Source organism: Adiantum capillus-veneris, chromosome 11 (assembly GCF_014529385.1).
Source record: "Adiantum capillus-veneris isolate H3 chromosome 11, ASM1452938v2, whole genome shotgun sequence".
Taxonomy (NCBI): Eukaryota; Viridiplantae; Streptophyta; class Polypodiopsida; order Polypodiales; family Pteridaceae; genus Adiantum; species Adiantum capillus-veneris.
Genome location: NC_140941.1, coordinates 40,109,032 through 40,397,389, shown reverse-complemented (window position 1 = coordinate 40,397,389; position 288,358 = coordinate 40,109,032). Strand labels below are relative to the sequence as shown.

Sequence of the window (288,358 nt, the reverse complement as noted above, 5' to 3'; positions counted from 1 at the left end):
TGCGTTTCATTTAGTTGCAAGGGTGGTAAGGTACTCTCCCATGATTTTATTTTCAACATTGTTGTAGGTGGTGAACTTACAACGGGAGGTGCAAACTCTTTCTTGCTTGTATGGATATGTACAATGGTAGGTGGAGGTTGTGTCAAAGCTTCTATTTCCGTATAGGAACTAATTGAAGAGCAAGAAGCTTCATTTGATTTCCATGTTCCTGAGCTAGGTGGAACAAATCGTTCTTTCTTTGGTACCCAAACTAGCTCTAGAGCAGGTGTGTAACATTCCGTGATTTTTTCCTTTCCGCGATCTTCAATTCGTTTTGGAGCCACAGGATTGAGCTCACATGGGTCAGGTGACAGGTAAGAACACAATCTACCTTTTGGCACCCAGATTTGATTATTTCCTTCATAGTAGCCTTGGGCTTCCAATAGTTTTTTAGGAATCCAGTGCAACGTTTCTTTACATTTCTTGGGGCGAATGGCTCCTGTCTTTTAGCACTGGCTATGGTCACTAAAGAAGTTTTAGGGACCCACTTGTATGTTTTCTTTGTTATATTGGGATGGGTTTTGTGTGTCTCAAGCTTTATTTCAACTACATCAGTTGAAGCTCTAGAGAGTTGGGCTATGGGGACATATGGTTCAACCTCTTGGACATGTAATGTTTTGGGTTTTATTTCCTTAAGAGGCAATATCTCAGGGACTATGGCTTGAGTGGCAGGGCTAAGAGTTGGTTTCTGTGTTGTGACACCCCTTGTCCCCCAATCAATAGTGCATTTGGTGGCTATCATCCACGTGTGTCCTAGGTTTATATTACCCTCCATAGTTCCAACAGGCATGACCAAAAAGTCTTGAGCTACAACCCCATTGTCATAACTGACACAAGTGTGTCAGATTACAAAAACCGTAATTTTTTTCTTGTTGACACCCTTGACTTGGATAATACTCTCAGATAGAGGTGGCTTCCCTAACTGACACCACACCCCATATGATAGCAAATTATATTTAGCACCCGTGTCCAATAAGGTGTTATATAGTACTTTTCCATAGGTGCTGTTTAGCTCAATAGGGTATCGCAGAGGTGTGTCAGAGTCCAACCAATCCTCGTCGATTTCAACGTGGAATGCATGTGTGACTCCAAGGTTAGCCTCTCGTTTCCGTCTTATGCGTTGTTGTTGCTCCTTAGCCTCAGCTTGAGCTTGTTTCTTCTTCGATTCTGTTTGGGCCTTGGCTGCCTCTTTTGTATGGATGGCAGGTAGCTCCTCTTGGCTTAAAGGATCATAGTATCTTTTAAGTTTGCTCCCATTGAGGAATCCAATGGTTTCAACTCCATCAAAAGTCTCCACACAAATGGTTCCTTGTGGGGTGATCTCACATACTCTATATGGTCCTTTTCCCGCATATTTCAACTTTTTCTTTTCGTTACGCACTCCATACATAAGGACTTTATCACCAAAATTGATATCTTTGTTCTTTAGATGACGGTCAAACCATTTCTTCCTCCTATCTTTCTCCACAAGTGCATTTTGCATAGCTAATTGCCTCTCTTCATCTAGCCTTTCAAGGATATATAATCACTCAACTAAGGGGTTACCATCCCAACCTTCTTGAGAAGCTACTCGAAGACTAGGAACGACAAACTCCCATGGCATAACCGCTTCTTGGCCATACACCATCTTGAATGGTGTGCAGTTAATGGCAACTTTATACGCAGTACGATAAGCCCATAGAGCTGATGCAAGCTTGAAATCCCAATCTATGCGATGAACTTCCACCGTTTTGGTTAAGATAGAGATTAAGGTCTTATTGGTGCTCTCAGCTTGGCCATTTGCTTGCGGATAATAAGGTGTGGACTTATGGTGAGCTATCATAAAGTTGGTAGTGAGTTCTTTGATTACTCCATTTATAAAATGAGTACCATTGTCACTCACAATTTTAAAGGGACAACCAAATCTTGTAATAATGTTTCTCAAAGAGAAACTTGGCAGTTGACCTCGCATCGGCCTTACGTGTCGCCCTGGCTTCCGCCCACTTTGTCACATAGTCAGTGGCAACAATAATATATCGAGATTGAGTGCTACGAGCTGCCGGACTAATTGGGTCTACAAAGTCCAAACCCCAAATGGTTGAGTCACTTTAACAGGATGTAAGGGCATCCTATCCTTTCGTCGTGTGATCTTGTAACGTTGGCATTCATCACATCCTTTTGCAAAAAGTGATGCATCCTTAAATAAGGTTGGCCACCAATAGCCTGATTGCAACACCTTCTAGCTGTTAGTTTCCCTGAGAAATGTCCTCCGGCTATACTCATGTGGGCTTCTTGCAGTATGTATAAATACTCATCCTCACGGGCACGTCTAAGAATATCATCCTTCCCTAGCCTGTAGAGAGTTCCTGCAATGAGAGAGTAAGGTTCACATTCTTTTAACAGTTTTCGAGCTATGTCTTTACGAAGCTCTTTGGGTGGAAAACCATTAACTAGAAAGTTCACAATCTTCTCACTCCATTCAGGTATGGTTTCGATTAGGAATAGAGAAGTATCGGGCAACTCATCATCGACTCCAGTAGGGGCTTCACCATTGGGTATGCGAGACAAATGATCAGCTATGACATGTCTTTTACCAGGTCTCACCACAACGATAAAATCAAACTCAAGGAGAATTAACAACCATCGTGTACTTCTTCCCGTGGAACAAGGTTTATTTACTAGATACAACAAGGCTTGATGATCAACATAGAACACAAACTTGTTGGCCAGAAGGTAGTAGCGAAATTTCTTCACTGCATAAATCATACCTAAACCTTCTTTCTCTGTAGTGGTGTAGTTTCTCTCGGCATCATTCAATTGACGACTTGCAAAGCTAATGGGGTAGTCCAGTTTGTGTTCTCCTGGTTGAGCTAGAACACACCCAATAGCAAAGTTTGATGCATCAATATGCACATAGAAAATTACATTCCAATCGGGCACTTGTAGAATAGGAGCGCTAGTCAAGGTCTTTTTCAATGACTCATAAGCATGGTCACACTCCGCAGTCTATTGAAACTCAATAAGAAGCTTCTACAAAGGACTAGCTATCTCGACAAAGTTTAAAATAAATCATCGGTAATAACCAACATGGCCCATGAACCTTTGAACTCCTTTATAGTTTGTAGGTGGTGGCAATTCAGCAATGGCTTTAATTTTGCTCTCATCTGTGGAAATCCCATTTTTGGACACTATATGCCCTAAAATGACTCCATGTTTAACCCAAAATTGGCATTTGAAAGGGTTTAAGGAGATGCGATACAATCTACACTTCTCAAACACTTTTCATAAGCATGATAGATGTTCTTTCCAAGAGGAATAAACACAAAGGTCATCTAAGAAAGCTTCACAAAACTCTCTCAAATATTCTCTAAAAGCAGTGTTTATTAATCTTTGAAAGGTAGCCGGGGCATTGGTTAAGCCAAAAGCCATAACACGAAATGCGAACACTCCAAATTCGATTATAAAGCCTGTTTTAGCTTGGTCCTCCAGCACAATTGTGATTTGATTGTAGCCAGAGTACCCATATAAAAAGCTATAAGCTTCCTTCCCTGCAACTCTTTCAAGCACATGTTCTGAATATGGCAAGGGGTAATGGTCCCTCCTAGTGGCGGCATTGACCTTCTTGAGATCCACGCACACTGAGTTTCCCATTCTTCTTTGGCACAATCACTATTGGAAACACCCATTCTGAGTACTCAATAGGGTATATAAATCCGCATTCCACAATCTTTTCAATCTCTTCTTGAACGATTTTTGCATATTTAGGATTCATTGGGTAGGGTTGTTGCTGAACTGGTTTAGCCATGCTATTCATGGGGATTGTGTGTTGCACCACGGAAGGTGGAACACCTTTCATATCATGATAAGTCCAGGCAAATATATCTCTGGATTCCTTGAGAAGTTCTTTAAGTACACACTCAGTCTTTATCAGATCTTAGGCAATGAAAACAGGTTTGGACTCTTTTCCTGGGTCTGCTAACTCTATTTCCTTAACTATCGTTGGACCGTCATAGACTCCATTGCTCCCATCGATAGGTTTTCTTTGAGACTTTGTATACACAACCTTAGATTCCTATGTGGTATAGGATTTGAAATGTTCAGGTGCAGGTGTAAGTTTGTGGGGTCTTGTTGTTTTGTGGACTGTGATTTCACTTCCGATTCCTTTTGTTGTTGAGCTAACTCTCGATTTTGTCGTCTCCTTACGGTACGGCTCAACTTTGGCTTCTTTGTAGCCTCTAGTTTTGCGATGTCAATGGGTTGTGGACTACACCACATAACTCTTTGAAGGTATTCACCCCAGTTATCTACCAACTTCCGATGAGCATCACATGCCCCTATATAATTAAGCCATTCTCGGTAGATTTCTTTCCATTTATTCTAGCACGCAAATTTTCTCGATATCGTCGCCTCTTATATCTCTTACTCTTCTTGTTTAATTTTTTATTACAACAGATCTCTAGTGAAGAGTCACTAGATGAATCACTACTTGTGTCTTCTGCTCCCTTGGATAGATTGTCATCTAGGGTACCACTGGACCCTGAATGGTTTGTCCCCACATTTGCACTAATATTTAACTTAGATTCTTTGTCCTCAGAGTCAATTTCAATTGATGATTCTGACCCCAAATCGTGTGGGCTATAGTCTTGTGAGGCGCTACTGGTTCCAATGCCAGTCAAACTTTCATCTTATAGATCATCATAAGCTATATGCATTGCTTCTAGCATATTTAAGGGTACAAGTGGTGGTATTTCATCCCCCTCAGGTGTTACCCAGGTCGTCCCCCTATTTCCCCAAGTGTCTATGGTTGCTACTAGGTGGAACCAATCCACATTATATGACTCAGCCATCCCAAGTAGTACATCCATATAAGGAGAATCTTCCCCAACATCAGTGTTGGCTTTACACGTGTAACAATACTGCAATGGGGCCGAGTGAACTGTTGTGTCAGATCTATGATCAATTATAAACCTGTTTCCTAGACGATGTGCTCGACCAGTAACAAGATCCACTCGAATGACAGAATCTTGGAACTGCAAGTAGACATGGTTTTTAGACCAGTCATGCACCATTTTTGCTTCCCTCATGAAAGGACGTCCTAAGATCATTTCCGATGCCATAGTGTGTTTGGAGAAATCCATATTAATGAAGGTAATCTATTTTATGTCCAAAGACGTTGATCTTGAGATCTTCTAGCATCCCAATAGGTTTAACAATAGACCCATTGGCCATCTTCACTACTATGGTTGTGGTCACAAGGTGAGGTCTTCCCATAGTTTCCCATCAATTTTTAGTCACAATGCTAACCCAGCACCACCATCAAGGATTACCTTCACAGTTAATCCCTTAGTAGTGATTGGTATGGTCGCATTGGATTCATCACCCTCAAAGTATTGTCCCAACTTGTTAACATGTATTTCTATAACAAGGTTCTCATCTAGGTTGGGTTGTGGATCTAAGTGTTCCTCCTCTATTGACATCTCCCCAGCTCCATCCATCTATGCAAATTGTGGTAGCCCAAACTTTAGTTCTCCATTGAGGAAGGCTCGAAGAGCTGAGACTAGCTCAGGGTCTTTATATAGTTTGGACATGATGGTGGTTCTAACTTTTGAAGACATGAAATCCATCAATTTGGCAATGTTTAACGGCACCTTTTGGACTTCAGTCCCTTGACGTGGGGAAGATGGGATCTCCATTTCTTCGATAGGATCAGGTAGTCCCTCTGTAAACATTCTTTCCATCAAGAAGTGAGTATGTCCACGTTCCCATGACTTTAAGTCACTTTCTTCTTGGATGACACTAGGTATGGCTAAGGGTCTATGGACTTGGTGAGGTTGTTGTTGCGTAGGGAACACGGTGTCTGTAATCTGGATCTCCGTAGGTGCTGTCTTCTAACAAACTCCATAATTGCTTGACTCGCTCAATCTCCTCTGCAGGGTTTGGATAAGTTTCTATTTTCTTCTTGGATCTCGGCCATTGTGGCTCATGAAGGTCTTCCTTGTTGGTTTCTATCTTAGCGGTTGTTTTGGTCTCCATGGTTTCACCTGAATCCGAATCCTCTTCAGCGTCGTTCATATATACAGGGTCGTCACCAGTCCCTATGTTGGTCTTTGAACTGAGGTCTGACTTCGCTACTTTTTGTGATCTCTTCCTTCGTGTTTTCTTCTTTTTCTGAGATTGGGCAATTGATGCCGTGTCTCTTTTCTCAAGAATATAATTTTGTTTTTGGAGCATCGATCGTGTAAGTATGTTTACTAGTACCACAGGTGTACTTGTGATGGCTCCTCGGTAACTTCAATCAAGTTTAATGGCGTGATCTTCGGTGCATTTGGATTATTTGGACATTGGGCAATCAAATGATCGATGCCATATCGATTACACATGAGTATTGGCATTGTAGACGTGCTGGCTTGATTGGTTTGCATTACTGTGGCGTTCTTTTGTAGCCTAATAGGACACTCGGCTACACGATGTGGACCTCCACACTCATAGCATTGAAGAGGTGGTCTCTTAGTAATGTAATTGTTATTTTGGCCTCTTGCCGCAGGAGCAGCTACTTGATATATAGGTTTGACTTGTCCCCAATAGTCCTCCATGTAGTATTGTGGACTTTCTTCAAGCACATCCATCCCATAGGCAATATTAGGATCTATGTCTTCCTCACAGCCTTCCAAACAAGCAATAGATGACTCACAACCCACTTGATTCACATAAGTGATTCTCGGATGTGGTGGTTGCGTTCCTAGCACTGGAGGTGGTAAGGGTGTTCTTTGAACAACATTTTGGGCCCTATGGACCATGTGTTGTGTTGTTTGTTCAAGAGGTGGGGCCGACATCAATGCAGGCACTCGAGGTGTGTCTGTCCATGCTAAGGTTGGTCTATTGGCCATTGCGCGCTTAAATACTATGCAATCCTTAGCTTGATGACCATACCTCCCACAGGCATTGCAGTTCCCATTGAATTTTACTCCAAAAGTAGGGCATTCACTGGTACTATGCGGTCCATAGCATACTGAGCACCATTGTTGCTCCCTTCTTGGATACATCTGATTGTTTTGCGTAGCACGATTGTCTCTAAGACTCTCTTGAATAGCCTTGGTAAAGTCATCTCAGATATCTTTGGCTCCTTAGCAATAGGCTTTAGGGTCATTGGTTGATGCCCTGATGCTTGCGAGCTAATAGATTTACGCTCAATAGACACTCTTTCTCCTTGAATCATTAAATTATCCTCCAATCGGATCGCATTGGTGATGACTGCTTCCCAAGTGGTGATACCTCTAATGACTAGGCCATTGTAGATATCCTCATGTCGTAACCCCCTAATGAATCTATCAAGAAATTGGTTATTATTGAAGCGCTCATTTGGATTACAACGAGAATTCAAATGCTTCAAGCGACTAATAAAGTCTCTCACCGACTCTCCTTCCTCTCGTTGGGCTTTCTGGAGCTGAGAGGTTACACCCCAAAGCACTCCCTCTCGTATGCATTCTTTCAAGAACAATCTCCTAAGAGTAGGGTAAATCGTTTTTTCTTCCACCCTTAGGGTTCTATACCAATCCCCTACCTTCCCACTTAAGGTTAGGCTTAAAGCATTACTCTTATGCAGGTCATTGTGTTCTCCTAGAGAATCGCATATTTGTTCAAAAACTTCGATATGCTTTCTCACATCCCTGTCTCCACTAAATTTTTGTGTGAGCTTGGCTATTTGTACTGCCTTACTTCTAGGATTTCTATCAGGCGTGTTACGCATATTCTCAGCAATAGATCGACCGATAGCTTGAGCAAATGTTGCCAAGTCACCTAAGTGAGCAGGCACCGTGTATGAAGGCGCTCCAGACACTACATGTGGAGTAGGTATTGGCATTGGGCTTGGCGCATAGGAAGCCCTTGCGTTCCACATTGGGTACGATGTTGTGCCATGTGGTGGTCCATAGTTTATATGTGTGGCCCTAGGCATAACAGACGTCGGATGTGACATGCTAATGCTAGCCGGTATAGTCCCATGGAAATAAGAACTTGGGTGTTGTGGTTGTGGAGCATAGGTAGTTGAAACAATGGGTGGGGTAGGGACTACATGAGTGCGATGACCCATAGATGTATACGATTGGTACACGCTTGTAGGTACTGTTGCAGGCATTGAGCTACCATGTAGTGGTGCTTTACTAACAAATGAGGTCCATGGCGTATTTCTCGGCATGCTCATCATTGGGGTAGGCATGGTAACCGTGGTGTCATCAAGGGAAAGATGAGCTAGACTTGGAAAGGTGAAGCTATTACTTGTGGGCTCAGATTGCACTGAGACCCCTGGAGAAACAACATATGGAGGATCCATCGGACTTACCGAGGGAGTCTCCATTTACGATAAGGTTAGTTGTTTAGCCTTTCCTGTATCTAAGAATCTCATGAGACCCGTTGAAGGCATGTCGATCCCCTTGTTCTGTCTCTCTAACTCAATGACCCTATGGATGACCTCACAAACTCTTTGTTGTTGATCCTCCACACTAGTAGCACCCATTGTGGATTGTAGGACATCTAACCAACCCACGTGATAGGTGTGACCTGTGTATAGGTCGGTCAGAGTTTCTATTTGTAGTTCGTACTCCCAGTTCTCATTTAAGAACACTCCATCTAGGATTGAGGTGCTAGGGATGTCCTTTGAGCTAGATGCAATGTTGCTTTCTAGGGGTTGGCCCTTAGCGGTTGCTAAGTCAAGAGCAATCGATTGTTGTCTTAGCAAGGATATTGACATAGGGGCTTTCGCTTTTAACTCTCTTCGTTGCTCCACCTTGCGTAAGCTCTCGACTTCCTTTTCCCTCGCTGCAAGGATATACTGCTCAACCTCTTGCACTTCGGCAAGGCTTCTACCATCGGGTAATATGACCTCGGAGGGAAATAACTCTGAAGAATCAGGAGGTGCAGTGAATGAAGTATTCACGTGCACATTCTCTAAGGGCATAGGGTCTACGTTGGAGAATTTACTTCCCCACCGCCCTCATTTACATCATTAGCTCCATGTTCAGAGCGAGTGGCTCTATTAAGGTTTCCTTCAAGCGGCTAAGCACGCTCGGCCCGGACCGTGAATACATGGCATGCATGTCTTGGCTTGAGTTATCGGGATTAGGCATTGGGAAACCCTCCATGATGTCGTAGTCAGAGGAAGAGTCACTAGCCGCTATGTTCGTGTCTTGTACTACCTTGGGTCCCCGCCGAGGGCCCAAAACCTAAGTAGATGGATATTGAGAACTCGCGCAAGTCAAAATTCTCTCTAGTTGCTCCGTCTCTAGCACACGACCAGAGCGCAGATGCATGTACCTTTGGCACCCTACAAGCATCGATGAATAACCTCGAAGGTTAACCGCTTACTTTTTTTAAGCGTCCGTTTTCACTCGTGTTTTTTACGTTTTTAATGTTTTTTAATGATCGATTTTTAAAATTAAAGTGTGTGATAGCTCAAAACGAGTGTATCACTCAGAGGGTCGCGGTGTGCTTTATAGCACAACGTTCGGTCATCTGAAGCTTCGTTGGTCCTCAAAAAAGTCGATTTTTAGCTACGTGTGAAGCTAAAATTCGTAATTTTAAAGGGCGATAGATGCTTAAGCCTGAGCGTGAGCTTGGGCTTGGGTCTGGGAGATATTCTCGATCTCGATCCTACCTTTATATTTATTTATTTATTTTTATTATTATTATTTAATTTTTTTAAAGGATAAGGTCGCCGCGGCTTGCGCGAGAGTACACACACTCTACCTACCTACTTCCAACTAATAGAGCTACTGTTACATACTAACACACTCTATTAGCTCTGACAGATCTACTTCCTACTTACTGTACATTACATTACATAGAACTAACAACCTTAATACTAATACCTTACACAGAGAAAAAACATAGTACCTTTGAAAACTCCATTAACAAAAAAATACACAGTAGTAACACAAAATCCTTCTTCTCAACACACACACCCTCCTTCCTTACCTTTCCTACAATTGAAATTGCATCACAAAAGAAGCACAGAGTGCCATTCAAGCTTAGTGTATGGAATTCCCCGACAACGGCGCCAAAAATGTGCGCGTATGTCGCACGTGTCAATGCAAGGAACTTGCTGATACACCGTGTGCGAGCCACAAATGGCTCCAAGCACACAACAAGCCTAAACTAGTAAGCTCAAAGATGGAGATGGTGTGTCACTCACCGCTCTACGCTTGCTTTCGTGGAGGATTCCTCGCCGCGAAGAAGAGGGAGACACCACTATGCCGCGCTCAATCGCCTCGCCGCCGTCGTGCCGACGCAATGCTCAATCGCACACACTCTCTCTCTCTCTCTCACACGCATACACACACACACACACACACACACACACACACACACACACACACACACACACATACACAAGGAGATGAAGAAGAAGAAGATGGAGATGGAGCAAGAGCACTCTTCAATTGCACAAATGAGAGAATGAGTGAATTTTAGGTTTAGTTGACTTTTGTATGAGCTCGCCCCATTCACACTTGGGCGCCCATGCTTATCCAACTAATCCCTTGAATGTTCCAGTTAGAGTGAGCCTCTCATCGGAGATCACTCTTACCCTTTTCCTATTGGACTGACAAGCCCAGTACCTGACTCTACCAAGTAAATAATACAATGTCCGTCGTAGGTGATAGGGTGTTCGTGACCCGTGAGGGTTAACAGTTAGTCCATGCAAACGCGTTTTGGGAGACACCATCACAACACAAGGATTAAGGGGGTTATGCAACACACAATGCACACGCACAAGGAGAGCTACATAACAAGAAAATTATAGTGCACATTCCACCCCTCCATCATCAAAGCCATGCATTGGTGCATGGTGTGTGGTTTGCTCTATAATCTTGTCTTTGGTTGTGTGACATGGTGTGTGGTGTGCTGTATAATCATGTTTTTGTGTCCTAGCCACATCCCAAGCTAAGTGGTGCCTCTATTGTTTGTCTTTTGTGATGAGACCATCATGCATTAGCTTTGTTGTGCCACTGGGTCTATCTTGCAAAAACGCCTCTCACTGCCGCTAACAATGAGCATCAAAAGCCAAATGAAGAATAGGAGGAGAAAATTGCAATTTTCTCCCACAGAGTGTAATTAGCAGCCCAAACACAAGTTTGACCTCATGCACATGTTGGTATAAGTCCTTAGATCACCCGTATGTGGTCAAAAGTGAAAAAATTCACATCTTTGTTACACAAGACGAATAAGCTTATTCGTTTTGTTACACAAGACGAATAAGCTTGAAGCAGATATCACAAACCGTAGCTACAACCAAATCCTCTACCCAAATCTCATCAAACTTAAGCCAAAGCCTTAACTTGATGTATCCATTAAGCCCATGCAGTCATAGTTCAAAAAAGCTAGCCTCATCGAAAGTTGAAGAAAAAAACGTGATTTTTCTTGATTTTGCATAAAGCTAGCTTTTTTTTAAAGTTGTTGAAGTTTTGCATGGTTCATACAAGTGTTTTAAACAAGGTTAACAACTAACAAGCTAGTCAAATGCCTGGAAATAAGAAAACACCACTCTAGCTTTGACCATTCTCTAAATTGAGACAATTGTTCACAAGAGCTATGAAGTCTCACACCAAAGGCAATCCAAAGAAGTGGAGCTGCAAAAAGAGGCTAGAATAAATTCCAAAGTACACTATCCTCAAGGACCCCCTACAAAAAACATCAACCTACATAGAGAAGGAAAGATCTAAGCTAGAAGGTGCCACAATTTATGAACCAATCTATAGAGATTCCAAGAGCAATATGGTCATGTAACCCATGATACCTCGGGAAGCTTACAATCTGGCAAGAAAGTTGTCCATTAAAGAAGCTCTGGCAAAGATGGACCTCCTAAACTACTTCCAGCTTCCACCTTGTGGAATCGACAATCACAGAGCTCATGAGCTTTATACCAACATTAAAGAGGATGGCACAACTGAAATCTCAACATTGGAGAATGATAAGCTGCAATTAAGGATCACCATAGAGTTGATCTTTGAATCCCTATAACTGTCAAATAAAGGTGCAACTATGAAAGTAAAGAAAGATTTGGAACGGAAGGGTGCAACAACGATATTCACTGACATGACATTTCAAGAAGGGTGCAACAACTATATTCACTGACATGACATGCTGAGAAGCAAAACTACCCACTCGAATGTTCATGCAGTTCTTTCATATTGATGACAAGAGACCAGGTCTCTACACAATGCCAACCCACATGGTCGCTACAACCTACACATAGGCTTGTCAATAAAGCATGCAAGTAACCAACAACCATGCTCAGTACATCCTTCTGCTCCTAATCGAAAAGACAAAATCACACAAAGCTAACCTACTTATCAGCTCTAGAAGTACTAACAAGGACTGCATATCAAGCATTTGATGTGCCTCAGAACTTGCCAAAAGCTCCCTCTCAGAATGATTGGATTCAAAATCAAGAACAAGGAAGTGATGAGGAAACGAAAAATTTTGGTTCCACTCAAACTACGACTTGCACTAGATCAAAGAGAGAGCGACAAGAATCAGAGTCTACAGAAGACGAGCCTACAGATAGGAAAGACCAAACACCTATGACAACCAACAAATAATGTAAAGAGGAGAAAGCTCAAAAGCAAGCTAGAGAAGGGAGACTAGCTAAAGAGTTCAAGAGGGCCAATTGCTACCACAACAATAGAAGTTGGCCAATGCTTATGAAGAGTTAGCAACAACTCAAAGGGTAATAGATGGACAAAAAAGTGTGATAGGGGATTTGCAAGTGGTTTTCATGGAGGTAGTCAAACAAATAGATACCTTAGAGAACCACCTGGCTATAACCGAAGTGTAGTTAGAAAGTGTCAAAGAGGAGTTGATTGCCCAAAGACATGCAATCGAGAAAATAAATGCCAATCCTTGACTGACCCAATTGGCATACACCAATTCTACAACTAGCACTAGCACAAGAAGGAAATATCCAAAAGGAAAATGCTACTCTTATGAAAGACAAAAAGACTAGTGAGATTTGATAGATGCCTTCAATGAAACTCAACTACAAGCAGCCAGGGTTTACCCAGACAGGTGATCATGGCAAGGATGACCAGAGTGGCCATGAAGATACACAGAGAGGGTCTAAAGGATAGTAGGGACAACCACAAATTAAACAAACCAAGTCATTATCTAAAGTAACATACACTGCACCTCAAATTGGTTGAGACACAAGAAAACAACAAGCCATAATGGACACTACCCAAGAAGCCCCTGAGACAAGTACAACTCCAGAAACAAGAGCAGGAGGTACAAGCAAGTCTGTAGTGCCTGAAACTTTAGCAAAAAGGACAGATTGATTGACAAAAATGGTCATCACTGAAATGAAAGAATAGATTGTAGGCACAAAGGAGGAGCACTAGAAAAAAGCAATAAAATGGGAGATTAGAATTCTCCATTCAGTGAATTTGGAGCTACTAAAGCCAATGACAATCAACAAAGATTGGTATACTTGCTCAATTCCACTTCCTTTGATTTGAAGTGAATTTGGAGCTACTAAAGCCAATGACAATCAACAAAGATTGGTATACTTGCTCAATTCCACTTCCTTTGATTTGATATGAATGTCTTCAGAGGAAATCAACCATTGATTAGGAAATGTATGAAGCTCAACCAAGTGATCGACAACCAAAATGGAGAATGGCATGGCTTGAAAAGCATCATGAGTGGAGAATTCACATGATGAGGGAACCCACTCCACTCGAGAAAGATGCCACTTTTTGCCCAATCCCTCGAGTTAAGACTTGGATTCAGTATGAAACTCTACAAAAAAGACATCAAAACTGGTTGAATTACCCAGTTTCCTAGGGCCTAGGGACAAGGAAAGATTAGATGAGAAGTATATGCTCAATACTCTCACCGCATTTGTTAAGCAGTATGAAGGGCTTCTTGATCTTTCTTGTCAGACGGTCATGGAGATATGTAGGATGATGGATGCCTATATCACAATGTACCATAAACCATGGATCTATGAAACCTCATGGCTATTATTCTTGGAGGGAAACAAAGGGTTGGTTTACGATCTCAGTAAGAACCAAACGAGTAGATTCTATATGGCTTCTTTGCATGCCTAATGTTCATGACATCCTACTTCATGAACACCTTTGACGAAGAATTATATACAGGTTTTTTGACAATGAATACCACTCTTTTTTTACCAGAGGTCAATGACATTTGGGCAATGATACCACTCTTTTTGGACTAGAGGTCAATGACATCCGGGCAAGGTACCATGCAATAGAACTTTACCAAATTGATACCATCAGACCCTTTGCCCCTGAAGACAGAGAGCTAGCAAGGGAATATCAAGAAGGCTTACAAGAGCAAGCAAGGCACTATATGCAAATGTGACCATCATCTGACAACCACCTTGATTTTGACTCATATTGAGGACGACATGAAATAGGAGGGGGGACTGTTGGAAGATTCCAATAGCAATGAAGGCCAACTGTGTACCAAGAACAATTTTTATCTTTGTATTTCCAATTGTAATGCCAATATATTGTAATATTGTTTTTCAAAACATGTACCCCATTTTCATTTTGTAACTTTAAGGAAATTAATGTTATGAGCCTGAGATGTAACCTCTGTTATTATTCTGGTAATTCAGTCTTTGTACGTAAAACGTAGAGCCACTGTATAAAAGGAAACTTTGTAAAAAAAATTAATGATTATTATGAATGAGACAAATAGATAAGGTCATCTTTTGTACAACATGAATTTTCTTTCTATTGTGAGCTTTATCTCTTTGCACTGCACCACATGATTTTCACATCAAAATTTTGAGGGCACCATTGTGTTAATCTCGTCGAGCTCTATGTGTGGATATCTATATTGCAAGTGCTTTGCGAGAACCGAGCAACGATTCTCCAACATTCCACGTGAAATATCTCACCACCCGAGTGTTGTATTGTGATTTTGTTGATTATACAAAGTTCTCAATACTTAGGAGGACCTAGTAGGCATGTCAGATCTGTGAGTTGGTGACCTGCAATTAGCCTGTTGTAGAAAATCATGTTTTTCTCTAGTATCCAGATTGTGAGTTTGACAATCTAGATCTGTTTTGGATAGTGTAAGGATGTTGTCTATTGAGTATGGAGTCATTTAGAGTTGATTTGCTGGTGGATTTGCAAGTGGATGTGTGAAGGAATGAGAGGGAAGATTCTAGATTTTCAGTGGATAGAACGCACATTGATATGATTTTCAAAGTGGAGTGTACTATGTTAAAACAAGAGATTGAGAGATTAACGACCTCTTGACATGCCTCCATGCCCTAGTCAAGTCACTTGCTTTCTAGGATAGACATTTTAGTCTTGGGTCCGTATCTTTTTGAGATGATAGGTGTTGGCCGTTGGGTCTTGAGACAAACACGTTGGCCAAACATGGATATGAGACAACAAATTTTTTGGTTTCATGAAAGATGAAGTGCATGCAAACTAGACTGCAGTACGCCATGTACACAATTGTGGCAAGAAAAATGTGAAGGATGGCCGGAAGCATTCTTGCCTTTTTCATTGGAAGCAAAGCATGCATCAATACATGATGAAATATAAAGTCGCACCCTTGCAAGCAACCCAAAATGTATGAGAAGTGGAGATAAGTACAATCCAAGGAGACAAGTATAGCTGAGGTCCAATTGCCATGACAATGGTGGCAACAAGATAATTGCACCAAAAAAAATATTGCATAAATGGAGTCATGGCTAAGCTTGTGAGAGCTTTGCATTTCCCATTGAGGTAGCATCATGGCCTCAATTAAAAATAGCTCGGATGATCTCAACACCCCATGCACAAACCTTGTTAAAAGTAAACAAGGGAGCTGGCTAGTAGGAGAATGATTCAAGGGGCAGATATCGCTATATGATGCATGTACCACTAACCTATAAAATGCACTTCTTCAAAGCACTTAGGCTATTTTGTACTTGCAAGGAAAACATCAAGGGAAGGACCCGTCCTTACAATATCTTGCCAAGTGGGTGAGCAATTGACCAGCTCATGTCACACGGATTATTAATGAATGCACCGAGGGAACTCCATGCTATAAGGTCTCCTCAACTCTAATGGGAGACAAGAAAACTTATCGAAAAAAGAGGTTGCCAATATCACAAACATCCTAGGGGGATGGTCCGCCAACGTTTTTGATGCAATATCAATCAAATGTTACATTGCTATATTTTGGATAGTCCATTTAGCTTGTGAAAATTTGGAAAACCTTACTCCATCAAAAGTGCAAAATTTATATGAAGCTGGGTATTGAGTGGAGCAAGTTGAAAGGGAGTGCGTTTGTACTAATGTAGCAATTCGAGTTGCCAAGGAGCACATGATGGAGGCATTGCATCCTCTAATGCAAAGCGCTCATTCCAACCTTAGGAATGGGGTTTGAACAAAGTACTGCACAATAATTTCAAAGCAAGAAACTTGCAAAATTGCTTTGGCTCTAGCTTTGAAGGTAGCTGTGATAGAGGAGATTTGTCAGGCTAAAGGGGTGAATGAAGTTTCTGAGGTGGAAACTTGTGGAGAAAGAAACCATGGCAATATATACGAGGTTCAAATTTTCAAAGAGACAAATTGCATGTGCTTAGATTTTCAAGATTTTTTTTCATGCAGCTGACCATATCTTGCATGTAAACACATTTACTTTGTATTCTTGCATGTTTTGAGCTTAAGCTAGAACAAGAATATGTTCATCAGGGTGAAGTTGAAGTCTTCAATGCACTTGGTAGAGATCATGCTTATCCTACCATAGACATGTAATGGGTTTTAATTTTCACAAAACATGTTCTTGAATGTATATTTTATTGTTGACTCTCTCCTCTTTAAGTATTTGTAGTTTTGGAGTCCGAATGATGAAGGATTATGAATAATTTTAATATTTGATATGATTTTGTAGTGTATCTTCTTTGTTTTGCTGACATTAAAGTGCAATGTTTTGTAATGTTTTTTAACAATGTGTTATAGAGGATGCGGTTGTTGCGATATTACGTCAACCATCTATTCATACTAATATTAAAATAGTAGTGTCTCAAGTGCCATAAAATGGCATTGTCTTCACTTTTTTTCGAGGTCTACACTAACTAGTTGGCGTAGAGTAGTTCTCTCTCTCCCATGTAGAGTCTTGAGATGTTCATCAAGTCTTTAGAGAATGCAGACTTGATGAATGCCTTTAGAGAATGCAATAGTGGAGTAGAAGAATAGAATTGTGGTGGAGATGGTGTGGACAATGCTCGAGTATCAAGACCTATTGAAGACAATCTAGGATGAACCAATTGCAACAATAGTTCATACCCCATGTAATCAACTAGCATACTGCTTGGGTGGTAATGAAAAATCCAAAATAAAATTTTTAGCTCACAAATGATTGATAAGACCACTGAATACTTGATAAATAGCAAGAAATAGAGATCATGAAACTAAATGAGCTAGAGAGAGAGAGAGAGAGAGAGAGAGAGAGAGAGAGAGAGAGAGAGAGAGAGAGAGAGAGAGAGAGAGAGAGAGAGAGAGTATGTGCAAAAGACTAGACTCTCACAATTGGTTGTTCACCACTTTAAGAAGAGATGTGTGTGTGTGTGTAAACATTTTAAACGTGGCAAATGTTTGCATTTTCGTCTTCTAACTATGCAAGAATGGGTAGGTATGGAGATGTGTCCACCTACCCAGTCTGTTAGTGCTTATGCAAAGAGGCACCATTGTCTAAAAATATCCCTTACTGACTACAAATGGATCACTCAGTTTAATGTGTGGTTGTATGTACACCTACCTTGCATGATCCACCACCTGCCATGCATGCACTCTAGTTGCCTTGCATGGCCTGCACTTGTCATGGATGAACTCTAGTAGCCTTGGATAGACCGCCACCCTCCATGCATGGACCACCACTTGCCATGCATGAGCTCTAGTTGACTTGCATGTGTCACCAAGTCTCTTAATTTCCTACACGCTTTTCCAAATAGGAGATCACCCTATACATTGTCCACTTTCCCTACTTGAATCACCAATGTGTTTCCTACTGCTATTATTGACTGGTAAGAAACTCAAGCTCCTCTCTCATGGGTTCTCTATGAGCTCATCAAGCTTATTAAGCATCTCAAAAACCTTAGAAAACATAGCAAAAGCATTCAACAATTGTTACTAATCAGCCTTGTCCATGGCTATAGGTCAAATTAATGACACCCTGAGTCAGTCTTGTACAACTTTGCTTCCTTGATAGACTTTGTTTGAGGCATACTTCAATTATGGGAGTAATGTCTACACCCAAGTATACCTTCAATAAGAGGACAATCAAAGGTAGTTCTCTCTCTCTCTCTCTCTCTCTCTCTCTCTCTCTCTCTCTCTCTCTCCCAAAAAAAAAATCCCTCTTTCTATCTATTTTTTGCAATGTTCCTTTGCAAGTGTACTGGATCCTAAGTTGTTCAAGGCCCGAGTCATGGGCTACCCTTGATCGGAGGTTGCTTGGGTAGAGTTCTATTGCATAGATTAAAAGATCCAGTGGCTATCCATGTTTGAGAGGAGATTGGCTCTCTCTTTCAGGCTTGATTAGCATCTAAATCACCTTTTTTGCTACTACACCATCAATATGGTATGGGAGACATGATGTGCTCTTAAGTCTGTTGATCGATGCAAAGCTTGTGGTGTTGATGTTTCACAACAAAGATGAGCGTATGATTGATTGCTATTGTTTTCACTCTCTTGGTGCTGGTTTGGTTCTATTTGTAGTTGAATTGGAGAACTCTCTTCATGTCAACATGTCCTAGCCAGTTCACACGTCCATGGCAAGAAATATGCCATTTGGAGAGTGATTGTGATGGTGGTCTTCTACTCATATGAGCTTGAAGGCTTTGTCAATTGCAACTTTAAGGACCCAATGAGAGTAAAGATGTGGTATCCTACTAATGCTTGGGTTTGATCATTCATTATCCTCAATACTACACCATCAAACATCGGTCACATTTGATTGATGAAGGACGCAAAGATAATTCAGGAGCAACTTGCCTTCAATATGATTGTGTGCCTCTAATGAAGTAAATTGCTTTGGAGGTGCAATTGTGACCTTGGATGCCAAGGAGACATCCATGAGTGACCATATCAACAAGATGTAGGAGCTCCAATAGGAGATACTTCATAGGGGCAAGAGGATCAATTCGTAGGACATGGCCATTCAAATTTTGGCTCAATTGCCTCTCGATTACACCAACTTCTATTCTTTGTTGATTATGAATAGCTGATTGAATACTATCATTTGGGATGAGGTAGTTCCAATGGTATTGGACCAAGAGGACCTGTTCAATGTGGGAAAGAAGTCACGCTTAAAAGCCTTGACCGGTTCTTCCAATACTATCAAGAAGCACTAGGTTAAGAAAAAAGCAATAACAATAACAAGAACAAGAACGGGGATGATAATAAGGAACCTTTGAAAGTTGAACCACATTGCAATAATTGTGGAGATAAAGGGAATTATTGGTGGAAGTGTCCAAAGTGGGTTGGGGATTCTTCTTCATAAACTTGTGGAGAAGGAGTCCAAAAGGGAGTTGAAGAATAATCTTGCAAGCATGGAGAGTTATCCTCCAATGATTTTGTACATTTTTGTGTAGACCATGGCATCAAGAGAGAGATTGCAAATACTGGATCACCTCGAGAGAATGAAATAGAGGAGTAGAAGAATAAGACTGTGGAGGAGATGACATGTATAATGCCGGAGCATTGAGATCTATCAAATACCTTATGGGTCGAGGCAATTGCAATAGTGGTTCATACCTACTAGCCTATTGTCTAGGTGGTAATGGATAGCCCAAAACAAAAAATTTAGCTCACAAATGATTGATGAGACTATTAAATAGCAAATAGTAGAGATCATGAGACAAAATGACTGAGAGAATGAGAGGTAGAGATGGAATAGGGAGGTGGAATTCCTCTCCTACATAGCATTGGCCCTTGAATAGGAGGCCCTTTTGGTGATCATGATAAAGATGGCACTCTACTTATGAGACAACACACTAGGAGACTTTTGGTATATTTTTATTTATATTAAACTCAATAGTACAATGCTCATGATAGAGATGGCACCCTTATGAGATAGCACACTGGAAGAGTGTGTGTGCAAAAGACTACACTCTTACAACTGGTTGTTTAGCCCTTTAAATAAAGATATATGTGTGTGTGTGTGTGTGTGTGTGTGTGTGTGTGTGAACATGGAAGATGTGCCAAATTTTTGCACTTACCTCTTCTAATTATGCTGGAAATAGGCAGGTACGGATATGTGTCCATCTACCTTGCCGCTAGAGTTTGTGTGAGGAGGCAACCTTGGCTGAAAATGCCCCTTACTAGCTACAAATGGGTTCCCCTTTCATGTGTGGTCATATGTATGCTTGCCTTGCATGTGTCCACTTGCCATACATGAATTGGCCAAGTGTCCATCTAGGTTTCCTTCATCTTGGGAATTTAGTGGTGATTTTTAGCCCTATAATCAATAAAGAGACAGATAAGAATGTTTTGAGTGGGTATGCAAGCCTTTGTCTAGTTTTGTTGGTCATAAGAAGAACTAAATAAATTAAAAAACACATAAAGTTTTAGAGTTGTGTTGGAAGTGTTGATTTGAGTTTTTTTAGGTTATCTTCCCTTAGTACGATAAGTAGAAGAATGTGACAAGTACTCTCCTCATTTTGGATTTGGCTTGAATAAAAAGTATGGTGAATGAGAATTATCAAAAAAAAAAAAAAAAAAACCTTGATCCCCTACCCTTGAGTCCAATCTAGTTTTTGACAGTTGCACTTAACACTCTCAAAAAATGTTGTACACCCAATTTTGGTCAAGTTTGATTGTCCCTTCTATTGATTAAGCTTCTATTAGACTTTTTAATAGCTCAAAACTCTACGTGTGTATGTGTGTGTGTGTGTGTGTGTGTGTGTCCACAATCAAGTGTGCAACTTCCAAGCACAATTTAGCTTTCAAACATCCAATGAACACATGTGAGAAAGAAAAATTAAAAAGTCGACCTCTTGGATTTTCCTTAGGGGAAAAAAATTGTTGTTTTCCTTATCTACCCAATAACACTGTTTTTTTCCCTCTTTTCTTGATCTAGTGCTTTTTCCACATTCTATTAAGCACAATGAACGATCTACATTCCAGTTTGCTCTTGCCAATTAGAGTCAACAAGCATATGACCTTATTGACAGGAAACCTTTTGGCCCTTAAATGCAAACTATGCTTCCATTTGCACTAAACCTTGATACAAATGCTCAAGCACACTAACCAAACACCCTTGTCAGATCAAATTGTACAAGATTTCCCCAGATCAGTTGGATGAAAAAAGGGTTTTTTCCTACAGAGGCTTATCATCAAGTTTTTAAATGTTTTGTTTGATGCTATGCAATGATATACTCCTATACATGCAATCTATGCCCTCGCATCACCATTTGCTTTACATGTTTCACTTTTCAGACATTCACCATTCGCAGCTTGCTTAACACCCACCTCTTGCACAACATAAACTTTTCCACTCATTGACTGAGTATGCATGCATAGCCCCACATTACAAGGCCTTGCATAAGGCTTTGATACCCATGCACAACACAACCTTGACAGCTCATTGTCATACACAGGAGAACTCCAACTAGGAGGGGGGAGGCATTCTAAATGCGGACCTATGGATCAAAAGAGAAAAGGGCATCATTTTATTGATTCTTATGCTATAATTTGCATTTGATTTTGCCCCTTTATAAAAACTTTGAATTTATGTAGTAGGAAGATTAATTATATCAAGAATAAGGAGTGTAACGGATGCATACCATGTAATGATGCCTGTTATGTTTGCGATTTGCAAACTTGATCAGAAGGTGCCAAATTTGGGTAAAGTGTTGATGACTTGGTGGACAATCCAACATAGTTTAGAAAATCCTAAGGAGTTAAAAAGAGTATGTAGTAGAGAAGGAGTGGTGAATACGATTCTCCGCAAAACAACAAATTTTTTTGTCTAAGTACTTTCACGTAAGATGGAAGAGTGCTCATAGTCCACTCCATAGTGTGCCTTACATGCTGGACCTGAGTATTGGAATTTAGACTTGATGTCAAATACGGAGGTGGTCAACGATTTTTATCAAGTAGTCAATACGTTCTACTCCAATGTTCAGGATTGGATTAATTGCATTGAAGAGATGTGTGCATTCAAACTAAAGAAAGGACCTTTTGCGAATGAATTTGTTTAATTGATGGCAAAAGAGCAACCTGCATGGAAGTGGTGCATAACAAAAGGTGGCGAGAATTACTCGATTGTATATCCTCTTGCAATAAAATTTTGACGCAATGTGTAGCAAATTTGAGCTCTGAGAGAAATTGGAGTATGTACAAGTATGTTCATTTTCTTAGGAAACAATGGGCACTGATTTTTTTAGGGAAGGCACATTTTACATTTTCAGATAAGATGCTTAAATATTAAGAGGTATGTCCCACACAACAAGGTTGGGATTGAGGTGGCACCTTCAAAGTTGTCCTCTCGCCGATGACCTTGAGGTGCGGATAGTTGAAGAGATTCCAAGTTCCTAAGGGAGCAAGTGTTTGGTGTGGGAACTCAAGAGAGAGGACGAACAGCATACAGGGCTCCCACTAATCTCAAGGAAGAATATTTTTCATAAATGTATGACATTGGATTGTTTCTCAACACCCTTTTTGTGCGCTTGTTCTTGTAACGTTATTGTCTCTTGGGTTTTTGATTTGGAAAATCAATGAACTTTTCAAATTTCGCTTCGGGTTCACTTTCATGACCTTGTAATTTTTCATCATCTGGACTAATTTTTGAGTATTCCTAAGTATCAAGGATATCATAGTAACATTCATCACGTGGCTCCCTATTCTCCTCTAGGATGTTGCTCGAATCATTTTTCATGGTAAGATCTCTTGGATACGTAAGCACTGCATTTTAGTCTCCAACTCTCATATCACTTCATTATTACTAGTTTTTTCATGATTATCTCTTTTTGGATTCACCCTAATCATGCAAAGAGGAATCGAGTCTAGGCCATTTTCTTTGTAAAACTTGGTAGGTGTGATCTCATAAACACACATATCTAAGGTCGCAAAAAATTGAGTCCACTCCAAGGGTTCCATTCTTTCTTGAAGAAAAGTCTCAGGTATATAGTCAAAATCTTCAAAAGGTCTCACTCGCTTGCACTCATCTTTGACAGAAGTGTCATAGTCTGAAGCTCCACACATCCACATGGCAGCTTTAGAGTTCAACCATGCAGGTACCTTAGACTCTATAGCAGTTGCCAAATCAAAATCTTCTACGGGTGTTCTCCTTAGATCTCTATAGGTATGGTCGCTTAAATTGATGTGGGGAGTGGTCTCTATGTGGCACAAGTAGATATGATCATAACCCTAGTCCTGAACCATCTTTAATTGGCGCATGAATGGCCTTTTTAGAATAACATCGTAGTTATTCTCAATACCAAAATCTACTATAGTAATTGTATGTTTATACACAATTCCACAAGAAGTCATTACCACATGTTCTAGTATACCAATGGGCTTTGCAATATAGCCATCAACTAGCTACAATCTCATCCATGTTCCTCTAAGGGCAGGTTTTCTTCATTTGTCCCAAATCAATTTAGTAGCAATGGCAACCCCCGCGCAATTGTCCAGGATCGCAACGATTTCTACTCCTTTTGGAACTCTATGAGCAATGTGGTGTTCCCTTCTTTGTCTTCGCAGTAATCACCAACTTTGTTTGTCTTTTTGGGTTGGTTCCACTCCATTTCTTGGTTTAGGGTTTAATTGGATATTTGATTCCCATTTTCTTAAGACATTTTCCAACATGGTTCCACATATGTGGCCTAGCGCTTAGCAGTTCGGTCACCATTAGCGTACATCTCAATGGTGTTGACATGAGTTCTTGCAACCCTTGAGAATCTATGATGGGCATGAGGGTTCCTCGTTGTGATGGTAGGATCATAAAATCATATTTTCCTTCATCAGGCCCCAAGTAAGAAGGAAATTCCCTAAAGATTTCCTCCCTACTATCCTTTGATTTCTTTGTACCCTAGTTGCCATACATGGATTGCATGTCTATATCCACCATGCCCTTGTTATGGTCAAATTGAGCAATGGAGCTTCACCTCTGCAACCTCCAGAGGACATGCTCTGTCTTGCTCTTGACTAGCTCTCTGGCAGCCTCTCTCCCATGCAACTGACGGCTCCCAATCTTCAATACCTTGGTCAACCCCTCCAATGTAACTGGCGGCCAACTCCTCTCTCTTCAGCCCCGCTCCATGCAGCTCCTACACACGACCTTTCTCTCCTGCAAATGGCGCTCTTGGCATCCCTTCTTCTCTCCAATTCAAACACCCTACATACAATGCACTCACCTCCTCCTGGCTGTAAATAAGTACGCCAGATGACGCTCCTTTGGGCATGCAACCCTGCTATGGGCAGCCCCTACATGCCCATCTTCTCCTACTCATGGCCAGCCTTCTAGAGGCTCTGCACACCCAAGATGCCCCCCCTTGTCTGCTTTTTGGCCCCCCATAATTCGTGGCAACTCTAGTTTTTAATGGAGTTGGTGGAACCTTCTTTCCTTCTTGCAGTTGGTGGCCTCCCTTACCATGAAACATCCCGGTTTGCTTGTCCTCTAGATGGCACCCTCTCCTCTCGTTGACTCTGCATGACCAAGGCTCAACAACACCTGTGGCACTCTAAGATTGCATGGTGTCAGCCACCCTTAGTTGGAAAAATTTGCATTAAAAAATAAGTTCCACTCTCTCTCTAAACTAGTCTTGCTTGGTGGGCCTTTGCCATACATAATTTGATAGACTTTGGAGCACAATTGGTTACTTGGTAATTGGTTGTGATTGCTTTTGCCTTGGGTTTTGTTGTGGTCACATGAGAAAATGAGTAGAACCAATTGATAGGCACCAATAATAGCTCAGCTTGGGACTTGATGAGCATTGGGAAGAAGCAAGTTGTGTCCCATAGTGCTCCATATACGACAAAGCGCTATTAAAGAGGGTAATTGAATCGAGCCAAAGAGTTGCAACTTAACCTACTTTGGTAGTTGTTTGTAGATTGTACCATTCAACCTAGTAATATCAACCGTTTAGTCTCTCAAAAATACAAAAAAACATAAACAAGCTGTAAAAATTGAACTATACTATCGGCCTGATAATCGTGTATGAATGTCATCAAATTGTGCAAGCCGGAGGACAATGTTTGAATCAAGCTACAAAAAAGCAATGTGAATAGTTAAACATATTGTCTTGCAATGTAACGTCACAGATTGAAACTGCAAAGTATATAGTGCACGTCGTGCAGAGGTGCCATACAAAAGTATGGTGGAGAGCTGGCATTGTGGTCTTGCCAAAAATTATAAGAAACGAAATCTATGCCCTGCCCCGTAGCGTTTATGCGTTGCGCCAAGCACACACATAGTCATGGTGTGCTGGATACAGATAACGAACCTTGTAGTGTTGGCGAGCTGGAGTCGTGTTTGTGCAGTTGAAACGTCCACTGTTGTGAATATATGTCCTCTCAAAGTAGGAGTCGAGAAAACTAAAAAAGATATTGAATATTGATTAAGCTTAAAGAGAAGCAAATGTAACTTTATATTGTATGTCATAGATGGTGTAGGGTTTATTGTAGTGTGAGTTATCCATTCAAAAGCCCCACTCAAACACTGTAAAGCACGTTGCTCCCATAAGCTATCTGATAAATTGCAAAGTTTACATATCTCGAACATTAGCAATTGGCTTCTTTTGAAAACGTAGCTGCTGACGAAGAAGTGATAGGTGTTGGACCTGTCCAAATTAGATGGGCGAGTGTAGTGGTTTTTAGCGCTCTAGTAGCACCTCCACGACGCTCATCATCTAACCTTTAAACTTATTGGCAAAGGCTTCTATGTGCCAAAAAGCATGTGTATCGCCTACGCAACGTGGCGGATACTATACAGATCAAAAGAGCACTCTGCTAATGATAGATCTAATTATGTGCTACCTCTCATCCAAGCTCTCTTCTGTATATTCATTCCAATGCCTCTATGTCCAAGTCTCCTCGACGATGATGCATCTTGCTCTCAATCACTTGCAACCTCTTGCTCTCAATTAGCTACAACCTAAGCCGTCTTCCAAATCCGCTTTCACCATCAAATTTAGGTGCCAAAAATTGTAGACTCTAGAGTTCTAAGTCACAGTGAGTGATTTCAATAGCTCTCATCAGCTGTCTCCCAGTACGCTTCACATTTATCTTCGAGCACATTCAAATCTCTCTTTATTTTTTTTGAGGCTCTTGTGCTTAACATCTGCTTCCACGAGAGATACTTGCTTATGAATCTCATCCAAGAACATTTGCTGCAATCAGTTCTTCCTAATAGCAGCATTAGGCTTGTTTGAGGCTCTAAAGTTTAACATTTGCCTCCACAGGAGCCGATACTGGGTTTCTAAACATGGAACCTGCTCCAACTTCTAGCTTTGTTAGGGTCCAACTACTACCATAAGGAATCCCATGTGGCTCTTGCTTTGACGATGACTAAGAAGCTCCCTTCAGAGCACTTGTTAGCATTGCAAGCAAGGTCATCACTTTCCTTCTTGATTGCGTGTTGCTTTCCCTGTTCTATAGATCATGTCATTGACCACTTTAATAAGTTGTCATCACCTCTTTATCGCTTTTAGAAATTAGAAATAACAAGAGGAGCTCCCTGTTCCATTTCCCATCACAAATCGAGTAGCTTTGCCTCGTTCACTACCATTTGTAGAGTCATGATCAATAGCTTATAATGAGCTTTCTAGTCTTCATTTCCTACGAACTCCCCATCAACACCAGTTTGAAAGTAATGAAAGCAACTTTGGAGACTCTTATGCAAGGGCGAACATCACAAAATTGTATGGAGAGTGGGTGACAACATGGAACTGCAACACATAAGCCTGCAAGGGCATGTGATAAACAGGCTGCAACACAAGGTCAATGGATAAAGCATCAATGGACTGCAATTTGAAATGAAGTGCTTCACTCACCTGAAATGTTGTACATATATTTTTTGACTATCCAAGCTACACACTTAGATTTGACTCAAGCTACAGAAAAGGAATGTGAATAGTTAAACATTTCATCTTGCAATGAAGCGCCATGAATCGAAAATGCTAAGTATATAGTGCCCATCATGCAGAAGTGCCATACAAAAGTATGGTGGAGACCTGACACTGCGGTCTCTCAAAAAATTATAAGAAACGAAAGTCGTGCTGTGCCCCATAGCGTTTATGTGTTGCACCAAGCAAATGCATAGTCATGGGGAGTTGGATGGAGCTAACGAACCTTCTAGTTTAGGGCAGCTGGAGTTATGCTTATGCAATTGAAATGTCTAGTGTTGTGAATATTTGTTCTCCTTGTCACACACAAAACATGCATTAGGATAAATGCAGGGCATTTAGCATATTGATTAAGCTTAAAGAGAAACATATCTAATTTTATTGTATGCTCAGCAGCTAAGCCTGGTAAGAACATCGCTAAAAAGAAACTCGCTGAAAAAGAAAACACTGCTAAAAAATCGCTATCATTGAAGAGCGCTCCCACTGTTATTGCATGCTCAACAGCTAAGCTTGATAAGAACGTCGCTAAAAAGAAACTCGCTCAAAAAGACAATGGTGCTGAAAAATCGCTAGCATTGAAGAGCGCTCCCACTGTTTTGCTTGTTTTTGTCAACCCGTCAACCTGTTGGGCTACTAGTAGTGCATCTGCAATGGAGTTATCGATTTCTTTTGATACTCATCTAAGTGGTGGGACAGTCGCAGGAGCAAGCCAAGTGCGAGGCATAGCGAGTTGAAGCACATGGTCAACAAAGAACCTGTGTGGATGGATAGTCCCAAAAGTCCATCTTGGGTTATGGATAAGCTCATGAGATGTAAATTTACGACATCCATCAGCCAACCATGAGCAAGGTCAACAAGCTATGGCCCTGTGAACCCACGAACTGCTCTCTCTCACAGACACTATATTGGACCAAGGCCCTCGTGAGTTTATCACAATTTCTTGACCTTGTAATGAATGTTTTCTCCTAATGCCTTGACATGCTAATAAGGTCTCTCTCTCTCTCTCTCTCTCTCTCTCTCTCTCTCTCTCTCTCTCTCTCTCTCTCTCTCTCTCTCTCTCTCTCTCGTTATCCTTCTAGAGATAATCGGACTCTCTATCCTATTTACCATAATGTAACACTCGGGTATACTTTAACCCTTGGCAATTATTGACTTTCAAAATCTACCAACTGTACGTAGTATACCTTGCTCTCCTAATAAAAATTGCTATCTACTCTATGCCCCACCACATGGGTTACATGCATGAACTATTACTTAGATAAAAGAGCCTTGTGGTTACTTTTTTCATAATTGGTTTGTACAAGAGGATTTAACCAATATTATGTGACTTTGGTCGACATGAGTGCCTTGATTATTCTGACGATCTGGATGTGGGTGGATGAATTTTCTTTTCCCCCCTTTTAGACGCGCTCTATTTTGGGATGGTGGAAGCATGGACGTCACTCTGTACTTGGGGGAATCGCTGGTGATTAAAGACACTGCTGCTGTCGTGTGATCCTTTCCCGGATATAGGCCTGGCTAAGCAAGATTCAAGGAGATTGCGGTGCTATATAAGGTGAGCTACAAGCTCACTTGGTTTTCATTCTGTAAGTGTGTGTGTGTGTGTTCTCTCATTGGTGAGCTACAAGCTCACTTGGTTTTCATTCTGCAAGTGTGTGTGTGTGTTCTCTCATTGCTATATAAGGTGAGCTACAAGCTCACTTGGTTTTCATTCTGCAAGTGTGTGTGTGTTCTCTCATTGCGTGTATACTCTATATTGGTTTGTTCATCGTACAAAGCTACACTTGAGGGTCTACAAAGCATGGCCCCTAGCAAGAAAAACGTGGTGGATACTACTGAGGTAAGGAGGGATTTTTTTTTTTTTGCTTCGAACATTTTTTATACTGTTTCGGGTAAGGCATGATATGTTCTCCCAAGGGGAGGGAATTTTGGACTTATTGCTATAGCAAGTGCTGGTGGTATTGAAAATGAATTTAATGAAGCTTGTAAGTTCAGGAATTGAGGGGGTTATTCTCGTACTACTGCTCTTTGGGTTCTTTTCTGATAAAAAGTGTTACATGGATTCGTTTGGTTGGGGTTTTGGCTTGCCAAAACCCAACCAATCTGGTAACAACTACTGTTTGCATAGCTAAGTGGCTACTGCTTTATGTGGCCCTTTGTCGGGAAGTTTTTGCTGGTCTCGGGTGATACTAAGAGTTAGTATCTGCTAGCTTGCATACTATGTATACAGGTGTTATGATTGCCTTTAGTATCCGCTAGCTTGTATACTATATATACAGGTGTTATGATTGCCTTTAGTATCCGCTAGCTTGTATACTACATATACAGGTGTTATGATTGTTATGCATACAAGTGTTATGATTGCATACTATGTATACAGGTAGTTCTGGATGTATTAAGACAGCCGGAGCCGTTGGTATTGATGAAAAAATGGTAGTAATGATCGGCAATAGCTTCTCTTACTGCTCCTGTTTTTGAGGTTTTAGTTGAGGCTTGACTTGCTGATCAAGGCATTGACAAATGACGATTAAAACTCTTAATAATGCTCTTCTGGTACTGGTCTTCTCAGACATCTGAAGGTAAGTATACTAGCTGGTCTCTGGAGGCAACTAGCTTGCATAATATAATTATTATTTTTGGCTTGCCTTTATCTTAATGGGGTAGTGTCCCCCACCTTCTTTGCTGGGAAGATAAGACCATAATACTATACTTGCTCTGGAGGAGATTTTATGAACTGGAGTATTGAGGTAAGGCCTTTTTTGACTGGCTATGGATATATAGGATAGATGTTACATATGTGAACAAGTACTGGTTCTGGTCTTTTTTCGGCCATTGAAAGGTAAGTGTATTTGTTGGTCTCGGGTGGCAACTAGCTTTCATAATTGGAGTATTTTTTTCGAACCGGATTGCTTGCATATCTCTTGATATGGTGGTGTTGTTCCCCCACCTTCTTTGCTGGGATGAGTAAACATGATACTATACCTGCTCATAAGTGCATTCTACAAGCGAGAATATGGGGGTAGATTTTCTTGGCCTGGCTATAGATAGATTAGCTAGGTTTCATATAAACACAGGTTTGCATTTCAAAACATTGGTTCCAATTGGTGGCACCAATTATTGACCCGGATCAAGGTGGATTTTGGTATGAATATAGGGCAATGAAATATGGGAAACTATTTGTACGTGATGGTTTCTTACAGTTGCTGCTCTTTTTACCAAAATCAAACATTTTTAGCTGTAGCTTCATTTGAAAATAATTCTGCATCTTGGACTGTGATATAGTATTCGGCCTAAATTTTGGTCGGGTTCGACCATATAACCAGTCATTTTGGGAGGCTATTAATCGCCTATGTGCAAGTCTCTTCTCCTCTTTATGGTATATAGGAGCTGTTGTTAGAAATTCTTCTTCACACTTACTTCTCCTTTATATGGTATATATAATGTAATTGTTCGAGTGGGAGTTGTTTATTGCAGTTACATATACCTACTGCTTGGTTTACCAGCAACTAAACTATCCAGCTGTGTTTCATATGTGTGTAGTTTTTCTCATGTGTTATGTATATCGATAATAGTTTAAACTCTCTCTCCTTAAGCACATGGGTGCCTTTGGGTTTTACCTATGGCATAGGACCTCGTCTGCAAGATTTATATCCTTAGGAGATGCGACTTGCGAACGGATTTTCTAGGGTAGGGGTATCTCACACAACCGCTATGACCTTTGTCTTGGTTGGTTTTAGGATGGAATACCTACCAGCTCCTCTTTTAGATCTTACTGATATTGATATTTTTTACTTCAGATTGTTGTCCCTGTCTCTGCTTCTCTTGACCTATCCACCCTACCCTTCTCCCCAGCATCCATGCTCATGATTAAACTTATCCAGGACCCTTTGGCAATTTCTCTTCTAAACCAATTCTCAAAGGTTACAGAAACCCATGACTCTATCATGAATCTGTTAACCTTTAACGACTGGGTACTTATCATCGCCAATCTGGTTGCTGAGTCAAAAGAAGGAATACTTCACCTTCAGAAGTTGGCTTCTAACCTTGCTGCCATTGAAATGAGTCATAAGTCAGATCTTCTATAGTTCTCGGCTAAAGGAGCCGACCTTTCTAACTTTATCAGGAAACTTTGTGGCGTTGCTTCGTGTTTTGCTACCACTAAATCTTTTGATCCTGCTAAGGCTCCAAAAGGCCTCTTTTGTAGGGATGATGCTACTCTAGAAGGAGTCAAAAGCTTTCAATAGGGACTCAGCTCGTCTAGTGAAACTTCTTTACTGGATATGGTTCCGAAAGTCTCGAAGTGTTTCCCCTTCCTCCCTCCAAGACAGATTGCTATTGAAGGAATTGAGCTTGACCATCAGCTTTGGGAGCTTCAAAATAAAGCTTTTGTGGCACCCATCTCAATCGAGACTTGGGTTTTTGTTGCAAACCTACCTGCCTCCACTAGTGAAGATTGTCGACTGGAGACCCTCAAAGGAGTTCAGTTCTTGGACAAAGGTGATGTCATAAAAGCACCTTTTAGTATGCATTTCTTGGGTTCTAGAAAATGCCCTATCTTGTCTGGCATTTATGTCAGAACCAAGGGGACAATGACCTTTTCTAAACAGAGCAGTGAATTCTATTCGGAATCTATCTGGAACATCTACCGCCCCTACATCAAATGTGCTTGCAAAGCTTTAGATGCGAAAGCTGATTGTGAAAGCAACATCCTTTGGTTCGATCATGCAATTTGGTTCCTCCTCAACTATCTGGAGGACCTCTTCCCATCTCACATAGAGGAGCGTTTTCTACCTATTATTTGCTCTTGGCTTAGTGACCAAGCTAGGAAGCTGTGCGAGCCCAAATCGCTTACCTTCACTTTAGGAATTTCATGTACGAGGCTCTGAAAGAACTAAAATTAGATGCACCAAGTCATATGCTTTCTAATTTAAGTGCTTCTAAAGGCATCAAACATATATTATCCCTTCTCAAACCTTCACTTGATGCAGAGGAGTCCCCTAACCTCAAAAGGCCTTCGTTAACTAGTTCTGCTTCACACTCGATCACATCTTTTTTATCCCCTTCTTCTACACCAGGGTCCTCTGAAGGACGTAGTAAAGCTAGAAGCTATGTCAAAGGCAGGGGGAAGAATCTCGCTATCAAGAAAATGTTTAACACTTGATTGTATTACTCCTTCAAATTAATCAGACTGCTTCTGGAAAGCTGTTTTTATGCAAGGAAGAGAATCTAAAGAAGCGTATTGTTCATTGCCACTTTTCGAATCGAATTTTTGATTTGTTTACTCCAAAAAGTATAATACAATATGCTTTTCTACATGTGTTTAACAGTACTGACAAGGTGGATGAACTAACCTTTGGTTGGACCTTTGATCCTCCCTTGAAAAACTTGATGTATTCTACAGTATTTCTTACTTCAGACAAACAACCATCTTGTATGTGCTCTCTCTCACAGACAGTATATTGGACCAAGGCCCTCGTAAGTTTATCACAATTTCTTGACCTTGTAATGAATGTTTTCTCCTAATGCCTTGACATGCTAATAAGGTCTCTCTCTCTCTCTCTCTCTCTCTCTCTCTCTCTCTCTCTTCACCGACTATTCTTGTACACATGATTTGATTTGAATTTTTACTTGGTGATTTTTAAAGTTAAGCTCACATAAACATAAACAGATCCGGGCTCTCTCTCTCTCTCTCTCTCTCTCTCTCTCTCTCTCTCTCTGTGATAGAGACAAACCTTCAGAGATATCTTAGAACTGTTGTGTCTCTTTGAAGCTACGAGTTGTTGCCTTTGCAAAGCTATAAACTATAGCCTCTATCTGTAAATTGGTGTACCTCTGTCAACTTGCGTCTGCTTTTATTGTTTACGTGCGAACCAGCGATGGTGTAGTCTATCTGCAAAGCTACAAAATTGCGTATGCTACTATTGTTTGCTTGGGAACCTGCGATGGTGTAGTCTACGTGCGAAGCTGCTTTTGTCTTATTTACTTGTTTCACGATGGCATTTTTACTTTGTTTATTATTACTTGGTCATTAATGGGTTTTTTACGTGAAAAGCTGCCACGTGTTGGCTTCTATGATCAGGTAGGGGGAAAAGAGCCTTGGGCTCACTAAGTAAAAAAACTTAGCACCTCTTGGCCCCCTATGCCAATCGCTTTTGAGCCAAAAAATTTCCACCATAACCCCACTTCTCCATGCAATAGGCTTCCCCACCCTTTGAATTGAGCAAGCGACTGGATTGAAATTGCATTTATATAGCCGATCATTCATATCCAACTATGCATATAAGCCATAAATAATTCTCCCTCGCACCCCTGAGGGTTTTCATCATTTGTCAATGCTCTCTCTCTCTCTCTCTCTCTCATTTCTCTCTCTCTCTCTGTGTGTGTGTGTGTGTGTGTGTGTGTAAGTTTAGAGGCCGTAGGGGTTCGGGTATCACTTGGTGCCCCCACTGAGGGTCGAACTCAAGACCTGCAGTTTCAATGCTAAAAGTAACGCAAGCCATCAATCATGGGCGAATGGCTGAAAGATTTCTCTAACTGGAGGACGGAGGAGGAGGAGACTAAGGAGGCACTAGCCGCCTTCATTGAAGTACTACTGTCAGGCTATAGTGTAGTCAGTATTCAAGAGGTAAGCTCCCCATCTCGTGTTGCTCGTTCTAACCACAAATTGAGAGCATCTAGTGGGAGGTCTATGAAGTGCAATCACTATTGTAAACCAAAACACACTGTCAATGAGTGCCAACAACGAAGGCAGCGAAGGGGCTAAAATCGTCTACATCAACATTCACCGCGAAGAAGTCATCCACATCAAAGGAGGAAAGAAAATGGTAAGGCCTCTCTTTCCTAAGGAAACTGCAATCAAAGTTATAACCTCTACTCCAAAATGGCCTAAAGGGGCTGCTCGAGCCAAAGGTAAGGAAAGGCTAAGCCAGTCTGGAAACACATGACCCCAAAGGGAGAAGCATCTGGCCAAGCAAGTGCTTCAAGCTCAGAGACCCGGGTATTACCCAGCTTGCCAAAGAGGAAGTCATCCGAAGTTAAGCGGCGGAAGGTCAACTACCGATTTGCACGACGCATGCGAGTGCTGCCAGTCCACTTCGACAATCCTAAAGCAGAAGTGGTAAGAAGGTTCCCATGCCCTAAGGAAGAGTGGTTCGGTTACTGCTCTCGCTATTTTGGAAGACGGGTAGAGGGTCTTCCTCCTCTCCCTGTACAACTTATCCTGAAGAAGCTCTCCACCACGTGTGAGACCCAATGGGTTGGAGACGACGAATTACAGCTGAATGGAGTGGAATTCATGCAACACGCTGACTACGGTAATTATCTGCAGTTGTTGCTAGCCAAAAAATTGGGAGTGGTCAGACGCATCACCATCACCCCGTACGTGCTGAGCGACGAAGGAAAGGTAGAGCCCATGAAAGGCGACGACCTCCTGTGGATGTGCTGACTCATCAACACTGGCACGGTAAGAGTATAAGTAAGTACTCCACCCTCTGTGAATGATGGAAAACGGGCCGACAGCATTCCCGTTTAGATTCCTGCAGCATATGCTTGTGAATATCTATGTAGATAGGAAAATCTTATATCAACAGAAGATCGTGTACCTATTCGGTGCGGCGGTGCTAGGAGAAATACTTAATTCCCCAAACCCTATCATTCTCCCCATACTGGATTACCACCACTCCTTCAATTTTTCTATCTTTATCTTGTTTTAATCTATCCACCCAACTCTGTAAAAAGCCGCTATGAGCCGCTACTGTCATTAATATATATGTATTTTTTAAAAAGTTTGTAATTTCCTGAGTCACTACCATGGCAAGTGTTTCTTTCCCCACGTTCAGTGAAAAGAAGGGAGAAGATCTCACCACCGACTTTCTGGATGATTTCGACATCGCTTGTGTGGTTTCCAACAAGGATGACGACGCCTCACGGCTTCAAAATTTTCCTCTACTGATGAAAGTAGAGGCCAAGTCCTGGTTCAATGCATTGCCCCAGGCTTCCAAAAATGCATGGGATGTGTTACATGCTGCCTTCGTGAAGAGGTTTGGTGGAGGCACAACCTCGAAGAAGCTATGGTAGCTACTGACGGAATTGAAGCAGGGAGGTTTGCTAGAGTATGCCACTGTCCAAGTTTGTGGACTTATGGAGGAAGGCGAAGGAGCACCTAATTTCCTGAAGAAGGACCATTTTCATTGCTGGCCTGTGGTCGTTGCTTAGAGAGAAGGTGAAGGGAAGGTTTCCTATAACATATGAGTTGGCAGTAGAAGTAGCCCGCCTTAAAGACAAGAAGCTGCGCATGCAAGCAAGAGTAAACGAGTCAGAGGAAACAAGCTCGGTCCGACCAACCCCACTGACTGCAACAGCCATTCATAGAGTCCAACCACAAGAGGCAACAGAGGAGAAGCAAGACCTGCTGAGTCACATCACTACCCAAATAGAGAGTTTATCTATGCATCTGGTGTAGCAAGTGGATGCACCTGTCAGAAATCCAGAACAAGGAAGAGGACAACGAAGGCAAAACCAAGAGTACCACTGCTACAATTGCGGGGAAGACGGCCATGGTATGTACTACTGCCCACATCCAAGGAAGCAGAATTTCAATAGAGGGGGGAGACAGAATCAGATCTCTCCGCCAAGGGCAAGACCACCACCACCCAGGCAAGATTCCACCAGTCCAGATCCTTCGACCACCAGTACAACAACAACAACCACCGCAACTTCTTATTCCACCACTACCCCCACCACCTGTTGTAAACCAAGTGGTGAGTGTTATTAGCTTGGAAGCTAAAGGGAAGGCAAAGGTAGAAGAACCAGTTCGAGAGAAGCACAAAGGGAAAGCAAAAGTAGAAGAAATGGATGCTATGGGAGTGAAGCGTGCCAGGCACGAGGAAGCCTCTCAAAGAGAAGAGAAAATGAAAGGGAAGGCCGAGTCTAGCAAGCAAGCAGCTAAACCGTGACGGAAGATAGACATCGTGGATTTCTCACTAGGTGAGTATGCTAAACCCTATGACTTAGTTCAGGATGTGTTGATGCAGGGCCCGAAGATAACTTGGCCCCAATTACTCCACCTTGCACCAAGAATGAGGAGGCAATGGACAAAAATGGTGAGTACCAAGAAATCAAGACCAAGGATAGCTGGGGCTATCTCTGGGAGGGATCTCGACGACATCCTACCAACTATGGATGCCCACATCAAGGGGCAACAAATCTCAAACATGTACATAGATGGTGGCGTGCAAATATGCGTCATGAGTGAAAAAATGATGCACCATCTAGGTCTAGAGGTGAGTAGGTCAGCACCCTGCCGAGCCAAAATGGCAAATAATGTAAGAGTGAAATGCGTAGGCATTGTGAATGCGGTCAAAGTAAAAGCATTCAATACAGAAGTGGAGGTAGACATCTTTGTCATGCCACACAAAGGGGAGGGCTACCCTATCATTCTTGGGAGACCATGGCTCATGGCTATGGAAGCTAAGCAAAATTGGAGCACCGGAATGATTCAAATGAAGGATGCTAAAGGGAAGTCCATATTCTACGACATGAGAACTGGGAAGCAACGCAACATGAGCTTGGAGGCTTCAGAAGATGAGTCCACCAGCAACTATTCGTTTACCTCAGGAGAAGAGACAACCACCACTGACGGGAGTGACAGTAGCATCGAAGTGATGGGGGTCATTCTTAAAGACCCAAAAATATTGACACAATCTGAAACACCCCCGACAAACCAAGAGGAACCATCAGGTACGCAATCCTTAGAGGATGCAGGTAAATTACAAAGGATGCTCTCAAATGAGTTAATCGATGAAGAAAGGAAGGAATATGTCTCCATGCTGGGTAATTTCACTACACCGTTCATTGATGGCTATGATAAGATCACAGGAATCACAGTAGTACAACACCACATAAAACTCAAGAAAGGCAGTAACCCGTGGTGCAAAAGCTCAGAAGACTTGGAGTAATCCAACAAGAGGCACTACTTAAAGAAGTGAGGAGTTTGCTACAGGCAGGTTTCATCTACCTTGTCGAAGACTCAGAATGGGTCTCCCCAGTAGTAGTCACACCAAAGAAGAATGGCAAGTGGAGAGTCTGTGTGAACTATAAACCTCTCAATGCAGCCACGAAGAGGGATCACTTTCCCCTCCCATTCCAGGATGAAATTCTCAATAAAGTGGTGGGTCACGAGCGATACACAGTGTGCGATGGCTACTCAGGGTACTTCCAAATTAGCATTGCGAAAGAAGACCAAAAGAAGACAACCTTCATCACACCTTGGGGATGCTTTGCTTACAGAGTGATGCCTTTTGGCCTCACCAACGCTCCGGCCACATTTCAGCGCTATGTAACCTTTGTTTTCCAAACCTACTTTGGAACGTCAATACGGGTTTTCATATATGATTTTTGCATCTATAGTTCACGAGCCCTCCATTTAAGTAAGGTCTATGATGGCTTAACTAGGCTGCAAACCTTGGGTGGCCAGCTCAACGTGGATAAGTGTCACATTGGTGAAAGCAAGGTCACTCTCCTTGGCCATGTAATTTCAACAAAAGGGATTGAGGATGACCCTAGCAAGATTCAATCTTTGGTATCATTGTCATCATCCACCACCGCTAAGCAGTTGGTTTCTTTCCTTCAGAAGGTAAGATACTTAAGCAGGTTCATTCACTTGCTATCTCAAGTGGTCCTCCCTCTACAACAAGTCACCCAGAGGGATGTCTTTTCATGGAGTGAAGAAAATGAGCAGCAATTTACCGAGGTGAAGCAAAGCCTAGCCATGCTTCCCACCATTTCACCCCCCAAGTGGGATGAGCCATTTTATGTGAACCCCAATGTAGGAAGTGATACACTCGGAGCCGTACTAATGCAAAAGGACCCCCAAACTTCTTTCATGCGTCCTATTTACTTCTCTAGTCGTGTCATGACCCCATCAGAAAAGGGATTCACCAAAGTAGAACACATGGTTCTCGCACTAATGTTTGCTACCACAAAGTTTCGCTCCTATCTTCTGCCTAGACCCTTTGTAATTCTGACAATGGAGGAGGTCTTTCCATATGTAATGCGGCACATGGATGTCTCATCTAGGATCTCTAAATGGCTGGTTAGATTACAAGAGTTTGACTACACCATGCAAGTAGAAAACTCCATTAGGGCTAGTTTAGCGAGAATACTTACTCATCGCCACTATGAGAAGAAGCTGAAGGTCAACACGGAAGCAAACAAAGAAACACCAATGGTAGAAAGTTGTAAGCTAGAAGGAGCTCACTCTCTTTTCTTTGACGGAGCATACAAGAGAACAGTGGACCAGTCTAGCATAGTCATTTTCAATGAGCAATAGGAAAGGGTATTCTCCATCGGGCAGTTATTACACTCCCACTCCAACAACGAAGCAAAGTATGCAGCTTTAATTCTTGGGTTGGAATAGTGTATCTCACAAGGAATTCAACGCCTAAATGTGTTTGGCGTTGCTTTGCTTTTGATAAGACAGATTAATGGCACTTGGGATTGTAAAAATCAGGTTTTACTTGGTCAACTATGCCAACTTAAGGATCTTTTAAGGAAATTTGAAGCAGTGAAACTATTTGATGTCCCCAGAGCAGAAAATCAGGAGGCAGATGCTCTAGCCAAAGAAAGAATACAGGACGTTCCCGTATGAGCAATCAAACTGAAACTACCCCTCTTTCAAGGTAGTGATGCTATGCCTGATATCATCAGTTTTCTAGATACAAAAGAATGTCCGAAAGGGTACACCAAAGGCCAGAAACAGTGGCTAGTGAGGAAGGCTACCAGATACCGCCTTGTAAACGACCACTTGTATTGCAAGGGCAAGGATCATATTCTCAAGCGAGTGCCAACCTCTAGTGAGATCACAGAGGTAATTTCAAGTTGCCATGATGGCGTTTGCGGCAGTCATTTTGCTCTAGATATCACCAGTAGGAAGATTCTACAAGCAGGATACTCTTGGCCTAGTTTGAATAGGGATGTACACCATTGGTGTAAAACATGCAAGGCTTGTCAAGTGGCCAGTGATCGCACATTAACCCATGAGCCATAGACTCTTATCATCTCGTATGGTTCGTTTGAGAAATGGGGAATAGATGCAATCGGTCCTTTACCAAGGGCCCAATCAGGTAAACTGTACATCATAGTGGGTGTAGATTACATGACCTGATGGGCATAAGCAACAACCACCACCCGCATCACAGCCCAAGAGGTAGCAAAATTCATATTTGAGCACATACGTTGCCGTTTTGACACTCCTCTAGAGATAATATCGGATAGGGGACCAGGTTTCAGAGGCGATCTGGTAGGAGAACTGATGAAAAAGTTAGACATCACACGCCGACATTCCACACCATACTATCCACAGTGTAATGGCCTAGTAGAAAAGGTAAACGAAATGATTTGCAAAATCATCACAAAACAGGTGAACAATCACACAAGAGACTGGGATAAACATCTCATGGCCGCTCTATGAACCTACCGAACGACGTTTTGAACATCGTTGGGTTTCACCCCTTTCCATCTAGTTTACAGAAAGGAGGCAATTCTACCCATTGAGGTACAGATAGCCAGCTTACGAGTCTTGGCTAGCTAGATACAACACCCAATTGTAAATCTCCACAACCACATCCTAGATCTGGAGAGGCTCCAACTAGATAGAGAAGAAGCAATCAATCACTATGCAGCGCAGGCAGAGCGACGCCGGCTCACCTTCAATCAAGGGCTTAAGGAAAAGGGCCTGGAGAAAGGCATGTTGGTGCTGAGATACGACAACAGATTTGACACCAGGAAGGACAAGAAATTTCAACCCCGATGGGAGGGACCATTCATTGTCAAAAAGCGCTATGACAATGGCAGCTATAAGCTGATGGAAGCAGATGGGAGAATTCACAAGACTAGAGTCAATGGATGGAGGCTGAAAAGGTATTTCCTTAGGTTTGATCCAGAGTTCATGCTAGACATTCCAGAAGAGGGAGAACCCTCTAATTCCACAACTAAAGATGCAAAGGAAGGGCTAGAAGCATGAATGCCTCTAGCCAGATGGGAGGGCTAATGACGGCCGGTTTTCGAAACCGCGATTGTGAGAACCACACCCTAAGGAAGGGAATCCATATTACCAAAGAAGAAAAAAAAGAAAAACTCTTTACCATTCACCCCCCCCCCCCCCCCCCCAAGCTTAACCACTAGTGGGGCGCCACTAGTTTGGCCACACCCCTCCATTATCTCCAGAAGACGGACTCTCTCTCCTACTGCTCGGCTCCACCAATATTCTCTCTCTCTCCTACTCTGCCGCTGCATCACCTGGCCCGGTGGGCGCATAAGACACTGGTGCCTCTGTCACACCCTCCGGCAGGCCGCCACAGATATTGTATATACACCCTCTCTCTTTTAGGTATTCCCCCCCCCCCCCCCCCCCCCCCCCCCCCCCCCCCCTCTCTTTTTGCTCGTCCACACACTCCAGCGGGCCGTCTATCCCCATTTTTCCCCTCGTCCACATTCCACTGGCCTTATACTCCCCCCCCCCCCCCCCCCCCCAATGTTTTCTTCCTGGCGAACCACTAGCCTAACACCCCCTCTCCCCTATCATCTCTAAACTCTAGCTCTCTCTCTCTCTCTCTCTCTCTCTCTCTCTCTCTCTCTCTCTCTCTGGAAGCGGTCCCGCAAGCCTTAGGAGGTTATCTCTCTCTCTCTCTCTCTCTCTCTCTCTCTCTCTCTCTCTCTCTCTCTCTCTCTCTCTCTCTCTCTCTATTCTCTCCTTCCCACCCTTATCCCCTCACCACCTCACACTTCCTCTCTTCCCCTCTTATTCCCATGGTGGGAACCCGCCCTATGAGGGGACTTATACTCTCTCTAACACCCTCTCCCTCTCTCCCTCGTTGACTATGCTCAACCCCCCCCCCCCCCCTTTTCATTTTCCGTTCACTGTCACGCCCTCCCTCCGCAGCTAGTGCAGGCGCAAGGACACACACACACACACGCTTACATACAACACACACACGTGCACCATCTCACTCATCTCACCCCATCTCTTCCCCGCTGCCTTTGCGTTTCAACAGCTCCGAAATTTACAATAAATAAATAAATAAATATAAATATATAAATATATAAATATATAAATATATAAATATATAAATAAATAAATAAATAAATATATATACACCCACCCCCCGTTCCCACGCACGCATACGCACACACACATATGTATACACACCCACACTTATACACACACACACTATTACACATATGTACACACACATACTCGCACACTCATGCATACATACCCACACACGCATATACACATGCACCACGCATAAAAATACAAAAAAGGAGGATCTTACGACAACGACACTATCAACAAAGGAGGACGATCCGAATCATGCGACACCGACAACAAAAAAAACAAAGGCGCCAAAGGCATGCCCCAACCGATCTCGAAAAGACGTACACGCTACACCGACGCACCGGCAAGCTGCCATTCACCGGCATCTTGCGACCACGACACCATTTTCAATAAATTGTACGTCATTATCATCATCATTTTTCAGTTTTCACCCAAGCCTTGTAAAAAGATCCCAACTTGTAAATTTCCCTCTCTCTAGGTGATGGTCACAAAGGCCCACCTAGAGGTTTTCATTTTTAATAACTCCCAAGTTAAAGCAAGGGTCAACCACATCGGGCCCACCGCCTTGCTTTGTCTCCCCGATTAGCTTACCCTAATCAAGCCAGATTACCCTAATCTAAAGCAGCCAACACCTATAAAAGGGCACTGAGAGGTCACTATTGGGGGGGGCAATTCATGAGAGGTCAGCACTTGGTAGAGTTTTAGTGGGAGGAATTGACACTATTGGCATCACGGGAGGGGGGACTTGTGTGATGGTTTGTTTTGGGAATTGCATCATGTCAAGGGAGCTACGTCCACCTCTCGACTCCAATGGTCGATGAGCACACACACACATTCTTGGTAGCAAGTTTCACATCAACGAGTCGTCTCTAGAGAATGCACCAACTAGATTCACCATCTCTTCTCCCTATCTCTCTATCACCATGGTGTGTCACCTCGCTGGAAGGAAGGTCATTGTAAATACTGCAAGAAATAATTCTCCCTCACACCCCCAAGGGTTTTCATCGTTTGTCAATGCTCTGTGTGTGTGTGTGTGTGTGTGTGTGTGTGTGTGTTTGTGTGTGTGTGTGTGTGTGTGTGTGTGTGTGTGTGTAAGTTTGCAGTGTTCACATCACCGTGGTCTACATCCTAGCCGCTCAAAGCTAGGTGGTGCCCCCTGTTCGCTTTATCGTGACCGGCTCAAGGCGTGCATCGGCTCCCGGCATTTTAGAGGTCGTCGGGGTCCGGGTATCGCTTTGCTCCATCAATGCCATGGAAAACAATTTCAAGATCCATGCCCAAGTGTGGGATGGTGTGGTCGGAAAACAAGATGAGAGGAATGGTGAGTGAGTGAGAATGGGCTTGCTACTTGTGCATGCAGTAAGGACGATAATGAGGTAAGGGAAACATGCAAGTATGCTCACTTGTCTTACCAGAGGTGGCGAATCCACTCACCTTAAGATGCAAGTAGAAAGATGATAGGAATATGTGTGTGTGTGTGTGAGAGAGAGAGAGAGAGAGAGAGAGAGAGAGTGTATGGTGGCAAATCCGCACACCTCAACATAAGCAAAATTGAAAGAAACAAGCATAAACCATATCACAATGAAGTATATCTCAAACAACAAAAGGTATGGCACCAAGATGGAGTGTCTTGATTGCTTGCAAAAGATGAATACAGTGGGTAGCATAGGGCAAGAAGATGAGAAGGGGACAAGATCGTAGGATGCATAATGGAGGGATGGAGTTGATGGTGAGGAATATCATGAATAGCCATCATTCTTCTTCTTGAAATCGTGCCTTCAATCCTTCATTACAAGTGTATGGAGATATGGTGCTCATTTTGTGCATGGTGATGGTGATGGTGTTGTGATTATGTGATTAGGGTTCATGCTACTAGCATATAGCGCAAGTGTGTGTATGTGTAGGTGTGTGGGTATGCGTATATGGGATAGTGTGCATATGGGGTAGTGTGTGTGTGTGTGTGTGTGTGTGAAAGTTTAATTGTGTGTCCGTTGCCAAAAGACGAGGTCTCCTTTTACAGGCCAAGAGAGTGATTATGAGAGATTATGAGCAAAAGGAGTTATTACAAAGTAACCTCATTTAGAGGCATTCCCCCAATGAGAGAGCTCCATGTGCCCTGCTTATTGATCAATTTTCTCCTAATCGCCTTCATCATGGCGAGCTTTGTCTTCATGCCTCCTTCCATAGCTTGAGTCCAAGAGCTTCCATATAATATTTGAGAGAATCTTGATAAAATAAGAGAAAATCAAGCAATAATGGAGAGAAAACTATAAGTAATTATGTGTGTGGAGTTGGATAACCATGACTTCTTCCCATGCAAACGGATAGGCTCCATTATTTCGACCATATCTCTCAAACTGTAGCACAAAAATATGTGTCTGTCTTTTCCCTTCCAAAAGTCTTTCAGGTGGTCCCCTCTTGACTCCATGTGCAAGCCTTGTGTCCATAAGTGAATTATGCTTCATTTTGACAACATTTTGTTGACTCCAACTCAATAATGCGTACGATTCTCCTCCCATTCACTATTGACTCTTATTCTCCACCTCTCCTTATTTTTGAGATCCAAATCTGTCAAAACCGTAGCTATGTACAAAATAAATACATACATTTTTGCATCAGGTCTCTCCTCCTTTGCAAGGCCTTGAATCCTTGCCATCAGGTGCATACCAAGAGAGAGGTGGTCCAAAATTTGAAAAACGACCCTCGTCAACCTCCCCCTGAAGCGAAAGGCATTTATGCCTCTAGTCTATACTTGAGTTAGACTGCAGCAAAGGAGTCGATATCTAGTTGCCCTTTGAACTAGCCATTTCCTTTGGCCATTAGTGAGATCTCAAGTATAGACTAGAGGCATTTATGCCTCTAGTCTATACTTGAGTTAGACTGCAGCAAAGGAGTCGATATCTAGTTGCCCTTTGAACTAGCCATTCCCTTTGGCCATTAGTGAGACCTCTCGGATATTCATCCGTTTGCAAGAAAAGAAATACGTCTTGACAAGGCTCCCTAGCTAGAGCATCAATGATCAACAACTCAAATTGCCTTTGAGTAAATGGGAAGTCTACGGCTTCTAAAATTTTGTGCCAATATCCTCCAGGATCCTGAGTAAAGAATAGGATAGTCACCTGCAATGTCCTAACAATAAGACTTCTTGCTTCATATAAAAAAGGATAGGATTGGTAATCACCATAATTGAAAGGATAATTGAGTACTTTAGCTCCTTCCAAGACAATACTTAAGATCATGATCCCCAAGATTGTACCAAGAGTCCTCCATCTAAGGCTTTCTTGTCTATGTGGCAAGTTCCAATTGTCTTCAGAACCTAGCTTACCACTATAGGTGAAGCTAGTGAAAGAGTCACTATCCTCTTGGGTATTGTCAAAAAGGTCCATTGCCTTTCCTGACACTGGTAATAAGCCACCAAACCTGTAGCTTAAAGACAAGCTTGATACATGTTGTACCAAAGTGCATAGCATATATAAAAGATAGGCTGCAATCCACTGGTTGAAAAACACTTCATCTCGACTATATGCATGCAAGACCATATTTCCATCTTTCTCACATTGGGATCCATTTTTTGTGACCCTTATGCTCATCCCTTGTGCTAAGGGTTGTTTAAATCTTTTCTTAAATGCATCTAACAGAGTATGATCAAACATAATCTCTATATCTAGGTTGCCAAACCTAGATTGCCAATAAGTTGCCACTGCATCCACTTGCTTAAGAATCTCCTTAGGGTGGACTTCAAAATTCCACTCCTTGGTAACAACCATTTGATTTTGTTCTGCAATTGCTTTATGTGATTGGTGTAGTGCCAAAAGACTTCATGCTTCCTTCCTGCAGTTGTATATCTGGTGGATACACCTTGTTGTGATCAATGAGAATGAGACCCATGATTTCAAGAGAGTTGTCACGATCATTCATTGTGGTAGATTCCTCCTCCTCTGATGTTGTAGTAGAATTTCTAGAGAGCTCATATGCAATAGTCTCTAGGTCCATCCCTTTTTGCTTACCAGTCTTCGTGTTATATAGAATGTCCTTGCCCTTTCTACCTTGCATCTTGAGAATTACTATGTCTAAATATTTCTTTGCTCTCATGGCCATGAGCCATTGTCTCTATGAGATAATTGGGTAGCCCTCCCCTTAGGGACATTTGAGTTCTGCATAGAAACATCATTCACAAGATCATAAAATTCTGTAGACTCACCAATTGTGAAATCTGAAATGCCAATTTTTTGTCGTGGCTTAGACTTTCTCTTGATTGACTCCCCCTTGGCCTTTATGTCTTCTTCCTTTTTTGAAGCTTCCTCAGGCTTAGAGTGCTTAACTCCCATGATGTCTACCTCTTCAGCATTGGTCTTACCCTCCTCTACTCCCTTGATGTGTTTCTCCACTTTCGTCTTGTCCTTATCTTCAAGACTGATGAAACTCACTACCTGGTTACCGATTGGCGGTGGGGGTAAGGGTGGAATGAGAGGTTGTGGTGGTGACTGTGGTTGCACAGGTCGTTGTAATATTTGTATGGGTGCTGGTGGTCTTGCTCTCGGTGGTGAAATTTGGTTCTATCTTGCTCCATTGTTAAAATTATGCCTCCTTAGGTGTGGGTAGTAATGCATGCCATGGCCATCCTCCACACAATTATAGCAGTGATATTCTTGGTTTTGCCTTCATTGTCCTCTCCCTTTCTCTTGATTGCGATGTGTGCATGCCCTTGCTGCACCAAATGCATAGATAGATTCTCAAGCTGAGTAGTGATGCGACTCAACAGATCTTGCTACTCTTCTGATGCATCTTGTGGTTGGATTCTTTGAACGGCTGTTGCAGTTACTGGGGTTCGTTGGATTGAGCTTGATTCCTTTGACTCATTGAATCTTGCTTGCATGTGCAACTTCTTGTTTTTAAGGTAGGCTACTTCCATTGCCAACTCATGTGTTTTAGGGAATCTCCCCTTCACCTTCTCTTTAAGCGGGGACCACAAGCCAGCAATGAAATGGTCCTTCTTTGAGAAATTAGGCACTCCTTCACCTTCCTCCAGTGAGGCAACCCATCGTTCCCACAAATCCACAAACTTGGATTCATAAGTGGCATACTCTAGCAGACTCCCTGCTTTAACTCTATCAGTAGCTGCCATAACTTTTTTGAGGTTGTGTCTCCACCAAACCTCTTCACAAATGCAGCACGTAGTAGGTTCCATGCATCCTTGGTAGCTTGGGACAAAGCATTGCACCAAAACTTGGATTCTACTTTCATCAATAGAGGAAAGATTCGTAGTCGTGAGGCGTCGTCATCCTTGTTGGAAACCACACAAGCATTGTAAAAGTTATCCAAAAAATCAGTGGTGATGTCTTCTCCCTTCTTGCCCCTAAACATGGGAAAAGAGACAGTTGCCATGATAGTAAATCAATGAGTAGACAATTACAAATTTTTTGTTTTGGAATGACTTAGTGATTCATAAAGGTTTATACATGGGTAGAAAACTTGAGTAGGAGCTAAGAAGAGTACAAGGCTAGAATAGAATAAAGATGCTTACATCAAAAGAGTGGTAGTAATCAAGAATGGGCAAAATGATGGGATGTGGGGATCTAAGGATTTCATCACGCATCTGTGCTCCAAATAGGAAAACAATCTTTTGCTGGTAGAATATCTTCCTATCAATGTACACATTTACATGCATGTGATGCAAGAAACGAAAAGGAAAGACTTCTAGCCTATTGTTATTATCCATGTTGTGGGTGTAGGGCAAGAACTTGACCACTAGAGTTCCATACCTTAAGTGTTGACGAGGTGACACCTTCACCATAGGCCTCTACCTCTTGTTGAAGTCCACATACTCCTCCATATTGGGTTCAAAACAGACTGGCCGAGAAGAGTCTACCTCAATCGGCTTTCCATTTTGAATGTGGTGGCAACGCTTGGGTGGGCATACTTGACTTGAACTCTCTAGGCCTAGAGAGAGTGTAGGACCACTTGCTTCCACCAAATCCTTTAGGCTTTGTGGGTTGGACTTTGTGGTTGATGTAGTGGATGACTCTTCCCTGACCGTTGGAGCGAAAACACTTGGTGCTACAAAAAATCTGATTGATGTGAGAGTGTTGATGCGGTTCTCAAAAGAAAAACTCACCATTCTTTCTTCACCTCCTCTGTTGGCACTCATTGACATAATGCTTTGGTTGACAACAATGATGACATTTCGTAGCCCTCCCTCTTAATGCTCTTGATTTGTGATTAGCATGAGCAATGCGAGATGGGGAGCTAACCTCTTGGATATCGATGATGCTACAACCTGGTAGTAGCACTTCGATAAAGGCCTTGAATGCTTCTACAATCTCCTGTTCTTTAGTCCTCCAATTTGAAAAATCTTGTAGCTACTCGTCCATGATTGATGGCATGCATGGCTACTCTTTGTTGACTGAAGGTCTTTGCAAAGCCCCCCTCAGTGGGGGCACCAAATGAGAGGCAAAAGTGCAAAATAGACCAAGTGGCCTTTACACCAAGACTATGCACGATGGTCTCATCATGGTAGGTACACAATAGGGCACCACCTAGCAAAATATGCGGCTAGGATGCATACTACATGCTATGGAAAGCAATTTCAAGATCCATGCCCAAGTGTCGGATGGTTTTGTCGCAAAACAAGATGAGAGATGGTGAGTGAGTGAGAATGGGCTTGATACTCGTGCATGTAGTAAGGAAGATAATGAGGTAAGGGAAACATGCAAGTATGCTCACTTGTCATACCAAAGGTGGTGAATCTGCACACCTTAAGATGCAAGTAGAAATATGATAGGAATATGAGAGGGAGAGAGAGTGTGTATATGGTGGCGAATCCGCACACCTCAACATAAGCAAAATGGAAAGAAACAAGCATAAACCATACTCACAATGAAGTATATCTCAAATGAAACAAGGTATGGCACCAAGATGGAGTGTGTTAATTGCTTGCAAAAGATGAATACAATAGGTAGCATAGGGCAAGAAGATGAGAAGGGGACAAGACCGTAGGATGCATAATCGAGGGATGGGAGTTGATGGCAATGAATATCATGAATGTCGCCATCATTCTTCTTCTTAAAAATCGTACCTTCAATCCTTCATTACAAGTGTATGGAGATATGGTGCTCATTTTGTGCATGGTGATGGTGATGGTGTTGTGATTATGTGATTAGGGTTCACGCTACTAGCATGTAGCACAAGGGTGTGTATGTGTAGGTGTGTGGGTATGCGGGTATGGGATAGTGTGCATATGGGGTAGTGTGTGTGTGTGTGTCAAAGCTTGATTGTGTGTCCGTTCACAAAAGAGAAGTGTGTGTGTGTGTGTGTGTGTGTGTGTGTGTGTGTGTGTGTGAAAGCTTGATTGTCTGTCCATTCACAAAAGAGAAGTGTGTGTGTGTGTGTGTGTGTGTGTGAAAGCTTGATTGTGTGTCTGTTCACACAAGAGAAGGCCTCCTTTTATAGGCCAAGAGAGTGATTAGGAGAGATTATGAGAAAAAGGAGTTATACAAACTAACCTCATTTAGAGGCATTCCCCCAATGAGAGAGCTCTGTGGTGCCCTGCTTATTGATCAATTTTCTCCTAATCGCCTTCATCATGGCGAGCTTTGTCTTCATGCCTCCTTCAATAGCTTGAGTGCTTCCTTATAATAATATTTGAGAGAATCTTGATAAAATAAGAGAAAATCAAGCAATAATGGAGAGAAAACTATATGAATTTATGTGTGTGGAGTTGGATAACCATGACTTCTTCCCTTGCGAACGGATAGGCTCGACCATTTCGACCATATCTCCCAAACCGTAGCACAAAAATATGTGTCTGTCTTTTCCCTTCCAAAAGCCTTCCAGGTGATCCCCTCTTGAGTCCATGTGCAAGCCTTGTGTCCACAAGTGAATTATGCTTGAATTTGATAACATTTTGTTGACTCCAACTCAATAATGCATAAGATTCTCCTCCCTTTCACTATTGACTCTTATTCTTCACCTCTCCTTATTTTCGAGATCCAAATGTGTCAAAATCATAGCTATGTACAAAATAAATACATAAATTTTTGCATCAGGTCCCTCCTCCTCCGCGAGGCCTTGAATCCTTGCCATTAGGTGCATACCAAGAGAGAGGTGGTCCAAAATTTGAAAAGCAACCCTCACTTGATGGTGGTGGTGAAGGTCTATTTTGTTGATACTCAGGATCTACTGGCACTTTTTGCTTGTATCGAGGGTTATGTTGATAAGGCCTCTCCCTAACATGTCCTCAATTGTAGTAGCATTCCTCAGTGGCATGGTTTGTCCACTTATTCTCAACCGCACACCACTTCTACTTAGGATATGGTTGTGGGCAACATGGTGCATTGTTGCATCGGATGGTCCCTTCCATAGGTTAAGCATCACCTCAACAATGGTACTCTTTGGTTCCAAATTTCCAAATTCTTCCACATTCTCCTCACCACAAGCTCCTATGCAAGCTACTTGATATTCATGGGTGTTTGTTGCTATGGTGTTCTCATCGTACTTGATCCACTAGCTGTAGACCAAGGATTTGTTGAAATCACATTTGCATCTTGTGACACTTTACTATAAATTTGGCACTTTTCCACTAAGTAGATGGCTTCTTTTGTGACCTGGTCCAACATCATACACTTTTTCAAGTGCAAATCCTTCTTGAGGTGCTCATTCTTGGGGTAAGAATGACCAAGTTATGGCCGAATTTAGATAGGTTGCAAAAATTACTTTTTGAGATGAAAAGGCTTGATTTGACAAAATGGACGGATTGGGGTCATCTGACGTTTGATTTCAAAAAGTTTTGACACGGTGGTCATTGAACACATGAGTTAGGACTAATTGCAATGCTTAGATGAAAACTGGCTCAGGAGCCCCATTAAAAGTCTCATTTCTGCTTGTGAGTTTGTGTGTGCATGAGAGAGAGAGAGAGAGATACTTTGGAGTGCATTTTCTCACAAGCCCCACATCCTACATGCTTTGAGATTTGACACCAGACATGAAAGGTATGTTCCCTATGTGGTACACTATCATTTGACGCCAGTGCATGTCAAAACTAGTAGATACAAAACCCAGGGAGACTCGGGCCGCGGATCACACACAAAAACGATGTTTACATCCGGTCAGAGCACCCAACGATGACAAAATTCTAGAGGTAGGTCACCCGTGAGACTGCTAACATGTTCCTAATCTCCAACTTCAATTTGGCAATACTGGAAATCCCCTCCAAAAAAAGTGGCGTTTTTTCCATGATTTCAGAATGATGCCAAACTTGACCAATGGCTTCAAACACTAGGTCAATACACTGTTGTGAAGAAGCTTTACTGGTGGTAGTGTTCAAAAGGGTATGATAGTAGAAAAACTCTCGTAGCTCAATAAATGGCTATTTCTACGTAAATCAATAAAGAATGTCAGAATGAGGAAAGATCTTGCAAAAGGTTCTAGAGACCATTCCAACCAAGTCGACAATGGTACATTGTGCCACACAATGGCTAGTGATAAGATATTAGAGTCAAAGGGTTCTTTTAGAGGGCACAGTGGTCCTATGATCAATGTGACTACATAATTCATAAAGTGGCACCATAGAGTTGTTTCAAAAGGATGTATAATTGTGTTTGAATCAATGCAGGTTCAAAATGTGTGTTTTTTTGCTAAATAGGGGAAAAATTGCATCTTTTTCTCCTATCTCTGCATCAATGAGTAATTGAGTCTATGAAAGTGTCATTATATCCAATCTAGGGTAAAACCAACTCTAAACCCCATGAAAATGGATCAACATGTCCCTCAAGATGGAATTTTCATGAAATCACAGCCTGGAAATAGTCCCAAGCTAGTGGGGGTAGTCCAAATTGAAGGGTAAACGGATCAACCATCTTAAATCATCAACTAAAAGAGGTTGACCAAGTATCACTTCATTTAGAGGCCAATTGTAAAAGTCAGTGAGAAAATCACGATTTTCCCCTCTACAATCCTAGTATGACATCAACATTAGTTTTGAAGCTACACAAGTGATAAACTAAGTCATCAAGCCCCATCCAAAAGGTTTGACACCCTTTGGATCTATACGCATCATCTTCATCAATTTTCTACTCGGTCAAAAGATTGAAACTGACTTACATCTTGCTCAATAAATCAACTTCAGAGTAGATGACTAGGTGACCTCTAAATACCAAGAGAATAGAGCCTATCAAGTTGATGGAGTTCAAAAGCCAAATGTGGAAAAAGAAAAAAATGTGATTTTCTCCCACATAATGTAACCAGCATCCCGAAAAAGGATTTGACCCTAGGCAGATGTTGATATGAGCCCATGAATCACCGTTATGTGGTCAAAGTGGAAAAAGTCACATCTACATCACACAGGATGCTAAGAGCCTAAAGTAGCTGCCAAAAACCTCGACCACAGCCAAACCCCCTACCCAAATCTCATCAAACCAAAGCCAAAGCCTAAAATTGTTGTATTCATCAAGCCCATGCATACATGATTCCAGAAAACTCTCTTGACCACAAGTCAAAGAAAAAAATACAATTTTTTTCTTTGTTTTGCATGAACATACTTTTTTTAAAAACATTGAGATTCTACATGGTTTATACAAGTGTTTTGGACAAAGGTTATCCACTAACAAGCTCATTAGATGCTTGGAAATGGGAAAAACACCACTTCTAGCTCTAACCAATCTTTGAAAGGCAACAATTGTGCATAGGAGTTGTGACATCTGATGCGAAGGGAGCAAGAAGAAATGGAGTCGCAAAAAGAGGCTGGAAATGATTTCGGAGTTCACCATCCTTAAAGGAAGTCTCTCGTACATTGAAAAAGAAAGATTGGATCTTGAAGGGGCTGCGGTTTACAAAGTAGACTACAAGGATGTTGAAAACAATATGGTCATGTGGCCCATGATACCTTGCAAGGCCTATAATCTAGCAAGGAAGCTACCCATAGAAGAAGCACTGGAAAGGATGAACCTTCTACACTACTTCCAGCTACCTCCATGCGTGATTGACATTCAAAGATCTCATGAGCTCTGCACCAGTATTACAGAGGAGGGTACGATTGAGATTTCAACACTAGACAACGACAAGCTCCAAGTGAAGATCATTTCAAAGGTGATTGTTGAAGCATTACAATTATCAGATAGAGGTACTACAATGAAAAGGGAAGAAAGAATGTGAATAGAAGTCTTCGCAAAAAAGGGTGCAGTGGTGACATTTGCCAACATGACATGCCAAGAAGTAGAGTTGCCCACACGCATGTTCATGTAGTTCTTCCACATCAATGACAAAAGCCCAAGATGTTACACCACGCCAAACCACACAATGGCTAAAGTTTACACATGGACCTACCAACAAAGCACACCAGTGACGATTGACCATGCCCACTGTATCCTCAAGCTACTCACTAAGAAGAAGACCTTACTTATCAGCTCTGGAGTTACTAACAAGGCTAGCTTACGAGGCTATCAGTGTTGCCCATGAATTGCCTAAAGCTCCTCTCAAAATAATTGGATAAAACCTAGAGCTAGGGTATTAAAGGAAACTTTGTAAAGTTTTTGAGATAATCATTATTATGAAGAAAGCAAGCATATAAGGCTCTTTTGTACGTCATGTGCTATCTTCTCTTTACTATGAATTCATGTCTTTGCACTGCACTATACGGTTGTTGCATCAAAACTTCAAGGGCACCATTGTGTTCGTCTCGTTGAGCTCTGTGTGTGGATACGTGCATTGCAAGCACATCTTTAGAATTGAGCAACAACTTCTTTGACCTTTCAGGTGACATATCTCATTGTCCGAGTGTCATATTGTGATTCCATCAATTGCATGAGATTTTGGCACTTAGGAAGAACCTAGTAGGCAACTCTGTGTTGGGGTGTGAGTTTTGTTGCACCACGAGAACTCCCCCTATCTATATAGACTACCATGTGTGTAGCATCATGTGATAGCCCATGTGTGTCCATGTGTGGGCATGAGATGTCCCAAGAGTCATGCCTAGAGCTAAATACAAGGGTCAAGGTTCAAGAGGCATATTGCCCTTTCATGAAGAGTCAAGTGACCTTTGGATAGGTATAAGCACTAGCTGTTATGCCTACATAATAAGCTTTGTAATCATTTTCTTAAGTTGAATAATCAAGTGTGTGTGTCTATATTCTAATCTCTTGTTTAATGGTTTAACCCTTAACTAATCCCCCCGCCTCTCTCTCTCTCTCTCTCTCTCTCTCTCTAATCATTATGAGCACATAATGAAGGCCACATTACGCTACCCACCATAACCCATCAAGTGGTATGAGAGCTAATATGGTGATTAGCACTTCATAAGCACTCTAATTAGATCCTAAGCGTAATCGTCTACTAGACCAAGTGGGTTATGTTCTTCTCTTGGGCCCATTTGCGAAATCCCTTTGGAAAAAGTTTTGCAAAAAGATTCAAACAACAATAAAGAGGTTTGGGCCAACACTTAAAAAGAATAGATCTCATGATGTGTCACCCTCACCTCTTGTTTTCAAGAGATCAGCCAAAGAAAGTGCGAGGCAATGCTTCAAAATAGGAGCACGCAAAATGGCTATAGATTAAATAGTTTCTCCTAACCAATGAACTAAAGGAGATAAATTCACTCTGGTTGTAAGCCAAAGAGATTCATGTTAAGAATGAGGAAGCCAACAGGAATGCAATGCTCATATCTATCAAGGTGGAGAAAAGAAACCACCGTACATCATTGCTAGATAGCAAAGGCGAGAAGATCACCAACCTAAATTAGATGGCTCACATGATGCTTGGCCATCTAAGTGAAATTATTAGAAAGGAGGATTCATCCTCACCCGCAATCAAATAGGATAGGACCATACTGTTTGGAGCAATGTCGAGGTTGGTGGACGAGGACAAAGTAGCCTACATAGAGAGAGTGTTTACGTACAAGAATATTGGTTTGCATTAAAGATGATGGGCAAGGAAAAATTTCCAGGCTGGGATGGACCACTAAAAAATTTTATTTTGAATTCTGGAAGGCTTTGGGGCCATCCTTTTTGTCCATGATTAACAAGGCATTCATCTATGGCAAGCTTGAGCCAAGTGTGAAGAAGGGACTAATCAAACCCATCCCTAAGCACACTGCTTGTTCCTAACTTAAACACTAGAGACCAATCACCATGTTGATTGTGGTGTACAAGGTCTTGGCAAAAATAATAGTTGAAAGAAGGTCTCTTATTTGGACAGAAGTCGTTTCCCCCCATCAACATGGCTTTATTAAGGGAAGATCTATCTATGACAATATGTTGGCATCGATGGTTGGGATGGAATATGCTAGGTTCTCTAAGCAAGAGTGTATAATGTTACAGATAGATTTGAACAAGGCTTATGACAAAATAATGTGGTCCTTTGCACAAGAAACATTGGGCCACTTGGGGTTTGGACCACGTATGTGACAAGCTGTGCTTACCTAGGTGAAGGCAGCTCATTCGAGATTCTCTTCAACTCAAGATTGGTCGGCTCATTTGAAAGCAGGAGATCCATTTGTCAAGGCTACCCCTTGGCCCCTCTTTGGTTTGCTGCATGCACCCATCCTCTGATAGCCTTGTTGGAGTAGGCAAGTGCTAGGGAACAAATCCAACGATTGAAAGTTCCAAATGACAACAGCTTCTAATTAAGATGTTTGAAGATCATTCAATACTATTCTGGCAAGGTGAATAGAAAAATGTCAGAAAGGCATTAGAGATGGTTCAAACTTTTTTAGTAGCCTCTAGTTCACAATGTAGCATTGAGAAGTCCACATTAATCTCTCTCTCTAAAGGGACAATTTTGACTATGCTAGATGGACCAAAGAGTTTTTTAAGAGGGGCAACATTTTTAGACACTTGGTAGTACCTATGGGGGAGGGGATTACCTTCAAACAAGCTTATAATTGGTTTCAAGACTTGCTTAAGCAAAAGATGAAAAGATTGGAATCTATACTACTTTTGTTTCATTGTCAGGCAAGAATTATCAACACCTTCCTAATATTATAATTACCTTTACCTCTCCTTTCCTCTAGTTATCTCAGAGGATCTGGAAGGCATTCCTCAAGCCCATCAAGGAGATTCTATGGAGAAACAAAGTAAATGGAGGTAGGCTATGGCAATGGGGTAGGTGGGAGGACATGGCCAAGTCGAAGAGTTAGGGAGGTTTGGGCATCCTTGACCCTACCATCCACAGTGAGGCCATTTGTGCAAAATTGTTTCCAACTCTAGCCAATGATGAGAGTTGGGCTTGTATGGATACGGAAATGGTGATGAATTCAAATCTGAAGTTTAGAGGGGGCATTTGGGGAATGAAGAGATTGGATACCAAAAAAACACTTCTCTACGTTGGTTTCCTTGGGGCCCAATTTTACAAGGTCTTGGTCTTGATTTCCATTGGACCGAGATTGCAAGAATACTCAATAATAAAGGTTTTGGTAGCCTGGCCTTTCTGTGGAATCATCATGAAGGAGGATGGCAGTCTTTACAATGATTGAAGGAGGTCAATAGCTTGTCCCCGTTCCCTTTCCCACTTTTCCTCCCACCTTGCTCCACGACAATTGAGTGGAAGACGTGGAAGTGGCCGGGGGGAAAGTCTTTTCTTTTTCCCTCGACAATGAGTGTTTATGAGAAGCTAGCTTTCTCTAAGGAGCGGGTTGGGCATCTCAACAAAACTTGGTCTAAAAGTTGGAGCAGCATCAAATGGAGCCAGGTGTTGGAGAATATATGGCTCTCTGAATGCAAAGATGTTCATAAAGTTTTCCTCTGGAAAATGTTTTTTGTTTTTTTGCCAATTTGGACAAGGCCAAAGCGCGGGGTCTTGGCGATGGTACCCGCATCAGATGCAACCAACAAAATGAGACAATCTTCCATCTCATATGGGATGTCCATCAATCAAGTGCTTCATTGGAATTTTATGCAGATGGGTGGTTTGCCAATTTGGCACCCCTTTCCTTAGAGAGACCTTGCATTGGGCTCCATGCACTTTGTAGAATGATGAAATTTGTAAAGGTAGAGCTACATTCCTGAAAATCATATGGGTTTTAGGAATGAGAAACAATTCCAGAGAAAGAACGGAGTCCTACATGCAAAGCTCGTGTTGGAAACATGTGGATGGATTTTATCAAGCACGAGGAAGCGGCTTACCGAGAAGCAAAAATTGTGTAGCTTGGTTTAAGGGTATAATTTGGGTCAATGGTCTCAAATCCCTCAATGGGCTTTGCGGCCATTGAGCTGACCTTTTTGTACTTGTTTGAAACCCCTGTGCAAAGGATAAGCCAAGGTTTACATGTTAATTTTGAGTTGATTCAATACAAGCTCTAATGAAAAACTAACAAATGATGAGTGAATTATATTAATAAAACCAAGACATTATAAATCCCACGCTACTGAAAAGGACACTAGTGAGAACCTAGGCTGAAAATTGAGGAAGCTTAACACAAGCTACTCATTCATAATGACACTGATTGTCCTGTTCCACTCATCAAAGTTCACCTGCTTCCCAATTGCGACAATCGTTTCCCTACTTTCTTATATAATCTCTCTGAACTTAGGTGTTTTTAGGGTGTTCTCAAAGACTAAAAAATTCATGGCCTTCCACACATGTTTGAAGTATCAAAATCTTACAATTTGTGTTTTGATAAGCAATGGCCTGCTCTTGAACACCTTCCCCCCCTCCCCAAGAAGAGATCGTTCATGTAGAAACCTATCTTCTAGTTCTTTTGCACCCATTTGTAGATCTTCCCTACCAAGCCATAGATCACTGGGCACTCCTTAAATAAGTGAGGGAGGTCCTCACTAGCATTTCTACATTGGATCATCTATCAAGACCGATACCTTTAGCCAGGACCTTTACCCCAGTAGGCAGGACTCCCCACAAAGCTTTCCAAAGAAAGTCTTTCATCCCAAGTGGCCAATGTGGATACCATATGTTCTTTGTGATTATTACCCATTTTGATTCCGGCCAGTGCTTGCCCCATTGCTTGTTTAGGGGGGGAGCCAGTCCTTTGAGACCATAAGGGAGTTGTACACATCCTTGGTTTGTGGTTTAAGGAAGTGTATGTCTATGGGCCACCTCCGTGCCTTCCACTTGAAGTTGGACTCGAAAGGAGATAGCCAACATTTTAATAGTCGTCCTATGGCTCTACTAGCCCAACAATATCTCAATCCTATAGAGGTGGAACTAGGAGGCCAATTGGTCTAATCCTTCTCAGCTTCTGCAACTGTTGTCCCAAAATTGGCCGAGTTGTCAAAGTCCTTTGTTATTGATGTTTTGGGTAACTTCCCTCTAGAATGGGTTCAAAAGGACACTTCCTTCCTTAGAAAGCCAAGGGGCAGTGAGTTCTAGAGTTATGAAAGTACTAATGAAGAAAAAAGAAAAGATTCAAGGCATAGCACTACCGTAGCATATGGCTCAAATCTCATTTTTTTCCATTAGTTAAACGAAAGTGAGGATGAACTTTTCTTTTGAACTCTCTCTCTCTCTCTCTCTCTCTCTCTCTCTCTCTCTCTCTCTCTCACTCACACACACACACACACAATACACACCACACACACTTGCAAAATGAATCTCATCTTTCAATTAATCCGATGGTTGCATTGCATACATTACACCACCCATATTGCCCCAACTACAAAACCATGTTCTTTGCTAAAAAAAGGAAACCATACTTGCCCTTATATGCTTGAGCTTATCCCCTTGTGGGTGCACTAAAAAGTAAAACTGTTACCATAAAATCGTAGGACACACGCTGAAACAGGCACCAATAAGTACACAAGCAAAATCATAGGATCAGCTACCTGCGAGGAGTAAAACGCTCTCAACAAAGCACAAGAACTCTCAAGTGCTAGCCACACATAAAACATATGCATCCAAACATCTGCCAAAATTGTAATGCATGGGGACTTATGGTTGTTGTAGGAGGATTGACTAGAAACAACTGAAGAAATAGATAATCAATTTTTGGGGGATGCAAAGGTAACATCGTGTGTTGGGAGTCGTACACAAACAATAGCGTAATAAGTATTTGCATGCTTTTGTGTGCATGCCACCCTGAACCCTAGATCCTAAACCAATCCCATGGGTGGTGACTTTCCTCTTGTAAAACTAAGGAAGGGCACTTCATTTTGGATTTGTTGAACTTATGTTTGCGGTTATGCTGGGTTGGGTGCTTTTCAATCCAAAACTACAGCAGGTTAGAGTAGGCTTGGACATAAACGTGTGCATTTTGTGGAATATGCGCAAGCCAATTCCCAAGTATTTGGATTTGATTAATTGGGGAGTCATGGCCATACACTCATCAAACTTTGTGTCATGGTTAACTCCATTTGAAATGGTAAATAGATCTTAAATGCCCACCTTGAAGAGTTTTTAGTTCGACTTCTTGTTGGAATAGCCTTCAACTTCTGTTGGGTGTGGGTTGGTTGTGGTGTGTGTTTTTTGGAACTTCTTTTGGATGCTTGTGGGTGCCTTGCTAGCTTTTTGACTTATAGGGATAAGGGGACTTTTACCTTTGTCTTTAGGATTGTTGGTTTCATTTTATTGACAAGCAAATGGTCTTACTTTTGTCCCAAAAGGTCTCTGGGGGACATGGATTGCGATCCATGTCCCACCACAAAATCTGATGAAACTTATCAATTTCTTTCTGGTAAGTTTTGTAAAGTCCTTGGGCACCAACTTTTTGAGTTTGGATCAGCTTTTGGATCTTCATACAATCTTCGAGAGCATGTATGTGTTCAAACCAACAGAGAGATTGATGAAGTGTGTCTACCGATGAGAATCCGGAGTTGATGTTGCCATCATCAATGATGGTTGAAGTCGTGTGTGTAGAAGGTAAGCCGTATAAGGCCATCGACGGCGAGGATAAGATGGGATGTCAATGCCGAAGAAAAAAGTGTGTGATGCTGAGAGGGTTTCATGATGCCAAGGAGGGCCGGTCTAAGAGCTAAAATTTGGCTTCTTTTGAGTTGTGTGGGCTACTACACAACCCACATGCCCTCTTCTTTCCTTTTAAGCCTCCTTTAGAATAAATATGGGCTAAAATGGGACTGAACGTGGGATGTTGACTCCTAACTACACGTTCTAGTGCCTTCGGGTGCCCATCTCTTCCATTCCAATCTTGTTGGTTGATCACCTTCCACCTCTCTCAAGCTCCACTTGCCTACTTACTAGTGCTACTTTGCGAAGGCTTAATCATGCATTAAATTTCTAGCGCTACAAAATCTTGAAGGTTGCCAGCGCTACTGTAGGAGGATTCTACTTACCAGCACTACTCTGCGAAGGCTTAATCATGCATTAAATTTTAGCATCCAATGTTCCTTTCATTTGATGTGTTTCCCTTTCCACTTTGCACTAATGCTTTGCCTGCAGATTTGCATGATTACAAATCATAACTATCCCACTCCAATCCAACCTTTCCCCTGGTTGAACCTTAGAGCCTTAGGTATGTCCAAGAGCTTCTCACTCTCTCCAATCCACTCTGAATCTCTCACTCCCAGATCTATTGATGTCGATCCGCTTGTTAATGCAAAGCCTTCAATGATGCAATCATTGTGCTACACCATGCCCTGATACCAGTTGAACAGTGCGCATACACAGATGCGTGAGTGTTGTGTGAGGATGGAGAGCAGGGAGTGGGTGGAGCACACGAGTCATCCTCACGCTCCTTATTCTATATTTATGTAAAGAATCGGTGAGGTGGTGATGGGTTAGTAAAAAATGAGCATCAGGCTAGTTGGCATGAACCCCAACAGATTTCCCATACATCCGAGTAGCTATTCAAGTTAAACAGGTCGATATGCACTTGCACATGGTCTTAAAACTTGCAATGCGTAGTTTTGGTCGAGTTTGAAAAGACACTACAGTGTCCAAGCATTGGTCACACTCTCACTAGGATAATCTTTCCACTAAAATTGAGGCTTTTGCAAATAGCATCAGAGAAATAGCCTAAAACGAAATAGGAGTGTCTATGCATTGCTTACACCCCACTAGGAGAATCTTTCCACTAAAATTGGGGCTTTTGTTACCAATGTACGTACGGCCCTCTACATTAGAGAAGTAGTTTAAAAAAGAATTTGGAGTGTCTATGCATTGCTTGCACCCCACTAGAAGAATCGTTCCACTAACATTGGGGCTTTTTCTACCAACATATGTATGGCCCTTTGCATTAGAGAAGTACATGTTCTTTCCGTTGTGTCCATAGAGACACATCAATCTTTTATTAATTGATTGCATTGGTTACTTGCAACATTGTTGTGGCTGTCATTAGACAGGCTCACTTCAGCCATGCTTCTGGAGTTAGATTTGAATTCTCCTATAAATTGGGTAGCACGTGTTCACAAGTTGATTGGTTTCATTCATCCAATTTTTACCTCCAAATAGTTAGACTCAAAGAGGGTTGGCTTAATCGACTTTGCATTCCCATACCGGGTTTGACAGATTTCATTAGGATCTTGTTGGATTCATTAAATGTGGTTTGAGACTTAACTTGTCAATAAAGAAAGGCATCATCACCCATGTTGTCAATTTGGTTTTTGTCTTAGCACTAGCCACCAAGTATGCAAAGTGGTATCATGCTCAAGCTTCAGCTACTCACAATTCTAGAGTTTGAAATTTTCCTGATAAATATTTGTAGTTTTTGGATTAAGGGAAGGATACCCTCCAACCCCTCTAGGTTCTCGGCTAGTAAGCTCTTAATAAAAACACTTTTCCCAATGTTTTTCTCATTTGCACAATCCTGGATAGATTTCAAGCTTGCCGTGAAGAAAATTTGGCAAATACTCCTTTTGGCATGTCCTTTGATTTTGGTCCATGAACTTGGGAGAATGAGTGTCCTGTTCCTTTTGAGTTAGAGAAATTGTGTGTTGTTTATATATAATGATATGAGGCTCTCTTATCATGGGAATGGCTTATTATATACAAAATTTGTCAACCCATAAAAAAACAACATTGTGTGTGCCAAACTTGAGAGATGGAGAGAAGGGCGCCGATATTTGTTGTTTGTTTGTAGAGAGAGAGAAAGGGAATGTGTGTGTGTGTGTCCGGTCAGCCCAACTCGTAGAACCGACTAAGCTCATACTTAGTTCACACTCCAATTTTGGGGTCATGTGTCCATTCCATAGTACATTTCCCTAGGAGTCATCAGATTAAGTATTACTGGGCTGAGATGTCTATCTTAGTGAAAGTGTAAAGAGAGAGGGAGAAGGAGAGGGAGAAAGAGGGATACATAGAAGCTCAGATAGATAGATAGATAGATAGATAGATAGAGAGAGAGAGAGAGAGAGAGAGAGAGAGAGAGAGAGAGAGAGAGAGAGAGAGAGAGAGAGAGAGAAATTGAGATAAGTAAAGGTACACAATGGCTAGTTTGTCTAATGGCACGTGGGGAGGTTTTCCATAAAAGCAAAACTACGCCATTGTGCCATACAACAACTTCCTGAAAACGTAGTGAATAATTGCCAATTCTCCAAATGGCGCGCGGGGAGGTCTCGGAGGCATACATAGTCACACCATCACGCCATACAACCACATCCATAAGTTAGAAAAAATTGTGCGGGAGAGATAGAGAGAAGAGAGATGGAGAGGAAAGAAGTGATGCAAGTTTTCCTTTGTGGAGAGAGAGAGAGAGAGAGAGAGAGAGAGAGAGAGAGAGAGAGAGAGAGAGAGAGAGAGAGAGAGAGAGAGAGAGAGAGAGAGAGAGAGAGAGAGAGAGAGAGAGAGAGAGAGTTAAAATAGATGCCAAAGTGGTTGTCTTGTAGAGCGAGAAGGGTTGAATGAGAGAAATGGGCAAAGAGGGTTTAGAGGGAGATATTCGTTGTTGCGAAGACTAGAGCATAATTGGGGCATCTTGTGTGCATAGATATTGGACTGATAGCCCCATGTGTGATCCAAATCTTTAGTGTGTGTAGTTGACGTAGACCTTCAAAATGAAGCAACCACTCAAATTAAAGGTGTGTTTAAGATTGATTATCTAACAATATTTTGATTTCACAAACTATTGAACCATACAATGGGACTAGCGACCACACAACGTGTATATAATAACCAAAAACTATGTCTATACTAGATAAAAAGTAATCTTAAAAAATGACAGAGATAAGACTACAATTGACATTTAGACTTCACATTGACATACACTATATTATTTGTGAATATATAAAATTATCATAGAAGCATATACAAGGGCTATCTATCAATCATAAAAATAACCGAACAATGGGTGATCTTCTGTTATTATTATAGTTGTCATTGTAATCCCAAGGAAGGAACCTCTTGCCTATCACCATCCAAGAAACACAAGCACGTCAGTATTGGCATTACTTGGAAGACAGGTGTCAATGGCACCTTCCCCTTATTATTGGTGTCAAAAAATTACAATAAAATTAACAACCAAGCAGAGATCAAGAAAACATATAATCAATCCCTCATACTTCCATTTGAAAAAAATTGGCAGCATCTCATTTGTATTCCGACCAGTATTTTACAAAAAATTAGCAGATATCAAGAATAGCCATCAACAAAACTCATACATTTCCAAGCATTATATCATTCTATGAGAGCTTGTCAACTCTATGGCTACTACCAAAATGAGATCAAATACCTTGAGCATGTCCATCATCATCATCATAAGGTTATCCCAATATCTATATAATAACCATCGACCATCAAAAATATGAGAATGAGTGAAAACCCATACAAGGCAAATTGAAGCTATATAAGTCGTTGCCCATTGAGGGCTACTAGGAGTGCACATGCTAACCCAATTGGAACCGAACATGCCAAAGCTCGAAACTACATGACAACCATCAACCCATAAAAACCATTAAATATGAGAATGAGCAAAAACCCATACAAGGCATGTGAGGATTAAGTCGAAACTGAAGCTATATATTGTCCATTAAGGGCTACTACAAGTGCAAAAAGAAAACAGTAGGCAATGAGGTCCATTTGTTCGATTGTGAAAATTTAGAGTTGTATTATCAACACCATATTGTAGGTGTAGCTCATTGGGTAGGGCTTGATAATCATGAATTTATGGTAGCGTTAATTCCTATCAATGCTAGTAACGATAATCCTAAAGTCATAGTCAATTCCCGGCTCCAAGAAAGTATCTTTTTTCTAAAAAATTCTAACATGGATTAGATTAAAAGCTGCAAAGCTCTATCTAACAAGCATGAGCTTTCATTTCAAAAAGTATCTTTAAAAAAAATAAAAAAATCCAATATGGATTGTATTGAAAGCTGTAAAGCTCTATCTAACAAGCATGAGCTTTCATCTCAAAAACTCATGAGATCTTAAATGTCGATGCAATAGAAATGGATGCCAAGAACCACAATCCATCACATCTCGATTGGCAGAGGTGCATTCCATTCAACATCAATAATGAGAAATTTCATGTATGTGTCTGTGTGCGCGAATGCCCGCGTGTGTGTGAGTGTGTGTTGAAAGTTGTGAGTACCTATCCAATATCCTGGTTGGTTGAAGGGGGAGCAAGCCCAAGTGAGTGTGTGTTGAAAGTTGTGAGTACCAATCCAATATCCTGGTTGGTTGAAGGGGGAGCAAGCCCAAGTGAGTACAGAGTGCACATGTGTGTGTGTGTGTGTGTGTGTGTGTGTGTGTGTGTGTGTAGCTGTTTAAATCTTAACTAATAAGACATAATTGAATTTTTACATTCAAAAGACAGCTGGCCAAGGAACACTGAACAGATGAGTACAAAAATAACTCAATATCAGAATTATTTAGGTACAATGATTGTAGGAAAGAGATCCTCTTTTAGTTAGACTAGTAGTAAAAGAACTTCCCCGTTCTTCAGTGAGTACTTCATTTAGGTAAGGTTGCTTGCCAAAGAAAAGAAAACCCTCCAAGATAGGATAGAGTCCTTACCTACATCCATCCAAACAAGACAACAATTCAGTTAGCCTTGGATGTGTTTTACAGGTATCAATGGACCCTATCAATTGCTATCCATGTCCATCTTACAGATTTTATTTACTTTAGACAAGCTATGTTATTTATTAGAACTTGTATGATAGCAGTCTTTACTTTTTTACATCAAAAAATGAGTGTTACCTTTTACCTTTTGTACTGAGCTATGAAGCCCATCAAGAGTCCATATCTCAATTTAACCATCGTGAGATCTATTTTTTAAAACCATAGCTTGGTAGCTATGCTTTGTAGTAGTAACCTTATACTTACCTTCTGGAGTAACAATCTCAAGGTGTCATTGGTATTCCTTTACACAAAGAGAGGTCAAGAACGACTTAAACTATGAAAGATGCCCAATGGTATCAGAAGAGGTTAATGAAAAAATCTCCCTTTTTACAACAATTAAAATGATAGTATGACCAATCAACAGAGTATCGAAAATTCCATCTATGCTAAGTGGACTCATAGATCACCAACCATAGCTTTTTTTTCCCAAAGCCAAAAGTAACGGCTATATACTTACCTTCAGAATGCCAAGTAATCAGTATCCCATCAAGGACGGTAGTATCCGGCCTTGTTTGAGTATGATGCTTTTGAACAGTCATAGGTATTTAAAAAAAACACCTCATCCCCTTATCTGATGTGAATTCCCAGTGGTGATACTGTACATAACCCCAAGTGTGTACACATTTTATCAAAGAGAAAGACCAACAGTTTCCGCACCTGCTACTCATGCTCCCCCCCTTTTTTTATTAAAAAACATTGAATATCCAAGAGATTTTCTGCAGTGGTTACTACTAGAGTAACTCACACCTGTATCGGCAATTTATTAGGTAGGTATGATAACCAGTTAGTGAAAATAACAACCCTTGGCTGCTAGCACAGAGCCTATTTTCTCCTACTAGAAACACACAGTCCTAGCCAGTGTTTCGACAGACGCCATCACCAAATAAAAAACAAGGTCCAAGTCCTAAGCCAACTATGCGATGGCTCAACAAAGATTTTTTACAGTGTAAAAAGCAACCTTTATCGGCTAGTTCAGAGCAAACCATTACCTGACACACCTGTATCAGCAATATGCTAGGTAGATATGATAACCATTAGTGAAAACAACAACCCTCAGCTGCTTGTACAGAGCCTATCACTACTTGCAACCAGTAGCTCCAATATTACAACCAGTATTACAAGTGCCAATATTACAACTAGTAGCGCTCAACCTGCAGCGGCTGAAAACAGAGCCATAACAACCAGTAGCTACAAACCTGCCATGGCTTGAAATAGAGCCAATACAACAACCAGTATTAAACCACAGTCCGCCCACGTGTTCTACAGCAACTCAGCCCCCCTTTTTTTAATGCATAAGAGGTCTCAAGGCACAAGCTGAACGTGCCCCGGCACAGTAGTTTTACTTCAAGACCAATTAACAGTACTTACACCAACCAGCTCTCAATCGGAGCCAACCATGCATAATACCACAAATGAAAAAACTAAAGCTGGTAAAACAAGGCACCTGAGATGTTTGAGCAACAAGCTCCTGTGCCCAGGCACAATAGTTTTACTTCAAGACCAATTAACAGTATTTACACCAACCAGATCTCAATCGGAGCCAACCATGCATAATACCACAACTGAAAAAACTAAAGCTGGTAAAACAAGGCACCTGAGATGTTTGAGCAGCAAGCTCCATCGCTCAACAAGTTCAGACAGTAACGACACAAAGCAGAGAGAAACAAACCTAATCCAAAGCTAAGTGAGGGCCAAGGTGTGCCCTCACCTCTGTTTAAATATGTAGGTGTGCACGTTTCTAGAGAGGTGGAGATGAATGCGCCTGGCCACCCCTTACTGTGAGAATCCCACATTCGGCCTGCGATTGCCATCGCCTGGGAGGTCCATAGTCAGAGAGTAGAAGAGAGTAGACAGGCCGCCTACCCCTTATAATGATATCAAAATATTCACGCTTCGATTATGCAAGGGCTTAGCCCCACTATAAGGAAAGTATGGCAGAGCAAAGAAAGCTCTATAGTCCCAATAGCGGGGGGGGGGGGGGGGGAACCGAAGTGGGTGGAGATAATTGAAATATAGCACGCAAAAAACCAATACTTTAGTGTGTGTGTGTGTGTGTGTGTGTGTGTGTGTGTACCCGCCCTAACCTAGGCACCACACACAATGGGTCATTAGTAGGCCCATTGTGTATGGGCCTACTACCTTATAAGAGAGATGAGATTCTCTCTCTGAAACAATAGTCCAGGCCAGTTATGCATAATGAGAGCTTGTATGATAGTGTTTCGGATCTGATTCTGATTAAATCCGTTATAGCAGTATATTTTAATTAGTACAGATATCTCTTCCCAAGCCAAGGAAGGGGTAGATGAAGAGTAGCAGATTAAGTAAGAAGACCAATACAGGAGCAAATAGAAGCTTTGTATGGCCTATTGCTATTTCTTTTAATGAAATCCATGTGGGGTAGCTTAAGAAGATCCTTTCTCCAGATAAACCTAAGGTCATATCCACTTGTAGATGGGGAGTGAAGGGATATTTAAAGATTAAGGAATTGGACAGATTTGCAAAAATCCCCAAACAATGACGAGTTATCTGGGAGGGAAGTGGGCTCAATTTTTAGGTAGTGGGGGTAAATTAGACTAATCTCATTAGAGAACTCCCTATTGTTAATACTAAGCAAGTCATCCATGTATCTAAAAGTATGATTAAATAGTGGAAGTTTTTTGTGGTCAATTTTCATGTTCTTAAGACATCATCTCTATTCAAAGAAAGCAAGGTAGATATTGCACATAATTGGTGAGCAAGAGAAGCCCATAGGGATACCAAGGCATTGGTTAAAGCAACAGACGCCTGAAATAATAGTACAATTATTCAACAACCAAGAAATATAGGAGCAAAGATTAGATTCATTGAAGTGTAGAGGGTGCACAGAGCGAGATGCTTGAATCCATCTGGGCTTCTTGGATAGGGAAATGAAATGATATTTTCTCTTCTTAGCATTGGTAAAGGCTAAATTAATAACCTTGGCTAAAACAGTCTTAAGGCCGAGATCCCCATCAAGTGAAATGTTTTCGTAGCATTGTGTAATATCAGCGGTAAAGATGTGGAAGATATGTTGAGGAAGGTTAAGTGTGACTTCTGTAGCGTTTTTAATTAATCGGAAGGGATTATATTGGATATTTAGGAAATCCTGGTAGATTCTCTGCCTATCTGAACAAATGAGCTCAAATTCTGTGAGCATAAGGTCAAGGCAAAGAATAATATCTTTGGTGATATCAGAGAAGATACAGTTGGAGGCATCAGATATCCATCTGAACTTATGCTTGTGGAATTTATATGTAGGAAATAGTACTGGTAACTTAGTGTTACTTACCGAGTACCCAAGTTGTCCTAAATGTTTAGAAATCTTGTTAGAGATGTTTTGAGGTTTATTGTCAGTATGACAAAAATCTTACCGGATACACGATCCCGAGCGGCTTTCCAGGCCATGTATTTGCACATAACAGTGGGACAGTTGGAGCTTTTGTCAAGCCCGACCACAAACCATTTATCCAAGATTAGTTGAAAATCAAGAGCTAGTTGAGATGTAAGCCAAGAGCTATCAGAAGAGAGCCACTTCCTAGGAAGTTGAGAAATTCTATGAAGGAAGCATTCCTTCACTAATTCCTTTAAGTCCGGTAGGACTGTCATCTTCAGTCGGAGAGCACTGACAAGGTCAGTGAGGCAGCTAAGTAAAGTTGATAGGGCAAGGTAGGGGTTTTTTGGAAATTTAGGTATATGATTGAGGCCTTTAGCCAATAGCTTGCGAATTGTGGCATTATCAATAATGTTGAGATCCTGTGTGCAGACATGGTTACCAATTCCTTCAAAATTCCTGCAGAATGTGGCAACCTGAATGCATGGACAATAAGGGATTGCTTCTTGCCGAAGAAAGTCATTATTTAAAACTAATCCTTTTATCGGATGATGATATTTCCATCTTATGAGAATATTGTCAAGCAGTTTATGATTCCCAAAAAGTAAGTCAAAGCACTCACAAAAAATATATTTTGGTTGAATCCAATCAAGAAGTACATTGTGAAAGAGACACTGTATGTAGATAGCACCACATTTCGGATCTTCTCTGCAGAGAATTCTTCTTCCACTTGGGTTTGTTGAGACCTGCAATATATTCATGGGTTAGATTTCAGGGAAGTTTCTGATTGCAGGAAACCTGCCTCTCCCTCTTGTAAAGCTACGAGTTTTTCCTCGATTAGACAAGGAGCTAGGTGTTAAAAAAGAGGTGAAAGAGTTGGGAGTAGCCAAGGAGTTAGCTCTTTTTAGAGCAGGAGAATCATCATCTTCAATAGAAGGTTTAAGAAGACTAGTGATGAGCTTGACCCCTTTAAAGTTAGCATAAGTGGTGAGGTATAGACCGCGTTCATCTGCTTTAAGCTCTTTCAGAATATCATGCATAAGACTACGGAAGATATTAAAGGCGATTTGTGCAATCACTATCTGCTTAGCTTGTCCACCTAGCCAGGAGCAGATGAGGGACATATGAAATTCGATTGGTTTCTCTGGGAATAATAAATCCAGATGGTTGAGGATGTACCATATTGCATGATCAAACCACATGATGCTTGAATCACAGGAATCTTTGGGATCAAGAAATCTACAAGCACATTTCACGTAGGGGCGGAAGATATTCCAGATGGACTCGTTGTAGAAATCCGGGTTACTTTTAGCAAATTCCATGTTCCCCTTAGTGCGTATGTATAATCCTGCATTTGAAGGGCATTTGGAGTGGTTGATGAGATGAAGGTTGAAAGCTGCTTTAATCAGCTCCCCTTTGTCTAGGAATTGTCAACCTTTAAGAATCTTGAGTTTGCAGTCTTCCATTGTTGAAGCAGGAAGGTTAGCAAGGTACACCCAGGTTTCACTAAGAATAGGAGCCAGGAAGGCTTTGTTTGGCAGAACCCACAGTTGATGGTCAACTCCGAGGGACTCAATTTCGATTTGTCTTACTGGTAAGACAGGAAAAACTTTAGATATTTTTGGTACCATCTCAAGGAGGTTAACATCATTGAGGGAGCAAAAATTATTTTGAAATTCTTTTACTGCTTCCATTGCTGCACTATCTCTACAGAAGATGCCCCTAGTTTGAGGGATGGAGGGGGTATTTGGTGTGCAGACAAACGAGGGGTTAGGCCCACATAATTTTCTAAGGAAGTTAGATAGCTCAGCTCCAGAGGAGGAGAACAGGGCAAGCTCTTGATGATGTTGTGAAGCTAGGACAGGAAGTTGGGTAATGTATTGGGACAACAAGTTAACTCCTTCTAAGGAGTATTTGTCCAATGTAGCTAGAATTTTAACCCAGTCATTAATGACAACATATGCAAGACAGATAGTTTTTTATTAGAGGCAAGTACCGAATCATAAATAAGATGTGAAGCATCCAAGCTGCTAATACATCTGAGGACAAGAGAGGAGGCCACAGAGAGGGGCTCCGAGGTTAGTTTCAATCCTTGAGAGAGAGCAAGAGTCTGCAAAAACAGTGAGGTCAGGTTTACATTTTCTTGCCATAGTATGTAATACATAATTTGGCCTTCCTAGCAAGGAAAGGTCTAGTTCTAGTAGCCAAGGCATTCTTTGTTTTATGGTCTTTAAGGTAAAGCTTAATCTAATTGAGAATCTTTGCATGATTCTCATGGTTGTTATTAGTACTCATGCGAGCTGTCATTCTATAACGTGAGCAATTCTGAAAAAGAGGTGACATAAAATTAGCAGTGTCCAAATTGTAATGTATACTTGGTCCTGCAAACCTTCAAATGGCAAAGTCAGAGACTATGGTAGCCGTGAGCAGGGAACCAGAAATAGAGTCTAAAAGGGGCCACCTAACACCAGTCTACCAATAAAGGATTTACAGACTGTGGGTCTAAATTAGAGCTCCATTCCTAAGACAATTTCCTAGGCCAGCATCTCGATTTCCCCGAGAAAGGAAAAACCTTATGTATAGGATGTGTGTGTAGCTGTTTAAATCTTAACTAATAAGACATAATTGAAATTTTCCATTCAAAAGATAGCTTGTCAAGGAACTATGAACAGATAAGTACAAAAATAACTCAGTATCAGAATTATTTAGGTACAATGATTGTAGGAAAGAGATCCTCTTTCAGTTAGACCAGTAGTAAAAGAAATTTCCCGTTCTTCAGTGAGTACTTCATTTAAGTAAGGTTGCTTGCCAAAGAAAAGAAAACCCTCCAAGATAGGATAGAGTCCTTACCTACATCCATCCAAACAAGACAACAATTCAATTAGCCTTGAATGTGTTTTACAGGTATCAATGGACCCTATCAATTGTTATCCATGTCCATCTTACAGATTTTATTTACTTTAGACAAGCTATGTTATTTATTAGAACTTGTATGATAGCAGTCTTTACTTTTTTACATCAAAAAATGAGTGTTACCTTTTACCTTTTGTACTGAGCTATGAAGCCCATCAAGAGTCCATATCTCAATTAACCATCATGAGATCTATTTTTCAAAACCATAGCTTGATAGCTATGCTTTGTAGTAGTAACCTTATACTTACCTCCTGGAGTAACAATCTCAAGGTGTCATTGGTATTCCTTTACACAAAGAGAAGTCAAGAACGACTTAAACATTGAATATCCAAGAGATTTTCTGCAGTTGTTACTACTAGAGCAACTCACACCTGTATCTGCAATTTATTAGGTAGGTATGATAACCAGTTAATGAAAATAACAACCCTTGGCTGCTAGCATAGAGCCTTTTTTTCTCCTGCTAGAAACACACAGTCCTAGCCAGTGTTTCGATAGATGCCATCACCAAATAAAAAACAAGGTCCAAGACCTAAGCCAACTATGCGATGGGTCAACAAAGATTTTTTACAATGTAAAAAGCAGCCTTTATCGGCTAGTTCAGAGCAAACCATTACCTGACACACCTGTATCAACAATATGTCAGGTAGATATGATAACCATTAGTGAAAACAACAACCCTCAGCTGCTCGTACAGAGCCTATCACTACTTGCAACCAGTAGCTCCAATATTACAACCAGGAGCTCCAATATTACAACGAGTATTACAAGCGCCAATATTACAACTATTAGCACTCAACCTGCAGCGGCTGAAAACAGAGCCATAACAACCAGTAGCTACAAACCTGCCATGGCTTGAAATAGAGTCGGTACAACAACCAGTATTAAACCACAGTCCGCCCACGTGTTCTACAGCAACTCAGGCCCCCTTTTTTTTATACAAAAGAGGTCTTAAAGCATAAGCTGAATGTGCCCCGGCACAGTAGTTGTACTTCAAGACCAATTAACAGTATTTACACCAACCAACTCTCAATCGGAGCCAACCATGCATAGTACCACAACTGAAAAAACTAAAGCTGGTAAAACAAGGCACCTGAGATGTTTGACCAGCAAGCTCCATCGCTCAACAAGATCAGACAATAACGACACAAATCAGAGAGAAAAAAACCTAATCCAAGGCTAAGTGAGGGCCAAGGTGTGCCCTCACCTCTGTTTAAATATGTAGGTGTGCACGTTTCCAGAGAGGTGGAGATGAATGCGCCTAGCCGCCCCTTACTTTGAGAATCCCACATTCGGCCCGCGATTGCCATCTCGCCTGGGAGGTCCATAGTTAGAGAGTAGAAGAGAGTAGACAGGGCCACCTACCCCTTATAATGATATCAAAAGATTCACACTTCGATTATGCAAGGGCTTAGCCCTACTATAAGGAAAGTATGGCAGAGCAAAGAAAGCTCTATAGTCCAAATAGGGGGGGGGGGGGGGGGGGAACCGAAGTGGGGGGAGAAAATTGAAATATAGCACGCAAAAAACCAGTACTATAGTGTGTGTGTGTGTGTGTGTGTGTGTGTGTGTGTGTGTAGATAAAATTAAGACTATACAATTGACATTTAGACTTGATACCGGCTTATAGTGTATTACATGTTATTATCAAAGAATCATATACGAGGGTTATCTATCACTAATAAAAATAACCGAACAGTGGATGATCTTCTGTTATTGCTGCAGTTGTTGTTGTAATCCCAAAAAAAGAATCTCTTACCTGCCACCATCCAAAAAATGCAAGTCCATTAGTTCTGGCAATAATTGGGAAGACAAGTGTCAACAACTCCATCCCCTTGTTATTGGTGTCAAGAACTATAACAAAAACTAGCAACTTAACACAGATCAAGTGTTTAAGTCATATATTTGCATCATCTTCTTCCACAAAAAATCAGAAAGCATCTCCTTTGTAATCTGGATCAATTTTTAAATGTCCAGTCCAATCCAATGCAATCTCATCTGAGACCCTCACGTGAGGATTAAGGACCTTTTTGAAGCATTGGAGTGTTTTCAAAGTAAAACACTAACACTAATTTCAAAAGTGATGCTTCTATTCAACAAAAAGCATTTTATGTTTCTTTTACCACCAACAATGGTGTCATTCCCATGGAGATGCAGTTAAGAGTCATAGAAAAAAAGTAGCATTCCATCAACTAAGTACTGTCAACCACCAAAAGTATAAGTTCACACCATGCTTTTAAACCTCATTCAGTAAAATGAATTTTAGAGTTTTCTTTAAGGTTCAGGGTCTTGATCCGTGTATACAAAAGTAACTTATGATGCTGGTCAGGTTCTTAGTCAGTTTAAAGTCAGCAAGCCAAACCTCATAAAATCCAATTACAATAACCATAACCATATATGAGTGTTGCCACTCCTTTTAATCTCATGTATGATCGTTATCGCATGTTTTAAGTGTTATTTAAAAAACAGAAGGCATACTATATCTACAGCTAAAGTAACAAGCGACTGATGAATTTCCACCCAAAATTCTGCAAAAATATGGCAATAATTTGCTTATTTAGTCCACATTTCCAAAAAAAAAAGTTTTTATTCATGTCCAAAAAGCCCGCAATTCATGTGTCATATCAACCTAGAGCTGATACTCAACCTCCAAGTACAACCCCTAGATAAAAATCACCTCAATATGACAAACTTAAAGAAATAAACATGAGAAATAATGTATTAAAAAACCCAGTATTTGTATCATGTATCTACCTGTGTGTGTGTGTGTGTACCAAGTAGGTGCAAGGGCACCTACCTGTTATGATGTTGCTCATAGCCTGACCGATTGGGGATTTGAGTATAGTGCTACATCAAGCAATCAAGAGTGGTTGCCTTCTGTCCCATACGAAGATGGCTAAGTGCATGCCTCACATTTGCATAAGCCTGAGAGAGAGAGAGAGAGAGAGAGAGAGAGAGAGAGAGAGAGAGAGAGAGGGGGGTGAACGCATTCTCACCTGCATCATCTCTAGCATAAGAGAGCATGTGTGTGTGTGTGTGTGTGTGAGCGTGCACGAGAGAGAGAGAGAGAGAGAGAGAGAGAGAGAGAGAGAGAGAGAGAGAGAGAGAGAGAGAGAGAGGGCTCAAGCAAGGTGAGGGGTTGTGGGTACTCGAGCAAGGTGAAACCACATGTGCAAGTGACTGTCAGAGACAAAGAGTTCATGCGTTGGGAAAAATAAAACCAGTTCCACGTGAGTGTGTGTGTGTGTGTGTGTGTGTGAAGGCTCCTCCATGCCTGGTGTGTGTATGTGTCAGTGTGGGTGTGCGCGATACTAAAGCCTGCAAGATGGAATGATGGTCCACGTTATGGTGAGCAGAGAGATAAAGAGAGATTAAAAGAACCCATACTTGCCAAGGAGAATAAGGTCCCACGTTTGTGTGTGTGTGGGTGCGCGTTTGGATACCCGCCTCTGCAAGGCAAAGGTAGGTATTGGGCTCAATAAATGGAGGCTAAGCTAGCACAAAATGTTGCTTAGAAATTCAAGGGCAACTTTCCATTACTGGTGTTTCTTTATACCATATAGATTGTGGCTCATACCTACATGCCACTGAGCATAATTGAAGACAATACAGAGTGAGTATGGCTCATATCCAGATATCACCATATCTAGTGCAGTAGGTGTAGACTTTAGCAAATTCCATCGTTGGTCCTTGAAAACATAGTAAAGAAATGCTTGGTACTTACACAATGACACTCCCAATAGATACATCCTTTTCTATGACCTTCCAAAAGATTTGAAACTTTTCATCTAGCCCATGCCTCGTATAATGATATTGTTGGAAGATTCCAACAACAACAGACGCTTACTCTAGAAAAAGAGATGCTCGAGAGAATTTTTTAATCATTGTAATAGAAAATGATTAGATCTTTGTTCACTCTGTAAATAATGAAGAATTTGAGACTATGAGCCCTCAAGTTATATTTTATGCTATTTTTGAAGCAAGTAGAGCCCTTGCACATGAGACCTTGGGCCAAAGTATAAAAGACAATTTTTTGTAAAATTTTGAACATGATCATTGTTATTAATGAAAGTGAGAAAATAAGGTTTCTCTATACATCATGTGTCATCTCTTACTACTATGTATTTATTTCTTTGCATAGCATCGCATAATCATCATATTGAAATTTTGAGAGCACCATTGCCTTAGTCTCAAGGAGCTCTCCACATATATATCTACATTGCAAGTGTTTTGCAATATCCAAGCATCGGCTCCCACAACCTTCTGGGTGACATATCTCACTTTTTGAGTGGTGTTTTGAGATTCTATTGATTGCATTAGATTCCTAGCACTTTGAGGCACATAGTAGCGAGAAAGAACTTAATTATTTATTTTTATGCATCTAAATTCTCATTGGACCCCTTTAAAACCTATCCAATAGGATTCAAGCACATCATAAGGGTCAAATGGGGAGGCTCTTGACATGTGTCTTTTATGGTTCTTAAGATATCATGTTTGAATTGAACACTTCAAGCACCTTAGTCATTTAAGCATGAAAATTGTTTATGCCTCTTGAGAGATCATGTTTGAATTGAACACTTCAAGAACCTTAGTCATTTAAGCAAGAGAAGCACCTCAAGCTTGGGCAAGGTTCCCACAAACACCTTAAGCACCTTAATTAGCAAGCACGACAAGCACATCATGCTTGGGTAAGATTCCCATCTTAAGGTCAACCCTAGCTTGCCTAAGGTCAAAGGACTTTTTAACACTAACTTTTGGAGGTCTTTAATGAAGCTAACCCTAAGGTCTTTAAGTTCCATTAGGTAGCATTTCTCTTTAACAGACCATCTCTCATTTGGACCCCTTTAACCTTGGCCCCGTGTTGAGATAGATCCATAAGCACATGTCTATATTCTAACCCTTGTTCCCGTTTATTCTCCCACATTAAATGATCAGTTTAATATGAGAAAATCATTTGGGTTGGTTAGATATTAGATTTTATGAGATTACCTCTCTCTTGAAATCATAGTCGTCCTCGACTATGAGATAGAAGAGATAAAGTCTTAGTCATTAGTCTACGCTTCTTAGCGGGTAGAGGATCCTTTTTCACCCTATGACATCATTCCAGAATGGATGACTAGTCCATTTGGTGCTTGGGAGACGTAGTTGCCGCAAGCATGTCTACTCTTTAGTCCATATCATACTCCCAAAGTAGAGTGACAAATTCTACTTGGTGTTTGAGTGATGTCGTCATCACAAACATGATTCTAAGCATGCATACTATTTAAATTTGTGCACGAAAGAGGATTAATTTTATAAGACAAAAACATTGTTCATTTAGAAAGCATTTACATTTGCTTACTCTAGTGTAGCATTGTAAGCATTGACAAGGTTCATACTATCCTTAAGCTATATTCCTTGCATCCATACAGCATCTTCAAAAGGATAATTTTTGAACTTAATAAGATACCATCGGATAATCTTACCATGTCGTAGTACCTTGTCTTCATGCCAAAGGATAGCTTCGGGTTGTAGCACCTCTTCTTGGCCTTTGATTTTTGGAGGGTCTTCAATAATTGGTGGCTCTCCTTTGTAGGGCTTAAGTAGGCTCACATAAAAAGCATTATGTATGAGCCAATGGTTGGGCAACTTGAGTTGATAAACCATGTCATTGATTGGCTTCAAGATTTGAAAAGGACCATAGTATCTTTTTGCTAGTTTAGCATAAAACTTTTGATGGCCCGTAGGATTTTTGCCCGTTGTTTACCTCAATCGAGCGTTGGGAAACTTAAGTAAGACCCAATCATTTTCTTTGAATGTTAAGGCCCTTCTATGCTTGTTAGCAGCAGCTTTTTGTCTTTGTTGAGAGATGCATATAGTCTACTTAACCTTTTGAAAATATTCTTGTAGGTCACGACTATACTCATCAACGAATATCTTCCCGTGTACTTTAAGTAGCAAGGGACTTTTTAGTCTTCCCTCTATGATCTCAAAAGGTGCTTTTCCCGTAGTAGTATGGACAGTATTATTGTATGCATACTCTACAAGGGGTAATTACTTCTCTCATTGTTCTGAGCATCGATCTACTTCTGTAACATAAGTCTTTAGTAGATGGAGTATCATAAGATTGGCTATCTCACTTTGGTCATCCATTTGTGGCTGATAGGCAAAAGAGAAATTCAATCTTGTACCTACATTTTCAAAGAGAGCTTTCCCAAAATTACTCGTCATTCTAGGATCTCTATCTGACATCATGGATGTTGGTAATCCATGGTGTTTGAAAATAGGAGATATGAAGAGGGTTGCCATTTGGTGTGTCTTAATAGTCTTTTTGACAAGAATAAAGCGTGCTTGCTTGTAAACCTATCGATTATTGTCCATATTCCCGTATTTCCATGGATAGACTTGGGTAATCCAAAGATAAAATCCATGGATATACTCTCCCATGGTGAATTAGGGATTGGCAATGGCTGGAGTAATCTAGGTTTCTTCCCTCTATCATACTTAGTCTTTTGGCATACCACACATTTTGAAACATACTCTTGTATGTCCACTTTCATGGTAGGCCAATAGAAGTATGTCTCTACTCCTCGAAGAGTACGTTGAATGCCTCTATGCCCCGCTTAGGGAGGAGCATGGGATTCATACATGACTTTCTCACGAAGGGAGTGGGTAACACAAAGCCTATTGCCATGGAGAAGATAACCATCCTGCAAAGTGAATGGTTCCTCTTTCTTCCCCAAAGCAAGGGCTGACATTACATCTTTAAAGTCAGGGTCAATAGCATACTCATCTATCATAGAAGATAGATCATTGTGAGTTGCTATAAACATCGCATTAACTTTTGGTTGTTGTGAAAGTGCATCGGTCACTTGATCGTGCTTTCCAACAATGTGAACAATATGAAAATAAAATTGCGAAAGAAAATTTGTCCACCTCATTTGTTTGTCGAAAAGCTTGGTTTGCGTCATGAAGTACTTGAGACTTTGGTGGTATGTTCGTAAAATGAATGGAGTCCCCCATAAATAGTGCTTCCATGTGTCTAGGGCATGTAGAACAGGTAAAAGCTCTTTCTCATAAATGCCTAAGATTCATTCATCTGTATTGAGCCTTCGGCTCTCATATGCTATGGCATGCCCTTCTTGAAGCGAGACTGCTCCAAGGCAATCACCACAAGCATCACATTGGACCTCAAATGGCTTTGAAGCATGAGGACTGGTTGAGAGGTAAGCTTCTCTTTGAGCTTGTCAAAAGAATTTTTCTCCTTAGCAGTCCATGAATACTTAACGTTCTTCTTTGTTAAGTCATGTAATGGTCCTGCTATTTGAGAAAATTTTTCTATGAAGCGTCTATAGTATTCACACATACCAATAAAGCTTCTTAGCTCATGTAGATTCCTTGGATTAGGCCATGCTTTTATTACCTCTAACTTTGATGGATCCATACAGGTACCATCTTGAGAGATAATATGACCTAAGTATTGAATCTCTTGAAAGAAAAATTTACCTTTCTTTTGGTTGAGAAAAAGTTTGTTCTCCCTCAATGCTTGAAAAATCACTTGGAGATGTTGTTGCTTGTGTTCCTCCAATGACTTGGAGTAGATGATGATATTATCAAAGAACTTGCGATAGGGTCTAAATATTTTCTCCATCAAACGATTGAATGTGGATGGTGCATTGGTCAAACCAAAAGGCATGACTAGATATTCATAACGACCAAACGTTGTACGAAATGCGGTCTTTAGGATATCTTCATCCACTATCCTTATTTGATGATAGCCACTTTTAAGGTCGATCCTACTGAAGTAGGTAGACTTGTAGCTTATCAAACAAATCTTCCACTTGAGGCACATGAAATCTATTTTTGATAGTGATATGGTTTAGTGCTCGATAGTCCACACACATACGATATGTACCATCTTTCTTTTGCAGTAAAAGGACTGGAGAACAAAAGGGAGAGGAGCTAGGCCTCACCATCCCTTTGTCTACCAATTCTTGTACTTGCCTCATGATCTCCTCTTGTTGAGCTTGGGAAACTCAATAAGGAGGCTTTGTTGGGCGGTGAGCTCCCTGGTAGGAGCTCAATTCAATGGTCATCATCCCCTCGTTTTGGAGGTAAGTCCATAGGGATATCATCGATAAAAACATTTTGGAATCCATTTAGAAAAGTAGACAAGTCTAACTCTTCTTGATTCCTACCATTTTCATTTGGCAAATCATTAGCGTCATTAGTGGATTCTTTGACAAAAATCATGTACGCAGAAATCGAGCTTTTCATTTACTTATCAAAAGCCGGTGAATTTACGAGTGGTATAGTACAACCAAACTCATTAGCATCTATATACGTGCTCTTTCCCCTATAGGTGAAATAGATTCTCCTTTCAAGGAACTTCATGTTGGCAGCCACATGGTTAAACCATGGTGCCCTTAGGATAACATCCTCAAGTTAGAGAGGAGAGATGAAAAAGTCTTCTTTGTCGACATAGCTTTGGACATGAAGCCTCAACTTCCCAATCAAGGGAGTAACGGAGGCTTCCTGTCCCTTGAAAGTTGTGGCAGCAGTTATAGTATCTCCTATCTCAAAATCTTGAATGCCCAACTTGGTGGACAACTCCATTGATATGAAGTTATGAGTAGAGCCAGAGTCAAACAAGATGGAGGCATCATGTTCCCTTGCCTTTCCCCAAGCATAGGAGAGAGGTGATCCTTTGCAATGAGCATCCTCTTTTGGAGCTTCGATGGTGGAATCTCTAGGAGTCTCACTGCAGACATTTCTCTTGGGGCAAGAACGATAGCCATGTCCTTGCTCCCCACACTTAAAACACTTATGGTCCTTGCAAAAAGCTTCAAGCTCTTCAGGAGAGAGTTGGTTTTTACCTTTGTAAACTCCCTTCTCCTTGGACCGATTGTTGTTGTTGTTGTTTTTGAAATTGCCTAGGAAGAATTTTGGGCATTGTTTTTTCGCTTTGCATCACTTTTGTCTTTGTTTTCCATGGGCTTGACATTCCGTTTAGCTCCTTGTTGGAAATTGATGCGGGAAGCAACCATGGTGTGGTGAATTACTTCGGTGATAGAACTAGGCTGTTGGGAGTTGACATACTCGGCCATTTCTTCAGGTAATCTTGCACTGCTTTTGCTTGACGAAGTCTATCTTTTGAAAGACAGTAGCCTTGAGATGTAAATCCCAAAACTTGTCCACATATTTATGAATAGACTCATGGGAGAGAAGCTTCAAACTACGCCATTCGGTAAGTACTTTGTTCTTTGTATCGGTTGCAAGGAATTGCTTCGTGGTGAAAACTCGTAGAGTTTTCCATGTCTTTGGGGCTTCGTCGTTGTCATGAAGGCTAGTCCACCATTGACGAGCCGATTTCCGGAAGTGCATAGCTACATGGCGTAACTTGGAGGACTCCATGAAGCCCTCGTCTCCAAAGGCCGCATCGAATTGTTGGATGAAGGCCAATATTTTGTCGGTGGCACCAAAGGTGCCACCATAGGTGAGAAAAGAGATACTCTTTCCTCCCTCTTTGAACTTCTTGAGCTTTTGTGACCATCTGTTAACCCTCACGGACACCCTATCACCTTTGACGGATGCATATTATTTATTTGATTGAGTCATGGACCGGGCTTGTCGGCCCAATAGGTGTGTAGGTGATCACCGATGAGAGGCGCACCACTTATCTTACTTTTACAATAGTTTTGCAATGACTGGCCACTATAGGCGCCCATGTGTGAATGGGTCAAACTCTTATAAAAGGTCCATTTGACCTAAAAATCCTCATTCTTAGAGGTGTAAGCTAAGAAGTGCTCTTGCTCCATTTCTGTCTCCTTCTCCTTCGTGTGCTCACGTGTGTATGTTTGTGTGTGTATGCTAGAGAGAGAGAGAGAGAGAGAGAGAGAGAGAGAGAGAGAGAGAGAGAGAGAGAGTGTAATCGAGCATTACGGTGGCATTGACGACGATGAGGTGGTTGAGCGCAGCATTGATGGTGGCTCCCTCTTCTTCGCAGCACAGGATCCTTCACGACGAAAGGACTCTCTAGTTGTGTGCATGCTTGCAGCCTTTTGAGGCTCTCACACAGTGCACATGCAAGTTTCTAGCCTTCAACATGTGCGGCAAAGCGCACATCTTTTGCGCCGCTGCTGGGGACTGCCTTGCATTATGCTTGAGGAGCACTCAGTGCTACCTCTGGAAGCCTTTCTTCACCTTTTTTTTTGTTGAGTTGTGCAATGGACGGATTAGCAAATTTTTGTTAGCTTTGGTTAGTGGCTGTGATAGACAGTGTGTTAGCAGAGGTAGTTAGTGTTAATTAGCTGCAAGAAGATTAGACAGAGCTCCTAGGAGCTATTGTGTGCGCGTAGGAGCTCGACATCCACGTGACCACATTATCCTCAAGATATGATTTTTTGAAAAAAGTTTTTTTTTAAAAAAAAAACATCAGACATATTAAGATAAAAAAGAAAACCCAAAACATAAAAGAAAATAAAAATATATTATTTTAAATGGAAGGGACCGGGAACAGGATCTTTTCCCAAGCCCAAGCCCAGGCCCAGGCCCATGCCTTAGTCCTCAGTCCTATGATATACTATTCACACTACTTTATATATAAAGACTAGGACCTCAAGTGAAGGAAGGGCATGTGGGACAACTTTCTAAAGTCCACCTAGCCCTTTGGACTTACTAAATCTAGCCCTCTCCCCACCTAAAAAAAAACTAGTTTTAGGATTTCAAGGGTTGTACGTAACCGAATCGAGGGCTGTAAAGCATGGCACGTCCCTCTAACCAAGACGCTCGTTTTGAGCTATCACACATAATATTCCGTGGCTTAGTTTGAAAAAAGGACCATTAAAAAAAAATGAGAGTAAATTTGGGTTGCAAATGCCCAAACACCTAGGTGAGCAGCCTTCATGGGCACTCACCAACACTTCTAGAGTTTTGAAGTGACATGCACCTATGCTCTGGTCATGTGCTAGAGGACGAGCACATAAAGAGTGTCTCCATTTACATGGGTACTCATTATTCCTCTACCTTAGGCTCTAGGCCCTCAGCGGGAACCCAACGTAGTACCACTCAGGACCCACATATTGCGTCTACTAGTGACTCTTCCTCTGACTATGATATCATGGAGGGTTACCGGATGCCTAATCTCGATAGCTCAAGCCAAGACATGCATGCCATGGGCCCACGGTCCGGCTTAGCCTCTTGAAGGAAACTTTTAGTAGAGCCACTCACTCCGAACATGGAGCTAACGATGTAAATGAGGGGGGTGGGAAAGTAAATTCGTCATTCATGACCAACATAGATCCCATGCTCTTGGAGAGTGTGCACGTGAATACTCTATTCACTGGACCCTCTAAATCTTCAAAGTTATTCCCCTCCGAGATTATGTTACCTGATGGTAGAAGCCTTGCCGAAGTGCAAGAGGTTGAGCGGTATATCATTGCAACTAGGGAAAAGGAAAGCGAGAGCTTACATAGGGCAGAGCAACGAAGAGAGTTAAAAGCGAAAGCCCCTATGTTAACATCCATGCTAGGAGATCAATCGAGTGCTCCTGAATTAGCGACCACTAAGGGCCAACCCATAGAGAGCCACATTGCATCTAGTTCAAAGGAGACCGCTAGCACCTCAATCTTAGATGGAGCGTTCCTAAAAGAAAACTGGGAGTACGAACTACAAATGGAAACTCTAACCAACCTATACACATGTCACATCTATCACGTGGGTTGGTTAGATGTCCTACAGTCAACATCGGGTGCTACTAGCATAGAGGAGCAACAACAAAGAGTTTGTGATGTCATTTATAGGGTTATTGAGTTAAAGAGACAAAACAAAGGGATTCACATGCCTTCAACGGGTCTCATGAGATTCTTGGATACAGGGAAGGCTAAGCAACCAACTTTAGCACAAATGGAGACTCCCTCGGTAAGCCCGATGGATCCTCCATATTTTGTTTCGCCAAGGGTCACAGTACAATCTGAGCCCACAAGTGATAGCTTTACCTTTCCAAGTCTAGCTCATCTTTCTCTTGATGACACCACGGCTACCATGCCTACCCCAGTGATGGGCATGACAAAAAACATGCCATGGACCTCATTTGTTAGTAAAGCACCGCTACATGGTAGCCCAATGCCTGCAACATTACCTACAAGTGTGTATCAATCATATGCACCTATGGGTCCTCATGCTCATGTAGCTCCTACCCCTCCCATTGTTTCAACAACTTATGCTCCACAACTAACTGAATTATGTTTTTAGCATCAAATCCACTAAATCTTGATTGTTAGTCTTCAATGGAATATATGTGACCATAGCAATATATGTGACCATGGCTAGGACAATCAACAAAAATACATTTGACAGCCTTATCATCCAATTTTCTGCGTTGCACTAGTGGCACTAAACCATAAGCCAAACAGCCAAAAACACGCATGTGCTCAATAGATGGCTTTCTATCATGCAACGCTTTCGTAGGACACTTGTTAAATACATTAGTGGCACACATGACAACCTCGAGCCAAAACGAATGTGGTAAAGCTTGACTCTTGACCATACATCTTGCCATTTCCGTAAGAGACCTGTTTTTCCTCTCAGAAACACCATTTTGTTGAGGCGTATACGGAACTATACATTGGTATTTTATCCCACGACTAGCTAGAAATGCATTAAAAGTTCATGAGACATATACTCCCCCCCTCAATCGGAATGGAGGGTGCCCATAGTACATTTCGGTACATTTTCAGCCATAGCCAGAAACTATTTGAAGGACATAAAGACTTCGGACTTCGCTTTAAGTGGAAATACCCATGCATGCCTAGAGTAATCATCAATGAAAGTCACGAAGTACAGGTAATTGCCCATGGACGGAGTTTGCATGGGCCTGCAAGAGAAAACTCGAGAGCAATCCACACAATATTTAACGGTAGGCATGATAAGATAATGGAGGGTAGAGAGCGTTCATGTTTGTTTCATTGGTGGAAGCAAAGTCTGTAGATTCACACTAGTCAATATGTGCATAAGAATTTCCAAGCTGCACATAAGTGTATTTATGAATTATGATGTTGTGCACGAAGTGACGATGAGCCACAGCTCTATATAGAAATAAAAGCTTGATGGGTCTCAAACAAGTGGTGGATTCAAATTTATCACAAATGGATTGTTTGCTAAGTTGGTGGCATATACGATATCCTCGTTGGAGAAAGCACTTTGTTATGGTAAATATCATCAATGGATATTTCAATTGCACTTTAAAAGCATCATTTTATAATGTCATTGACAATAACTTTTTTGCACGTAGTAGAGGATTTATCATTCATTTCCACAACAAACTTGGTGAAAACAAAGCATGCCAGTTGGTTAGCAGACGAGCAAAATAAAGATATGTTGAACTTAAATGATGCATGTGTGCCTAACGTATCCAATTCCTTACCTCAAAACGTACCTGCTTTTTGTGGAGAGCAGATATCATGGGACTGGACCATGTGTAGAAAAGTTGGCTCATCGCGTCGAGCAAGAGCGAGCCTCCACACAAGCAACTATTGCAAGAGAGATTGAGGAACACATATGGGGTACTCCTCTCTATCAACATCCAATTGTTAAAGAAAATAATGTTAAAGTATCTAAGAAATGAAAACAAACAGATCATCTTATCTATGGGGAAGAAAATGCTTCACATGGGTTTGAGTATGTGACGCAAAATGTTGCTAGGAATTAAAGAGGTACGCAAACAACAAGTAAAATGGCTCCTCAACAATGCAATGAATATGATGAGGTCTAGTGACAAAGGAGACTGAAATACATAAAACAATGTGGAAAATTCATCGCACACAAAAATGTAGTAGAGTCCAGTGTCAAGGATGATTGAGTACACAAGTCAAAAAGTGTAAAAAGAACATCAAAACACCTATTAGGAAGAGAATGGGGTCTAAGAGGACCTCTTTATTTGGCACTTTAAGAAACTCATACTTTTAGTATTAAGAAAGTAATCAGAGGACAACTTTTGAATTCAAACAAGCAAAACAGCTAGTTTATTTGAATTCAAATTTCCTCCCAAAATGAAATTCAAATTGTAGAGGGTAAAACCAGATCATGTTGCATATCTATGGAAAGAGCTCAATGTGTAGATTGCAGATCTATGATCTCTACTCAAGTCCAAGATCATATGTGGGAGTTATGGAAGGCCAAAAGTCCCCCCTCCCCCCCCCAAAAAAAATTAACCATCTGCTTTTGGGAAGGAAAATGCATCCTCTGACCACTCTCACACATCTGACCCACCATTCTTGCACATGGCGTATACCTATTTGTCAAAATGCTAATCACTTCCATAAGATCGTGACAAATAAAGAGACCCTCCTAGACCCCATCCTCTTCCTAATGTATAGGGGTGGTAGCACCGTCTTTTTGGGGTATCAAAACTTGCAATAACGAAACATATTGCATACGAAAGAGGTTTGAAATCTCAATTCATATGGTTGTACAATGATAGTGTGGATTACAAATGACAAGTTTGTAACACAATCACACAGTGTCCAACTAGAGTACCAAGCATATGGCCCCTAAAGAAGAGAACAAACTTAACACCTAGTGAATTGATAGACTTTAGAAGCTACAAAATATCCAAGGATGGCAAATGCTTGGACTCTAGAGCATTCAGTCAGACAAGAGCATCCTCTTAGTGATTTTCTTTATGCAATTTCTTTGCATCCCTTGTTACATCTTGAGGCCCTCACTTCCTCAAGTCATTTGCATGGTCTCACTCTACCTTCTAGAAAGAAATTTATGGACCTAGCATATGTTGATGAGTCTTTTTTCATGCCCAAAAACATTCAGGAGGATGTACAACAGATTATTCATGCTCTGCATTTCTTTGGCTTGACAATTGGTCTGCATGTTAATTTTCATAAATCCAAGTTGATGCCTCTAAAGGAATTCAATTGGCATAAGCTTTTATGGCATGGGAAGGTTGTTCCCCATCAAACCATAGTATGCCATATGGGATATCTGATCGATTGGAATGTGTCTGCGGCGCATAAACTTCAATGGGTGCTCCAAAGAATGCACTTAAAGCATAGCTATTAGAAATTATCAACCTAGCCATATCATGTGCAACTCAAGATTGACCAATGCATAATAATGGCTTATGTGCAGTTCTATTTACCACTTTTATGATGGTCCCAAGAATCCCTTGGGTCTCTTAGGTCATGCATGTTGGAACATTTTTGGCGTACATCCTCCCACAAGAAGGGATTGCAGTTTTTATCTATAGATAAGTTATAAATGCCTAAGCGAATGGAAGGGATTAATATTTTGGATTTACATCGACATGTTTTGGCTCGAAAAGATATTCTTCTGCCTATGATGGTGCATCAACGACAGCAGTGGACACTCATGGTTTCACATTTAGTGGTGGCATTGTAACGCAATCTTTGGTCATTGGCATCCTTCGTATTGGGATGTCATTTTTGGGCAATTGGATGGCCATATTTAGGAATGTCCCTTCACTTCATCTCTTGTTCCATGTTGGAAAGTTGTTACCTCACATTTATCCTGGCACGATCGTTAATCTCCTCAAGGGAACTCACTTTGGTTGGGGAGCATCCATAAAAGCAAAGCATTCTCTCTTACTTTGGTTTAACACTCTCCTCTACAAGCTTACTTTCTTTCACAAAAAGGGATCTACAAAGTTGATCAAGAGGTGAATAATGCGCAACAAGTTCTTTCTTTTCCGATTGTTGCTCTTCGTTATGAGTTGGAATCTCACTATCAACATTTGTGGCAATCAATTCAACAATTACTTGACAATGTTTCTCCAATTCCTTCAATGCTTGAAGACTCTCTGCCCTCTGATAGGCATCTTGCCATTACTACAATGGATTGCATATCTGCTAGGTCTATTTATGCTTTGTTGCAGTCTGATGCATGGATTGTGGTCACTCACGAAATCTCAATTGTGGTGGCAAAGAACACTCACATTTGGAAGAATCGCTTACCACTCAAGGAACACATTTTCTTGTGGTGATGCATGGTGAGTGCTCTATCGTTTGGTACTTTGTTGCATGTACGACGCATTGCCTCTGATTGTTTGTGTCCGACATCATGGGACTGTCCAATCTATTACGCATTTGCTTTGGGATTACCACTGTTTTTGAACATTCATTAGGTAAGTCCCCTCTGTATGCGCCTTTGTTTCCCATACAAAATCTTTTACATACCATTTTGGATTTTTGGAGTTCTTGAACCGCTACAATGTCTATTTGAGATCTTTTCTACTTGAGCCAGATTTTGGGTTATGTAGACCATGTGGCACCAACATAACTCTTGGATGTTTCATGCATTAGACATCGATTCATGTTTTCGCTTGGACAAGCCCTACATTATGCTTATGATGTGAGAGATATCTCTCTTGAAGCCTACAAGATTTTTTTGAGTGTTTCTAGCTTTCAAAGCATCACAATCCTCTGTCTTTTGTACTTCTTTATTGTGGGTTTTTCTCACTTTGAGGTTTCCCACTTGTAATTTAAATCATGGTTTACAAAAAATGTGTGTTTGTGTGTGTGTGTGTGTGTGTGTGTGTGTGTGAGAGAGAGAGAGAGAGAGACATGATTTAAAAAAAAATGTGTGTGTGTGTGTGTGTGTGTGTGTGAGAGAGAGAGAGAGAGAGAGAGAGAGAGAGAGAGAGAGTATATCAACTTATTGTGAAAGCCACTGACAACAATTACTACAATTAAGATAAATCCTTTCTGTAAAAGGAACTGTAAAGTTGGAAGGCTACTCTCTCAATGGCTCTCTCGCACGAGGCTATTTAGTTGAACTTGGCTGAAATTGCATCCGCCTAATATATCTTGATGTGGGTGTCTGGGTAGAGTCTTCGACCGCTGCTCTATCCAAACTCAATGATGCAGGGCCTTGATGATGTATCATTGCTCGGGTCAGTGATGCTAGCCTGCTCTCAACAATGGTAGTACTCTCCCGCATAACCCCTGATCCGGTAATGCCAGAATCTGATGATGCGGGCTCCTCTTGCAGAAAAGACCGTATCGCTGATTCGGTCTTTGGATAATGCTGGAATTTCTTCTCCTAGGCCTCTCCGTAGTTGTGTAATTTTTCTTTGAGGAACCCGAACGCCTTTGGTCATCATACTGCATGATCTGCCGTCGGTCCCCAGACATTTTAAAGAGAGCCAAGGTCTCCTACTTCTCCTTTCGTACTTTCAGATTTTGGAAGACCTGCATTGCCTTTGGTCATCATACTGCATGATCTGCAGTCGGTCCCCACATGTTTATTTAGAGGGAGCCAAGCTCTAGCACTTCACCTTTCGCAATTTCAAATTTCGGAAGACCTCCTCTTCCAGCATGACAGGCTCTTTCCTCTTGCCTTGCAATGTTTGCCTGAACAATCTCAACAGAGCAAACCCAGCTACTTTCCAGGCAAACTGAAGCACCAGTTTGAAGTTTTCATGAACCTCCAACTTTCTCTGGGCTTGACCATAAACAATAACATAAATAGCTGACGCCTGTTTGTAAACTTCTTCGATCGGCTCTCGGCTATCTATTAACGTCTCAGATTTGTAAAGCTCCTACAATGAAAGCATGTAAGAACAATACATCACATCAATTTCAATGACAGTGCGTGATTTTCTGTGAAAGACATGAAAAGATTGGCAATGCACCATTCTATAATTGTGAAACAACGCTTCAATCTCCACATTTCGACTGTCGCCGTCTTTTTCATAAAGTAACTGACTTATCCTGGCTCTGTACTCCTTATAATGTGCCTCCCATTTTGAGTGATAAACCTCATATCCAGGGTAGCGAAATCTTTTGTCTATAAATGCATCATGCGCAATTTTGTTCTCTGAAATTAACATATATGCACTACTTCATTGACAATGAAGCTCTCACTCAGACAAGTAAATTCATATACAGCATCAAAAGATATCAAAACAAACCAAGCTCTAGGAGGAAATCCTTTGTGCTACATTCCCCCTTGACAAGATCGTATATCTTTCCGAGAACAGTAGTGGAGCCATACGTGGTTTCTTGCTTGATCCACTTTTTAGATACCTCATGTTGCTTCTCTTTGTAATGTGGCCATTCCCGGGCTTTATCGTCTTCGCGCACTGAAACCTGCCATGGTAAGGGACTCAAGCAAAAATGTTTGCAGAACATAACAGGAAAAGAACTGAGAACTACATCCTTTCAAGAGTTCAACAGAAACCATTTGCTTGTTTGTCACAACTTGCTCATTTCTCTCCTCTCATCCGTGCAATACACTAAATTAGACAAGTCAATTAACCCCCCCCCCCCCCCCCCCCCCCCCCCCAAAAAAAAAAAAAAAACAAAAACAAAACAAAAAAGAATCCTTCAACTGTTCCAAAGCTTGCTGTTTCCAATGAAAGAGGTCTCCAACCCCAGATCACCATCCATAGGGGCCTCTACCTTGACTGTTACTCCACCTCTGGATAAAGGCAAAGTCAAATCTGCTAGTTCCCCACACACTCCGAGCAACAAAAAGCTTGCAACTGCACATGAGACATGGAATAAGGGAAAGATTGTGGATTCAGGGGAAGCATCTCCATGGGTGACTCCAAAGAAGATCGATCAAATACGCTCACAGATTTCCTCTCATAATTATGTACCTCACACACTCCGAGCAAGGGAAAGCTTGCAATTGTACATGAGACCAGGAATAAGGGAAATATTGTGGATTCGGGGGAAGGATATCCATGGGTGGCTCCAAAGAAAACCGATCAAAAACACTCACAGCTTTCCTCTGATAATTATGTACCTCTTGCTGTGAAATCTGCGGTGCAAAAACCTCTTCCTTGTAATGATAATCGCACACTTGCAGACGCATGGAACAAGGTGGTACATTCTTACAGATATGCACTGATTCATGCAACTTCTTTATCACCTACGAACTTGCGGATGGATGGAACAAGGTGGTACATTCTTACAAGTATGCACTGATTCATGGGGCTTCTTCATCACCTGCACATTTTACTTCCTCTGATGTGGACATATGTTGTAGTCGAGCCATGACCTCTTGATGCTGAATGTGCACGTCGACTTAGTCCCATCCTTCCTTCGCTTTTGTGCATATCTCTTGAATGCCTAGTTGTGTTAAATGCATTTCATAAAATGTGCATGAGTTATGTAACCCTGATAAGTGGAGATTATGTACATACATGTAAGCAGACATTGTTATTTTACAAGAGCACAATCAGCATGAGTTTGTTGGGCAATGTTCTTATTTTGTGGGCTACTCAATAGCATATGCTGGTTTAATGGGCTTTTCAAGTGTTTTGATGATTGTTACGCATGAGTTGCAGCCAGTTCTTGCGTACAATGATATGGTAACTCGTTGGATGGTGGTTCTATGTATGATCAATAGCCAAATTTATGAATTTGGTCGGGTCTATGCGCAAATAGCGTCAGGGCAACAGGCTACTTTATGGCGTGAGATGTCTTCCTATTCATGGCTCTCCAATGCTTTGCTTTGTGGTGATTTTAACAATGCACCCGCTTTATGTAATAACACCATAAGACATTCTCACATGTTGGATGTGAAATTGCAAGCTTGGACAGATCTTGTTGCATACACGTGGATGTTGGATTTGTGGAGCCTTTGCATCCAGATGTTTTTGGGTACACTTTTCAACATAATGCTCAATCCTCGTATCCTCCATGATTAGATCGATGATATGCCCTCAACATGGCAACAATATGATGAGTTTGTATACAATTTGAACATAGACCATACCTTGTTATTTGATAATACCCCTATTCTGATGACCTTGTGCTTTGGGCGATTGCATTGTGATCAACCTCTTTCTAGGAAACGCCTGCTACACATCAATAATGCCTATCTTTTGCATGAGGTGTTTCGTGAGATGATTCATGATGTTATTCTCCTATTGGTCGCCCAAATGCATCTTGATCTTGATATTGCTCGGTATCATTTCATCATGCACGTGCAGTGTGTGATTCAGGATTTATGGCAAGCACTACATGCATAGCTAAGTGGGAATGTTGAGGATGCCAAAAATGTTTAACACAAGCTCCAACTTTTGGCTAATACGCAACTATTGACTAAATATGAATTGACAGCACTTTGCAAGGCTCGTGTATGCAACATAATGATAAATGCAACCTAGATAAATTGCACACAGTGAGCGTTTGTGGGTAAGGATTGTGGCTTGAAACAATTTTTTAAGCATCTACACCATTCAAGGGCATCTCAAACCATCAAGAGGGTTATGCTTTGATCGATGGACAACATCAAAAGTTGAGCTTGTTGATGCCATGGCTTCACACTTCCGGAATGTATTTGATGCTCCTCCTCCGACTTCTACTGAAACTCATTATGCACAGCAACTTTTGTTATCTACGATGCATTCAATTCTCTCACCTCAAAAAAAGTGTGTGTGGGTAAGCTTGCGACTTCAAGCTACTCTCGGCAAGTAACTTTGGCTAGGAAGCTAAGCATCACCTAATACTCATATCAAAGCAGAGTTAGGAGCGTCGCCTCGTCACTGTCTGAAACGGGTGGGGCCAACACATGCCAATGGAAAAGAACAAACGAGACAACTAAAGTGGTTGCCTGCGCAATTCTCCCTGCCTGTACGAACTCTGCTGTTGGTCTCTTCAGTCATTTTCGACTCGCTGTGCAGGTCTGTCAATGCAGGTCGTATTGTTTTCAGTTGGCAGGTGATGTCATCACGTTGATCAGAGGTTTGGTACTACGTCAAGCTCGAGAGTGTATGGGCAGTGTTCAGTTGATGTAATCGTGTTGTGGTTTTGGATGCTTTATTCTGTGAAGTCTGTACAGAGCTTCGGTTCCTCAGTTGTTTGCAGAGTTTTATAGACAGCTGGTGTTGTTTGGAGAGGTTTTTTTTATTTATGTTCGACTCCCTGTGCGTCTTTAAGCGTCGGAAGGCAATGGAACCCACGTTGGAGGCAGCTTCCAAGATCAAAGCATGCTTGTATGAGGACTTTGAGGAGGCTCGACAGACATGGAATGGTCAGGCGCCTGCTCTTGAGGTGCGTATTCCGGTACAGGACCTCATGGACCCAGTTGCGCAGTACGCTAATAATGCGGTTATCTTGTTTTTCCGAGGGAAAATGCCTACTGCGCAAGATGTCGGACAATGGGTTGATTTTCTCCTTAAGCGACAAGTTGTCCGTGGTGTCTATTTCGGGGCGCGTGGATTTTATGAAGTTTTGCTCGTAGATATGAAAGCTAGAAATCTTTTGCTTGAGATGTCTCCCCTCTTCTTTAATACGCAGATGACACATGTTCTCCCGTGGGCACTCACTAAAGACTACCAGAGTCTTATTCGTCACAAATGCCCGGTGTGGGTGAAAATTATTGATTTCCCCCGCACGTGGAGACATTTCCTGCCGTTGTTGGCCACGCAGCTTGGAAAGGTCATTTGTCCCCCAAAATTGGATGCGAATACCAACAGGTTTTGCATTCTCTAGGACACTGACAAGATTACCCCTGATGGTATTATGGTAGACTCAGGAGATCCATGGGTAGACAAGCGCCCCTTTAAACTTAAATGGGGAAAATTTGCAAATTCATGCTTTCGATGTGGCAAATTTGGTCATATGCAATCCGAATGTCCACAGCCGGTCTTGCAACCTCCTCCCTCTGATGTTCCTTCCTCCACCTCTATCCCTACAAGAAAACCCACAAGTGAGGTCAAGCAGAGTGGAGCCTCTACTGCTAAGGTGGCTTCGAATGTGGAAAAAGGGAAAGGCAAGGTACAACAACTCACTGATCCTGGGAATGGGGCTACTGCTAAAAGTTAAAATGTTGGACCTACTGATGTCAATTCATGGGGTGGTGCCAAAAAAATCACTGAAGATTCGCACACCACTTTCTTCTCGTAATTACGTTCCTTCTGTTAATGCCAACAAGAATGCATCGTCTAAGCAACTTCCATGTAATGACAATCGCACGTTGATTGATGCATGGGAAAAAGCGATGCACTCTTACAAAGATGTACTCCTTGGTGAGACTTCCACCTCACCTGTGAACCCTGTGGACACGTTTCCTGCTTTGACTCAGAGGTTGGGTCCTCGTACGGATGTAGTGGATAGAGACGTGTCTATGGGCACCTCCACTTGATTATTATGTTTGTTGCCTTTTGTACATATGTTTCCAATGCAAAGTCACATTAAATGCATCTCATACAATGTGCGTGGGTTATGCAACCTTGACAAATGGCGTTTGACCTGGCACTTTGTACACACATGTAGGTCAGACATAGTTGTATTGCAAGAGCATAATCAACACCAGTTTGCCGGTCAATGTTCCTATTTTGCCGGATATTGGATTGCGTACGCTGGCTTGCAAGATTTCTCGGGTGTATTGATGTTGGTTCGCCATGAGCTTCAGCCTGTTCTTCTATACAACGATCCGCATGGCCGGTGGATGGTTTTACAGTGTTTGTTGAATGGTCGAGTTCATGAATTTGGAGGTATCTATGCATAAACGGTCTCTGGGCAAAGAGCTGCTTTATGCCGCGAATCTCGTCTCGCCCCCTGGACCTCGAATGTATTTCTTTGTGGAGATTTCAATAATACCCTTGATTTGCTTGATAGCACCACAGGAAATTCGCACATGTTGCTTGAGGAGAAACACAAATGGGATCTTCTTTTTGCCTCTGCTCAAATGATTGACATATGGTGTTGTTTGCATCCTGATGCTTCTGGTTTTACCTTTCAGCATGCTGCTCATTCTTCTTATAGAGCACGATTGGATCGATGGTACTTGCTTAATGGGCAACAGTATGAAGAATTTGTATGTGACATAAGGATTATGCCCTGTAGCTATCGAATCATTATCCTCTTTTGTTGTCTTTGTATTTTGGACAGTCTCTTTGTGATCGGCCTCTTCACAGGAAACGTTTGTTGCATGTTAATAATGCCCATCTTACTCATGAAGTTTTTCTTCACATCATTGCCGATATTATTCCCCCGTTGCTCGCTCAAATACATATTGATTTGGGCACTGCCTGGTATCGTTTTATCATGAGAGTACGAAGTGTAATTTCTGAGTATGGTATGCACTATATGCAGTTCATTCGGGGGAATGTCGTTGATGCGAAACGGGTTAGTCAACGATTACAACAGTTGGCTGATTTCCGACCCCTGTTTGACTCTGAAATGACGGAGTTATGTGAAGCTAAAGTGTGTATTTTGCAAAATGATAAGAGGAAAATTGCTAAATGGCAAACGTGTACATGTCAACAGGCTGTTATGGATAAAGGTTGTGCTTCGAAGAAATTTTTTAAGCATCTGCATCATTCAAGGGTCTCACAGTCAATTAAGCAGGTTATGCTTCCCTCGGGTGCTTGGACTTCTTCGAAGCGGGAACTTGCTGAGGTTATGGTTTCACATTATCGTCAGGTGTTTGCTGCCCCATCTCAGCCATCTTCGGCAGCTTGTCAAGCGCGTGAATTGTTGCTTTCTTATGTTCGTCCGATCCTGTCTTCGTAGGAGGCACAATGCCTTGAGGATCCTTTCTCTGTTTCCGAATTGCATGGTGCCTTGCTTGCATTAGGCCGTTGGAGATCTCCCGGTTGGGACGGACTTACTGTGGAATTTTTTCTCTCCTTTTGGGATGCTCTTAAACAACCCCTGCTTTTCATGTTAAATGCGGCATGGGAGAAACAGGATGTGCCAGTTTCATGGAAAGAGGGCTTACTTAAATTGTTCCCCAAGCAAGCGCTTTGTGAGCAGTTCTCTCATTGGCAGCCCATAACTTTGCCAGTGGTTTACAAGATTTTGGCTAAAATGTTGGTCCACCGCATCAAGGACTATTTGTTTACAGGACTTCATCAGGCTCAGTATGGTTTCATTCCTCGTCGTCAAATCATGGACAATTTGGCCAACGTTATGATTGGAATGGAGTATGCTAAGTACACGCAACAAGATGTGCTGGCTATGCAAGTTGATATTGAAAAGGCCTTTCACACTGTGCAATGGGACTTCATTGCTGCCACAATGAGGTGTTTAGGATTTGGTCCTAAATTAGCCAATGTGGTTTATTTCTTGTATGCTTGTAGTACGTCTTCGGGGATCCTAAAAGGGGAATTGACAGAATCGTGGCCGCTTGGTTGTTCGGTTAGGCAAGGTTGCCCCATTAGCACTTTGTTGTATGCAATTGCCTCTCCTCCTTTGTTGATGTATCTTGACCACTTGACCTCTGCGCAGCGTCTTCATGGTTTGCAGCTACCATCGGGTCATACCTTTATTGGGCACGCTTATGCGGATGACTCGTTGTTTATGCCCCGCAATCAGCAAAGCGATGCTCAAGTGATTATTAAATTTTGGAATTGTTTGCGATTGCGGCTGGTCTTAAAGTTAATTTTCGTAAATCAAAGCTTTTGCCACTTCGTTCTTGTGATTGGCATGCTTTGTTGTGGCCAGGAGAGACTGTTCTTCCGAATGTAATCACCAGGCATTTGGGATATCCAATTGGATGGAACGTCACTCACATGCAGTAAGTGGACTGGGTTATGCATCGCTTGAATGTTAAATTGCATTACTGGAAGCTTTCTACTTGGCCACTACATGTTCGCCTACGAATTGTTCAGAGTATCCTCATGGCTTATGTTCAGTTCTTTTTGCCATTGTTGCATTGGCCTCGTCATTCTCTTGATTCTCTCATGTTGGCCATTTTGTCTCATTTGTGGCGAAGTCATGCTCACAAAAAAGGCCTGCATCTGATGTCAATGGCAAAACTTTGTACACCAAAGCGCTTTGGTGGTCTGAATATTTTGGACCTGCGTAGGCATGTCCTTGCTAGGAAGGCTATGCTTTTGCCTACACTTACGCAACAATCTCAGCCTTGGACTCCTATGTTTGCACACTTGAGTCAGCATGTGGTTACATCTTCATTTCGTCACTGGCAATCATCCATTTGGGAGGTAGTATTAGGTAAGATGGATGGTCATATTCCTAGATGCCCACTTTCTTCCACCTTGCTCTCTGTCTGGAAACAGGTTACGATTCATCTATCGTGGAATGCTCGGAGGGAAGGAAATTCACTTCGCTTGGAGAGCCTTCATTGGAGCCAGGCCTTTTCTCTTACTTTGGTTGACCGCTCGCCTCGCCAGGCGTATTTCCTCTCCTGCCATGGCATTCGAGTGGTTGAGGATGTGGTGGATGCAGCTCATTTCACTTTGGAGTTTCCATTTGCCGCTCGCCGCTTTGGATTGGGCATGCACTATCGCTAGTTTTGGAGAGAATTACAGCAAATGTTGATCGGTTTTTTGTCCATTTCACCTTTGGCTGATGGTGATCGCATGTCTGACTAGAATCTTGGGGAAATGCCTTTTCAAGATATTTCTGCCGGCAAGGCATATGCTCGTCTTCTGCCTCAACCATGGCTTGTTGACCATTGCAACGCTATTTGGCACATGCATAAATCCGATATTTGGTGGAGAAGGCTTCTATCTGCATTATGGGAAAGCCATTTGCCGTTGAAGGAGCGTTTGTTTCTTTGGCGGTGTTTACTTGGTGTGCTCCCGGTGGGTACCTTTCTTAGGATACGCCATATCCGCCCTTCATCCTGTGTCCGTTGCTTATCTGCCGAGGAGGATGTTTGTCACCTCTTGTGGGATTGCTGTGTTACTCGAGATTTCCTTCGTCGGGTATCTGCGTGTATGCGGCTACGTTTTCCCATGACAGTCTTCCATAAGCGGTTTTGGGTTTTTGGTATCTTCTCATCGGCGTTGCAGTGCTTTGCAGTCTTCTTCATGTGGGTCAGGTTTCGTGCCTTCTGGAGCGTGTGGCGACAACGTAATGGCTATATGTTCCATCGCATTCATGCAGATCCCCTGCCTTTCTTCAAGCTTTCCCTTAGGCGTCTTTACGGTTCGCCTTGGAAGTTGGTGATATCACGACAGAGATACATCAGCTTTCTTATGAATGCTTTTAGCTATTTTGTACAGCCGAACACTTTTGTGTTCCTTTTCTTGTACATCTTTCTGGTGGGTTTTCCTCTATTTGAGGTTTCCCACAGATAGATAAATCAAATTGATTTACCAAAAAAAATGTGTGTGTGTGTGTGTGTGTGTGTGTGTGTGTGTGTACTTTATTTTTAGGCCCCATCGGATGGGATCCCATAAGTTGGTAAATAAGTGGTTGGTCCCACTCGGCGAGGATCTATAAGTTGGTGAGAACTCCTACTTCTTCTACTTCTACTAGGGTTTAAGCCCCTCCGTCGAGATTTGCAAGTCGGCTCAAGTCTTCAGTGGCTTGACACATCAACATTTTGTGACATCCCCCCTTCTTGAAAGAAGAGTAATCTTCCGCGATTACCGTATATCTGCAAAACGACTCAAGTTAGCTCAAAAAATTTTGAGGGTCATTTTGAGGGACAATCAATTTTCTCATTCCATATCAGAGATCTTGATATTCTGGCGTACCAAAATTAGCCATCACACCCAGACTGTGTTGATCTATAACGAGTCTCTTTACGCACTAAAATTACATACCCAAGCAATCTCATCCAATTAGGAATACTCAAAGGTTGGCACATCACAATGCAACACAAATGCTCACATATGCATGTTACAAGACATAGAAACATATAGCTCCCAATTAACACTCCCCCCGCAAATAGACATCCAAGTCCGGGTAATGAGTAACATCTCCCTCATCACTCCTCCCGCAAATAACCTAAAGAGGTCCGGGCCATGAGATATAGAGGCCTTTTACAACCAAACACCCCCCCAGACCGCAGCTTGCGTCGCTTGGAGGTGCTGAGAGTAACCACTGCTCACACTTCTTAATCCTCCCCCCGTAAATAACCATCCAGGTCCGGGCCATGAGTAACAACAACAATAATCTCCCTGTAAATAACCACAAAGGTCCAAACCATGACTAAAACCATCACTTTACAAACATTCAATACTTCCCTCGTAAATAACCACAAGGGTCTGGGCCATGAGTATGAGCAAGCATTCTCAAACATCAATTCTCATGAGTACTCCTCCCGAGAGTAAATCACCAATCATTGAGACCAGTATTAAAACCAGAGACAAACAGTCCTCAAATTGACACCAAGACAAAATAGATATTATCCATTTTAACTAGGTTCCAAACAATATCTTCAAACAATTCTCAAACACGTTGTCAAACAAAATTCGGAAAACTGCTAAATCAAACTAAAAAAGCATTCCCGACATCAGTTGAGCTAGAAAGTTGACAAGCCTTCCGTTTTGAAACCTGCACCAAAAATTAGGGTTAGATTCCTTCTATAAGGTTGTAGCCAACAACATCATGGTCCATTAGCTCTTGGGCAAACAGTGTTCCTATAGCGGTGATGATAGCCCCCAGATATAGCAATCACACTGAGCCTCCAAGGTTATCACGTAGTCAAGAGACTTGTTGCGAAATGTCCACAAATTTCAAGTTGTCATCGACTAGATTCTCCCCACTCTGCCAATCGATTATTATCTTTCAAAATTGTCGAAATCAAAATCTGCTCGCATCAATGTGTAGGGTTCGTCGCGACAAACTCTTTCTTGCTCGATGCGCGATGGACTAAGGGTGGGAGAGGCTAGTAAGTCCAAGGCATGGACACAAAGATTCTTTGATAAAAAATATGAGAGAGGCTATGTCTGCTGTTGAAGGACCAGTATGCTTTTGGAAAAGCACACTCCTAAAGCTCTGACACCACTAAAACGAGAGGGGCACAACGGTCAACGGAAATAACACACGCGACAACTTTAAACACTTCATAACAACTAAACTCAGAGAGAGAGAGAGAGAGAGAGAGAGAGAGAGAGAGAGAGAGAGAGAGAGAGAGAGAGAGAGAGAGAGAGATGTGGAGTGGCGGAGTTCCACCTCAAGAGAGCACTCGCCCCAAACTTTGGTGTTCCTTTCGGTATTTCTTTATATTACTTGAACTTAGTACAATGTCGGTACTCGTGCTCTACATTTCTATGCAGAAAAGTGCCACAATATGAGCCCTCTACACATATTTAGAGATCCTAGGCCCATGAAAAGCAGTTTAGATAAAGAGCTTCAAACTCAAACGCTTTTGGTCCAAAAGATGGCGATGAAAAGCTGCCAACGCAAATTAAGAAAATTCGTACACCTACCATCTCAACAGTGCAATTCGTGGAAGACCGTAAAATCTGTCTCGTCATCCGCCAATGTAAAATTCGGGCTTCCCAACAACTACCATGTCATCAATTTTTGTGCTAGGTTTTTTGAGTGTGTGTGTGTGTGTGTGTGTGTGTGTGTTCGCGCGCGCGTGTGTGCGTGTGCGTGTGTGTGTGTGTGTGTGTGAGAGTACTTTATTTTTAAGCCCCATCAAACGGGGTCCCATAAGTTGGTAAAACTTTATTATAAGTTGTTGGTCCCACTCCACAAGGATCTATAAGTTGGTGAGAACTCCTGCTTCTTCTACTCCTGCTATGTTTTAGGCCCTTTGGTCGAGATCTGCAAGTCGGCTCAGGTCTTCAGTGGCTTGACAACTCAGCAGTCCGTGACACTGTCAATATAAGAAATGGCTGCTCGCTATCGCATTGATTGAGGCCACCTTCAAGGAGTACCCAAAGCTTGCAACATTAGCGGCAGACTTTGGTATAGTTGCACAATCAATACGGGCTTCAACTGCGGGCATGGTATTTACAAGAAGACCACGTGCTTTCATAAGATGAGGCTTCATGAGCAGGTTGAATAAACATTTTAAAAGAGAAGTAAAAAGGAGTGCTCCTAAGACATAAGCAAATGCTATTAAGTCCGCCCAAATTTATGAAGATTACACACACTTAGGAGGCACTTCAAAGTTCAAACCCCACTGATGGTGAGCCCAAAGGTAAGGAAACTGACACTTCACGGTCATTTTGCAAAGAAAAGGAAAATTTCCTTTTCAAAGGACAAGAAACCACCCTTTAAGAAAATGATCAAAGGGCCTAGGTTTAGTCAAGAAGATTTTGAGAGAGCAAAGAAAGAAAACTCGTGTTTCACGGAAACATGTTGGAGGACCCCTCTCACAGGATTGGAGGTGGCCATGTACAGTGCACGGGGCTGAGTTGGCAACTTGGAAGCGTCTATGTATGACTTTGAGGGTTTCTGATGTTTGGCACTACAGCCCTTCATGTATGGCTTACAGGTCTCAAAGACACTAGAAAAGTAGAAGAAGTGCAAGAGCTCTTAAAGCGCATGGGTATTCCTGAACCCACAACAGATTCTTGGAGAGTTGGCAAGAAGGTAAGTGATGAGAAAGGAAGGCCCGCGAAAAGTGCATTAATTATACGTTTCCCTACGTTGGAAGCTAGGACGGAATTCCTGAAGCAGAGACCGACAACTCAAGCAAACTGGGATATTTTTGGGTGATGACCTCACACTAACACAGGTAGCACACAGGCAAGAGCTAATGTCGGACATCAAGGCAGCGAGGGAGAAAGGGAAAATAAAATTGCTTTCTAGAGGGGAGGGAGAGTAGTGGTGGTGGAACCTCGGGGGAGTGCTTTGAGGGCCTCATAGAGCTCCTCTAGTTGGAGGGAACGCTCAAGTCTCCGTCGCATCTCCTGAGTAACAAGGCAAGGCATCTGTGCCCAAACTTGCTCTCTGCATGCATTTTGATGTGTTGATTGAGGCTCGGCTGACAACAGATCACCGTAAAACTCAGTAGCAATTGCACCTATATCCTTAGGCTCTTAAGCAACTGACTCGTTGGGTCTCCTCAACTGGTTCATACTGGTGTGCGCATGGCAAGGCCCCACCGTCTGAAAAAACTTTTGTCACCCACATAGGTCCACCGAGATGCCTACCGATGGAAGACAAAACTCATGACATTGATCCTCAATGCTAGCCAACTCTTGTCTAGCCTGTTGCAGCTGTTGCTCCAACCAAGGATTGTCTAGATGCTGCTCCTGCATCCTCTGCAAAGAAACAATGCCCCGTCGCAGACGCGGCTTTTCCTCCCTGGCTGTAGCCAAGTGAGTTACAGACTCCTAGAAGAAGAAGCGACTAAGCTGAGCCAATCCAAAATCCACTCTACCAGCAGGGGTGTCCTGTGTGTCCAAGCTCTCTATCTAGAGTGCCTCCACTCGCTCTCTAAGCTCTAGATCTAGCAAGATCCTTTCAAGGATGCGTAGCACCCAAAGTTACCGGGGACCACCACCCCATGGGTAGGGAACGCCGGAACAGCGTTCCGGGGGGGGTACATGGTCCGGAACGGCTAGACGTTCTGCAGAGACTTTTGGTACCGAAACGGCAAGTCCGGAACGGCTGGGAATGGACAGATTTTCAGATTTTGGTGGATTTTGTCTTGTGAGCCTTCCCCTTGTTAAATGTCCCTTCCCCCACCCCTTACCTTCACAATGCACACAAGCTTTCAAGGGCCAAAGCTAAAGCTCTACGCTCTCGAGTGCCTTCCCCTTGTTAAATGTCCCTTCCCCCACCCCTTACCTTCACAATGCACACAAGCTTTCAAGGGCCAAAGCTAAAGCTCTACGCTCTCGAGTGCCTTCCCCTTGTTAAATGTCCCTTCCCCCACCCCTTACCTTCACAATGCGCACAAGCTTTCAAGGGCCAAAGCTAAAGCTCTACCCTCTCGAGTCTCGACTCTCTAGCTCTAGCCTCTTTGAAGCTTTCAAGTCTAGACTCTAGAGTCTACAAGGCTAAAAGCTCTCCCCCTCTCTCTCAAGCTCTCTCCCTCTCTCTCTCAACTTTCAAGCTCTCTCTCTCCCCCTTCCCTCTCTCCCCCTCTCAAGCTCTCAAGTCTATACGACACACGACACACGTTTGCCATAGTAAGACTGAATGGTCTTCAAATCAAGTGTTTTGTGAGTGTTAAGAGTCACAGGACTTTGATACTACTTCTATTCAATCACATAGAGCTTGAAATTGCATTATTTGGGTGTTTTTATGCCTCCCGTTCCGGACCCCTCCCCGTTCCCCAAGGAATCACGTCGTCGTTCCCATTCCGCATAACTATGGTAGCCCCCCCCCCCCCCCCCCCCCCCCCACGCGCGCGCGCCCCTGTCTGTCTATCACAGTGAGAATCACTAGCGCATGGTCAGAAAAAGTAGTCCTTGCCAGGATGCAAACAGATCCCCCTCATGTCACAGTTGTGGTCACTAGCGTAGAAGAGATCTATTTGAGATAGATTCACTCCTACTCTGCGGTCAGAGCGAGAGAGAGACAAATTGTCTGGTTCTCTCTTTTGTTGCTCCTCAATTGTCATATTGATGATAGTGGATGTCGTTGTGGCTTCAGGCATCTTATCTTTTCCTTTCTTTGCGTCCTCCATCCACTTTTGAGCTTTATCAACCTTCTCCTGTGCTTTGAATAGGTGCTCCGCCCATAAAGAGGTTGTTCGCGTCTTCTGCTCTTCCTCTTCACGTAGAGTTTTCACCTGCTCCTTAATGCTTTTGAACTCCTTAATCATTGAGGGTTGATTTTCTCCCTCCTTTGCGGGGATATTTTTGCAAGCTGTGAGGTCTCCCTTAAGTGCTTCGATCAATGCATCCTTTTCATTCATGCATTCTTCCATTTTTTATTTCCAGGATTCAAACCTAGCACGTGCATCCTCTAATCTTTTTTGAATCACGCATTCCATTACATTCATTGTTGCCCTCACAATCGCCTACATTTCGGCCTTCAATGATGTGTACATCTCGTCACGCTTACTAAGCATCTCTTTGTCCAACTCTTTCCTCATATCTTCATACATAGCTTTTTTGTAAGTCTCCGCATTTGCATACATCTCTTTTTCAATGTCACCCCTCAAAAGGCTCAGCTCCACCTTGATCATCACCTGTACCTTCTCATACATTAAGTCATCTTTGACTCTAGACAGCTTCTTTGCTCTCATTGAACCTGGCGAAAGTGCGCTCTCACGAAACCTCCAGCTAAATGTCGCTTTCGATTTGGGTGGGGTTTCGTCCTTGAAGTCAACTCATTGGTCCATCCTCAGAACCTGCTCAGTGCTGCAGCACCTGCTCGCGCTCAGGAAGAACCCAATATTCTTATCGTGTATCTTGCTGCCCTTGTGTAGGTTCACCTTCGGCCGCAGAGCAAGCTTGCTGGAAACGTTGTTGAGAGAGAGAGAGAGAGAGAGAGAGAGAGAGAGAGAGAGAGAGAGAGAGAGAGAGAGAGAGAGAGAGAGAGAGAGAGAGAGAGAGCTCTGCATCCTTCACATTGCATGCTGCCCTATATTAGCCTATGCCTTGCGAGAGAGAGAGAGAGAGAGAGAGAGAGAGAGAGAGAGAGAGAGAGAGAGAGAGAGAGAGAGAGAGAGAGAGATGAAATGAAATGAAATGTTATATTGACGTCTTCAAAAGGCCAAAGTGACCTATGAGACCACGAAGTTACAATGCGGTGTATCTGATATCAAGTCAGATTAACAAAATAAATTAAACTAGACTAGGGATAACAAGATATAAATACTGCGGAATCCTAAACTAAGCGGATAGGTGTGAAAGGCGAAAGGCGTGAAACGTGTCAACTGAGCTATACAATGTGTAGACAATTTGGGAGGGAAGTAAAGATCTATCTGCATAGAGATCCATCTTCATCTGCACTCTGGACGACGAAAAAGTATGGCTCGAATCCTTTGTTGTAGCCTCCTTCGAAACTGTGTAGCTCCTCTTCTCCATCAGGGTCGTCTAGATCTCCCTAGCTCCAATGCACGGTCTATGAGAATGCCAATCGTGCGGGTAGACCTCTCCACTGTTGGTTGCTCCTCTGTCTGTTCTTCTGGGTGTTCAGTATCTAGTGTAAAGAAATCTGTGATCTGTCTCTGGGGTTGTCTCTCTTCAGCTCTCCTCAGTAAAGTTTCTCTATGCCTGTGTAGCTCAAGTAGATATAGCCCAAGACAACTCTGATCCTCATAGCTCATGACCCTAGATAGTGGCCCGAAACCTTCTCTGAATAGACAATGAAAACGGCCTCATATCTCATAGTACACTGTGCAATGACATATGTAATGTACCTCTATCTCTGGCTCTAGATGGCATAAGCGGCATATCCTGCTATCTGCTGGTGTCCCTCTGAATCTCCCAGTCTCAATCTCAAGCTGATGTGAGGACGTGCGTATCTCGCCAATGGCACATCGGACACCATGAGAAAGATGCCTGTCCATATAGCTAGGTCGAATCACAAACCCATCCCCTGTGAGGTGGAGGAAATGCTCTCTATAGAAAGCCGTCTTTGTGCCCAACTCCTGTATCGGCTCTATCCATGTCCTCCTTGTGTCCAGCTGAATCAAATCCTGACGAATGAGTCTATTAATCTCTACCCGCGTCAAAGACCTCAAGGGTGCCTGTAGAGAGTATTAAAAAGGAGGCAACCTGTCCATGGTGAAACCATGTGTCTGAAACAATGATGCCATTTGTGCATACCAGCATGATGTATCCCCATTAAGAGCTAATTGTCTGGAGGACTCTAGAGCCACCCTGGCAAATCTGTCTATGGTAGTATCCCACAGACTGTGTACAAAAGAAACTGATCTAGTAAGTGCCTCAATCACCATAGGGGGAGCAGCTAATTCGGCTCGAATGATATCATGCGGTACGGAAGCCTTGGCTCTAATCAGCCGAGAGATCATAGATACCAGGGGCTTCTCCATACGCCTCCAACCCTCCTGGCCTACAGAAGGTCCCCAAACATGCACCCCATATAACATAGTAGAGGCAACCAAAGTATCAAAGAGCCATAACTTTGTCCTAGGTTCCTGGAACTGAACCTACGAACACATCCTCTCCATTCCTCCCAAAGCCGCACCAGCTCTGGTTAGTCTAGTCTCTACCGCTCTTCTCAAGGAAAATCTCGGCCCAATAAAGACTACCCCCGGGTAAGTGTATGCATCTGTATACTCCACAATCTCTTGACCATATTTGAAAGTAGGTACTGATCTCCTGACCCATTGCGATGTGGTGTTAAACACCATAACCTTGGTTTTACCTAGGTTTACACACAATCCAGTATCCTTTGCAAAATTGCGTAGTGCATCCAACTGTCATTGCATACCTTCTGGTGAGTCGGATATCAGCACAATATCATCAGCATATAGCAACAATGGGATCCACATCCCTGCCAGCCGTGCACCTCTGTCACCCTCTGTGTCGATGTAATCAGACACCTCATCAACATACATACCAAATAGAGAAGGGGACAATGGGCAGCCATATTTCACTCCAATAGTAGAGTGAACTAGATCAGATACCCCTTCCGGAGTGCGTACCTGTCCCATCATTGATCTGTACAAAGCCATAATCCCCCAAATCACCTCTTTGGGCACCCCCATCTCCTGTAATCTGCGCATCAATCGAGCTCTTGGTACAATGTCAAATGCTTTACGAAAATCCACAAAGCTACAGTAGATCCGTCTCCCATGTGCTCTGCCCTCCTCAATGATGGCCTTGAGTGTCAGAATATGATCAAGAGTGGAGAAACCCCTCCTGAAGCCGGCTTGACCTTACGCTCATACACCCTTGCCCTCTGCCCAATTACGAGAGAGAGAGAGAGAGAGAGAGAGAGAGAGAGAGAGAGAGAGAGAGATGAAAATGTGCACTCTCTTATCCACTGCTCTACAGCCGCCATTTCAAACACGTGAAATGAGCATTGGACGCTCTATATGGCTGACCATGGCAAGTGGATAAATGATGCCGCGATGAGCGATGTTTAAAGCTGCGGCTTTGTCCTTGACCTGTTGATCCACTGTGGGTCCATGCAAGTGGACTTTGAAGATTTTCGTTGTATATATTGGCTCTTTAAAGGCAGGGTGCGTGACACCTACACATTTTACGTTTGTCCATCTCCCTTCTCCCAATTGTGGAGCTTGTATGTTGAAGACTACAATTTTTGGCAAAAGATATAACACAAGGGGGAGCTGAGACTGATCGAGTGCGAGTGGCACTAGCAGGAGTCTCTACTCTAACCGTAGTCTTTAGCTCCGCAGTAGCATCAGAAGAGCAAACTTCCACTCTCGTGTGCTTCGTTGCTCTTTCCAGCTTTCCCTTGCTCTTGAACTCAGTATACAACTACTGCACAAGTTGTATGCGAGTAGCTACCCCTGGCAAAGTAATTATTTCAGGGTTTTTTAGATCTTGAAAAATCTTCGTAGTCTGTCCAATAGACTGCTTGACCATGTTCGATAATGAACCTGATGTCATTAAAGATATGTCAAATGTATTCTGGGGCATAAATGTGTGCTGAAGCTGCTCAAAGACGGACTTCGATAAAGCCTATGTGGATTGCTAATATTGTTCCGGAGCCGAGGGATTTAGGCAACGACAAAGCTCAAGCTCTGACATGCGATGAAAGTGACGTATTATCACTTCAAACACGAATTTTTGGTGATGTTTCGCGAGCTTAATATCCGCCATATCTGCAAGATATAATTTTATAACATAAATATCCTCAGAGAAGAAGAAAAACTATCAAATTTGTGTCATTTTTGTTAATCCAGATTTCATACACAATTTGACTTAATTCATAGCAAATGACATATATTATGATTGCAATACATATATTGTATAATAGAGAGGAGAATACACAAAGAGAGAAATGGAGAGAGGTGAACAGGCCAAGAGTGTGAGGTACGCTCATCACAAGAACTGAACCCTATTATGTGTGATACATAATACACATAAACAATCGGAGCGTGAATGTGAACAACCCAACTGGTGTGAGGTACACTCAACACAAGTTCTAGACATTGTTGCATTAAGAAAAGTTTGGACTCAAATTGCGCTGGAGAGATAATGCAACGCGACCAATGGATGGCGGGCTACCGTACCGGTAGCTCGGATTTTCCTTGTTTTTGTCTCAAATTTTGGCATTTTCAAAAAACAATTTTTAGTTGCATAAAAAACCTTAACAATAATATACGTTGTGATTTGCTCGAATCTTTCTTGTCAGAACTGAATATAGGACAAATGTACCATAATTCACACTCAATGTAGGTGTGCGCACTTTTTCGATAGGAGAGACTTCATAGTATTCCCGTTCATTCTCATTCATTTGTGCTCAACTAACTATTCTGCTCGCATTTAACTGTATTGTGTTTGCACTCAGAAACACTCCCCCTCTCACATATGTGTTGTGCATCTTGCCATACATAGATGAATCACTAATGGAGAACAAATGACCTCGACGACCATCCGCAAGTATTAAGTCTGTCGAAATTTTCAATAGCTTCGATTTGGACAACGGCCGATGGCTTTCCACCACCATTACAGTTGGAAGCTGGGTTCTCCTGTAGACGAGGAAGAGAAAGCGCACGGGCAACGAGTTTGTGAACAGTTATAAAGGTAAGGTGAAAAACTTTCGCTTGTCACAAACGGGCAAAACAGTCAAAGTGATTCTCATTGAACACGCATATATGCAATCAGAGTTGCATCTACGAACAACGCCAACAAGATTTCCAACAAACCGACCAAATTGTAAGTTTACTTAATTGTAAGTTTTCTTACATCCACAATGGTCACTCGTGTATTGTGTGTTTAACCTGCCAGTTGCAAATATTTATCCTTCCAAAAAAGAAGACTTGCAGCCAATGGATTGCATTATTTGCATTTTTGATGCATTCCATGCAACTGTGGGAGAGCTACTCTATAACACCAGCGCGTGAAGAGTATTGGCTGAAAGGGGGTTTTTTTCTTCGACCACTTTTATAATGCTCCAAGTTCTGCGCTTGGCTTTGGCACTCTAGAGAGAGAGAGAGATGATATGAAATGAAATGTTATATTAATGTCTTCAAAAGGCCAAAATGACCTATGAGACCAATCTATTGCAAAACGGTGAATCTAATACCATGTCTGGGTACAAAAGAACTAGAACAAAGATACTACTACTAGAATCCATCCTCGTCTGCACTCTGGATGTCGAGAGAGTATGGCTCGAATCCTCTGATGTGGCCGTTTGGATCTCCGTAGCTCCAATGCTCGGTCGATGAGAGTCCCGGTAATGGTCGAATATATGTGGGCCGAGCTCTACCAAGATGGCTGTCCCATATCTAGTGAAAAAAAATCTATAATCTATCTCTGGGATTGTCCCTCTCTATCTCTCCGGCTATGCTCACAAAGTAATTCCATAAAAGTACTTCTCTAATTTCCACTACTCGCAAAGTTAATAGGCCATTTCCATTACAGCCATAATCTCCCAAATCAACACTATGGGCACCCCCATCTCTTGCAGTTTCCACATCAATCGAGCTCTTGGTACCATGTCAAATGCTTTGCAGAAATCCACAAAGCTACAATTAATCCGTCTCCCATGTGACCTGCCTCTGAGTGTCAGAATATGATCAAGATCGGAGAAACCCCTCTTGAAACTGGCCTGGCCCTTTGCTCGTACACCCTCACCCTCTGCCCAATTACTCAACTGCTCCTCAAGAATGGATGCATACAACCGTGCCAATGTGTGCCCAACCATAATAGTGCGGTAATTCCCAAGCTCTGTAGGATCACCTGCTTTCAAGATAGGCACAATAGTAGAAAACCTCCAAGTCTCAGGTAACCCCTCACACATGGCATGATTGAACAACATTGCAAGAACCTCTACCAGCATATCTCTAGCATGTATAAAGTGCTCTACTACTAGACCATCATGATCATATGCCCTGCTGGTCCTCATCATGTCAATGGCTCTCTTTACCATCTCAGTGGTAAAGAAGGTGCTGGTAGGTGGGCATGGCTCTGTAGGATCTGGAAGTGGGCCATGTCCAGGAACCGTATATAACAATGAGGCATACTGGCCCCACACATCAGGAGAAGTAATCACTGAGGGAGGGGAGTGTTCATGAAAGAATCGCCATGCCTCTCCAGAGTCTCTACTTAAGAACAGCTGATACAAGTCTCGCTCCATCTTGGCCAAGTAAGCTTGTTTCTTCTGTCGCACAAGGCGTGGAGAAGCAATCCAAGATTGTCTGTAAGTGATGACTCCTAAAAGAAGATCCCTCTGAAGCTTGGCTCTCATCTCTCTGCATTCCTCATCATACCAACTATTCTGGGGCATGCTCCCAGAATGTCACCTCCGACGCGGCTGAGTATGTGGGTATGCCTCTGATGCTGCACCATGCAGTGTCTCAGTCAGTAAAGTGGTGCACTCCTCCACTGAGAGGCCAGGACGAGCGGTGCATAGACGGCTATAGATCTCCTCTATATAAACCGAGTCATTCTCTCGTGTACATGTATAACGGGTATGTGACCTGCCTCCTGATGTCTGGGTTGTACTATACTGAAACAAAATAGACAATGTCAAAAGGGCATGGTGCACTGCTACGCCCATTGGTCTGGCTCCCACTATGAAATCCTGAATACAAGGAATAAAGCACGGCTGTGCCATAACATAGTGCACTGTACTGGCCCCGTGAAAAGACAAAATGATCCAAACTGGTACAAAAGTAAGACTAAACGACCACCATTAGTATAGGGATCCATGGGGCACAAAAAGGAAAAAAGGGCGGGGGCGGGGGGGGGGGGGGGGGGGGGGGGGGGGGGGGGGGGAATGGAGCTCTATCACTAGGGTATATGCATGTCATTCCCCCAGATTAATGTTCTCCCATTCCTAATCTTGGAAAAAGAAAACATTTCCGGTTCAAATCTAAAATGCGCACAATTGATGTTTGGACTCCTAACAGAAAAAATCCCTTACGATTCTCACCTGCTTTCCCGTTTTTTCAGCATCCACAGCATCATAGTATGTATTGACCAGGTTTTGGATTTTGCACCATAACCCTGGTCTCCTATGATCATGCTCATCAAGCATCAGATACTTGTCCATATGGGCATGCCAACTATTTGCTGCAATCCCCATCGTTTGGCTGCAAGCGTTAATAGATACTACAGATAATGAGCATCACAATCAGAGCATCCAGCTTATCGTGCGCTATAGCAATCACAAATCTCATACCTTGGCTTGAACCTGGCTTTTAGATACGCCTCGAAATGCAGCTTATCGAAATCCTCAAGTTGGGTCACAACCTTCGCCGAATTTTTCTTCTTCGAGGTGGAAGGGTTTTGCCAAACTTCGGATGATTTAAAGTGTCTCACAATCTGCAAAAGAGAACTGCAAAAAATAAATACACAGTATAAACCACTTATACCTTTTCACTAGAGACATCCAATCACAAAAGAAATCCAACAATCGTTGGCTAACCCAATTAGCCCGTAAAGACCACTACATAGTCTTAACTGCTGCATGCATACAAACTAGCGTGCTTAACCTTATAGCTTCAAATTTACCATCTGCAGACAAAGAGGCTACTGGTTGTGGTTTGACCGACACAAGTCCTACATCAAATATATAAGCATCTCTGTAAACATTCAAACCCAACATATTGTCCATGCACATAAGTCCAAAAACTCTCTATGTGAGAACCAGGTCACGATCTAGCTTGCATCATTGCTTAGGCAATATGCTTACTTGTACATGTATATATACCACTTCTCTCTAACGGAAATAAACTAGTTGTGTGTTCATTTGTCTTCCACGTGGCCTCAGAGACCTAGGTTTGAGAGAGTCCTTCTAAGCCTCTTTATCAATTAACTCTTAATTATATATATGCTTAATCCACTAAGCTTTATTGGTTCCCCCAAAAGCGGATTCAAAGTATGTTCCTGCCAGATCGTACTGCATGCCAATATTTCCACCAAAATTTCATGTGCTCTGAAAGACATCCATACCTGTAAAAATAGACACCCCTCCTATGTACCGTGATATATCGCTTTTTCCGTTCCCTAAGCATACCACTACCGCTGCTGATAATGCTAATAATGCTAACACCCAAGGTTCTCGGTTCTGTGGGAGGCATCTCCTTCCTTACCGTGGCCTTGATTGAGGATTCACTCTACAATGCCTACAAGTATTAACGCCTTTCTACTAGGAAAGGAAAAACTTGCAAAGATTATGACTATATTTTGCTACTTACTATTATCATCTCAGACCCATTGTTTTTAATGCAATCTCTTCAACCCCCGACCCAATGTGCGTTAGCAACATGGGTTCATATGTAAACTTTCAGCAATCTAAGAGAACATTGCAAGACAACTACAGTTAAGAATGAAATGCATTTCTTCTTTCCGTAAATCATTTTGCAGAAAACACTTTCCAACAATTGTGACATTGTCCCTGAAATACAATGCAATGTTCCTATGAAAATTGAGCATAGTCTTTTGCAGATATTTTTTCCTATTTGGTCGGGGCACGTGGATTAGTCACATTGAATGCAGTTGTGTAGGACCAAAGAAACCAATTCCAATCCTTTGCATCAAAGGAGTCTATCCAGCGACCCCCCCCCCCCCCCCCCCCCCCCCCCCCCCCCCCCCCCCCCCCCCACCCACCCCCCCCCACCCAACCCTTCCCCAAAATTTAAAAAATCAAAATTTCAAACCCTGTTTTTGCTTTCTTCACACCGTATCCTACAAGTGCAGAATTTTGTCTTCCCTTTCAAGTTCATAATGTTACACTTTCATCATCAGCTAAATGGACATGCTACAATGGAAATGTTTGCATGCTAAAGTCACTGAATGATACATTTGGATGCCACAATGTTAAGGATGGCAACAATCCTTAGATTCCAGTGACTAAAAAGTTTTTAAACTTGATTCTCAAACCAGTAGTGTTCCCTTGTGCAGTTGGCATTCATGGATATTATTGGTTTGCTTTTAGTTTTCCATGACCTTTCTCTCACACACAAGAGACATTACCGACAAATCATTGCCTTTCCTCCACACTAATTGCAAGCCCTCAGCCCTCTGTTACGTAAAATGATGAAAACTATTTGGCATGTGGATGTTTTCTAGCTTTAAGATTACAATGCCAATTTCCTAATATAGTTCATCTCAATCTGAAGCTACAGAATTGGTCCCGACCTTGGTGCAAGTGACTGACACCTTTTTTCAAAAATATTCTGAGGTAAACAGACTTTAAGCAAGCATTGATCATTCTGCAGAATAAAGTACAGAACAAAAACCTCGCTGTTCGCGCAGCACCAATACTGATCTCCATCCAGGTCACTGTTTGCAATCTCATCAACCACTGAGCGTGGACCCTTCACTGAAAAGAATATTACATACTTCCCTTCCCCAATAATCTCATCAAAATCAGTGTTCCATGTTGCTTCAAACTCCTTCACATCCCCTACATGTAAACCTGGAGACTTGTAAACTAGTACTTTTGGACAACGTAATGCGCCCTTCTCTCTGAAATTAAAACAAAGCATAGGACTCATCTGTAACTGTCCTCAAAACAAACAAAAATGTCCTGAAGCAAATTTTCACCAAAACATGAAGAAGATTTAACAGTCCCCAACCCCCCTGGCCCCAAAAAACAAACCAAAAAAAAAAACCATAAGAAGAAACAATACTAGATGGTCCAAGCATCAATACAATCTTACAGAACTATTGCCACTTGATTTCGTTCAAGCCGTCCCGTCGGATCTGCACAACCCATTAGATTATATGTATCAGGAATTGTAACACGCCCCGTGCTCAATTCTTGCAGCTGAAACCTCGTTAAATCCAATAGGGTCTTCTTCAAGTATGGCTCCTCCATTGGCACATTTGCAGCAAGCATCCGAAGAGCAGGGTCAAAATGATCACCTATTTCAGAGCTTTTTAAGGCTGCCAAAACTAGATAATCTTAAAACAACTTCAAAGTTAAAATATTTTTGAGGCTTGATAACAATATCAGAATAGGAAACTAGCTAAAACAGCTTCAAAGTTAAAACATTTTTCAAACTCAATAATAATATCAAAATAGAAATTATATGCATATACCTGTCAAAGCAGCAGTCCGACTCTTCAATTTCATAGTTATTTCAAGAAGCTCCTCCTCTGCTAGACTCATTATAGAGGCCTCCGGAACACCTCCATAAGTCAAAAGCAGGGCAATATAGGGAGACAGCTTTGCCTTTCCAGGCCTTCGGCTGCCATCCACATGAGATAGAGAGAGAAAATTAGTACTTGGTTTGTGCTTGAGCAATTTAAGAGGTTCGAGCCACAATATTGGCTCGATCCCTCATTCAACTATATTGGCCTAAGATCTAGTTTTCTCAAACAGACATATTTAATTACAATATATCATTGAGGTCCCATACATAGGAGAACATGCTGGAATGACATTCGTCTGTCAAGATTGTAAACTAAAAAAATTACATTTCTTAAGAGATAGTAAAAGTGGCTTTTACATTTGGCTACATGAGCATTTTTTAAAGCCCAAATTAGTTGGCAGTCTTCATTGTTAAAATAGTGCATGGATAGTGTTGCATTGCACAAATGTTCATGTGTTTTAGGATAAAACATTTCAATTTTCTTTGAGAATTTTTTAGGGGCCAGGGAATATCATCAGTATTGTGCACTTTGTGTCCAATCGAGCCAAATTGATGACCTGGAAAAAAAAAACAACAAATTTCCTTATTTCTTTGTATTTTTTCTGCTCCTTAGATGTCATAGGAGCGAATCCTTGCAATGATTTTTTGAGATTTTTTTTGCATTCAAAGAAATAGAAATTATACAAATAGCTAAGTATAGCCACAAAAATGGTTCATGTTCACACGACCCTAGTGTTAAGCAATGTTAGGATTTGAAAGCTCCCTATTCTTTCATAAGATAGGCACTAGAGAGAAGTAGTGTCGCATTCAACGCTTCAAGGTTTTTATGAATGGCACGCAAACCTAGAACTTTAGACTCCATATAAAGAGCGGTTTTTCAGTTTCATTTAGATTGCACGTTTCGTAAGTTACGCCAAAACACTTCGCCAGTTTCAAGGTTTCATACCCATGAAACAGGCTTTTATGTCATACTCCATAGAAGCGTCCTTACCAATATCTTTCTTCCAGTCAATTTGTTGTAATTACTTCCAAAGAATGGGATGTCTAGTCTTTTCCGATCTGCCCAATTAGTCCACCAACGTTCAACAAACATATGACCATTGGGGAAATTTCTAGTCATTTGGGGCAAGTTTTGGGGCTGTTTTGACCCATGTTTGGGGAATTTTCAGCCCCTACTATGAGCCTTGAGGCATTTGTATCCTCAACTTTCAAGCCTCATCTCCTCTCCTCTATTGTCAAGGCATCTCTTTCAAGGGCCTCAAGCTCTGCATTTCACAAGAAGAAGCCCTTGCCTTCTCCAGCAAGTACTCAAGCCTCAAGCTCTCTTTTGCTCAAGCGCTCAAGCCTCTCCACGCAAACCTCCCTCCATCACTCCATCTCTAGCTCCATCTCCAACATCTATCTACCTCCACACTCCCCTGTGTTACATCTCCAAACGTCAAAATGGGCACCTGCAGTATGTCCGGCCAGTGTGAGCCTGGCCCTTAGGTTATGAAGTCCTATAAATAGGACTTGAGTCCATAGTTACAGGGAATGGCCATTTTGAGGTCTCCGTTCCCCATTCCCATTCCTACTTTCAGTTCCGAATCCCTGTTCCGTGTTTCAAACGTGAGTATCCGTAACAGGGAATGGCATTTCATGCCCATTTCCGTTCCTCGTTCCCATTTCTCGTTATGGGTAACTATGCTTGAGTCTCATTTGTGAGACATCTTGTATGATCACCGCACTTGGACTCTTGGCCCTTGGCAGCTCTGACCGCACACCCATACTAGTGTTGGTGGTATGGGACACATGTCCTTGTGGTAGAGGCTAGCGCGCTTGGCTGCAAGCTCCCAGGCTCGGGGGTGAGTGCGTATTGGCTCTATGGCTAGGAGGTGAGCCTGATGTCCACTCACTACATGTGTTTAGTTGTGAGTTTGGCTTGTGTCATGTCATGTGTGCAGGATGGATCCGGCATGGGACTAACACCTTGCCACTTCTCAAGCTCTAGCCTCTCCATCTCTAAATTTTGTACATTCAATCCATCCCTCTCGAGCTCTTAAGCACCTCCATGTCCATTCTCTACCCACACTCTATCTAGATTATAGCTCATGTCCATTCTCTACCCACCCTCATGTCATGTGTCCAGGATGGATCCGGCATGGGACTAACACCTTGCCACTTCTCAAGCTCTAGCCTCTCCATGTCTAAACTTTGTACATTCAATCCATCCCTCTCCAGCTCTTAAGCACCTCCATGTCCATTCTCTACCCACCCTCTATCTAGATTATAGCTCCATCTCCTCTCAAGCTCCTTGTCTTGAGCCTCGAAAGTCCAAGCTTGGAGGCCCCTACTCTTTACATAAATATATATTATGTTCAAATCAATCCGCTCAACATAAAGCTTTTCACAAGCATTGTAGCTACTACAAAAGGGTGACAAACAATGTCCACATTTGCCAATGGCATTGCAAATATCGCCCAATCAGAAAGACAGTAAGTGTCACCTGCTTACTCATCCAATTGTGTTTATTGGGAGGGGATTCCACCTCATGCCTGAATATCCCAGCAGACATCTATGGTGACTGTCCCAAGAAGTACCTCCCTTTGAAACCAAGCAAGGCTACGAAGGGCATTGCTTTAGCCACAGAGGACGTTTAGGGCATAGTACGGCACATGAAAACGCGTTTCGTCCCTTCGAGACGAAACGAACCCCGAAAGACTCCAAACATTTTAAAACAAACTTGAAACAAGGGGACGAAACATGTTTCTCAGGTTGACAGAAAAAGGGGTCTGATTTTCAAAATTCAAAATTAGGCATATAGTGTGTAATGTGCAACATATTTTACCACTACTTGTATGACCATCTATATTGGATGTATCCACCCACTAGACTCCTAAATATTGGGTTTCTTGTGTTTTTGTGTGTGTGTGTGTGTGTGTGTGTCTATATACATGTATATATATACATATATATGTGTATGTATGTATATTTATATATTATATATACAAAGACACACACACACAAGTGTGTGTGTGTGTGCGCGCGCGCGTGTGTTTGTATTACGTTTCGTATTGGCATTTTTGAAATGAAACGCCTCGAAACGTCAATACGACGAAACACACAAAACGTTTCTTGTTACACTCGTTTAGAGTTTAGGGTGGAGTCTCCGATTCACTCTCTTTTCTCAAAAAGAGGCAAAGGCAAGCAAAGACACTCTGCAGAGTGCACGCACCATCCATATTCAACACACCAAAAGATGGAGGAAAGTGGTGAAGACGATTGTCGTGGCCAGCTCATGGGACACGCGGTCTCACATATGGAGTGACATACCATGCATGCGCACAAGAAAGATTGATGAGGAGAAGGCACTATCAATATAATGTTGTATTGGCCTCTTGGTACCTATTTCTTGAGAACGGTGGATGAGGGAGAAAGGGGAAAAAGTTACATGTGCTTTCCTCTCCCACCACATTCGGCAACCAATACTTGAGGTAAATCATAATTCGATTCTCAATTCTTCTGCCTTCCAAGTTCACAGTCAATGCCACAAAGGTCATAATTCATAACTCTCCCTCTCTTTTGAAAATTGATCTTTATGTACGCTGGTCCAAGCAATGTCATTCAGTTCATCACCGATAACCCCCTAAAATTGTGCACCAAAGGTCAAGACGCTTGAGGCGGAGACTAGAGTTTCCTTCCATCGTATGACTATGTGTGCCTCCCATTGCCTTGACCTTCTAATAAACGACATAGGAAAGTTCAAAATGAGGTCCAAATGACCTTGGTAGCTTCTTCCGAGTCCGTGAGCATCTCTCACAAGCTCAAAACAAGGTGTCACGTGACACATCCAACCCTATGTGTCCGTGGACAAGCTACAGCATGACCAGGGTTCAGTTTACTCAGTCAAGTCTAGAATAGGAAGTGATCTGGCACTTTTGTGAGTCTCTTCGCAGACCATGCATGTCCAGACACTTAGAGTAGATGAATATCCTCTGGTTGCACACAACATGATCATCAGATTTCCATTAGGAGCATTTTTACAGTGCATAGGCCTATTTTCCCTATTTTTGACATTTTTCACTTATTATTTTTAAGTGACTTTTGTTGGGAACTAGGTAGGGCAATTTTGCTAAGTTTGTATAAATAGAAACCTAGCGCTAGCACTTTCTGGCAGAAGAGGCAGCAGGAACCAGTGTGTTCAACAAGCACCTTCTCAACAGGACCCCCACCAGAGACCCTAGTGTTTTTGGACAAGATCAGCCCCTGGCGTTTTTGCATTGCAGATCAGCTGCAGCAGCAGAAGACAGATCAGCCCTAGCGTTAGCAGTTTGCATCAGCAGATCAACCCTAGCGTTAGCAGATTTCCACAGCAGGATCCCAATTCAGCCTAACGTTTTTGCATCGGCCAGAGACCTAGCGTTTTTGCGGATCTTCGCGACAGGACCAAAAGAGGAACCAGCGTTTTCAGTTTGTAGTAGTCAGACATCGCAGAAGAAGCCCCAAACCTCGCAGATCTCACCTTCCCGCAACAGATCCTCGCGGCATGGTGAGATTCATCAAAGTTTGCAGATTCAGCCCGGAAAACGCAGATTTCAGCATCTGTGTTTTCAGCGCATCGTCGTCGCATCGTCGTCATCGACATAAAGTCAGAATTCAGCAGATAGAAGATTTGCAGATTTCAGCCATTAGCGTTTTCAGATCTCAGCCCGTCTCGTAGTCGTCCTCATCGTCGTCGACATCGTCGGCAAGTCCAAGCATTGTAGAGATTTGTGCAATCAATAATCTACCGCGCTCTCGCCATAGAGTGGGGCCTTTGGAGGAGGGTTTGACAACTTGTCTTGTGGTATTCTTCTCTCTCTATCTCTTTGTTTCAACACCTTCATTCATAGTGTTCATCATTTTGTTTGCTAGATCTCTTGTGATTCAGCTATCCCAACAAGCTACCCATTATTCTGCTTAGTTTTTGCTTGACTCACATCGACCAACTTAGGACCCCATAGTATATATCTTTGTTTTGTATTGTTGTTAGGTTATTTTGTTACTCTGACTTTGTATCAGATCCACCACTTTGTAACTTTCGGGTCTCATAGGTCATTGTGGCCTTTTGAAGACGTTAATATAACATTTCATTTCATTTCATTTCTCACTAAAGGAACCGAAGGCTCTCCCTTCCGCAAGTAAAAGGAACCCTCCAACACAATTCGGAGCACTCATCTTGAGCAAAGTTCAACATTCACTTCCGCTGCACCTTACATTGGTATCAGAGCTTTGGTAGTGTTCTGTATCACTCAAGGAAAGAACCACATAAGTTGTTTTGCTTGTTGCGGTCGCACGTAACCCAAGTCCTCTTGGGCGTATCGATTCCTAATCGTGTTTTTGAAAAGTGACAGGCAACCGAAGAAAGAAGGGCTTGTCCAACCTCCCCTTGTGCCTCTTTTCACTCATTGAGAGCGGACCATGCACTTAGCGGCCGGCCAATCGACGTGAGGTGGAAAAAAGCAACCTTGGTGTGAGCGTAAGGCCGCCAAGGGGTGCGCCCGCGGAAAAGAGCAAAACTCGGGGGTGAAGAGAAGATCCTTCTCTAACACAAATTGCAAGCGAAAGAAGAACCTCAAGAACTCAAGAACCTCAAGACCCTTAAGACCCTCAAGAACCCAAGTTCCTCGTGCACTTAAGAACCAAAGATCACAGTGTTTGGTCATCACCCGAAGCCGAATGGATACTTCGCATGGAGGTGATGAGCATGAAAGTGGCGAAGAAGAATTTTCCCCACTAGGAGGTTTTTCTGACCCTCTCCCTTCGATTGCACTAACTCGTATGGAGGCTTTCGACAAGAGGATGATCGACAACAAGTTAGCAAGTGACGAAATAATGGCAACCATAGAGCGTAAGTACCAAGACAGAATGGCAGCCATAACGCGTGAACGCAACGAAAGAGAAGCAAAATTTGATCGCGAGAATAAAGCAAGCATGCAAGAGATGTTGCGACTCTTTTCTCAAGTTCAAGCACAGATGCAAGAGATTCGGGAAAAGGAGACTCTCTCAGTCTCTTCTTCTCCCAAGTACGACACACAGGATTTGCATGATGATTTGCATGACAATGACAAGCATGATGATTTACGTGATGATCACAATGTGATTTTTCACGAGCATGATGATTTGTATGATCAAGACGTGATTGTTCACAAGGATGATGGTTTAGTTGATGCTTTTTTCTACCGAAGCTAACCTCATTGCAGATTCGATCAATCACGAGGAATCGATCTTGGCTTTCGAGTCGAGGTCCACAACACCCCCACAAGCAGATTTGATCGATCACAAAGAACCGATCTTGGCTCTCAAACCTAGGTCGAGCAAACCCTCACACGAAGTATTCTGTGTACGAATAAATAGTCAGCACGCATTGTTCAAGTGTTTCATTCGTGATCGTTTCCTGTATTTTAGTCGGCATCTTTATGTGATCCCTTTTCCTAAGCATGACATATTGTACGTTGAGCACGATTCCATCATAGATGAGCACGGATGTATGGGGATTTCTCATGAAACAATCAAAAGTATGCATTCAAGGAAGTCACATTCCATGTCTCTTCCTTGGCATGACACAATTTTCGAAAGAGCACAAGAAGGATTGAGCATCAAGCATCAACATTTCCATTTGTGTTTTGCCACAATTGATTGATTTAGATCAAAAAGTCAAGATTCGACCCCATTGTTTGCGTGTGTTTGATGAACGGTTTGGCACTCCATCACTTTGTTTATCTGCATTGCATGCACAGTTTTTTCGAAGGAATATTAGTTTTCCAGTCACTTTACATGGAATGGGTATGTTCATGTTTTTGTGTTGAAACCGGTTTCAGGAATTTTCAGCCTCGGAGATTCTTGAAGAAGGTAGACGCATGACTATAGACGAAGTTGAAGCATTGAAGGAGCCACAGATGACTTTGTGTCGCTTTTGGCGCGGCCCAAAGAAGCAAGCGTTGCAGACCTTAATGAAGTTCAAGTATCGCATGACCCACACATCAGAGTGGGCCGACGAAGAGTCCTTTTCAAGATTCCAGACCCTGTTGGCGATCTCCCTCGATGCCATACAAATCGGTACCAATACCTCACTTTCAAAGGGAGGAAATGTCACGTGACACATCCAACCCTATATGTCCGTGGACAAGCTACAGCATGACCAGGGTTTAGTTTAGTCAGTCAAGTCTAGAATAGGAAGTGATCTGGCACTTTTGTGAGTCTGTTCGCAGACCATGCATGTCCAGACACTTAGAGTAGATGCATATCCTCTAGTTGCACACAACATGATCATCAGATTTCCATCAAGACCCATTAGGGGAATTTTTACAGTGCATAGGCCTATTTTCCCTATTTATGACATTTTTCACTTATTATTTTTAAGTGACTTTTGTTGGGAACTAGGTAGGGCAATTTTGCTAAGTTTGTATAAATAGAAACCTAGCACTAGCACTTTCTGGCAGAAGAGGCAGCAGGAACCAATGTGTTCAACAGGCACCTTCTCAACAGGACCCCCACCAGAGACCCTAGTGTTTTTGGACAAGATCAGCCCCTGGCGTTTTTGCATTGCAGATCAGCTGCAGCAGCAGAAGACAGATCAGCCCTAGCGTTAGCAGTTTGCATCAGCAGATCAACCCTAGCGTTAGCAGATTTCCACAGCAGGATCCCAATTCAGCCTAACGTTTTTGCATCGGCCAGAGACCTAGCATTTTTGCGGATCTTCGCGACAGGACCAAAAGAGGAACCAGCGTTTTCAGTTTGTAGTAGTCAGACATCGCAGAAGAAGCCCCAAACCTCGCAGATCTCACCTTCCCGCAACAGATCCTTGCGGCATGGTGAGATTCATCAAAGTTTGCAGATTCAGCCCAGAAAACGCAGATTTCAGCATCTGCGTTTTCAGAGCATCGTCGTCGCATCGTTGTCATCGACATCGTCACCGACATAGAGTCAGAATTCAGCAGGTAGAAGATTTGCTGATTTCAGCCATTAGCGTTTTCAGATCTTAGCCCGTCTCGTCGTCGTCGACATTGTCGGCAAGTCCAAGCATTATAGAGATTTGTGCAACCAATAGTAGACAGCTCTCGCCATAGAGAGTGGGGCCTTCGGAGGAGGGTTTGACAACTTGTCTGGTGTCGTATTCTTCTCTCTCTATCTCTCAGTCTCAGCACCTTCATTCACAGTGTTCATCACTTTGTTTGTGTTCATTGCACTCTCTCACTAAAGGAATAGAAGGCTCTCCCTTTCGTAAGTAAAAGGAACCCTAGAGCAAAGTTCGGAGCACTCATTTTGAGCAAAGTTCAACATTCACTTCCGCTGCACCTTACACAAGGTCAAAAAGACTATGAAGTCGGTGGAGTTCAATGAGTGGAGTGAAGGCCAGCCTCAATCATCTCAACAAGCGGCAAAAGTCATCCAATTGCTTTCCAAAAGAAGGCCTTTCGACAAAATGTCGAAGGGATTGTCATCATAGTACACCATTGTACAAGGTGCTATCCATGACAGACATGGAGGGGGCTACTGTTGGCCTTCTCCATCATTTTATGGAGGAGGCAATCAAGGTATCCAAGCCTCCACATTCTTGATGGAGTGCCTGATCCAACATGGTGATACAACAATTCTCTCTCTTCTCACTCTTTCTCTATCTAGTAGCATGTATATACTATAATATAGATTTTGTTCTCTATCAGCTAAATTTGCTTTCTATTACAATGTAGATACTAGATCGTTCTAATTCTCTCCTGTAACTATGTAGTGACATATTGAAGACTACACCCTAGAGAGATGACGTTCTCTTGCTCATCGAGAAGAATTGGAGATATATGAAAAGATCAATTCATGGGTTTTCCATACTCTTGCATCCGGTTCACGAATAGTCATCCATGTTTTTGAAGACAATACTTCATCAGGATGGGGATGCATATCTATCCAAGATCCTACAAGAGAACTTGCAAGCCTCTTTTCTGCAAGAGCTCATAAACTAATCGTATTCTACTTAATTAGTAACCTTCAAAATCAGTTTCCTCGAGGAATTATTTCTTTGTAGGTTTTTCAACTACTTAGATATCTTAGGAACACATCCTTGAAATGGTTTTTTGAAATTATCTTGAAACTGAGAACATAGAATTTACACAAACATGACTTATAGCCACAAATTGGCTCGTGTTCACAACTCTAGTAAGCCATCACTCTCTTGAAACAAGTAAGAACTAACAAGAAGTTACCCCCCCCCCCCCCCCCCCCCCCAAAAAAAAACCCTACCCTCTCTCTCTCTCTCTCTCTCTCTCTCTCTCTCTCTCTCTCTCTCTCTCTCTCTCTCTCTCTCTCTCTCTCTCTCTCTCTCTCTCTCTCTCTCCACCCTATATGGAGTAAGTGGACTTAGAACAGAAAGAATACATCACAAAAAAAGATTTCCTTGAAGAAAAATTAATCAAAGTTGTTCCTTTTGTCAAGCTTGAGGAGCCCATGCACATAGACGTCGCAAGCAAACAGGAAAACGTTGATTATCTAGAGATAAGGAAGAAGATACCAAAAGTAGAAGTTGGAACCTTCCAAAGGACTGAGCGATAGGTCAAGTGGACTTAAAACATCAAGAATATATAAGAACTTTTCCTTCAAAAAGTTAAAAAGACATTTTTAAAAACGATTGAAGTTCTCTTTTGTCGATCAACCTTGCGAAACCAATGCACATAGAAGTCAAGACTCCCAAACTAATCCTGCTCTTCACCATGGAAAAGGAAGGATTAGAGGAGTCCAAGGGCCTAGAATTTCATACAAGGCCCATGACTAAGAACCTATGGAGATAATGTCTTATTGATCCTCTTGTGATTTTGGATTAGGCACTACCTTTTACATGAGGTTAAGACCTCCCGAAACTAATTTCTTCTCTTCACCAAGGGCAAGGAAGGATTAGAAAAGTTCAAGGGCCTAGAGTCTCACCCATGGCTGCTTGAGACCAAGGGTTTTCTCATGAGAAAGAACCTATGGAGTATTGAGACTCGAGAGATCTATGGCACAAGGAGTAACTATCCAAACCAGGTCCTCTCAGGAAAATCTTCAGCAAAAGGATGAACAAGCTTTCGGAGTTATGCTGACTGCCTTGGATGACACTTTTATCCCACAATGTGGATGCTACTACAAAAGGTTGGGAAGCTTGACAAAGGCTTGACAGGCTCTTCGGAGCTCCTATAAATGTCTTTGTTTGTTTAATGCTTCAAGAGGAGAAGATTTGGCTGCTGGCCTAATCAATGGCTCAAGTCCATATGCCCACTATTGATTTATAATTCATGAGTGTGATTGAAGAGGATGACAAAGTTGCTGTCCCAAGGTACATAATCAATACCTCAGGTGCATACTTCTGAGTGGATAGAATTTTAAGGTACGTAATCAGCACAGTCCAAATGCCACAGTCACTATCAAGAGTCTAATAGTTGTAGACATTCCCAAAAGAGTGTTGGGGGAGGACTGCTGGGGATTGAGCCTGACTAGGCTAACCTTATCCCCTCTCTCCATCTGCAAAGGCACCCATGGCCATCTCAACAATCTAGGGAAAGAGCAAAAGCCTGCTTTATAGTAACTTGCGTGCAAACATCCTGTTCAAGGCTGTCACGAGTACCGAGTTTTCAAAACACATGCCCAAAAGCTTTGTTCTATCAGCAGCGGCGTACTGGAGGTCATATTGTTGTCCTACGAGCTATAGAGCCACAAATGACGAGGAGTGTTCTATCCCAAGTCAAAAATTGAACCTGTAACTCCAAACACCAAGACACAACCTTAACCTACTTCCTTGCTATAAAGGAGAGGTCTCCATCCATGCCTCTAAATGGCTCACCCTGGTTGGGGGGGGGGGGGGGGGGGGGGGGGGGGGGTTTCTATGGTAGGCGCTAGGCATCACAGATCAGTGGATGCTATTGGGCATTGGATTTTTGTGATTCACAAGTGACAAAGGGGTAAACTGTGAAGCTCCCCTCAGCAATCCAAAACTCCAATAGGTCATGTCCTTTACAGAACCCCCCATGCCAAATTGAGATGGCTTGAAGGGGTGACCATGTTTCAGTAAGAATTGGAGTATGCCTCTGCCATGAATAAGAGCCTTCTGAGGCTTTAGAAATAATAACCACTGAGGACCACCCCAACATACTAGTCAAAAACCAACGCTGGCCAGTAGACTTATGGCATAAGCAACCAGAGCTCAGCTTTGCATGTTGGAACCGTAAACAGTTTACCTAGAATTGCAGTCAATGAGCACGTTTGAGTCCAAATGGAATGGAGGTATTCAAGTCTGAGGGCCTTCTAAACACCACATTCCGACAACTGTGGAAACAACCTTCGAACAAGAGTCCAACATTGTCAACATCATGATTTCGCTTTTCTTTCCCTCAATAAAACAGTGTCTTCGGAAAAAACACATACACACTTCCCATTTAAGGCTTCTCTTAACAAGAAGTTTATAAAGTTTAATCATATTTTATTTCAAATTTACACTCTGTTTCAACAATCTTTAAGGGTCGCTATTCCTTTTTCCTTTGCATTGATCAGGCTTCTTTTTTCCATTTCTAAATGGCAGAGTTATAAGCTGAAACACACTTTTTCCAAACATTGATAAAAGACAAAGGACTGTAAAAAATGGAGAAGGTTACTACCTTGTGGCACAAACTTCCAAAGAATTATAGCAAGGACCCGTTAAAGTTTTGTCTGATGTTACCTTTACCATTGACTTACGCAGTTGAATAGTTGAAGCAGGTAACTGCATTACAAAGGCGGTAATTCAATTGATTAAAATCGTAGATCTTGGCATGGTTCCCAGCCAAGGTTGCACATTACCCCAGAATATCATGCATATTTAATACTTGTGAGATTTGTTGTTTTATGATGTAGCAAACATGAAGCTTTATTCAATCTTTGAATAGCATACATGATCTACCAGACATGCTAGACAAAATTAGCATTAGGCAGGAATGAAAGCTTTCCAAAGTTCCACAAGAGTAAGGAATGGAACCTTCAAATTCACCAAGAGTGTTCCCTTCGCAACCAATCCTTTGTAAAAGAGCCGAACTTGCAGAAGTAAAGGGGGTTCCTGGGGTCATAGCTTCATTAGTGCAGGCAAGTAAAAATCAGAGTTATGTACAAAAAAATGACACCTTCCCACAAAACGAATCACAAAAGAGAATTTCAATCAACTAATAGCACCATTTTCTATTGCAGCACTAATTTTCTGTTGCAAACAGATCTAGAGGTTAGCACTATTCGCTTTTTAATCCAGTGGATCCAATCAAGAACAGTTCACTGATCTAAGAAGGGATCCAATTTATGTAACCACCTATAGTATAATAATGCTACAATATGTGTTGCCACAGGGAGTGCTTTTGATTATTGTCACAACTCTGTCAGCTAAAGTAACTCTAAGAAAAGAAATTGTCAGTTTATGCCTAGAACAGTGACACGAAAATTACTGAATCCCATAATTTTTTCATTTTTCCACATGGGTATTTTGGTGCGTCTGAAGTTTCAGAGGAAAAGCTTGTTCATAAAGACTAACCACCAGAATCAAGAACACTGGAACATATCTTCTTGAGTCGAGAAAACAAAAAACCAGTTATTAAAGCCCAAGCACAGAGACCTGATCCCATGTATGCAGGCATTTAAAACTTGAAAATGTAGTGTAATCAGATAAACCACCAGAATCAAGAACATTGGAACATATCCTCTAGAATCGAGGAAAAAAATCCAGTGATTAAAGCCCAAGCACAAACACCTGATCCATGTATCCGGGGATTTAAGACTTGGAAATGTAGTGTAATCACATTGGCATGTCATGGCTGATGGTTGATGTGAGTTATGGAAGCTTGGGCACCCTTTGGATAGATGATTACATCCAAAGATCCGTCATCCCAGGAAACATGAAAGTTTTTGTCATTGAGAATAGGATTTTCACAAGTGACAGATTTCCAAACGAACTGGCAACCAGAACACAAGATTTACTTTATAATCGGCATATATGTTCCTCCTTAAGCCTCACTCTCTGGATGTCACATACACACTAGATGTATGTACCATGTGCCATATTAAACCTGCTTCGAGTGCCAAAGTGAGTTAGGAAAGTCAAAGAGATTTTTACCCGCACTATTGTAATTTATGAGCCTGTTCAAGAACACGCAGGTCTAGACAACTCCATTAATTTGTGATTTGTCATTGCATAACCCTCTCTGCATGAATGAGTTTTACAAGGCATTGACCAATGCTAACACATTTTGATGGGCTTTTGAAGGCATTACCATGAAACCCAGGATAGGTTCAAGTTGCCCTCAAGTCTCTTACCAGTTAGGATAGCCAGTAAATAGATATACACTCATTTGGGGGACAAAAAACTAACTTAATTTTTTAAGCTGGCTCTAATGTTAAGGTCGCCAGACTTACTCAAAAGCCTCCTAGAGTCTCTGGAGAGAGCTTGTAGCAGGCAAAGTGTGTCGTGCTCTCTACAGTGGGTGCTCCTCAGTGCAGTAAGCAAGAAACCTCACTCCAATATGAAGAAAACATCACACAGAATCGGAACAACAACTCAAAGCACAACAGTAGACTCAAAACTCAGTGGAACTCAACAAACTCAGTGGACCATACAGACTCTGGATGGCAGCACACTCAGCTCCAAGCCCAGGACTCCAGGGTACAATGGGGGTGTCGAGGCACCAATGTGTAAGGAGGGTGCTGATGTGTGGTGTTGGACTCAAGACTCAAGACTCAAGACGCTTGACCATACCAAGTGGATGATGATCTGTATCTGGCAACTAGAACCAATCACACATATACAATCATAAAGAGCCACCAACGGTCCGAGACCAGCTACATCTATATCCAAATTGTGGTGGTGGTGGCCTGGCCACGGTGTCCACTAGACCACCACCCGTATCACTGCCACGTGTCACTGCCCACGCAAGAGTCCATCCAGTGTGAGCTCCAGCCCAACTAAAACTAACTGCCTGTCCTATGCCAATGACACTGTAGCCCTACTAAAAGTTGCCCGCCACAAGACCACTCACCATCTCGGAGAGTGGGGGTAGCTACTCCAAACTCAAAAGGAGACTCTCGAGTTGGTGCTCTGATTTAGAATGAGGACCTGATGCGTACTACAGGCAACTAATGTCACCAAGTTCAATCAAAAAATTGTCACCTTAGACTGATGCCATTGAATGAAAATAGCAGCAAATTGAGCTCAAAATTGCTTCAGTAGACTAACGCCACTCAACCGTTGTGTAGCAAAACAAATTCCACAAGGCCTTACATTCCCTGCAACCAGAACCACATACATAGATAGAGGTGAGGGTCAGGTAGGAAGGGGCGAGTCTCTAGGTGGGTAGAGGCAAGGGCCGGTAGGTAGGGGCGAGGTGTAGCTGTGTAGGGGCGACTAGTGTAGTTACCTTCCAAACTGGTGTATGTGCTCCACTCGAGAAGTAGGTGGGTAGGGGCGAGGGGTAGCTGGTTAGGGGCACGAGCTAGATAGGGGTGAGGGGTAGCTGGGTAGGGATGAGATATCGTTACTTTTAGAATTCTCCGTAGGCTTGGTTATTTAAAAGTATGATGAGCTGATAAATTATTGAAAAAATAACCCACGTAAAAGCTGAACACCAGGGGAGAGGTGCGATTGTGTGACGAGCAGAGAGACCAAGAGGTTGAGAAGGCAATTCGCGAAGAGGAAAAACCTAAGGCGAGCCCTTGAGGTCACTGATCCATCCGTCAAATAGCTTGCTAAAGACGTGCTCTCAGGTACTACAGCTGGTGTGTTTTTGACTTGCTTCTCTTACTTCACTCTGCGACAACCTGTCCAAATTGTGAAATGAAACGCCAAATGGTAGTTACAATATATGAGGATTTGTCACAAATTGATGACGTGGTAGTTCTGCCCGGACACACACACACGTGCGTGCTGATTGTACGGACGCCGACGTGGCAGCAGAGAGCAGTCAACAGCAGATGCGGATAGTATGCATGCCATATGTGGAATGCCTAGTTCGCTGACATGCCCTTTTTTTGCACTAAGAGCTATACGGAATTCCGTATTTTGCGTTGGTTGCTTTTTGGGGCAGTTTTAAGGCCACATGCTTTTAGGAGTTGAATGCTTTTGAGCCTAAAGCTTTTGGAACTTTTGCTTTTGAGATTAGCTGATTTTGGGGCTCTGCTTTGGCATCCCTTGTAAGAATAAAAGAGCCCTAAGGGCCTCACTTCTCAGAGCATCTGGGCGCAGAGTCTGAGAGCGGAGGACCCTACGGGAGTTGTACTTTGCTCAAAAATTAATATACAAGAAATACCGAAAGGGGCACCACTCTTTGGGGCCAATCTCTCTAGGCACGGAACTACGCCGGCCCGTGTCGACCAAATTGAACTTTGTTTTAAGGTTGTGAAGTATTTTAAGTGAATCTCTCTCATGTTGCGACAGATTCTAAACTTGGGGTGCCCAAGTTTGTTACAGGATTCCCTTCCTGAGAGCTTCTGTTTTGCCACAGTGCCAATTCTGCTACACGAGAAAGTTGGACATTGGAGCTATCAAAGTCAAAATCCTCATGTAGCAAGGCAAGAAGGTGAGTACTATCAAATCTGGCCTTCGTTTCTACAAAGACAACAGAAAAATCTGAACAACTAGACTCAAGAGGTCAATATATCTGTTGACAATGGAGAATTGAAGTACAGCAATAGTGTATAGAGAAGATATATGACCATCATAGCTGCTATAGCTCTGATGTTAATCTGTAGCTCTTCTGTTAGTTCACAAACTACTTCAAAAACTAGGTAGGGTTCTTTGAACAATTCACGAACAACATTTGGTGGATGAAGCTTAAGCTGACCTGTCCCATTTGAAAGAAACGTGCCCTTTGTGGCCCTTGCAAGCAACCTCTCATGCAGAATCCAAATAGGAGGATTTGCGAGTTGTACCATCACTGAGCTGACCAGAAATTTGACACATCAATCGCTTCCGAAATCATCAGTGCATGAATCTTCTCTCGATTTGGAAGATGCTAATCTTATCTTTTAAGACATAGGACACAACAAATACGACTATCCACTGAACATCTTCTCGGTAGCTGCAAAAACCTAGTGTAGAAACATCGGGTGATCCCCCAACCATGTAGTTGAAAGAACGGGTTGGGGGTTGTCAGAGTCGCTGTAGCGCGGATAATGTGTCGTGCTCTCTACAGTGTGGGTGCCCCTCAGTGCAATGTGCGTGACAATCTCACTCAAACAAATGGAAACTCACTCAAACAGAATGAAACACAGAAACAATGGATAACAACAGAACAACAGAGACACAACAGTGGACCAGAACATGTGGACTCGACTATCTCAAAGAACCATGTACAGACTCTGGCGTGGCAGCACACTCAGCTCCAGCCCAGGACTCACAGGTACAAATGGGGGTGTCGAGGCTCAGATGTGCAGGGATGGTGAAGCAGTGCTATGTGCCTAGACTCGCTACCACGATGATGACCAAACCATCTATATAAGATAATGATAATGACCCAACGGCTACTACTCATAGATACAATCATAAAGAGCCACCAACGGCTCATAAATGTCAGCCAGCTAAGTGTGACCTGGCCACATGTCCACTAGGCCACCATCCGTATCCCTGCCACGCGTCACTGCCCAGAGTGTCCGTCCAATGTGAACAGACCAGACCAACTGTACTAACTGTAACTGTGTCCTTTAGCAGTGACACTGTAGCCTGCTACAGGTTGCCCGCCACAAGACTGGTCACCATCTCGGTGAGCCAAACACTGAATGAAACTGCAAAAGTAACTATATGTACAATGAAAGGTGGGGCAAGAGCACAGTCTTGTCACCCAAGGGAAAGTGTCGTCGCCACTGCTGCTCCAGAAGCATCTGGATCGGGAGGAGCCATCAGATCGATTGTGTAACGATGCGGTTGCTGGACTGTGCTCTGCATAACCTAGCTTCCTGTGGTTGGAGCAGCCATCTGCTGCACAGCGGATGGAAGCACCTGCCCTGAAGTGAACCTCGGACGCCTAGTAACACAACCATGGCGGTGTGCACCAGCAGCACCGTCACACCAAGGAACACTCTGGCTCTGCATGTGTGGCATCTGGACGTGAGACCCCTGCTGAGTAAAGTACTGGAACTGTGGTTGTGGGTAGTGTCCCATGAACTGCTCGGAGGGCTGAGAGAGACCTGATGGTACTGCAAAGCCTACTGGATTCTGGACCTGTATCCCTGGCCCAATCCATCCATATCCCACAAGAGCCTGGGTAGGCCTGTTACCATACATAAGCATTTCTTGAAATCCCTGCACTTGTGCTTTTAGGTCATCAAGAATCCTTGACTTTATCTTCAATGCTTGTCGTAGTGCAAAAATCGTTGCATCTCAATCTGCGATGGCACTCTCGGCAACTCGCAGAGATCCCTCCATAGCTGCATATGTGGCGGAGTGACGCTGGTGCGTTGCAGCTAGCTGCTCTACGCCTAGCTCGATGGTGGCAATAGCAGCTCTGGAGTCCTGAAGTAACTTCTTTGAAAGCTGAAACAGAGAAGTGGAGTCGGTCCTACCTGAAGATCCCTAAGATGCATGTGATGCTGGAGGGCGCACATGTGGCACAGCCGGCGAGCTAGAAGTAGGTACAACTGGTGTAGTAGGTGCCTCTAAGATTGTTGTTGTAGGTGGAGAGAGAGATATGTTGACCGGTGTATGAGTGAAGATGGGGGAAGAAGGAAGAGGATCCTGTATGGGTGAAGTGACCATCCTGTCCGGAGGAGCAACAGTAGACACTGGCGCCGGCACAGTAGAACCAGGGGTAGAAGTAGACGTGTGACGCTGAAGATATACCCTAGTCTGCTGGCTCTCAGAAACTCGCAAGGAGAGTAGAGACTTCACTGTATCCTTCACCACTTTCGCCTTGATCTTCTTTTTCTTGGTGACTCTGGGGTCAACCTGCATGCTCAATGATTTCCTTTTCCCTTTGGAGGTTCCCTGCTCCTCATCCACTTCATCTGGGTTAATAGGTATGTTTATGACCCATGCCAAGAGAGGTGCCGCAAAACATTTAAAACTTAACTGCACAGACTGCACTTGGGCCCGAAATCTTTTAGCCCTAGTCTCCAAAGAGCTGAAGAGAATCTGGTGGAATCCACAAGGGATAGTGTGGATTAAACAGTAGAGCCCGTCGCAGTGGGAGAAGGTAGTGAGAAGATCAGTTTTTTCCTTGTCTTCTTTGGCATCTCGAGCCAGAAAGTAATACCTGAAGATTGCGAGAAGCCGTCTGCTTCGCTCATAATCCGGGTGATCCGAACTCAGTAGTTCTTGACATGCTTGAATTGTCGCATCCTTGGACAGCAAAGAGAAAGTGCGAGTAGTAGGCTTCACAGCTGGAAAGTTTGTCATACCCATGGCATGGCCAAGCCTTGTAGTTGTTAGGTTGTGGCCCCGGACCTTTGGAAAGTCTTTCAACAGTTGATGTATCATCTCTGCTGGAACCGTATCAGGTAAATTTTGCATCAGCCAATGCTGTGAGACCCAGAGTCCGTAGCTGAGCAGTCGAAAGCACCTCACTGAGAGATGGTCGAGGCTGCTGCATATAAAAATTTAATGAGAATGCTGTGCAATTTTTCGAAGAAGCAGGCCTCTTGATCCCATGGGTGATGATCGGCTGCTTTCCTTTCTTCGGAGCCATTTTTGAATGTTCCTCCTTATCACTGGAAGCACCTGACTTGGAATTTACATCTGAATCATCAGATGCTACTGTTGAGTCTGCTTTGTAGCTCTCATCGCTTGGGTCACTGGAGGTAAAGTCATCTATGCCATGGCTGCTGCTTGCAGATACTTCCTCTACTTCGCTCTCTGATTCTGCAACCAGAGCTTTCCTCTTCTTCAACTCTTCCTTTCTCTTGCTACTTCCTGCCATGATGAGGTCCGGGTGGATGAAAAAACAGTGAGCAGATTAGTAGACCATGTGGAGTATAGAAACTCTGGGACGAAAAACGCTAGTAGTGGTGATGGTAGGGAGCTGCTCAGGTAGGGCGCGAGGATACTAGAAAAGCCAGTGGTAGGGACGATTTGGGATTGGGCTAGGCAGAGGCGCTGGACAGAAGGTGACTAGGGACGATTTGGGATTAGGCTAGGCAGAGGCGCTGGACAGAAGGTGAGTTGGGGCGAAGTAGGGTGGGGTTGGGCGAGAAGATTCGACTGAGGCTAGGCAGATGGGTTAGGGTCTAGGTGCATTGGGTAAGGGTGGATCAAAGGGGTAGGGGAGAGTTTAGGGTATAGGGCAATTGGGTATGTAGGGGCGAATCAAGAGGTTAGAGGCGAATGAAGTTAGGGCTGGGGCGACTGTAATAGGGTAGGGGCGAATGCAATACGGTAGGGGCGAGTAAGTGATTCGAGGCTGGGGCGAATTTTCTTGGCTGGGGCGAATCCAATAGGGAACTGGGTAAGGGCGAATCCAATAAGGCCTGGGCGAATTTTCTCGGACTGGGGCGAATCCAATAAGGAACTGGGTAGGGGCGAATGCAATAGGGTAGGGGCGAGGGGGTGAGGCATAGTTGACACGTACGGTCATGTACGATGGTTACACGTACGAAGACGTGCGGTACTAATCAAACTAAAAAAAGTTAGACGTACGTTGAAGTAACGTACGATGCAAAAAAATAAATCATATATTTTTCAGAGCTTTTACTCTATTATGAGTAACTACTTAGTATTAAGTACATACAACTTCAAGGACATGTCTTACAAGTAAGAACATTAAAGATTTGGCCATGGACATTGGAAACGGCAATGTTCGAAAAAAGATGATCATGATTGCATTTGATTTCATAATTCATTACATAAGTAGAGAGTCGAGGCTCGTGAGATACAAGTGACAAAAAGTAGTACAAAAAAGTAGTGACACGTCACACAACTCATAGTCTCATGGCCCATGGGTGCAAACTTTAAAGCATAAAGAGAGAGTTCTAAGTGCTCATATCGCTCTCATCACCGGAGTTGTGGTCCGAGCTTGAGCTAGAGCTTGAGTTAGAGGTAGCTGCATCATCCTCATCACTACTTGCATCAAATGCACTAGATGCAAGACCATAATCTCCCTCACTAAGGATGTTGCCCTCATCATCAAACTCTGGCTCTCTAGGATCCGCAGGCCTAGAAATGGACACATTCTCCAAAGTGGTGTCCGCCATAGTACATCCGCTACCCGAGCCTCGCCGCACATAGCACCTGGGTGTCCGTGTCGACGCTCTTCCACTCCCAAGAGCAACTGAAGTGGAAGCTCCTCTACCTGTAGTTGCCAAAGCTCGCACAACCACCTTCTTGCAGGACCGTGTGAGAGAGACACGGCGATCAATCTCCTCCAACTCCAAGTAGAGGTCTCGAAATATTTGCTCCTCCTCTGGATCGCGATCTTTGTTGAGACTCTTAAGAGTCTCAATGGAGAGCTTGCATTCATCTACATTCACCTATTTGTCATTTACAACATGCAAGAAGATTAATGGAGTTAGCAATTTGGCATGCCAAAATTATGAGCACATGATACATCATACATGTGAAAGCATAAATAAAGAGTATGATGTAGCCAACTCAATTACCTGCCTAGCAATGGGCATCTCATGCATGGACCCCAACATGCGTAAATTGGAGCGACAATAGATAAGCCGCTCCAATTGCTTCGTAGAAAGCTTGTTGCGGATCTTGGTGTGTATAAGAGAATACGCCGACCAATTCCGCTCACATGCACCCGATGAGCAATCCTAGAGCACATAGATGATAGCAGAGGGGCATGAGATTTGAATTGTGGGAATTTTCAATTGAGAGGTGACTTATGTCACATGAATGATGAATGTCAAATGATGACATGATTGAGATTATAAATTTATAATTTATGGTATGGTATTATGTTACTGTATGTATAATTATTAATATATATATGATATACCTGTCCAAGAACCCTCAATGCCACCCTTTGAAGGTGAGGCAATTGATAGCCAAAACATTCCCACCAAAAAAGAGGCTTCACTAACGAATCCCTCTTCCAACACACCGAGGAAGCGAATGCCGTGCCTCTTTGGTCTCCATAGTTGATGAGCTCTTGGAGAAACTCTCCATGGTGTTCTTCATTGAGTATCTTTGGAAGGTACTTGTCGCGCTCCTCTTGAAGTGCTTGATCCGCAAAGATGGATGGCTTTTTGAAAGCCGGATGCAAGAGGGCGGCAAAGCCATGGATTGGTCGCCTCATCCAATCCCACCGCTTTTTAACAAGGAAGAGAATGTCATCTCTCTTTGGAGAGTCCTCCAACACATCACTACAAAGAGAGAGAGAAAGATAGTCAAGCATGGAAGGGTAGAACCGTAGATAGAAAAAGACAACTTACAATGTACATAAATCATAAGGTGATATGTTTACCGTGAACCATCGGGTGCGCCATCAAGAATAGTGGATCTCTCAATCTCCTTGTAAGCCTCTTCCATGAAGTGGTAAAGGAGACCTATGGTAGACCCTTCCATGTCGGTCATCCGAAGCACCTTATACAATGGCAATACCACCATGACAAGACCCTTGACCTCTTGCCAAAACTCCTCCTTCAAGCAAAGCCGTTGGATGGCCTTTGCATCTTGTTGGGATGATTGGGTCTCTTCTTCAATCCATGCTTTGAACTCATCCGAGACCATTGTCTTTTGCAAGTTGGTTTGCACATCATACAGGCGCTCAAGGAGGAGCCACATAGCGGCAAAGCGTGTTGCGGAAGGCTTCTTCAACTCCAAGCCGGAGTAAGTGCGATATATCGCAAGTACTCTCACCTTTTTGTTGATGAAGTTGACGATGGAGAGGGCTTGGGATAGAATGTCGTTCACCGGGGGGGTGGGATGGCACACTGGCTTATGATGCCCCAAGGGCCAAGGCTCCAAGGCCCCCAACGTTCAAGTTTTAGCTTTCAAAAACTGCCAGCACGTGGCGCTACAAAACGGCTGTAAAAACAGTCAAAAAAGTCCGTCAACGGGCATTTTTTTTTCGATCGGACGGAACCTGGACGGAACGGACGGGACGGGACGGAACGGACGGATCGTTCCGTTCGACGGACGTGGACAACCCTGGGGTGAGGGTGGATAGGGGCGAGGGGGTTGAGGGTGGGTAGGGGCGAGTGTGGGTAGGGTAGGGGCGAGAGGGTGAGGGTGGATAGGGGCGAGGGGATTGAGGGTGGGTAGGGGCGAGTGTGGGTAGGGTAGGGGCGAGAGGGGTGGTTAGAGGGTAGGGGCGAGTGGTAGAGGGTAGGGGCGAGAGGGGGCGGTTAGAAGGTAGGGGCGAGAGGGGGTGGGGTAGGGTAGGGGCGAGGGGAGTAAGGGGAGGGTAGGGTCGAGAATTTAAGGGGAGGGGGTTAGGGTAAGTTAGAGTCGAGGGGGTGAGGGAGAGTAGGGCGAGAGGTTGGGTAGAGGGATAGGGTCCAGGGAGAGAGTAAAGGCTGCGCAGATAACCGAGAAGAGAAGGATGCAGTGGTCAGATGCAAGGAGAAGACAAGTGGTCAAATGCAAGGAGAAGAAAAGTGTAGGTTCTCAAGCAACCAAGCAAGTTTTTGAGTCAAAAGTCCAAAACTCTAATGGCCCTTCCTGCAGCTAGAATACTAACTGCACTGCTTGCTAATGAGCCCAAAAGATTTTTGACATACTCCACCATATTATTCACATAGAGAGTTTTGCATTGTGAGCCTCATCAAGTCCAAGTCCTTGATTACATGTGATCCCTGTCTCAATCGCCATCTAAGCAACTACACTTGTTAAAACTGAACAAAACCACGACTTTTGGAGACTCCCGAACTGGAAAGATCTTAGTACTTAACAGCAATTAACGCTGAGGATAGAAACGATTAGAGGAGGAGTGATTGGACTGTAGAAGTTCACGACAACACCCAATTACCAAGAATTAGTGGAGAAAAGATATCTTAGAGGAAAGGCGGAAACTTACAAACATAGCAGAAACTGAGACAGTAACAGAACACCCGTGCTGATGGAAAGATAGTGGGGAGGAGAGAGATGGGACCTAGAACCTACAGATGGCGGAATAGTTGCACACTTTACTCAGAGGAGTAATAGCATTTGATCCGGGAGCCATTTACCAGCGGCAAAGGAACGCCTTCCAAAGTGACTAACTGGACAGCCCCCTGTGGCAAAATCTCCTCTACTCTAAAGGCCCCTTCCCAAGCTGGAACCAGCTTCTTTGCTTTTTTCAAATATTTTGCCTGATAGAGTAGCACTAGTGTGCCTTGCGTTATTTTCGGCTTTCTCAGGTGGCGATCATGCCACGCTTTGCGACGAAGTTGCTCCGCTTGCAGAGCATGTGAAGCTAAACGGCGGCTTTCATCCAATAAGGTGAGACGGGATATAGAAGCAGATTCCATGCCCCAACTTGCACGCAGACTGCCCACCCTAGGGGATCCGGAGTTGAACTCAAGTGGAGCTATGGCTTCCAAACCGGAAGCGAGTTGAAAAGGCATGTGATTCGTTGTTGCTTTGAGAGATGTGCGGTATGCCCAAAGAGTGTCGTGCACAGCCTGAGCCCACGATGCTGGATGGAGATGACATGCTTTCCGCAGGAGGGCGATCACAACCTTGTTGGTGCTCTCGGCCTGCCCATTGGTTCTAGGGTAATAAGAGCACGACTTGCGATGAAAAATCTTGTAATTGGCCAGCAAAGTTGAGATCATGTCATTGACAAAATGACTGCCCCTATCACTGGTGATCTCTAAGGGACATCCAAATCTGCATAAAATATTTTCATATAAAAATTTGGCTACTGTATTGCCAATGCAATCTACTGTCGCCAGTACCTCTGCCCACTTTGTTGCATAGTCTGTAGCCACTAGCAGATATTTGCGATTACTTGGTTGAGCCGGGGGATATATTGGACCTACAAAGTCCAAGCCCCATCTCTCAAAAGGTAGCCACGCCATCGAGACCTGCAGAGGACGGTTGGATTGCTTACTTGGCTTCGGCCCACAGTGCTGGCACACATCACAAACCTTAGAATATGCTATTGCATCCTTAAAAACGTAGGGCCACCATAGACCACTCTATAGAATCTTCTCGGCGGTGATGTGACCAGGGTAATGGCCACCAGTGGGACCATTGTGGGCATCCTCCAGAATATGCTCCACCTCATGAGGTGAGACACAATGCTTCAGAACACCATCTGGTCCCGATTTGTAGAGCTAGCCCCCAATCAGAGTGAAAGGCCTGGACTTCAACAGCAATCTCCTCTTCTGCAGTGGAGATGCCTTCTATGGGTACAGCCCAGTAGATAGAAAATGTAAGACCTCGCCATACCATTCCGGTGTTGTATCTATTTTAAAAAGACTGCTATCTGGAAAGTCATCCGCAATCCCGGTAGCTTCTTCACCTGTGTGAATGCGAGAGAGGTGGTCAGCCATTACATGATGCTTACCATGACGGAGTACCACTTCAAAATCAAACTCTTGGAATAGGAGGAGCCATCCCCATACTCGACCTGCGACCTGTGGCTTATTAAGCAGATAGCGCAAGGCATGGTGATCAATAATAATTGTGAAATGGACCCCTAGCAAATAGTGACGAAATTTCTGTAGAGCATACACTATAGCCAAACCTTCCCTCTCTGTGGTGCTATAGTTGCGCTCTGCTTTGGTGAGCAGGCGACTTGCATAATGTACAGGGCGATCCAAGTTGAACTCTTTGCTAGGCTGAGTCAGCACAACACCCACAGCCAACAGACTGGCATTTGTATGCACATGAAAAGGTAGGGCCCAATCTGGGGCAACTAGAATAGGTGCTTCAGTGAGGCGTTTTTTGAGGTATGCAAATGCTTCAGCCTCGGGTGTTGACCACTGGAAGGGAACAGCAACACTGGTGAGCCGAGTCAATGGTTGAGCCACATGTGCATACATACGTATAAACCTGCGATGATAGCCGGTGTGGCCCCAAAGCTCTGAACACCTTTGGGATTTATGGGCAGAGGTAACTTCAAGATGGCCACTATCTTCTCTGGGTCAGGTGCTAAACCTTGAGCAGACACCACATGGCCCAACAGTGTGCCCTCGGTGACAAAAAAATGACACATGTTTGGATTGAGCTTCAAACGTGCCTCTCTGCACCTGAGGAAGACTGCAGAGAGCTGAGCAAGATGCTCCTTTAGATTTTCTAGTGGGGTCGAACATTGAGCACCCGAGAAGGTGGAAAAGTCGTCCATGAATATGCGAAGGTGATCAGTAAGCAGAGGACAAAAGATGAGATATACTATGCGATTGAAAGAAGGCGGTGCATTTTTAAGCCCAAAAGACATTCAAGTGTAGATGAAAATACCCCATGGAGTCACAAAAGCTGTTTTGATTTGGTCGTCAGGATGTATTCCTAACTGATTGTAGCCGTTGAATCTGTCCATAAAACTATACAGTACATGGCCAACGACATCTTCGAGGACTCTCTCAGTGAAAGGTGTCGGAAATCCATCCGAGATTGTGACCTTATTCAGAGCCCGGTAGTCGACGCAAACTCGAATTTTGTTGGACTGCTTCTTTGGGGCAATAACCATAGGGGACAACCATTCTGAGTGCTCTACTGGTACAATAATACCTGCTTCTTGCATTTTTTCCAACTCGATTTTGACTGCTTCTGCATACTTGGGATTCAGTTTGTAAGCCCGTCCTCTAACCGGCTTAGCCCCCTCAACCAGAGGAATTGTGTGGACTCCTAGCTCTGTTGGGATTCCTTCCAAATCGTGGTAAGACCAGGCAAACACATCCTTGAAAGAGCGCATGAAAGAGATTACCTGGTCGAGTAGAGCGGGGTGATCCCATAACCAAGCGGCTAACAAGATGGGCTGATGGTTGTCAGGGCCGCCTAGGTTGACCTCTCTGACAGGTCAGGCGGTGCAGTGGGCGAGGCTGCGTCAGGGAGAGAAGACCGTGCCGCCTCTGTGAGCTTCTGGACATTATGAGCTGGCGTCTGATCAATGTTGAAATCAGCATACTCTTCCTACAACCATCCTGATGGAAGCTCTGCAAATGGTAAATCCTCAAATAGCTCAGAGTGCTCCGGCATGGGTGGAGAGTCAGATGGAGTGGAGGCTAAGGAAGGAGCTGGGGTGTTGGCCAACTCTTGCAAGGGAGACTTTTTCCCCCTTCTATGGTGGGTTATAAGCTCACCCAAGCTGACGGTTTCCATCAAGGGACCCTCTGAAGGATGGTCACCAGAGACCGGTCCACTTGGTTCTGGCGCACTTGGCTGATTGGGATTACTGGCTTCAGGTGTAGCTTCAGGTGTAGTATCAGCGGGAGAGGGTGAATCTGTTGGCAAAGGTTGAAGAGAGACTACATAGCATGGCATCAAAGAAGTAGCTTCTAACCACTGCAGTAAGACTTCATCGGACCCATCAAGAGGGACCGGCTGCTCCAAGTCAGGGTTGGACTCTACTGACAAAGAGCTATGCTGAACGACCGGATCCATGCCTCCTTTGAGACGAATTTGTTGCATTGGAGAGCCAGAGTATGTATCCACATGGCATTGTTTCCCCAATCATGAAGTGCTTTCGTATGTCGCAACCATGGCCTACCAATCAGCAAGGGATAACCTCCCTCTACCTGGGGAAGATTAACTACCACAAAATCCAAGTTAAAAGTGAAATCTTGTACCTTCAAAGGCACCTTGTCGACTATGCCCACTAGGTAGACTGTTCTCTGATCGGCCAATGTAACAGTGAAAGGAGCAGGTCGGGTAGGCTGTAGACCTAAGGCCATCATAGTGAATTCGGCCATCAAATTGATTCCAAATCCACCATCAACGATGACGCCGGATAGCTGGTGCCCAAGAATAGATACGATGAGACGAGGACTTTTATAATCGGTGAGGGGAGCAGTTGGATAGGAAATCAAATAAGACTCTGAGGGCTGTACAAGGAGGTGCCCACCACTAGGCCCAGCCCCCGACTACAGAGACTGAATGACCGACAGGGTGTCACTTCTAAGTGTTGCGTCGAGCTTTAGCATGTCGTATAGTGACACCTGCTAAAAAGTATTCTTCAAAATGGCTTCTGTTGTGGGCTTGGCGCCTTTGAACTGGGCTCCCTTTGGAACCTTAATCTGTTCCAAGTCAACCACTGCTCCAAGAAGGCTCCATCAATGTCAGATAACAAGGAAGTTGGTTTGCTCTTAGCAATTTTGAAGGACTCGTCCTTTGGGTCAGGTAGACCAGATTGAGGAAGTGGGGACTGGCGAGGTGGACCTGTGGGCAGACTGAGACCAAGAGCTGCTCTTTGTGCCCGAGTAAGGACACCAGCAGGCTCCTCCACTTGCAGTGGCTTAACCACATGAGTAACAAGTGATGGTTGAGGCACGGTATTCACAGCAATCAAGTTTATCTTCGGGAAGGTGAAATCTTGCTGGTTCTGAGTCGAGCATGAAGACGTGGATGCCCTTTGCATGGGACAATCCTTACTGTAGTGATCCTTCGAATCAGGGCAATGACGACAAGGAGGGGACCCCTCAGGTAAAGGACACTTTCTCTGATAATGCCCATATTCTCCGCATCTATAGCAGACTATGGGCCGATTGGAAGGACGAAACGGGGGACGAGGTGGTTGCTGCATGGAGTTGGAGGCTGAAGTGTAGAAGCTCTGAGGGGTTGAGGTGGCATTAGCATTATAAAAACTTTGAGTCGGGAAAGTACTTGACATACCTTGGACAGCAGGGGTATTGAGCAAAGGTGGCATGTAGTTGGGATGGCCGTAGTGAGAAACCATGTTGGATGTTGGTGCTAACCCCTGTTGGAGTGTAGGACCAAGACTTTGCTGTATTTTGTGCAATCCCTTTATATAGTAGCAATCCTTATCTTCATGACCCGATTTTTCGCAGAAGTGGCAATAAGAGCGAAGGGGACAGTCCTGTGGAGGGTGTCCTGGAGAGCGGCATGAACTACACCATACCATAGCCTTAGTCTCCTGCTGAGACCTGAGCTCTTCTAACTCTCTTTTAAGTTGATCATAAGCCTCTTGATGTGGAGGCTTCTCCTATCTGAGAGAGAAGGATCTCTCTTCTTGAAGGGCCCGCTGTAACTTTAGGGCTTCCAGTTCCCTTCGTAAAGAAGTCAAGGGGTCTGTTGGACTATCCACGAGTACAGGGGCAGTATCTAACCTAGGAGAGTCAGTGAACTGCATTCTTGCTCCCTCTATTCTAGTAGCAGTAGCAACAAAGTCTTCCAGATTGGCTTCAAGACGGAGGATTTCTCTGAGCTTTTGTTGAGAAGTCTTAGGCAGAGCCTTCTCTACCCACTTCTTCACCATGAATTCCCCTGGTTGCTGAGGCAGCTTGGCGACCAGGGACTTTGTTCTGGTCATGAGCTCTGCAAATGTCTCCTTGGGCTGGAGCAACAGGTTGGCCAACTCATCTAGAATCTTCTCTTGATAATCCCTTGGTCAGAAAGCTTCGCAGAACTGTTGTCTTAACATGGTCCAAGTAGTAAAGTGGTTTTCAGCAAACTGATTGTACCATTTATCTGCAAGACCATCCAAGGTGGACGGGAAGAGCACCAGGTATGCATCTTCTCTGTTGAGGCCACGACCTCTGCAAAGAGAGACAAACCTCCGAGCATGGTCGTCTGCATCCTCTGTGGAGAGACCCTTAAAGGTAGGGAACTTGATGTTCACCTTTGCCAGAACACTTGTGAGCTCCTCCATGGCCTCCTGCTCCTGAGTCTGTTGCTCACTAGCTTGCTGTAACAAGATGGAGGAGAGCCTTACCGGAGAAGGTGACCTGGAGGATGTAGAACCGATCGAAGGAATGGAGGTAGCCGTATGAGTAGGTATGGGTGATGGGGCTAATATGCTTCTACTGGGCACCAAGGGTTGACGCCGTCTGTGGTAGTACTTCGAAGGACTTAGTACTGCACTTTGACGCTCCAATGACCTCCTTGTATGTGTCATGCAGTAACCGCCAACCCCACCAAGCTTTGGGCAAGAAGACCTTCACTTGGGCAAGACGACCTTCACTTGGCTGAACATTGGTCTAGACTCTACTAGACCAGGGCGAGTGACAAGACCACCTGGCCTAGACAAGGACGAGGAAGGACTAGACCAGGGACGAGGAGGACTAGACCAGGACGATAACTGGGTGGACCAGGGCGAGAGAGAACTAGACCAGCAAGGCGAGAGACTAGACCAGCTAGATTAAGTTGTCAAGGGTGAAACTAGACCAGAACAACAAGCTGCACAGGTGAAGCGAAGAAGACCAGCTACTCAACAGAGTGAGACTTCAGTTGAGGTCCCACCGTGATCGCCAAAATGAGAGCACCTATAGCGCGGATAATGTGTCGTGCTCTCTACAGTGTGGGTGCCCCTCAGTGCAATGTGCGTGACAATCTCACTCAAACAAATGGAAACTCACTCAAACAGAATGAAACACAGAAACAATGGATAACAACAGAACAACAGAGACACAACAGTGGACCAGAACATGTGGACTCGACTATCTCAAAGAACCATGTCCAGACTCTGGCGTGGTAGCACACTCAACTCCAGCCCAAGACTCACAGGTACAAATGGGGGTGTCGAGGCTCAGATGTGCAGGGATGGTGAAGCAGTGCTCTGTGCCTAGACTCGCTACCACGATGATGACCAAACCATCTATATAAGATAATGATAATGACCCAACGGCTACTACTCATAGATACAATCATAAAGAGCCACCAACGGCTCATAAATGTCAGCCAGCTAAGTGTGACCTGGCCACATGTCCACTAGGCCACCATCCGTATCCCTGCCACGTGTCACTGCCCAGAGTGTCCGTCCAGTGTGAACAGACCAGACCAACTGTACTAACTGTAACTGTGTCCTGTAGCAGTGACACTGTAGCCTGCTACAATCGCCAAGGTTGACTTCTCTAACCGGGTCAGAAGGTTTGGCTGGCGAGGATGCATCAGAAGATGAAGACTGTGCGGCCTCTTGGAGATTTGAGACATCATGGGGTGGTGGCTGATCCATATGAAAATCAGCATATTCTTCTTGAAACCATCCCTATGGAAGCTCGTCAAAGGGGAGTTCATCCAACACAGAAGAGAGCTTTCGCGTGGTTAAAGAGTCGGACGCAGAGGAGGCTGAGGTAAGAGATTCTATAAAGGAGATTTCTTACCCCTTCTATGGTGCTTGAGAGGTAAACTCTTGTAAAGGGGATTTCCCACCCCTTCTAAGGTGCTTGATAGACTCACAAAGGCCGATCGCTTCCACCAAGAGGGCAACTGAGTTATCATCCTTAGTGACCGCCACACTTGCCTGTAGATGTTGTGGCTCATTGGGCTCACTTACTGAAGGAACACTCGAAGACGATGTAACTTCAGGGAAGGAATTTATAGAGACCACATAGCATGGCATAGACTTGGTCGTCTCCAACCACTCCAGTAGGTCTTCGTCTGATTCATCTGGTGGGGTAGGCTGTTCCAGGTCGAGGTTGGACTCTACTGACAAAGAACTATGATGCACTACTAGATCCATACCTCCTTCAAGTTGAATGGGTTGCACTAGTGCGCCAAGAGTATGTATCCACATAGCATCGTTTCCCCATCATGAAGTGCTTTAGTGTGCCGCAACCATGGTCTGCCGATGAGCAAGGGAGAGCCGCCCTCAACCTGGGGAAGACGAACCACATCAAAATCCAGGCTAAATGTAAAGTCTTGCACCTGCAGAGGCACCTTGTCGACTATGCCCAAGGGGTACACAGTTCTCTGGTTAATTCCAGATCCACCATCCACTATGACACCTAAACATCGTTGCCCCAGAATAGACACGGTTAGACGAAGACTCTTGTAATCAGTGAGAGAAGCAGCGGGATAGGAGATCATGACGACTTAGGCGGCTGCACAGGAAGGTGCCCTCCACTGGACCCTGCACCGAGGTACATAGATTGAATGACAATAGGTGTGACGCTTCGAAAATTTGCATCCAGCCAGAGCATGTCGTAAAGTGACACTTGCTGAAAGGTGTTCTTTAAGATGGTCTTTGTTGTAGGCTTTTCGCCTTTGGTCAGGGCTTTCTTTGGTACCTTGATCTGCTGCAAGTCAGCCATTCCTTTCAAGAACGCCCCATCAATATCAGATCGCATGGAGGGGCGGCCCTTGACATTGGTGGGCGGCTTGTCAGTATTTGAAGGTCGACTAGGTTGAGAAAGTGGGGATGGAACAGTTGTACCTTCTGGAAGGCTGAGGCCGAGCGCTGCTCTTTGCTGAAAACTAAAAACATTGGTTTCGATGGCTGGATTGTAAGGGTATGGCGAGGTTATGGCTGAAAACTGAAAATGTTAGTGCTAGTGGGGTGATCTGGTGCAAAAACGCCAGAGATGTTGCGGTACTGCGGACGCCAGGTACTTGGTGCTGGTGCTGAGGGTATTGACTTATGCTTGAGAGATGACCCCTAGGGTCACTTATATAGGGAATTAAAGCTGAGTAGAGCAATCCCATAAAAATCCCATGATTTTATAATTGCTGGCTAAAATGTCACTTATTAATAAGTTGATGAGCTACTAATAAGAGGTGCTTCGTATGCACTTATTGCCTAGATTTGGTACTAATATAGCTGTATGGGAACACTCCTCAGTGCCTACACCTAGCAAACACTAGCTGTGTAATCAGAGGGTATGCAACTAATCTAAGTGTCGCGACATGCATGTCTCGCGTACACCGCCATACAAGCTCACAAGGGTGCCATAACACTTCCTTGGTTGTCCTAAACCCTAGAAATAAGAGTTAGCTTGTCCACATGCACATAGGGTTAAATGTACACGTGACACCACTGTAATTTGCGGAGATGCGTACGGACTACTACATCAACAAGTCAGTGCGTTTTACGGAAAATTGCCACATCAGCAGTCAACGCAATTTGCAGGGGTCCGTACACTCTGCCACGTGTCAGCCTGTTGGCACCTTTTACGAGTTGCATACATGTCATATGTGTCCGAGGGCCTGCAATGTCACCCGTTTGTTACACACCCCTCTCTTGAAAGAATTATAATCGCCCTCAAGCCTGCAAAACAGACAAAGGCCATAAACTGTCTTAGTAGACACTGACTATTAGTATTGACACACTAGACACGACACATCTAGCAGTTGTACAAATCGACAGTCACATCACAAAACATCACTTGACATCATAAGACATCACATACAAATTCATTCCAAATCTCAGACCATGATTAATCAGCAACAAGTTTAGTAATCGCATCTAGGTCCATTCGGGACCTCACGGATGCCCGATTAACTAATCCTTATTGCAATCATGTCTATAGAGATTTATGAGACCGAAATGCTGCAGTCATTTCGTCTTTCAGTTCCTGCACTCAAACAAGTTAAGTATAAATCAATCATATTCATTTTCGGGAATTCCTGTTATAAAGTCATACAGCAAAATACTATTTAGCCCTAAAGTATCCCTGAAACCCAAAAGGGACATCAGTGACTCTATTCAAAATCGGGGTAATCCGTTGACAAAGGAGCAGATTGACTCCCCTGTTGTGCAAACCCGCTGCACTAGATTCACCCTTGCTGAAATCGGGGTTCTATCCGAGTAGACTATGCTAAACCGAATGCTTCAACGTAAAGTTTCAAAATCTGAGGAGTATCTGCTAGGCCCTCCTCCTCCATCCACTTCGCATCCAATGCAGAATAGTTCTTGAACTTAACCAACAACCGCCTGATCACTTTACCGTTTATCTTTCTGTCCTTGTGTGCCAATATCTGTCCTAGAACGAGTATCTCCTCGCTTTCCTCCACTTCGGGTTGCTCATCTGGCTCCCCATCATCGGGCACATCGCCTTGAAAAGGCTTCAATAGACTCACATGAAATGCATTGTGAATCTTCCAAGTATCGGGCAGCTTCAGTCTAAAGGAGACATCATTTATCTTTTCTTTTATCTGGAAAGGATCATAGTACCTCATGCTAAGCTTCAGAAAAAGCCGCTCCTTTCCCTTTTTCTTTCTTAGCCGTGCCTTTTCAAAACGTAAGAGTACCCAATCGTCTTCCTTTGATTTCAAATCGCGACGATGTCGATCTGCTGCCTTCTTGTGTCGTTCTTGAGATTTCGCTAAAGCCTCTCGGACCTTGGCAAAAGCAGTATCCAAGTCCCTCGTGTATTGGTCGGCTTCAAAAATCTTATCTTTCGTGCTAAGGAAGGGTGAAACCTTCGCAGCACTTTCAATGATCTCAAATGGCGCCTTCCCCGTCGAAGAGTGGATCGTGTTATTGTAGCCAAATTCCATCAAGGGTAAAAAAAATTCCCATTGAGTCTTCTGATCAAAAATGTAAGACTTCAATAAATCCAATACAACTGAAATTACAATCTCAGATTGCCCAGCTGTCAGCGGCTCGAATGATGACGAGAACTGCGATCGTGTGCCAATGTTCTCCCAAATAGCATTCCAAAACAAACTCGTTAATTGGGGATCTCTGTCAGAGACGATTGTCTCATGCATGCCATGTAATCTGAAAATCTGTGCAATGAGCAGTCTCGCTAAATGATCCGGCTTGACTGTTTTCTTCACGAGAATGAAATGAGCTTGCTTGCTAAATCTGTCGATGACAGTCCAAATGCCATCATGCCCGTCCACATCCTTCTTGAGTCTCAGCCAAAAGAAGTAACGCTGCACACCTTTCAAGGTGGTGTCTATGCCACGGTGGTAAAAGGTGGACAATGGTACTCAGTCAAAACCTTTTCCCTCAACGGCTGTGTAACGCACAACATCGTTTTCTTCATCAAGTAGCCATCCCATATGGAATATCCCGCTACTACCACCCCATTCTGTATTCGAATGAATACATCGGAAGAATCTGGATCTGTGGCGTAATGATCAACCATGTCCTCGAAGCTTCTATGATGAATTGCGAAAAAAGCCAAAACTAGCGGCTTCCGAGACAAAGCATCTGCCATGAAGTTCTTCTGTCCCTGAACATGGACAATCTGGGGGTGAAACTGTGACAAGATGTTAGCCCACCGCATCTTCTTTTTCAAAAGCTGCTTCTGTGACAAGAAGTAGCGTAAACTCTGATGATCAGTGAAGACCGTGAAGTTGGCTCCAAGTAGGTAATGTAGCCACTAAGTAAGATCATGGATCACTGCCAAAAGCTCTTTCTCATAAATCTGGGGCTGTCAAATCTGACCTTGAAAACAATCGGCTTTCATAGGCAATGACATGGCCTTCTTGCATTAAGACCGCTCCCAGACTACGACCACAAGCATCACAATATACTTCAAATGACTTTTGCAAATCCGACAAAGTCAAGACTGGTCTAGTAGTCAATTTCTCTTTCAGTGTCTGAAAGGCAGTCACCTCTGTCGGTCCCCACGAGAAAGAGACTCCTTTCTATGTCAGAATGTGCAAAGGGGAAGAAACCTCAGTAAACTTTCGGAATTAACCGCCGGTAGTAAGAACACAAGCCCAAGAAGCTTCTAACTTCATGAACATTCTTGAAATCGGGCCAATCACGTATAGTCTCAATCTCGGCCGGGTTCATCTGTACTCCTGCTGCTGAGACGATGTGTCCCCAATAGTGTATCTCCGGCAAAGAAAAATTCACTCTTTTTGGCATTGATAACTAACTTGTGATCTCGCAATGCCTGAAAAACCTGTAGCATATGGTGTCTATGTTCTGCTTCATCCATGGAGAAGACTATAATGTCATCAAAGAAAGTGCCGACAAATGAACTATACTCTCTAAAAATCCTATCCATCATTCGGTTGAAAGTCGTTGGAGCATTGGTAAGGCCAAAAGGCATCACCAAAAATTCATACAAACCAAAGCTCATCCGAAAGGCTGTCTTGTAGACATCTCCCAGCACGATTTGGATCTGATGATATCCACTTTTCAAATCAATCCAGCTGAAACAAGAGAATCCCTGAAGTCGGTCAAGAATATCATCGATCCTTGGAATCGGAAATCTGTTCTTGATGGTGATTTTATTGAGAGCTCTGTAATCAATGCACATTCTCCAAGATCCGTCTTTCTTTAAAACCAAAAATACAGGAGAGCAGTAGGATGAAGTACTCCGCTGGATAAGACCCTTTTCCAGAAGGACTTTCACCTGGTTCATAATCTCTTCATTTTGGGCTCCGCTAACACGGTAAGGTGGCCGGTTTGGTGGTGTGCATCCAGGTATGAGATCAATGGTATGATCCTCCGGTCCAGATGGGGGCAACTCACCTGGCAGGCCCTCAGAGAAACAATCGGCATGAGTGTGGAGAAAATCTTGGCGTTCTCTATCAAGTTCAGGCATGTTCGTTCTATTTTCATCATTTAACTCTTTCACGTAGTCCAGTAAACAAAGAGACTCGATTTCATTAATTTGGAAATGGCCGAAGCCAATACAATAGGGACAGACTCGCCCTTCAGTTTGACATCAAGTACAATCTTTAGGCCCTTTTCATCCTCAAAGTTGCTTTCTTTGCCTGATAATCAATCACGGCATTGTTCTTATGGTACCAAGGAGGAGGACGTCACAACCTTCCAAGGGCATTATATAAAAGTCCTCATGCCCCAAATACCCTTGACAATGCAACCGAAGTTTGCCAATGACAGAACTGCCTCTACTGGTGGTCCCATCCTATCAGGTGTAATCTCGAGCCGCGCCGCCAATTCGGGTGAAATGAAGTTGGCCTCGGCTCCTCCATCGAAGAAAATCAAGGCTTCTTGATCTTTCACTTTGTCCCAAGCTCGGCAAAGTTCCGTACTTTCATCAACTAAGCTTGGGTCAGTACCCATGCAATCTGGTACCAATCTTGCTTTCATCTTGCCTTTTCTACCACGTTCCTCTGTTGCTCTCGAACTCTCTGGCCTGTCTTCACTTTGTTCTTGCTGTGCCTTTTTGGGGCACTTTGCGAAGATGTGCGCATGTTCCCCGCAACCAAAACACTTTTCTTCTTTGATGTAATTGGCCCTCTCTTGAAGAATGAGCCGGGGTCGTGTATCCTTATCTTTCTTTTCTTGGGAACTCTTCCTCTTTCTACTTTCATTGTTAAAGGTCTGTTGGGTTCTCTGAGTCAAGATCTCATTAGTGGGGTAAGTCAAATTTCCCGAATGTATCGCGAAACCCCGTTTCGCATGACCCATCAATTCTTGAATAGAATTCGACTTTTGTTCTAGGCAGTAGTCTCGGATCTCTGTAGGGAGTCCGCAGCAAAACCACTCAATATGTTCCTTAAAAGAGACCTTCTTAAATGAAGAGGTTGGTAGAAAAGAGTTCCAAAATCTCTCGCAATAAGTGTCCAAAGAATCTCCCTTGGTCATTTGAAGATGATTCCAAGCGGTTCGTATATCTCGTTCGTACTCCCGAGTCAGCCAAGAAGAAATAAAGAGCATTTTGAATTTCAACCACTTAACTGGAGCTTCCTTCCTCATAAGAAGAGTGGACCACAATGTTCGAGCATTTCCTTTGAAGAAAGATGTAGCCCTCTTAATCTTGGAGTGCTTTGAGTAGTGCCCTCCAGAGAAGGCTATTGAATGAAGGCCAAATCCCTTGGAGCATCTCGGAACCCAAAAAAGGATTCAAATTGAATCGACTGTCCACCTTCTTTGAATTCTTTTACTTGCTTGCTTTTGTCTTCAAGGAAGTCATATTGGTTGGCTCTGTAAAAATGCTTCTTCTTTGCATAAAACATAAGGTCGTCGGAGTACGAACGGTCAAAGGATGACTCCTCTGTAGAACTGTCAGAAACCAGGCGAAATCATGGTTTCTTTGCCTTTTTCTTGCCCTTTCCGAACCTTTGCTTTTTGCTTCGCTTTTTGTCTTTTTTGTCTTCCTTTCTCGAATCAGAAGAGCTAGAAGAACTGTCAGCAGAAGAAGAAGAATTGGGTAGTCCTTCAAATCGTACACGCTTCTTCTGCTTTCTTGCAGATGCAAAAGAAGATTGACGGCCCAAATAACCAGGGTAGTCCGTCCCCTTCTAGCGCTTTTTTCACTTGCTTTTTGGATTGATTGTTCGTGTCCAAAAGCCGACTGATCTGTGTCTAAACCACCTCCTGTAATTCTTGCTCTGTAAACATCCTCGGAGAAGGAGGCTTCTTGATTGCCGGTTTGATGGGTGCTTTTGTCGCTTTCTGCCACTGGGTGTGCATTTCTGCGATGGATTGCTGAGACAAAAAATTTGCAAACTCAAAATCCTTCGCAAATTTAATCATCTGCTTTGTGCACTCGTCAACTTGCTGTCCACGTTCCATCTCTTGAAGGTCGTACTGAGTAGGCCGAGGTGGCCCGTACTCTTCCTCTGTTAAGTCGTCAAAATCTTCTTCGTGATCTCCTCCCGCATTAGCAGATGCAGAAGAAGTCGATTGATTCTTGTTGGAATCCATAAGTGTCACAAGAAAAGGATCGGATTCTCGGTAGTAGAGAAATCGTCCGCCCTCTAATACCACTGTAACAAACTTGGACAGCCCAAGTCTAGATTCTACCACGACACAGCAAAGATTAACTTTAAAACACTTCACAAAAGACGACACGGCCCGGGATAGTTCCGTGCCAAGAGGTAGGCCCCAAACACTGGCACCCCTTTCGGTATTTCTTTTTATACAAATCTGAGTGCAAAATACAAGGGAGTCTGCGGGAACTCACACTCAGACTTTGCGTCCAGATGCTCTGAGTAATGAGGCCCTCATAGCCTAATTTAGTGTTACAAGGGATGCCCAAAAGCAGAGCTCCAAAATCTCAACTCAAAAGCATTATGCCCAAAAGCTGGCCAGCGTAATTTGCAGAGATCCGTACGGACTACCACGTCAGCAAGTCAGTGCGGTTTACGAAAATCTGTCGCATCAACAATCAGAGCAATTTGTGGGGGTCCGTACAGTCTGCCACGTGTCAGCCTATTGGCGCCTTTTACGGGCTACCGCCACGTCATATGTGTCTTAGGGCTTGCCACGTCACCAGTTTGTGACACAATCTCTTTTCATGTGACCTTTAGTGTGACACTTGAACATCTTCCTTCCTTTCCATATTCGGCTCGTTCTTTAAGACTTAACCAACCTCCTACTATTACTTGAGAAGATTTTTTATCAAGTTTCGACATAGAGGTTTCTTGAGTTTTAGCCTTTTCTTTATTATCATTGTTAGGTGAATTTTGTGCTCTATGTGTAGTGGAGATTGAGAAGGAGAGATATTGTGGTTAGTACCATTGTTCTTACCATTTTGCTTATTTTGTTGGTTCTGAGTGATACTTGACTTGTTCTCCTTCGGCTTATTTTTGTTGTGTTTCATTTCTTGTGCAAGAGCGATTTTGACGGTGTCATTGTAGTCCTTAGGGTGAAAGACTTGCACATCGTATTTGATGTACTCGTCCAAACCAAAGAGGAAAGCTTCCTTGCGATCCTCATCCGACTTACGCAATTGAACACCAGTCTGCAAAATACGGTTAGCAAAAGACAACCCCATTTTGCTTGAGGCCTCTCCAATCCTCTTTCAATCGATCAAGGTACTGCGGTGGCATAAAACGAGCTTGAAATTGTCTTGGATGTCGGCCCAACTATAAGACAATAGTTTGCCATCCGCAGCATGCTCAAGATGCTCGGCCAACTGTGCCTCTTGCCAGGCTTGATACCAATTAATGGCACCACCCGACAAATACACGACAACAATCAAAACTTTACTCTTGCTGTTTTTCTTGTTAAGCATTAAGTTGATGCAACCAAGAATAAATCAAAGAAGCATTCATCTTACTCAATTTTTCAATGATTGGATTGTTGGAGTCGTCATCTTTACCTGGTCTACGTGATGACTTGTCGACCTCCTTGAGTAAGTCACTCTTCGAGGATATCACTTGCAAGACCAATTCTTGCATGTGTTGGTCTCGCTGTGCCTCAAGCTCTAGCTCCATAGCTTCCCTCTTTTCTTCAACTACTATGCGTTGAGCTTTACAGGCCTGCTCACACTCTAGCTTCATAGCTACTGTCCTTTCTTCAATAGCTACACATTGAGCTTCACATTCTCTTTCTACAACCGTTCATTGAGCCTCTTGATGTAGCATCATAGACTTTACCAAAACCTCCATAGAATTTTGTGCAATACGTGGCGTAGATGAGAACAGAGGAGGATCTAGAAACGGTCCTCCTAGTGTAGGGACTTCTTCTTCTCCAATTCCACTCTCATCATCCTCATGCAAAGTATCCATCCTGCTTCTGGAGATGACCATGCAATGACTACTAGGTACTTGGGGTAATGGGGCTCCTTGGGTACTTGAGGGTTCTTGGTACTTGGGGTGCTTGGGTACTTGGGGATTCTTGATACTTGGAGTCCTTGGGTACTTGAGGGTTCTTGGTACTTGGGGTGCTTGGGTACTTGGGGATTCTTGATACTTGATATCGATTGCAATCTACGTTCAAGAAGGCTTTTCTCTTGCCCAACCTCAACTCCTTCCTACTGTGCACCCCTTGGCGGCCTTGCGCTCACACCAAGGTTGCTTTTTCCCACCTCACGTCGATTGGCCTACCACAACGTCCAAGGTCTGCTATCAATGAGGAATGAGTAAAGAGGAACAAGGGGAGGTTGGACAAGCCCTTCTTTTCTGAATTACCTATCACTCTTCAAAAACACAGATTAGAGAGATCGACACGCCCAAGTCGTCTTGGTTACATGCAATCTCAGACAAGCAAATAAAAGTCTATGGTTCTTTTATGGCTTAATGCCATCAAGACAGAGCGATGAAGACGAGAGCGCTCCTGATGCACGATGGACTAAGGCTTGAGTGGCTAATAAGTCCAGGGCAAGGATACGGAGATTCTTGAGAAAATAAATCTGAGAGAGGTTCTTTAGGTTCTTTTCTTGAGTGATGACACCGAACACTGCCAAAGAGCTCTGATACCAATGTAATGTGCAACAAAAGTGATTGATGGTGAATGCTCAAGATGAAATCTTAAAACTGCTGGGCTGATGTACTGTCTTGGGCTGAAACACTAGCTGATCTGAGAACTGAATCTGAAAACGTTGGCCGATCTTCTGTCTTGGGCTGAAAACTGAAAAACATTGGTACTCTCAACTGGATCTGCGATGGTATGGCAAGGTTATGGATGAATCCTGAAAACGCTGGTGTTGATGGAGTGATCAAGTGGAAAAAGGCGAGAGATGTTGAGGTACTGCAGGTACTTGGTGCTGGTAATGAGGGTATTTACTTATGCTTGAGATGTAACCTCTAGGGTCACTTATATAAGGAATTAAAGCTGGGTTGCGCAGTCCCATAAAAATCCCATGATTTTATAATTGTTGGCTGAAATGTCATTGATAAGTTGATGAGCTACTAATAAGAGGTGCTCCGTACGCAGTTATTGCCTAGGTAATGCAACTTGTATGGGAACACTCCGAAGTGCCTACACCTAGCAGACATTGATTGTGCTCATGTGCAATCAAAGGGTATGCAACTAATCTAAATGTCTAGACATGCACATCCTGCGTACAGGCTCACAAGGGTGCCATAACACTTCCTAGGCTATACTAAAGCCTAGAATTAGGAGTTAGCTTGTCCAAACGCACGTAGGGTTAGATGTGCATGTGACATATGTCATGATGTACTAGCTTTCAACCCATTCAAGCCTTATTGTCAAAGTCATCCATCTAACGACTCAGTCTTCTTGTGAGAGCCAATTGTCTTCGCAAATTCTCTTTTTCTATTATCTCCTTTTAATCAGCTTGTCTGGAGCTACCTTGCAACCCTCACTCTTGTCCCCCCCCCCCCCCCCCCCCCTCCCCCTCCCCCTCCCGCCCAACCCCTCGGCATCCACCCGGGGGTCTCCATGATGATGTGGCATTTTGGTTTTCACTATCCTAAAACTTTCAATTTTCGTTCTCGTTTCCGTTTCCCATAAAACAATACAATGATGAGGTGGAGGGCCATTGATCGAGACCTAGTGCTACTCTCTCTGCTATTATAGATGTGCGCCAAACCATGTGTAAAGTATATGTTGATGTATGTTGCATTAAATGGACAGGGAACCAGTTTCCAAGCTATCCAACAGGTTTTTTCACCACCCACGGTACATCCTATGTATTTCAGGGGCGGATAAATTTTTCAGAGCATGGCTGGTTATGCGCCTGAAAACAAGCAATATATGCCAGGAACAATGTCTCTCTCTCTCTCTCTCTCTCTCTCTCTCTCTCTCTCTCTCTCTCTCTCTCTCTCTCTCTCTCTCGCGCGCACTCTCACATGGTATCAAAGCTTCAGGCTCTTCATGTTATGGCGCTTCTGCATCAGGCTATCCTCCCAAGAAGATCAGATCAGCCAGCATTTTCTGCAGATCTACCACTGTTTTGCAAAAGCCAAGCAACCGATGAAACTTGGAAAGTTTTCATCGCGCAAGACCTTCTCCACCTGCGTTTTTTGCTCCTACACATGGCGATCACTTCCTGGCTGCCAGCGCTACACTTCTGGGACATTTCTGTCGCCACAAAACCCTCTGCTCCATCTGCGTTTTCAACCAAATCTGCGTTTTGGGACAGCCAGGTCTGCGTTTTCAGGACAGCAGAGCAGCATTTTTTGCAACAGAGGGGAAGCGCTAGCCATACCCATTCGAATCTTGCCTTTCTTCCCGGTTTTGCATGCGGTGCATTGCTGGCGAGAATCCTCTTCATCTGCTACAGATTTCAGCCATACATATCTGCTGTTTTTTCTCTGTTTTCAGCCCTCCGACGGCTGTGGACATAGAGATAAACCCTCCCTACACCCTTTGCACCGCTCCGGATCCTGCCGGGAGCATACGAGCACGCTGAAAATTGCTAGAAAGCAGCGTTTTCATCACCTCGAAGTTGCGTTTTTGGGTGGACAGCAGCCTCTTGGTTTGTGTTTTTCACAGAGGATGAAGTTACCTCCTGCCAGGACACCATCCAGTGGTGGTCCGTGCGGTCTCTCAGTGACTGTTGCAGTACACGGTATTTTCGACATCAGCTTGATCATACACTGGCGTACGATCCTTGGGAGATCCATTCATTCCAGCCATAATTCGGCGGTTGCACACTCCAGAGGGGGTGGTGACTTGTGGTTTGCTATGGACACACCTATGCACTCATCAGAGGAGCTCACACGAGATATGGCCATGCTCATGGCATATCGGATTCCGACATTCCCAGAGAAGACACCAGCATCTTGGGTGGACACACACTTACCACTTGACCTTGACACATCAGATCACTTGCTTACACAAGAGCATCTACATGGACTTAGGGAGAGGATCTTGGATCTCTTCTTGGACAGGTTCATTGCTTGGATCTACAAACCGGAGTGGGACTTCAGTTCATTGGACTCTCTTGGAGAGTTTACCCGCGAGACGTGGGAGATCACGCATTACGTGACTACATCCGGAGTCACCCAGAGCTTGGCTTGGATGGTAGTGCAATTGCTTTTCTACACTCCTAATCATTTGCATTGCTACCTTCAGAGTTGCTCACCCTCGGTAACCTTAGAGCAGACTTATCCCTCGACCTGGGCAGTAGGCCACTCCCAGCTCATTCACATTGAGAGCCACACGGAGATGCGGTTTGGTGGCGTTGGCGCAGGCTCTGTTTTGGTTGACACCGGAGGATTGGAGGCAAGACATACAGGTAAGACAGTGCATACAGATTGGTCTCGCCTTTCCTCTTCTCAGAGAATCTTCACAGCGCAGACTGCTCAGTCTGGCTTCCCTGCTTCATACGAGATGATCACGGTGCAGACAGATTGGTCTAACCACACCTCTTCTCAAAGGTCCTTCACAGCGCAGAGTGTTAGAGTCTAGCTTTCCCCTCATCTTGGATTACCCTATCTACTGACAGGACACCATCGTAGTTTGTGCGGTCTACCGATGACTGTTGCAGCTTACGGTAGTTTCTACAGTGCAGTCTGTTTAGTCTAGCTTCCCTCGTTTCGGAGGACGTTTACCGCGCAGATTGCTACATCTGGCCTTCTTGGAGTTTTACACAGCTTAGCCACCTGGCCACACTGGGTTGCAGGTTCATGCATCGACAGGCTTCCGGTCATGCTCATGACCGTTTTTGGGCTTCCCCATTTTCTCCAGACGGTTTGACTCCAGACACCACAGATCCTATTGAGTAGGACACTTCTAGATCTATTGGCACTTCTTTTACGACAAGGAGTTGTTTTCACACTCAATTCGGGACCTTCTCGCAGTATCTTCACCCTTTATCGGCAGAGTACAGCAGTTTGCTACACAGCTCGTGACGACATCACACCATGGAGATCTCTCGGCGGTCTGGACACCCCAGACTACTGATACACTCATGGAGTATTGTCCTTCAGTGGACATTGCAACAGACATCTTCATCAATTGCCTCACATCTTAGGCTTCACGCGGTTTGTTCAGCATTAGGTGTTGAGAGGGGGTGTTTAGACTTACACCACTCTGCTGCTTCACATAGGTCTAATGCATACTTGTAAGGCTGGTATGTCTTTGAGCTGGCCATCCATAGTCTAGGTTGTACCTGGTCTGGCCGCCCGAGTTTGGGGCCAAGTTTGGGGCCAACCGTCCATCTTGTTCGGGCGCCCTCATATATATTTATTTTCTTGTTGAGTCGTGGGGGATTTTATCTGGCATTGCCCTACCTCCCCTTGGGCACCTATTTATAGGGCCAGGGGGATACCCACTTCCATCATACTGATTGTATTGAGGGTCTTCTGCTCATGGTGGTCATGGGGGGCTGATCCCCCCTCTCCCTACACATAGCGTTTGTCTCTCTCTCTCTCTCTCTCTCTCTCTCTCTCTCTCTCTCTCTCTCTCTCTCTCTCTCTCTCTCATGCTTCCGCACACACGCACTCTCACAATGAGATGGCCACACAGCTAGAACTCAATGATTGAAACACTATGTTCAATGGACTGATTGAGGAAATGACTGCAGCATTTCGATCTCGAGAAATCTATGGACATGATCGCAATATGGGATTAGTTAATCCAACATCAATGAGACGTAATCGAGGGCGCGTACAATTCTTTCAAGAGGGGGGTATGTCACAAACTGATAACGTGGCATGACCACCCAAGCTGCCGTACAAATTTTTGTGTTATGCTGACAGCTGATCATGTGGCAGGCTGTGCAAAATTCAATTGCTTTTTGGATAATTTTCTTTTGAGTTTCACTGCTTTTGGAGCTCTGCTTTTGGGGCATCCCTTGTAAGAATAAATAGACCCAAAGGGCCTCACTCTTCAGAGCATCTAGACGCAGAGTCTGAGAGCAGAGGTCCCCTCGGGTGTTGTACTTTGCTCAAGTAGTAATATAAATATAAATACAGAAAGAGGCACTAGATTTTTGGGGACAATACCTCTGGGCACGGACTCTAATTTTAAAGTGTGTGAAAGTTGTGAAGTATTCTAAGTGATTCTCTCGTGTCTCGTGCCAGATTTCTAACTTGGGGTGGCCTAGTCTGTAACAGTGGTCTAGGCACCCCTAGAACTGCCTCCGCCTGTGGCCCCACTCTATCGGGCGTAATTCAAAGTTGAGCCGCCATTTCGGGTGAAACGAAGTTGGCCTTGGCTCCTCCGTCAAAGAAGATGAGGGCTTCATGATCTCGTACTTTGCCCCATGCGCGGCAAGGTTCTGTGCTTCCGTCCATCTGATTCAGGTCGGTTTCCCATACCGTTTGTTACCATATACATGCGGTAGTGATGTGTGTGAACACACTTAGGACCGCCGAGGCATTTATTTACTCACTAGGAGGCCTTTTCCCCCGTGCATTGTATATACGCCCATCACTCTAGGGCTATCTAAACTTTCCATTGCACACTGAGTAATACAATCTGTTGTGTGCCTTGAGCTTCCTTTGTCTTCTCAAAGCTGTGTGTGTTTTCCTACAACCCTAATTCCAAGAAGTGGTATCAAAGCAGGTTGTGTCCTCCCGGCGGCTTAGTCGCCAGCAGCTCCAACACACGCTTGCTCACTTTCTCCGATTTCCATGAGCTTTGGCAAGCGTCAGCAGGTCGACAAGTACTCTGGGTAAGCTCGTAGAGTTAGTCTGCTCAGATTTCTGATTCGGGCTCATTTTTGGCCTCCGTCTCCACAACAGAAAGTACAACGCAGGCTATTTCGTCATTTTGTGCAGAATTTCTGTCACTTCCATTTTCAGCATATCAGGTCCCTTACATTCTTCTATGGTTTGTGCTATATAGCACATATTGTTCCTGCTTCGTTTCCCCTCTTTTCAGGCAGTTTTCACATCAGGTGCAGGCATTCGCCATGGCTAACAACAACACATGTGTTCAAGATGTTTGCTACAGAAGACAAACTGGATTGGGACAATTACCCAATGTGGGCTTACATGATGCAGCATGTCCTTGTGTCAAAGGGTGTTTGGAACATTGTACACGGCATTGATGTATGTCCTGGTTCGAAGGATGTGGGCGATGTTGAGGATGTTGCAGGTCTTGGTGGCAGAATTGTTGTTGTCATAGCTGTTTTTCCTACGATTGAGCAAGCTCGTTGGGATGTAAAAGATGCACAGGCCCATGCATTGATTGCAAGCGTACTGTTACTTCTCACATTCGTTCAGCGAAATCTGCAAAAAAGGCTTGGGATACTCTGACTAGTCTTTATGCAAGTCACAATGAGGCAAAAATTACATTGTTGCATAAAGAGTTGGAGTCAAAGATTATGCATGAGGAAGATGACATGGACACTTTCCTTGTTGGCGTCAAGGATATCAATGAGCAACTTACTTCTGTGGACGAAGTCATTTCTGACAGTTCCCTTATGCAGACTGTTCTTGATGCTTTGTCAGATTCTTACCAGCTAGTACTTGGAGGACTAGACAACGTGCAGTTGAACAGGCCCTTATTGCTGCTCAAAGAAAGGTGGTAACAGCAATGTAACCACTTCTCATGGTTCCTCTGCGAGTGGTAAATCATATGTTCCTAATGCTTCTGCTGGTAGCAATTCGTCTGGGAATTCTGATGATAAGGGCAAAAAGAATATGCGTTGTCATTATTGTAAAGTGAATGATTACTTCATAAGCAGTGTCCTAAGTTGAAGGCCAAAGAGGCTAAGAAGAAAGAGGTTGGTTCCACTACAAATGCACGATACAGCCCACGACATAAAATGCCAGATGCAACAATTTCATCATCAAACGTGAGATCATGTAATATACATGTGTCATCTACAAATTTGACTACAAGTCCAAGTCTAGCAAGTACAGATATAGACAAAGGATTCTTCTTGATCCCAGGTACATAAAGTGCATCAACAAGTGTGAAAGAATTGCCATTCACAACAGTCAGCACAATCTTTTCAACTCCCTTAACAAGATAAGAGGAGTTAATGTGCTATGTAGCACCACTATCAAAGTACCACACTTGAGCATTGCAGCAACTGACAAACATGCATCATGGACAAAAGGATCATAAGTGCACTCTGCACTAAAAGCCCATTCTACATCAACAACAGCATCACAGTCTCCTTTCATAGAAGACTCAACAATAGCAGAGCTCACTTTGTAGGTCAAGTGTGGGCAAAATTTTGCAAATGCAGTTGTGGATTATAAGGCTATTTCAATGCAAAACTTTGGCATGCACATTTTGGACACGTGAATTTCTTCAGTATGTTGCATTTACATAAATCTGATATGGTTGCTTCTTTGCCACCTCTTAAAGCAATTGTCAAACATGTTTGTGAAGGCTATATTTTGGGTAAGATACAGCGTTTGAAGTTTCCAAAGGATGGTTCAGTTAGGGCCACATACAGGTTGCGGCTTGTGCATAGTGATGTTTGTGGGCCCATGCAAACTCCGTCCTTGAGCAATTACCTTTACTTCGTGACTTTCATTGATGACTACTCCAGGCATGCATGGGTTATCCACTTAAAGTGAAGTCCGAAGTATTTATGTGCTTCAAACAATATCTGGGTATGGCTGAAAATGTCTCAAAATGTACTATGGACACCCTCCGTCCGATCGAGGAGAAGAGAATATGTCTCATGAATTTAATGCATCAATGTACAATGCCTACACGCCTCAACAAAATGGTGTTGTTGAAAGGAAAAATAGGTCCCTTACTGAAATGGCACGATGTATGGTCAAAAGTCAAGCTTTGCCGGATTCATTTTGGCTTGAGGCCATCATGTGTGCCACTTATGTACTTAGCAAGTGTCCTACGAAAGCTTTGCAGTCTATGAGTCCATAAGAAGCATGGCATGATAGAAAGCCTTCAATTGAGCATATGCATGTTTTTGGTTGTTTGCCATATGCTTTGGTGCCACAAACGCAGCGAAGGAAATTGGATGATAAGGCTGTTAAATGTTTTTTTATTGGTTATAGCGTTGAAAACAAAGGTTACAGGTTGCATCATCCGCAAACAAAGCGTATCCTTGTCTCACGGGATGTTGTGTTTGTGGAAGATTCTGTTCAGCCCTTGTTGTCATGTACTAGAGACAATGATGTAAGCGCACAGAACATTTATGACACTTTGTTGCCTCTTTTCAGTGGTGGAAGTTTGAATGTGAATTCCAATGAAGCAAATGTACAACCTATGGGGGTTTCTCACAATGTTGTAGATCAAGCTATTATTGATGCAGATGTACGTGATATACTTGATAAGGAAAGGACTGAGAATGTGACAGTAAATTGGATGCACCTTTGTCTAGTCGTACTCGTTCAGGCTCTCCATACATCTTATGCATCGGATTGTTATGCTTTGGTTGTGTCTAGTTTATGTGATGTTGAAAAACCTCTTTCTTTTGATGAAGCACAGAATTCAAAAAATTGGATGGCTGCCATGGAATCTCAATATGATGCACTTATAGAAAATGACACATGGACTTTATGTGATTTGCCACTTGGCAAAAAGGCAATGTACAAAGTGGGTTTATAAGTTGAAACGCAAGCAGGATGGTGAGATTGATCGCGATAAGGGTCGACTTGTTGCAAAAGGTTATGCACAGCAAAAAGGCATAGATTATGAAGCAAATTTTGCTCCCACTTGTCGTATGACTACTGTGCGTTTTTTATGTGCATTGGCAGCTCATTTTGGTTCGGATGTACATCAATCTGGCATTCTTACTGCTTTCTTGCGTATAATAATACCATACATTCCTCAACTGGTAATGCTCCATTCGAAATCATACATGGCAAGCCACTCTTACTCCCTATTCTCGTTACCAAAGAGAACATCTTTGCCGCAGACGAATTTATGCGAATTGATACTACCTATCAACAAGTAAAACAAGCGATTCTTCGTACTCAAGAGCAGCAGAAGTGAAAAGCAAACAAGCACAAAGGGAATCTCGATCTGGAGAAAGGACAATATGTCCTACTTAAGTTTGAGAAAGCTAGATTGAAAAAGCATATCGGAAAAGGGAAGGTTGTTAAACTTTCCCATAGATTTTACGGCCCTTTCAAGATTACAGATAAAGTCAATGAAGTGACTCTTACATTGGATTTGCCCTCTCATTGGCGCATCCATAATGCTTTTCATGTAAGACTCCTTCGACCGTATGTTGGTCCTCCTCCAGTGGCTCCAGTACAAGAAGTGTTAAAAGTTTAGGCATCTCAAGTGAACTGCCCAATGTGATCCCATTATTTAGTTTGGCTTTTAGGTATTTATTTTACTTATTTGTCAAAGTCTTGGGTAGGGCAATTTACTTGGATTGCTATATAAGCAACCCCTTGCCTCCATTATATACACATTCAATTATTCATTGCCAAGGTTGATTGGTTCAAGAGACTCTCTCTCTCTCTCTCTCTCTCTCTCTCTCTCTCTCTCTCTCTCTCTCTCTCTCTCTCTCTCTCTCTCTCGCGTGCTACCTCCCCTTGCTCTCTACGCTTCCACATCGTCGACTTTGACATGGTATCAGAGCAACTCGGTGTAGCTCGGTGATTCTTGAAGCCCTTGGCGTCGAGAAGCGATTCCAGAGCAGAGAAGAGAACCTCGTCGCCGGCAACTCCTTATCCTCCTATGCTCCCAACGTTTTAAAACGCTCCTGTGTAGCGGCGTTGGATTCCCTCCCTAAGCTCCTGCAACGGCACCGGATTCCCTCTCATCTCCTGCAAGCATTCTAAAACAATGGGCGTTATTGCCCCTGCCGGCGCCGGTCTCCCCCACACTGCTCCTTCGAGCGTTTCAAAACGCTGTAAACAGCGACAGCCCCTGGCAACGCCTAGCCCTTGAGTCTGCGTTTTGAGATGCCACAGGCAACGGCGCCCTGCCCCCTCCGATCTACGTTTTAAAACGCCCGCCATCTCCTGGCCTTGCAGCATTGCAGCCGACGACATCTTGAAACGCCTGCTGCGACGGCGTTGTTGTGTAACCGTCCTAGGCGACCATTGGGTGGCCCTCTTTGACGTCGACAATCTCCTCACTACTATGCTGCGATTTGAAACGTTGTAAGCCAGTAGCAAGGGCTACCTTTGACTCCCAAGAAGGACAAAATCGACCAAGAATAGGAGCCGCAAAAATCTGGGAATTGCTAAGGAGGGGAACAAAGTGGAGATTTGCGAAGTGGCTTGTGAAGCGGCTTGGGAGCAAAGTTTTGGAGGGTCGGCCTTGCGGAAAAGCTATTAAAGGAGAGGCTTGGGAGACGAAGAGAGGCGGATATTGAAGTTGCTTGGGAATTGCAGAGGAGTGGATTGACTTGGTAGTCGAAGAGTTGTGGAGCGGTTTGGAAAGGGACGAGGAGAGTGGAACTTAAGAGAGGGTTTTGTACCCAATCTTTGGAGCGGTTTGGGAATGCCGTGGAGCGGATTGACATCGGCTTGGACGGAACTCTCAGCCCTTGTTATGCACAGTTTATTGTGGAGCTTTGGATTTGTTCAAGGCCTACCACAGGGCAAACGTGCGAAGCGGCTATCGGTGATAGAGTTTCAGATTTCAGAGAGGGATAGCAGATTGTGCGGAGCCCATTGCGTGTGGAGTTCCCTTTGCGGTGGAATTGAATCGGCTTGGATCTTTCACGGCTTGATTTATACGGCCATTTTTTGGAGTGCGAGAAGGTACCCGATTACCAGATCTTGCAGCTCCAAAATGGCCTCCCCTTGCTCGAGCACCCGCGACGGCATCGACCAAAAACAACAAGTGGCTATGGATAACGGATCTTGCAGCTCCAAGCGTAGAAACCAAGGGGAGTGAGCAAGAGAGAGAGAGAGAGAGAGAGAGAGAGAGAGAGAGAGAGAGAGAGAGAGAGAGAGTCTCCTCAACCAATCAACCTTGGCAATGAATAATTGAATGTGTCTGCAAAGGAGGCAAGGGGTTGCTTATATAGCAAGTAAAATAAATACCTAATAGCCAAACTAAATAATTGGATCACATTGGGCAGTTCACTTGAGATGCCTAAAGTTTAACACCCTCTCTGCAGCTCACAATGGACATCAATAGTGAGACCAAGTCGATGAAGAAGCTACCATGGACACCCCTGCACCGGCCGGGATACTGGATACACCTCGGTGTTGCTCTCCTCAACTTTGTACCTGGAAGTAATGCCATCTTGAGCATTGGTTGCCTTTGTAGAAACTTTGAATTGTAGACCATACTACGTCCAATAATTTCCATTTGTGAACTGTGAACATATCACGTCCAAAATATAAAACTCCAAGATAATGAACTATGGAATACATCCTGTCCTCCATTGAAGCCAGAGAGCAGCCCCTTGCGACATATGTGGTGGCCTCGTGCTCCCATTGTCTACAACAAGGGTTCTCACAACCATAGCTAGATTTTGGTAAAGATTCGCCGCGCGAAGTTGCAGTAGGCACTCTCTCCGTAGAGAGCGGTGGCTGTAACTTCTGTGTTTTCAGCCCCTAATCACCTCGATTGGGACTGTTTTCAGCAGAGCACTCTTAGAATTTCACTCCACTCTTCTTATCCTACGCCTACTCAACTTTCGGTGCGATTCCATCGCGAAGAAGGCCTCCGTTTCGGCGTAGGAGTGCGCACAGGTAAGAATTTCAGGTTATGTACAGAAAATTACAGCAAGCATGTTTGTGTGCATTTTGCTTGTTTCTCTCTTGAGTTCGATGCATGAATATAGCGGAAGATAGACTCTCCACTGTGAGAGCTTCCAACAAGCTTTTTGGAAGATAAACTCTCCTGGTGAGAGCTTCCAACAAAGCTTGCAGAACAGGGGAAGTCCTCTTAGCAGAAAGAGAGTGGAAACGCTCTCTCAATCAGTAGTCTGAACATAACCAAGAAAGAAATAGAGGACGGGCGTTTGCCCCGTTCTTGTGCTTGTAAAGATTCTCCCTTGGTAATAAAGATAATCTCTTTATGGGGGGGACCAGCCCATCTTCTCGTCCCCAATGAAGTGTCAAGCTCTCTCTCTCTCTTTAGATCATATTCTTACGCTCAGAGCCATTATTGAGGAAGGAAGAGCAAGCGGGAGAAGGATGTATTGTTGCTTTGTGGATTTTCGGAAAGCTTTTGATACAGTACCAAGGGCCAGATTGATGCACAGAATGCAAGAGTTAGGGGTCCCCAAAGAGATTATCTGGGGGATCATGGCCTTATCCGGGTCAGTAATTGGTTATGTACGTACTCCAGAAGGGGATTCCGACATTGTTCATTCCACCGTTGGAGTAAAGCAGGGATGCCCACTGTCCCCTACTTTATTTGGTATGTATATAGATGAGGTATCAGATTACATTGATAGAGAGGGTGACAGAGGTGCTCAACTTGCAGGGTCATGGATCCCTTTGTTGTTGTATGCAGATGATATTGTATTGATAGCAGAATCACCAAATGGAATGCAGAGGCAGTTAGATGCATTACATAAATTCGCGGAAGACAGCGGACTGTCGGCAAATTTGGGTAAAACCAAAGTTATGGTGTTTAACACCACACCGCAGTGGGTTAGGAGATCGGCACCTACATTTGCATATGGCCAGGATACAGTAGAGTACACAGATGCATACACATACCTTGGTGTGGTATTTACAGGACCGAAGTTTACTCTTAAGAAAGCAGCGGATGCTAGATTGTCCAGAGCCTCTGCGGCCTTGGGAGGGTTGGAGAGGACGTGTTCACAAGTGCAGTTTCAGGAACCACGAACAAAACTTTGGCTCTTTGATACTGTGGTGGCTTCGGCTATGCTTTATGGGGTCCAGATTTGGGGACCATCTGTGGATCAGGATAATTGGAAGTCAATGGAGAGACCTTTGGTATCTATGATTTCCCGAATGATTAGAGCCAAGGCCTCCGTACCACACGCGATTACCCGAGCGGAACTAGCTACCCCTCCGATAGACATTGAAGCTCTTACCAAATCAGTGTCCTTTATACACGGTTTATGGGATACAAATAATTGCCGATATACTAGATTGGCCCTCGAATCCTCTCGACAATTAGCAATGAAAGGAGATACATCATGCTGGTATGCACAATTGTCCTCGTGGTTTCAGAGACACAGGTTCAGTATGGAAAGATTACCCCCCTTCCAATACTCTCTTGAGGCTCCATCACTGGCAATCACACGAACGGAGATTAATAAAATCATCCGCCAGGATCTTATACAGTTGGGCACTAAGAGGACATGGGTAGACCCTACACAAGAATTGGGCACGAAGATGGCCGACTACAAAGAAAACTTCCTACAGATATCTGAAGATGGTTTTGTGATTCGCCCGAGCTACATGGATACCCACCTGTCTCATGGTTTGAGATGTGCTATTGGTCAGATTCGTACATCCTCACACCATCTGGAAATTGAATTTGGCAGATTTAGGGGAATCCCACATGAGAGCAGAATTTGCAAGTTATGCGGAATGGAGCCGGAGACAGAATTACAAAGACAACCATGTCTTCCCCCATCATCAAGACGCCGACATCGACAATGAAGACAACCTTCATGCTCACGAACAAAAGGCTTGCACAATTGGAGAAGGACATGAAAGAATGGTGGATGGAGAGAGAGATATGGAGGGAGGAGAAAGCCACCTTCATCAAGCTATGGAACGAAGAGAAGGAGGACATGAGAGCGGAAATCCAAAATCTCAAAGAGGAGAAGGAGAGAAGGGAACGGGAGAACGAGAAGGAGAGGGAGAGATGGAGGAAAGAGCAAGAAGAGATGAAGGCACAAATCGATCTCCTTCATGCTTCCATCACATCCCTCACCCCCGAGGAAGGAGAGATTAAAGAGGAGGCTAAGGAAGCCCTCAAGGAGGAGATCACCAAAGCCCTCACCGCAAGCATTGAGGACAAATTAGAGGCCACCAAAGAAGGATGGGTCGAAGTGGTCAAAAAGAATATCAAGAAGGTAGCAAGAGAGGAAGCCCAAAAAGATGAGGTACTCATCGTACACACAACCATCGAGGAGGAGAAGATGCGACAAGCTCGCCGTCTCAATGTGCCAGTGACCGGCATCAAAGAAGAAGAAGGGTCTACACCCGAGAGCGATGGGAAAGCTTTATGCAAGAAAGTGGGATACAAGGAAGAAGAGATCCCTTTCTCCAAAGTTTGGAGAGCCGGCAAAGATCCAAAGAAGAGAGCTCTCATCCTCCAATTCGCCTCCAAGGAGTCTCGAACTTCTTTCCTCCGAAAGAGGGTCATCTTGAGAGGGCTACAAGGCCCCCCGATTTATCTTGATGATGACCTCACAAAGATGCAACAAGATCACCGTCGCGCGTGCATGCCTAGAGTCCACCAAGCCCGCAAAGAAGGGAAGAAGGCAGTATATCGAGATGGTAGGCTTATCATTGATGGCAAGACCATCGCATAGGGACTCGCGGCCTGTGGGACACACGAGGAGATTCATGTCACAGTTTGGAATTGCAATGGAGACCTATGGACACACCCAGAGAGACTTGAGGAGGTGATGAGAGGTCGAGACATCATTCTACTTACAGAGACACACGAGAGCCCAGAGAGAGGGTTACCACGGATACATGGATTCCAGTGGGAGTCTCTACATCGGGGATGTATGCGCCAGCACACCACTCGCGGCTCAGGAGGAGTGGCCATACTCTTTAGACAGGGGCTTCACAGCAGACTACAGATTGTTGCCCGGGACCCACAGGCCCGCTACATGTGGATTCGCCTCGAGCTCTCACGAGACAGGATCGTCTACATTGCCCTTTGCTACTTTGCTCCCACAGGCTCCAGATTCGCCCCTATTGAGCAGGAGTCACCGTACGCATGCCTCACGGAGGAGATTATGGAGTACTCCACACTGGGTGAAGTCTTCCTTATGGGAGACTTCAATGCTCTAATTGCAGTGAGCAGTGTGAGGCATATGACCACGAGGACCCAGAGGCACTACACACTCTAGATGAGGAGGCTACTATGAGAGATACAGCAGACAGAGCTCCAGTCACAGCCTACGGACGACATCTACTTCGACTTGGCTCCCAGCACCGTCTCGTTATTTATAACGGGATGGTCCAATGGCCCACCTCAGGGGGCCTGACTTGTATGCCACGTGGAGTTGCAGAGGGAGGGGGGAGTACAATCGACTATATTCTGGGACCCAGGGAGGCTACACACCTTATCACATCCTTCACCATTCCACCCATACCCATCGGAGCCGACCACACATACCTCTCTTTCTCCATCACCGGAGATACCATCCCACACAGCTCCACAGCACACACTCCACACACCACCATCCATTTCACACATGAGCTAGCCTCTCTTTACTCGGCCGAGGTCGAGCATGGCCTATGCCTCCTCCACCCATCCACACCACTCTCAGTTCTCACATCATATATCTCTTCCGTTCTCCACACTTCAGCTATTAGCTCTTTTCCACACACCACTCACACAGGACGCACTCCCCCCCCCCCGGACAATGCCTCAGAACCGCTGGTATGATGATGAGTGCAGAGAGCTATACCGACGCCTCCGTGCACGGCGAGCCTTAGGAGAGATCACAGAGAGAGAGGCCAGACGGCATATGAAGACGCTGACACGCCAAAAGCGGCGAGCATTCGAAGAGGCACAGGAGCTTGAGCTATACCGCCTATTCATGACCATGGATAGCGCGACGGCATGGCGCACCCTGCGCGAGCCACGTCCGACTACAACTATTGAGGATCCACAGATATGGCATGATTATGCAGAGCGACTTTATGAGGTGCCAGGGCAGCCTCCTATCCCACAGCCACACGAGCCACGCCCCACGTGCTCCTCCTTCTTTACAGCAGAGATGGTAGAGAGGGCCATACGCCGCATGCAGCACAGACGATCAGCGGACCATACTGGATTACAGAGTGAGCACATCATTTATGCGGCCTCCACTATAGCCCCGTTGATTGCACATGTCTTCAACCGGGCTATAGGGGAGGGCTTCCCAGAGGAGTGGACACAGCACACCATAGTGCCTATCCACAAATCTGGCGACACCCTGGACCCAGGGAACTACAGGACTATCATGATTGGCCACACGATGGCCAAGCTATATGGAGCAATACTTGAGGCACAGCTCAGCTGCTACGCAGAGATCGAGGGTTTACGAGCTCCAGGCCAGGCAGGTTTCAGACGAGCTTTCTCCACCACTGATCACATCTTCGTTCTGCGCTGCCTCATTGATGGGGCAAAGGCGCGGAAGAAGAGGCTTTACTGCTGCTTTGTGGATTTCCGCAAGGCCTTTGACACAGTCCCACGCGAGAGACTCTTCCAGCGCCTTCACAGCATTGGGGTACCAACAGAGATGATTTGGGCCATATATGCTCTCTACGAGAGGGTGACGGGTCGAGTTCGTTGCCTAGGCGGTTTTTCAGAGACCATTGATAGCACCATTGGTGTTAAGCAAGGATGCCCACTCTCCCCGACACTCTTTGGGCTCTACATCGACGAGATCTCCGACTACATACTACGAGCAGGAGGAGAGGGGAGCGACTTGGCAGGTACTCCGGTCCACATCATGTTATATGCTGATGATATTGTGTTGATTTCAGAGTCACCCGAGGCCTTGCAACGCCATCTTGAGGCCTTGGACGAATTCAGCACACACAGGGGGTTGACTGTGAACCTTGGCAAAACCAAGGTTATGATCTTTCACACATCCAGTGCAGTGAGGAGCGCTGCCACCTTCACAGCAGCAGGAGGACAGGTTGATGTAGTCACCTCCTATGTCTACCTTGGCATCACATTTGCCAGCCTACCAGGACCCTTCACTATGAGGCAGGCTGCTGCTGACAGGCTCACCCGAGGATATGCAGCTCTCACCATGCTAGAGCGGAGATGCCACCAGGCACACTTTCAGGAGCCCCGCACGAAGGGGTGGCTTTTCGACACCTTAGTCACCCCGGCCTTGATGTACTCGGCGGCAGTATGGGCACCAGGATTGACAACTGACCAGTGGACACAGCTTGAGAGGCCACAGGTATGTATGATCTCACGCTTGCTCCGCAGCAAGAAGACAGTGCCACATGACATTATTAGAGCCGAGCTCGCCACACCACCTATGGTTGTAGAGGCACTATTCCAGACAGTCTGCTTCATCCAGAGGATGAGAGAGCTACCTCCTGACAGACTTACTCGTAGAGCATTTGAGGCAGCTATACAGCTATCAGAGAGTGGGCATGAGAGAGCATGGTACTCACAGGTCAGAGCATGGTTTGAGGGACACGGTCTTGACATGGAGAGCCTACCACCATTCCAGTACGACCCCCACTCACCATATGTTCACCTCTCTCGCAGTGAGAGGAACTTGGTATTGAGACAGGATCTGTGGCAGCTATACACTAGGAGAGTCTGGGAGTCACCTGGCTTGGGGACGAGGATGCCAGAGTACAGAGACCAGTTTCTCACCATATTGTCTGGGGGGTTCATACAGAGACCACGCTACATGGACACATATATGCCACATAGCTCACGGGTGGCGATTGGTCAGCTAAGAGTGGCTTCACACAGGTTAGAGATTGAGATCGGGAGACATACTGGTGTTCCCAGGGAGGAGCGAGTCTGCAGAGCCTGCACAGAGGAGGTGGAGAGTGAGGAGCACTTTGTATGTAGATGCAGAGCATACACTGAGATCAGAGGCAGGTATGAGGCCTTATTCAGAGGACAGCCCACTCTCCGAGAGATCATGGACTCTCGAGATCAGAGACAGCTCGGACGTTTCTTACTAGAGATACAGAGCCATCGGGACACACTACTACAGCCACACACAGCTACACAGACAGAGGGGAGACAGTCGCAGCTCACAGACTTCTTTCAGAGGATTGCCGCCCCTCCCTCACCAGACACTCAGAGGGGAGTGACACTCCCACAGGCGGAGGTGAGCCGAGCTAGACGACGACCACGAGTCACAGGCTACAGGGGCGCGAGCTCCCACCACCGACAGATCGAGGAGATCCGAGCCCGGGAGCGCCGTGCCACTGAGGAGCGAGTGGCTCAGATGAGGGCCGACCCGACAGCTTTCATCCGGGTAGCCTAAGCACCAGACCCGCCCATGTACCACATCTTACATCCCCCCATTAGTACAGGATGGAGCTAGATAGCTTGATGCATTCTCATGATTGTACTACCTTGAGCATATAGACATGCATATACCCCTAGAGATAGAGCTCCATCCCTCCTCAGATACTCCACTACCTACATTCAGTTCAGTTTTGTTTCATTTGTCTTTCCGATAGACGGATGACATACACACCATGTACATTTGATTTGTCTCATAGGCCGATTTCGGCTTGACATAGACGTTAAAAATCTTTCTTTCTTTCTCTCTCTCTCTCTCTCTCTCTCTCTCTCTCTCTCTCTCTCTCTCTCTCTCTCTCTCTCTCTCTCTCTCTCTCTCTCTCTCTCTCTCTCTCTCTCTCTCTCTCTCTCTCTCTCTCTCTCTCTCTCTCTCTCTCTCTCTCTCTCCTGGTCTCATAGGTCATTTTGGCCTTTTGAAGACGTTAATATAACATATCATTTCATTTCTCTCTCTCTCTCTCTCTCTCTCTCTCTCTCTCTCTCTCTCTCTCTCTCTCTCTCTCTCTCTCTCTCTCTCTCTCTCTCTCTCTCTCTCTCTCTCTCTCTCTCCAATTCTCTTGGGTATTTGAAGTGCAATTAAAAGTCAGTTTACGCTTCCGTATTTTTGTGACACCCGTTTCATACCTATGAAACTCGTTTTGTACGTAAGTTTCATATGGACCTGGCAACAGAGGCCGAGCAGCCATTCTACATGGCAAGAGTCACCACCAGCCACCCCCATTGAGACGGATTATGGTTACCAACTTCTTTTTTACTACACAGCTGAGTAGGGATATTACTGGCAAATGCTGACAACTCCTGCTTCATTAACTTTGTCACAAACACATCGTTGGGGGTCTTCATCTTCAATAGGTGTTACCCTGGATAGAGGAGTAGCTCTCACCCGAGCGAGACACCCACGTCCATCGAGGAGGAGACATGGGCAGCCCAAACCACAGACCAATCAGAGCTATCATTGAGTGCCATCAGAGGTGTATGCCACTACATCTCAATGACAAAGACCTACCTCTTTCCATGAGGAAAACACTTCATAGAGAGAGGATTAGTTAGTGATTCCTTGTATGTTTGGACTACGAATGTAATTTATAGAGAGGTAGCTCATTTGCGCCTTCAGCTTTGGGCTTACGTTTTTGCCGTTAATATACTATTTCTTTCTTTCTTCTTTGCTTTTAAACAAAATAAACAGTTCGAAATAGGGAATCAACCACTGTAGGTTGAGAACAAAGTCGACTAAAATGATATCATGAGGTAGAAAAGGTTTTCTGCAAACCATTGGGGAAAGCATCCTGAGCTGTCGTCTGCCCAGCTTAACTCTACAGTTGCTAAGATTCTGAGTACCCATTCAGCAACTCCATACATCAAAACACATGTGACAGATGTGCCAAACAGCCACCTCTACATTCAGGGTTCCTGGAAGTGTGTCTATCACATTGTCTTTCTCTAGTATGATGAATGCACCATATCCTCATGTATACCAGTCTCTGGCTGCCTGTACACTGAATAAGCGCCTTAATGCGCTGCCAAAACTGACACCGAAAATACAAAGGAGTCTACCACCTCCACTTCATGAGCTCATCAAGTGAAGGTAAATTACCTCCTAGCCCATTTTGGAAGTGTGCACATAATTCGTCACCTAGTTGATGTAGAGCCCCAAGAGTGGGTGGGAGAGTTCAGAGCTGTGCTTCACACTGATTGTGCTAGTAATGAGAGCTGACAAACCTTCTATGCATTGTCCTCACCCAACCACCTTTTATACAAGGCCTAGATACCGCGTGCCATCTGTTATGATATCTGTATATAGTTTTACCGAGAACAAAAAACATGCACTCGCGTGTGTCCTGTGGGTGTCCTTTCTCTTGAGGGAAATGAAGTGGGAAGAGCTCCTGAGTACTAGCAAAGAAACGAAGTGTTTCATCATACCGAACAAATAAAAGAAGGCAAGAACTATGAAGAAACTTGTCCTACTGATGAACACTCTTTGCATCATTTCTCCTCATAAGGTTTGATCCAACAAAACTGTCTCCAGGCATGTAAGGCATTTGCACCTGTCTTTAAACAACACATAGACAGCTTGACCTTTGACCACAAATACAAACGCCTTTCACTCATTGACATACTAAGAAGTAAAAATGGGTGATTGAAAGAATGTTAGTTTGTACTTTGTCAAATGCAACATGAAAAAAATTGCCACTGTCCAGTCTACAATTGCAGTTGCAAGCACAGCACTACCTGAAACTTCCTGGATGCACATCTCCATACATTTGCAAAAACCTTACAACAAATTGTTAAACAGCTGGAAATAAAGACTCGTAGACCTTGCTAAGTTACACTTAAATACCCTGTCATTGGAGTCAGCCCTGGCATTTCCTTTGAAGACACCAGGTGGACAGTGAGCTGCCAAATCTGATGAGATGAACCCTGTCCCATCTGTGTGAATCAGCCGCTCACCATTTGCATCACAGATCACTTCACCACCTTTGCCCTGGTAAAATAGCTAATTTTCAATGTAAGATGTAACTTAATTGACATAAAAAACATAACAAAGTTGAAACCTTCCAACAACTTGCAAACTCTGACCCTGCAGAAGATGTCTTCAATTATTTCTACTTTTATATCTGAGGAGTTCAGATCGAGAATCGGTAGAGTTTGAGATAAGCACAGTTGAAGTCTGCGTAGAAGAAGAGAAACAGTACAATGTCTTGAGTATAGCATGCAGTTCATGAACCGCTGATTTATTTATAAACAATAGCTGACCCAAATGTAAATGATAGCTGACACAATTATAAACCCAAATCTACAAAAATCGCAGATAATAACAATTGCAAGAGCTGGGACAACCAAATATCCTAATGAGTGGAAAAACGGTGAGATATGTTTGGCCATAGATTTCAATCATCTTATTTACTGATCGATGAACAAACAAACATCTTATTTACTGATCGATCATCTTATTTACTTATTTCAATCATCTTATTTACTGATCGATGAATAACAAACAGAATGCTGAACAAAGATCACAGAGGGAGCTCTTTCAAAAGGCGCTGAGCCTTCACATAGAACATTGCAGATGCTGCTGCCAATATGCATAACTTACAGGTGGTTGCATTTGGCATAGATCTGCATCGCCCCAATGGTTAACGCTCTGAATATACTCCAAAAAAAAGAGTAAACAATAACAAACTGTGTTGCAAGGCATCCTTGAAATTGAGAGTAAGTGCACATCCGCAGTTTTAGTGGTCTTCTTTATAAGAAATAAGTCATTGTGGTTTAACCAAACCAGCAACAAGAACAATAATACAGGGCTCAAGCATCACTAGAGTAGGGATGGTAGAAAGCAGCCACATTAGAGGTACATACTCCAAACTAGATGCTCATTTGACAGCGTACCAAAGATCCATCATGTGACCCCGGTTGCTGTGAAATATCTGTCCTCTGCAAACCTACTCCCCAACAGGTTGACTAAGTCCTCCTGTCCCCTGAATAGACAATGAAAGCGGCCTCATATCTCATAGTATACTGGACAATGACAGATGTGATGTAACTCTGTCTCTGGCTCTATATGACACAACTGGCATATCTTGGCCTCTGTTGGTACTCTCCTAAATCTGCAAGTCTCAATCTCTAGCTGATGCAATGATGTGCGCATCTGACCAATAGCACATCGTATCCCATAGGATAAATGAGTGTCCATATAGGCCGGTCTGATCACATATCCCTCTTCTGTTAGTTGGAGAAGATGCTCTCTATAGGAAGCCATCTTCTTGCCTAGCTCCTGTGTCGGCTGTATCCATGTGCTCCTCGTATCTAGCTGAATCAAATCTTGATGTATGAGTCTAGTGATCTCTGTCCGCGTGAGAGATAGGGAGGGTGCATCCAAGGAGTACTGGAACGGAGGCAGTCTATCCATGTTCAAGCCATGTGACTGAAACCATGATGTCATTTGCCCATACCAGCATGCTGTGTCCCCCTTTCGCACTAGCAGTCGAGATGGCTCAAGGGCTAGCCAAGCATAACTATCTCTGGGAGGTCCCATAAATTATGCATGAAACATATTGATCTAGTTAGGGCCTCGGCCGCAAGAGGGGAGGCAGCTAGCTCGGCTGGAATAATCTCATGTGGCACTGAGGCCTTAGCCCAAATCACACGAGAGATCATACAAGCTAGAGGCCTCTCCATACATCTCCATCCATTAGTGCTACCAGATTTGCCATGATGGTCCACCGAGGGTCCCCAAATTTGAACCCCATAGAGCATAGCTGAAGCCACTAGAGTGTCAAAAGGCCACAGCTTTGTTCAAGGTTCCTGAAACTAAACCTGCGAACACCTCTTCTTTAGTCCTCCCAGGGATGCATAAGCTCTCGTCAATCTAGTTTCTGCTGCTGTCCTCAATGAAAACACCGGTCCACTGAAGACTTCCCCACGATAGGTGTATGCATTTGTATACTCCATTCTCTCCTCACCATAACCTTGGTTTTCCCCAGGTTAACAAACAATCCACTATCGTGGGCAAATGTGTACAAAGCATCTAAGTGATGTTGCATCCCCTCCGGGGAGTCGGAAATCAACACACTATCATCAGCATATAACAATAGTGAGATCCACGTACTTGAGAGAGAGAGAGAGAGAGAGAGAGAGAGTGAGAGAGAGAGAGAAAGAGAAATGAAAAGAAATGTTATATTAACGTCTTCAAAAGGCCAAAGTGACCTATGAGACCAGAAAGTTACAATGCGGTGTATCTGATACAAAGTCAGATTAACAAAATAAATTAAACTAGGATAACAAAATATAAATACTGCGGGATCCTAAACTAAGCAGTACAATGTGAAGGCAATATGGGACGGGAGTAGAGATCCATCTTCACAGGGATCCATCTTCATCTGCACTGTGGACGACGAAAGAGTATGGCTCGAATCCTTTGCGTAGCCTCCTTCGAAACTGTGTAGCTCCTCTTCTCCATCGGGGTCGTCTAGATCTCCCTAGCTCCAATGCTCGGTCTATGAGAATGCTAGTAGTGCGGGTAGACCTCTCCACTGTTGGCTGCTCCTCTGTCTGTTCTTCTAGGTGTACAATATCTAGTGTAAAGAAATCTGTGATCTGTCTCTGGGGTTGTCGCTCTTCAGCTCTCCTCAGTAAAGTTTCTCTATGCCTGTGTAACTCAAGTAGATATAGCCCAAGACATCTCTGATCCTCATATGCGCGCAGCCCTCACAAAAGGGTCTGCTTACTGCCTGCGTTCGCAACCTGTGGTGATAAGGGCACAACCCCTCTGTAGGCTGCCCCATGCTCTGTACCTGTGTGTGTTGAACATAGCCCCCTTCAAGGCGCTGTCTGTGATATCCGAAAGCAGCCCCCAACTGAGTGGGAGGCCTGCTGAATGCACTCGAAGCCTGTGCTATAGGAGGCGTAACCCTAAGGCCTAAGCCTGCGTCTGTGCGTACCAGCCCAGCGCGCAACCTGTTCGCACACAAGCCCTCTCCTTCTACGCGTAGAAGGACTCCTACGCGTAGCAAGTCCCCGGCACCCCTCCTTTACCTACGCGTAGAAGGACTTCCCATCTCCTCCGTTAAATTTTAAAGGTTTTTAAGCTTTAAAAAAATAAACTCTTAAGTTTGCCTTATTCTCAGTCCCTCACCCTAGTACCCTATCCCACATTTGTGGGGCGGGTTCGATGGATCCGCCTACCGAAGGGGAAGGGCTGGGTGTAGATAGCTACACCACCCCAAAAAAAAAATGACGACTACTTTCAAACAGAGAAACAAAGATACTGTGCTATCACCAGGGTCCTTACGAGTTGGGAAAACCTCAAGGATACATGATGAGCTACTGATGGAGAAGGTCCAGGTGATGCTCAAATCAGAGCTAAACTATATGAGGGATGACATCAGGAAGGAAATGCACGCGAACGCTGAGAGCTACAGGAACTCCATGTATGGAGACATGATGAGAGAACTAAGGAGAGAGATCCGGGGGGTACAGAATGAGGAAATACAGATCGTGAAAACGGAATTACGAAACCTAATCAAGGCCGAAGTAAATGTAACAGAATGCGTTATGCAAAAGAAACTCGATGAGGCAGTAGCAAGTTTTGAAGCATGGAGAACAAATATGGAAAAGCACATGGGGGGAAAAGATGCAATAATCGAGGAGCTAAGAGGAGAACTTGCGGCTTGCAAATCTGCAACTAAGGAGAAGGGAGACGACCAACCTTCGGTGCTGAAGGAGCTCGAGGACATGAAGGATCAGATGAAAGCTCTACGAGAAGGAGATGAACAGAAATCAAAAACGGCATCTTCATGGGCGGAACGTCTTGTTACAACACAAGAAAAGGTTAATGAAGCAGAGAAATGGATTGAGGATGCAAAGAATGGGAAGGGCAGATGCCTGAGACCACACCTACCTCCACCATTATTAATATGACCATTGAGGAAGAGCAGAAAGGAAGAATCGGGCTCTGCATGTGCGGGTCACAGGAGTCAAAGACAAGGAGAATGTAGATGAAGAAGTGAGGGAACTGCTACAACGCATGGGCATCAGAGAGCCTACTCACACAAGTGCATGAAGAGTGGGCAAGAAAGGAATCGACAAGAAGGGTAACGTAAAAGATAGGGCACTTATTCTCCGCTTCCCGAATATAGAAATAAGGAAAGAATTTCTAAAGAAGAGGCCAACTCTTAAGAAAACCGGTATTTTCCTGGGAGATGACCTTACATTGGCACAAGTGGCACACATGCAAGAGTTGATGCCAGAGATCAGGGCAGCAAGAGAAAAGGGGAAAATCTCCTTTTATAGAGGAGAGAAAGTAGTGGTTCTGGAAAAGCGCTCATCATGACGGTGCGAGATGTCACGTGACACCTCCCAACCCTATGTGTCCGTGGACAAGCTATACCACAGCAGGGTTCAGTCAGTCCGGTCAAGTCTAGATTAGCAGTGATCTGGCACTTTTGTGGGTCTACTCGTAGACCGTGCATGTGCCAGTCAAGTCTAGATTAGCAGTGATCTGGCACTTTTGTGGGTCTATTCGTAGACCGTGCATGGCACATGCCCAGTCACTTAGTATAGATGCATATCCTCCGGTTGCACACAGCATGATCATCGCAATTCCCATCAAAATCCATTAGCATTAGTTAGGGGAATTTTCCAGTGCATTTAGCCTATTTTCCTATTTTTGGTTATTTTCACTTATTATTTTTAAGTGACTTTCCAACAAAAGTAGGTAGGGCAATTTTGCTAAGTTAATATATAAGCAAACCCAAGTTAGCACTTTCTGGCAGAAGAGGCAACAGGAGCTTCCCGCTCAACAAGCAACTTCTCAACAGTACCCCCCACCATCAACATCCATCGCCATCCTTGCCTAGCCTTGGCGTTTTTCCACAGCATCAGCATCGCCTGGAAGCTTCTACCTTCTGGCCCATTGTCCCCCCTTGCATGATCGCCCTACAGTGCTATTTCAGCCAGCGTTTTTCATTTGCAGAAAAGCACCAAATCAGCCAGCGTTTTTCATGCAAAAACCCCAGCCCAACCTTCAGCTTCTCCAGCGTTTACAGCCCCATCTAGCAACGCTAGGGAATCTGCAGTTCAGCCTTGAAGAAAACGCAGGTTTTCAGCCTGTGACTCAGTAGCAGAACCATCCCAAGACGGTTGCAGATGATCCCCCATTTTCAGCCATAAAAACACAGCCAAAACAGTCATTTTCAGCCACCGAAACAGTCCCCGAATTCAGCGATTAGAAGATCCCACATTTCAGCCATCAAGTCGTCGTCGTCACCACCGTCGTCGTCATCGGCATAGTCCAAGTTGCATCAGTCCATTGCATTCGTATTGTACACATTTGTGCAATCAAAGTAGACCACTCTCGCTGACGAGAGTGGGGCCTTCGGAGGAGGGTTTTACAACCTCTCAGGTGTCGTATCTCTTCTCTCTCCTCTCAATCGCATTCACTTGCACGCACAATATCCACTCACTTTGTTCGTGACCACAGCACTCTACAAGACGGAAAGCTCTCTCTTTCCCTAAGAACTAAAAGGAACCTTGAGCAACAAAGATCACTAATCTTGAGAAAATACAACATTCATTCCGCTGCACCTTACATTGGTATCAGAGCTTTGGAAGTGTTCTGCATTACTCAAGGAAAGAACCACAAGAATTTTTTTCGCTTGTTGCGATCGCACGAACCCAAGTTTACTTGGGCGTGGCGATTCCTAATCGTGTTTTGTTGAAGAGTGACAGGAATCCCAAGAAAGAAGGGCTTGTCCAACCTCCCCTTGTGTCTCTTTTCACTCATTGAGAGCGGACCGTGCAGTTAGCGGCCGGCCAATCGACGTGAGGTGGGAAAAAGCAATTTTGGTGTGAGCGCAAGGCCGCCAAGGGGTGCGCCCGTAGAAAAGGGTAGAACTCCGGTGAAGAGAAGATCCTTCTCCAACGCGATTTGCAAGCGAAAGAAAACCTCAAGAAGCCCAAGAACCCGAGACCCTCAAGAACCTCAAGAACCCAAGATTCTCACGAATCAAGGACCTCAAGAACCTCAAGACCCTCAAGAACCCAAGTTCCTCGCGAACATAAGAACCCAAGATCATAGTGCATGGTCGTCACCCGAAGCGGAATGGATACTTCGCATTCAGGTGATGAGCATGAGAGAGGCGACGAAGGATTTTCCCCACCAGGAGATTTTTCCAACCCTCCCCCTTCGCCATCTACGCCAGACCCTATGGAGGCAATGATGAAGCAAATGATGGCCATGATGGATAGACAGGAAGACAAGCGCCTTGCTTTAGAACGCGAGCGCGACGAAAGAAACGCAAGATTGGTCGCACAACAAGAAGAAAATCGACTTGCTCTCAAATGCGAGCGCGCTGAACGAAAAGAACGCGAAGCACAAAGGGACGCCGAGCGAGAAGCTCAAAGGGAGATTCGTAATCAAGAATTTATTTCCCATGTCCTAGCCTCGAAGACCGAACCACCCAAAGATCGTGGAAGTTCGTCAAGTGGCGCAAGCCACGATGCGGATTCCAACCATCCAGTTACAGAAAAGTTGACTTTCAATAAGTATGACGGTAAGATGGATGCTACAGTTCTTCATTCTTGATTGCATCAATTTCATTCTTATTTTGGGACAACTAAGAAAACAGGAAATAGCAAAGTTTTGACGACAGCTATGTACCTTGCCGGTGATGCCATCAATTGGTACCATGCATGGCAAGAGGCACAGCTAGCCGTGCACCTAGAGGCAGCCGACAATTTCACGCCCCTCTCTTTTAGTTGGGCTGATTCCAAGACAAGCTCAAGGCGCGGTTTATGCCACCTCAATACCTCGCACGATTGAAGGACGATTGGCGTGCTCTCAAGCAAAATGGTATGCCGGTTATGTCTTTTTCTAATCGTGTTTTACAGCTAGGTACCCAACTACGCATGTCGGATGATGAGCGCAAAGAGGCTTTTCTCTATGGATTGGACGAGTATATGAAGTACGATGTCGAGGTACTCGATCCAATCGATCTTAACAAGGCGGTAGCGATTGCTCTCGCACAAGAGATGAATCACAACAAGGGAAAGCCTAAGGAGAACAAGACTTCCATAAGTACGTCGCAGACTTCTCAGAACCCTCAAAACGGTAAGAATGGTAAGAATGATAACTCTTCTAACCAATCTTCCAACAGTCTCTCATCAAACAATTCTTCCAATGAATCTAAGGGTAAGGCTATGATATATGTATATATATATAGTTATCTATCTATATATATATATATATATATATATATATATATATATATATATATATATATATATATATATATATATATATATATATATATATACATATATATATATACATACATATATATATATACATATGTATATTGTAAAGAATACAGTAGTAAAAACGTATTTTTCATCCTTAGTACCAACCTATGAAGCCTCCTTATGTTCAACCATCTCCGTAGCCACACAGTAAGCAAATGTTCAGGCCCTCAACAAACTACACACAGGGAACGCAAGAGCCAAGGCTAAGTGAGGGGCATATAGCAACCCTCACGTGGTTTTAAATACCCAGTTTGGTACACGTTCTGAGGAGCCACAATCTAGGTGAATCGTCTTTGATCTGTCATCATCCAAGGAGTACACTATCCAACGGCAGCCGCCATGGTTAATCCAATAGTTTTGTTAGGTTAGGTGTGTCTGAAGAAAACGAAAACAAAGAGGGGAGTGGGGAGTGATGCCAAGGTAAACACGGCATAGAGTGGGGAGTGATACCAGAGTAAACACGGCATAATTCCCAAGCATAGGTTAGCTAGAAAAAGAATCATGCTTTGATAAGGGGGGGGGGGGGGGGGGGGGGGGGGGGGGGGGGGGGGTTTGTGAGGATTAAGCCCCAAAGGCACCCACCAACTAAGGTAGTGTATCCCACGTAGGGTGGAGAAGATCAATGCCGTTTGATGTTTTAGGGGGGAGTTTTAGAACATTGATAGGCTACTGTATTCATACTTAAGTGTGTGTGTGTGTGTGTGTGTGTGTGTAAGTTCAGTAATTTTGCAGTTTTTGTTCGTGTGTTGCTATTGATTTCTCGTTTGGAGTGTCCAAGCTTGTGAGAATCATCCTAGAGATCATGGAGATAAGTAGCCTCTCCATGTCTCACCACCCATCTGTACGTCCATGCTAACAACTATGATGATCTACTAAGGGGCCCATATATGCACTCCATATAGCATGGCTGATGCAACTAGAGTATCAATAAGCCATAGCTTGGTGTGAGACTCCTGGAATTAAACCTATGAACGCATCCTTTCCAAACCATAGTCACATGGGACGCCCATTTTTGGGCTTCCCGTCCCCACTTGCCGTCCCGCCCTCTGTTTTAGACTAAAAATCCATTTGAGCCCCATCCCCCGTCCCCACTCCTACCTCCAAAGCTACGTATGCTCTAGTCAATCTAGTCTTTGCCACTCTCCACATGGACCACTATAAACCATCCCCAAGGTAAGTGAACATATTCGTATACTCCACTCAGTCTTGTCCAAGAGTAAAACTGGGTGTTGATTGCCTAACCCATTGCATTGTAATATTGAATACCATAGCCTTGGTCTTCCCAAGGTCAACAAACATACCACTATCCTGCGCAAATGTGTGTAAAGCATCAAGATAGTGTTGCATCCCCTTGGGTGAATATGAAATAAGCACAATATCATCTGCAGGCAACAATAGGGGTATCTATGTCCCTGTCAACTACGCTCCTCTGTCACCCTCCCTCTCTCTGTAGTTTGAAGCCTGATCCACATACATGCCAATAACAGTGGGGTATGGTGGGCATCCCTGTTTCACCCCAATGGTGGAGTGAACATTGGCGGACGGTGGGATTTCTTGACTACAGCTTCACCCGACCCTTCTCCCGACCTTGAGGCAGCTTGCTTCCGAGTTCACGTCCTCTTCCTAGCAACCAGAGGCACCAAGGCTTTGGATACAGCGGTAGGTTTCTCCTTTTCGTTGTGTGGCAAGGATCACACAGAGTGGACCTTGCACACAGTTCTTCACTGGCTACAGGTCCAAGCTATAGGGGACCTGGTGGTGACAGATTTGATACAAACACTTTGGCCTCTAGCCAAGTTCAATGTGACGCCATCGGAGGCAATAGGATGTAGACACCTTGTGGTTCACATTTTGGCTAACACTCAGAGCCCTCCTTGCTATGTATTTGTACATGAGGATTCTTGGACAAAAGATGTAGCCCTACGGACTACACGATCCGCTTGGGCCTAAGTGGAACAATCACTTCAGACGCGTCTATCTAGAGGTCGCTAGATGCGGATTACTCTCCATCCAAACCACGGCCTCGAACATAGCGGGGTTAGTTGTTGTTGCAGCATCGGTCTTTTCTAACTGATCCCATGCGGATTGTCTCATGGAATTTGCAGGGTTTAGGTGGGCCCCAGTTTCAGCGCCAGAAGGGCCACTTACATCACGAGAGTCAGACATGCCTTGTGGGTGGTATGATTGGTATTCTTATGCTTGAGGAGCACCATCTTTGTGAGAGCTGCATTCGGCAATGTGGTCAGATTTTGTGCTACTGCTATGAGACATTTTGGTCAACTGCTTTTGGGCTTGGAGGCTTGTATGTATGACTATTGCGGACTCATGGAAGCAAGCAATTGTGGGCAGAGATATTATTGTGCCACGCAAGGCCCAGTGGTTTACTGTGCAGGTTCATGGTTGCCTCACGTGCTTCCTGAACATCTATGCGCCCAATGTGGCAAGTGCATGAGCTATGTTTTGGTCGCATATTGTACAGTCTTTGCCGCATGCAAGGGGAGACTTCAACATGTTGGAGGACCCCTCAGATAAGATTGGAGGTAGCCATGCTACTGTGCACGGGGCTCAGTTGGCAGCTTGGGAGCGGTTATATATGACCTTGAGGATTTCAAACGTTTTGCAGCATGCAAGCTTTGTGCAAGAGTGAATCTATCTCGGGTAGATCGCTTCTACGCAAGCGATCGCATTTGTGACATAGGAGGATCTGTTTGCATTCTGGCAGGGACTTCTTTCTCAAATCATGCGCCAATGGTTCTTACTGTGAGTGACAGAGAGAGGAGTGGGCGTGCGATGCTGCACATCCCCTAGAGGATTTTGCTAGATACAAGGCTCAAAGAGCAGGTGATGGCGCTTTGGACAGAAGTTTGGGCACTTCGGGTACCCCTGCTAGCAAAGCTTAGTCGCTTCTTCCTTCAGGAGTCTGCAGCTTGTTTGGTTGCAGCCAAGGAGGAGGAGAAGTGGATCAGATGAGGCATTGCTTCCTTACAGCGGATGCAAGAGTGCCACCCTGACAATCCTTGGTTAGAGGAGCAGATGGAGCAGGCTCGACAAGAGCTGACCACCATTGAGAAGCGGCGTCATGAGTTTGCTTTTCATCGACACGCATCTCAGTGGACCTAGGTGGGCAACAGAGTTATTGGTGAGTTCTTTGAGACTATGGGGCCCCGTCATGCGCACACTAGAGTTAGCCAGTTGAGGAGACCGGATTGGTCAGTTGCTTCAGAGCCTAAGGATATGCATACAGTTGCTACTGACTTTTACCATGAGTTGCTTTCAGTTGAGCCAGAGTCAAAGCGCCACGATGCATGCAGAGAGCAGGTTTAAGGACATGAGCACCCTTGCCTAGTTAATGAGGAGATGCGTTAAGAGACTAGAGATGCCTCTCCAACTAGAGGAGCTCCATGAGGCCCTCAGGACACTTCCCCAGGTAGCTGCCCAAGGGAGGATGGTTTGACTCCCAGCTTTTTCTTGGAGTACTGGAAGCTACTTGGTTCCAATCTATGTAGCAACTCCCAGCACATATTGCACACCGGTGAGATGCCTGACAGCATGAGTGAGGGTTTGACCTTTTACCTTTCCCTAAAGAGAGGGAATGAGAGTGTAGTAGAGATGTGTATAGAGAGAGAAAAAGAGAGGAGGAGAATGACACCCGATGGGGTCCCTCCGACTCCCTACCAACCCTCTCAAGGCCCCCTACATCGTTGCCAATGTGGTATTTGCTTTAGATTGCCTAACTGGAAAGTAAATGCATACAATACCTCAAGTGCAGACTCTACTGACTCGAATGATGACTGTCGCCGCGGTAACTCCTCAAGACAAGGCACCTCCGGGGCTGATTTGATGCACCTTTGGATCCTTCTCGAAGTGGGATTGCCGATGGCCACCGAATGGTAGATTTGGGGCTGAATTGCGCTCCCGATGTGAGGAATGAAGGGCTGAAAGATGGCTACAAAAATGCACATCTGCAACGTGAAGCGCAACAGATCTCGTGCGTAGAGCAGGGCTGAAAACGCAGATTTCGATTGTAACTATGTCAGACTTTGTAATTAATTTATTTATTTACGAGAAAAGTATTATCTAATTAGTTGTGTGCACATCAGAATAGATCTAGCAGTTTCTGGGGCCTCAGGTGCGCCCAAGTTTGGGCCAGAGCACCTCAGGGAGACCCTAGCAGAAAAATACCCTGAAGCCCTAGTGATTGGGAAATCGGGTCTTCAATGAAGAGGTAGATAGTAGCCTCAGATTTCAGGCTCAAAAAATTGTGCGCGCTAGTGCAAGCAGAGGAATGAGATGGGGTCCTTAGAATAATAACCCTAAGGCCTGAATCATTTTACGGCCTTAGGATAAGTCAGTTAATGTATTTTTAAATTGTCTATGCCAGACCAAATGACCGGACAAGTGCGAACAGGTAATGCCAGAGCAGTGTCGGTACGGCATTGCGTTGGGGAGCAACTAACAATTTCATTAGTAGCATCTGTGTGTGCAGTTGTGAGTTAATTTGCACATTTCATTAATAGCCTAGGGATTTTTAAAAGTGAAAGTTTAAGGGTTTTTTAAGTTATTAAGTAAGTGTGTCAAGTGGCACACTTACCAATGCAAACTAACTCTCTCTCACTCACTCTCACCCTCTCTCTCTTCCTAGCGCCCCCTCTTCCTGATGGCTATTTAGGAGCCCCCCCTCCCACATTTTTAGTGTTCATAGTGCTCCTACCCCCCCTATTGTGAGTATGCTCTACACATTGGAGCCCTCCATGGAAGCTTGAGAGCAGCCCCTTGCGACATATGTGGTGGCCTCGTGCTCCCATTGTCTAGAACAAGGGTTCTCATAGCCATAGCCAGTTTTTGGTGAAGTTTCATCGCGAGAAGTTGCAATAGGCACTCTCTTCATAGAGTGTGGTGGCTGTATATTCTCTGTTTTCAGCCCTTAATCACCTCCTTTAGGGTGAATTTCAGCATAATACATATAGAATCTAGTTCTTCTTTACCTACACTACGTGTACACAAAGTTCCGTGAAATTCCATCGCGAAAAAGGTCTCTATTTCAGCTTTGGAAGGTGCTCACGTAACATTTTCAGGTTGTGTGCAGAAAATTACAGCAAGCATGTGTGCGTGCATTTTGCGTGTTTCTCCCTTGTTTTTGTTGCAGGAATAATTATGCATAAAGGGACTCAGTTAGCGGAAGGTACTCTCATTTTCGAGAGCTTCAGTTGAGTTTTGTGGAAGATAGACTCTCGTTTTCGAGAGCTTCCCAAAATCTCATAGCAGAGGGAAAATCCTCTCAGTATTCAGAGAGTAGCTTTCGCACTCTCTCAGTCAGAAGCAGAAAAGAAAGAATAGAGGACGCGCTATTGCCCCGTTCTTGTGCTTGTAAAGATTCTCCCTTAGTAATAAAGATAATCTCTTTATGGGGGGGACCAGCCCATCTTCTGGTCCCCAATGAAGTGTCAAGCTTTCTCTCTCTCTCTAATTCTCTTGAGTATTTGAAGTACAATTAAAAGTCAGTTTACGCTTCCGTATTTTTGTGACATCGATGACGGCGAGGGAATGGCCGAGAGGAGGCTCAATGGGCTGCCGAAGTACTAGACCGCATCTGGAACGGCCAGCACTTGCAGATCTCGCACACTTCCAGCAACGGAAGTGCTGAAAACTGAAAATGCTGGTTGATCTGTGGGGGAGGAAGCAGCGCTAGGGCTGAAAACTGAAAACACTAGCTCCTTCTGCTAGAAAACGATGGGCTGCATGCTCCTCTAGCGCTTTGTAATCTGACTGAAAACATTGGGCAAGCTGCTCCTTTTATAGGTTAGGAATTTACCTTATGAATTTATTTAGGTTGAGGTAGGGCAATCCGTCTACCACACCCAACAAATAAATTAATAAATTGATTTATTAATAAGTTAGGCTAGGGGGTGTCAATCTGGGGGAAACTTGTTAGATTCTTCATCTCCAGATGCTTCGCACCCTGCCTACAAGCCAAGGTGGTACCAAACGTACTGTACGTGGCGCATATGTACATACGTACTGTACATTGTTCCGTACAGGAAAAAAATTTACGTACGTAAAAATACATACTCTTGTAAAAAAACCGCAAAGTACTAAATTTTCTAGGACATTTCCAATAAAAAACAAGAGAGAAGCCAACAACTTATAGAGACATTCAAAGACACGTTTTACAAGACAACAATATACTGTGTAACTATTGCAAGAGATTTGGATTTTTATTTAAAATAAGTATTGTACGGGCTTCCCACACACCCAACCCAAAAAAAAAAAAGGCGTACTGATCGTTCCGTACGGTACGGATCTGTACATAACGTCCGTACGGTACGGAACGGATCAGAACGTACGTTTTGATCCAACCTTGCTACAAGCTTCACACACATCACGTGCATTGGCCCTTGGTTGTGGGTTGGCCACCTGTACACCTTCTAGACAGGGATCTTTAGGCACATTTAGGGTTTTGCCAGCACTTTGCTTGGCCGGACCTATTCTGGTCCTTTTCCATTTTCTCCACATTCATGGGTTCTTTGTGCATTGTCGTTGGGGCTTCTGATCTGCCCTACCTACTCCCTATTCTCCTATATATAGGAGGGGGGGATGCACTCTCCCATTTCATCTTGCCATCTTGTCTTGTACACAGCAATTTTGCCATCTATAGTTATTGGGGCTTGCCAGCCTTTTTTCCATTTCTCTCTCTCTCTCTCTCTCTCTCTCTCTCTCTCTCTCTCTCTCTCTCTCTCTCTCTCTCTCTCTCTCTCTCTCTCTTCCGCTGCTCACTCTGACATGGTATCAGAGCTCTAGGCTTGGATCAACCATCGCCATCCCTTGGGAGGACACTGCGGAGATTTCCATCACGAAGAAGTGCTTCTTCCCCATCATTGTTTTTTGGGATCCAGCGTTTTTGTTGGCAGCCCTAGCAATTTTGGTGGCGAGCATCATCTTCTACACCCTCTGCTAGCGCCCTCTAACTGATCGCCACCTTCTGCCTATCCCTTGCATCAGTGTTTTTCAGCCAGCTTCTGGTCTTGCCTTTTTTGCAAGAAGGCAGCCCATCGATCTGCGTTTTTCAGCCCTAATCCCTAGCGTTTTTGGGCAAGACAGCAGCCAGCATTCCTAGCGTTTTTGGGCAGAACAACAGCAGCTTGACCATCGTTTTTTTCATTTCAGCCTCTACTTGGCGATCTTGGACAGCCAGAGCTCCGCTCCTTGCCCCTTGGTCTTCCACTTGGAAGCTGATCAATAGTGACTATTGCCCGCGATTTCCCATCACTAACCTGCAGATTTTCAGCCTACTTTGGTGCATTTACAGCCCTCACCTTACCTTCTCGGCATCCGGTGTTCATCACTTGGCGTTTTTTGCTCAAACCCCTGCGTTCTCGTGGTGTTTCGAGCTCCCTTTTGCTGACTTTGCTTCATCGGCATCCCTTGTTCGGGTTTCCCTTGCCTCTCCCGTCATGTATCCCCTACTTCGCGGTCTTCTGGCGTTCTATCCAGCATCGTTCTCTGATCCTATCCTCACCTTGGCTTCTGATTTTACACACGAGACTTCTCTACTGATTTTTTGTTTGTATCTATGGCAACACTCCCAGCCATGCCCATCTTTCCTCCCAACGAAAAGCTTGTCGGCTCCAACTTTGTGGTCTGGAAGATAAAGATCATGGTGATGCTTATGCAGTTTGACCTTTGGGACTGGTTACCGATCCTGCAATGCCGTGTGTCCCGGCCTTGCTCCTGCATCTGGTGCTCCTACATCAACATAATCAGCTACCACTCCTTCTGTAGTTACATGTGCTGGCTCCTCATCTACTTCTTCTCATGGTACTGCCTTCTGGCGGATCAGGTATTGTGGTTACACAGGCTATGGTGGATCAATGGAATCTGAACCATGGCACAGTTTACTCTTTCTTACTCATCAACTGTGCAGATAGCGTGTTGACGTCTTTACGCTCTCACACCACTGCACATGAGGTATGGGGTTTCCTTTGCAACATGTACGAGGCAAAGACACCCGGAAGGATCCTCGCTCTGGAGAAGACTTTGATGGACTTACAGGTCTCATCATTTCGGACTATCCAGGACTTCATATCTCGCATGCTTCTGCTCCGTGATGAGCTAGCAGCTTGTGGACACCGGATCTCTCAATGGCATGGCAACTCAGTTGCTGCTCAAGCTTCCCGACACCTATGATTCCTTGTTTCGGTCACTTACTACCTCCACGCGCACTACTCCTATCACTTGGGAGGAGATCTTACCCGCTGTGCAGCAAATAGCTTCGCGCATTCAGGACAGAGCCACCTCACACGCCTCTGCGGGTGCTACTGCATTGGTCTCTACATCCAGTAGGGGTGGTAGTGCTCTCGGACAGTCTGGACCTAGTTGTACACCTTCTCGCCCTGAAATTACTTGTACCTATCATGGAAAGAAAGGTCATTTTGCAACAAAATGTTATAAACGACGGCGGGACCGCAAGAAGGATTCAGATCTTGAGAATGGGGCGGCTTCTCGATAGACGTCTACCACTGCCATCTCTAGCCCTTCACATGCCGATGGCTTCACCCTCTAAGTTTCATCCACCTCCTTCTTCCCTCTTATGATCGAGATCACTTTTTGGCTCAGAGTTTGCCGGTTTACCACCTTGGCCTTCTATCATTTTGTGTAAGAGTGCTCTGCTTCAAAGGGGGTTCTCTCTCTGCCGTCTCTCTCTCTTCTGCTGACCTCCACTGATGAGCTCCCTGCTCGTCTTCTATCTTTCCCTCATATATATCCTCTTCAATGACTTGTTCTGTTGTTAGCCTCTCCATCAGCTTCCTTGTGCGACTTGATCAGCCTAACCAAGCTTCAGTCATCATCACATTGGTGCTGGACGGTTCGTCGTTCTTTGTTTGGCTTGCGCTTCTTCTTTTCACACTCCAGATTTGCCAGGCGTGTTGCATCTTCTTCCTCAGCGACTCCGCATCTGTCGTTGAGGGGAGGTGTTAGATTCTTCGTCTCCAGATGCTTCGCACCCTGCCTACAGGCTTCACACACATCACGTGCACTAACCCTTGGTTGTGGGTTGGCCACCTGTACACCTACTGGACAAGGATCTTCAGGCACATTTAGGGTTTTGCCCAGCACTTTGCCCAGTCAGACCTATTCTGGTCATTTTCCATTTTTTCCCACATTCATGGGTTCTTTGTGCATTGTCGTTGGGGCTTCTGGTCTGCCCTACCTACTCCATATTCTCCTATATTTAGGAGGGTGGGATGTACTCTCCCATTTCATCTTGCCATCTTGTCTTGTACACAACAGTTTTGCCATCTGGAGTTATTGGGGCTTGAGAGTGTTTTTTCCATCTGTCTTTTGTGTCGTTGGATTCCTCTAACCTAGAACTACATGCGCGTCATGCCAGATGCCCACCGTAGTGTAATAACATCTGTCAAAACGCGTATAAAAACCATTTGTGCAAGAGGGTCCCAAAACTGGAGAAACCTAATCTAATGGACTTGTCCGGACATGCAAGTCCTACAAACAAGCTCACAAAATTTCCGGTACTAATCCTCCTAGGATTCTAGACACTCATATCCAAGAAGAAGGGGAAAACTGGCTCTGGCAATATGGCACAAATAGCCATGTGCACGTGACAGGGGCTGAGAATAGCAAGGAGCGAGGGAGGGGGGCGCGTGTTGGATCATGTATCTAGTTGCACTCTTAAGTCTTCACTTATCATTGGTCCATGTAACTAGTATTCCATTTGGGGATTTTTGGCAAGTGGAGGAAGGGGAAAAGAGGGGAGGCTCGTAGGATTTCTTGCATTCTCTCTCGCTCACACTCTCATGTGTCCACTGTTGCCAAGCAAGTACTCTCTCTCTCTCCCTCTCACATGGGAAGAGATGGTCCCCATGCTCAAGCACTTGGCTATGGATGCAAATCCAAGCAAGTAAGCTCATGGTCTTCTCCTTCTTCTTCTTCTTCTTCTTCTTCTTCTTCTCTATTATTCCAGCTATGGTAGAAGCTTGCTCATGGAGTAAGCATACTAGAAAAGATTACTTCATTGCTTAAGAAATACTTCTCTTCCCCCTCATCTACCTCCATGCCCGCAGCTCTTTCTCCCCGCTCAGATTTTCACGGTTGGAGAAGGACGATTACACCATATGTGAATCGTGAAGCTCACCAACTTCATGGGTTCAAGGAAGCTCCACAAGAGCCCAATTGTCACGTGACACATCTAACCCTATGTGTACGTGGACAAGCTACTTCATAACAAGGGTTCAGTCAGTCTAGAATAGAAAGTGATCTGGCACTTTTGTGAGTCTGTTCGCAGACCGTGCATGTCCAGACACTTAGGAGTAGATGCATATCCTCTGGTTGCACACAGCATGATCATCAAATTTCCATCAAAACCCATCAGGAGCATTTTCACAGTGCATAGACCTATTTTCCTATTTTAGCCAATTTTCACTTATTATTTTTAAGTGGCTTTTGTTGGGAACTAGGTAGGGCAAATGAGCAAGTGAAGTATATAAGAAAACCTAGCGCTAGCGAATCTGGGAGAAGAGGCAGCAGGAACCGCAAGTTCAACAGGCACCTTCTCAACAGGACCCCCACAGGATACTAGCCTTTTTGGAGCAGGACACTCGGCGTTTTCTGCATCAGCGACCTAGCGTTTTCAGTATTGCAGACAAGCCCAGCGTTTTTGCATTTGCAACAACTTGGCAACAGAACATCACAGATTAGCCCTAGCGTTAGCAGTTTGCATCAGCAAATCCATAGCGTTTTTGCATCAGAACCAATATTCAGCCCTAGCGTTTTTGGATCGGCACATACCCAGCGTTTTGAAGATCCTCCGCGACAGAACCACAAGTAGCATCAGCGTTTTCAGTTTTCACTGTCAAGACACTGCAGTAGAAGTCCCGAACCTCGTAGATCTCACCTTCCCGCAAGAGATCCTCGCGGCACGGTCAGATCAACGAGCGTCTACGATTTCAGCCCGGAAAACGCAGATTTCAGCATCTGCGTTTTCAGCGTGTCGTCGTTGCATCGTCGTCATCATCGACATAGAGTCACAATTCAGCAGATAAAGATTTGCAGATTTCAGCACTGAGCGTTTTCAGATTTCAGCCCGTCTCGTCGTCGTCCTCATCGTCGTCGACATCGTCGGCAAGTCCAAGCATTGTAGAGATTTGTGCAATCAATAGTAGACCGCTCTCGCCATAGAGAGTGGGGCCTTCGGAGGAGAGTTTAACAACATTCTGGTGTCGTATTCTTCTCTCTCTATCTCTAAGTCTCAGCACCTTCATTCACAATGTTCACCACTTTGTTTGTGTCCATTGCACTCTCTCACTAAAGGAACAGAAGGCTCTCCCTTCCCTAAGTAAAAGGAACCCTTGAGCACAGTTCGGAGCACTCATCTTGAGCAAAGTTCAACATTCACTTCCGCTGCACCTTACACCAATCTTGTATTGTAATCAAAGCTCTCATTGAGAGAATTATAATACAAAAATCCTTTTGGAGGAGGGACCGGCTCCAAGCAAATCCAATCCTCAACAAGTTGTCAACCTCAATATGTCCAATCCGCCCCTCCTTGTGCTCTGGATCCATTAGGCACCATCAGACCTAATGTCACAAACTGATGACATGGAACTGCTGACATAGAACAGCAGTACGGATCTCTACAAATTGCGTTGACATGATGACGTGGCAACAATACGGATCTCCAAGTTTTGCGTTGGTTGTGCCACGTGGCAAGCTGTACGGATGTCCGTGATTTCCATTGGCTGCTTTTTGGGCCAGTAGCTTTTGAGTTTGCAACATTTCATGTAAATTGCTTTCGAGTTTGAATGGCCAAGGACCTTTAAATATGAACCCAAGGCCACTCTTTCCCTCAGTTAGTTGACGAGCTACTGAGAGAGAGGGCCCTTGGGAGTTGTAACTTTGCTCAAGTATTAATATAAAAATAAATACCAAAAGAGGTGCCACATTTTCGGGCCAATACCGCTTGACACGGAACTACGCCAAGTCGTGTCGACTCTATTTTGAAAGTGTGATAAAGTTGTGAAGTATTTTTAAGTGATTCTCTCATCTGTCATGCCAAATTTCCGACTTGGGATGTCCAAGTCTGTAACACCCAAGCTCGGATACCATGTGAAAGTGCAACAGAAGATGTGCTAACTATCACAAAGTGAAGATGTGGCATTCCCAACCGAAAGAGAAATGGCCAAGTGGACGAGAAACTGAGTCAACCAACTTAAAGAACTTATGAGCACCGACCGAGAGGCCTAACCCTAAAAATATCGAAGCTTGAACTCTGAGGATGACTTCCGTAAAACGCGTTCACATGCTGACATGGCAAGCACCACCAATGATGACCTGGTAGTACCATAAGGATGTTCCACATTTGGCGTTGACCAAAGCAACCTGGCAGGCTCTACGAATTTTCGCAAATTGCACTCGTGATTGTAGTGCTAGCCTTTGGGAGTGGATGCTTTTGGGGATTAGTGCTTTTGGGGAAGTGCTTTTAGGGGCTCCGCTTTTAGGCATCCCATGTAAGTTTAAAAGAGTCGTTGGACCTCCGACTCTGTAGAGCATTAGGACGCAAAATATAAGAGCAGAGGACCCTCAGGCATAGTTACAAGGGACGGAGGGGACGGACCCTAGGGACGGGGGACGCACGATTCCAGGACGGGGACGGGCGGGAACGGGTGGGGACGGACGGCAAAAGGGCTGCTAGGCCGGAACGCAGGCAAAACGTCCCCGGGACGGCAGGGAACGGCAGGGGACGGTAGGGGACGGCAGGGAACGGCAGGAGACTTTTTTTAAAAATTTGAAAAATTGATCATTTCTAGTGGCTAGTTCCTCTCCAATAGCCATATGTTTGAACTTTGAAGCACCCCAATGGCTATAAAAGCCACCCTTTGGTCCTCATTTCTCGATGTTTTATAAGCACATTTGCGTCTATATCACTCATGTTATTTGGTCTAATTAGTGTAAATTTGTGGTCAAAGTGATGCTCTATGTGTGTTGCATGTGTGTAGATCAAAAAATGTCAAAAAAAATCTTCTTCTTTTTTTGCCGTTCCGACCCCCGTCCCCGTTTCTTGACTTTTGTTGTCCCGTCCCCATCCCTGTCCCCGTCCCCGTCCCCGTTCCCGACCCCGACCCGCCGTCCCATGTAACTATGCCCTCAGGAGTTGTACTTTGTTGTGAGCAATATTAAAGATATACCAAAAGGGGCAACAGTCTTTGGGGTCAGTGCCGTGCCGTGTCGAGTCTCTCTGTCTCTATAGTGAAGTTAAGTGATTTTGCAGTTTCTGTTCGTGTGTTTCTACTGATTTCTCGCTTCAAGTATCCAAGCTTTTCACAGTGGTATCAGAGCTCAGAAAGATTCCTCTTCTATGAAGGATCCGATCCCTTTTACACCACACACAAATTCTAGAATCTGACACAGCAGTCAAGATTTTGTTTGTCAAGGAATCTACGCATCCTGCCCCGGACTTATTAACAACTCCTAACCTTAGTCCATCGCGCATCGAACGAGCTCTCGCCTACATTGCTCTGTCTTAAGGGGCATAAGCCGTAAAGAACCCAAGACTACACATGGGTGCTCGCGAAGAATCTGACAAGATAACACCTCTCAACAGGAGGACGAAGAAAACTTGAAACTCGGCGTGGGAATTGAACAAAAGAATCCAAAATAGGGCAAATTTTCGAAGGGGAAGTTTGCCAGAGGGAAGTACAAACATCAACTACAGGTTGACACGTGTGTGGAAAGATTAATGAAGTACTCCCACAACCCGAAACATGTGAAGTATCTGAAGACTTACCCGAACGATGAGATTCACGCGAGATGGCAAGAGGTCATTGATTCTCTTCTCAGGTCAGGAAGAAAGCTAAACGGACAGACGAGTGCAGAAAAGCGGAAATTGTACTCGTTGAAAGAGTTGGATAGAGCTCTTGACAAGACGATAAACCAGATACTCAAAGACTTGAAACACTCTAAGAAGAAGAGCAAATCAGTTGATTTCCCTGGTTATTTGGGCCGGAAGTCTCCTTTTGAGATGTTAAGCAGATCCAAGAAGCCTGATCATTTCGAGAATGACTCAGATTTTTCTTTGTCTTCAAAGAGTTCTGGCAATCAGGGTTGTCCACGTTCGTCGAACGGAACGATCCGTCCGTCCCGTCCGTTCCGTCTGGGTTCTGTCCGATCGGGGGAAAAAATGACTGTTGGCGGACTTTTTTGACTGTTTTTACAGCCGTTTTGTAGCGCCACGTGCTGGCAGTTTTTGAAAGCTAAAACTTGAACGTTGGGGGCCTTGGAGCCTTGGCCCTTGGGGCATCATAAGCCAATGTGCCATCCCACCCCACCCCCCCCCCCCCCCCCCCCCCCCCCCACAACATCCACACACACACACACAAAGCCACATGGGCCATGGCCATGGCACATGGAATTTGAATTTTGAAGCATGCTCTCTCTTTAACCCTCTTCTCCCTCTCTCCTCAAAACCTATATAAGGTTGCCCACCCTCTCTTCTTCTCCATATATCCCTCAAGCTCTCTCATTCATCTCCTTACCTACTCAAGCTCCCTCAAGCTCTCTCCATTCATCAAGGGCCAAGGCTTCAAGCTTTGGCACTCCATCAAGGCTTCAAGCTCCCTCATCTCCTTCAAGCTCTCCATTAATCCTTCAAGCTCTCTTCATCTCCTTCAAGCTCTCCATTATTCCTTAAGCTCCCTTCATCTCCATCCATCTCCTTCAAGCTCTCCATTACTCTAAAGTTCTCTCATCACTCCCCATCCCTCAAGCTCTCCATAATGCCGCCCGCTCTTCATGAAGCCTTCAACAAGCATTGCGGCTACTTTGAAAGGGTGAAGAACAAGCAAAATGTTTGCAAATGGTATTGCAAATATTGCCCGAAGACCATGACCTCAAGCTCCACCCGCCTTATCATCCACTTGACCAAGATGGGAGGGGAAGCGGGTCCTTGTCCGAATATCCCCGACGACATTCTCCAAGAGTGCAAAGCAAAGTATCTCCCCTTGAATACGCGCAAGGCGGTTGCGAAGGCATCGGAAGAGGTGGTTCCGCCCGACCATGATCTCTCCGATTCGGGAGAGGATGCTTCTCCATCAATGTCCGTTGCATCCGGCGGCGCTACCATGGCCTCCACCGAGGGTGGTAGCGTCTCAAAGAAGAGCAAAAGAAGTCATGGTGGGCGGCCTCCAAAGCAAGCTACTCTTGCACAAACGGTGGGTGGAACTTCCGGTCCATTGTCTTTCCTCAAAGAGAGGCAACGACAAGCAGAGATAGAGATTGCACGCACCATCATTGAGTGCAACCTCTCTTTTCATATTCTTCGCACGGATCGTTGGAAACGCATGGTGAAGGCTATTGCTGTGGTTGGTCCATGTGAAGGGTGGACGGGAGTGTCATACCATGACATGCGCACCAAAAAGCTTGATGAAGAGAGGGCACGAATCGACAAGTCTCTTGACCCCGTGCGTGCCGGATGGGTAAAGTATGGTTGCTCTATTCTCACCGATGGATGGAGTGACCGCAAGAAGAGGGGAATCATTAATATCCTTGTCTCATGCCCTCTTGGCACCTACTTCTTGCGAGCGGTTGATGCGGGAGCAAGGGGGAAAAAGGTCACGGGTGCCTTCATTTACCGCCACATTCGTCAAGCCATAAAAGAGGTAAAATTTTGTATTCCACTCTCAAGTATCTACTATTTTCAATTTTGTCTTTTGCCTTGGCTCTTCTCACTTTCCCTTCTTTCTCCATATGTAGATCGGTCCAAGCAACGTCATTCAAGTAATCACCGACAATGCCTCCAATTGTGCTTCCATGGCCAAAAAGCTAGAGACGGAGTATCCACACATAGTATGGACTCCATGTGCATCACATTGCATTGACCTCCTCTTGGAGGACATTGGCGACCTACCTTGGGTGAAGGACATTCTATCCCAAGCCCTCTCCATCGTCAACTTCATCAACAAAAAGGTGAGAGTACTTGCGATATATCGCACTTACTCCGGCTTGGAGTTGAAGAAGCCTTCCGCAACACGCTTTGCCGCTATGTGGCTCCTCCTTGAGCGCCTCTATGATGTGCAAACCAACTTGCAAAAGACAATGGTCTCGGATGAGTTCAAAGCATGGATTGAAGAAGAGACCCACTCATCCCAACAAGATGCAAAGGCCATCCAACGGCTTTGCTTGAAGGAGGAGTTTTGGCAAGAGGTCAAGGGTCTTGTCATGGTGGTATTGCCATTGTATAAGGTGCTTCGGATGACCGACATGGAAGGGTCTACCATAGGTCTCCTTTACCACTTCATGGAAGAGGCTTACAAGGAGATTGAGAGATCCACCATTCTTGATGGAGCACCCGATGGTTCACGGTAAACATATCACCTTATGATTTATGTACATTGTAAGTTGTCTTTTTCTATCTACGGTCCTACCCTCCCATGCTTGACTATCTTTCTCTCTCTCTTTGTAGTGATGTGTTGGAGGACTCTCCAAAGAGAGATGACATTCTCTTCCTTGTTAAAAAGCGGTGGGATTGGATGAGGCGACCAATCCATGGCTTTGCCGCCCTCTTGCATCCGGCTTTCAAAAAGCCATCCATCTTTGCGGATCAAGCACTTCAAGAGGAGCGCGACAAGTACCTTCCAAAGATACTCAATGAAGAACACCATGGAGAGTTTCTCCAAGAGCTCATCAACTATGGAGACCAAAGAGGCACGGCATTCGCTTCCTCGGTGTGTTGGAAGAGGGATTCGTTAGTGAAGCCTCTTTTTTGGTGGGAATGTTTTGGCCATCAATTGCCTCACCTTCAAAGGGTGGCATTGAGGGTTCTTGGACAGGTATATCATATATATTAATAATTATACATACAGTAACATAATACCATACCATAAATTATAAATTTATAATCTCAATCATGTCATCATTTGACATTCATCATTCATGTGACATAAGTCACCTCTCAATTGAAAATTCCCACAATTCAAATCTCATGCCTCTCTTCTATCATCTATGTGCTCTAGGATTGCTCATCGGGTGCATGTGAGCGGAATTGGTCGGCGTATTCTCTTATACACACCAAGATCCGCAACAAGCTTTCTACGAAGCAATTGGAGCGGCTTATCTATTGTCGCTCCAATTTACGCATGTTGAGGTCCATGCATGAGATGCCCATGGCTAGGCACGTAATTGAGTTGGCTACATCATACTCTTTATTTATGCTTTCACATGTATGATGTATCATGTGCTCATATTTTTGGCATGCCAAATTGCTAACTCCATTAATCTTCTTGCATGTTGTAAATGACAAATAGGTGAATGTAGATGAATGCAAGCTCTCCATTGAGACTCTTAAGAGTCTCAACAAAGATCGCGATCCAGAGGAGGAGCAAATATTTCGAAACCTCTACTTGGAGTTGGAGGAGATTGATCGTCGTGTCTCTCGCACACGGTCCCGCAAGAAGGTGGTTGTGCGAGCTTTGGCAACTACAGGTAGAGGAGCTTCCACTTCGATTGCTCATGGGAGTGAAAGAGCGTCGGCACGGACACCCAGGTCCTATGTGCGGCGAGGTTCGGGTAGCGGATCTACTATGGCGGACACCACTTTGGAGAATGTGTCCATTTCTAGGCCTGCGGATCCTAGAGAGCCAGAGTTTGATGATGAGGGCAACATCCTTAGTGAGATAGATTATGGTCTTGCATCTAGTGCATTTGATGCAAGTAGTGATGAGGATGATGCAGCTACCTCTAACTCAAGCTCTAGCTCAAGCTCGGACCACAACTCCGGTGATGAGAGCGATATGAGCACTTAGAACTCTCTCTGTATGCTTTAAAGTTTGCACCCATGGGCCATGAGACTATGAGTTGTGTGACGTGTCACTACTTTTTTGTACTACTTTTTGTCACTTGTATCTCTCGAGCCTCGACTCTCTACTTATGTAATGAATTATGAAATCAAATGCAATCATGATCATCTTTTTTCGAACATTGCCGTTTCCAATGTCCATGGCCAAATCTTTAATGTTCTTACTTGTAAGACATGTCCTTTAAGTTGTATGTACTTAATACTAAGTAGTTACTCATAATAGAGTAAAAGCTCTGAAAAATATATGATTTATTTTTTTGCATCGTACGTTACTTCAACGTACGTCTAATTTTTTTTAGTTCGATTAGTTACGCACGTCTTCGTACGTGTAACCATCATACGTGACCGTACGTGTCAACTATGCTGGCAATTCTTCGTCCTCTAGTTCCAGTGAGGATGAGAAAAGACAAGGAAGCAGAGAAAAAGCAAGAAAAGCAGATTTCTGAAAAAGTCTAGGTCTATTCTATTGCTACGACGTGGGTAAAATTCAAGAAAATTTTCACGTCAACTTGGATATCAAACGAATATGCATGAGATGTCATCACGGATTGGCATCATTCTCAAATGACTAAGACAGATACATTGGATGACTATTGCAAGAGGTTTTGGGATACTTATTTGCCAACGTCTTCGCTTCGGCAGGTCACATACATACATATATATATATACATATATATATATATACATATATATATATATATATATATGTATATATATATATATATATATATATATATATATATATATAGATATACACACACACATACATGTATACATATTATTTGTATATATGTATATATATGTATATATGGATATATATGTATATATATGTATATATATATATATATATATATATATATATATATATATATATATATATATATATATAGACATATATATACATAGACATATACATACATAGACAGACATATATATACATAGACATATATATATATACATATATATATATTCATATATATATATATATATATAGCAGCTACGGTACGGGACGGGACGTTTAATACACGGTGTACAATATGCGTACTAGAAGTATTTTTTAGAATCAAAAATAAAATACATCAACTTTTTTAGATATGATACTTTAATAAGAACAAATGAAGCGGTTCATGGACCTCCTCAATGACTCTTCAAAATTAAGCCATAGCATACATAAACAAGCACCATGAAGCTCTAAAACACAATTGATCAATTAGAAAAAGACACGTTTTGAGCAAAAAAACGTTAGAATAGAAAACGTTATGAGACGTATTGTACGTTTCAATACGGGATGTCGTGTATTCTAAATAAAATACACGTATTTTAGCTGCGATGCATATATATACATATATATACATGAGAGAGAGAGAGAGAGAGAGAGAGAGAGAGAGAGAGACATTACGGAGGAAAACTTTGATAACTCAAGAGAGATATATGATTCACAACAATCTACCAGAATTTGGCCCCGTGGAGGGGGGGATGTGAAACCGGCCGTAGGGCGGTAGACTTTAGCTTTCACCCGATTCTTTACTTGATAAACTTTACGACACAAAGGGACTTCACGAATAAGCATGTGACTGGAATTAACACTTCAAACAAACCACGGCTTGGCAGCTAGAGTGCTACCAAGCAGACAGTGACACCCTGTAGGACCCAAAGACTGGCGCTCCTATTGGCATTTCTTTATTATTATAAAACTTGAGAGAAAGCCTACAAGTTCCTACGCGCTGTCCCGCTTTTACCGGGTTGAAAATGGCCTACTCTAACCCGATTTCGGCAGATAACCGCAGCAGCAAAATCCCCCATGCAAAAGGTGACTTTCCCGGCGCATACGGGCACTTTCCCTAAACTGGCAAGCACGCTGTATTCTCTGTTTTCTGCCCCGAAAATGCACCCGATCACCTGTACAGTGATCCCAACGCTTCCCCAAAGGTCTTGGGGGTATTAGGAATCTATTAGGGCCAAAACCCTAAACCTGCAAAAATACACAGCAGGCTGTAATTCACTGTTTCGGACTCCGTTTCGCATGCCGGTCGCATCCGTAGCAAGCCCTCGAGCTCCCGCACCTGTAGGGCTACTTACCCGAAAGTTCTTGCGTGAAATCTCTCCGAATTCACCTGTACCTGCGAAGGATTAGCCACTAGCTAATCCAGTACCTATGCAAGAGGCTCTTGCCTCGGCAATCGCGCATGAACCCACACAATTGTACATACACATGAAAAGCCCTCAAGCGGGGCATCGTGTTTCTATATTCAAGGGGGGAGAGAGGTGCGCGAGAGCGGAATCATCACGCTACATAAGACAAGGGAGAAGGCAAGCTTTCCATTAAAGCTGTGATCACCTGCACCTACTACTCACACACAAAGTAGTTCACTTATGCCAAAAATCAGCCCGCTCTCTCAATTTGGGCAGCCCCTCTTCTTGCAAATTAGGCAAATTCATCTGGTGCCGCCATGTGTCCACTTTGCCTCTTTTGAGTTAAATTCCTAATACCCACCGACTTATTAATTGTAGCGAGGGGCCTAAATGACTTTAGAGGGCCTACGGGGGACGCTTTAGAGGGTCTACCAGGGAGGGCTCTTAGGTCTTGTGTTTCCAAAAGAGATATGATTGATAATAACCATCTTCTAAAGTCCACCTTTACCAACACAGAAAGGATAATTTATGTAACAAAGCATCTTTTGTTGAAGTAGACATAAATCACCTTATTTCGAAGGGATACAATAAAGATAACAAGATAAATCAGTTTCACTTGTATATGGTAACCAGCCAACCAGTGTCTTCTAGTTAATTAATAAGGGGATGGGACCCACTACACTTGTATCAACTGTTGCGAGGCATTTTTCTCAAATGAATTTGGTGGGATGAAACATGCACTTGATTCTAATGACCCTTTATACATAGACAAACCCATCGTGCCTTCAAATCTTATATATAATAACTCCCTGGATATACAGATGCACAAGAGGTGTGATCCACACCCCTTACAGGAATATGGCAGTCATGCTTGTGCCTACTCAATAACAGGTTTAGCCAAGCTTATATGGGCCACGCCTGTTTTTTAGAGACGCTTGTGACAAGAATCTTTCACACGAAGGAGAAATCATCAACACGCTTTCCAACTAAAATCTAGTGTAGACTCCTCTAATGTGAACCCTTGGCACCATCAGAAAAACAAAGAACGAATAAAGAAACCCTGCATTTCTATTTTCTTCAAAATTTTCTATGGAAAACCCGAAGTGCCACATGCCATCATAGATGGAGTCTATTGGACACCGTATATTATTTTTAAACCCTTTTTTGGATCGTACCCATTGTCTTTAGAAATAGTAGTGTGGGGGTTTTTTGTTGGCAATGTTAAAGCTGTTGGCCATGAATCCGTACAATCAACAGTTTGAGTGTTAATGGAAGATAGTCATCTGATCATCTGAAATGGCCTGGCCCTTGCAAGCAAAAATAGTTCATTCATCCGGTATTAACATTTTAAGCCTAATTTAATCTACAAACAGCTCACCACATGGAAGAGAAACATGTCTATACAGCATGACTTATTTTGTACATACATTTAAATAAAGCAGATAGATCCACCACAACCCCTACAAAAGAATATCACAGTTTTCTTCTGCAACCCTCAAAAGACAACCATTACTTAACGTTCTTAATGGTTGTGCAGAACTCATTTTTGCTTTCATCCATTAAAAAAAAAGTGGACATATACATGCATATGGCCATCACAATGGTAAATGTATCTTCAAAAGCCCGACCAATTGATACAAGAAAATAGAATCACCCACTTTAAGATCGGTACTCAAAAAGACACTAACATTAAATTTGTAGCAAACCAAAACCCCCTTAGAATGGGGAACTTGTGTCACCAATCAACAAGGTCACAATCCCGTCAGTATATCACCTGGAAAACTTCTTGGCATTGGTGGGCACAGTACCAATGTGCATTAGATACTGCTGGGCGTCACGTACACTTCTATATTGATGGAAATTCGAATTGAGAGAATCCCATCTCGCAAGTGACTCTGTACAAACAAAAAAGCACTTGGGTACACTTGACAAGTCTTCAACAAATCCGCTCTGCTTTTTCTTGCCTTTAGGATCCTTGAATGCTGCACGCAGATACAGATGAATATCCCAAATAAGGTACTCTACTAGATTATATGAATGGCAATGTGGACAACAAAACTTCCTTGTCAAATTATGTACAGTGATGCAAGACATTATCTTTCAAGTGGTAGCAGTAAACACATGGGCTTATTAATCAAGTTGAAGAGAAGAACGCAAGCATAGAAAAGAGTTGGGACAATCTTTGTGTTTTGCCAGCTTATAGATAAGAATGATAATTTACAAACTCCAACAGATTAACAATTGTAATTAATAGAGGTCCCACATAAGCTTTTCTTCTTCATCATATATGCCAACACTAAAAATCTTCCTGCAGTTTGTTGCATTCAGCGAGGAATTATATTTGGTAGGTGGTGGAACTACAAACTTGAGTAAAAATTACCAGTTGAAGATAATAAGACAGAAAAATAAAAAGGGTGTCCTCGTCAGGTTGCCACCTTGTTGCAAGAAGACCCCACCAAAGAAAGCTACTCGACTGCCTAATGTAACAAGAAAACATACATACAGCTGACAAACAATTTTTCTATCTTTCAATTTAATAGTCCTGAATCTACATGGTTCAGGAAAACGCTGTTCAACTATATGGCATACTACCAGAGAGGACAGTACCCCAAAAGTGTACAAGGATAATAGACTTTGTTTACAAACACAAAGCTAGATTGGTTACTCGGAATAACTCAATCAGCATGTTACTGATGTCACATGCTTTCCGGTATCACAGACAACAGCATTGGTTACTATATCTCAAGAGTCATTAGTGCTTGAAAGAACTAGAATCAAATGCAATACCAAGAACATTTACCCTTACAATATAAGAAGCCTGCCCCTCTAAAACTTGTTGCTCATATCAGAATCACTTCAAGGCTTGTCATTTTACTATTCTAAGAGCTAAAGCACAAACAGATCTTATTCATGAGGATCTATAATATGGTCTGTACGTTCCTAGAGCATAGAGATCGTCATACCAAAGAACATGTAGCGTCTTAGACCAACCCAAATGCCATCTCTTGATATTCTCCTATAAACACCCTCCACTATCTCTGAATTCTTCTTGAGATCTGCAAAATGGACACGTAGAACCCCCCCATCTCCAAAGACCCTCTGCAGAGCACTATTTGTTTGTTCAAAGTAGGGGCCCTGAAACATTAGACCCACAAATGATAACCATCATAATAAATGTACTTGAAATATGCAACAACATCAGAAAATACCTTTATGGACCAAAATCCTTCCGCATCAATTTCACCATGAAAAACAACATGATTGTCGTCCTGTTTTGACCAATTCGTCTGCACCCGCAATTCACGCCTAAAAGCAATTAGTCTTTGTCTGAACCTTGACAACGAGTGAGTTAACAAAATAACTGCAAAGAAAAACATGCTACCGTGACTGATAACTCATTACTCAATATACAAAAGCAGCTGAATTGCAAGAGGTACGATAAAACAGCTTTCGCTTCAACAATTTTTTGCCAAAACTTCAAAAGCACAAAAACCTTTGGTTGTCAAAAAAGTATAGAACTCAAACAGCTTAGTCATAACAGTATTGTGCCATGAATGCTGCTCGCATCTATCACAACGTACTCTATCTAAATCCATTTAGTTAATAAAGTTGCTAGTCTTGAACATGCACGTTTCTACCATTAAATTTGTTCTATGAGAAGTAACTGCCTGTTAAAATAGGTTAGAATAGATCGAAATCTCTGCCCGAAATGATTCGGCAAATAAAATTTGACAGCCCGTATTCTTTAAAGTTTTTACCAAACTTATCATTAGACATTTAAGGTTATATTTTGATACTACTGAGTGAGTTACGTTTCCGAAGTCTAAAATTCAGTTAAGTCAGTTAACATAGAGAGACTCTTTAGCTCCCTATCAAGATTGTACACCTCAGATGCCCACATCATAGCACTAACACTTGAAATAAAATAGTGTACGCCGCAAAAGAAACCACTAAGACACGATGAGACAGAAAGACAGAAAGAAAGGAGGAAAGCTTTCATTAACGTCTCGTAGAGGCCAAAGATAACTGGCCTATGAGACATAACCACGGTACAAAGTGTCAGCGTCATCCTCGTCTCATAGTATACAATCAACAAAACAAAAAAAGGGTCTCCACTATGATGAGGTTGTGTCGGAGACTGTGGATGGATGGTATAGTATGACGGTGTGGGGGCAATACACGGGGGCTTCATCAGGTTCTACTCTCTATAGGGCTCAATGCATGTCTACATGCCTGGGATAGTACTTCATTACGAAAATGCAAGCCTGCTCAACTCCATGATGTGATGAGGGGAGGGCGGTAGTATGGTGTAAATATGGTAGGCCTCTCCAACGTATGATCTCCACATGATCAATAGTCCTCCGTTGGTACATAGGCATTGTATGCCTCTGCAGAAACCTTTGAGAAGAGCTCCCCTCTAAGAGCTCTCTAGCATAGGAGCACTACCTAGAACTATCCACACAACCACAGGAATCCCATGCTTATATACTCCTGGATTGGCTGTTCACACTTGGATGAACATGACCCAAGCCTCGGTGTGCAGGGCTACACACCTCTGTAGCCGTCTAGGCCTCCTTAAATCCCATGTGGACTCGGCCCCCGAGCTCGGCATACACGGTGTGCTCTATTCACCTACTTGTGCATGCCATGTATGCTCCTTGGTCCTCATGTTATAGATGACGTGACACCTGCCGTCTCTTGAAGATATCTCTCATGCCTAGCTCTAACATCTTAGATTGCCTGCCTACATCGATGTGGTTGTCACGTGCATCACATGGCTCTATGTGCCACGTGGACATGCTTCATCGACCTCCAGAGCCATGTTTCCCCTTCTTCCTAGAGAGGAGTATCTAGAAGCCTAGGAGGACTAGTACCGGAAATTTTGTGAGCCTGTTCGCAAGACCTGCATGTCCAAACAAGTCCATTAGATTAGGTTTTCCAATTTTGGAACCCTCTTGCATAAATGGATTTTATACGTATTTTGACAGATGTTATTACACTACGGTGGGCATCTGGCATGACATGCATGTAGTTCTAGGTGAGAGGAATCCAACAAGCCATTCCCCACGTCGATTGGATTCCTTGGTGGGCAGATGAGCGACAGTTTCACCCAAACTGGAACCCTTGACATAACTTACTAATAAATCAATTTATTGATTTACTTGTTAGGTCTGGTGGACAGATTGCCCTACCTAAGCCTAAATAAATTCATCAAGTGCATTTTCAGCCCTATAAAGGGAGGAGCTGATCCTCACTTGGAGCAAGTTGCATTTGAAGGTGGCGCTAGCAAAGAGAGCAGAGCACCCAGCGTTTTCTGCAGCCCCTAGCGTTTTGGCTGGGATTTTCTAGAGCAGCCAACGCTGAGCCTTGTCGTCCCTTCTCCCGTGCAGATCAGCCTAGCGTTTTCAGTTTTCAGCCCGTTCCATCGTCGGGACACGGCTTGGAACTGCCTTCGTATGTACTAGGTTTCGGTCCGGTACTTCGGCAGTCCATCGAGCCTCCTCCTCGGCCATTCCCTCGCCGGCATCGAGTACTCCATTGCTGTCCATCATCGGCCTCGTCAAGATCTGCGTTTTCAGCCCTTCGTTCCTCTCACATCGGGAGTGCAAATCAGCCCCTTGGTGGCCATCCGCAATCCAACATCGAAGAGGATCTAAAGATGCATCAAAGCCCCGGAGGTGCCTCGTGACTCGTCTTGAGGAGTTACTACAGCGAAAGTCATCATTCGAGTCAATAGAGTCTACACTTGAGCTACTGCATTGTGTGTACATTCCATTTATGCAATGCAAAGCAAATACCACATCGGTAACGGTGTGGGGAGCCCTTGAGAGGGTTGATTGGGACCCCATCAGGTGCCATTCTCCTCTCTCGATATCGATGCAGATTGCGACAGAGGATCCATACCATACTAGCGCGACATAGGAGCCGTCCCGGATACTAATGTATATGTATATGATGCCTCGATTGTCAGAGAGCTCCATTGTATCAGCTCACCCTTTGTATTTCCTATTCCCTTTGTATCAGCTTTCACCCCACCCCTACCCACTATTTTATTTTCTTTTCAGTTCTTTGTACTTTTTGTACCCAGACCTAGTATTGGATTCACCACATATAACCTTTTGGTCTCATAGGTCATTTTGGCCTTTTGAAAACGTTAATATAACATTTCATTTCATCTCTCTCTCTCTCTCTCTCTCTCTCTCTCTCTCTCTCTCTCTCTCTCTCTCTCTCTCTCTCTCTCTCTCTCTCTCTCTCTCATCAGCTCCAGATCGAGACTGGCCGATTTCGAGGGGTACCAACAGGGGCCAGGATATGTCACCTATGTCACTTAGAGCCAAAGACAGAGCTGCACTACACATGTCATCGCCCGGCGTACTATGAGATACGCAGTCGTCTCCACTGTCTGTTCAGAGAGGGTTTCGGACCATTTTCTAGAGTCATGAGATACGAGGATCAGAGATGTCTCGGATTGTTCCTACTAGAGCTGCACAGACTTAGGGAGAGCTTGTTGAGGACATAAGGGGAGAGACAGTCTCAGAGACGAATCACAAATTTCTTTACACCATGTCACGATTGTGACTTGCTACACTCTTCTTGATTCATTACAGATGCAGATGCGAAGTGTGACCAACCCGGGAGGACTCCTATTCTCAAACGGTCACAACCCTTCGCCCAAAAGTCATACCTCTTCACCAACAGCCACACTCCTTCGACGACCAGTCATGTCCCTTCGACCAATGGTTGCGGCTCTTCATCGAATGGATGTGTCCATTCCCCTAAAGACATGACTATTCACCTAAAAGATGTGTCTCTTCGTGTAGGGTCATACCTTTTCATATGTACCAGTTCGTGTCCTATATAAGGAGCCCTTGTATCACACTTTCAATCAATCAAACACGGAGTCTTTTGAGTCTTGTTTCTGAGTTAAGTTCAAGTTTCTAAAGTCTTAATCATGAGTTTAAGTACTTAATTAAGGATTAGTACCTAGAATCCTTACAATGGTATCAGAGCCAAAAAAAAAATCCCGGGACCCGAAGGTTGTGAGCCTCTCACCCTCGCCGCTACCCTCTCCCCCCCTTCTCGGAGTTGCATGGAAGCAGAAGAAAGATGGAAAATACACAGCCCAGCATGAAGTAACCCGAAACCTTCCCTTCTAAATAAATAAGTAAAGCAAGAGCAAGAGATGTGTGTTGAGGCATACCGGCTGCAATTCTGGAGTATGCCTCTCCATCAAGTGGTGCCTCTTCGCGTGGACGGGTTGCGCCTTTTACCATGAAGAGTCGCACCCCCCTTGCGGTATCCGCCCTTGCCCTGTGCACATTGCATCTCTTCACCCGGCACCCCTTGCGCTGCAGCCCACACTGGCATCCTTTCATCAAAAGCCTCTACGCAATTCACAGCAGCAACGTAGCGTTTTATTAAAATCAGCCAGCGCTTGAGTTTTTAAGTGGCCACCCATTAAGTTGTTAAAAGGTTTGGCCGGCCGCCCAATAACTGCAAGTGGGCACCCTTTTGGTACAAACAATTAAAAACTCCACACAAGCCAGCGCAATGAGGAACCAACGTGAAAGATTGCTGCTAAATGCTCTTCTGCAAACTTCCAACGCTGAAAATTTTGGTCGTCACCTAGTGTGCGCACGATGGCTGACGACGGATTACCTACACTTCCTCTCTATATATCGTACATAGACGAGGTCCCTAAAGAAATCTTGGCGGAAAATCATCCTCATGTTCACGAAATGATCGTCATTCCAGATACCCCGGAAGCCGCACACGAATCGGAAGTGATTATCATTCCGGATTACCCATCTCCAGAACCTGCACCTGTTCCAAAAGAGATCCCGGTTCGCGAACCCGGCACCGGCACCGGCACCTGCACTTGCACCTGCTCCTGTTCCTGCACTACAGCCAACAGTTTTGCCGCAGAATTATCTGGTGTATGTTACCAATTGCCACGCTTCCAAGCCACCTCTTCCCCCTATTCCTACCGCCCCCAGGACCTATAAAAGCAGCTAGCACTCTCTCTTTGCACACACCTACAGCCAGCGCTGATTTGGAGAGAGGGCTCCACTGCCAAGAAACTGCAAGTGCTCGTGACCGTCTCGAGGAGGAAGGTTGCTTTCCATGCCAGGAGCGATAAGTGAATTGTGTTCATGAGTTTTGTGAGTCCTTGTGGACGTGTCTGTGTTTTGCAGGTGCTCTGTCTCAGCGAATTGAGCAAGGAGGTTTCGGCCTACGCTCGGGGATTCCGAAAACGGAATCTAGACCAATCCGCAGAGCTTCCATGCTCTGAGTACGGATCGGAAGGAAACCTCTCGCATTTCCAAACAGAAAGAAAAAGGCCATCAAGTCTATGAACTTGACCGCCGTGACCTGGGTAATTGTCACAAACTAATGACGTGGCAATGCTAGCCCGGACGCAACAGGTTGTATGGATCGGCGACGCGTGGCAAACAAGTACGGCTTTCCGCATTCCGTGCCGACAGGCTGACGTGGCAAACAAGACGGCCTTCCATAATTTGCGTTGACAAGCTGCTGGCGTGGCCAAGTGTACGGATTTTCGTAATTTGTGCTGGGTGCTTTTCCTGGTAAATTTTTGAACCAGATGGTTTTGCTTTTGAGTTGAAGGCTTTTCATGTATTTCTTTTCACCAAGGCCAACGGCCTTTAAATCATAGTTACCGGGGAACGCCACCCAATGGGCAAGGAACGCCGTTCCAGAGGGGGTATGTGGCCCGGAACGGCCCGGAACGTTCCGTAGAGGCTTTTGATATCGGAATGGCTGGGAATGGGCAGATTTTCAGATTTTGGTGATTTGTCTAGTGAGCCTTCCCCTTGTTAAATGTCCCTTCTATCACAAACTGCTGAAGTGTCAAAGCCCTGAAGAATAAAGCCAACTTGCAGATATCGGCCAAGGGGCCTAAACCCTAAGAAGAACAAGTAACAGAAGAAGAAGTCCTACCAACTTATGGGGATCCCGTCCGATGGGGCCCCAAGTGACATAAAGACATTAAAAATAAAGCAAAACACACTCAGACTTTGCACATCAAAATATGATGACGTGGCACCTATACGGACGTTCCGCAATTCGCGGTGGATTTTTAGGGAAATCGCGAAATTTTAGGAGAGTGTTTTTTTGGGGTCAACTTTTCATATTTGATGCTTTTAGGCTTTGGAACTTTAAATATGAGCCTTGGAGGCCCTCTCTCGCACTCTTCAACCCGCAGATTGCAGAGGAGGTGCTCCCCGACTGTTGTACTTTGCGAATCAGCAGTAATATAAAGAAATACCGAGAGGGGCGCCAAGGTTTGGGGTCAATACTCTCTGGGGTGGAATTCCGCCACTCACTCTCTCTCTCTCTCTCTCTCTCTCTCTCTCTCTCTCTCTCTCTCTCTCTCTCTCTCTCTCTCTCTCTCTCTCTCTCTCTCTCTCTCTCTCTCTCTCTCAGTTCAATTGTATTGAAGTGCTAAAAGTCTGTTCAATCTATTGTTTTCTATGGGCACGTGGTGCTCGTCTTGTGACAATGGTATCAGAGCATCACGCGTGTGCTTTTCTGAAAGCATACCGGTCCCACAAAAGAGCAAACAAAGCAAACCAGAGACTTCTGGAATTTATTTGAGGTATCCTCGCCCTCCAACCATGCTGTGCTGATGGACCATGCTGTGCTCGGCTACGACCTTATGGAATGAACCTAACCCTAATTTTTGGTGCAGGTTTCAGGATGGAAAGTCAGTCGACTAACTTTCCGAGCTCGACTGATGTCGAGATTGCTTTTTAAGTTTGAAATCTGTTTGAGAACTTGTTTGGTGATCTTGTTTGGAATGGATGGTATCTATTTGAACCTGTCTTGGTGCCGATTTGAATTGTTTGACTCTGATTTTAATATTGGTTTCAATGATTGGTGATTTTACTCCTGGGTGGAGTAGTAAGAAATGATGTTTGAGAATGCTTGTTCATACTCATGGCCCGGACCCTTGTGGTTATTTGCGAAGGGAGTATTGAATGATTGAAAAGTGTTGTTACTCATGGCCCGGACCCTTGTGATTATTTACAAGGGGAGTATTAAGAAGTCTGAGTAGTGGTTACTCTCAGCACCTCCAAACGACGCAGGCTGCGGTCTGGGAGGCGTTTGGTTGTAAAAGGCCTCTATATCTCATGGCCCGGACCTTTTTAGGTTATTTGCAAGAGGAGTGATGAGGGAGTCGTTGAACAGCTCATGGCCCGAACCTGGATGGTTATTTGCGGGGGGAGTGTTCATCGGCGACTTTATGTTTCTATGTCTTGTAACATGCATATGTAAGCATTTGTGTTGCATTGTGATGTGCTAACTACTGAATATTCCTAATTGGATGAGATTGATTGGGTATGTAATTTTAGTGCATCAAGACACCCGTGGAAGATCAATACAGTCTGGGTGTGATGGCTAATTTTACTACGCCGGAATATCAAGAGTTCTTATCTGAACGAAAGGAGAAGCTAACTCCTTGATCAAAAGAGCCGAAAGGAGAAGGTCTTAACAAAAAGAGCAAATTGATTGTCCCTCGGAATGACCCTCGGAAATTTTTTAGCTAACTTGAGTTGTTTTGCAGATATGCTGTAATCGCAGACAATTACTCTCTTTCAAGAAGGGGAGATGTCACAAACTGCTGACGTGTCAAAGCCCTGAAGAATAAAGCCAACTTGCAGATATCGGCCGAGGGGCCTAAACCCTAAGAAGAACAAGTAACAGAAGAAGAAGTCCTACCAACTTATGGGGATCCCATCCGATGGGCCCCCAAGTGACATAAAGACATTAAAAATAAAGCAGAACACACTCAAAAGACTTTGCACATCAAAATATGATGACGTGGCACCTGTACGAACGTTCCGCAATTCGCGGCGGATTTTTAGGGAAATTCCGAAATTTTAGGAGAGTGTTTTTTTGGGGTCAGCTTTTCATATTTGATGCTTTTAGGCTTTGGGACTTTAAATATGAGCATTGGGGGCCCTCTCTGGCACTCTTCAGTCCGCAGATTGCAGAGAAGGTGCTCCTTGGCTGTTGTACTTTGCGAATCAGCAGTAATATAAAGAAATACCGAAAGGAGCGCCAAGGTTTGGGGCCAATACTCTCTGGGGTGGAATTCTGCCACTCCGTGTCGCGTGTCGTCCGTCTCCTCTCTCTCTCTCTCTCTCTCTCTCTCTCTCTCTCTCTCTCTCTCTCTCTCTCTCTCTCTCTCTCTCTCTCTCTCTCTCTCTCTCTCTCTCTCAGTTCAGTTGTTATTGAAGTGCTAAAAGTGTGTTCAGTCTGTTCTTTTCTATTGGCACGTGGTGCCCGTCTTGTGACACCTTCCCCCACCCCTTACCTTCACAATGCACACAAACTTTCAAGAGCCAAAGCTAAAGCTCTACCCTCTTGAGTCTCGATCTCAAGCTCTATCGTCTTTCAAGCTTTCAAGTCTAGACTCTAGAGTCTACAAGGCTAAAAGCTCTCCCCCTCTCTCTCTCTCAACTTTCAAGGTCTCTCTCTCTCCCCCCTTCCCTCTCTCCCCCTCTCAAGCTCTCAAGTCTACACGACACACGTTTGCCATAGTAAAGCTAAATGGTCTTCAAATCAAGTGTTTTATGAGTGTTAGAGTCACAGGACTTTGATACTACTTCTATTCAATCACACAGAGCTTAGAATTGCATTATTTGGATGTTTCTATGCCTCCCGTTCCGCGCCGTTCCCGTTCCGAACCCCTCCCCGTTCCCTCGTCCCGCGAGGATCCCCTCGCCGTTCCCGTTCTGCGTAACTATGGCACATGCACACCATTGTGCCAAACCACAAATCTGGAGACACCTTGGACCCAGGGAATTACAAGACTATCCTGATTGGCCATACAATGGCCAAACTATATGGGCAGTTCTTGAGGCTGAGTTTAGTTCATACGGGGAGGCTGAGGGTCTACGGGCTCCTTGCCAAGCACGGTTCATGTGGACTTTCTCCACCATCGACCACATCTTCGTTCTGCGTTGCCTCATTGATGGGGAAAAGGTGCAGAAGAAGAGGCTTTAATGCTGTTTTGTGGATTTTCACAAAGCATTTGACACCGTGTAACAAACTCCTGACGTGTCAAAGCCCTAAAGAATGGAGCCAACTTGCAGATGCTGGCCAAGCCTCCAGAGGTCCATGGGCTCCTTGCCGGGCAGGGTTTAGGCGGACTTTCTCCACCATCGACCACATCTTCATTCTACGTTGCCTCATTGATGGGGAAAAGGTGCGGAAGAAGACGCTTTAATGCTGCTTTGTGGATTTTCGCAAAGCATTTGACACCGTGTAACAAACTGCTGACATGTCAAAGCCCTAAAGAATGGAGCCAACTTGCAGATGTTGGATAAGGGGCATAAACCCTAAGAAGAACAAAGTAACAGAAGAAGTCCTCCCAACTTATGGGGACCCCGTCCGATGGGGCCCCAAGTAACATAAAGAATCAAAATAAAGCAGGACTCACACACACACAAAAGAATTGCGAAGCTGGCTGATGACGTGGCAGATTTCCAAAAATCACGCTGACTGATGACGTGGCATGCTGTACGGATTTTCGCGTTTTGCGCTGATTGCTGATGTGGCAGTTGTACGGAATTCCGGATTTTACGCTGGTAGCTTTTTGGCATTGCTTTTTGGACCAGAAGCTTTTGAGTTTGAAGGCTTTTCATGTAAAGTGCTTTTCATAGGCCAAGGGCCTTTAAATATGAGGTTAGGGCTCATTCTCTTGCATGCTTCCGAGAGAAGGTGCAGAGTCTCGAGTACCGGCTTGTACTGTGTTGAAGCAATATAAAGAAATGAAGAAAGGGGTGCCAAGGTTTGGGGCCAATACTCTCTGGGGTGGAATTCCGCCACTCTGTGTCGCGTGTCGTCTCTCTTTCAGTTCAGTTGTATTGAAGTGCTAAAAGTCTGTTCAGTCTGTTCTTTTCTATTGGCACATGGTGCCCGTCTTGTGACACACCGTCCCACGAGAGAGGCTCTTTCAACGACTTCAGAGTTTGGGGATACCTTCAGAGATGATATAAGCCATTATGCTCTCTATGAGAGAGTGATTGGGAGAGCCCGCTGCCCAGGCCGTATGTCAGAGAGATCGAGGTGGGGCGAGCTCATGACATTCCCAGGGAGGAGAGAGTGTGTAGAGTATGCAGAGAGGAAGTGGATATCAAAGCCTAATACGAGCCACTATTCAGAGAGCAACCTACCCTCCAAGAGATCGTGCACCTTGAAATCAGAACTGGGGTGCTACTTGCTAGAGATACAGAGGCACGCGGACACACTTTTGCAGCCACTGGCACCTACAGAGACCCAGGTGGGGGGGAGACAATCACAGCTTACATACTTCTTTCAGAGAGCTACACCCCTCCCACTCCCAGACCCACCGAGGGGAGTGACCCTTCAGCAAGCTAAGGCGAGCCGAGCCAGACGACGCACACGTGCCATCAAAGGTCCAGCCCCACGACTCCACCGCAAACAAATCGAGGAGTTCCAGACCTGAGCACATCGAGCTGCTGAGAAGAGACGAGCCCAGATGATGGCTCACCTAGCGGTGTTCATTAGGGCAGCTCTTGCTCTCGACCCTCCCATGTACCACATTTTACACCCCCCCATTAGCACAGGATGGAGCTAGCTAGATCGATGCATTTGCATGGTTGTACTACCCTAGCATATAGACGTACTATAGATCTCATCATCCACCAGAAGTCCTTTTTTCTTTTATTTTGTACCAGTTTGAACTATTTTGTCTTTTCCATAGACGGAGGACTTACCCACATGTATACTTGATTTGTCTCATAGGCCGACTTCGGCCTCACATAGACAATAAAAAGCGCTCTCTCTCTCTCTCTCTCTCTCTCTCTCTCTCTCTCTCTCTCTCTCTCTCTCTCTCTCTCTCTCTCTCTCTCTCTCTCTCTAACGCGGTTGAGGCCCAGAAATGGATCGAGGTTGCCAAGAAAGGAGAAGGCAAGGACTTAAAAAACGTCCACACCCGTCATTATTAACCTGACACTAGAAGAGGAGCGAAGAAAGCGTGTGCGCGCTTTACATGTGAGAATTTGCGGCCTTAAAGACAAAGACAATGTGGACGAAGAGGTGAAAGAGCTCATGGCTTTGATGGGGGTCAATGAGCCGATGCGCACACAAGCTTGGAGAGTGGGCAATAAAAAGAAAAATGGAAAAAATGGGGAAACCTCAAAAGAAAGGACACTCACCCTTCGTTTTCCCTCCATGGAAGTGAAGGACTTTTTGAAGAAGAGACCAACTCTTAAGAAGACGGGCATCTTTCTCGGGGATGACCTTACCCTCTCGCAGATCGCTCATATGCAGCAGGTAATGTCGGAGATTAGAGCGGAAAGGGAAAAAGGTAAGATTTCCTTTTACCGAGATGGAAGAGTGGTGATATTGGAGCGACGCTCCACATGACGGTGACCTATGGGACCACACTAAAAGTTGCTACTTGGAATTGTAATGGATCTATGCGCCTTGATGTGGGTGCTTTTGAGAATAGTTTTACTGGGAGAGGCATCGCCTTCTACTCTGAGACACATCATGCCCCTCTGCAGTCTATGCCTCACATCAATGGATATAGATGGGAGACATGATCGAAGCACAGAGGGCGGGGCTCAGGGGGAGTGGCAATGTTATTCAAGGAGGAGTTGCAGCCAGTGATACATATAGCCCGTAGGGATGAGGAGGCTAGGTACATGTGGGTGAGATTGAGAGCAGAGACGGAAAGGTATCTTTACATTGCTATTTGATACTTTCCCCTGAGTACGTCAATATATACACCACCCAGAGGACAATCCCCCTTCTCTATTTTGGATGATGACATATGGGAGTTCTCTAGAGATGGTGACATTATCATCCTAGGGGACTTCAATGCTAGGACTACACATCACCAGACAGTATTTTATGATACTTCAGAGATGTTGAGAGAACTGGCTGTTGTAGAGACGGGCCTGTCTAGACTATCACGGGATGTGGAACATATTGAGTATGGACGACACTTGATAGACATGGGGACTGCACATGGACTAACCATCTTGAATGGCCTAGACAGACTTTCCGTTGCGGAAGGTTTTACATGCTTTCCACACAGACATGGAGCCAACAGAGTGGATTATGTCATGGCACACCCGAGCTTCATCTCTAGTATCCAAGATCTCACGATTGGACCAAGACTTGCTCGTGTGGCAGTGGATCATGCCCTTGTGTCCATGACCATCTCTTTCCAGTTTAGTGTAGCACACAGGCCACAGGTAGCAGCCCCTACTCGCTGCACCTGCACGCGGGAGATGGACTCTGTATACATAGATGGGATCTATAGACACCTATACACTGCGGAGCCAGGGCGACCTTTGGAGGAGCTTACTATTATACCAACACACACATTACATGATGCAGCGGCATTGGCATATCCACACACCCAATCTGTGCAGAGACGTCGTCTTGGGAGCATGCCCCAGAATAGCTGGTATGATGAAGAAAGCCGTGAGACAAGAGCCAGACTTCAGAGGGAGGTGCTTTTGGGGGACATCACTCACAAAGAGTCACAGACTGACTTCAGACGCCTGGTGCAACGGAAGAAGGGAGCATTTCTCGCTCGACTAGAGCAAGATCTATACCAGCTATTCTTGAGTCACGACTCACGTGAGGCATGGTGACTCTTTCATGAGCACATCCCGCCCCCCCTTGCCATTACCTCTACAGAGGCCTTGGGCCAGTACGCATCATCTTTGTACACAATTCCTAGACAACCGCCCCCCCCTTTCCCCCCGATCCATGCCCACACGTGTGCTTTTTTCACCACTGAGATGGTAAAGAAGGCCATTGACAGGATGAGGTCTAGGAGAGCATATGATCATGATGGCTTAGTGGTTGAGCATTTCATGCATGCCAGAGATCTAGACACAGTACCCAAAGCTAGACTGATGCGCATACTACAGGAGATGGGAGTACCCACAGAGATCATTTGGGGGATCATGGCATTAAACAGGTCACTAGTGGGGCATGTACGCACCTCAGGGATGTATCTACACTGGTTCACTCCACTATTGGGGTGAAGCAGAGCTGCCCGCTCTCTCCTACTCTATTTGGTATGTACGTGGATGAGGTTTTTGACTATATTGAGAGAGCTTGTGATAGAGGTGCACAGCTGGCAGGGACATGGATTCCACTATTGTTATATGCTGATGATATTGTGTTGATCTCCGACGCTTCGGAGGGGATGCAATGCCACTTGGATGCTTTGCATAGGTTTGCCCATGAACATGGTTTGTACGTCAACCTTGATAAAACCAAGGTTATGGTGTTTAATACCACCCCACAGTGGATCAGGAGGTCAGCACCCGCATTCACATACGGCCAGGAGACAGTGGAGTATACAGATGTTTACACTTACCTTGGGGTGGTCTTTAGTGGACCAACATTTTCATTGAGGAGAGCAGCAGAGACTAGACTAACCAGAGCCCATGCAACATTGGGTAGATTGGAGAAGATGTGTTCACACGTTCAGTTTCAAGAGCCTCGGACGAAGGTCTAGCTCTTTGACACTTTGGTGGCTTCCACTTTGCTCTATGGAGCTGAGATTTGGGGACCCTCATTGGATCATCATGTGAGGTCGGGTCGCACTAATGGATGGGGAGACATGGAGAAGCCTCCATGATCTCGCGGCTTATTAGAGCAGTACCACATGACATTATTCGAGCAGAGCTAGCTGCCCCCCCACTAGTGGTTGAGACCCTCACCAGATCAGTCTCCTTCATACACCGCCTGCAAGAACTTCCCAGAGACGGATATGCCTGCCTAGCACTTGAGTGCTCTCGACAATTAGCCATGGCACAAGCCAGGACATGCCCCCTGTGTCACATGAAGCCCGAGACAAAGTTGCACTATACATGCCACTGCCCTGTCTACTGTGAGATACGAGGCCGCTTCCACTGCTTGTTCAAAGAGGGCTTTGGACCACTCTCCAGAGTCATGGGATACGAGGACCAGAGATGCCTGGGTCTGTTATTGCTCGAGTTGTGCAGATACAGAGAGAGCCTGATTAGAGGAGAGGCTAGCAAATCTCAGAGACAAACCACAGACTTTAGAGCAGACACTGGACAACCGAAGGAGCTACTACCATAGCAGAGCCCACATCTCCTCGCACCAGAGGCACGCTGATCGACCGACCGACCGAGTTGGGGAGATCCAAACGCCCACGACTGCCGAGGACTACAAAGCATCGACAGAGGCTGCATCAAAGGATTCGGATCACTTTGGCGTGACATGCACAACACCCGGTCAACAAACTACTGCCCATGGAGGAGATTGATGAGATCCGTCAGCGATCGATGCTAAATCTCCTGTGATTTAGCTCTTTCTGAGGATACCCCCACATTGTGTTGTATTAGCTCCCCATTCACTTCACACCCCCCACTCATATCCTACACAATCCTAGCTAGTTGCTTAGTCCACATCTAGTAGCTTAGGATTCCATAGTATTTTTATTTTGTTACTCAGACTTTGTATCAGATCCACCACATTGTAACTTTCTGGTCTCATAGGTCACTTTGGCCTTTTGAAGTAGTTAATATAACATTTCATTTCATCATCTCTCTCTCTCTCTCTCTCTCTCTCTCTCTCTCTCTCTCTCTCTCTCTCTCTCTCTCTCTCTTCAAGGAAAGTAAAAGGAACCATCACTCACGCTAAAAGCAATCATTAACACAAGGAAAGAAGTAAAGATTTGTGGAAGTGTAAAACCTAGATCTTCACCATTTCAATTCCGTTGCACCTGACATTGATGGCCTTGCCGATCTCGTTCCCGTTTCCCATTCCAGGTGACTGTGATTTTATGTTGTTAGAGGATGATTTTAACCACGTTACCTGATTTTATGTTGCTAGAGAATGATTTTAACCACTTTACTTGGGTATACCTTCTCAAGCACAAGGACGATGCTTTTGAAACAAAGGGAATAATAAAGAAAAGGAAAAATCCTAAAAGGAATCTTAAAACAAAAAAAGTTACCGCTACCACCAAAGATTCTCGCTATTGCACATTGTTGTGGAGAGAGATGTTTTGTCAACGATATCTCTCCAACAAGTTGATTACTGAAAATAAAGACAAATGCAAGGAATATAACAACAACAATCCAAAGATCTCTCTATTATGGTTCGTGGCTATCAAGAAGTCTTCAAGTGTGCAACCGTAGGAGTGACATTTGGTCTAATTGACTCTCCCAAATCCAAAGCATTTATCACAAATAATGAGATTATTCTCTCGCACTCACTCCCCATTGGTACTTAGCAGCATCGGCATTCTCTCCCTCCACATCGACTATTCATACACCCTCTATGTCAGTTGATATTCAACACACTTGTTGAGGAAACTCATACACAGGATGTGAATTTTAAGATTGAACTGACAAAAATACCATTGTTCCCATGTGCAGCATCTGGCCACGTTTTATGGATGTGTTAATTGCACTCTTGTTATGTGGATATCTATATATGCTAAGAAATCACGTATACAGGTTTTCTCCAATCTCAACACGAAACCAACAAAGAAGCCCCCCCCCCCCTTAAAAAAAACACAAAAATCAGTTTTATCAAGGCAGCGTTCTCTTCATTCCAACGACAGCCTTTATCAATTCATTTCAACAGAAACAGGGTCATAAGCAAAATTGGGCAGCACCCCAGCAAATACAGCATAAATTAAACAATAGCCTCTCTCTTAAAACCTGTGTTATATATTTACCTAAGCACATTAAATGCTATCAAAGCAAACATGGCTTCCCTCCTCCCAAATAGTGGCTCACCTCTGTCAGAATAAGAGATGGAATACTAGTGGTGTAACAATTGTGGAAAAACTAATTTGATTCCAGACTTGCCTTCTGAAGCTGGCTGCCTGCAAAGTGGTTCATCCACCCATCAATCTCACATAGCTCCATATTCTTCAACCTTTTCAACTCCTTGACACTCACAGCTTTTTCCCAACCTCCTCTACAATACAAAAAATTTGTTACGATCCCAGTGGATTGATCAGAATGGCAATACATGTTAGGCAATGGATGCCTAGGAAGGTGGACAAAGTAGAAACTGTGCCTTCAGACAGCACAATCGCTTAAACCGAACTTACTTGGGAAAGTGAGATAAGACAAGCAGAGCCTGCTCTTGAGAGAGTTCACCAAGGGCTTCGAGACTATCTAATGGTGGTACTGGCCCATTGGAGTGCGCTACCAATCTTACATACCAGCTTGAAAGTTTCTGCAAACGTTCTTGTTCATTATGGTTGGATTTGTTCTGCTGAAGTTTTGTAACCACGTTAAAGTCAAGTTTCTTGGGGGTGAGGTCTTCCCTACATATGGAGGTCCCCATTTTCCTGTTGCAACTTGTGCTTTGGGTGGGCACTTGAAGGCATTGGAGAGGTGAGGAGAAGCTCCTGGGGGAAGAATGTGTCTCCTCGACTTTCTCCACAGCTCTTAAAAATGCATCATCATATCCTTCGAGGTCATACAACATAACCGCATTCGACCCTTTCACTTGAGAAGCAGACATCGCGGTAGACGACTGCAAACACTGCAACATAGCTGACATCTAGAGAGCAACCAGCTCTACTCATCCATGGCTGCCATTCACTGCATGGCGAAGGATGCAGTCGGAAAATCTTACCTCAGAGGCCTTCTTTCTATCAAACAAAAGCATTTCCTGCAGATAGTAGCGCCCACATCAATCCAGCCTGCCATCAGTGAGCCCTGTCTTTCACTACCTCGGGAATTGCATGGCTTGGTCTGTGTTATGAAGGAAAATTTGGTTGATCGAAGAGGGCTATCCTGTCCACAATTATCTTCTTGGTGAATTTGGTGCAGCTGAATCGTGGTCAAGAATCGAGATGAACCCAAGAAGAGAGAGAGCACACATGTGAGAAGCACAAGGCTGCACCTGCAGCTACGAGTGGAATCTCTCTCCCCCTGTTGCTTATCCTTTAAGCGCCGCGATAAAGCAGAAAGAGCATATGCTCGAGAGACGCCTCCCCTCCTCTGCGCAAAATTGGCGGGTGTATGGACGAGAGACAGAAAGAAGCTTTCGAAATTTGAGCGTGACATCTATGTAGAGAACTTGTGTGTGTGAGAGAGAAAGAGAGAGGAGAGAGATTACCATAGGGGCGTGATGGAAAAAAGGGCCGTCAGCGTCAGCTTTAGCAGCAGTTACACTGTGGGCTGCATTGAGGCTCGACACTAGTCTAGACTAGTCACTAGATCCTCTACACTGCCACAACACGCACAATCTTTTAACAATTTCCATGCATACCCATTAAAAGGGCGTTCATGCCATGGGCAAAGAAAAGCTATTGTTGTCTGCTCCTCATTGTGAGCAATTGGTGAATGTAGTTTACTCCACTCTTATTTAATCCGGGAGCTTTTAAAGGAGAATTATAACTTCTTTCTTGGTCACAAACTTCAAATGTATTGATGCAAAACCACATGTATCTTGTATAGACCTATTATGCATATCTACGAGACGAGCTTAATCTAAGCTTTTAAATTTGAACATGTTGTACTAGTGCTTAGATTGCTAGGGATAATTGTTTTTGTGAACAAAAACCATTTTCAAAAGAGAGGGGGAAACACATTAAGCTTAACCCATTGAAACATTCGCGCAATGTGTAAGAATCTTCACCCGTAGTGGTGCAATGACATAGAGTGTATTTTTGCACGGTAATCTCCAAAACTCACACCTTCATGCAATGCTTGTGATGACCTCATCATCTAATGGTTAGTAAAGAAGGAGGATGCAATATAAGTCCCTCATGAACATTTTGGGGTTGTTTATAACAAAGTTGCCCAAATATTTAAATCAAAAGTTTCACAAGGAAAGGGCTTCAGATAAAACACACTTCCTCTCTCTTGCATGCCAGATTGTCACACACCAATGGTCCGTCTTATGGAATGAGAGCTTTGTTTCCACTCGCTACCCCTTTCTCATCTCTTGCCATCCAAGTCGGCCATGCATCTCGCAATGCTCTCTCTCTCTCTCTCTCTCTCTCTCTCTCTCTCTCTCTCTCTCTCTCTCTCTTGTTACCATATACATGTGGTAGTGATGTGTGTGAACACACTTAGGACCGTCGGTGCATTTTTTCCCTCACTATGAGGTTTTTCCCCCCATGCATTGTATATATGTCCATCACTCTAGGGCTAACTCATCTTTCCATTGCACACTAAGTAATACACTCTCCGTTGTGTGCCTTGAGCTTCCTTCGTCTTCTCCAAGCTGTGTGTGTTTTCCTGCAATCCTAATTCCAACAATTGGTATCAGAGCAGGTTGGGTCCTCCCGGGCTTAGTCACCAGCAGCTCCAGCACACACCTACTCCCTTTCTCCGATTTCGGTGAGCTTTGGTGAGCGTTCGTAGGTCGATAAATATTTTGGGATAGCTCGAAGAGCTTAGTCTACTCACCAAAGTACTTAGAATCATTTCGGCATCTGTTTCCACTACAGGTAGTACTGTGCAGGCTATTTCATCATCTTGAGCAAAAAAATTGTCAATGTCGTTTTTTGCATAACAGGTCCCTTACAGCCTTCTACGGTTTGTGCTATATAGCACGTGTTGTTTTGGCTTCATTTCTCCTCTTTTCGAGCAGTTTTCACATCAGGTGCATCATTTACCATGGCTGACAACAACACAAATGTGTTCAAGATGTTCGTTGTTGAGAACAAATTGGATGGGAACAATTACCCTATGTGGTCTTATATGATGCAACATGTTATTGTGTCCAAGGGTGTTTGGAACATTGTGTAGGGCATTGATGTACGTCCTGGTTCTAAGGATACCTGCGATGTTGAGAATGTTGCAGATCTTGCTGCAAGGATTGCTGTTGTTAGAGATGTTTTGTGTTATAAAATCTAATATCTAACCAACCCAAATGATTTTCTCAAATTAAACTGATCATTTAATGTGGGAGAATAAACGAGAACAAGGGTTAGAATATAGACATGTGCTTATGGATATGTCTCAACACGGGGCCAAGCTTAAAGGGGTCCAAATGAGAGATGGTCTACTAAAGATCAATGCTACTTGTTAATAGAGCTTAAAGACCTTAGGGTTAGCTTCATTAAAAACCTCCAAAAGTTAGTGTTAAAAAGTCATTTGACCTTAGGCAAGCTGGGGTTGACCTTGAGGTGGGAATCCTACCCAAGCATGATGTGCTTGTCGTGCTTGCTAACTAAGGTGCTTAAGGTGTTTGTGGGAACCTTGCCCAAACTTGAGGTGCTTCTCGTGCTTAAATGACTAAGGTTCTTGAAGTGTTCAATTCAAACACGATCTCTCAACAGGCATAAACGATTTTCATGTTTAAATGACTAAGGTGCTTGAAATGTTCAATTCAAACATGATATCTTAAGAAGCATAAAAGACACATGTCAAGAGCCTCACGGAGACTCACAAAAAAGGTGGGCATCATAAGCACGTGGGTGTGTGGAATGAAAGTGATAGTAAAAACACACAGTACGAAGTGTTATACGTGAAGCCTTTCCAGAATTCGAAGGATGGCAATGTCATGTGAGTACTCATAAGGTCTGTGGAATTGTCTGCCAATATTTCTTAAAGGAAGATAAAACTCCCATAGTATGGGGAGAAGAATCTCTTGAAAAGGTAAGGGAAAGAGCTAGCTACAAACAAAAAAGTTATTACAATTTTGTAGCCCACATATCCAAAACAATGAAAGTAGAAAATAAAATAAGGAAAAATCCAAGTGACCAATGCCAAAGTAATCAAGCGACTTTCTTTAAAAAACACATGGGACGAGGTTTTGAAAGATGAGATACTAGGGCCTCGCTGTGTAACCAATTACTATAATATGCATCGACTTTTTAGTGATTTGCAGCTTTTCAAACTTCGAAAAAGTATTGACCAGTACCTATCGACCTCAATAATTAATGTAATATTTCCCTTTATTTGTGCTTCTTATGTAAATCAAACCTATATTGTGTCCTTTTCTATCATTGCCCTCATTAGTCATTTCATTGGCGTAGACTTCTATATACTAGATAGATTTGACCTCTATATACTAGATAGATTTAAGGAATGAGACTTTTTGACACCTTGTACGGTCAAGTTTGACTTTCAATTTATTACATGGGATTTTGATTTTCTTAAAATCAAACCACCTGTGTTAAACACGGATGAACACCCAAGTATAGCATCTGGCATTAATCTTGATTGTGGTCTCTGTGGTTTTCTATTACTCTCAATATACGCTCTACTATCTATTCTTTATAAAAATCGACAACGCTTAACATGCAAGGTCCTGTGGATTCAAAGCCCGGTTGTGTATAAATTACCTTTAGCTAAAGACCCTATTCATTTGAAATCTGTTAAATTAGGGAAACTACCTGTAAATTTAAGCAAAAAAAAGACAATATCAAATTTGATTAAAATTAGCAAGGACGTGGCAGCATATTCTTAATATCTCTCAGATGAATTGCTTTTAATCCTTTCTCTTTTTATAGCAAGGTGTGCAGGGTATTTAGTATACAGTCATTGGAAAAAAGGCAAAGATGGGGATGATGGATCTAGCGAGAGCAGGTTACATGCAACACGAGGTATAATTGATTTATTAAATGCACTAAAACAAGAGTATAATAGTTGTCATGTTCATGTTCCTTATGTTAGTGTGAAAGGTGTAGTGAGTGTCGGTCAACGCAATGTTGGCCGATTCGGCCTAATTGCACCTGTTACTTACAACTTGTGTGAACATATGCTTAATCCTAGTATTGGCACATTCTTTCGTGGGCCTCTCTTGCAAGGTGCTTCTCTCTTAAAGTATTGAATCTGAGTGACAATGGGCTAACATGATACTTTCCTGAAGCTATTATAAGCTAATTGCTTTCCCAGCTAAGCCATGTTGTAGCCGCAGCCATTGGGATCATATTGTTTTTTTTGTTGCCATGAATTATACAAGCTGCCATTTTCCATGTACTCATAGGTCGTGCCACGAAGCTACTTATACAAACTGTCATTTTCCATGTACTCATAGATGAGCAACCTTTCATTGTCTGTCTGAGAATAACCCCACAAAGAGACGAGGTTAGGGTGCTTGATTTTCCCTATTGTTTTTATCTTTGCCTGGAAATCTCTCGGCTCACCCTTCTCATCAATCTTATGGATGAGCTTCTTAACCGCTACCACAATTTGTTCGTCTAAGGTGGCCTTGTAGACTATGCTAAAGCCTTCGCTGCCTATCCTGGCCTCTTCACAGAAGCCCTTGGTGGCCTCCTCAAGCTCTTTGTAGGATATCTTGCAAATCCATGTACCTTTGCATAAGGCGACGTTGATGCTAAGTGACTTTTCTAGATTTCTTCTTGCTAAATATGATCTGTGGGATATAATGCTTGAGGACGTATAAGTGATCGGTAGCTTGTCCATGGAATTATCGTGCATCAGCTCTTTCGTGTGCTTTTGTGTTTCAATCATACGAAATGAACACTTAAGACCTACAACAAGGAGTAACGCTGCAACCACAGGAACAATAACTATTGTAATCTCGGATCTAAATCTCCGATGGTGGCTCAAGGACAAGATGTCCATGGAGGTATGGAAACTGCTCGATGGAGGAGACGCTGCCTAGCATGGTGGGAGAGGTGTGCCACACAGAGAAGAATTGTTGGCAAAGCTGGAAGCTGGAAAGGTAGAGAGCTTGCCAGAGTCAAAAATCTGGATAGGTTTTTGTTTGACAAATCAAGCTGATTTATGATCTCCAGCATTGATAGCCAGAGGGGATAGGGCCTTGAAGGTGGTTATGGTCTAGGTGGTTTTTGGAGCATTGGACCAGGTTGCCTAGGCTGAAAGGGATGGTGCTAGTGAGGTTGTCATGTAATAATGAATGCACCTGGGTGTAGATTAGGCTACCATAGTCCTCTGGAATAGTGCATGTAAGCTTGTTTTGGCCAAAATCAAAGAATGTTAGGCTGCCTTCACTGGATCCTGGAGGGTTAGGGATGTAGTATGGTGCAATGTCTGCATAGAAACGCTAAGGTTGCATCTCTGCTCTGGAAGTTTGGAATTTTGCTTAGCCTTAAGGGGTGAACTCCTCTCGTGGTAAGCATTGAACCCAAGCCATACTCTGTGCATAGATCTCCATACAAATACTTAAAATACATGAATCGCAAACCAGTGTTGAGCGTTCCTTTTATCACCTTCCCTGCTTTCTCGATGAGTTCGCGGGGGATGATGCCCTCTAGCTCATTGCTGTTAAGATCCAACCACACCAGATACCTGCAGTTTCTCTAGGTGTGGGTGGAATTGTGTCTGATAACGAATTGTTGCCAAGGTGCAGAAAATTGATTCTTGGCATAAGCCCTAGCTCTAGCGGAATGTAACTTGTGAGACGGTTGTTTGAAATAGTTAGCCACCCTAGGCTGTTGTAATTTGAGAGGGTGGGAGGGATGGTGCCGGACGAGGGCCCAGATGCACTTAATTGATTCGCCAGCATGAGAACACTAAAGGAATGTTGCCTGTGATGTAAAGAGGTTGCTTGTGAGGAGAGCAAGCTACTCTAAGATGCAGTTTGCCAAGGTGGGTAGAATTGTGCCGGGCTGTTGAAAAGGTGAGAACCAGCCAACCACAGTTGGCTTGTCACTGAGCAGATGTCAGGTCTTCTCCCTCAATGAAATGAGATTGGCCCACTCCTTCTTGCAGGTAAGGCAAGACGGAGCAGTGGCTTTGCCATTCACAAAATTATGATATCTAACGTGATAAGGTTAAACCGTCCGAGGGCGCTGCCCCAAACAATTCATTATCTGCAAGCAACAACTTCTTGAGAGAAGTGACCACAAAAGAAGGGTAGGATGCTTTCTATGGTATGGGATAAAAAGTAAGTTTCTTTTAGTCTAACAAGAGAGAAGAGAGCAGCTCCCTTTCGTCCAAATTAACATGATAAGATATCAATGAAAGAGCTCCCTTCAGTCCAAATTAACATGATAAGACGACATCAATGAAAGAGCTCCCTTTAGTCCAAATTAGCATAACAAGACATCAATGAAAGAGAGCCCCCTTCAGTCCAAATTAACATAATAAGACATCAATGAAAGAGCTCCCATCAGTTCGAAGTAACATGATAAGACATCAGGAGCTTCCTTCAGTCCAAAGAAAAGCAGCTCCCAAAGGAAAGCTTTCTTGCCAGCTTCCTTCAATCCAAAGGATACTAAATAGCTAAGCTCCCTTCAATTTAAGGTGAGGTGGCTTTTCCTAGGGTAGTTCTCTCCCGTTCAAGGAGAAAGAGTTCCCTTCAGTCCAAGTTTATTTTAGTTCAAAGCTCCCTTCAATCCAAAGAGAGTATAATGAAATATTTTCCTTACCTCAAAAAGCTTTTGGTGTTGCATAACCACCTCATCGGCACCATCTAGCTCGGTTCCACTGAGATCAACCCACGATAGATACTTGGAGTTCCCAAGTGTAGGTAGTATTGTGCCCGACAATGAATTGTTGTTGAGATGCAGAAAATTGATTCTTGGCATAAGCCCTTGCTACGGCGGAATGTAACTTGTGAGACGATTGTTTGAATTTGAAAGAGTTAGCCACTTTAGGCTGCTGCAGTTTGAGAGGGTGGGCGGGATGGTGTTGTTGATAAGGTTGAGGTTGAGAACCAGTAGCCATAATTGCCTTGTTGTGCTGTGGATGTCAATGGGGATTTCCTGCTCAATAAAGTTGCCATACAAAACCATCTCTCTCATGTTAGGTATAGCCGGTAGCGGTGTCGGGAAGGCGCAAGTCATGAAGTTGCAACTGACATCTATTGCAGCAAGGCTGTTGTAGCTCTCCAAAGGCACCACCCTAGAAAAATTATTATCTGCTAATAGCAATCTGCGGAGCGAAGGACCACAGATCTTGCTAGGAATACTTCATGTGAAGGCATTTGCATTGAGGTCAAGTACCTTTAACCTACTGGAGTTGGGGAGGGATGCAGGAAGAGGCCTTGTGAACTTGTTGAAGCTCAATACAAGCTTATGCAGAGCCGACAATTGGGATTATCTTGTTTCTTCTTGTTGCCGAAAGATCCAGCTTCTTAAGCTGGTGTAAAGAATCCCCAAAATCGGGTGGTATTGCGCGTGTGAGATTGTTTTTGGAGACAGAAAGAACCTCTAGGCTTACTAACTGGTTGAAGATGGTGGGAATATTTCCAATGAAGGAGTTCAAGGAGATACTGACATGGCACAAGATTTGGCAGGAGCTGAGGGATGTGGGAATTGGGCTTGTTATAAATTTTTTATAGGGATCTAACAGAGTTAGGTCTGAGAAACTACCAGCTATGGCAATTGTGAGGTTCAAGGTAGATAATAAGAAGGCTTTAAGAGGTATTTTGCCAATTCCTTGATTAAAGGAAATGTTAGGATGTTTAAGTGTCCTGCATTGGTCGATACCCATCGGGAGGCTGCCTGAAAGGCTGTTGTTTGAAACGTTAATCCATGAAAGAAAGGGCGCCGCAATGAAGGAGAGAGTGCCAAAGAAGTTGATGTGCGAAAGCCTTGTCAAGCACGCAATCAAACCCTTCCCTTCCCCAAGATTACAAATCCACTCCCTGTCGTATTGTGCCTGTTCTGCCTCTGCCATTAAAAGAAAATAGCGGCTGGATGAACCGAACCCGGGTGGGGTACTTTTTAATGTTGATCGTCGATTTCTATCAACAATCTGATGATGAATCATCGAACACACTCTACAAAGCTACCATACCAATTCTCGTGAAAGTGGAATGCTCAGGGCAGGACTGGAACTACTCTACTGGGTTTCTCCATCTTTCGAGATAGATCATCTATCTATAGGTTAGGTGGTTTGCGGGAGGGGATGGATTGGCCTTTAGTCGACTCGACTTTAGTGCACGCAAGAAATCCCACTGAATTCCTCCATTATTAGGTGCTCTCTCCCACCAGTTGTGGCTAATTCTTCAAGTAAGTGTCTTTTCTCTGCAGTTTCTGTCGATATAACCAAAGAAAAAAAGCTTGCACGCGATTTCGACATTACATTCTTTGAGTATGGAACAGGTACTTCGAGTGAACTAGCTTTAGTGGGTGAAAGGTGATGTTACTTCGAGTGAAGTACCTTTAGTGAATGAAGTCATGGGTGAAGATGCAGGTGCTTCAAATAAAGTACCTTTAGTAGATGAAGATGCGGGTGCTTTAAGTAAATTTGAAGTAGCTTGAGTAGATGAAGGATTCATTTTATTTGCTTTCTGCCCTTCTGAATCCCGTCACCCACTATCCCTTTCACAGCAACCACAAGTCCTGCGAGCAAAACACAACCTTAAACCTTACCATGCCTTCTTTTCTTGTTGGGTGGTGTTGGTCAGGGGCAAGCCATCGTCTGGCCGTCTGACTTATATGAGTTAAGCTTATCGTGCTTATCCGCGTCAGGCTTATTTGAGTTGAGCTTATCGGGGTTAGGCGAGTCGGAGGTCATATAGTATATGAGGGGTTACAAGAGCTATCATTCAATAGTTTGTCGGTCGCTCCCAATGACCATGTTGGCTGCCTTTTCGTCATTAGCTCTGAAAACACCAACCACCCTGAAGATGTGCACATCGCCTTTGTCTGTGCATTTGGGAGTCTGGTAGTATCGGCACATATCCAGGTGTCCCTTGCGCTCACAACACAACACAATAAGATATGTGTCACATGCACTCACTAACCGCGCCATCTCAAAGTCGGCGACGTGAGTCCTCTAACCTCTATCGCTACCTTTGTAGTGTTTATTATGATACGTAATAAAGGATTGCCCCGCAATGCCGTCTGTACTGTGGCAAGGAAAGAAGGGAAATGATGTTGCCTGCCCTGCGCAGGACCCCGACGATTTAAAACCAAAATGAAGGCGCGAAAGAAAGCCCGAAAACCATTGATTAGTGCTTTTTCCGATCCAAAGGGCTATCCACACAGGGTAAATATGTTTGAAGAGCAGGAAAAGGACAGAAGATAGGGGAGCGAATGGGCAGAAAACATGATAATCAACCAGATTCGTGGCAACACCTCAAACAAGGGGGCCCGGTGGGATGGAATTCCTTAAGCCCCCATCCTTGTTATTCGTTTTTTTCTCGTTTTGTAATGAAATAAAGCCATAAATGGGTGGAGGCATTGGCACTGAAAAGGAATCGAACCCCTAATCACCTGGTTCGAATCCAGGCACTCTACCCTATTAAGCTATCGGTGCGGGGGGTCAAGGAAGACTAGACCCCCAGGGAAGACTAGGTCCCCTCTCCCTACCTAAAATTCAATAACTTACTTTATGCAATACATTGCACTACGACAGACACCCACGCTATAAGATTTCTTCATCAGTCAAAGGGACTCGGTCAAACCTATCCCATAATATAGTGGTTAAAAAAGGCATGCCGTGAGGACATGATCAGTCCACAAAGGGGAGTAAGCCCAAAGCTTTGCGGAAAGCTTTGAGCTTCTCACAAGACAATGCCTTTGTGAAAACATTTGCAAGGTTGTCCTGTGTTGGCACATAAGCCAAGCTAATCTCTCTTGCTGAGAGCCTCTCCCTGACATAGTGGTAATGCACCTCAATGTGCTTTGTGCGAGCATGAAAAACTGGGTTTCTCGCAACTGCCAATGCGCTCTGACTGTCAGTGTAGATAGTGTTGACAATGTCCTGTCCAACACCCAAATCATCCATAAGGCGTCTGAGCCATACACACTCAACCGTAGCTGTGAAGACTGCCCTGTACTCAGCCTCACAACTCGAAGTGGCCACAGTAGGTTGCTTCTTGCTCAACCATGATATACATGAACTGCAAGCATGAAACAAAAACCACTTGTGGACACTCGTGTGTCAAAACAACCAGCCCAATCTGAGTCTGAAAAAGCATGTAACTCTGGCGGCAATGATCCCCCCTTGGGATAAAACAAGCCAAGATGTAAAGTGCCACTAAGGTAGCGGAAAATCCGCTTGACAGCCTGCCAATGCTTAGACCTTGGGCTATGCATAAATCTGCTGACCTGTGAGACTGCAAATTGAATATCCGACCTCGTGTTGCATACATAAATGAGGCAACGAACAACAGTTTGATAAAGAGTGACATCAGCAGGATCGCCAGCATCATGTAGACTCAAATTGAAACCTGTTTCCATGGGAGTGGCAATAGGTTTGCAATCCTCAAGTCCAAACTTACATAGCAATGTCTCTATGAAACTTTTCTGACACAAGGCAATACCACCATCACATTGCTTAAACTGTATGCCCAAATAATGATGCAACAACCCCAAATCTTTCATCTTGAAAGTAGCATTCAAAGCAGCCTTAAATTCGGTAATATGTCTCTCATTTGGTCCAGTGATCAGGAAATCATCGACATAAAGAACCACAATGAGAAGTACATCAGCCTCACACTTAACATACAATGTGCTTTCTGTTGGACTGTTATGAAAGCCTTGTTTGACCAAATGAGTGTCAGCTTTCTCATACCAATCACGAGGAGATTGCTTCAACCCATACAAAGCCTTCTTACATCTACACACTTTGTCCTCTTGTCCTTTTATGACAAAACCGCGAGGCTACGTTACATAAACTTCCTCAAATATGTCACCATTCAAGAAAGCAGTAACAATGTCTGATTGATGTGCATCCCAACCAAAATGAGCTGCCAATGCACATAGAAAACGCACAGTAGTCATACGACAAGTGGGAGCAAAAGTCTCTTCATAATCTATGCCTTTTTGCTGTGCATAACCCTTTGCAACAAGTCGAGCCTTATGGCGATCGATCTCACCATCCGTCTTGCATTTCAACTTGTAAACCCACTTCATACCAATGGCCTTTTTGCCAGGAGGCAAATCACATAAAGTCCATGTGTCATTTTCTATAAGTGAGAGATCCTTGCTTTTCTTATTCCTCCCCTCATATGCCTTGCAGTGCATATTTGCTGCTTAATGATGCGTTCTTCACATACAAAACATTTTGTATACCCTAAATAAATCCATATATTATCAAGCATAATCCTTCGTTTGGTCTCATTCGGCATGGTGCATACAATTCACCATTCTCCCAAGTGAGAAGCTCCTACTCTATGTGCTTCGTAAACCATAACTCTTGACACGAAAAAGTTGGTTTTGAAGAAATCTTTGATAACAATGGCAAGATAAGGAGATGTCTCTAACTTCACTTTGAAAATTCCACGAATAACAATATTCTATGAACATTGCTCCCATTCCTTCAACTCCTCTACATCCACATTCTCAACATTATTTGCTTGGACCATAACTTACATGAGATAGGAATTAGGAACCACATTGTCACCACATACATCATCCTAAGACTTCTTTGTTTTTCATGTCGCATACATCATGGCTCATGGTGTCAAATATCTCCTCTTTCAATATATGGTCATACTCCACTTTGCTCATGCATTGCTTTCCTTGTGGACTCGGCTTCCTTGCTCTAACTGGAGGCCTTCATTTGTGGGCGGGGACTCCATGAGAATCAAATTTTTGGGAACATGGCTGGGTATATTTGGTTTTGCTTGTTGTTGAGTCTCTTGTTTCTACCCTTCCCTTTGCCGCTCCTCTTGTTGGTAGATATGGTCCATCATATCTATGACATTTTCTTGATCAAAAGTTTCTTCTTCAGTAGTGGTCTCAGCAGGTTGTTGTCGGTCTAATCTTCTTTTTTCTCTCAATTCTCTAGCGGAGGTACCTTCTTTAGGCTGATCCCGAGTCTTCATTCTTTTTGGTTCCTCCCCTTTGGCTCTCTCTTCTACAGGTCTTTTTGATGTTTGTCCAGTTTCTTAGTTAAAGTTTGGGGTGGGAGCATCTCAAAGTCTACTTGGAAATATTTTCTCCAAGTCAAGACACAAACGCCATATATGCTCCTACTTCTTGAGTCGGAATCCCTTCCAAATGAGGTTATGGGCATGGAAAGAGTTTTGGAGTACATAATAATGATGCATCAAAACCCTTCACATCGACTTCCTACAATTGCATGATAAGGAAGAAAAACACTTCAAAAGATGCATAAAAGCAAGATCTTGAGCACGGGATGGATGCAAGCCACAAAGAAGTGGTTTGGAAGATGGGATGCATTACACTTGCTACTACATGATGACTCAATAGAATCCCAAATGAGTATGGCTCCCCAATCTCAAAAAAATAAAAATCCTTTCCAAACATTTCAAATGCATAAGTAAAGGGTGAGTTTAGGAAATGAAAAGTTCCATGGAAATGGAAAGTCAAAAGGCTTTTCATTTCCATATAAAGAGCTGGTCAAGTGTGCATAGGTACATTTGTACTTTTCTTCTTTGCCTTTCCCAATTGTTTTCTTCTCTTTAGAGTTTCTCCTTGCATGATGTAGTTAAGAGTTTCCTTCCACTACGTAGGTAGTGAATTTATTTATTTTGAATCCATTAGGAATACTATACATTAGTGAATAAATCTATTTTACAATGCCAATGTATTACGACTTGGAAGGAATCCGGTGGGTCACGCTTCATACATTACACCACCCATATTGCCCCCAACTACAAAACCATGTTCTTTGCTGAAAGAGGAAACCATAATCACCCTTATATGCTTGAACCTATCCCCTTGTTAGCGATATGCACTATCACATCCATTTGGCTTAGATCCCACTCCCTTTGATGCAAGATAGGACATTAGGGAAATGGAGAAGAGTCAAATCAATTGTGCACATTATGCTCACTGCAAGTTCAAGAGTCTAAGTACCACACAATACTAGAATTCTCAGCTTTTGGTCACATATGAACTTGCTTTCCTCACATATTTAGCCATTACCTAGACCTACACACTTTCCTCTCCCAACCACATTGTGGGCTCTCCATTGCAACTCTTATCACCACAATTTTGGGACATCAAGAATCACTCATCAACTCTATATATACATCACATGTAACTTTGGTCCCATAGGTCATATTTGACCTCCATTGCGACTCTTATCACCACAATTTTGGGACACCAAGAATCACTCATCAACCCTATATATACTACATCACATGTAACTTTGGTCCCATAGGTCATATTTGACCTCCAAGGATGATAATAAAATCTCTCTCTCTCTCTCTCTCTCTCTCTCTAGCCCAACTGGGTGCTTAGCATCTAGTTAGGCCCTATGGCCTAACTAGATGCTAAGCACCCAGTTGGGCTAGAGAGAGAGAGAGAGAGAGAGAGAGTTGTAGGGAAAGAAAGATCCTATATTTAAATTTTACAGCTTCTTGATTTATTTCTCTTACCATCTCTCTTTCCCTACACGTCTCTCTCTCTCTCTCTCAATCACTCTCTCCATCTCTCTTTCTCTCTCTCTCTCTCTCTCTCTCTCTCCATCTCTCTCTCTCTCTCTCTCTCTCTCTCTTAGCCTCCACTACTATGCCTTGTAGTAGTGGGGGCTAAGAGCCCAATGCCGCCAAGCATAGAGAGAGAGAGAGAGAGAGAGAGAGAGAGAGAGAGAGAGAGAGAGAGAGATGCCTTAGTGACGAGCTCTTGTTTTGATTAACTCCACGTAAAATAAATGATGTTAAAATCCCCCCCCCCCTTTCCATTTATATGGCCTTTTGAGAGCTATCCTTTCCCTCTTTCTCCTTTGCTTTCTCCCATCCTTCTCTCTCTATCTCTCTCTTTCTCTTTGGCAAGAAGAAGGCATTAAAGAGGTCACTATTTGCAATGCGGTAATCATGCTTTTGTTGTATGCAGATGATGTAGTGCTAGAAATCCGGTGGGTCACGCTTCATACATTACACCACCCATATTGCCCCCAACTACAAAACCATGTTCTTCGCTAAAAGAGGAAAGTGTACTCACACTTACATGCTTGAGCCTATCCCTTGTCGGCGATACGCACTATCGCATCCATTCGGCTTAGCTCCCATTTCCTTCAATGCGAGATAGGGCGTTGGTGCAATGGAGAAGAGCCAAATTGAGTGTGCACATTATGCTCACTGCAAGTTCGAGAGTCTGAGTACCACAGTGCTCAGCTTTTGGTCACATCCGAACTTGCTTCTCTAAAATTTTCAGTCATAACTTAGACATACACACTTTCCTCTCCCAGCCACAGTGTGGGCTCTCCATTGCGACTCTCATCACCACAATTTTGAAGCATCGAGAGTCATTCATCAACCATACACATACTACATCACATGTAACTTTGGTCCCGTAGGTCATATTTGACCTCTGAGGATGATAATAAAATCTCTCTCTCTCTCTCTATGCCGAGTGACACTGGTCACTTAGTGCTAGGCGGAGAGAGAGAGAGAGAGAGAGAGAGAGAGAGAGAGAGAGAGAGAGAGAGAGAGAGAGAGAGAGAGAGTTCTATTATCATCCTCGGAGGTAAAAAATGACCTATGGGACCAAATGAACATGTCATGTGGTGTGAGTGGAGGTCATAAGTGACTCTCGATGCTCAAAAATGACTGAAATGAGCGTCGCAATAGAGAGTCCACATCGTGGTTGGGAGAGGAAGGTATGTAGGGAGAGCTCATGGCTAAATATATGGGGAAAAGAGGACCTAATGTGGTCAAAAGCTCAGCACTCAAGTAGTGTGTGGTACTCACTCTCTCGCACTTGACGAGGGCATAAGGTGCAAAGTCGATGAGACTCCTCGCCAGTGCCCCAATGTCCTGTCTCATAGCGTAGAGAATGGGAGCTAAGATGAATGGAGGCAATGGTGCGGATCGCACTCAATGGGGTGGGCTCAAGGATGTAGGGATGGGTTCGGTTACCGCGTTCGGAGAAGAAGAGAGATTTGTAGTTTGGGGCAATGTGTGTGGTGTAATGGCTGAACCGAGAACCTCCGAATTTCTCCCAAGCCGTGATACATTGGCATTGTAAGAAGGCCTCATTAACTTGGGAGTCGATCGACGCATCCTTGACCAAGTGACATGCATCCCATCTTCCAAACCATTTCTTGATGTCAAGCATCCACCCTGAACTTAGTATTTTGCTCTTGCATGTCTTTTGGACCTTTTGACTTGCTTCATATGCGATTCTAGGAAGTCAATACAAAGGGATACATTGTGTCTTAAGCATGTACTCCACAACCCTTTGCATGCCCAAGACCTCAATGGGAAGCGATCCGGACTCAAGAAGTAAGAGCATGTAGGGTGTTTGTGTCTTGACTTGGAGAAAGTTGGTGAGAAAACGCTTTTGGACATTCTCAAACTCTTTCCAAGTAGACTTCCCGATGCTACCACCCCACACCTCCACTCCATTTAGAAGCACCGGTGTCACCAATGTGTCAGAGAGAGAGAGAGAGAGAGAGAGAGAGAGAGAGAGATGCCTTAGTGATGAGCTCTTGTGTTGATTAAGTCCATGTAAAATAAATGATGTTAAAATTCCCCCCCTTCCATTTATATGCCTTTTTGAGAGCTATCCTTTCCCTCTTTCTCCCATCCTTCTCTCTCTTTCTCTTTGTATCTCTCTCTCTCTCTCTCTCTCTCTCTCTCTCTCTCTCTCTCACACACACACACACACACACACACACACACACACACACAAAACACACACAAACACACACACACACACACACACACACACACACACACACACATTTCCACTAGAGAGGGAGAGAGAGAGAGAGAGAGAGAGAGAGAGAGAGAGAGAGAGAGAGAGAGAGAGAGAGAGAGAGAGAGAGAGTAATTGAAATGCACCATCGCAACTATTCAGTTTAGCTCCCACTTCGTTCGATGCGAGAGAGGGCGTTGGGGCAATGGAGAAGAGTCAAATGGCATATGCACATTATGCCCACTCTAAGTTTGAGAGTCTAAGTACCACACACTAGTAGAGTACTCAGATTTTGGTAACATCTAAACTTGCTTCCCCCACATTTAGCCATGACTTAGACCTATACACTTTCGCCTCCTAGCTACAGTGTGGGCTGTCTATTGCCACTCTCATCACCACAATTTTGGAGCATCGAGAATCACTCATCATCCACACACATACTACATCACATGTAACTTTGGTCCCATAGGTCACATTTGACCTCCGAGGACGATAATAAAATCTATCTATCTATCTCTCTCTCTCTCTCTCTCTATGTGTGTGTGTGTGTGTTTCTCCCTCTCTCCCTCTTGGTCTCTTCCACTAAGTAAGGAGGAAGAGAAGACAAGAGAGGGCTACACAGAGTGGGAGATAAATGAAGGGAGGGATAGAGGTAGAGAGGAAGAGAGGGAGAAGAAGAGAGAGTACGAGGGAGAGATTGAGAGAGAGTTTGAGAGAGATTAAGAGGGAGAGATTGAGAGAGAGTTCAAGAGTTATAGTTTACTTTCTTTTTGTGTTTTTATAGTCATTTTTGAAGAGGTTTGAAACTACTCCTACAAAGAAACCTAGTGTTGGAGCTTTTGTCAATTTCATTTACGATGGAGAAGCAATCAAGTAGGGACAAGTTGAAAAGACATCAAATTCAGCCCACCAACATGAAAGGAAGCTACCATCGGGTTGTTATTATGTCTTCCTCATTGAAGTGTGTGATGGCAAAGATGCTCCTATATTGCATGTCCCCTGATGGACATGGAGATTAACACCTTGAAAAAGGCAGAGAACATCATCATTGCATGGCCAAAAGACGATTCGGTAAGATATTTTAGATCTTGTCTCTAAGTAATATTTTAAATTGGTATGAAAGAATTTTGAGTTTCAAAAATCGATCGAATAATTTATAACAAATCTCAAAGATAGTAAGAAAAGAAGATAAACAATCAAAGGTTTCTCCAACATCTAGTGTTTCAGTTTCCCACAACACATGTGTAAGCATTATGCCCACACCACACACTGCACCTAAGTTTGCACTCACAAAGGCTAGAAAAGCCAAGGAAAAAGTTCATGAGGGTACCTCCACTAAGGTTGTCACAAACGTGGAGGATTGCGAAGATGAAATCGACGATAGAGAGATAGAAGCATAGATGTCGGTAGTAGCTACTACGAACTACACTTTTTCAATAGAAATACATTACTCTACATCAGGATATGTTATGAAAATATGTCAAGAATCTAAAGGTATTTATTTTTGAATTTCATTAGCCAATATATGCCCATCATTCTAGGGCTAACTTATCTTTCATTGTGGACTAAGCAATACATACTCTCTATTGTGTGCCTTGAGCTTCTTCGTCTTCTCCAAGTTGTGTGTGTTGTGAGACCTTTATTGTTCATCTCTGGATGTATCTCTCCGAAAAGGGTTCAAAGTTGTGTTTCCTGCGTTTGATAGCCATGGGACAAGTGTTAGATCATGCACTTAGTTGCATTTTGAGTGTTTAATTCTCATTGGTCCATGTAGTAAGCATTCCATATGAAGTTTTAGCAATTGTACAAGAGGAGAAAAATAGAGGGTCTCATGGGATTTTGAGTCTCTTTCTCTCATTCTCACACACTCTCAAGTTATCCTTGGTGGCAAATCAAGTTTGCTTTCTCTCCGTCTCACATGAGAGCTTAAGACACAGTCTCTATGCTAAAGCTCTTGGCTATGGATGCAAGTTCAAGAAATAAATTTCATGAGAGCTCTTCTTGTTCTTCTCTACTATTCTAGCTATTCTAAGAGCTTTCTCATGGGGTAAGAATATATGAAATTCTATTTATTTGCTTAAGAAATACTCATCTTCACCCTCATCTACCTCCATCACCGCAGTTCTTTCTCCTCATTGGGATGTTTAGGGATTGGGAAGGAGGGTTACACCACAAAATCATAAAGCTCATCATCTTCTTGGTTTGAGGAAAGCTCCAAAAGAATACAATCTTGTATTGTAATCAAAGCTCTCATTGAGAGAATTATAATACAAAGTCCTTTTGGAGGGAGGAACGGCTCCAAGAAAATCCGGTCCTCTCAACAAGTTATCAATCTTAATTGTGTTATTTTTCTCAAGTTGTATGCATGAATTGATATTCTAGTGTGTAAATGGTGCAATGAAATAAGCCTGGCACAATCTAAAGTTCTCCTCTAAGGAATACACTTGGGAAAAATCTCCTTTCATAAATTAATTTCACTATTTTTGTAAGAAAACACTAGATCCTCTGACAATTCTTCATGATGAGCTATCTTTTTGGGATGTCTTCAGTTGCAATGTTTGATTGCAAGACATGCCTAGCATGGATCTATTTTCACTAGTCGCAAACCTGTCAGAGCCTTTCTTTCAAATGCAATCAACACTAGATCCTCTGACAATTCTTCATGATGTGCTATCTTTTTGGCATGTCTTTAATTGCAACATGTTGATTGCAAGAGACATGCCTAGCATGGATCTATTTTCACTAGTTGCAAACAAAGCCTTTATTTCAAATGCAATCACCTACGCTTACTCCTTGAAGGTATGCAACCTTATCCAAGATGTTCACATGGGTGAGAGAATTTACAATGTGATTGCTAGTCAAGGGTTGGTGGAAAAACATGTTATTATTGGCAATGTGTTGGTCAATATCTATGCAAAATGTGTGCCTTTAGGAAAGAACACAAATTTCTTGATAATCTTCTTGTCAAAAATGTCATCTCTTGAAGCAGGTTTCTTGCAAGGGTATACCCAACATGGCTGTGTGAAGGAAGCTCTAGTCTATTTTAACAAGATGCAAGGAAAGTCCTTTCTCTAGATAGTCACTTATGCTTGCACCTTGGAGGCTAGTGAGCTTATGCAATACAGCCAAACATGGTTCCATAATGAAAAGTACAAAGAGTTCTTGATGGGCATCCTCTCTAGAATGTCAGCTCTTGGAATACATTGATTGCAAGATATGCCCAACATAGTTGTGGCAAGGAAGCTATGAGTTGTTTTAACTAGATGCAAAGGGATGTACTTTCTTTCATATGCAATGACCTATACTTGCACCTTGAAGGTTTGTGGGCTTACACAAGATGTACACATGGGTGAGAGAATTCACAATGACTTTGCTACTAAAGGCTATTGTAGAAACATGTGCTTGGCATTGTGATAAGTGTGCTAAATATTTAGCTCTTATGAAAGCACAAAAGTTCTTGATGAGATGTCTCCAAGATGTATTAACTTGTAACACATTGATTGCAACACATTCCCAACATGATGGTGGAAAAAAAGTTGTGTGATTTCTCACCATATACCAAGGGACAAATTTGCCTTCTAGATGCAATCACATATTCTAAAATAGTGAATGAGAGGTGTTCATTCTAGGAGGGGTTTAAGTCATCATGCTTATCTAGAAAATTTATGAGAGAATACCGAGGATCTACTTACTTACACAAGAGCATTTGGCTGCATCTTGTCAAAATGGGTGCTGAGACCATGGTGACATTGTTGGGGTATAAAGCCCAATGTGGTCGCCCAGGTAAGTGGGCGGGCCGCCATGTATGTACACATATTCTTTTGTAAAAACCTAATAAGAACTCACTATGCTCTACACATTACAGTAGAGCGAGTTCACCATATCGTCGTGCTCTTATTCTCGCACTCTCTCTCGCGTCACACTTCCGCTCGTACTCCTTCAACTGGTATCAGAGCTCAGATCGAGGCTCGGGCAGCATTTGCAGGTAGCCAGAGTCACCTGCTCAGATTGGAGTGAGATTCGACAGGCGAAGACACGGCCCCAAATCCTGTCGATTTTCATTCTGAGGTCATCTCGGCCACCGTTCGGCTTCGACAAAGTTCTGCGCATGCCATTTTCGACTACGTGGTCTCGGCGGGTGGAGATTCGACTCTGCAAATTTGGGGTTTCGGCCTACGACTGCAGGTGCTGAGGATATCGACACTCCCAGAGTGCTGATTTGTGGCTGTCTACACATCGAAGGACGGCTCACAGTTCTTGGAGGCGTGTCACATACGACACGGGCGCATCTACCCAGATTGTAGGCGACATCTACTAGTTCATCAGGTAGCTTGTGTCTGCTGCTTGATATTCCAGATTTCATCCTGACATTGCAGGTACTTCCACATGGGATGTATTGTCAGAGATGATGTATGTCTGTTGAGGGTTTGCTGGCTGTGAGTCATGCAGCAAACAACTACCGTAGCGGTTACAGCATATAGTGGGAAATTTGTGGATGTATGACTTTGTGGGAAGTCTATGTAGTGTCAGATTTACTGCAGCCTTTGTTGAGGGTCTAGTGAGGTTTTATTGAGCTGGGGGATTCTCGAATGTTGAGATACTTTCGGTGATACAGGTCTTGGAGCGATCCCTCGAGCACCCTTAGATAGGCAGCTAGGATGTATTGACTGTGAGTTAGACAGTTGGGATTGCATCTTTGCTTTACCGCCGTTGAGGCATTGTCGCAGTCTATGCTTACAGGACAGTGACAGGACAGTGAGAGACAATACAGGTGTAGGACAGGTTTACCCACAACTTACAGTGTTAGAGAGACAGTGGTTTTTTGAGCTGTTTTTTGGTCTGTTTTTGAGTACACCAGAGCCATTTTACAAAGGAGACTCTGCTGAAATTTCTGCAGAATCTGAAGCTTTCTTGGTTCATTTGACAGGTTGATATTGGTTCAGAGGTTAGTTTACAGGGGAAACTCTGTCGAATTTTTCCAGGAAAGTAAACTACTGTGAAGCGTAGCTATGGCTGGATCACAGGACACTGCTCTTTACAATATCAAGAAGCTTGATGGAACCAATTTCCCATTGTGGAAGAAGCAGATTTGGCACGTGTTGGTACAAAAGAAGCAGATAAAACCTATAAGGCTCAAGGGGATAAAACCGGAAGATATGGACGAAGATGAATGGAGCGAAATGGATGAATTGGCACTTTCTACCATTATGCTGACTTTGGCAGAAAGCGTTTACTTTAATGTAGCAGACGAGATGTCGGCTTATCAAGCATGGTTAAAGCTGAGTGATCTTTATGAGAAGCAGAGTGTAGCTTCACAGGTATACTAGCTTAAGAAGCTTGTTGACTTGAAGATGAAAGAAGGGACACCTATGTCCAATCATCTGAATGAATTCAACACAATCTACAGTCAATTGTCAGCTCAAGGTGTCAAGTTTGATGAACCTGTTAGAGCTATGTTCCTGTTGATCACATTGCCGGAAATTTGGGACACTTTCCGCACAGCTTTGAGTAATTCTGCACCTCCAGATGGTTTGAACATAGCAGGTGTAGAAGGAAGTCTGCTTACTGAAGAAACCAATAGAAAGACAATGGACAAAGGCAAAGGAACAGCCTTAGTTGTCAGGGGAAGGACCAAAGAAAAGTACAAAGGTGGAAAGAGGAATCAGTCTCGTAGCAAGTCCCGCAGTGCTAAAGGCAAGAGTGACATAGAATGCTACCATTGTGGCAAGAAGGGTCACATTAAAAGAGACTACAGAGAATGGAAAGCAGAAAAAGGCAAAGAGAAAGCTGAAGACCATGGTGAGAAGAACAAGTCCTCAGTGAAGATTCAAGAAATACATGTGACAAACACTGTTGCAGAGGATGACAGTCTAGTGTCAGGAGACATCTACTTCTTGAAGAATACAATGGACTCAGCTCTTCTTACAGCATCTGATGGAAATGCACTGAGTGACTGGATTATAGACTCAGGGGCATCACTTCATGTGTCTCCAAACGAGGAGTGGTTTACCTCTTATGTGACCACTAAAGATCATGTTCGGCCAGGCAATGGGTAGACATGTGAGATCTTAGGTGTTGGAGATGTTCAATTGAAGTTTTAGAATGGCTCTTCTTTCATGCTAAAGAATGTGAGACATGTTCCCGCAATTACAAAGAGCTTGATCAGCACAGGTTTACTTGATGATGCTGGCTACGTCACCACTTTTGGACAAAACATGTGGAAGATATCCAAGGGTTCGATGACAGTAGCACATGGAGTAAAGTCTACAGGACTTTACATGATTTATGTATCAAATGTCTCTAAAAATGTAATCAATGTAACCGAGCAGCCGAACGTTTCTTTGTGGCATAGCCGGTTAGGACATATGTCCAAGAAGGGAATGGAAATCTTGTCTCGTTCTGGTTATTTGCCTTGCTTTTCATTTAATGATTTTGAATTCTGCTAACATTGTCTGTATGGTAAGCAAACACAGCAGCCACATAAGCATAGAAGCAATAGAAGAGATACACAGTTGGCACTTGTTCATAGATGATTACTCGAGGAAAGTATGGGTTTACTTTCTCAAGCACAAGGATGAAGCGTTTAGTGTTTCCAAAACGTTTGTGACACTTGTGGAGAATCAGAGTGGCAAGAAGCTTAAATGCTTACGCACTGACAATGGTGGAGAGTATGTTTCAAAGGCCTTTTAGGACTTTTGTGAGTCAAAAGGTATAAAACGTGAACTTACTGCTCCTTACAATCCTCCTCAAAATGGTGTTGCTGAGAGGATGAATAGGACCATACAAGAGAAGGTCAGAAGTATGTTGTCTAATGCACAACTGCCAAATGGGTTTTGGGCTGAAGCTGTATCAACAGCTGTTCATCTTGTAAATAGATCTCCTAGCAAGGTTTTGCAGAAGGATTCAGTGCCAGAGATGGTATGGTCAGGCAAAATGCCCTCATACAAGCATCTCAGAGTCTTTGGCTGTGAGGCATATACTCACGTTCCAAAGGAATTTAGGAACAAACTTGAGCCAAAGAGTAGAAAGTGCATCTTTCTAGGCTTGGTAATTCTGGTGAGATGGGGTACAGACTTTGGGATCCCGAATCTAGAAAGGTTATCCGTAGCAATGATGTTCACTTTAATGAATCCAAATATCATTCTAAACCAGAGAGGGTTGAGGAGATTAGAAGAGTTGTCTTCCAAGAAGATGGGCTCAAGAGGAGCAAGGACAGGATAGATTGGAACCACAGGTTGTGGCTGAGCCTGAGCCACCTATTTTGCGTAGATCTGGACGTATCACGCAACCTCCTGATCGGTTTGTTCCATCTATGAACTATGTCATGTTGACTGATTGCAATGAGCCTTCATGTTACAAGGAAGTAGTGCAAATGAAGGACTCTCGGAATTGGCAACTGGCCATTCAGTCAGAGATGACAGCTCTGCATAAAAACCAGACATGGAAGCTAGTTAAATTACCACAGGGAAAAAAGGCTCTACCTTGTAAATGGGTTTACAGGTATAAGATCACCGCTCATGATAGTCAGCCAAAGTACAAAGCAAGGCTTGTTGCCAAGGGCTTTAAGCAAGAACAAGGCATTGACTTTGATGAAGTCTTCTCTCCGGTGGTCAAGATGACTACATTGAGATGCTTTCTTGCATTGGTTGCCATATTAGATTTGGTGTTGCACCAAATGGATGTCAAGACAACGTTCTTGCATGGTGATTTAGATGTGGAAATTTACATGCAGCAGCCAGAAGGGTTTGTTGAGAAAGGCAAGGAAGATTGGGTGTGCCAGTTGTTAAAGAGTCTTTATGGCTTAAAACAATCACCGAGGGCATGGTACCATAAATTCCACAAGTTTATGCTTTCTCAAGGCTACAAACGTAGTGAGTTCGATCACTGTCTATATACAAAGAAGGCTAAGGATGGTAGTTGGCTGATCCTTATTTTGTATGTGGATGACATGTTGATTGCTGGCAAGCACTTGGAAGAAATTTCAGCTTTGAAGTCAAAGATGGCAAAATCGTTTGACATGAAAGACATGGGTGAGGCAAGTCATATACTTGGTATGCGCATTGAGAGAGACAGATCAAAGAATTTGATTTGGTTATCTCAAACAGAGTATATTGACAAGGTTTTGCAACGTTTCAATATGGAGAAGGGAAAGGCATTGAGTGTTCCATTGCCACCATATGTGAAACTTAGCAAACAAGATTGTCCCGTGTCTGAGGAAGAACAGTCTGAAATGGATAAGATTGCATATGCGTCTGTAGTGGGTAGTTTAATGTATGCAATGATTGCTACTCGCCCAGACATTGCATTTGCAGTGGGAGTAGTAAGTCGATACATGTCAAACCCAGGCAAGAAACATTGGGAGGCAGTGAAAGGAATATTGAGATACCTAAAAGCTACAAAGAGTATGCATATATGCTATGGGAGTCAGGAGCTAAGTGTAAAGGGTTTTACAGACTCAGATTATGCAGGTGACTTAGACAACCGAAGGTCTACGTCAGGGTATGTCTTTACATTGGCTGGTGGAGCAGTATCATGACGTTCTAGATTACAAGATTGTGTTACTCAGTCTACTACAGAGGCTGAATATGTTGCAGCATCAGAGGCATGCAAAGAATCAATTTGGCTTAATCGACTAGTAACAGATTTGGGAATCAAAGAAGAGATGCCTGTGTTATATTGTGATAGTCAAAGTGCTATACAATTGGCTCGCAATCCAGTTTATCACTCAAAGACAAAGCATGTGGATGTGAAGTATCATTTCATCAGGGAAATGCTCAAGGATAAGCAACTTCAGCTTGTCAAAGTTCACACCACAGAAAATCCTACTGATCTACTTACAAAAGGACTTCCCTCAGAGAGCTTTGCGCATTTTCGCAAGCAGTTAGGTGTAGGGTAGTACATCACTTCTCTACATCTCTTGTATATTATCTTGTATAGTAGCTTCTCTCACACTTAAAGTACCACATTAGACTTTAAGTGGGAGGTTGTTGGGGTATAAAGCCCAATGTGGTCGCCCAGGTAAGTGGGCGGGCCGCCAGGTATGTACACATATTCTTTTGTAAAAACCTAAGAAGAACTCACTATGCTCTACACATTACAGTAGAGCGAGTTCACCATATCGTCGTGCTCTTCTTCTCGCACTCTCTCTCGCGTCACACTTCCGCTCGTACTCCTTCAGACATCGAGCATGTGATGTAGGTGAGTGTAGAGTAGCCACTTTAAACCATGATAGAGGGAAGTAATAGCATACTCACGTTATGCTTAACCCCCATTTTGGTAAAGGCTATGAAATAGTCCTTTTCCATGATAGAAACCACTGACATATTCTCTTCCTAAAACCCCAAAGTCTAGATGACCTTTAGGTGTGCACAAATCTCTAAGCATTAATAAACCATGAGGTTTTACCTATTCCAGTAGGTTTTCAACTCTTTTCCTTAGTCATATATAATCTACATCCCATCTAGTTTAAATTGCTCCACCTACCCTTAGCTTTCTATTGACTAATTACACCTCTATGTTTTCATTAGAGCATCACACTAAATTTTCTCCTAGTTAATCCTTTGATATAGGGTGTGGGCATCCACTGGAAGCCCCCATATAAGGATCCTTTTTCCTTTTGTAATATGGTTATACATGAATAGAGAAAATGCACTTTTACTTGGCAGTGTATCATTCTCCCACTTTATAGGAGTGTCCTTTTTAACGATCTTATGTTAAGTTATTAACACCCAATTATGGTATAGCCACATAGTGAATCTCATTATGCTAATCTAGCTAGAGTGGTCATCCTTGGTATAAGAGATAAAGATTCAAGCTTGCAAAGCTAGAAATCTAATTCCATTGATGTTCAATCAGAGGCCCTACAATTCTACACACAAGTTCGTTCCTATGAAGACAACCAACACTCAAGAAAGCCATCAATGGTGGTGTTTGATCTCGTTGGTGCCTACATTTGAGGGCATTTCTGGTAGTAAGTAACCATTTGGATCTCTAGTTGGAGGCAAGGCTTGCACACATCCGCACACACAATTCGTGTCCATTAGCCCCAATCAAAGCCAATGGCTCACCATCTTTATAATAGTTTTTTGAAAAATGGTATGTTGTAAAGCTTACTCAAGGTCTCATTCACATCTGAAGTACTATGAAGAGAGGGATCATTAGAACATACAAACATTTTTATCAAACTTTACATATCGTATTTAACGTCTCTATCTATAGTGAGTCTATCTCTCTTGAATAAGAGGCAAAACAAACCATTCCTAGCTTGATTTTATTTTCCTTTTAAGCCTAATTTGGATAGCCTAATTTTGTGATATTTTACAAAATTATAAATCTTCTCAAGGGCTTTTGATCAAGCCCAACATTGCCCAAATCTGATGACATTTGCCCATCTGATAGAGCATCTTTGTTCACATTCTTCACTCTTGCTACTTGCATAATCTTGGACAATAATTTTTCCCATCACATCTATTTCTCAAATAGCTTAGCCTTACTCAGAAAACATGGAAGGCTCTAATGATAAGTGTGTAGAGTAAAATTTGCTCCTAACAAAAAGTGATTCTTAGAGACGAGCAAGAATTTTGCTCATAGCTCTTACTCATAGATTGATGTGACCCACTTAGTCCTAGTGAAAAATCTACTCTCATAGTGTATTGCATGACCCTTTTGTTGCAACACACCTCCAGTGCAACCTCCATAAGCGAATCACAATTGAAATCAAAGGCCTCTGCAAATCTAGCAACAAAATCCTACTCTCATAGGATATTTCAAAATCAACTCTCATATTGTTGCAACACACCTCCAATGCGACTTCCATAAGAAAATCACAATGGACCTCAAAGGCCTCTGCAAATCTAGCAACAAAATCTACTCTCATATTGTATTTCATAACCCTATTGTTGTAGCACACCTACAATGCCACTTCCATAAGCAAATCACAATGAACCTAAAAAGGCATCTACAAATCTAGCAACAATATAACAAAAGCACTACTCATGAGCTTGTCTGAAGCAGTGAGATTGGGACACAAGTTAGAATCAAGCAATCACACTATGGTAATCCTTTGTTCATTTCTTGCATCAATGAAGTAACTTTGCATTTATTATTATTCCTTTTGGAGAGTTGAGAGAGAGAGAGAGAGAGAGAGAGAGAGAGAGAGAGAGAGAGAGAGAGAGAGAGAGAGAGAGAGAGAGAGAGAGAGAGAGAGAGAGAGAGAGAGAGAGAGAGAGAGAGAGGGTCCCAATTGACCCTCTCAAGCCCAGCCCCCCCCCCCCCCCCCCCCCCCCCCCCCCCCCCCCCCCAACCATTACTAATGTGGTATTTTCTTTAGATTGGAATGTACACATATGCAAGACTATACTGAAATTTATAGATGATGTAGCCATTGTACCTCTTCAAAATGAATCACCTCTACGATTGATTTGATGATGTCCAATGGAAGTGGAATGTTTGGGGGATTCATTGAATGTGAGGGTAACCTTCACTAAAAATCGAACTTATGTAAACTTGTATATAAATGCATGTACAAGGCTGATATGACACCTAATATTGTAGCCTATGATGTGCAAATGATGGGAGATTCCCAAGCAAACCTGATACCACCTTTAGATGCACCAAGTTGGCCGAAATTGGACCATTATTGGGGGCGTTTAAAGGGCTACAAACAGTTTGCAAATATGATGAGTAGAAAGTGATGGTGATGATGGACTTGAGATGGAAAGCAGAGGCTTGATATCATAACATTAAGGGTGTTTGAAGGGCTACAAACAATCTGCAAATATGAGGAGTAAAAAGTGATGGTGATGATAGACTTGAGATGGGACAACAGAGGCTTGCTTTCACAAAGCAATGGATGTCAAAGTTTCATTAAAAAAAAGGTAAAATGGATGACACTCAAGTGTAAAACTACAAGCAAACCTCTTCTTGATTGCAAGCAGCCATCACATTGTTGATTTACCATGACAAAGCTCCATTGAATTAGCCTATGATCAAGGGCAAACCATCTCTCAAATCTTGGGCAGCCTAGGATCTACTACACCTACAAAGAAACATTGTAGAGCACGGTGATGCAACTAAATTTGGTTGATGCTATGAGGAGTGCAATGCAGGCTATGTGTGCATTGCATAGAATAGTGATGCAAATAAATTTGGTTGATGCTATGAGGAGTGCTCATGTGTGCTCACATGGGCATGCCAAAGTGATCAAGCAGATTTGAAGATTGAGGGTAGGCAAAGGGTAGCATATGTGTATGCTTTATGAGTTTTTTATGGCTAGTATGACTTGCAAACATGCTATCAAGTATGGCTGGTCAAAGTGTGCAAAGTGAAGGAATGAAATGATAGGGGTGGATTTCAATGTGTTCTCCAGGCTGGTCTAGATGGTTCCTCAATTGGAGCTACAAAATGCAAGTTATGGAAGTTTGAAGTTTGAAGTAGTTTGCAGCTTGCCAAATTAGGGAGTGGCAGATGGTTGGTCATAGTGGAAGTGAATGAGTAGGAATAAAGTGCTAGGGCTAAGCCGGGCAGGCTCATCAATTTTCAATTATGCTATCTTTATATAAATTTTCTGCCTTTTTTGTAGTATATGGTAATCATTTGTTAGGCCATGCAACTAAATATCTTCTAGGCCATGTGCTTTAGGCCTCCCAATCTAGAGGCCACCCCATGCTGCTATGATGAACCTGCACGGGTCAGATTTAGCAACATAAGGTGCCCTCTAGATTTGGGAGGCTGCTTTGGTGCAAGAAAGTGGTAAACACAGGTCTTGTTTGCCAAGAAAAATTATGAATAGGCCATATGATTCTCATTTTGAGTTAGACTCGGAGACCTTGGGAAAATTCTCGTGCTTAGAGAGGTTCTTCTCAAGAATCACTATTAGAGAAAACTTGTAGTGGTTAATCAAGGTAGTTAGTACTAATTATAGTCGATTTGTAAAAGACATATTAATCTATGTCTAATTTTCCTAATTATCTTGTTAATTAAAAAAAAAATATGATTGATCATCCTTAAGAAAACTTGTCTCAAGACACCTCCGACTCCTTGGTATATTTTGATGAATAAGGATGACTTTAAGGCCACTTTAAGTCGGCCACCCCCATGAACGATGAACTCTACTCCGTCATGTCTTGATGTTTCTACATAGGTTATGTTAGGAAATATTATGTATCTAAATAGATATTTGAGTAGCTTACTTAATGGGGAAAGAGAAATTTTCACACACGAGAGAGAGAGAGAGAGAGCACACATGATATACGTGGTTCACCCAATGTGGGCTACATCCATGGGAAAGCAGCCACTCAATGACTTTAGTGCTTCAAACAAGAAGTAGGTTACAAAGGGATTATACCCTTAATAGAGCCCCCGCCTTGCTTCACTCTCACCACCTCACACCAAATTCACAATGAACCACAATGCTTCACAATACGTTTTTTGTGTATAGAAGAGGCCTCCTTTTATAGGCCAAAAGGGCTGCCCTCTCTCATGAGAGGCAGCCATGTGTAGCTGCCCTTGTGTAGATAAGTCCAAATTGGACCCTCCAATCCACCAATGTGTGGCCGCCCTTGGGAAGACAAGTTCGCTTTTGAATACCGGCCACCGGCCATTGACTTCTGATCATCGGCCATCGGCCATTGACTACCGGCCACCGGCCAACCGACCGGTCATTTTCTGACCACTTTCCGGCTGCATTCGACCATAATATTCCGACAAAAAGGAATATTCTGGCGAAGTCAATCTCGAGCTTTGCTCGATATTGGCCGTGAAAATTTTGGTTTCCGGGGATTGATTTTTATTTCTGACGAGTGATTTTTCTTCACGCACAATGGCTTCTCCTCATAATGGGGGCTTTACAAATGTGCATTTTTAATACAAAAATTTACAAGGGGTAAATTAGACTCCATACTTAACAATCTCCCACTTGGAGACTGATCTCCAAACCAAACCTGTGACTACTTTCCATCCTGTTTTCTTATCCTTGAATGCCAATTGAAGATGAGTAAAAGCTCAACTTCTCCTTGTTGACCACCTTTGTAAATATGTATACAGGATTTTCACTTGTATGCACCTTTCCTAGCTTTAGCTCTCTCTCTTCCAAAAGAGTGCGTATAAAGTGATATCTCACCTCAATGTGCTTTGTCCTTGAATGAAAGGCTGAGTTCTTTGCAAGATGGATAGCGCTTTGGCTATCACTATACAAGACACAATTGTCTTGTTTGAATCCAAGCTCTTCTAAGAATCTGTGAAGCCACAAAATTTCTTTGCTTGCCTTCGTCATTGCCACATACTCTACCTCCGTGGTAGAAAGTGAGACCACTTTCTGTAGCTTTGAAGCCCAGCTTACCGGTGTGCCTCCAACCGTGAAGACATAACTTGTAGTGCTCCTTCGAGTATCTTTGTCACCTGCCATATCTGCATAAGCATACCCTTGAAGAAAATAATTAGTTCCTCCAAAATACAAAGCATTTGTTTTTGTCCCTTTTAGATACCTAAGTATCCACTTCACAGCTTGCCAATGCTCTTTACCTGGATTGTCCATGAACCTACTCACAACTCCCACTGCATGCGCAATATCTGGCCTTATCCAGACCATAGCATACATTAGAGAACTTACTGCTGTAGCATATGGAACTGTAGACATATAGGCTATCTCCTCTTGTGTCTTTGGACACATATCCTTGGTTAGTTTAAAGTGACCAGCCAAAGGTGTAGAAACCGTTTTTGCATTTTGCATCGCAAACCTTTCTAGTACCTTCTTGATGTAATCCTCTTGAGATAGCTTTATTATCTTCTTCGTCATGTCCCTTGATATTTTCATACCAAGTATCCTCTTTTCAACACCTAAATCTTTCATTGAAAAAGATTTAGACAGCTCCTCTTTTAGGTCTTTGATGTCCTGCATGTTAGCAATCAGCATGTCATCAACATATAACATTAGGATGATGAACTTTCCATATCCCAAATTCTTCGCGTAGATGCAGTGATCCGAGTTGCATCTTGTGAATCCATGATCCAACATCCATCAATCAAACTTTAAGTACCATTGTCTTGATGCTTGCTTTAAACCATACAAGCTCTTCTTTAATATGCAAACCATTTTCTCCTTACATTTTACTTCATACCCCTTTGGTTGAAGCATGTAAATTTCCTCCTCTAAGGCACCGTGAGGGAATGCCGTATTTACATCCATTTGCTCAAGATTTAAATCATGAGCAGCCACAAGGCTTAAGACAAGCCTAATTGAGGTCATTTTTACAACAAGAGAAAATATTTCATTGAAGTCAATACCTTTCTTTTAAGAAAACCCTTTTACCACAAGCCTAGACTTGTACCTTTTCTTCCCACCTTCTTCTTCTCTCACCTTATACACCCATTTGTTCTGTAGTGCCCGCTTACCTTTAGGCAGCTCAACCAACTCCCATGTTTGGTTGCGATGTAGTGAGTCCATCTCCAGAATCTGAGATCAAGAGATGGTTGAAGGAAAAAACAAACCTTTCTGGAGGTCTACTTGCTCTTGTGGATCTTCAGGGAATAGGTTGAGGTTCCTCATTTGGTTGATGTTGTTGCACATTGTCACCATTTGCACTCCTTAAGTCTTCACCGTCCTCAAGCTCCATGTACTCATCACTTGTTTCTTTTGTTTGTTTTCTTTCCAAGTAATCTTTGTACATATTTTGTTCATTGAAAATTACATCCCTACTTCTAAAGATTTTACCATCTTCAGGATTCCATAGGCGATACCGAAAGTCACCTTCTCCATAGACGATGAAGAAACACTTTTTGGACTTTGCATCTAGCTTTGACCTTAGACTTCTATCTATGTGCATGAAAGCCTCACACCCAAACACTTTGAAAAATGAATAGTTCACTGGTTTACCTATCCACATCTCCTCTGGAAATCCCCCATCCAATGCCGTTGAGGGTGACTGGTTGATTAAGTACATATGCGTACTTACTCCTTCTGCCCAAAGCTCAAGCCTTACGCCTGCATGTAGCCGCATGCTTCATGCTCACTCCATGATTGTCCTGTTCATCCTTTCCAAAATCCCATTTTGTTGAGGTGTCCTTGGGGTTGTCCTTTGCCTCCAAATGCCATTGCTAGCACAAAAGATTTCAAAAGCTTGGCTGCAATATTCGTCTCCATTGTCGGATCTGAGGCACTTAACCTTGGTATCTACTTCATTCTCCACAAAGGCTTTCCACCTTTGAAATATGGAAAACACATCAAACTTATTCTTCATGACATAAACCCATGTTTTTCTAGTCGCATTGTCTATGAATGTTACATAGTACAATGAGCCACCAAGTGATGGTATACTTGCAGGACCCCAAACATCAGAATGAACCAACTCAAGTTTTTTAATTTTTCTTTCATTTCTTGATTTTTGAAATTTTACCCTCTTTTGTTTATCATAAACACAATCTTCACAGAACTCTAAGTCCACTTCTTTCAAACCTGGTAGAAGCTTCTTTGTTTGAAGGATTTGCATTCCTTTGGCACTCATATGCCCAAGCCGGTAGTGCCACACCGCACTGTCGACTTCTGTAGTTGCTGCACAAGCTGAAGGTTGCGTGCTAACAATACACAAGTAAAGTGTACCAACCTTTTGTCCCTTGGAAACCACCAAAGATCCCTTTGAGATCTTCCACCGTTTGTTTCTGAATGCAATGTTGTGACCTTCATCGTCCAATTGTCCTGTAGAGATCAAATGTTTGCAAAGAGAAAGAACATGCCTAACATCTTTAAGCTTCCATTCATTTCCATTAGCAGTTTTGACACAAACTGTACCTTTGCCGACAATTTCACAAGCTTCATCAGTACAATTTGTGTCAAAATTGTACCTTTGGTGTAATCTTGGAAATGTTGCTTGTGTGGTGTCGCATGGAATGAAGCTCCGGAATCTACTATCCAGGAATTAGACACATTGTATAATGAGAGAATTAGAGCATCTTGCTCTACTTTACCTACCACATTGGCCTCCGATGTTGTCTTGTTGTCTTGAGACTCTGTCTCCTTCTTCTTCTTGGACCAACAGTCCTTCTTGATGTGGCCCTTCTTTCCGCAATTCCAACATTCAAGAGCTGACTTTGTATGTGACTTGCTCCGCCTTGAGCGATCACGGCCCTTTTGGTTTTTAAACCTCTCCTTAGGCCTTCCTCTTGTTTCCACTAATAGTGCAGCACTTGATGATTCTCATGTGCTTCTCCTTCGCATTTCCTCACTTAGGAGAACACCCACAACATCATCAAACTTAAGAGAATTTGTGCCAGAGATAGAGTTACTTACAGCCATCACAAGGCTGTCCCAACTATCCGGTAGAGACGATAGTATAAGGAGAGCTTGCACTTCGTCATCGAAATTGATTTTCACCGATTGAAGTTGACTTATGTTTGTGTTGAAGTCATTTAGGTGCTCTGCAACTAAACCATTTTTTGCCATCTTTAGATTGAATAAGCGCTTCATGAGAATTACCTTATTAGATGCCGATGGTTTCTCGTAGAAGTCGTCAAGTGACTTCATCAAGTCCTCCGTGGTCTTCATCTCTGAAACGTTGAAGGCCACCGTTGACGCCAAGCTTAACCGGATTGTTCCCAGTGCCTTTCGATCAAGGACAATCCATGCTTCATCTGCCATCATTGCGGGCTTCTTTGCAAGACCGCCTAGTGGCAAATAGAGGTCCTTCTAGTAGAGATAGTCTTCAATTTTCATCTTCCAATGTTGGTAGTTTTTTCCGTTGAACTTCTCGATCTTGAGCTTCCCTTCCTCCGCCATTACTCCCACTCAATTCAAAGAATCCTTTCCTTGAGATAATTTAGCTACGAGAAAACCTTGCTTTGATACCAGTTGTTAGGAAATATGACGTAGCTAAATAGATATTTGAGTAGCTTACTTAATGGGGAAAGAGAATTTTTCACGCACGAGAGATTATAGAGTAGATTAGAGAGAGAGAGCACACACGATATACGTGGTTCACTTTTGTACGTTTTTAATACAGAAATTTACAAGGGGTAAATCAGGCTCCATACTTAACAGGTTAGGATACCATTTTCTTATCCTAGGGGAACTCCCTGGTTGTATGGGCAATTGGCTTTGTGTGTATGGACACCCCAAACTTTTGGTGATATTTTCACCCCAAATTATGAATAAGGAATGCGTGCTGTTTTTCACCCTTAAGTGATCTTGAGACAAGAAGAGTTTTGGTCATGGTTAATACGGTCAATGTTTTGGTTGTCAGTACCTATCTTAAGTTTAGAGATGTTTGTTTGGAAACGTTGTTTGTCTATTAAAGAATGTTTCCAAATGTTGTTTTTAATGCTTTTTTTAACGAATCACTATGAGGGGAACTTAAAATGAACCATTATTTCAAGTGTTGAAAGATTGTAGTTGTAATTAGAAAACAAGAAGCATGTATGAGTGCAGGGTGTAAGTGGGGATTGCCTAAGGTTTTCGATCATAGACGAGTGGACATCATTAGTCAGGTATCTATCTATTCCTACACACTAATGTTAGAAGACTTCTTCATTGGAAGAGGAGTCCACTAGCGACTATGCCCTCACTCACATAGAGAAAAAAAAGCGTTTAACGAGGATACCTTAGCCCATTTGTAGAATTTATAGGGCCGGAAAATCTTTTGAACGTTTAGATTTTGTCTCGGTTTTGCTTGTGAGATAGGACTAGGTCTTTCCCTAGGGCTATAGTCCCAAGACATTGCCAATGGCAAAGGTCTATTCCCCGAATTTTCTTACTTAAAGACTTTAGATTTTATTAGATCTAGAGACTTGTCAAGGATCCCATCTCGGCTTTAGTGTCAGTGGGTTGGGGACCTCTCAAGCTCGCCAAGGTTTTCAATGATGGTATACAGCATATGGACTAGGAAAAAGTGATCTCACGTCAATTGAAGGTGTAGGCATCAAGTTACACCCAGTTAAAGTTGGCAGGCAATTGGGGCAGTGAGGGACCTGATGGTTTTTTCCATTTTTATGGAACATCATTCAAAGGCATGGGCAAGTAAAAAAGAATTGAGGCCAATTGGATATTGAAGATGGTGGTGTAGCCAAAAAGTGTTGATGTCAAAAAATATGGAAAGTAGTGTCAAGGGTGCTTATAGATGGGTGCCACAATGTCAAAGCATGTGTGAAGACCAAGTGCATGCAAAAGAGTTCGTGATGTGTATGACTTATGCAGCTATGTGGACCAAGGTAGGGATTAGATGCTTTAAAGAAATGTTTTCCATGTGAAAAGCCTCTTAGGTTATGCCATGCAAGTTGGGAAGTGAAGTCCATGTGGTTATTGGTGGAAAAGGAAAGTGGATTTGTGGTGTAACCTGACTCCATGAGGAGAGACAAAAAGTCATATTCTGCAAATTTTTTGCAAAACTCATTTTTTGTCGTTTTGAACATTTTTGCATCTCACGCACGCTCCACGCACACATGCTAATTCTACATCGTTTGGGAGATAAATGAATTTTTGGAACTTGCTATTTTTAGAGACTACATGTAGGATATAAAAGGAGAAAGATCTCTGAGAGAGCTTTTTGGTGTATATTCGACTATAACCAATCACTTGGGAAAAAGCAAGCTTTGATTGTATCATCTCTGGTGTTGTCTCCCCCATCCCTTCTTGTCTTCTCTTCTCTTGTGAAACGGTGTCGGTGTATGTAGGTTGTGTGTGAGCCCCCCATGTCGTGCAGAGAGAGAGAGAGAGAGAGAGAGAGAGAGAGAGAGAGAGAGAGAGAGAGAGAGAGAGAGAGAGAGAGAGAGAGAGAGAGAGAGAGAGAGGTGTTATGTGTATGGTTAAAAATTAAGAAGCAATTATGATAATTGGGATGCAATAAGCTTCTGTGCTTTTGTGTGTGATTGTGGACTTGGGTGTGTGTGGACGAGTGATTGTAGCAAATTTTGACCGTTCGATGTTGTTTTTCGAGAGGATCAGGGTGTTGTGATTCCATTTGAGCTATAGAGAGGCATGTGCGTGTTGTCGGGGTGTGTTTTTACTTTCCCCCCCTTCCATCTTCTGGTGGTCCCATGAACAAGCACATTGATTACTCTTGGTTGAATAAAAAATAGATTTTGAAGATGCTGGATAGGCAGGTTTTGAAGAGTAGGTACTACTCAAGAAAGGAGCTGGATGGTTTGAAGCCAAGACTTCTTTGGATATAGAAAGGTAGGGTTTTACCTATGCCTATGTTGTTGTCTAGAGAGGTTCCAATAGATGTTGAGGAGATTGAAGTGGCTCCAAACAAGATAGAAGATGTGTTTTCAAGCTCAAGTATGGTTAAGTAGGCTCCTTTTATTGGTGCTCATGATCAAAAAGCGAAGTTTGCAGCCAAAGTTGAAGCGGTAGAGACAGAAGAAATTCAGTATCTCAAGATATAAGAGGAGGTGGAAACAAACCATTACAATTCTCTGGATGTGGATACAACTTGGGAGACAGATTCTTCCCATTTGAGGTATGAGGAGTTTGGTCTCTTGCATGTGGATAAAGATGTGGTGAATGTGTGTGAAGAGAAAGGTAGAGTGCAAGCAGTTATGTTGGGCATAGACCAAGTGGAGGCATCCAAGCCTATAGATGAGGATATGCCAGTAAAGTTGGTTCCTTGTGGCTATGGTGAAGTGGACCCATGTTTGAGTATGGTGGACATGGATGGTGATGAAGCTAGGCACAATGAATATAGGGGCTCTTATGAAGAGGGAGATTCTGTCGATGCTATGATCCAGGGTGATGCAATATGAGATGATTTCCTTTCTTCTTTATCTAAGGATGTGGTAATGGGACAAGTGCTTGAAGTGCAAGAAGGTGAATTCGACATACACAAAGTGATGTTTGAGCCGTTGACCCACTTTTAATGGAAGGGTTTGATGATGCTACAAGTATAAAGGCAAGCACAAGTTTAGTGGTGACAAAGGATCCTATGATGGAGAAGTTTCCAATGTATCAAGTGGGTTCTATGGTGTATGGAGGAGAATTCCAGGCCTCATCCAAGCTTTCAAGAGAGGTATGTGCTTCATGATTGAAGGGTATGCTTGTGAGTGCAATTGTGTAGTGGGTTCTATGGTGTATGGAGGAGAATCCTAGGTTGTGGCCTCTATGTTTCCAATGTATCAAGTGGGTTCTATGGTATATGGAGAAGAATCCCAGGTTGTGGCCTCATCCAAGATTTCAAGAGAGGTATGTGCTTCATGGTTGAAGGGTATGCTTGTGAGTGCAATTGTCTAGTCAACCATGCGTCAATCACAAGGTTCTCTTGAGGAGATCTCTACTTTACATGGTTGAGAGGGAGGTTCAGGTATGTATATGGAGCAGGATGGTATGCACGGTGGTGCTCTATTTGAAGAAGGTTGGATGCAGTGTGATGCTGGGAGTGGTGAAGAGATGTTGTGTGCACTTTCTATGCATGGTTGGCTATGTTCTTGGGTGAAACATTTTGGAAGGTTGCTACAAATGGGTGGACATGCTCAATGTCAGGGTTTTGATCTAGGAGGTTTTAGCTACAAAGGGGGTTGGCCAACCCACTTGAGAAGAGGCGATAAGAAGCTGGGAAAAGACTTTGTACATATAGTAGCTATTTTTTGGTTTTGCTCATAATGATCTCTAGTTTTATAGTTTTCAAAGATCAATAAACACGCTTATGGTTGAGAATGAATGCTCAACAAGGGGGTGAGCAATGATGGTGCAACCAAAAGGTGTTGATGCCAAAAAGTGTGGAAAGTAATGTCAAGGGTGCTCACAGATGGGTGCCACAATGTCAAAGCATGTGTGAAGATCGAGTGCGGGAAAAAGAGTTCATGATGTGTAGGACTTATGTGGCTATTTGGACCAAGGTAGGGATTGGATACTTTAAAGAGGTAGTTTCCATGTGAAAAGCCTCTTAGGCTATGCAAGGCAAGTTGGGAAGTAAAGGCAATGTGGTTAATGGTGGGAAAGGAAAGTGGATGTGTGGCTTAACTTGACTACATGAGGAGAGTCAAAAATTTCTATTCAGCGAAATTTTTGCAAAACTTGTTTTTTGTAAAAATAGCACGCGTTATTGTAGGAAAAAGCCGTTATGAACATTTTTGCATCTCATGAAAGTAGGCTAATTCTGCACCACTTGGGAGATATTTCAATTTATGTAACCTATTTTTTTTTAGAGTCTACGGGTAGGACAAAGAAGGAGAGAGCATTGAGAGAGCTTTTTTGTGTATGTTCCACCATAACCAATCGCTTGGGAAAGAAGCAAGCTTTGATTGCATCGTCTATGGTGTTGTCTGCCCCATCCCTTCTTCTCTTCTCTTGTGCAACATTGTCAATGTGTGTAGGCTATGTGTGAGCCCCCCAGGCCAATTGAGAGAGAGAGAGAGAGAGAGAGAGAGAGAGAGAGAGAGAGAGAGAGAGAGAGAGAGAGAGAGAGTTTATGTGTGTGGTTGAGAATCGAGAAGCGATTGCAATGATTGGGATGCAATAAGCTATGCTTTTGTGTGTGATTGTGGGCTTGGGTGTGTGTGGACGAGTGATTACAATGAATTTTGGTTGTTGGATATTGTTTTTCAAGAGGATCTAGGTGCTAAGAATCCATTTGATCTATAGAGGTGTGTGTGTGTGTGTGTGTGTGTGTGTGTGTGTGTGTGTGTTGAGTGTGTGCTAAGATTCCATTTGAGCTATAGAGGTGTGTGTGTGTGTGTGTGTGTGTTTTGGGTGTGTTTTCCTTTTCCCTTCTTCTAACAAGGATATGGAGTTTCACTACGGCTTTGCGGCCCGAGCATCGGAGCACTATGCAAATACCAAAAAGCCAGTTTTGAAGTGGAAAATAAAGAATATTTTTTTAATATGATTAAGGGGTTCTACTTTAACCTCAAAGGGGAGGAGCTCTAAGCATGCCTTGTGGCAGCAGGAAAAACCCACATGGGGTGTGTTGACGGGGAACCAAGGGACATAGGATTGCTGAGAGAAAATTATGCCCCTATTTTTCTATCATATCTACGGTCCATGAAAATAATGAAATGGAATATGCTCTATCATCTCAGACTCCTTTTTCAAGGTCTAGCAACTTGAGGTCTATCATCTCAAACTCCTTTATTGAGGAGTCTCCATTGTACCATGAATGTGCTAGTCATAGCTACCTATAATTATATGATCATCCACAAGAGGATAGCAAGTGTCACTAATCCTCTCTCTTTGAAAAGACGTAAATTTGGGTTTGCAGAAGAATGATGAAAGGAATGTCATAGGAAGAAAGTACCAATCTTCTAGTACCATGCTCAAGGAGCTTGCTCCATGCCATGGAGAGTCTTTCGCAGCTTCTAAACCTTGTTGCCCGATCTAGACTTGAGAATTGTAAAGGTTGCTCCACATACACCTCCTCTTAATTGTTGTGGAGAAAGGCTGACTTGACATCCATTCGGGGCACAAGCCACCAATGATGGATTGCTAGAGAAAGATTGTGCTTGAATAGTCACCATATGTGCAAACAATGCAAAGGTTGAACTCATCACATTCCACTCCCATCTCTTAGAAAAGACCTCAAAAAGCCCTTGGCTATGAGTCTCGCTTTGTGATTATCCACAGATGATTTTGTTTTTTTTTCATCTTGTATACCCACTTGACACCAATGACCTACCATTGCTTTGCAAGCATTGAAACCAACTCTCACATGTTATTCCACTCAATAGAGTCAAGCTCTACCAGAATGGCCTCCTTCCACTTTGATTGTCACTTTCATTGTCAAAAGGCCTCTTCAACTCTAAGAGGTTCTCTATGTTTTGTCATTGAGAACATCGGGGAATATCACATGTACAAGATCTCCATCTCTCTCACCACACCTTGCTACAACCAACCGCCTTGTAGTATCCACAACATACCAATCTAGTGAAAAGTTTATAGTCCTAGCATCTCACAATGTAGCCAACAACCACTTTGGTGATTTAACTTGCTTGTCCCCATCCTTGCGATCTACGGGTATCTCATCGTCATCATCTATAGTGCAATGTGAACCACCATCCATTGCATCATCTCAAGAGCATCATTTTTCAAAGCCTAAGGGGTGGGAACTAGAGAAGAATGTTCACATCACCCATAGGAGAGGAATCATCATTAGAATCACTCAGAAGAGGCAAGTTTGCGGATTATGTGGAAGACTTGGGAGAAAAAGCCCCATCTAAAGGAATATGCTCATCGAAGACCACATCATGGTTCACCACAAAAACATGCGGGGATTGACCTATGGAATCCATGCATGAAGTACCACCCCATTTTGATGCCATATGTACAGTTTGCAGTGACTTAATGCTTTCTTTGACCACAAAGATTTTTTGGTGTTAGTTCACCCTCAACCATGTTTTTTTGCTCTTGCCCCTTCACAAAAGTTGTTAGTCTACCTGCCTGTGAACAACTAGTGAAGTTTGATGGTCATGTGTCTGTAGGAAAAAAACACGTTTTTTTCCTACAAGGTTTTTTGCTAGGCTGTATGATGATTCTGAGGTAATGGGTTGGTCAATAGACTCAAGAGCTACCCCCCTATGGATTTTGGTAGGTTTTTGTTACACACGATGAGTGTTACAACATGGTTGGAATTTTGTGGGCCGAGGTCCCACCAGGGTCTTTGTGCGTTGTTTCTGACATGCAAGTTAGAGAGAGGAAAAACCTCAACACCTTCCTAGCCAAATAGAGTGAAACCAAAAAAAGAACAAATGACAAAAGCTCCCAAGGATGCATCGAAGAAAGTGGACGCTGTTAGTAGTGAGCCTAAATGACAAAGGTTGAGCAAAAAAATAAATATAGTGAACTAAAACGGATGTTGAAAGAGGTGTGGACAATGGAAATGGAAAGTGGTACCAAACTTGAGGAAGAGTGATAAAAGGACGGGATAAGTGTACCATCTCATTACAAGAAGTACACTTCAGGATTGTAAAATCATTATTGAGTAGCCAATTAGGGAGAAAGCTGAACCAAGAAAACCTTGTGATGGACCTGAGGATGCTAAAAGAATAGATCTAGTAGAGACATGAGAAGAGCCCAAACCTGTTTATACTGCTATGGATATATCTCTAGATGAAGAAGAATTATTGATGCAGACACTCAAGGAGTATAAGGATGTGTTCGCTTGGTCTTATAAGGACTTGAAGGGGATTGATCCTATCATTTGTTAACATATAGTTCCTTTAAAGCCTAATGCTAAGCCAAGGAGACAACACCCTTACACTTATAATGAAACTTTTGCAAAGAAAATCAAAGAGGAGACCGATAAGATAAAGGAAGTTGAATTCATTTACGAAATTGAGCACATAGAGTCGGTGTCCCCAATTGTGGTGGTACCTAAGAAGAATGGCAAGTAGAGAGTGTGTGTCAATCTCAAAAAGCTGAATGGAGCTACCATCCGAGACAGTTATCCTCTCCCTATTACTGAACATGTCTTGGAAAGAGTAGCCAAAAAGTGTGCATATAGCTTTTTGGATGGATTTTCATGTTTCAATTGGCTATTAAACTGAAGATCAGCACAAAATAGACTTTTCTACTGAATGGGACATTTTTGCATATCAAGTGATGCCTTTTTGGTTGATGAATGCATCGGCCATCTTCCAAAGGCTTATGTCTCATGCTTTTAGAGAATACTTGCGTATATTTTTAGAAATATATATGGATGATCTATGTGTGCACTCGATGTTATGCGCAGACCATATAGAGCATCTAAAAAAAGGGCTTGGGAAAAGCCGTACCTACCATATTTTCCTCAATCCAAAAAATTGTGTTTTCATGATTAAATATGGTAAAATCTTGGCTCATATTATATCTGCCAACGGAATATCCATAGATATGGATAAAATCAAGGTGATTGTATATATGCTCATCCACAGTGAGAGCGGTTCAACAGTTCATGGGACATTGTGGATACTATAGGAAGTTTATCTACATGTATGTAGCCATTTCCAAGCCTCTTTATGGTTTGATTGTGACATTTGATTGGACAAAGGATTGTAAGGAAACATTTAGGAAGTTGAAACAAGAATTGGTATCAACACCAATCCTTTAAACACTAGATTGGTGAAATATCTTTTTTGTCCATATGGATGCCTCTTCTTTTTCCATTGGATGTATCTTGGGCACAATCTAGCAAAGGGACTATGGACTTTTCTATATGATATGCTAACTGGCAATTGATGTTGGAATTAGGGTTGCAGAGAAACACACACAGCTTGGAGAAGATGAAGGAAGCTCAACGCACACAATGGAGAGTGTATTACTTAGTGTGCAATGGAAAGATAGATAGCCCTAGAGTGATGGGAGTATGCACGGGGGAGAAAACCTCCTAAAGAGGGAAAACATGCCCGGGTGGTCCTAGTGTGTTCACACACATCACTACCACATGTATATGGTAACAAATCCCCCCTAGAGTGATGCGGTGAATGAGAGCTGGCACATGAGTAAAGAGAAGTGCCATGCCCTGAGGACATGATCAGTCCACAAAGGGGAGTAAGCCCAAAGCTTTGCGGAAAGATTCAAGCTTCTCACAAGACAATGCCTTTGTGAAAAGATCTGCAAGGTTGTCCTGTGTTGGCACATAAGACAAGCTAATCTCTCTTGCTGAGAGCCTCTCCCTAACATAGTGGTAATGCACCTCAATGTGCTTTGTGCGAGCATGAAAAACTGGGTTCCTCGCAACTGCCAATGCGCTCTGACTATCAGTGTAGATAGTGTTGGCAATGTCTTGTCCAACTCCTAAATCAGCCATAAGGCGTCTGAGCCATACACACTCAACCGTAGCTGTGAAGACTGCCCTGTACTCAGCCTCACAACTCGAAGTGGCCACATTAGGTTGCTTCTTGCTCAACCATGATATACATGAGCTGCCAAGCATGAAACAAAAACCACTTGTGGACACTCGCATGTCAAAACAACCAGCCCAATCTGAGTCTGAAAAAGCATGTAAGTCTAGCGTCAATGATCCCCCCTTGGGATAAAACAAGCCAAGATGTAAAGTGCCACTAAGGTAGCATTTTCTCCCCTGATACTTCCCCATATTAAATGATCAGTTTAACATGAGAAAATCATTTAAGAGAATCAAATATTAGTTATTATGACAGAATATATTGTGGATTGTTTGAACCAGGTTCCCTTTCCTATAAATATGACTTGATTGGTAACCACCTGTACAAGCATTGCAAAGATAAACAACTCAGACTTTGTGCATTAGAGAGTGAGTACTAGCCGATCTTGCAAGAAGCACATTTGGGGTAAGCGACAGGTGAATTTTCTGCTGAAAAAATGACTAAGGCTATAATGTTTATCAGAATTTGGTGACCGACAATCTTCATGAATATTGAATCATTTGTGAAGCAGTGCGATGAATGCCAAAGAACAAAAATTCCACTAAAAAACGATGCAATGCCTATGAGACCAATGATAGGAGCACACACATTTGCAAAGTGGGGTCTAGATTTTGTGGGTCCCATAGAAATGCCATCTTATAGAACTCATGCACATATATTATAGTTGTTATAGAGTATTTAACCAAGTGGTTGAGGCCAAAGCCACACAGAAGAATGATGCACACACTACGACTCAATTATTGTATGAAAATGTTTTCACACGGTACGATTTGCCTATTGAAACTGTCAGTGATTGAGGGAGACATTTTGTTAATGAAGTCATTGAGTTTTTACCGGATGAGTTCATGGTCATACAAAAAAATCAGCTCCACATCACCCACCACAGGCTAATGGTTGAGAGTACCAACAAAGTCTTACGCATGGTTCTAACCAATTGTATGAACGACAATAGGTCAAATTGGGATCAAAAGGTCCACTATACTGTTTGGGTCTACAGAGTTTCATACAAAATTATTCTAGGTACTACACCTTATAACATAATGTTTGGACTCAATGCAAGCTTACCCATAGAGTTTCTAATTCCAACCTTGTGGATAGCAAATAAAGTTGAGTGGACTAGACATGAATGGTCTGATTGGTTGGATGATCTAGAGAAGTTGGATGAACTTAGGTTAAAGATAGTAGCCACAATATACACCCAAAATGATGCATGAAAGAGTTTCATGACAAGCATGTGAAATCCAAGGACTTTGCACAAGGAGATTGTGTGCTTATTTACACTCTTGAACAAAAAATTAAAAAACTAAAAAAGCGAGAAATGGGACCATTCATGATTCATTCTATATCATCGAGTGGGTCCATTAAGCTTGCTACATTGGATGCACAAAAAATGCCAAATTGGATCAGTGTGGATACAACCCCCAAAAAAATTCACTTGCCACTCACTAAAGAGATTCTTGAAAGGGCACATGCAGCTAGAAACAGGAAAGAGAAGCAAGACCTTGAGATTTAATAGGCACAACAAGAATCCAGAGAGTGTGAAGCAAAGAGAAAATAGAGAAAAGGAAATTTTGAGATGCATTAGAATGTTTGGATTCATCAAATTACAAGCATTGAGGAAGAAGAAGAAAATGTGGACCCATACATTTTTGCAAAAACATGCATTGGTTGAATTTGATGTGCATTTGAATACAATTAGTTGGTATCTGTACTAAAAAATGCAAGATTTGGTCCTACAATCATTGAAGAGAACATTTACAAGATACAATGGGAGTATTAGTATTGCTATAGGATGTGTGAAGCTAATGCTACACATCAGCGGATACACATGTCTCCATAATTTCGTTGTACTACCACTCGATGTCCCTAATAATCAACTAGTAATCAGCTAATACTAGGTACACCATGGTAACACAAATATAAAGCATATATACATTGGTTCGACAACCAAGTGCATTTTATAGCTGATAATCGTGTAGCATATGTCAATTTTGCTTCCATGGAAGATACCAGATATCTTTTTGAGAATACTAGCAACAAGACCAAGGAATTGGCCAACAGTTTCACCATGACAGAGACACAACAACCAATAATGTGCACAAAAACTACATGATCTATTGATAGCCTTGAAGTTACAACTACCAGTAATCCACTCCCTTCAGTACAATTCATGGTGTTAAGTATGGAGCCTGATTTAACCCTTGTAATTTTTTGTGTTCAAAATGCACATTTGTAAGGCCCCCGTTATGAGAAGAAGCCATCATGCGTGAAGTCGGGAAACCAAAATTTTCACGGCCAGTCACTCCAGAATATTCTTTTTCGCCGGAATACTATGGCCCGACGGTGACTAGAAAGTGGTCGAGAAACGGGCGCGTCGGTTGGCTGGCTGGCCGGTGGCCAAATCCAATCTAGACTTGTCTTCTCAAGGGCGGCCACACATGGGCACATAGGAGAATTCAACTTGGACTTGTCTACACAAGGGCGGCCACACATGACTGCCTCTCATGAGAGAGGGCATCCCTTTTGGCCTATAAAAGGCGGCCTTTTCTACACACAAAAATGGATTGAAGAGGTGAAGCATTGTGAAGTTGATGCAACAAGGATGACATGAGGTGGTGAGAGTGAAGCAAGGTGGGAGCTCCAAAAGGGTATAATCCCTTTGTAATCTACTTCTTGTTTTGAAGTCCTAAAGCCATTGAGTGGTTTCTTTCTTGTGGACGTAACCCACATTGGGTGAACCACATATATCGTGTGCTCTCTCTCTCTCTTGTGTGAAAAATTATCTCTCTCCATTAAGTTAATTACTCAAATATCTACTTAGCTACGTCATATTCCCTAACACATGGATGACACATCAACCGTTTTGGAAGCACAACCACCTATCACTAAGTGGGTCTCAAAAATTGCCTAGCCAATTCAAAAAAAAAAAAAACGAAGAAAATGTGGATACCCAAACAGAGAGGTGCTCAAGTAAATCCAAAGCTATCCAACGCCCCCTCTATACAATAGATTTGGATACCTAAAGGAACCCCATGGATTCAAGGAAACTTCATGTGGATTCCCAAAAGTCGACTACAAATCTTATCTCCATTAGAGAAACAACAAAGTTTCTCCATAACTACTATAAATTAAAATGTTAGGTGGCCTACCCAAATTCCAAAACCAAAAATACTTAAAGACACAAAATTGTGGATACCAAAGCCCAAGGCCATGCCACAATCGACAAGACAACACTGGATTCCAAAGAAACGAGATTTGCTGAAAGCTACAACTCACCAAGTCGGTGGACCCAATCCACATTGTCCGACTCAGTCATCCCAGGTAGTACATCCATATAAGGAGAATCTTCCCCAACATCAGTGTCCGCTTTACACGTGTAACAATACTGCAATGGGGCCGAGTGAATTGTGGTGTCAGATCTATGATCAATTATAAACCTGTTTCCTAGAGGATGTGCTCGACCCGTCACAAGATCCACTCGAATGACAGAATCTTGGAACTGCAGGTAGACATGGTTTTTAGACCAGTCATGCACCATTTTTGCTTCCCTCATGAAAGGACGTCCTAAGATCATCTCCGATGCCATAGTGTGTTTGGAGATCCAAATGCACCGAAGATCACGCCATTAAACTTGATTGAAGTTACCGAGGAGCCATCACCAAGTACACCCGTGGTACCAATAAATGTACTCACACGATCGATGCTCCAAAAACAAAATTATATTCTTGAGGAAAGAGACACGGCATCAATTGCCCAATCTCAGAAAAAGAAGAAAACACGAAGAAAGAGATCGCAAAAAGCAGCGAAGTCAGACCCTAGTTCAAAGACCAACGTAGGGACTGGTGACGACCTCGTATATATGAACAACGCTGAAGAAGATTCTGATTCAGGTGAAACCCTAGAGACCAAAACGACCACTAACATAGAAACCAACAAGGAAGATCTTCATGAGCCACAATGGCTAGGATCCAAAAAGAAGATAGGAACTTACCCAAACCCTACAGAGGAGATTGAGCGAGTCAAGCAATTAAGGAGTTTGGTAGAAGATACCCAAAGGGATCTAGAACCAGCACCTAGGAAGATCCAGATTACAGACACCATGTTCCCTACACAACAACAACTTCACCAAGTCCATAGACCCTTGGACATACCTAGTGTCATCCAAGAAGAAAGTGACTTAAAGTCATGGGAAAGTGGGCGTACTCACTTCTTGATGGAAAGAATGTTTACAGAGGGACTACCTCATCCTATCGAAGAAATGGAGATCCCATCTTCCCCACGTCAAGGGACTCAAGGCCAAAAGGTACCGTTAAACATTGCCAAATTGATGGATTTCATGTCTTCAGAAGTTAGAACCACCATTATGTCCAAACTATATAAAGAGCCCGAGCTAGTCTCAGCTCTTCGAGCCTTCCTCAATGGGGAACTGAAGTTTGGGCTACCACAATTTGCACAGATGGATGGAGTTGGGGAGATGCCAATAGAGGAGGAATACATAGATCCACAACCGAACCTAGATGAGAACCTTGTTATAGAAATACCTGTTAACAAGTTGGGACAATACTTTGAGGGTGATGAATCCAATGCGACCATACCAATCACTACTAAGGGATTAACTGTGAAGCGAATCCTTGATGGTGGCACTGGGGTTAGCATTGTGACTAAAAATTGCTGGGAAACTATGGGGAGACCTCACCTTGCGACCACAACCATAGTAGTGAAGATGGCCAATGGGTCTATTGTTAAACCTATTGGGATGCTAGAAGATCTCAAGATCATGGTCTTTGGACATAAAATAAGGATTACCTTCATTGTTATGGATTTCTCCAAGCACACTATGGCATCGGAGATGATCTTAGGACGTCCTTTCATGAGGGAAGCAAAAATGGTGCATGACTGGTCTAAAAACCATGTCTACCTGCAGTTCCAGGATTCTGTCATTCGAGTGGATCTTGTGATGGGGAGAGCACATCCTTTAGGAAACAGGTTTATAATTGATCATAGATCTGACACCACAGTTCACTCGGCCCCATTGCAGTATTGTTACACGTGTAAAGCGGACACTGAGGTTGGGGAAGATTCTCCTTATATGGATGTACTACCTGGGATGACTGAGTCGAACAATGTGGATTGGGTCCACCTAGCAGCAACCATAGACACTTGGGGGAATAGGGGGATGACATGGGTAACACATGAGGGGGATGAAATGCCTGTACCCTTAAATATGCTACAAGCAATGCATATAGCTTCTGACAAGACTCATCCTCATCTAACAAGAAAAACATACAAGTGGGTCCCTAAAGCTTCTTTAGCGATCATAGCTAGTGCTAAAAAACAGAAGCCTTGTAAGAAATGCACCACGCGCTCCAAGAAAAGTAAGAAAATGTTGCAGCGGATCCCTAAACGATTATTGGAAGCCCAAGGCTACTATCGAGGAAATGATCAAATTTGGGTGCCAAAACATAGATTGTGCTCTTACCTGTCACCTGATCCATATGAACCCACTCATGTAGCTCCAAAACAAATCGACAATCGCGGAAAGAAAAAAATCACAGAATGCTACACACCCGCTCCAGAGCTAGTTTGGGTACCAAAGAAAGAACGATTTGTTCCACCTAGATCAACAAGGGGGGAGTCTCATGAAGCTTCCAGCTCCTCATGTAATGCATCCATAGAGGTAAAAGCTTCTCCACAGCCTCCACCTACAATAGTGGACCTCCATGAAGCTACAAAGGAATCCACACTTCCCAGTGTTCAAGAATCACCTGATGAACCACTTCAAGTTCGATCCTGGGAAAGTACCTTACCACCCTTGCAACTAGATGAGGCACCTATGGTAATAGAAAACTACTGGAAAAAATCCCCACCTATTACCAACTGGAACAATTGGTTTCAAAGGGTGACAAGCTCATTTCAAACGGTATGATCTACCCAAGGAAGGGGGGAGTGTTTGCTGACAGTCATCATTCACTTGCTTCCCTCTCAACCTTCCTCCCTGACCTCTCAATATCCCAATCTTAGGGAATGTATATATAAAGCTTTATACTCATAAAAAACAAAAATAATAAAGAGCAAGAGCAATTAGCAAACAAGTATGCACAATAAAAGTCAAAACATTGACCCAGACCTACACATTCACATCCGGTACACTGAAACAGAAACCTATGTCATAAAACACCTTTGATCCTCATCACTCGAGTGATGGAGGGTAGGTAGAATTAGTACGATAAGAGTGTTTCTGTTTTAGAGTTGAGTGATTAGCAAAGTCCTTTTTCCCACTGATGTGCCTCCTAGAGGTATTCTTTGTGTTTCTTAGTGTGTACAGGAACGTGTTGCTGTTGTTAGGATTTGGACCTTCATGGGATGTTTCTCTCATTCACAAATCAAGCGCGACCATCGACACAAACATGTGTTTCTTGTCCATTAGCATTGCCCCTTATCTTTTTGCATCTATGATTGTCTGCTTTGATTGTGATTGGTAGCATAATATCCAACACATTTGCTTAGTATCAAACATTTAATTCAATGTAATTTTTTGTCATAATCACTTGTCTAGGTTTAAAAATCAAGCAGTCCGACTAAGCTAGTTTGACGAAGTTAGGTGTTAGAGATCTTCTCTTAATACCATGGGGAATGCCTTCCTAATAATCAATGGTTACTTAGGTTCTTAATCCGATTTAGGCAGCATTGTGTGAAATGTACTAGGGCTTCCTAGTGGGCTTGACCCTATTGACCTTTAGCTTAAGTATTATAAAGGGAGTTTACTAATGTGATGAGCCTGGGGAGCACAACAGTGTTATATGACCCCCCAAAGTTACAAAATTAAAATGTTGGAAATTAACAAATAAAAAATCAAAGTGCCACAATGTAAAATCTTAAGCTGGAAGAGAAATCTTAGCTTGATTGGGTACTTCACTCACATGTATCGCCTATGGTACTAGAGCCCTAGAGGTTCCCAGTGTGGGCGCTTTTCCTTGAAAAGAAAAAAACCCAAGGCATACAAAATAAGCACACACATCGAAATTGAATCACTGTGAAAAGACTTTGGGGGGTCAAAGAAAAAGTAATCAGTCAGGCGATGATTTCATGAGAAATTTCTTTTATCGTAGCTTAACTACAAGGTCTTCTAAGTATAGCCTCTAGTCAGCCCTCGAACATGAAATACTTGGCTCTCGCGATTAAACAACTTAATTGACCAGAGAAAATTAAGAAGCTTACCCATGGTATTAATAGTCGATCTCTAGTGCCTTTCGATCGTTAAATTAGCGACCCCAGACTTGCTTAATTTTTTACCTTTACATCTGTTTATGCATTTGATTACATTGCAATTTAATGTTTATTGCTGACAAATTGTTTATAATTCTGTTACCAATCAATTTGTCTACCTAAAACTGCATATGCTTTTTAATCGCTTATGAGAATGCAATTACTGTGCCAATGTTGTTTGATTTTGCAGTGACTGAAGAAGGCTAAGGATATTCATCTCAAATTCTCTTCCACCTCGATGAATGAGCTTCAACTCAATAGCTTCCGAGGACGGAATCTACATCAAGAAGGGGGGCATGTTAACCCTCACGGCTCACGGACACCCTATCACCTACAAGATGGACGTTGTAACCTACGGCGGACATTGTATTATTTATTTGGTAGAGTCAGTTACCGGGCTTGTCGGTCCAATAGGAAAAGGGTAAGAGTGATCGCCGATGAGAGGCGCACTCTAACTGGAACATTCAAGGGATTAGTTGGCTAAGCATGGGCGCCCAAGTGTGAATTGGGTGAGCTCATATAAAAGTCAACTAAACCTAAAATTCACTCATTCTTTCATTTGTGCAATTGAAGAGTGCTCTTGCTCCATCTCCATCTTCTTCTTCTTCATCTCCTTGTGTGTGTGAGAGAGAGTGAGAGAGGGAGAGAGAGGGAGTGTGTGTGCGATCGAGCATTATGAAGGCACGACGGCGGCGGCGAAGCGGTTGAGCGCGGCGAAGCGGCAGCTCCTTCTTCTTCACGGTGAGGAATCCTCCACGAAGCAAGCGTAGAGCGGTGAGTGACACACCATCACCTTCTTTGATCTTACTAGTTTATGCTTGTTGTGTGCTTGGAGCCATTTGTGGCTCGCACACAGTGTATCGGCAAGTTCCTTGCATTGACACGTGCGACATACGCGCACAGGATCACCTGATCCCGAAGCCATGCATTTTGTAACTTGGGATGGATGCATGGGCCTTGGCTCAAGGACATATCTCACCATTCCTAGAGCTCTTGCAAATGCTTCCTCATATGGAGATGCTAACATTCTCTGTGTACCTCTTGGTGTAGATGACCCCGTAACAATCGTATATCCATCTCTGATAGGATCTGGTTCTGACAAGTGACTCCTTCTCATCCAAGGATCTGAAACTTTTGGCATTCCCAATGCCATCCTACAAGTACTCTCTACATGGGGTGGAATTTTAGTGACTTGGTTCATAAAACATCCCTCATTTTCAATCGGAGTTCTACAGTTCATCTAATTTAAATAGATGACAAAAAATGGTTCTCCCCAAATGGAAAGCTTTTCCATGCTCTCAAAACTCAGGGTTTCCCAAGTACTTGTGAACATATCACTTATGATGGATGCCCACATAGATTTGTGCCCCCTTACCATTAGTGTAATGGTAGTACAATTTCATGGTTGGTGGCATTTCTGGTTTTTGTGACGTGCCTTGTCCATTTCCCGCACTATGATAGCTCGTTTTTTGTGCTTTCTCGGCCATAAGTGCTGAAGGTTGGTTCAAAAGAAGTGTCAGAGACCACTACCCTCCTGCATGGTTGTTAAATGTTCTAGGCTAACTTGATTGACACTCTCTTCAGTAGATCTTCTACTTACTTAATCTCTCAATAGTCTGACATTGGTTTGTTACCAAGCTCCTAATCTCAAGAACATGAACAATTTAGGAATTTCAAACCTAACCTGTTACCTAGAATTCTTTGGATCCTTTGGAACTTTTTTCGTACTTCAATTCTTCTCGTGTACCAATCTCCTTGCCTGTACAAGAATCAATAGAAACTTGAGCGCACTGAAGGAATTATGACAAGCTGGCAATTGATGTATACACAACTTTAGCCAATGACAAGACTGCATACACAATTTTAATAATCTCAAGACCCACTAACGATCTGCATGTCTCACTTTAGTGGACGGAATCAAAGTTTTCCAACAAAAACTTGCTCCATGTAATTTGTGGAAGAAAATCGTGATTTTCTCCGGCCCAGAGACCTTTTGAGATGTTTTTCACTTCAACTCTCTCAAAGGCATACCACACACTCCCAACAACCCAATCTTGCAACAATTCTAAGGTTTAGATTCTTTTAATGGTCCCAAGGGTCACTTAACCTACTTTTGGCCTACTTTGCAGATGGAAATTGACTTAATTTCATGTACAAATTTGACTCTATGGGTATGTTCCTTACCTTGTGGTCTTCCTCTTGTGCAAGTGCTGGTTCAAAATGATTAATAAAGCTAAAGTCCAAGCAAAAATTGTGATCTTCCCTACTTTGAATGGAAAGAGCCCAATTGCACTTTCAACACAATGGTTGTAATTCTCACCCTAAGATAAGCTCTTGGTATCAAACTTAGCCAAAAATTTCATCTCTAGCAGAAATTGAAGTAAAAATAACGATTTTTTCTTGCAGTTCTTCTTTTGACCACTTTTTCAAACTTTGGTCAATTCTAGAGTGTTCTACCTTTCTTTAAGAGTACATTTTCCAATTTTCACCCCAGTTTGAACAATTGATATGACCATAAGCACAAATTAGCAATGCTCCAAAGATTGAAGATCTTGATAATCAAAAGCTAAGTCTTTTCTTTTCTTCGTTCTCTCTCTATTTGCTATCAAAATTTTCATAACGATGTTCAATCTGAACTCCAAATTTGCATGAGATTTTTCTTTGTTTTTCTTGTATAGCTTATTTTGTTCATTAGTTGATGGGGATAATCAAAAGAACAGGTTATCTTAAATAGAGGTGAATCAACAGGTGAAGCAACAAAAGTTAGAGAATTTGGTTTTGCAAAGTTTGAGGAAGAAAGAATCGATCAATAGACCCCATATATTAGTTTGATGGGTCGATCACTAAAGGCTGCTCATTCAACAAAACTCGGATGTACTTTTTACATCACAAGCAATCCCAAAGAGAGTATCTAGCATAGGTTGGTGCATAAGCTAGAAAGGAAGGAGATGATTTGTAGAAGTAAGCATGTGGAAGCAGAACAAGCATGGGGAATTTGGCAGAACACCCCACGGAGTTGGAAACAAAATAAGAGGGGGGAAAGCGGAGCATTACTTTTTCTTTTGCTTCTTGTGATAGCCGATTTTCGGAAGTCAAAGAAAAAAAAAAGAAAAAAGGTTATTTTTCCTCTACTGGAGCCTTGGCGACACCGTCGGAAGGCTCGGCAATGCCTGGTCAACCTCACGGCCCTGACTTTTACTGGCATGGCCTCGTCACATGCCCCCCCCTCACTTGGCCAGCCTTATCACCCTCATGCCCTCGCTCGTCCATACCCTAGCCTAGCAGGCCGCCCTCGGTTTCACTCTCCCTTCCCTCTCTCTCCCTCTTGTTTTATTCCCCTGGTGGGCAGTCGTAATCCATCTCTCCCTCCACCGATCGAACTCTCTTCCCCTCTCTCTGAGCAAAGGCCACGCGGGCATGGAAGGAAATATCCCACTCTCTCTCTCTCTCTCTCTCTCTCTCTCTCTCTCTCTCTCTCTCTCTCTCTCTCTCTCTCTCTCTCTCATTTTCCCTACACATTGCTCTCCTCCCCCCCCCTCTCCATTCTCGGCACACACCCTCTCTCCCTCGTCCATTGCAACCATCTCTCTCTCTCTCTCTCTCTCTCTCTCTCTCTCTCTCTCTCTCTCTCTCTCTCTCTCTCAACCGTTCATGGCTCCATCCTGTGAAGGGGCGCGCAAAAACAGGAGCTCTCTCTCCCTCTTATCCACACACACACACACACCCTCCCCCTCACACTCTCCCTCCCTCACCACCTCATCCACTCTCTCTCTCTCTCTCTCTCTCTATCACACACAGACACACACACCGTTACTCCCTCTCCCTCTCCCTCTCCCCCACCCGCTCGCTCACGTCCTCCCCCCCTCGTTCTGTGCAGACGAACACGCCAAGCATGCGCTAAAAGAATATATATATATATATAGTTATATATAAAACTTATATTTCCCTTATGCCTCCGTTCCCACACACACACACACGTATACAAAGACACACATTCACCTACACACATACACACACATATAGACACACACACACGTATACAAACACACACATTCACCTACACACATACACACACACACACGCCCCCCTCATCTCACACTCTCTCATCATCTCTCTCAGCTCGATAATCAATATCCCGTGCACACCATACACAAACACATATACACACACGTCTACCCACACATGCACATATACACACACACACACACACACACACACACACACACACACACACACACACACACACACACGCATATACGCATGCACCAAAGAAAAAGTAAAGAACCGAAGGACATCAAAGACATCGACAAAAAGAAAGAAGGTGGTCAAAGCGCGCGCCGCCGACACCAAAGCAAGCAAAGGCGCCGAAGGCATGCCCCGACCTTGAAGTGACGAATGTGCTACACCGACGCATCAGCGAGGCTACTATTCACCGGCAATGTGACCAAGGCGCCCTCTTCAGTAAACCGTAGGTTATTATCATCATTTTTCCAGTTTCAACCAAACCTTGTAAAAAGATCCCAACTTGTAAATTCTCATCTCTCTAGGTGATGGTCACAAAGGCCCACCTAGAGGTTTTCATTATAATAACTCCTAAGACAAAGCAAGGGTCAACCACCCTGGACCCACCGCCTTGCTTTGTCTCTCCTGATTAGATTACCCTAATCAAGCTAGATTATCCTAATCTAAAGCAGCCAACACCTATAAAAGGGCACTGAGAGGTCACTATCGGGGGGGGGGGGGGGGGGGGGGGGGCAAGTTCATCAGAGGTCAGCACTTGGTAGTATTTTGGTGGGAGGAATTGGCAACATTTGCATCACAAGAGAAGGGACTTAGAGTAGTGATTTGCTTTGGGAATTGTACTATGTAAAGGAAGCTATGTCCACATCTCGACTCCAACGGTCGATGCACACGCACACTCATGTTAGCAAGGTTTCATGTCATTGAGTCAGTGCAACAACAAGTGTATATGGTAACAACGCACACTCACATCTATCTCTATCTTTGCTGCTTAGTCAAGCTACCTTCATTCCCACGACTGACATGCCACCATGCAAGGAGCCTTACCGGTGTCATCCAACACCGTATGTTCACGATGGTTGCACCTACCAACCTTTTCATGCATGCGATGTAGCTCCCACTCTCCCTCAACATATCGTGTGGCCAAGCCAGATATCAACTATGGGGCACTGACAATCAACTTCTTGCATGCCGGCTACGCGATGGGGTGCCTGAGCCCTCCCTTTTTGGAGTTGAACATTCAAAACCACACCCACCCCTTCAACACTTTGAGTGAAGCATGCTATGCATGCTAGCGCCCAACCAGAAAAGGAACACACACACACACACACACACACACACACTCTCGTACAACTTGATTAGCATTAGCTACTGTGTGTGTGTGTGTGTGTGTGTGTGTGCGGCCGCTCGACCAACCACCCATTTAGTGGTTTTCCCACTATTGCTCTCTCTTTCTCTTGTAGTTTCCCAAGTTCCCTCTCCGTCAAGCTACCATGCAGCTTCACGCTGCATGGAAGCAGCGTGAAGCTTCCATGCAGCTTCACGTTGTTTTTCTCTCAACCATCGACTCACAGCTCTCTATGCACACTACATGCCAGTGCCAGTGCAAGAACACACTCTCTCTCTCTCTCTCTTGCCGACCACAAATCACCTTTCTCTCTCTCTTTTACCATGGCCAACAACCAACCTCCCACTCAATATGCAGACATCTTCTCTCTCTTTGGGGCACAAAGACTTACTCCCCGTTGTAACTTTGATGGAAGCCATCGAGGAAACCAAGCTTCCTTAATTCTCAAACGACAACCATGATAATGTTAGAGACAACAGAGGACAAAGACACAATAGAATGTGACAGCACCTGAGGGCTAGCCAACTGGAGATCATGCGTGTCGTCATAAATGATGAACATTATGCCTCCCACCTCTGCTAGGCTTGCGATGATCCTTTTTGTTGTGCCTCTAGAACTAGATTTGTTGTCACCTATGAGAACAAGACCTACAGATTGGTAGGTTGTGTCCTTTTATTACCTCTAACACCCTGATCAGGTCTTCGAATGTTAGGGGAAGAATATTGTGGAATAGCACAGGTGGCAGGCTCCCTGGGGAGTCCACTATGTAAAAAATTGCATATAGCACGTGAGAACAAGAGGTATTTAAATATTCCCTTACTTGTATATTTTCAAGTATTATATGTACCTCTTATGTATGCATTTTTGTAAAAAAACTAGCCCTATTTTTTTAAAAAAATCACTTTCTTAATTAAAAAACCCTTTATGTAAGTACATTTTTCTATAAATGTACCTAATTATAAATCCCTTATTTTGTTTGCACGTGCTATCCTACATATTTTCTAGTGGACGCCCTGAGACTGGCTCATATAGGCTTCCATTGGCTCCAACCAAGCGTACTCTATTGGCTTAGATTGTCTCCATCCAAGCGCACTCTATTAAAGATATCAGAAATTGCGAGAGGGCTAGTGGGGAAAATAGTATGATGGAGAGGTGTCTCAGTACTCTGCTGACCGGGTAAATGACGACGATGCCACCATCTTTTGGTCACATTCTGCTCTCGGAGTCTGCTCATCCCAGTGACTCGAAGGAGCAGGAAGCAGACATGACTGCGAGCATGACCGTCATTCTTTTGGAAGGCTCACATTCAAATAATTTCGGTCTTTTGACACCCAACCATGCAGGATGGTTCTCCTTGAATTCCATATATGATGTGGAATGGTGGGGCCTTCTAGAAATTTTCAATACAAAGTTGAAGCCGAAAACTCTTGCCCTTTACCTGCAATACAAAAATCTTCTAATCTAAAAGCAATTGTAGAATCCAGATAAGGTGTTCACGTTGGCTTATGTTGACCAATAGTAAACTCCATAGCTATCAATGGCCAATGCAGGTCAATAGTGAGTTTCACATTGTTAAAAATGACTACACTTCAAACATTGTCACAATATGACCTTCTTCACTTTGTACAATTAACATATGTAGGAGATGATGATGCTTAGCTAGACTTGGATTTGAAGTCTTTGGCCGGGTTCTATCCTCTACTGATATTTTCATTATATCACATTTTCTTAAAGCATTGAGTATATTATAGTTACCAAGGGCCCTCCCATTTGGCTCCACGCATGTAACACTCCAAGTCTCACAAACACAAGTATTTTATATTGACAGTACCCAATGGTGTAGCTGAATTATCGATATTCTATTGTTAGTACCTAACAAGGTGAAAATCTTCAAAGGGCTTGCTACTAACGAGGTGAAAAGTACACTCAAGGGGATCACTATAACAATATCAATTGTTCACCTCATTCTCTTGGGGTCTTCAAGTATGTACACGGTAATCCATGTCTTCAAGTTTAAGGCAATTCTAGTCTCCATCTTGCTTGCACTTATCCAAATGATTTTGATAATGCTCTTCATTTTTTTTCATTTTAATTATATTTTTTTAACAATTTCTAACTTGTTTAAGATTCCAAAAAATTGATGCAGACGATAATGTGACGCAGTCAAATATGTCATCTCCTTGTTTTATTTTGCAAAATCATTTTAAAAAGATTGAGTGATCATGTATTAGCCATGTTCTACCAGATTCTATGATACCTTCCTCGCTTCTTATCAATCAGATATCTAAACTAATTTATACCTTACTACTTAGTCGTGAAAATACTAACTCTCTTCTCCAAGATTGTGCCATACTCCCAACTGTGTCTACTAATACCATTCAAAGAGACAACGCAACTCTCTCTATATGCACGCACCAGTACATGTATTTTCAAACCATGTATATCGTCCAGGTATGTACATCCCATACATCACTACCCCTTTTCATATTTTGTTTGTCTATATTTATACGCTATGAAATCAAACACTTCTCACATGTTGGCTCCTACTTACATTGCATGACATTTTTGTGGAAATGATTTGTCATTAATCTTTGTAGCTACTCACATCAACTAAGGTATTTTGGATTCATGAACAACAGTTTGTAAGTACTTTGCTATACTCCAAAGTGGTGTCAAACAGATAGTAAATATTTTGTTTCTTTTATGCCTTGTCTAGTTCATTGGTCACATACACACAGATTCATCGATTTAGGCAGTGTGTAAATGCTCATCCTGGTGTAGATTCATCGATTTAGGCAACACCAATTGTCCATGCAGATCCATCGATTTAGGTAGCACACCGACAAATTGCAGATTCACTAGTGCAGATCCACCAATTTAGGCAACACCAGTTGTCCATGCAGATCCGCCGATTTAGGCAGTACTAGTGCGCATACGCCAATCTCGGCGGCACGTCTTATTGGTGTAGATTCGCCGATTTAGGAAACACCCATTATTAGGGAAAATATGAACCCCAAAAGGGGCCTTTAGGGTGAAAAATTCTTTTGGAATATACTCTCTACACCAATGAGATGGACTTGTGGCCACATTCCACCACATTTTGCATTTCTTCAAATGGCCATAACTTGAGCATTTTAACTTCAAATTTTTCAAACAATAGTTCATTTGGATTGCACTGCCAAGCTCTTTCCATAGATATGTTACATGATATAGTTTTAAGGTACGTAGATATGAGCTATCGATGCCCCCCCTTTTATGTCCTATTGTTGACTGAAATCTGATTGGTTGCTCTTACAAGGCCCCTTTGGGGTTCATATTTTTCCTAATGTCACAAAATCATGTTGCAGTGGCTGGCCACCACTACACCTAGTGTGATTTTGTTACCCGAGTATATGTTGGAAGCTATTTGGATTTGGATTTGGAATTGGTATACGAAGATTTTTTGTCGCGACAATATTTATATAATTGAACTTCAGATCGATCAAAATTGATTTATTGCATGATGAGTGTGACCAATGATATCCTGATTCATTAAGGTATGACATATACTGCTTATTCTAGTGGTATGGGACACTAGAATAGGTAGTATGTGGACAACCACAAGAATAAGCAATGTTGTTTAATTTCATAAATTTTTCTTTTACTATGTGATATTTTTGACACACAATACTAATCCCGGGGAGGTCACCTAATAAAAATGTAACCTATCACGTGAGTTCAACAGAAGGGTATTTAAAGTTCTTGAAGCTTACAAAAATATATATATACAGAAGGGCATTATTTTTTCAAATTTGAAAAAAACTTACAGATTTTAAAAGAAAAGGGTACATTATATTCCTAACAAAATTCACAGATAAGGGGTTTTACAAACATGTCTTTAACGCATGTGATATGGTAGTTTTACACATAGTGAACCCCTTGAGATACTAGTCACGTCTTTGACAAGTACGGTTTGTAGTTTCTTATCTTTGCAACTGAGGTCATTTGCTTTCTAACGGAGAGGTATGTAATGGAATTGATATTTTGGTGTTTACTGTAGCTGATAGGTGGAAAAGGATTGACCAAGCTAGGCCTATGTGAACGGATATATATTTTATGTATATTTTATTATTCAAGTGCTCTTTATGACCTTTGACCATTTATCATCGGCCGGCCAGTTCTTCGTACTCATTTTTTGAGCATTCAAGAAATCTATAAGTAAATACGTGCAAGAGGGAAATTCTCACTCTTGTACGAGGGGAGATTGTGTCAGCATTACTCTTCTCCCTCTCCTATCTTCTCTCTCGGGCATGCCAGCGTAGCACTCCATTCTAGCAGGTGCACCTACACATGCTCTCTCACTCTCTCCCGCTCTCTATCTCTCGCTGTTCGTGTACGATTTGATTATATCCTATAAGATTCGTCAGGTATGCATATTTGCGGTGTTTTATCATTTTTATCATGCTGTTTGAGGTATTTTGCAAGGACGCCACGCATTTTTTTGTAGTAGCATGTGTAGAGAGAGAGAGAGAGAGAGAGAGAGAGAGAGAGAGAGAGAGAGAGAGAGAGAGAGAGAGAGAGAGAGAGAGAGAGAGAGAGAGATGCTTTAAGCGACTAATAAAGTCTCTCACCGACTCTCCTTCCTCTCATTGGGCTTTCTGGAGCTGAGAGGCTACACCCCAAAGCACTTCCTCTCGTATGTATTCTTTCAAAAATAGTCTCCTAAGAGTAGGGTAAATTGTTTTTGCTTCCACCCTTAGGGTTCTATACCAATCCTCTGCCTTCCCACTTAAGGTTAGGCTTAAAGCATTACTTTTATGCAGGTCATTGTGTTCTCCTAGAGAATCGCATATTTGTTCAAACACTTCGATATGCTTTCGCATATCCCCGTCTACACTAAATTTTTGTGTGAGCTTGGCTATTTGTAGTGCCTTACTTCTAGGCTCTCTATCATGCGTGTTATGCATATTCTCAGCAATAGATTGACCGATAGCTTGAGCAAATGTTGCCAAGTCACTTAAGTGAGCAGGTACCGTGGGTGAAGGCACTCCAGAGATTACATGTGGAGTAGTTATTGGCATTGAGCTTGGCGTGTTGGAAGTCCTTGGGTTCCACGTTTGGTACGGTGTTGTGCCATGTGGCGTTCCAAAGTTCATATGTGTGGCCCTAGGCATATCAGACGTCGGATGTGACATGCTAATGCTAGCCGGTATGGTCCCATGGAAATAAGAGCTTGGGTGTTGTGGTTGTGGAGCATAGGTTGTTGAAACAATGGGAGGGGTAGGGACTATATGAGTATGAGGACCCATAGGTGTATACGATTGGTACACACTTGTAGGTATTGTTGCAGGCATTGAGCTACCATGTAGCGGTGCTTTACTAACAAATGAGGTCCATGGAGTATTTCTTAGCATGCCCATCATTGGGGTAGGCATGGTAGCCGTGGTGTCATCAAGGGAAAGATGAGCTAGATTTGGAAAAGTAAAGTTATCACTTGTGGGCTCAGATTGCACTGAGACCCCTGACGAAACAACATATGGGGGATCCATCCGACTTACAGAGGGAGTCTCCATTTTTGATAAGGTTGGTTGTTTAGCCTTCCTTGTATCCAAGAATATCATGCGACTCGTTGAAGGCATATGGATCCCCTTGTTCTGTCTCTCTAGCTCAATAACCCTATGGATGACCTCACAAACTCTTTGTTGTTGATCCTCCATGCTAGTAGCACCCGTTGTGGATTGTAGGACATCTAACCAATCCACATGATAGGTGTGACATGTGTATAGGTCGGTTAGAGTTTCTGTTTGTAGTTCGTACTCCTAGTTCTCATTTAAAAACTCTCCATCTAGGATAGAGGTGCTAGGGTGTCCTTTGAACTAGATGCAATGTGGCTCTCTATGGGTTGACCCTTAGTGGTCGCTAATTAAGGAGCACTCGATTGCTCTCCTAGCAATGATATTGACATAGGAGCTTTCGCTTTTAACTCTCTTCGTTGCTCCGCCTTGCGTAAGCTCTCAATTTCCTTTTCCCTCGCTGCAATGATATATCGCTCAACCTCTTGCACTTCAGCTCTGAAGAATCAGGGGGTGCAGTGAATGGAGTATTCATGTGCACACTCTATAAGGGCATAGGGTCTACGTTGGTCATGAATGACGAATTTACTTCCCCACCCCCCTCATTTACATCGTTAGCTCCATGTTCGGAGCGAGTGGCTCTACTAAAGGTTTCCTTCAAGCGGCTAAGCACGCTCGGCCCGGACCGTGGGCCCATGGCATGCATGTATTGGCTTGAGCTATCAGGATTAGACATTGGGTAACCCTCCATGACTTCGTAGTCAGAGGAAGAGTCACTAGCCGCTATATTTGGGCCTTGTGCCTTGGGCCCGGAACCTAAGGTAGGTGGATATTGAGAACTCGCGTAAGTCAAAATGCTTTCTAGTTGCTCGGCCTCTAGCACATGACGAGATCACAGATGCATGTGCCTTTGGCACCCTACAAGCGTCGGCCGAACAACCTCGAAGGTTAACTGCTTACTTTTTTAGGCGTTTTGCACCCCGTTTTCACTTGTTTTTTGATGTTTTTAAATGATCGATTTTTAGATTAGAGCATGTGATAGTTCGAAACAAGCGTATCGCTTAGGGGGTTGTGGTGTGCTTTACAGCACCGCATTCGGTCACCCGAAGCTCCATTGGTCCTCAAAAAGGTCGATTTTTACCTATGCGTGAGACTAAAATACATAATTTTAAAGGGGGACTGAGGCCTGAGCTTGAGCGTGGGCTTGGGATTGTGCTTGGGCTTGGGCTTGGGATTGTGCGTGGGCTTGGGCCTGGGAAATATTCCCGAGCCCAATCCTACCTTTAAAAATTATATATATATATATATATATATATATATATATATATATATAATATATATATATATATATATATATATATATATATATATATATATATATATTGGATAAGGCCGCCGTGGCCGCGCTGCACGCGCGAGCACACACACACCTAACCTACCTACTTACAACTAATATAGCTACTATTACACACTAACACACTACTACAACAACTCATTAGCTAACATAACTACTTACTGTACTTTACACAGAACTAACATTATGGATCTACAACCTTAATTCTAACACCTTATCACAGAGAAAACACCTTATGAACAGAAAAAACATAGTACCTTTCAATACCTTATTAACAAAACAATACACAGCAGTAAAACAAACTCCTTCTCAACACACACACCTTCCTTCTCTACCTTTCCTACATTTCAAAATGCACCACAAAGGAGCATAGAGTGCTACGCGAGCTTAATGCAGGGCATTTCCTCGGCAACAACCCCAAAAATGTGCGCGTCCGTCGCACGTGTCAATGCAAGGGACTTGCCGATACACTGTTTGCAAGCCACAAATGGCTGCAAGGACACAACCAGACTAATCTAGCAAGCTCAAGAGAGCAAGGGTGTCTCACCGCCCTACGCTCGCCTTCGTGGAGGATTCCTCGCCGCAAAGAAGAAGGAGATACCGCCGTGCCGCGCTCAACCGCTTCGCTGCCGCCGTGCCATCGTCGCAATTCTCAATCACTCTCTCTCTCTCTCTCTCTCTCTCTCTCACGTACACACACACACAAGGAGGTGAAGAAGAAGAAGATGGAGATGGAGCAAGAGCACTCTTCCATTGCACAAATGAAAGAATGAGTGAATTTTAGGTTTAGTTGACTTTTATATGAGCTCGCCCCATTCACACTTGGGCACCCATTCTTAGCCAACTAACCCTTGAATGTTCCAGTTAGAGTGCGCCTCTCATCAGCGATCACTCTTACCCTTTTTCTATTGGACCGACAAGCCCGGTCCCTGACTCTACCAAATAAATAATACGGCGTCTGTCGTAGGTGATAGGAATGTGCGTGAGGGTTAACATTATCTCAATAGGGGTCCAAAAGGAGATGGTCTACCAACGAGCAATGTGCAATAAGTGCTTCTAGACTTATCTTAGCAGGGGACCAAGAGGAGAGATGGTTACCTGTTAATAGGGGTCCAATAGGAGATAGTCTATCAAAGAGCAATGTTCATCTAATGGAGATTACAGACCGTAGGGTTAGCTTCATTAAAGACCTCCAAAGGCTAGTGTTGAAAGTCCTTTGACCTTACGCAAGCTAGGGATGAGGTGGGAACCCGACCCAAACTTGAGGTGCTTGTCATGCTTGGTGACTAAGGTGCTTGAGGTGTTTGTCATGCTTGGTGACTAAGGTGCTTGAGGTGCTTGATGAGGAAGGTGCTTGAGAAGCTTCCCATGAATGAGGGATAAGGTGCTTGAGTAAAAAAGAGACCCTACAAAGGAGGGGGAAAGTCCCAAAGTTAGGGGAATCTTTGACTTAACCTCTCATGACTCACCCAAAGGGTACCCCCTTTTTCAAGGGTCACATGGACACGTTAGGCTTTCTCTATGCTTAGCCACATGGGGTGCTTGTGTAACATTTAATGGCGTAGTAACTTGAGTGTAGCGGAAATTAGCATGAACATAGTGAGCATTTCATTAGAATAGATTCCTAATAGTTAGATAGCATGAACAATACTTCAAAAGAGAAAGAAATTGAGGACCGGATTTACATGGAGCCGATCCCCCCTCCAAAAGGCTTTGTATTATGGTTTCTTTGTGTTCCTTAAATACTAGCTAGTGCAATGAAGATGGAAACTTCATGCACTAAGCAAAACACTTATCAAACACAACATCAATTCCCTCATGGTCTCAGACCCAAGACCTCACACACCTTTGAAGATGGTGAGAGCTAGGGGGTATGAGACTAAATTGAGAGGAAGAAGGAGTATTCTTACAAGAAAGATGTACATCTCCTCACATAATCACTCATATTAGCATAGCTTAGCTTAGTAATTAGCATGGTAGAGGAGATGAGCATGAATTGAAGTTTGGCTCTTGCTTGGATTTTCATCACAAAGCCAAGAGTTGTTGGTGTAGGCCTCTCTTCTCACAAGCTTGGAGTAGGTGATAAATTTCCATTAAAGCTTGAGAAGAGAGAGAGAGAGAGAGTCTTCTTACTCCACACATGAGCTAGTGTGAGTGTGTAGGCGATAATGCCTTTGAAAAATCAGCCTCCTCTCTCTCTTGGTCGACCCCTCTTGCTATTTTCTCTTGCTAGCATCTCATTGGACCTCCCCAGGCTTAGCCAATGGCAATTAAGCAATATAATTGATAGCTTTCTGACATGTGTCCCCCTTTCCCCTTTTGTGAGAGCTTTAGGTAATTAACTAATTCAACTAAACTCTCATTGGACCCCTTTGCCTCTTGGCCAATAGGAATCAAACAAGCCATTGGGCTGCTGAATGCTCATTGGACCCCTTGGGAGACTATCCAATAGTCTTCTAGAGAGCTTAATTCTTATTGGTTCTTTTATTAAGTGTTTTTAAATTAATTAAACTAGATTTACTCTAGCCTAATTATCATTGGTCCACCTCCATGGCCATCCAATAGGATTTGAGTATACCTTGTGGGCATCTAGGCTAGGGAGCTGACATGTGTCCCTCATTCCCTTTGTGTAAAGGGAGATTGTGTGTGTGTGTGTGTGTGTGTGTGACTTTCTCTCTCATCCCCTACTTGCAAGGCTCGCCCCCTCCTATGTAGGGATTATGAAGACTTTTATGTACACACACTAAGCATCCAATTTCCCTAGGTTTTTGACCATCGGACACAACCTTTGAATTTTGGAACCTTAGCATTTTGGAAGTCTTAATGGGATGAACCTTAGGTTCTTTTAAGCCCATTGTTGCACATTGTTCTTTTGCAGATAGCCCCCCCTTTGGATCCCTATTTTCCCTCCTTTGGATCTCTATTGTGGCCGGTCTACTAACTTAACCAATATTCTAGCTTTTTCTCCCCTATCACTTCCCCGTATTAAATGATCAATTTAACATGAGAAAATCGTTTAGGAGAATTAGATATTTTTTATTATGACATTACCTCTCTCTTGAAATCATAGTCATCCTTGACTATGGTGTAGAGAAGATAAAGTATATTCATGAGTCCTTTTTCCTAGCGGGTAGAGGATCCCTATGTTGCCCTACGACATCATTCCAGAATGGATGACTAGTCCATTTGGCGCTTGAGAGCCTGAGGCTGCCGCAAGCATGTTTGCACATTAGTCCTATCAATCTTCCATAGTAGAGTGACACGCTCTACTTGGTGTTCGGGAGACGTCGTCTCCACAAACTTGATCTAAGCATGGATACTACTTCATTTTTGTGCACAATAAAGAAAAAGAGAGTCTTATAAGACAAAAACTTTGTTCATTTTAAACATTTGTACATTTGCTTACTCTAAGGAAGCATTGTAAGCATTGACAAGGTTTAGGTTATCCTTTAATTGTATGCCTTGCATCCATCTAGCATCTTCAAAAGGATAATTCTTAAACTTAATAAGATATTGTCGGATAGTCTTACCACCTCTTAGTACCCTGTCTTCATATCGGAGAATGGACTCAGCGGGCTGCAGCACCTCTTCTTGGTCCTCGATCTCTGGTGGGTCTTCAGTAGTTGGGTCTTGAGGTGGCTCTCCTTTGTAAGGCTTTAATAGGCTCACATGGAAAGCATTGTGTATGAGTCAGTGATTGGGAAACTTGAGTTGATAGGCCATCTCGTTGATTGGCCTAAGAATTTGGAAGGGACCATAGTACCTTTTTGCTAACTTAGCATAGCACTTTTGGTGTCCCGTAGGATTCTTGCCCGTCGTGTGCCTTAATCAAGCCTTGGGAAATTTGAGTAAGAACAAATCATTTTCTTTAAAGGCTTGGGATCTTTTGTGCTTATCACAACAGTAGCCTTTTGCCTTTGTTGTGAGATAGAGATAGCATCCTTAATCTTTTGAAAAGATTCTTGTAGGTCTCGGCTATACTCATCTGCAGTGAATATCTTCCCATGTACCTTAAGTAGCAAGGGGCTTTTTGATCTTCCCTCAATTACCTCGAAAGGTGCTTTTCCCGTGGAAGTATGTAAAGTGTTATTGTAAGCATACTCCACTAAGGTTAAGTACTTCTCCCATTGGGATCTTTGATCTACTTCCGTTACATAGGCTTTTAGTAGATCAAGAATTGTTAGGTTAGCTATTTCACTTTGGCCATCCATTTGTGGATGATAGACTGAAGAGAAGTTTAGCCTTGTCCCTAAATTCTCAAAGATACCCTTCCAGAAACTACTGGTCATTCTAGGATCTCTATCCGATACCTGGACATTGGCAAGCCATGGTACTTGAAAATTTGTGAAATGAAGAGGGTTGCCATTTGATGGGCTTTGATAGTCTTTTTGACAAGTATAAAATAAGCTTGTTTACTGAACCTATCTACTATCGTCCATATTCTTGTATTCCCATGGATAGACTTGGGCGATCCAAAGATAAAATCCATGGATATGCTCTCCCATGGTGAATTAGGGATTGGCAAAGGTTGAAGCAATCCAGGTTGCTTCCCTCTATCAAATTTTGTCTTTTGGCATACCACACATTTAGAAACATACTCTTGTATGTTTGCTTTCATGGTAGTCCAATAGAAATATGTTTCAATTCCCTTAAGGGTAGACTGAATCCCTTTATGCCCCGCATAAGGAGGAGCATGAGATTCATACATTACTTTCTCACGGAGTCAGTTAGTAATGCGTAGTCTATTGCCATAGAGAAGATAACCATCTTGTAAAGTAAATGGTTCCTCTTGCTTCCCTAATGCAAGGGCTGAAATCACATCTCTAAAATCGGGATCAATAGCATACTCATCTATCATTGAAGATAGATCATTGTGACTTGCTATGGAAACCGCATTCACTCTCGGCCGTTTTGAGAGTGCATCGGCTACTTGATTATGCTTGCCAGCAATGTGAGCAATATGAAAATGAAATTGCGAAAGGAAATTTGCCCACCTCATTTGTTTGTCGGAGAGCTTGGTCTGCGTCATGAAGTACTTAAGACTTTGGTGATCCGTTTGCAGAATGAAAGGAGTCCCCAATAAAAAGTGCTTCCATGACGTTGGCGGAACGCCGCGATCGGACGATTTAGCAAAGCGAGAACTCAAACCAACATACAAGATGTCAATCCGAGGGCGTAGCTGACCCGACTAGTGCATGGAAACCTCGCATGCAATGTCCTAAACGACAAGGCAAGGAGGAGGAAGAGTCACAAATGTCCTACAGGCAAAACAGATGCAGAAACTGCAAAAGTCTCCTACGAGCGTATTGGGCTCTCGAATGGTCAAATAGACATGAAACGAAGTCCAATCATCATGAAACTTAAGAACTTAGGCATTAAGACTATGACAAGCGTGTTTATGAGCTCAAATCCGACTTTTCCAAAAATGGCCCATATGAACAACCGCGATTGCCGCCACACCTAAACTCACTCGAATCGGATGATTGAGGGCTTGGAAGGCTTAGCTTTTGTACCTAGAACCTGTGTCTATGATCGAAATCGTAATACATATAATACATAACGCACAATGAGCAAAATACACACGAGGGTGACTTAGAGCTTCAACGGCTCATTGCGTCGCGTACACACACTCAAACACATCAACATGATCATCAACATGAAGCTAAGAGCATATGGAAGCAACACATAAAAGGTCTTTGCATTAGCATACCCGTGGGAGGAACCGTGAGCGCGCAAGCGTAGGTGAGCTCTCTTCACCAAGAATTACAAGTTGAGTTGTGTGTGAAAAAATAGAGCTTTTGGCTTATATACCTACTTCCAAATTGGCTCACAATTGATAATTAGAGCGGGGGTTTGAGATTACTGATCACTGGAGTCCGGCTATGGCTCATCTAATCATTTACAGGGATTTACAAGGCTTTACGGGCTCGGAACGAGTCCCGTCATTTAAATTACAACGCCGGCTCCAGGCGCAAAAATGTTGTGCACACATACACATGGGTTTGAAGGGGACTCTTGCTTATCCTCTGCTCCTTATCAACATCTTTTGACGGTCATTCCATACTCCCGTCAACACTCCCCCCTTCCTGTTTCTTGTCATCCCCGACAAGACTTGTCTTTGCTCAGTTGCTTTCCTCGGGGTCGGCTTTCTTCTTCTGCTTAAGATACTCGTTGAAGGTGAGCATCATCTGTTCCAGTTGGTCTTCCTCTTGTGGCCTTGAATTGCTCGAGAATGGAGTATCGCGGTCATGAAGCGTGAAGGCCACAAAACGGGCGCGCAAGTCCTTGCATGCAGACATGAAGACCGTGGAATCATACTCGAAGAAGCCTGTATAGAATGCTTCTTCGAATGTCTGCATGTAGTTGCTTGGCAAGAACATGATGCGGGCGAACATGCCAAATATGATCTTCATTTTTGGGGTGTCGTTGAGGTTGAACACCAGGCCTTTCGTTCCTTCTAGGAACGTCGTCCACCGCAATCTTGTGTGCTCCGTGTTTCTGAAGGTGTTGATGCAAGCAGACAGCATGTGACAGATTTTCAATGCCATTTTGCATGCTATGTCATGCTTGCCCTTCACTTGGCTAATCATTTGAGCGATGGCCTTGCGCATGTATCCAATGGAGGGCACTTCCTTCGGCTCACCGAACACAGGGTAGTTTAGCCAATGCGGATGGTCTTTAATCACTTGGTCAAAATCTTCCCATCTCCTACGTCTGAGTATGGGGCAAAAAGTAGGGTCGATCTGAATATGGAGGGGAGCAAAGGAGTTAATGGTGGCACTCTGTTTGTGCTTTTCCAGATACTCCTTCCATTCTGGTATGAGATCCTTTAAGCTTTGCGCATCCCACCCACTCAAATCTATTGTGCCATAGGATCCCTCGTTGTCTGGCAGCAGCATTGGCATGAACTTCTTCTTGGTTTCAATTGTTTCCCATCGTAGGATGGCGTAGGGTAGGGATGGCTCCTGCATTACGTCTCTAACTCTCTCTGGTGTGAAGAATTTGATGAGATCTGAGGAGAGTAGTGCCTGCTCGAAGAGGGCATTCCTGGCCACGACCTTCTGTGTGGTGAGCCAATCGTCGGCAGGCAAGGCTCGGACTTCTCTGGGCCTTTTTACACCTGGGGCAGTAGATGTCCCTGCCTCCTCTTGCTCTTGTGTGTCGTGGCCGGTGTATATTGGCTCTGTCTCTGTCTCTTCGACAGC

The 288,358-nt window shown here is 43.4% G+C and overlaps 3 protein-coding genes and 2 pseudogenes across 5 annotated transcripts; 1 reads left to right on the top strand and 4 right to left on the bottom strand.

Annotated features, from left to right (window-relative positions):
* Positions 1-87,067: 87,067 nt before the first annotated feature.
* Positions 87,068-219,493, bottom strand: LOC147447135 (putative RNA-dependent RNA polymerase 4). 3 transcript variants are annotated; one of them, XM_086523024.1, is made up of 17 exons: positions 218,465-219,480; positions 218,217-218,328; positions 202,554-202,631; positions 202,308-202,479; positions 201,119-201,326; positions 172,128-172,218; positions 171,889-172,032; positions 124,211-124,288; positions 123,855-123,958; positions 112,166-112,314; positions 111,784-112,009; positions 111,361-111,589; positions 109,299-109,441; positions 109,050-109,209; positions 88,352-88,529; positions 88,073-88,257; positions 87,068-87,979 (listed from the first exon to the last, which is right to left on the bottom strand). In XM_086523024.1, exons 1-17 carry the CDS (start codon positions 218,920-218,922, stop codon positions 87,704-87,706), a joined length of 2,991 nt encoding a protein of 996 aa, XP_086379150.1. In that variant the 5' UTR covers positions 218,923-219,480; the 3' UTR covers positions 87,068-87,703. The 3 variants fall into 3 exon arrangements, with proteins under 3 accessions (XP_086379150.1, XP_086379151.1, XP_086379152.1); XM_086523025.1 differs by lacking the exon at positions 87,068-87,979 and having other exon boundaries at positions 88,122-88,257; positions 88,352-88,522; positions 218,465-219,490; XM_086523026.1 differs by lacking the exons at positions 87,068-87,979; positions 88,073-88,257 and having other exon boundaries at positions 88,351-88,522; positions 218,465-219,493.
* LOC147447138 (uncharacterized) lies at positions 102,671-104,926 on the bottom strand (annotated as a pseudogene).
* On the bottom strand, positions 132,166-142,706 carry LOC147447137 (uncharacterized). Its single transcript, XM_086524428.1, has 5 exons — positions 142,488-142,706; positions 133,608-134,002; positions 133,140-133,506; positions 132,793-132,954; positions 132,166-132,663 (listed from the first exon to the last, which is right to left on the bottom strand). The coding sequence occupies exons 1-5, from the start codon at positions 142,704-142,706 to the stop codon at positions 132,166-132,168; spliced, it is 1,641 nt and encodes a 546-aa protein (XP_086380554.1).
* LOC147447136 (uncharacterized) lies at positions 194,730-197,158 on the top strand. Its single transcript, XM_086524253.1, has 8 exons — positions 194,730-195,016; positions 195,111-195,134; positions 195,276-195,718; positions 195,820-195,984; positions 196,060-196,186; positions 196,370-196,388; positions 196,671-196,797; positions 196,900-197,158. Exons 1-8 carry the CDS (start codon positions 194,762-194,764, stop codon positions 197,156-197,158), a joined length of 1,419 nt encoding a protein of 472 aa, XP_086380379.1. The 5' UTR covers positions 194,730-194,761.
* Positions 219,494-223,322: 3,829 nt separating the features above from the next.
* LOC147447134 (brassinosteroid LRR receptor kinase BRL1-like) lies at positions 223,323-227,024 on the bottom strand (annotated as a pseudogene).
* Between the last annotated feature and the right edge of the window lie 61,334 nt (positions 227,025-288,358).

Coding starts and splice junctions, on each gene's coding strand:
- LOC147447136 (XM_086524253.1), top strand. CDS start 194,762: ATGCGCACCAAAAAGCTTGATGAAGAGAGGGCACGAATCGACAAGTCT. Junction 195,719..195,819: donor GGAGCACCCGATGGTTCACG/GTAAACATATCA, acceptor CTCTCTTTGTAG/TGATGTGTTGGAGGACTCTC. Junction 195,985..196,059: donor CTTCAAGAGGAGCGCGACAA/GTACCTTCCAAA, acceptor TGGAGACCAAAG/AGGCACGGCATTCGCTTCCT.
- LOC147447135 (XM_086523024.1), bottom strand. CDS start 218,922: ATGTCAGCTATGTTGCAGTGTTTGCAGTCGTCTACCGCGATGTCTGCT. Junction 202,632..218,216: donor CAGGCAGCCAGCTTCAGAAG/GCAAGTCTGGAA, acceptor TTGCGGGTGCAG/ACGAATTGGTCAAAACAGGA. Junction 88,530..109,049: donor CTGAAAAAACGGGAAAGCAG/GTGAGAATCGTA, acceptor TTACCATGGCAG/GTTTCAGTGCGCGAAGACGA.
- LOC147447137 (XM_086524428.1), bottom strand. CDS start 142,706: ATGGATCTAGTAGTGCATCATAGTTCTTTGTCAGTAGAGTCCAACCTC. Junction 132,955..133,139: donor CATTGAGGGTTCTTGGACAG/GTATATCATATA, acceptor TATGTGCTCTAG/GATTGCTCATCGGGTGCATG. Junction 132,664..132,792: donor AGATGCCCATTGCTAGGCAG/GTAATTGAGTTG, acceptor AATGACAAATAG/GTGAATGTAGATGAATGCAA.